At 39.9% G+C, this 288,358-nt stretch overlaps 3 protein-coding genes and 1 long non-coding RNA gene across 9 annotated transcripts; 3 read left to right on the forward strand and 1 right to left on the reverse strand.

Annotated features, from left to right (window-relative positions):
* Positions 1 to 8,319: 8,319 nt before the first annotated feature.
* On the forward strand, positions 8,320 to 83,738 carry CLMN (calmin). 2 transcript variants are annotated; one of them, XM_021549674.3, is made up of 13 exons: positions 8,320 to 8,499; positions 58,230 to 58,291; positions 60,766 to 60,861; positions 62,333 to 62,416; positions 64,917 to 65,009; positions 66,259 to 66,446; positions 68,200 to 68,393; positions 69,360 to 69,442; positions 70,581 to 71,894; positions 73,013 to 73,194; positions 74,383 to 74,446; positions 75,502 to 75,563; positions 77,049 to 83,738. In XM_021549674.3, exons 1-13 carry the CDS (start codon positions 8,418 to 8,420, stop codon positions 77,200 to 77,202), a joined length of 2,658 nt encoding a protein of 885 aa, XP_021405349.2. In that variant the 5' UTR covers positions 8,320 to 8,417; the 3' UTR covers positions 77,203 to 83,738. The 2 variants fall into 2 exon arrangements, with proteins under 2 accessions (XP_021405349.2, XP_077640101.1); XM_077783975.1 differs by lacking the exons at positions 8,320 to 8,499; positions 58,230 to 58,291; positions 60,766 to 60,861; positions 62,333 to 62,416 and adding an exon at positions 64,463 to 64,547.
* Positions 83,739 to 88,525: 4,787 nt separating this feature from the next.
* On the reverse strand, positions 88,526 to 89,629 carry LOC116183707 (uncharacterized). The gene is made up of 2 exons (XR_004148380.2): positions 89,566 to 89,629; positions 88,526 to 88,858 (listed from the first exon to the last, which is right to left on the reverse strand). It is a non-coding gene; the product is annotated as an uncharacterized LOC116183707 (long non-coding RNA).
* On the forward strand, positions 88,597 to 155,473 carry DICER1 (dicer 1, ribonuclease III). Of its 5 annotated transcripts, none has more exons than XM_021549685.3 (29): positions 88,597 to 88,822; positions 107,379 to 107,444; positions 108,344 to 108,444; positions 115,817 to 116,009; positions 116,913 to 117,075; positions 117,473 to 117,603; positions 118,488 to 118,622; positions 119,355 to 119,515; positions 120,710 to 120,878; positions 122,975 to 123,447; positions 127,038 to 127,170; positions 128,085 to 128,327; positions 128,427 to 128,581; positions 129,846 to 129,978; positions 130,404 to 130,479; positions 131,607 to 131,746; positions 135,273 to 135,452; positions 136,281 to 136,494; positions 136,576 to 136,729; positions 138,249 to 138,431; positions 138,733 to 138,838; positions 138,933 to 139,108; positions 139,395 to 140,178; positions 141,587 to 141,742; positions 144,872 to 145,754; positions 147,778 to 148,046; positions 150,064 to 150,226; positions 150,323 to 150,398; positions 150,700 to 155,473. In XM_021549685.3, exons 4-29 carry the CDS (start codon positions 115,866 to 115,868, stop codon positions 150,863 to 150,865), a joined length of 5,766 nt encoding a protein of 1,921 aa, XP_021405360.2. In that variant the 5' UTR covers positions 88,597 to 88,822; positions 107,379 to 107,444; positions 108,344 to 108,444; positions 115,817 to 115,865; the 3' UTR covers positions 150,866 to 155,473. The 5 variants fall into 5 exon arrangements, with proteins under 5 accessions (XP_021405360.2, XP_021405358.2, XP_021405357.2 ...); XM_021549683.3 differs by lacking the exon at positions 88,597 to 88,822 and adding an exon at positions 89,620 to 89,694; XM_021549682.2 differs by lacking the exon at positions 88,597 to 88,822 and adding an exon at positions 89,742 to 89,918.
* A 112,418-nt stretch (positions 155,474 to 267,891) lies between these two features.
* Positions 267,892 to 269,637, forward strand: GSC (goosecoid homeobox). Its single transcript, XM_021549655.2, has 3 exons — positions 267,892 to 268,591; positions 268,800 to 269,059; positions 269,485 to 269,637. Exons 1-3 carry the CDS (start codon positions 267,892 to 267,894, stop codon positions 269,635 to 269,637), a joined length of 1,113 nt encoding a protein of 370 aa, XP_021405330.2.
* The last annotated feature ends 18,721 nt before the right edge of the window (positions 269,638 to 288,358 follow it).

The raw sequence follows: 288,358 nt of genomic DNA on the forward strand, positions 1-288,358 counted from the left end.
ATGTGGGAAAGTTTTCGAACAGAATGTAAACTCAGAAGGCTTTAGAAAATCTTAAGAATCAGGGCGACAATTAGTCTTCAAGGGCATATTGGTTAGAATATGACAAACCCTGAGAGATGCTTGCAGTTAGCTGTGCTCAGGTGAAATACCACCAACCACGACTTCTAAACTGCCTCTACAGGCACCACAAGGACATTCCAAGCACTCCTCAAGGTCACACTTGGAAACATGATAAAGAGAAACTTTCTAAATCATCAGCTTCCTTCTGCTAAGGAATGACTGATGGGTTTTAATTCTCCTTATTTTTGGAGGCTTCTGGCAGAACTGTGACATTAAATATTCAGTGAAATATAAGTAAGGTTTGAAAATGCCTGCTCTGAAAGAGCTTGGAATCATTAGTGAGTGCATCTCATACTGTAAAAGTCTCTGTCTGGAAGGTTATGCATCAGAATCATCCATTTCTTACCTCAAAAAACTATCAGTTTATTTATCAGCTACAGGGTACAGTCCCTCCATTCGAAGCATTTATATATTTCTGTTACTTTCCAAGCTAATATTGTTTGGGAAGGTCAGGGAAGGAAGCTCTTGTCACATCTCTTTCACAATCAAACTGAGCTTACATTGGATGTAAAATTGAAGCCCCTTCTTCAAACAGAAACAAACAAATAGGAAAAGGTTGAATTGCTTCAGAAGGGTGCTTCACTGACAGGCAGTTTATCTGAAAGTTGCATTTGAAGAATATTTGACATCTCCAGTGCTGTGAAAGAGGTCAGGTGGTTCAAAAGAAGCTTTCTTGCTTGCTGGCTTCTAAGAAACCAATTCATTTTGTTACTATGGTGAAGTACGCAGAATAGATCACACATAATTCATTCCTCCAGAAACATTTTATTGCAAAAATATACTGGTTGTTTTCTGTAATATCAAATATTATTTCAGGGCTTGTAGATTTTGTTTCAGACAGGTTATGCTAAGAAATTACAGAAAATTGTAATATACAAGAGATTTGAAATCTGCAGATGGAAAGCTGTGTATAAAAGTCAGAATTGTTAGCATTGTTTATACAGCAACTGCAGTGCTTGAGCACTAATATAATTACCTGCTGCCCTGCTTCCAATCCTAATATTGATGGGGTAAAAAGCAGACCAGGCAATCTCCATTTTCATTTGAAGCATTCACTTTTAGTTGGTGTTGGAGAAGGCTGATTTATATTTTATCCCATATTAAATATTTGTAGTTATGTGCAGAAATAGCATTTGCCAGAAAGTACTATGGCAGAGGCCTTGCCTTGTATCTCTGGGGTCTACAATGAATGTACCACACGTTTCTCTAACCAAGACAATTCAGGCAGAAGAAGGTAACCAGGCTAGGCAGGGTGACCCGAAGCTGAACACTGAGCAGGGATGGCCACCCCTGAGCAGCATCCAGCTGGATTGCTTCTCCCTGCACTTCCTGCACGCTGCAGGACCCTTCTGCCACCACCACCATCTGCAGAGACATCCACACACCAAGCCACTGCTTGTTGTCCCTCTCTCCTTCCATGCAGTAAACCCTGACACAGAATTGGCCCCTGAGTTTCCTGGGTTATTCTTTAAGGATGTCATTTCTACCTTTGGATGGAGACCAGCCAGAATTAAACCATGACACTCATGTTAAGGGAGTGGACTCTAAAGAGATGGAAACTCATAGCAGATGCTCAGATGCTCTCAAGGTGAAAACTTTGCTACTTAGGTCTTTTTCCTGGCCTTTAGGGTGCTATGCAACCTCTAGAGCTGGAAAAATGATCCCTTTGTTGGTGAACATTGCAACCTTTGTTCAGTATCTGCTGGGGAAACAAACCTTCATGGCATGCTGGAGCACACAGAAGGGAATCTGAAGGTCCTGAATTCAGCTGGTCACAGATGAGTAAGAGCAAGTCAGGCTCAAAGGGACAGAATTACACAATACTGTCACATGGATGAGACAAGTGCATCCCACATCCATCAGAAACAGAAGGAAAATAGAAAAAAGAGAAAAAATAACAAACAATTTTCCAAAAACTAGATAGAACCTTTTTTGTGTCGAGTCCTCTCTGAATCAAGGAAGGGTTTTGCCCTAGTAAGGGGAGTTTGAAATGAAAGGCTCATGGCAACAGAACGAAATCAGCTCCACAAGTACGTAATATTCAAATGAGTTTTACATAACTACTCTCCTTTTCTTCCAACTTTCATCTGCATGAAAGAACGGCAGAAAACCAAACTGAATGTAAGAAAACCAGCCTGAAGGCCATAGAACAGCCTTTCCCACTGCCTAAGTCAAATAAAGCACATATGTTTTCAATAAATTTTACCTTAAAATAAACTACTCTTACTAAAGCAAATGAAAAACCAAAAGAAGGAGGACTGAAAGTGACCCACACAACCCTGCTCCCACCACACCAGCTGTCCTGATGAAGAATCAGGAGGAACTCCCCTCTACAGCTCTAGCACATGAAAGCTGTCCCTGTGATCCCACCCCATCACCCCATAAGACCCAGACTTGAAAATACCCAAATGATTTTGTTACTAAGTTGGTCCAAACAAGCTTTACACCTTAGTAGCAAATAAGTAAAACAAATTCACCTTCCAAGTTAGAAGCCAGTGTAACTCCTGGCATTATTCATGGACTGTGTGATGAAACTTGTACAGAGCACATAAAGACCTTCCAGCAATTTCCATAGTCTATTTATTGCCAGTATGTGGCACCAGTTGTTGTGAATCACTGTGGTTCATCAGTGTGGCCCACGTGGTGGACTCCTGGGAGTCAAGGGAGGAGAAGACACAGCAGAGGGAGGCTGCTCAACATCCAGAATGTGTAAATATGCTCAGTGGTACACTGAGGCAGGGCCAAGTGCCATCACCCCTCTTCTCTTACTTTCTGAAAGGGACTAAGAGGAAGATGGGTCTAGTGGGGCACAACACTCCTATTTCTAAGCTGGAATTCATTTTATTTATTTTTATTATTTCAGTGTCTCCTCTTGACTTGGTTGAATTAGACTGTCTTTTCCTCTCCTGACTTTTTTTTCATGTTTTGCTTTGAAAGTCTGTTTTACATGGTACCCCTCCCATTGTTTACATGTGTGTGGGCAGAGGAGCCAGACTATGGGGTGGCTGCTGTCAGACAGGGTAATAGAAAAGAAATCTTTGCCTGCCTATTCCTCTGAGAGATTTAATGAGTCTTTTCTCTGGGCTGGCCCTCCTTGCTATTTCAGATATGGGCTAAGCAAGGAAAATAACATCTTGATGAGACCTACAGTGGCATGATTATTGCCTTAAAATGGAGTGACCACTCAAGTCAGGTTGTAATGTATCTGTAAAGTATAAGAGTTAAATAAGTATGTGGATTACTTTTCAGCATTACAGACTTTAATTTCCTCCTTTTTTCTCATTCAGCAATAGGGCAAGACAGCATCCATTTTTAGTCTTCTTCCTGTAAGACTTCAGGAAAAGGGTCAAAAATTGACTGAGATCCTCACATACTCTGCAGCCCCTTTAACAAGGCAGAAGCACATGCAAAGACTCGAGGACAATGCCATTAGTGCAGGGCAGGACCTAAATGCCCATCACCTTTCCCAAAACACTGCTTTGTCATGGGCAGAGAAACACCTCACAGACCATGGCACTCAACAAGGATGTTTTTGGAATGTAGGCAGAGGGAGGTCTAGAAAGGACCAGTGGAAAGTTGGTTTTGTAGGTCTTTGGTCAGAGCAACCATGGATGGCTGAGCCATGGTTGGATAGGAAGTTACACTTCTCTGAGGTTTGGGTTGTTCTTCTAGTCACCATTGGTCTGGAACTACTTTAAACTAAAGCAGGAAAAAATCCATTCCTAGAATGACTGTTCATATAGAGAACTCTGTTTATAAAGGCAAAACAAATTAGCTACAATGGCATAAATATCTTCCTTAATTTCAGAAATAGTTTCCTTTGTGTCAGATACCTCCCCTTGCCATTTTAGCAGGAATCACAAGGATTTTCCATCTGGACAGGCACAAAGCTGAGCTGTAGAATTTGATGGCTCTGTCCCTACTATTACACAACCTTCAAGTGTAAATTTTCTTCTCAAAATGAAAATTCAACTCATTAAATCACTCACTAGTAAGATAGGCAAAGGATGGGAAACAAAAAACTTTTAAACATCCTTATTCTGCATAGACACTGAAAAAAAGATAAAGGCAATACAGAAGAGTGGTAGGTTCCCCATGAACTTCATATCTCTGTCTTCTCATATGTGACAAAACTCTGTTTTTAATAAACCACCTATTATAGTTCAGAGTCTCTGCCAAGTGTTTACAGCATTGCCCTAAGTAACAAGTCTGAGCCAAGGGACTTAATTAAATCTAACCTGCTTTTTCAGTTATAGGATAGTCCTTTAACATCAAAAGGCAAGTGGACTTTGTTAATTAAATCTGAAATCACTTTTTGTTTAAGAGAAGTTCTTTACTCCTCACTGCATACAATCAGTTACTTCTTAGAAGGCATATAGTATTTTCACAGATAACTTCCACAAGCCTTTACAGAGTTTACAACAACTAACATAAGATTTGGTGTTCTAGCTTTATATGAGAATTTCAGACTTCATACTTTCTTGCTGTGCTGATTCACAGACCCTAGATTGCAGGGAAGAACTTAAAACTTAAAGAAAAATGTTGATACAGGATGTCCTGTTGGTCATACAATTTTTAAATGTCCTTACAACTTTAGAGGCTTACCTTTCTATTTTGGAGCACTTAGTTCTGCATATACTGCAATGTTTTTTACAATTATCTCAAAGGAGGTTCTACATATGAGGGCTTCTGCTAACCACAAGCTGATTTGGGAAAGGTGCTGGAGAGCCATCTAAAAGTCCTGTATGGACAAATACAGGTGACATGGCTGCTGGTCCCTGCACACAGCTGCACACCTGCTAAGTGAAACTGGATCAGGGTTTTCATTCATAGCACCTCATGGCCCACGCTGTTAATGTAAGATGAGGTTGATGCAGCTTCTATTGATGTGCTGGGCTAGAAACTGGAGTGATCAGACCTGGCAGATGGGCTCAATCCCAGGCTGAGGTCCTGCCTGACTCGCTGGCAAGAGAAGGGCAGGCTGCTGTGCTGATGGTTTTGCCTCCATTGGCACAGGAGGAACTGGCAGCCCCAGCCTGTGCTGCTGCTTGAGCACACAGCCTCTGCTATTGTGCCTTTAGAGTATACGGCAACACAGAGCAGGTGTTTTCCCAGGTAAGAATGGTTTAATGCCTTTCTCCTCTCTCTAAGCGGAAGTTTTAACTTCCCTGTGTTCACAATGTTAATCATTTACATCTTAAACCCAGCCTGACTCTGAGACCCAGACTGAACAGGTCAAGTGCAGCTACCTGGCAGGCCTGGAGATGTCAGTGACGTGGGCTGCACCCTCCACCACCCTGAGAGTGGAGCTGGGCCGTTCTTGCAAGAGGATAAGGAGGAGGATGAAGGCAGTAATTAGCTCTAGGGACATCTGCAAGAACAATGAATCACAGCTGCAACATCAGGTTAGGTGGGGCTGGCAGCGAGGAGTTACAGCAGTGACTGTCCTCCCATACTTGGCACTGCTGCAGCTGCACCTTTAATCCTTTTCAGTTTGGGGGCCTTCATTGCAAGGAAGACTTTGAGGTGATTGTAGAGCTGGAGCACTTCTGGACACAGGCAAAGAAGATCTGGAGCACAAGTCTTGTGTTAAGAGCTGCTGAGAGAGCTGGGAGGGTCAGCCTGGAGAAAAGGAGGCTCAGGAAGGATCTTAGTGCTCTCTACAGCCACCTGAAAGCCAGGTGAGGGTTAGTTATTCTCTTCTCACAGGTAATAGGTGGCAGGACAAGAGGAAATAGTGCCAGGTTGTGCCAGGAGAGGTTTAGATTGGATAGTAGGAAAAATTTTTTCACTGCAAGAGCTGTCAAGCATTGGAAAAGGCTGCCCAGGGAAATGGTGGAATTTCCATCCTTGGAGGTATTTAACAGACATAGATGTGCCATTTAGGGATGTGTCTTAGTGGTGGTAGTGACAGTATTAGTTTCACGGCTGAACTTGGTAATGTTAAAGGTATTTTCCCACCCAAACAATTCCAAATCTGTGAGTTTATGATTCTGCAGCTGAAGGTTGCAGGTTGGTTTGCTTCTCCTCATGCATTTGCCTGCATCTCATACAGCCTTCCCTGGTCCAGCTGGTGTGCTGACCATAGCAAATGGCCACTTTTTGGTCTCACAAGCAGGCCAGTGTAGAATGGAAAAGGCTATTTAGAGAGCTCATGACACCCCAGCTCCAGAAGGATGCTCACACACAATGGGACAAAGCCTCAGCTGTCCCTATCCAGTACTGGGAGTAGTCCTGCTTTGAGCTGCAGCATGGATTAAGGATCTCCAGCCACCTCTGGCAGACAGCATTTCAGCTGATGCTGTGAAGTAATTCACCTGTTTTTCCCACAGCCACACTTGCTGAGTTTCCAGCTCCACCTCTAAACGTGGTACTGATGTATTCAGTCCACTTGGATAATGCCAGGGAAAAAAAACAGGTCCTCCCAGTGTAAAATGAAGGCAAAGCCTGGTATTGTGATTTTTACAAATATATTTGAGGTCAGATGCTTTCTCTTTTCCACAAGCTGTTTTTTCTTCTCCATACATTGGGGTTTATAAACTCCTTGTCATGGCATTCATGTGTCCTTACACTTGTGCAAAACTTTCCAGTCTTGATATGTAAACAGCTGAAAACTGCCTCAGACTACTGAACGCTGCATTTGGGATAGCATGTTATAGTGGTGATGAATCCTTATTAGATGCTTAAGGGATGACTTTGCTTTCCTACCATCTCCATCTGATTTTAAGTCGTAATGGCAAAATCACCAGAGCAGGCTGTGGGAAGAGCAGGCTGTGGGAAGAGCAATGCATTCCTGAGCTGGGTGAAACAACTGGTTGTGTGGAGTGTTTGCTTGCAATCACATAAACACTTCAGACTTGAAAGGACCACAATTTCTAGATCCCGGTTTGTTTATATTCAACTTTGTAGATTTTGCTTACATCTTTTGCTAGTCTAACTCTTGATGCTATACTGGTCTGACTGGATCATGTTAAAATTTGCTGTTTACGTGCACGAAGGTACAAATAGTGGTATATTGCAATGAAATGCTTTGTATGCAAATGAAGTGCTCAAGCTGTTCATTAGGTTTGTAGAGAACAAATCTCAGTGACACCGAAGGGCCTTGGTAACAATTACTGTCCAAGCTGGATGAAAAATGGTGCACATGAAGACAGTCAATGTGAGAATTCACCTCAAAGGAAACCTGCGAGCCTGAACAGACTACCAAGAACAAGCTAAATCGTAATGCAACTGTTAATGTTTTTAATGTATAGTGGCACTGATTTCATTCCCTCGAGGAAAACCCTTCTGCTGCTCATACTTTGGTTCTTCCATTGCTGCCGTGGGTGCATGACACTTGTTCTAGGGGCGACCCTCCTCCGCTCCCCAGGTAGGGCAGGAGGATGCGGGCACACGCTCGGCGTTGCCTCGGCAATAAACGCGTTTTTACGGGGAGCGCCGGAGCGGGACGGGCGCGGGGTCCCCGCCTGCGCCCGAGGGGGCGGCCGGAGCGAGGAGGAAGAGGCGGCGGGCGCGGCGCTGCCCGCGGCGGGGCCGCTCGGACCCCGGCCGCTCGGACCCGGGCCGCTCGGACCCCGCCCGTTCGGACCCCGCCCGCTCGGACCCGGGCCGCTCGGACCCCGCCCGCTCGGACCCGGGCCGCTCGGACCCCGGCCGCTCGGACCCCTCCCGCTCGGACCCCGCCCGCTCGGACCCGGGCCGCTCGGACCCGGGCCGCTCGGACCCCGCCCGCTCGGACCCGGCCCGCTCGGACCCCTCCCGCTCGGACCCCGGCCGCTCGGACCCGGGCCGCTCGGACCCCTCCCGCTCGGACCCCGCCCGCTCGGACCCGGGCCGCTCGGACCCCTCCCGCTCGGACCCCTCCCGCTCGGACCCGGGCCGCTCGGACCCCGCCCGCTCGGACCCCGCCCGCTCGGACCCGGGCCGCTCGGATCCCGGCCGCTCGGATCCCGGCCGCTCGGACCCGGGCCGCTCGGACCCCGCCCGCTCGGACCCGGGCCGCTCGGATCCCGGCCGCTCGGATCCCGGCCGCTCGGACCCGGGCCGCTCGGACCCCGCCCGCTCGGACCCGGGCCGCTCCGCTCCGCCCCGCGCCAGCGCCCCGCCGCCCCCGGCCGGGCGGGCTGCGGGAGGGAGGCGGCGAGCGGCGGCGGAGGGAGGGACGCGGGGCGGGGCGCAGCCGGCGCGGAGAGGGGCCGCTCTCCCGCCCGCTCCGCGCCCGCCGTCGGTGCCGGTGAAGGCGGCGGTGGCGGTGCCGCCGGCTCCCGCCGCCCCCCCGGCCCCGGCCCCGCGTCCCTATGGCCGGGCAGGAGTGGGACTGGTTCCAGCGCGAGGAGCTCATCGGGCACATCAGCGACATCCGAGTGCAGAACCTCCAAGGTAAACCAACACCCCCGCAGAAACCCCTCCCTCCGCCCCCGCGCCGCCCCGCTCCCCGGCCCCCGCTCTGCCCGCGCCGGTCCTTCCTCCCCGCCCGCCCCCCGCGCCGCCGTGCGCGGCTCCGCAGCTCCGCGGGGCGGGGGCGGCTGCGGGGCCGGCGGAGGAGGTCGGCGGGGCCAAAGTTTCCCCCGAACGCGGCGCCTGCCGTCCGGCCGCGGAGATCCCCGGCGCTGGGGAGAGCGGCGCCGGGCCCCGGGGCAGGGACGGGGCGCGGGAGCTCCGCCGCGCTGGGGATGCTGTCCTGTCCCCCGGGCTGCTGCCACCCACCGCCTCCCCCGGGGGCCGTCGGGGCGAGGGTTGCGGGCTCCGGCTGGGCTCGGGGCGATGTGGGAGCCGGGGGCGCCGGGCTCGCCCTGCCGTGGGGTACCGGGAGCCGCGCCGCGGGGCTCCCGGGGGGCCGGGCCGGGCGCCCCAGCCGCGGGCAGAGCCCGCCCGCCGCTCCCAGCGGACATCTGGGGTCACTCGGCCGCGGTCAGGGCACGGCTCCGGGGCCGGAGCACCGCGATTTGAAGCGAAGCCGCTAACTAACCATCAGAAGACTCAATCTGATTTATCTTCTAATAAGCTACTGTTGAATAAACATGGACAGAGCTTTTGGATAAATCATCTGCGAGATGCTCTCCTGTTCTGCCACAGGCGGAAGGGATGCAAATACCTGTCTCTGAATGCAGATCGGTATCAATGTAGCCGCAGTAGTAGTTCCTCCAAAGTTATGTTTGCCCCTCACCAGGTAACTCCTCGTGACTGGAAAGGACAGCAAGATTCGATGGAAGAGGAAAAAACAGCAATGGTTTATGGGAGAACAACTTGTTCAATGTAACAAACTGATCTTAATCAATAGCTCAAATAATACTGTGATATATCTTCATGTTCCATAAAAATAATAGACTTGGATCAGAGGTCATTATCTCTTCCTGGCTGTGCATAATTATATTAAGGCACTGTCTACTGGCAGAGCAGCACAATTGCTGTAAATTAGTTTCGGTTTGGATTGATTATAGAAGATATGTAATTTATCAGAAAAGAGAGTCAAATTAGCCATTCTTTCAGCTCTGTTGTATTAATGCAGTTAGGTACTGATGGGGTCACTCCACATCATTTTGACCTGCATCTTCCTAACCTCTGAAATTCAGCTTGTGAGAACAGTCGGGGCCGTTGATTGCAGGTTGCATTCCCCCCGGGTTTTGACAGTCTCTCGTTACACTGTAGCTCTGTTTCTGGCTTCTGTCTCAGACCCTTTCGATTCTCCGTGTTAACATCACTGGCCTGCCTCTGATCTCTTGCTGCTCAAAACGGGAGTCATTAAGCCAAGTTTAATCCTTAATTCATGGGCATCTTTGAGAAGGAATACAAAAGTAATCTGTTCCTAGAAAGAGCAGTATGTTTTTGGCTTTGCCTTTCAGTAATTTGTGAGAGAATGGTTAATTTCTCTTTCTGGAACTTAAAATGCATGTGTACAGATGCACACAGACTTATCTAAAATTCCTGTAGTTGTGTAGGAGAATGTCATCCTACAGAGCAAATTCCTTTGAATGACATTATGTTCATGAAAAAATCTCCTGTTCTCTTCTTATCATCCAAGAAAAATTTTGAAACATGTATGGATTATCACCTTGCTTGCACTACTAAAAAGGTTTTTAAGAAGTTTCATGCTTCACGTGAGCTCTTATAGGGCAGAAAAAGCATTTGTTCTAAGGTGCTGCTCCAAAGCAAGTGATAATAGCTGTCACAAAAGATATGATTTGTAACACATAGTTCTCACATTATCTTCTAGAGATGAAAAACATTTTACAGATGGCGAGTCTGATACTCGTGAGAGTGTGATTTTTGTCGCTTGGGAGCTTGGTGGCAGAGCATGGTGCTTCTCTTCAGAACAGTTTCTTGTAAAATAGCAGCATATGTTCTATGCTCATATGTAGTAATTAAACTTTCTTCTGCTTTATAATTCAAAATTCATTCTCTCCTCTCAAAACAATGCCATCTGAATAACTGCTAGTATCATTGTCTATCAGTTGCAGAATCAATAACAGCTTTGATGTGCTAGAAAGTCAAGTTTAGGATGAAAATCTAGGTGAGGGCAACACAGTGTTTCCATCAGCACCACCAGACCCCGCCAGGGCCCTGTTGCCCAGAGCCACATGAAAGACCTTGTACAGTGAAGGTCCCGTCTGCTGCTGCATCTCCAGCTCCTGCAGCGCTCTCGTGTAACACCAGCTGTGTTCAGAGCATCAAGTGGATGGTTTGTCTCATTCCAGAATGCTCCCATTCAGAGGGACATTTTTCATATGTGGAGATCCCTCCTGGTCTCTGGGGAACCCCTCATGTTAATACAGACCCAAGGAGGAGTGAGGAGAGGATGGGAGGCAGCAGCTAAATATTTGCAGATAGGAACAACACATGCAAACACTGGCATGTCTGCATGCAGGGGTGGAGACTTCTGGGCTGATGCACAGAGCCAGAGAAATGTGAGGTGTGCAAGGCAGACAGAGGCAGTGCAGCCATGCTGTGTCTGAGCCATCCTGCCCAGCTTGGAAGAGCTGGAAGAGCCCAAGTGCTGATGACTCAAGGAGAAAGGGTCCCAAACAGTCTAGCTGATATTAAGGTTTCTGCAGGAATCATACAGACATCTGCTGTAGTAGTTTTCCATACCCTTTCTGCCTCTGTTTTAAAAAGTGAAAATTGTTAATTTCTTTTGCAAATTTCTTCATTATGTCTTAGCTAAGTTACAGAGCATCACTGACATGAATTCTATTTGAAGATAGCATATGTTGTTTCAGTCTGTTGCATCTTCCCTCTCTAGCTTGGTTGTTCCACATCCAGGAAGAATCAAAGATGCCAATTACTGGGAAATGTCTGCTCTTATGAAGATGCTTTTGCATCTTGCATCTCAATTTGGTGGTATGATCCCACCAAACTGAGATGTTGGTGCATGTGCTGGCTGCAGAAGTAGCTTCAGGAACTGTATGTTCTGTCATGGGTGAAATTATGGCTGCTGTGGGTTTTTCAGCTCTTTCATAGGGAGACTAAAACTGACAGCAAGGGGTGACATTTACTAAATTGGCTGGACCTTGGGGGTGGGAAAAAATAATGAGTTTAAAAATGGAATTACATCTTGATCTTTAGGCATGCAGCGATGGGCTTCTATTTTCCCTTTCCATCAAGAGATTTTCTATTTTATTTTTTAAAAGTAGGAAGTGACATTTCAAAACTGTGTCAGCAAAGTGATGCTAAAAGCCAGGCGCAATTCTTCCATTCTCAATAGAGGTGATTTCAGAGAGCAGAAGTGACAATCTAATGGAGGAAAGAGGAATATAAAGAAGGTAGGTGTGGTGATACACAAACCAAGTTCCTCCCACCCAGTGTGTTCAGTTTCTAAATGCATTTAATAAACTGATACCCTCGTGCTCTTTGTTCTGTTTGTATATTCTCCATAGTGGATTTCTCCACATACTGAGAGAGAAAAATGGAAAGCCTACACAGACTGTGGGAGCACATTGTCAAGCAGAGGAATGTTCAATAATTAATTTCCTGCCAGGAGATTTTTTTTTCCTCTTTCTTTCTTCCAATACGACACAATTGGGAACATTTTGTTAAAATACAGGAATATTTTAAAATCTTCCCTACTGGCAGCTTGATTTAGGATCATTAAAAATATACTTCCTTGTGTGGTGAATTGCACTTGCTAGAAAGAAGCAACATCCTCATCCTCTTTTAGATGGTATGTTGGTTGTGTGCTTTGCAATAGTCTAAATGTGTACTGAGTAGTACATATCTTTCCTTACATTCCTTGGAATGAAATATGTAGAGATGTATAATTGTGCAGTCAGATGTATAATCTCTGGCAAACAAATGCTGGTACCACAACTTTAAAATAATTATGATTTGACTATTCATTTTGTATATTTCTAATAGAGTAGATGGGCTGGGATGGTAGAACTCTACCATTCTCTACCATTCTGATATCAGAGGACAAGCCAAGGTCTTGCTGCTCCTTATTTCACTACTAACTCAGGATTTGATCCAGAACTCACAGAAACCTGTACATGTTTATTCCTTGGTTTGTGTAGATTTCAATATTTTCTTGAGTTTAATTATTGCTCTGCCAAGGGGTACATGGCCTTCAAAAGTATTTGGAGGGCTACACAGGAGTATACTGTAACATTGACAGAAATAATGGAGAAAAAGAAGGGTGACAGACTGGAAGAAATAACGTGAACAATATCAGCCCCATTGGTTCTCCTTCCTTGCTGTAGTTTATATCTCTGGGTGGATCACTCAGTCATAACGTTCCAGCACTCTCTGATTTTGCTTGACTTCCTGTTTGGATCCTTGAGATCTAGACTTGATAAGCTTTGGACATTAGTTGTAACTATAATTGTCACTAACATGAATCTCAGCATCTTATGAGGTGACAGATTCTGAAGTCTCTGTCTCAAGAAGTAATACAAATGCCTAACTCACACAAGTTAACTCCGGCAGTGGGAATATCTTCACTTTGCAGGGGCTTAAGTATCACTGATGGATTACCAAAGGAAGGTGCTATAGTCAGTCTTGAAAATGTTTCTCTATGTACTTTTCTTTTTATTTATGTATGAGGCTTATTTTTAATGACTTTTGCACTTAACTACAGAGAGTAATAATTTTCCTTTAATTACAAGATACAGCAGCATTCAACTTGTTTGCTGTAGTTTTACATGCTTTTCAAATACATGGAAATTTCATAAGCAGAAGGAAAGCTTTTTAATGTATCCATTCATTCTGACAAAAGTAAGGTGCTATAAATTCATTACTTTAACTCTTCTATAACTTGTCACTATACTCAGCAGGACTTCATTCTGCCTGTAGGCATGTTCGTTTAGTGGAGTTCTCTGTAGATTCAGGTGACATTTGGAAAGATTAAATTGTCTGGAGAGCCTTAGGCAAAGCACTGTACAACCACAAAGTGATCCTATTCTATATAAAAGTTAAGTAAATAGGCCTGAGAATTATAAATGGGAACCCTTAAAATAAAGATGCAGATCCAGGTGTAAGAAGCCAAAGTTAATGCTGGAAACCCAAGTGTCCTAGTGGGCATGGTCTGTGTAAGGGCAGTCTCTTACCTGACAGTGTCAGCCATGGAAGGAAGACTCACCTGCCCCAGATGTAGGAAACCCTGGCACTGAAATAAAGGAGCAGTAAGAGGTGAGGCAAAGTGCAGATTGCATGTTCCAGCATGCAATTTTAACAAGGTTAATGCCTAATTTCTCTAACAAATTAGAAGTCTGGACTCTCTGTTGAATGGAAATGGATGAAATCACACTAAATTCAAATCATGCCTAGTAGCTCCACAGTCACAAGAACTCACTTGTGTACTGACACCTTGTCTTAAGAGAGAATCTGTTTGGCAGCTGCACGGACCTGACTTGAGGCGTGGGCTTGCTGTGCTGTCACTTACCAGCATCACCTTCTCTGTGTTTCCTGGGTGAGCTGTTGTTCAAGTGCTGACCAGTGTCAGCATTAGCAAAGCTGGTGAGACCTCAGATCATATCCCTTGCCTGAAGTAATAGTTTAATAATTACCGTCTTCAAAACACTATGTTAAAACTAGTGATGATTTTAAAATATAATTGATTTTCATAGTTCTCCTGCTTGTTTTTTGTTTTGCCCACTTGATTTGGACAGAAATTCAAACAATTTTCTTTCTCCTAAGGACAATTTCAAGGTTATGTCACTTGCCTTCTGAAGTATGTGTAGCATTTATTTCAAAAATATCACAAAGAGATGACTTGATTTCCTTTTTTACTTCTAAAGACAGACTTCTCTTGGACTAGAAGAAGCAACCTTGGGCATTTTGGCTCGTCAGTGTCCATTTAGATATTATTTGTTTATGTCCGAAGTTGTTGAACCTTACTGTTGTTTCACAATAATTCTTAAGGGCATATGTCTAAAGGAAAAGAGCCAAATATCTCTCTTGTCATTTAGAAGTCAAAATGATCTCAAAAATGTATTTAGGAGTAGAAATTATCTGGTGGGCAGTGAGATGTATGTCAGTGCTGGGGTGGTGAAGGGCATCACAGCACCTTATAAGAAATAAGTGTCTTTTTCTACATGTCTCTGTACCTGTTATTCTATTTTTATATCTCCCCAGCCAGTTAAATGCAGGGACTGTAGGAGGAGGATTGCAGGATGAATTTTACTTCATTATAATTGCTGCATATTTCTGTGCAAAGAGCTGAGCTGTATTTTAGCTGTAGTTTGAGGCTGTATAGCCATGAATAAAAGTTTAAATTGGCATCTTCTAGGGATCGTTGTAATAGCAACAGCCTGGATAGCTGCAGAGTGAATGCCTGTGGACCTGTAAGCTTTAAGCAGAGGATTTCTTTATAACACCAGAAATCCCACTGAATCTGAATAGATGTTATCAAAAACACTTAAAAGATAACTCTAATCCTGTGCCCATTACTTAATTTGATAGTGTGTTTCAAGACATATTTGTTATAATAATGTAGCACTTTGAGGGATTCTATTCATTTTCCAATAATTAATTTCAGATAGAAATTAAAATGTATTTTATGCCAGAGTATCTTGAAAATTACTCCTGATGTTGGTCAATGTAATTCAGAATTTCTGAAGAATAAGTTACCTTGTTATTTGTACTTTTAATATTAGCATTTCTTACTGTTAGCAGTCAGAAATGAGACCTTTCTAGACTTTCTAACAAATCTAGTGTTGATTTACTTAATTATGTTTTTCCTCTTTTTGTAGTATAATTGGTAATATAACTCCAGTTGTTTACAAAATAAATGTTCATTAAATATGTTGTCACAGAATTAATTTTAAAAACAAAGATTTATATACCAGTCCCTTTTATATTTAATGCATTCATCCTTTTGGATCTTCATTTTATCATAATTAAGACTGTGGAGATGAGTGCATTTTGTAGTTTCCAAAGCTGCTCTTATGTAGTGTCCATTTCCAGGAAACACGTCTCTTTAGATGCTCCATATGCCTGAGTTCCTCTTGAGCCCTGCTAAGGTCAGAGATGCTTTACCCATACCCAAGGAATGGCCCACATCCATTTTTACTCTTCCAGCCTGATTTTCCTAAGTTTTCTTCAAGAGCTGCACATAACAGTGCACTAACCCCCCAGACGACTGGGAGGCCATGTGTTATTCATATGTTGTGAGAGCCATATCACAGCCTGAAGTGTCCATCTCACAGGACTCCAGCTGAAGCTCTGAACTGCAGCCAAGGCAGAGGGAGCAGCACAGGCTGGCTTTCTGCTGTGCACTAATGGCCAGATAGAAGTCCTTTGCCATTTTGCTTCTGTCCTTTTGAAGAACCCCCTGATGTATGTCAATAGGTGTTTGGTGTATGCAGTCAGGGTAGTTCACAACTGAGGGCTGATTATGCTTCTCTTGGCTCAGTGAAGAATAGGAAGGGCAAGAGAGAACCTGGCTCTGTGACAAATGAAAGCAGTGCCAAGGAAGATAACTTAAAATCTGATCCTTCATATGACTGCATCTGGACACATGATTAAAGTTTTCTGGCTCTTACTGATGTTCATGATAAACATGAACTGCAGTTGTAACTTCATAAAGATATAGCATTTATAAATAACATTTTATGAAATGTCCACTTCAGACTTATTTTCTTAAATACAAGGAATGAAACATAAATCTGTCTGGGCTGTTTGCCCAGGGAGAGTAACAAGGCAAACAGGAGCAGGCCCATGGGGAAGAGTTGGTCCTCAGAAACCTACACAGTGCAGGAGGGACTGTGGCCAGTATTTGCATGTCTTACTTGAACCTGGTGAAACATAAAAATTCTGCCCAAATGAGAAGATAATCTTTCAGAGACAAACAAAATTCCCATTGACTCTCGCTTTTTGATAAGGCCTATTTCTGGTACAAAACCTGAGAGATTCCAAGAGTAACTGGTAAGAGTAGGTAGGAAACATTTGGTCCCTCTCCTTGTTCTCAGGTTTCAGGCTCTGTAGGGGAATTCCTGGTGTGATAATTAGTACCACTGAACAACATTTAGTTCCTGTTGCTCTCTTTTTTTTTTTTTTTTTTTTTTTTTTTTTTTTTTTTTTGGTTTGCTCTTGGGGTTTTTGGTTGTTTGTTTGGGGTTTTTTTAAGATCTCTCTGGATACAGGACGAAGGATGATTTGAAGTTTTAGACTCTTGCCTGAACTTTTCTGTTTCTTCCCATAATAGAGAAAAAAAGTTGTTAAGGGAGTCAATGCTGTTTAGAAGAACTTGTGCTCAGTCTTCTTGCAGAAGTTTGGTTATTGACATTGGAAAGAAGACAGAGTATGAATTTTTACTGGCTAAACTGCATTTCTTCTTGTGAAGGTAGACAGTCTTTTTGACATACTAAGTGTTGACCTTTCAAAACTTCAAAACATTATGTGTTTCCTTATCAGAAGGATTCAAGAAGATAGGAGATCTTCATTCAACAACTGTGTATATGAAGAGAACACCATGTTCTGGTTGCATACACAGCTCAGAGATGCTGTAAATCCTTTGTTCAAGCTGCAGCTGACAGTATCAGTCATCATGAGTTTATTTTAATTTGTGAATTTGAAGGTTGCACCAGTGTGACTCCTGTGAAGTCAGGAAGCAGGGGATGGGTTGACCCTGGTGATGGGAGCCCATTTCTGCAGGAGAAGGACAGTGCATGCTTCCTGTCCACACCCAGCCAAAAGGACTGTTCTCAGGTGCTGAGAGATCCCTGTGTCGCTGGGGAGGTCTGGCAAGCTGATATCCATCTGCCTCAAAACTGGAAACTAATTAACACAGCAAGTTATATTCAGATTTTAACTGGTCAGGTCTTTGTACTTTTCAAGTCCTTGACACCCTTTAATTTTGGGAAAGGTCGAAGCATTATTTCATTGCCCATCCCACAGATGGCTCTAGAGCAATTTTTTTCCATGGAGGATCTCAGCTTTTTTCATGCACAGTGGGTGCCTTGCTTTATGTTGAGGGTGATTACCAAAGGCAGTTATGATTATGAAAGCAGGTTGCAGGAGCGATCTCGATGCCACAGCAAGTGCTGATGAGACCCCCTTGCTGCGTCACTCAAGACAGTAAACAGCTTTGTCATTTAGGCACTTCATTATGAACTGGATGTTCACTTGACCTCTTATATTCTCATTTCACTAATGAACCAAAGCTTAGGAAGAGTGACTGACTTCAGAGCTGCAGCAGTTTGGGCTCTTCGAGCCAAAGTTTCCACTAATTTAATTTATCATACTAATGATCAGTTTTGGAGCCTAAACACAGGAGCTGCATGGAAAATACAGCGTAATGTGCTAATGTGATGGCCACATGACAGAAAGATTGGTGGGGGCTGTGCACTTCTTGGCTTTCTGGTCCTGCTACCCATGTGTATTCTTGCATGCAGCATCCTTAAAGAATGAAGGGCTGTTATGGATGTGGAAGTAGGATTTAGAAATTCTGGTTTTACAGAGAGGGTCCAAACTTGAGTTCTGGTACTCAGATAGTCATCAGTATTGATGCCCATAGGCTTCCTTTCTTACTGCTTTGTGTCTGTCTTGACTGAAACTGAAATGTGTTCCTACTGCATTCTAGCAGGGATTTATTTCTATTTTTTTAGTGTTTGAGTCTCTCGTGTTTTCAATGTTTTTCTCTAGATGACACCCTTAAGTTAGGCTTGAGGATAAGACACATGAAAGCCAGAGGATTGATTTAAATTATCCAGAGAACCTAATTACATGCTTTTCTATGTATGAACATGGAAAATTTTGGTGGAGCAGGCCTTGAATCTTGATATTCTCTTTTCAAGATGACCATTGGAACTACCTGACCAAATTCCTTTCTTCACATCTTCTTCTCTCCTTCACTATGTTACAGCAAAAGTTAACAATGTCCCCTAACAATTCATGTGAACTCTAGCACATATATGCTGCCTTCTCTGTAGTAAGGCTGATAACTACATGAAGCTACAGACCCATCTTTCACCCCAGTATGTGGTGCTCTCATGTTTGGTGGCAGGTGGTTCCCCTCTGGGTTTGCATGTGCTTGTTGGTGTTCTGTGCAGTGCATGCCAGTTGGTGTGAAGGTTAACTGCAATCAGATTTCAGTTTTTCTTGACTTGGAAATCATTTCTTTAAATTAAAGGAGAACAAAATATTTGTAGAATGGAATAAACCTGCTTTGTTCTACTTTTTCCCCATTTGTGAAGATGTATTTTTGATGTCTCATTTTGGTCACCTCTATGAGTTACTAGTTATCATCTTCAGGTAGAAACTATTTTTTTCTTCAAGGGCTTTGGAGTTACTTCAGTTAAGATCCAAATTAGCTGTGCTCCCTCTGGCCCTTTGTACTACGCTTTCAGTTCAGTGAGTTTGTTACAGAAGTTTTGTTTATTTTGTTTTGAGTATGTGTTTCTAGAAAGAAGATAAAGTAAAGCTGGGGAAGGAAGAAAACTTCCTGCTAGATGGAAGAGGGTAATTAATGATGAGCACCTCCAGGAACTATAATTTGTTTTCTTTGAGAAATGTATGCTAATAAAAGCTTTCTGCTTGCATGCATAAATGAATCAGATTAAATTTTATCCCAGCATGAACTTGCTGTCAACTGATGTTCTTCAGTTCTCAGAATCATCCAAATGTTATTTTAACAGAGCAGTGCTATATCCATTGCCCTGAAACCCTGTCTGCCTTGTGCACAGATCTGCAAGAGCTATCTGGGGTAGAGAGGAAGACTAAGAAAAAGCTTTCTGAGGGTGTGGAAGAGGCATTTTTATCCTGTGTGAAGGTAGGGAAATATCTATTGAAGGATGTGTGTCTGCTCTGGATAATCATAGAAAGATGATCATATGTTCTGCAAGAGAAAGAAATCAGAGTTAATAAAAGCAAAATTAGAAATAGGACAGCAATCAGATTCTGTGTTTTCTTACTGCAAAGGTCATAGAGGAATGAGGCAATTAATTGCCTAACCTTTAGAAGTGGTTTATAATGGAAGCTCTGCAGTATCTGAGAGCATAAGCTGCCTTGATTTGAAGCAAGGTGCAGCTGCTGTATTGTGGAGTTACAGCTTGATAAATAAGCCATTCTGACCTGCTCCTGGAATATTCCTTTCCTTCTTTGTTCTCTATTCCCAGTTTCTCAAGCTCTTTGGTGTGTGTTTGGACATCTCCATCTAGGCTTGGTTTCGTTGCCTGAGCAGAGGAAAGCATTGCTGTTTAGTCTCATTCTTAGAGATGAATTATTAATACTAAGAGGAATGAATAAATGAGAGTTTATTTAAATGCTGAGCACCTTCCCCCACCTTCTCAATCTTTTTTCCAGCAGAGCATGGGAAGTGCTGATGCCTGGTAAGTCCTGAAATAGCCCTGAGTCTTCCCTGGGCAGGTTCTTCCCACTGCACACGGGCACCACTGGCTTGGAATCAGCATGTGCGTAGGAGCTGATCCATCACTTAAGGCTTCTTTGGGAACCCCAAAGAACAATAATATCCTGTTGACTAGGATTTTACTATTTATATCCATCAGCTGAGCAGCCACCTCCTCTGTCTGCTCCTTAGTTACCAGTCTGTAAATCTGTCTTTGGACCACATTGTCTACTGCATGGCTGACAACATGATTTTTAATTGCAAGATGAATTTGCTTGAGGCGCTTAGAAGAGCAAATGTATCGATGACGAAAGGCATCAGCTTTTTTTGTTTTGTTAATCTGCTCAATTTTTGGACATTAAACAAAGTGACTGGCAGGAAACTAACCTAAAAAACAAAGGCTTTCATTAGAAAACCGTACAATAACAAGAGGAAAACAATCAGATCCCTTATAGGTGTGAAGAAGTGCTGACATACACCTGTCAGATTAAAGACTGAATCCTGCCACCCACATACTGTCCTGGCAGTTTATTTATTTCTTTTTTTTTTTCACACCCATTTTTTTTTTTCTGCAGCAGATTTTCAGTCTTCTTGAGTAGAAAAAGTATCAGTTTCTTCCAGAAAAAACTGGCTTTGAAATATAAGGAAATACTGTCAAATTTAGCCTGGTATTTTCTAGGCTGTTTTTTCAAAGGTGAGCTTTTTAAGAGGAGCTGTACAATTTACTTTGAAGAGAAAAAATACAGTCTAACCTGTGGGAGTCGGCTAGAGTGAAGTGAAAATAAAACAATTATTTTGCTGCAAGCTTTTATGAAGATTTTTGAGGTTGCTATCAGAAAATAAAGTGTGCTAATAGTGGAACTTAGTTACAAAATCCAGATTCTTTTGTTCCAGTATGGATAAACCTATGGACAGAAGGGGTTAAACCTGATCTGAATCAGAAGCGGCCATTGCTTCTCCTTGGAGCTAATTTTAAAGGTTTGAATGTAGAACACTTAGTTCTCTAATTTTGCTTTTGTGCCATCCTGCATGACCAGGGACTGGTTCTTTTCTGAAGACCTTGCTAGTATATCCACCAAGGAAGCATCATATAGCTCTTGGCTCCTTGGTTCCTTCTTTTCTGCACTTTGGAATGTGATGGTTCTGCCCACCTCCCTTCTCCTGTGCTATCACTCCCCAGCTCTGCCTTTTGAGGTTTTCCAATGCATATATGTCCTTCTTGTTAAAGCACTGCAAGTACTGCAAAATGCATGGCATGTTCAGCACTTAAAAGTGAATTAGAAGCACTCAGAGAAACCAGTATATTTTCTGAAACCATTTTTTAATTATAGTGAAAGCTTTGTGCTTATAGAAAGTTTGGAGTATTTTTGGTACCATCTGGACACCTTAGCTTGGACAACAAATCACTTTTGACATAATGACGACAGTGTATAATACTGTGTTCTTCTAAACCATGTCTCATTAATGTGGAAGCACATGGATTTTCCTGCAAAATGTGGATTCACCATCTGTGCTAGTATTCTTTGCATGAAGTGAAAGCCTGTTCTTTGTGTTGTGATTGCAATGGACCCATTCTGCTTTTCCTGCCTTCTCTCTTGGACCAAATGGATAGGTCAGAGAACAAAATACATCTCACCAAACACTACTTACTGCTAATGCTTATTTACCTTACATTCAGCATGGGAGCTACCAACATTTATTAAAAGTAGAACTCTCAGATTGAATGACATTTTTCTGTTGTTCCCACTTTCACTTCTTTATGCTTTGACATTCATTGGCTTATTTGGGCTGGAACCTCTGGACTTGGGGAAACTGTAAATTCCTTGTATGCCCCTTGGAGATGTCAAAACCTAAGGGAGAGTAGCATTAAGAGATAAAATGTTACAGCCAGGTTTATAAAAGGTGTTAGGAGATAGTTGCCCATTGAGTGTTCTGCAGCTTGATTTGAATCATATTGCACATCAGTTATAAAGTAGCTTAGAGGTTATTTGCCTAGACAGCTGGGAATGGTGTTTTAGCCTGATCCAAGGCTGGGGATCCTCAGCTTCACTGTACTTCACCATTGATGTCTGAACTGCTATTTAAATTCTCCTGCCTTCATTGTGACTTCTTTGATATTTATGGAATAATAGTTAACGTTCTTAAATTGAAGGTATTGTAAAACAATCTGTCTATTTACCATTATGTAATTTGAAGTATTAAAAAAAAAAAAAAAAGTGTTTATATGCTCTGAAACTTTATACCACTATCATATTAACGGATAGCTTCTTCATATTCACAAGCTGGCACTGATGGTTTCCCCATGAAACCTGTCAAGCCTAGAGATCTTTCATCATCTTATTCTTTCTTCATCTCTGTCAAGTTCTTATTTTTCCTACTCTTGGCACTGAGAAATAGATGGGACATCTTTAAGTAATAAAATAAGTATATTAGCAGTAAAAATTTAATCTGCTTCAGTAAATTAATTGATGTAGTATGACTGAGCAAAGTATAATTAAGGGACAGATTCTCTTTTGTCGTGCTTTCAGTAGTTTTAGTTTAGCAATCTCATGGAGATAAGTTGCTTTATAGAAGATACAGATCTGTATTTTATTAGTTAGTTTTTATGGTAATTTTGATACATCAGTAAATAATAGCAAAGGAGCAGGAAAGGGCAAATTTTTTTTTTTTTTTGTAAATTGATTCAGAGTATCAGTTGAGGGGTTAGACTTCTCTAAGGACACTGTAAGGGAAGACAGTTAAAACAAGACAGCAAGAAGATTCTGGGGCTGGAAGCTGGACAAGCTGGTGTAGAAGGAAGGTGCTTGATCCTTATGCTTTGGGGGCAGTCCATCTTTCTTCAGACACAGCAAATGACTTACTGGATTTGGTAACAAATTTGAAACAGCAATAGCAAAGCCTTTCTTAGGTCTTTAAGGCAAAATTCTGGTGAGGTTTAACAAAGAAGAGCAGTGGCTGGTGGTGGTCAGAAGGATATTAACACAGAATTGGCTGAAGTAGCATTTTCTGAAATAAGAGAATATCAGTAGGAGAGACTTGAACATGTAGGTAGAAAAAAATCCTATGATTTTGCCTGCTGGCATGAAAAAATCCAAAGCTGCTCAGTGGGGACGTGGAGGAGGAGGTAGTTATAATATAGGATGCTAAAAGATTTTGATGCTTTTTTCAGGACTTAAATCCACCTAACCATGTAATTTGGCAAACCTCAGTAACTATAAGCTGTTAAGCTTGCCCTCATCCTTCCTACTTGTCATATGAATTTCATTGCCTGCAACTGGGATCTGATCTTGCACCCACTGAATTTTTTGCCATTGAGCTCAGCGAGGCTAAATCTGGCTACTGCAGTGGGGAGCTGCTCATCTCTGCCTGTCTCACGTGCAGAGTTGCATGCTAAGGCTCTGAGCACACAGTGAGGGTCCTCCAAGGGCTGTAATGTGGCTGGAGCCAGTTTATATAAGTCTATCTGCCTGCAATTCAAAAACCTGAATGTACAGAACTATGTACCAGAATTAAATCTAGATCCTCGGATCAGCCTGATATCCCGTATATCCTGGGTTGGCTTGTTGCCAGGTGAGCCAGCAGCACACCTCTGCAAGAGGGGTGATGTGGAAGCCCCTGGGTAGATGTTGCAATGCTTTATGCAGTCATTTGCTTGGCTGTAGGAGTCGTTCTTATGGCTTCTGGCCTATTTCTCAACAAAGCAATTAGCAAGTCCTAAAAGGTCTTGCCTCAAGGCTTTCACAAGCCATTAATTATGCATTTTATTCTGTATCCTGCTTTTCCTTTCTCTAACATGCTCTTTCTCATAATGTAATGTCTTATTTTCCACTTCCATAAAATTTGACAGTCTGGTGTCCAGAGTAGGGGCACAGAAAAGCATTTTTGTCATCTATTTCCAGCATACAATTTCTTTAGTTGGTTGGCTGGTTGATTTTTTTCAGGTGGTGTTTATGAAAGAAAGTGCTTGTTGCAGACAATTGATATCTTTAGGCTATTCAGTGCCTTCCCTTCTGAGAGCAATACCAATCTGCAGGGCATTCAGCAGCAACAGCTGCTGCTCACCTGCCACCATTAAAACACAGGTTTAGAGTTAATTTACAGCACCATTGAGCCATAAACGTGGTCACTGCTACTCTGGTCTGGGCAGCTAAGGAATAACATAGGCTGCATCAACATGTGTACCTTCAAAAGTTAACTTTCCTGAAAGTCAGCCTGGATGCTGGTTCCCCTGAAGAAAGGAAGGGGCTCTGCCTCACCTGTTCGTATGCAAACTGAATTAAGGATACTTTTTTCCTCTGCTGGTGTTCTACATGAGACAAGCTGTTAACAGTGTGCATCTTCCACTGCACCTTGAAGTCCACCCAAGTCCTGACAACAGAAGCGGGTGCAGAGGAGCAGCGAGGGCGGCAGGGGAGGGGAGCCTGGCCCGAGATGTGCTTTGTGCCGGGGTCAGTACCTGGGCTCGCTGGCTGGCGCTGGGGGCTGAGCTGGGAGGGGCAGGCACTGGAGGCTTTAGCTGGAAAGGCTGAGCACAGAGCCCTGTCCTGCTGGAGCACTGGGGCTGAGGCTCATTTGTCTGTAATTCTGGTTTTCGCTTTTGACATAGCCTTGAGGCAGGGAGGATGGGTTGTGTGGCTACTCTAAACAAAAATAGGCTAGGATTTAATTTCAAGAGTATTTTCCTGCTTTTCTGTCTCAACAAGAAGCTCACCGGGGATGCCTGAGCTGCTGTTAATAACAAGGATGCTGGAAAGTGACCACATGCGTGTGGGTGTGTCTGCAGCTGACAAAGCAGGGTTATATACTTAATAGCTGTACACCTATAGTGGTTTCTGTAAGCAGTTTATTAGGCCTCTCCAGACTTCGAGGATGCTCCAGGCAAAATGCCTACACGGCCCCATAGCTATACATTACCTGTTCATCTGCTGATCCATGGGATGCAATTTTTCCTCCAGGCTCACAGAAAATGCTCTCCTAATTCAGTGCTGTGGCAGTGAGTGTGGAATGAAAGATGACTTTCAGCCACTTCAGGAGCTTGCTGCTGCCTCCCCTCAAGAGTCCCCAAGGAATCCTGCATGCCTGCAAGGGAGCCAGCTCTTTTCTCAAATCAGTTATTTGGGATACAGACCCACCCCCTCTAAATGGTAATTCTGGACAGTGTCAGCTGGGAGGTGATTTGGTCCCAAGGCCCATCGTTTTGCTGCTGGGGATTCTCCATGGATGCTGGGATTGCAGCATGTGGGGGTGGGGAACTCACAGATTCAAAGCCTGTGCTCGTCAAATTACACAAGCTGGGTTTTCCAGTACCAGTGTTCTATTGCTTTCTTTGCCCTCCTGCACTGAAAATCTTGTTTAGCTAACAAAATAAATTCTAAGCTGAGGCTGCTCTTGGATTTCTAGAAAATGTAAAATTTAATTGCTAGGATGAGAAATATTTGAGTAGTGAATTTAGTGCCATGGTATAAGCAAGGCAAAGTTTGTAGGGAGAGGTAATGCCTCTTTTTAGGCTGGCTGATAAGTTACTTCATTGTTTTTCATCATCCTGTTTGTTGGCCTAATAAAAGCTCCCACCTCACCTCAGACTTTATTTCGTGGCATGCTTATCTCAGCAACAGAAATCAATGACATTAGCCTAGTGCAAGTGGTCATGTTTCCAGACTGGACTATGAACCAAGCAAATAAATTCAATGTTAATTTGTATAAACCCAGTTTATTTATTGTCTTGCTTTTATTGCTTTTTTAATATCGAATTTGTGACAATTAAGAAAAAAAATTAAGTTCTTTCATTTTTACAGGGTAATCTCTTGAATCAATACAATGAATACATCATTGTATTGTCAACATCCTGGCTACAAATAAGTGTGGTTACAGCAATGACTGACTGAGAATGACAAGTAGCAACATAGCCAAGGCCCAGCCTGACTGCAGATGCAAAATGTGAAATTTGGCCTTGAGAGGTAGTAAGTGGACAAATTAAACTACACATGTAAGCAGGAGAGCACTGTTTTGCTGTACTGCCATAACCTGAGTTTTCCCAGTGATGCCCAGTCACTTTGGTTGACCAAAGTCAACCATCTGTGCTTCATGGTAAAAAGGAACACATAAAATATCTATTCAGTCTGCAGCTTGCTAGTGATCCCAGCATGTATAATTATCAAAACAAGAAGTTTCACTACTTGAAATGCAAATATTACAAATCATATATACATTTTCCCTAGTTTATTTGACTGTGTAGGGTGAGGCCTATTTAAAGTTCGTCCTACCTTAGCTTATTTATGCATAGAAATTCCTTGAGGAGTACTTCAGGGAGGAGGCACAAGCCAAGGCTGGGAGATGCCTGAGTGTTTCTTCAGCCCTTGCCAGGCTGTTGACATGCCAGGATCATTCATTCCCAAAAACAGGGTTAGGATTTAATTCATCTTTTCTGTTCTTGCAATGGCTAGCAGAGCAAAGTGGAAATATATTTTAATTTACTAAAGCAATATTCGAGGTACAAAAGGCCCATGTCTGAGAAGACACTGGTGTAAGCAGTAGGGGGATTGTTTGAACTGCTCACTCCAAACTACTTCAGCAAATGTTTCCTTGATCAGTACAGTCCACTCCTATCTGCAGCCACCGTAGCTGCTGGTATTACACGCCTGGAAGGTCCCTCCTGTTGACTTAGCCCTCATTAAAGCTGTGCCTTTCTCACAGCTCTGACTCTTAAGGACAAACACTGAGTTGTGGCACTTTGCAGGGACTGGATGTGATCCCTGAACCTAGCTGCCCTGTCTAATAAGAGTCCCGGGACTCTCTTTACAGTTTTGGCTCAGTGGGTGGCATTTCCCTGAAGCCCTAACTGGAAGTTGGACCTTCTCAGCTGGCCATGTAGGTTTCCCCTGCAGCGTGACTCTTCCCTGGGTTTGATGGTTGTTTGCAGTAGATGAGAATGTGAAACGCCAAATCCGGGCTGGGAAAGCACTCTCCTTTGCTATGAGAGAATTAGGCTCAGTTTCAGCCTCTGCTGTAACTCTGCAGACACAGAAAAAGGCTTGGGGCCAGGGATGTAAACACTGCAGGCTACAGTGGAAGCCCTGCAGCTACCGAGGTGGCAGGACCAGCAGAGGGGAGGCAGAGGTCACCCTGATTTCCTTGTGACAGGGTCAGCAAGCACTGATCCTTCTCTGCCAGGGGAAGGTTGCTCCGTTCGCTCGCGGGGAGCCCTTGGTCACATCAGCCCATGTTTGTGCACCAAACACACTATGAGAGCACATAAAAGAGCAGTGTTGTCAGCTGAGCCCCCCCGCCCTACACAAACACTGCCTTGTTTAGCCAGCTTGGCTCGTCATTTTTATTTCATTTTGGCAGGGTAAACTCCTTTTCATTTTCTTCTGTGATGTTGGTAGAAGACTGTGTTCCATCTCTTAGTTGCATATAGTACCTGCTCGTTGTGTCTGCCTTAGAAACCTCCAGGTTTATAGATCTGCACCATGCCAGGTGAAGACTGTGAGAGGCAATTCTCCCCCAGCCCCATCACTGCGAATTCTGAACTCAACCTGATCTGCTTACCCACTTAACTGGTTTTCTTACTGAATGCAGATTGAATTGCTTGTGCACAGGTAAAGCTATTTGTTATAACTGAGTCCATGAGGTTAATGCTGAATTAACAGGACAATTAAGTGAAAATAACTCTTGGGTAAGATTGCTCATGTAGGCCCAAAGAGCATTTTGCTGTAGAAAAAGAACAACTCTTTGAAATCTTAGTTTATGTTACTCTACAAAAGAAACTTGTTAGATGATTGCAGTTTTTGATTATTGCTTCATTCCATTAGCCTTCCACATCCCACCAGCTTGAATTGACTATTAAGTATCACTAAATAATCTCTAAAAATCAGAGTGTTGATATTTGCAAACCTGTCCTTGCAGAGAGGTCATTGCTTTTCATTGTAAAGGATGCAAATGTGGAGGCAGAAGGTAACTTTAGTCTTTTCTCCCTGAAAGAAAAATATTTCCAAGGTCAAGGAGAGAATTTTTGTAGGTGCTGAGTCTTCAAGAGGTGCCTGGCTGCAATTTCCCTGTCACTGCTACCTTGGCATGGTTTGCCACCTTGGACGTGTCTAAACTATGCTGAGCTTGTCTGTGAAGAGATGGGAAATGCTTTAGGGTAGAAGCTTTGTGTGTGTGTGTGTGTGTGTGTGTGTGTGTGTGTGTATTTAGCTATGCAGTCTGGATCAAACTCTCTTTAAGTTGTGCTAATAATTAACCCTCAGCTTGTGGTAACTATCCAGCATAATGATAACCACACTGCTGGCTCCTGTCCACAGGGTTGTTGGGTATTACTGCACAGCATATCCCTTCCACTCGGTCTGGGAGCTGATGTCTGTGAATGTGAATGAATGTGAAAGATTCTAAATTAGGCACACTTGCCAGTATCTTTTTCCAGATTCTAATATTTTATAGACAGATACCAGTCCATCTGTCCTTTGACCTGTTATGTCAGACTTGAAGAATATGCTTCTTGCAGAGACTTCATTAAAGCTCTTGAGCACACACTGTGGGCTATACTCTCATGTTTGTGTTAGCAGTGGTGCTTTCATGTTAAACTGGTTTGACCATAAACTGTATGAGATTAAGTCCATGTCTCTTTTATCTAGATTGTTTTTTCCTTCTTCTGTGTTATGTGATGATGGGTAAGCAAAGCAGCAGTTGAGTCTCTGTGTTGCTAATCACCCTTTCTGTCCAATTCCTTAAGGTAGGAAGGATGCAAACAGGCAGAGAGTGTGTTTATGGCTGCCAATCAGTGATGCTTTGGCAGCTCATATAGAAAACATTACTAAGAGGTGCAGGAATTAACGTAACTTTTGTTTATGCTTAAAATATCATTTGCTTTAAATACCATCTGCTTCTTCTTATCAGATGCTTTGCCCTAACTGTGTTCCCTCACCTGGTTGTCATCAAAGCTGAAATCCTGGCACAGGCAAGGTAGCTGCAGAGCTCCATGAAAGAACCTCATCCTGAGGGCTGAAACTCAGCAATGAGAAACTTTTCACTGCAAACCAAAGGGAGCTCGGGCAGCCTGGGAAGGGCAGAAAATGTGTCCTCACCCCTGTGTGACCCTGCACGGTGACCCTGCATCTCACCCCGCAGACCAGCCATCCTGAGTCTCCCACCAAGCTGATTTACAGCCTCTCCTTAAGTGCATGTGTGAAGGAAACTGAGCTGTAGTTAATCTCATGTTTCTAAGCAACCAGGTAATTCTCTGCAGCCGATCCCTAAAGGGAAATTCCTGTTTTCCTGCACCCCTGCTCAGAGGACACCTTCCTCTTTGCCTTCTCCAGCTCCAGGACAACAGGCAGTGGAGTCTGAGGAGGGTCACAGCTTTGCAGCATTTCTCCAAATGCTGTGGGGGAGGGCGAGGAAGCACAAAAAGGGCACTTTGTTAATGGTCTGTAACAGGTAAGGAGGTGTTCCTTGCAAATCAGTAGAATAGAGAGTGTGGAAAGTTTAAATGTTTTTCCCAGAGCTACGCTGAAAATCACAATGAAAAGGGAGGTGGGGGGGGGAGAGGGGTAGAGAAGGAGTTGTGTGCTCCAAGAAGCTTAAAAATGTCTGAATAGTGTATTGCCAGTCCTGTTTACAGTGAAACCTGTTTACTGTTAAGTTTTGATGATAGAAGTGACTGAATTCTATTCTGTCTGTTTGAGCCCCTCAGAGTGAATACAAGGAACTAGCCTTTTATTGATAAAAGGTTCCTGAGCCTCAGACCTCAGACTATAGAAATAGGAGTTACAGGAAATTGAGATGAAATGAGATCTCTGAGCTTCTCCACTTTTGGAAGAATGGAAGCTGGGCTGAGGGTTCATAATAATAATTGTTTTTAGGGCTCTCTTTTTTTTTTTTTTTTAAAGTCACACAACCCTTACACAAGCAGTTATACTGTAGGGGCCTCAATCTGCTCAGCTCCACCACTGAAGGTGATGTGTGCTGAACCCAGAGATGTTTTGGAATGGTGACAGGAATTGGGCAATGAACTCTAGTCACAGCTCCAGCCCCAGTGGGGAAGGTCAGTACCTGACCCTGGAATTAGCTCATTTGGTTTGAGCATGGTGCTAATAATGCCAAGGTCACAAATTTGATCCCTGAACAGGCAATTCAGAGAAGAGCTGGACTCGGTGATCCTCATCAGTCCCTTCCAATGCAGAATATTTTGTGATTCTGCTCAGGGAAGCAGTGGTGAGTAACTTGAGAAATGCTTCTGTTGGTTGAAGCCTGCTCATTTGACCAAACAGAAATTCTGATTGGGGGGGGAGCTAGAAATTCAACAGTAGGCAACAGGAGGAAATATAGTTAATAGAAATGGACATGCTACGTAGGACAGGTGCATCACTGTCTTGAGGTTTGGGGTTTTTTGCCTTGCTGGAGCTCAGCTGAGAAACTTTCCCTGTTGGCCTTTGTCCTGTTTATTGACAAATATGTGCTATTGGCTACTGTTGAGGACACCAAGGCCACTTCCATTTAATCCAGTTAAGATTCTGTGTCAAATGGACATTTAGGTGTGACCCAGCATTCTGTTCAGAAAAATGTGTGCTAAACCACTCTGCACAAAGGTTTTATAGCTTGGGTAACCAGATGCTGGGAGCACAATTCTTTGGAACAAGTCTACAAGCCTGATGCATTTAAACCTGTAACAGACATGTACTTTTACAGAGTGAAGTATGGAAACAACTTTTGAAAGTACAACTTCAAGGTACATTCTTGAGTTATAACTTATGGGAGGGGCACTCATGAGAGGGACTTGGCTGAGGTGCTGACCAGGCAGGGTGCCTTGTGCCACGTACCTCCTCGCTGACCTCGGGGGAGCCACAGAGCCACACCTCTGCAATGGCCACATAACTTCTTCTCCAGCACCACCCTGGCCCTTCGCTGCTTTGCCCTGGAAGCACAAGGACAGGTTCACCTGGGCATTGCCAGCCAAGGGCTCTCCTGCCCATCCTGTGGCCCGTGCATGGGCTTGCCTCTGTGCTGCTGCGCAGAGGAGCGCAACCAGGGCTGCCTGGGGCTGGGCAGATTTTATTTCCAGGCAGGAAACGCTGTCGGGGCAAACTATGAGGAAATCTTCCAGCAGACTCATTTTAGTCTTCAGTGTTGGCTGCGTGTATGTGTTCACATGGCAGCAGAGGAGCTGGCAGGGCAGCGTGGCTGCAGCCTGCCCTCGGAGCTCGCTGCTCGCACGGCACGCCCGGAGCCGCGGCGCGAGGAGCAGCGTCTGGCGGGTACCCGGCAGCCTGTGCACAGCGAGTTTCTTCCTCTGGGTACTTCTCTTGAAGACCTGACCATGGTTGAGGGGAGGGATTAGTGGGCAGGAATTGCCTGAGAAGACAGAGAGATTAAAGGTGCTGTTGTAATTTTGGTTTGGGAACACACAAGACAAATTCTAGTTGACAACCACCAGCATTGCATATGAGGTAGCTGTTTTCTGTCAGGTGTGTCTGCTCTCAGCACCAACATGGGCTTTCATCTGTTTTTAAATTAATGTTAATTACAAGTTATTAATACTTTTTTAAACAGCAAAATGCAGCTGAAAGCAATTACCCCTAATTGCTAATTTGTGTATGTACACCCAAAATGGTAATCTCTTCATCTGAACACCCAGTTCTCACTGGAGTCAATCAGTGTGTTTTTGCTTCCATTTTTTACTTCAGTTTTGGATTGTCTGATAGCCTTTCTTTTTAATGGCTCCACTGAAAGCTACAAGACTTCTTTCACAAGTTCTGTGATCTTCTGGGAAGCATGATCTTCTTAACTCTTAAGGAGGCCTAACTAAAGAGATGTTTTGGAGGAGAGCTTAAGACACAGTCATGACATTGGGAATTAATAAGTTCTTGCAAGTTGTGCATTACATGCACTTGAATTTGTGCTGGATCTCAATTTCATCTGTGAACATCATCATTTTTTTTCAGAAGCTAACAGCCACAAAGGCAGCTTGTGCTGATAAATTTTTGGTACAGTTCAATGCTGACCTTTGCAACCCCAAGTCTCAGATGGTTTTGAACTTGAAAATTTAATTCAGAAATACCATGGCTTCTTTTTTCATCTGCATATTTTCATCCCTGCTAATGCAGGAAAGATTCAAAGCTGCCAAATTCTGCCAGTGGGAAATGGCCTTTCTGGTACTGCAGCCACAATCTGGTAGAACAGATTGTTAGATGGGTTGAAATCTGCTGGGACCACCTTCAGCTGGACTCCAGGAGATCAAAGGGCTGACATCCAGCTGGCACCAAGTAGTGAGCAGCATACTCTGCTGGAGTCCACATTGCTCGACATTTTGATCAGCACAGAGTGTGCCGTCCTCAAATGTGTGAACGACACTAAATTAGGGGTGGCAACAGCAAATGAGAGAGCCTAAATCCACAGGAATAAACTTGGTGACTAGGCCAACCTGAAGCTCGTGGAATTCAGAAAACAAAACACACTGCACCTTGGTGAGACCAACTCCTTGCAGTGGTAGAGGCTGGGCAGCAGCTGTGTGACTTGTGGTGCAGCTGATAAGGACGTGGATATTACTGTGAATGCCAGAAGATTCTAGGAGATCTGAAAGTTGAAAATAACCCAACAATGCACCTTGACTGTGAATAAGTGAAGCCATCTTCTGGGTTACATTGGGAAGGTCATTACCTTCTGTGTTTCAGTGTTAGTCATGGCCAATCTTGTCCGAGGCTATCATAGTGCAGTTGACATTTACAGGGTGTGGAAGGGGACTTACCTGAGAGATAGCGCATTCCTAACACTGGCATTTGTCTGAGCACTTGCATTTTGTGCAATGTGTTTTTGTCCTAAAATTTTACTTGAAATGTGCCTATTTTCACTTCCATAGGAGACCTGAAGATAGATAAATATGCTAAGGCAGGAAAAATATTATTGGGTATTGACCAATTGTTAAAACAATTGCTTTTCTTTGTCTAAAATAGCCCAGCTTTTAAAAAGAACTGAATGAGGAAATTAAAGTGATTTTTATGCCACCTATTTCTTAGTGTTACAGAACTGCCTGCCTTTTTTGGAAGATATGCAGTACTGCAAGTGCTCAGGAATTTCTTTCCAGTAGCCAAGATCTGCAGCTGAGCCCTGTGCCCACTGCCCTTTGTGCTGCCCTTCTGCAGCCAGCAAATTCCAACTGCAATGTGGTTGCTCCTTGGAGAATATGGGTGACTGATGCTGAAACACTTCATCCTACAGTAGTGAGTACTCCCAGGTGGAGGCAGACATGCTCAGCCATCATCAGCCTTCAGGTGTTTTAGTTCTGTTTAGCAAGCTGAGTATTCAAAGAGACTTTGTTATCAAAAGTTGCTCTCTTATTTTTCTTTTTTTTAAATCCTTACTTCAAATTATAGATTCACCTCTTAGCCTGATGTATATCCATAGTAATTTTCCTGCACTAATAAGGATAAGAGGACTTCTGACTGTGCCACTGGCACTTCAGAGCTGTCAGGCTGTTAAGGAGGAAAGTGCAGCTGCCAGCTCTACTATAGAGCTCACACGTGTCTGTGGGCAGCAGAGCCAGCCTCCATCGTGGAGCTGTGACACAGAGATTTCTGGACTGGAGAAGCATTTGTTGCAGCTCCCATCCTACCTGGGTAGGTGTGGATCATGCCATGTGTGCCCAGTCCATTCCACTGTGCCCCAGTACAGCTGGCAGCACCAAGCCCCCTTGGAGAAGCTGCCAGGGATGTCAGCTAGCAGCAGGCTTTGCAGCTTTGCTGAGAGCAGGGATTTTGGTAGGCTTCACCTATGGAAAATGATTCTTCGGCCATGGTCTATATTTAACTAGCTTCTGTTTGTGCAGCATTAAGTCACTGGAACAAGATGAGTTTGTTTTATTTCTACTGATATGGCATCTTGCAGCTGATGCCAGTCAAATCCCACACCCTGAGCCCTTGTTTAACCAGGTGGCACATTTCATCCTGGAGCAGCTTGTAAAATTAAACTGAAAAGAAGGGAATCTTCATCTGCCTGTAAGGTGCCACCAGCACGGTGAAAACAGAACAGTTGTGTGAGTCTTGCAGAAGGTAGGGATGCCTGTGTGATGAACACATTCCCCAGCTGAGAGCCAGAGTATCTCAGGATCAGTGGGTGTGTGCCCTCCATGTCAGACCTCTGCTGCCAGCCTGCTCTGCATATGTCCAAGGGACCTTTGACTCATCTAAGCTCTTTCTTATATATGAAAGTCTGGATCTGCTGGATGTTGTTCTCCTAACTGAAGATTTAGTTCTGGTGGAAAATACCTGCTGCCTTTTAATTATTTATTCCTTCAGCTATGAAATAACCAACAGACAGGATCCTTTTATGGTAAGCTGGATTTAAAAGGTAGCAGCCCCTTGTGATTCTGATATTTAATGCATGAACAAGGACTGAATGCTGCTATGAGGCCTCCTGAGATGGTGCATCAGCTGCTGCCTTTGGGCAGCATAATGCAGAGATGCCTGAGGGGTGTTGTGTTCATCTTGTGCTGGCCTGAGATGTTATAGCTGAGTGACTAGGTATGTGTAATGCTCCCCTAACCACAGCTATCACAGAGCAGCATCACAAGTGAGTTATGATTGCTCTGGTTTTCCAAATTGTTGTCTGGTAAAAAAGGAACTACCTCTATAGAGCTGCACCAGTTTATCAGCTGTGAGATGGAAAGAATGAACAGGGCTGGGAAGAGGAAGAGATAACCACGTGCCAAGATTACAGCCAAGATCAAAGACTGAATGGGGAAATCAGCACCAGCAAAACAGAGAGGTAGGAACGATAAATGCAAAGCAGGCAAGAAGGAAGATAGTTATTGATCCTTATGTGTCCAACCACTTGTGCAAAACAAAGTCATCCATTCACATCACTGGGAGTAGGATTGGGATGAGCAGCTAACAAAATGTGTAATTTAAATGTTGTAAATCAACAGTATGTGTACTTTTTTCTGTGGCTTATGACTGAATAGCTAAAGGTATATATTAGGGAGAGAGAAAATGAAGAAACTGCTAAGATAAGGACTTTTCTTGTAGTGCAGACCCTGGAAATACACAGGAGAGAATGGACAATCAGCCTGTTGACAGACGTTACACATACCTGGTTTTTATCACAGCTCTATGTTACATTTTTGAATGCTTTTAAGAATCTTGAGAATCTAAGGTTTTGTTAGCTGTTTTATTCATAGACACACAATCAAAATGTTAGTTCTCATTCTGAGACCTTACAAAGTGCTTATGGAAGGTAGGGATACTAAGGAATGAAAACAAATTCGTTTGCTTCTCTCATGTTGGTGGTGTACCTCAGCAATCCTTTGCTTTAACTACCAAACTGCAACTATTTCTGAAAATACAACCATTGTATGCAGCCATTGGATCACTGAGTACTTTGTTAGACATGCCATAATTTTCCCTCCTATATGAGGACTCATGCTTTGTTTATGAAGTGTCTCCAGTCTGGACAGCAGCAAAAATCTCTGTGATGTATGTGTGACTCAAGAGACTAAATAAAATGGCTCAAGGGCTGTTAAGACATACTTTAACATACAGTTTAAATAGAAATAAACCAGTGCTGCTGCCAAGACAGGCAGAGGTATAACACACCCTTTTCCCCCTTGGCTCATACAGGCACAAGTGTTTGTGTGACTGTGCAGTGAATTGGATCGAGTGACCAAGTTAAAATAAACCCTTTTGTCCATCCGGTTAACTTTAACTGGCATCAAATCCTGCATCTGTTTTCCCATGGAATTACAGAAGAATTTAGACAGCTCTTCCCTATCCCCCATTCCCAGCCATTTGAGCTGATGGAGAACATTAGGCAAATCTTTGCACAGAGCTATCTGCATGCCCTCGTTGGGTATGTAAACCAGGAATCTGTGATAAAGGTAGGGAAAAACAGGCACAGCACTACACGTCACGTTTAGTCATGTACCACTAAGGCACGAGGAAGAAAGCAAATTGTCATTCTGGGTGTTTTCTACCTGATGTGGTATTGCAGATTTGCAGTTCTGTCATGAGATAAATGTTATGTGGCTGATGAAGCTTCCTGTAGGCAAGCATTTCTCCATTCCTGCATTTCTACTTTTGATTGCTTCCTAGGATAGAAACTTGAATCCAGCTACATGAACACTTCTAAGTTAAAGAAGTAGTAGTATTTTAGTTACAACCTCTGTTTTCAAGAATAGGCTATAACTAATTACATGACTGAGTTATAAAAATATTCAAATATGAGTCATATTAAAAGTAGCAAACAAAACTTTTTTTGCTTTTGAAGACTGTGAGAATATCCCTTCCCTTGCAATTAAGCTCTGATCCAGGCATTCCACAGCCATCCTATTTATAGGCATAAGGGCTTTAGTTTGGTTCCAGACCCACATGGGGAAGGAATTGAGAGCAAAATGGGAAAGGTAGAATCTGCTCTTCTCGCTGGGCATTCAGGTCCCCTCAGTGGGAGTAAAAGGAAGTCTGAGGCTCTCCTGGGCTGGATGCAACTGGCTGTGCTAAAATACAAGATGAGCCAAGAACAGACTTGGCATTAAGTGTTTCCCTCTGATGCTTTAAGTTTTAGCTCTCATGTTTTCCAGATTCTGTACTGCATTAGTGTATAACTCTGAACTTCATATAAAGTGTTAGCAAATTCTCTTCACTGTTTATTTAGACAAAACAATCCTTTTCCAGCCTGAGAACCAAGGACATTGTTGCAGCCTCAGGCCCAAAAAGTAAAAACAACAGTGAATTGAGGAGAGCAATCTGGAGGATGGGACTTCATAACCTGAAGCTCTAATTGGACAATTAACCCCAACAATTAACCCAATGGACCAAAACTTATAAAAGTGTGCAAACTTGTGATCCACCATCCATCTTGGGTGGAGCCATGGCTGGGCTCTTGTACTGCCAAGCTGTATCCTTTGAAGACCTTTTAAGAAATCCCTACTTTATTCCTTTAACACTGTCTAGCCTCTGTTCCAGGTAGGCTCTCAAGGTGTCACCTCCTTTCGGTGAGTGCCAGGATGCACTCCTGGGTAGGATGCACAGGCTGATGGGTGACAACCTAACTCATGAGGGAAATGTATCCTACTGCCCCAGCCCATTAAAACCAGGAGTTATTTTAACACCACATAGCCCATTGCTGTTAATATTGATTATATGTTGTTACTGTACAAGAAAACGATGTGAAGATAATTGAGAGCACACATGGAATCATGATTACATCTCCTGCATTTGCCAGAACGTGCAATGAAGAGTTTGACAGCTCTGCACTGACCTGCTGGCTGCAGAACACCAGACAGCAACTGATGTGATCCAAAACTTGGAGATACGAAGTTAACTTCCAACTTTTTTACATAATAAAACTGCTAGCTTAAGTGGCTTATTAGTTCAGCATTTTCTATTATGTGGGTTTAAAAAAAAATTGGTTCCAACAATTTAGGATGGATTTACTGTACTGTTGAATTACAATGTAGTTCTTTGCTGCTTATGTTATTATGTTTATCTCTAAAGATAATGAACAAAAATTTACTTTGCTTTGCAAAAGTTTTAAACTCTTGGCTAGGGAAAACAGCCTCAACCCAGCATTACAAGTATCTTTTTGAATAATTTTCTGGGGAAATGACATAACTCACAATTGGGATACAAGCTACCATAGGGAATAGAGAAATTGAATACATATGGGGAAAATCACAGTGTCTCTAATTGTGTTTCTTGTCCTGAGTCTTTGAACATCAATAAATGTTGAAAAAGACATTTTTGAAAGGGTAGCAGCATATTTTTCTGAAAGCTTTAAGCAAGTACTTCAGCTTTTTCAGAATGCAGCATAAAAGCTACACTGACAAAGGAATAGAAGATGATGAAAGTAATTATATTTTAAAAAATTAAATAAACACACTAGCAGCTTACTAAAGAAATACGATTTTGCTAGGCAACAGGTATGTTGCTTGGGCTCCTAAGGTGGAGGTGACCTAAAATCTTCAAATAATGCTTTCAGCTTCAGAGGTGCAGCAGGATATCTGTACTTTCCTGGTAGCACCACCAGTCTCCCTGTGGCACTCCTTATCCTTTTCCTGCTTCTGTGCTAGGAGAGGAGTCTCAAGTGTCTCTCTGCAAATGTGGCTGCAAGTCTTATATCCTAGTCACAGCTTAAAGATATTTTGCATGTAACATATTTAGATTTAGGGGTTTGTAATAAAAAAGTTCATTCTGATATGTAGAGAGAATTAGTTTTAAAAATCAACAGATCTATATGGATTATGATTCAGTAAAACTCAGTACACTTTTCATTTTCAAAAAACAATTGACAGCTCAGTGTAACTTTAACCAAAACTTACAGAAGCTCAATGCTTCAGTGAATTGAATTGGATAGTCATCTTAGGAGCTACAGAAATATCTGAGGTGCTGACATTACTCCAATGATAAAATCTATAGACTGATCTTTACCTAATAATGTGCAGAAATCCTTCCTTTTCTTTCTTCCTTCCTTTCACCCAGCATCCTTTTGGCATGGAAAGTGTTATTTTCCATCACACTGCAGTTGCATGGTTCTTTTTGATGTATCACACTTGCACACTTCCCACAAGCTCTGAGCTGCTTAATCTTATTAAGGAGTCATACCCAAATTATACAACAGGAGTTGGTGGTCCTTTTGGAAATCCTAACAAGTAGCATTTACTCAGCAGTGGAACACTGTGCTTATTGATGAGAGTGATGCTTTTTAAAGGAAGTAGCCTGCACAGCTGTTTCTTAATTGCTGAAACATTTAAACTGAAAGCAGTTTAAAATATAATGATGCTTCTGTAGAGGAACCTTTCATGTCCCTGAATTATTTACAATATTGGTCTGCTGTGCTTGCTTTTCCATCTGCCTTTAATATGCATGAAGAAAAAATGAAAGTGCCTGTGATTTGCACCTACATTTTTTCCATGCTCCTTGAAATGTTCCTCCTGAAGGTCAAATTATCAAGCCTAGAGAAGAGACAGAGATGTAGCGTGTTTATGAGGAAACACAAGAACTGCTCAAAAGCAACATGGAGCAATTTGCATTCAAATTTGAGGAAGAAACTCAAGTTACAGAGGGCAGGAATTTGGAGAGCCCCACAAGGGTCTGTGTGCAGCTAGTAAGACACAAGACAGGCTGGTCTTGGAATTAGCTGAGGTGTTTCTGAAACCAGCCTTTTCTGATCTTTTCTGAAACATTTTATTTTCTGGTACTTGGTATGTGTAATAGAATAAAATAATCAATTTAACAAGTAAAGAATAGAATATGAAGGCAAAGTAACAATAACTAGAAGGGCTGTGCATCCAGCAGAAACTACCTGGAAAAAGGGACTCCTTGGCAAATAATGCTTGCTTGCATGTGGAAAAAATACAGAACCTAAGTACAGAGAGGACCATAGGAAAGAAAAAAATAAAAAACCTCACTTAAAATTATTGTCTAGTGATAGTATGGGGGAGCAAATGACAAGCTGGTGAATCTGCAGGATTTATTTCTGCTGTTCAAAGTACATGGTGCATCAATTTTTAATGAGATAGAATGTACTTTTTGGGGAGAGAGAAGTATGCATATTGGTTTTTTTCTCTGACTTGACTCAAGAAGCAGAAGGAGGATGGATGGTGGGATAATCTGTGGAACATCTGACTTCATACCCCAGGAAAAATTGAAATTCACCCCTAGAGAAATGCCTGTAAATTGCAAAGGCTGATGAACTGTTCAGGGAAATAATAAAATAATGCCAGCCACTAGTCTGGAAAAAGCTTCCAGGCTGCAATTAAAGAAGCTCTAAGAGATTAATGAAGACATAAAAAGTAGCATCTTATCCAGTGTGCATATGTTAGACAGTGGCATGCGAAGTATGGAGTGAAACTCCTCCTCGCAGGCTGGGGCAGAGGAGGAGGAAGGGAGGGCAGCTCCCCGTGGGCCAGGCTGGCACAGGTGCCCCGGGGCAGCCCTGCAGGCTCAGGGCTGCTGGGCTGGGGCAGGCTGGTGCTGCAGCCGTGCTGCACCGGCAGCTGCACTGCTGCTGCACCCCGGCACCTCCTGCCCTGGCTCGGCCGCTGGGGCTGCCCAGGGGATTCTGCAGTGGGGATCTCTGACAGAACTGGGTTGGCTCTGAGCACCTCTGCAGCTTTGGGAAGAATTGGCAGGAGCGTGCAAATCTGGGACGGTGATGTGGGACACTGACAGGGGCCGTGTGGAGCACGAGGACGTGCATCTGCAAACGGGCACCCAGAGGACCTGTGGCTTGAATTAGGGCTCACTGGGCCTATAACTTCCTAACGAGGAAGGAGCTCCCTTTTTTCCTAAAGCAGCAGAGTAGAGGACAAAAATGATCTATTTCTAAGGACTGATGTATCTGATATTGCTCATACTACCAACTCTGTTCAGGGCAGAGGATTTCACTGGAATAAGCATTCACCCAGAATGAGCATACTGGTGTGCAGAGCTAGCTAGAGCACCTGTGAACCTCTTCAGTACAGACAACTGCAGACAGTGTAGCTTGGTTTCAGGGACATTTCTGAACAATTTCAAGCAAGAACCAGAAGAGCATTTAAAGGTAAGCATGAGCTGATGCTAACAAACTGAAGGCAAAAATTCAGGTGTGCCTAATTGGCCATCAACTTCTCATTGATCCATGTTGCAACTTGGGAAATTATAAACTTTTTAAATCAAGGTCTTCTCCAAACTGGATTGCTGACAGCATTCCTTAATGCAAAACAATTCTACCTTCTCATCTCTATGTCGGAAGTGAATACAAAACCTCCAAGCCATAAGAAACTGCTGATGAGTATGTCAAGAGTAGTGCAGGTGATTTCAGGTTTAAGGACTGCAGTGTGCGAAGTTCCTGCCCAGGAACTGCAAGGGGTGGCAGATAGACTGAAGGGAATGTGTCCTTGAGAGTGCAGCACAGGTGGCTTTGTGGGAAAAGTGCTTGGATATGCACCTTGTGTGTAGGTCAGCACTTGGGGACTGAGCTGCTTCCTCAGTAAGAACACAGAGTCCTTTTTGATAACTGTGGTATTCTCTTTAGCTCCAGGCACAATTCCTGAAAGAAATACCAGTTAAGAAACACCATTTTTTTCCCTCTCAGAAAAGAACAGAGGCAGCAGTGAGATGTTTTGAATTGAAAGAACATTCTCATATGTCACCACACCCACAGAATTTATCAAATTCTGTGCTTTAAATTCTTTCTTCTTGTCTTTGACTGATAACTTCTCTGCTCAGAGTTTATTCCAAAAGTGCCAGGATGCTCTTACAGGCCCAAGGCAAGAACATTGGACAGTAGGTGCTGACCTACCTGGAAGCAGCAGGTTTCCTTACAAACACAGTTGATATTGTGATGTTTTCTTTTTAAAGCAAGCAAATATAATGGTGATCTTGTCTTTCAAGCAGTTGCATTGTTAGGAAAACCTTTAATAGTACCATTAGCTGCTCAGCAAACCTGCTTCACTACAAAATGCTCTCCTGATGAAGAGAGGGAAAGAAGAGGGGTGTTCATACAATGGAAAAGCAGGGACAGCCCTAGGCAAAGAGGCAGAAGTGTAATTTTCTGATCTCCAGGAAGGAACTAGGGGTCAAGCTAAGATAAACAGGTCTGCAAGGAGATGGAGAAATAAATCTCCAGAAGATGTTGACATCAGTGAAATAGTGCTCACTATGGGGGTAAGAGAAAGTGACTGCTCTTTACTTCCAGTCCACATTGAGCAGACTGTGGTGACCTGCCTGAGAATAATTTTGTGTTACTTTCCTGACTTTATTTCTGGCTTTTGATTTCCCACAGAGATCTGGAGCCTGATGGATTAGACCTGTTTCTGGGAGTAATTGTGGCAGTCAGGAAGGGCCCTGTATCTGGAATGTGCTTTTCTTGGCAAGCACTGGGTGGTGGCAACCTTCAGGGTGTGACAGGAGACCTATTTACTTACTTTGGTTCTTATACTTACTGTAGGGGTTTTTCTGTGTGTCCAGCTTGGGATGATAATACTTGTTTCCCACCCATGGACTTTGTGATAGCTACACTGTCTAAGACACTGCAGATTTTTTTCACAACTGTTTTATTAACAGACACCTGGTTTAACAAGGCCAGCTGTTTTATAAATAGGTTAGTACATTTTAAATTAATAAAGTAATTTGTTAAAGCAGTTGACTTTAATGAGGTGTGTTAGTTTTTACCAGTAGAAGTGAGTGAAAGGCTCTTGGAGCAGGAAGCCAAAAGGGTTGTTTTATCCTTCCTTCTTCCTGATTTGTTTTTTAATATTGCAGTCCATCTAAAGGTGGGATAATACAAGGTTCTGCAAAGAAAACTTTAAATTGATATTAGGTATGGTAATGATCATCTATTTATCTGCAGTGGTGAAAGTCCTACTGTAGACTGGACAGAGCAGGCAATAGTGAAAAGGAAAACCAAACCCAAAGCTCTTGCCTTGCCACTACTATACAAGCATGAAAAAGCAAAGATTTCTCACTCTTTCTCTACCTCCCAGGGCCTTTTATCCAAAGTGGTCTTTTTCTTCAGCCTGGAACATGTCAGCATGCCTTCAGCCCAGGTTCTGTCTGACCTGTCCCACAGCTGAGACTCATCCACTGCAGTACCCGACAGGAGAATGTGCTGGAGGCACAAACTCACACAGAGGTCTGACAATGCCAAAGGGGGTGCCTAGTTAGTATAAGAAAAGGGCAAGAGTTTTCACAATTTCCTCATCTAGTCTGCAACCATTTGCAAAACAGGGACTTCCAGAGCCAGGAAGGAATTTGCTGGTGAACAATATGGGTGAATTTTCCTTCTGTGACTGTGCCTCCCCTTAAGCTCTCACTAAAGGTGTTGAATCCTCAGTGTCTGGTTGTGAGGACTTCAACAGTGGAACTCTCTGAACAGGCAATCCTCTTAGTTTGTTTTTAAACCTGTGCCCTGGTGTTTTCATTTGATGTTCCTTAGTTCTTTTGCTGGGAAAGAAGAAAATTAGTCTCTCAGTGCCACTCATGAGACACCTCACACAAAGAGAAAAAATTATTCTGTCAGATTCTTTGTTTCTTCAGATGAAATAATCTTACGCTTGGCACCATTCTTGTATCAAAAGATAAGAGAATTGTTTGTCACCAGCAATATCCATCTGCCATATAAGTAGCCACTAGATATTAACATGACATGTTCCAGCACCTCTATTCTGGTAAAGCATAAAGATGACAGGGCAAAAGCTGGTATCATCCATCAACTTTTTTTCAGAGCCAGCTCTTCCTAGCCAGAGACACAAGACAGCAATTACACTCTGCCAAACCAACTGCAACCTGGAGATCTTGTTAGGAAACATGCCAGGACCAGCACTGGCTCATAGTTGTAGGTGGATATTGGCAAGAAGTTCAATGCAGAGTAACCAGGAGTGTTGGAAATAGCCAGCTCCTTCTTCTTGCACTCTAGAAATGGAATATTCACCAGCATTTATGCTTTATGCATGGGGAAACTGGGACTAATGCTTATATTAGTGCCTGGGTAAGGAGGGAAGTCCATGGTGACTTCACAGATTTCCTCCTCCTGAAACAACACACCACGGTGACTTCAGAGATTTTCCTCCTGGTTCCCAGGAGCTCCTCAGAAATGTGTAATTCATCATAGCTTAACTGGATCTTGCTTCTAGAAGTGATTGGTGCTCCAATGTGCCAGGCATGATATGAAGTCAGGATACATCCCTTCCCTGGAATGCCTCTGGTACCTGGCTGAGCACCAGCTCTCTCAGACTTGAAGAGTAATTAGTAGTGCATCTCTGTTTTTGTGCCAGAGGTAAAAAAGGTTTTATGAGGACTTGCATGCATTGACTCTTGAAAGTAACTTGAACCACAGGTTAGGGCTGTTACATAATATTGTTACGTTGCATTATTAAAAATAGGTGGATCCTGAGAATTTGTGGGACTTAACTCGAGTGGGCAAGTTTCAGGGATACTAACTCAGCATTGATTAGCCCATCTCTGTACTTGAAGAACAAACTGTTAGTACAAGATGTGAGTGGAGCAACTGTATTTAGAAACATGTTTCCAGGGAAACATTAGTTTCAACCTTGAGACATGAAATTTTATGTGACTCTTGGGACAAATGTTAAGTTTGAAGACTTTTTCTTCCCCTTACTTTTTATAGCAAGTACATTCTGCTCCAAATTCATTCGCTTCAAACCTGTATGGAAAAACCTATTTTAGCTGTGGAGTTCAGGATCTCAGTGGATTTCATTAAGAAAAGGGCCCACTCAAGCTGCATTTCAAAGATCCATCTCTTGCATAACAACTCAAATCAAAACAGTGCTTTCTAAGCACATCCTGACATACCATGCAAAGTGTGATTTAAAAGAGCAAGGCTTGAGATGTAACTTGGCTTCTTGTATGACATCAGACAAATCAATCAAATGTAACTTGTTTGTAAAATCAGTGTAGTGATAATTTCTTATGTTTGACCCCGAAATTGCATGGACCAATTTCATAAGTGTCTAAAAATCCAAGGAAAAGGGTCAGTTTATACCAGTAGAGTTTTTCCTTTGACTGGGAATTCCTTCTGAATCCAGGTGTTTTAATCTCTTAACCCCTTGGCAGCTTCCTTACCAGTGAAGTTCCCTAGAAGACTGATGTATCTCACTTAGTGGGCAAAGTTTATGTTCTTTATGCAAGGAGATCTCTGTTGAAATTGTAAATACTATGAACTTGTCTAAGTACTTTTTGTCATTATTTTGAAAATTTTAATTTGTTCATAAACTCAAAGCTTTTATTTCTCTTCATGTTGTCTGTGACAAAAATATGTCCTTTGGTATATAGTTGTATTTCTATACCTGATTGTATCTTTTTAGATTTTTTTTTTTTTTTAATGGAGAGAGTTGGCTGAAAGTGTCTAAGTGAAAGGATTTATAAAATTAAGCTTTAAAATCCTATGCTTAATAGTCATAGAAGTAAATAAATTGATTATTGTTTTTCCAGCAGAGAAATATGAGCCAATACTGACATTTGTAAAAGCCACCAGTTATCTTAATTTTTTTTATTTTTCTGGCCAAGATAGGAGAGGAAAAGATTTGTCTTGGGAATTTGAATGACCCATGGTCCTTTCTTCTCATCTGCTAATGTCAGAGTGTCTTTGTTTGCTTACATATGTGAGATTTAATGTGACCATCCTACAAAAACAGCTATAAAATTAAACCTTCCCAATGTTGAAAGAACAGAGTAACTATTATTTATTATTTTATTTATAATGAAATGATATGCAGATTAAATCTGTTTGTTTTAGAAAACAAATAAAAGCTAAATCCTGATGCTTTTCTTGAGCTGTGGGTGCTGTTGAGGAAGAGCTTCTATGAGACACAGCTGTGCCCAGAACGCTGCAGGATGTGACCTGAGTGAGGAATGAAGGCTCTGCAGACCTTAAAGAGGTGTGCTGCGTGTTGTGGTGTCATAGCATCAAATCCTGATTAAATTATGTGCTTAGGGATTTCTGACGAGCTTTTTGTACTTAATTGCCACCCACGTGTTTCATCTGGCATGGAATTGTAAGTAATTATATTGCTTTCTTTGGTCCATACATGCTTTCTTTGCATTTATCAACTGCTGATCTCCAGCAGAGCAGCAAAGCTCTCTTCTGACAATGTGTCTCCACTTAGAGGATTCCCATCTACTCTGCACACACCACAGAAAATGAAGAGTGTTCATGTTATTGGTGTGGCTGTTGCTGACCATTTGAAAACAAACAAAAAGTGAAATTACTGGTCTGGCAGCCAGACACAGCTGTAGGCAATAGTGTGAGCTGACTGGCAGTAAAGCAACATGGAGTGAAGTTATTTTTCAATCAAGTTAGGCTTTACCCTACTAATCCACTGAAACTGCAAAGGCTGTTTTCTGTAAACTCGTCACTTTATTAAATGGGAGCCAAAGCCAAAGGAAATCCACTTAAGAAAAAAAGTTAAACAATGTAATTCTGCAGCTGTAGAAATAAATTGAACTAGAGAAGTTATATTTTCAAAGCCATTCTTAAAGCTAAATTGCAATCATAATTATTAATGGAAAAAAATAAACTAAAGGGTAACCATGAAAAGTGTCTGTGAAGTTACACTAAAACAAAATTCCCATCCTGACTTTTCTGGTGACTTTCTTATGAATGTCATCTTGGTGAACAAGGGGAATGGCCTGGTGATGAAGTTCAGTTGTAACATTTTCTCCTCTGTGACATTCAGTATCAGTAACTTCCAGGGTTAGTAGGTAAAATAGGTTTTTGTCTTTACAACTTTACTGCACTGGGGTCAATATACAGGTGTAAACAAAGCCAGCACAAGAGAGGCACACTGTTGTATCCTCTTGGCATTCCTCTCTTGGCTGTGCAAATGATGTTATTGATTAGCAGTTTTGGTATTGGTAGATAGATGAATCATGAAAGTAATCTTATGAATTCTTTATTTGCTAAACATTGGGGCCTGACTTTGCAGCCAGTGTTTGTGGGTTCAATTTCAAGTTAGCTTCAAAGTGTGAATGATTGCACTGTTACAGATTCAGAAGCACAGAGTATGAAAATTTACCCAAGGCCTGAAAGGAATTCCCAGAGGCATTTAAGACTTTGAGCCTTCTCCTTGACATACCTTACATAGGATTTTTTTGATAGAGGTCATACTCTGGTATCCATGACCTTCCTAGCAATATTTTGCAGCAGAATCTAAATGCTGTTTTGCATTGAGATTAATTTTATTTTTTTTAATGATACCTCAGTTTCAAAGTAGCATCTTTTGCTTAAAGAGTTGGTGTTTCCCTGTTGCCATGCAACAGGCTGTAATTGGTTTGTTGCATTCCTGATTTTTTTTCTCTATGAAGATTTCATTGTGTTTCTAATTCTGAGGGGAGCTGACTGTATGATCATGTTTTAGTCATGATTACTTAATTCTCTGATCTGACTTTGCTTGTACTATGGGTGCTGCAAGTGCTTTGATGGTGCTCATTGCCATGCACTCTTCAAGCCTGTCAGAGTCCTTGGAATACTTAATAATGTCTTTCCATGATCTCAAAATGACACACAATGGAGTTATGTAAACCTGGCTCTCAAAATCCATGAGTCATATCTCATATTTCTGAAATGTTTTGTTTAAGTCCTTTCATACAGCTGTAAAGAGTAGAAACTCCTCACAAGAGTTAAACTTCTCGACTTCAAAGCAGGCTCTCACAACGAAGCCGCTGCAGGGTGGATGAGCCAGGCAAGGCCCTGGTTGCTGCACAGGACCATGACCATCTGCAAAAGCTTCTCAGCTGAAAGCACATGCAAAGGCAGAATGGCTCTGTGCTGGCTCTAGCACAGCTCTGTGAGATACCTGGGCTTTTTATAAAAGAATCTTGTACAAGTCACATACAAACAGTCTTAAAACAGCTTTGAAATCTCTGTCTGAGCACAGACAGGGCCTGAGGGAGGAGATTTCGTCATCCCATTCACCCGCAGTGCCAATGCCCGTGCTTGTACTAGCTCACCTGATCTCAGTGGTGGTGACAAGGTGTTCAGACATCAGGGCCTGTGTGCAGTGCAGTCTTCCTTATGCTTTTGGTGTCTTTTCCTATTTCACTGGATTGTTCAGCTCCTTAATGATTGCCATAAGGAACTGGAGTGTGTGGTCCTGACAGCATTGGTATCCTCTTCTGCCATCCATCCATCCATCCATCCATCCATCCATCCATCCATCCATCCATCCATCCATCCATCTCATTTCCTATGGTTGAAGAACAATGGAGGCTAAGGTACTGATGTTTTCCTGTTAGGGAGCATGCACGTTCCAGCTCTAAAGGTAACTGGAGGCCTAAAGAAGGTGGAGGTATCACCTATTAACCATATTCAGCACATACCAACATTCCTCTGGGCTGAAATTGCCAGGTGTGCCTGTCAGAGGAAAAAGAGGCAGAACATAAGCTGACTGATTAAAGCTCTTCTGACTCCTACAGCAGCAGGAATGCTGTCAGCCCTCATGCTCTGTGTTATTCCCATTGCACAGCATTCCTGATTTGATATGGCAAATGGATGAAAAGCCAGGAGGAACATGCACTGACCATAATCTTGTTGTTAGGGCTCAGGGTGAGATGCAAGGCAGTGCAACAAGGGGAGCAGGAGTGAGCTCATGTGATAGTGTTTGTATATTTAAGTGCTCTTGGCCCAAGGGCTGCTGTACACAGTAGGCCAGCTCTGCTGCCAAAATGTGGCTTGACCCTGCCCTTGTGCTGGCCCTCCCTCTCATGCCAAGATTCCTTTATTCCTCTGCTAGGAACTATAGGTCTGCCTTTCTGTGGAATATCAGATTAACTTCATCTGAGTACAAGCTAATATAACAAATAAATGGCTCACGTCCCCTTTTGAAGTGTATCTCTTGAACACATCTCAGGAGGGATCGTTACGCACGCTGGACACAGTTCAAAGCAATGAAATACGTGTTCTTTCCATTAGCTTTTTTTTTTTATAATTTTAAACTTGGCTTTTGGAAAGATGTAATGATGCCATATGAACACTGCAGATTCTATTAAAGGAAGGGCTTGTTGCTTGCATGATAATTGGTCCCTGAAGTTCTTGCTACTCCCATTTGCTTCTTTGTACCAGAAGACACTGCCTTGTCTTGTCCGCAGGGATGAAAAAGTCTGATAAGGATAATGACAGAGCTGATGGGGTTGAAGGTACAGTGCAAACACACAGTATAGTTATGTAGTAATGGGCATTTTTGCTTTAAAGAAGATTTTTCTTGCTGTGGGTAATACATGAGGAATGTCTCTCTGGTAAATTTTGTCTTTGTAAATGTCCTTAAACAACACAGATATTTGCTTGGCACTTAAATCCAAATTATTTTACATTTGCCTTTCCTTCTGAGTGGATGTTCCATGTTTTGGCTATGAAGGACAGCATGTGAATTGTCATGGTTTCTGCCATGTTCTCATTTTGTATTTGGAAAATAGTTGCAAAAATTAGTAAGGTAGAGAGGTGGTGGCTGTCCTGGAAGCTACAGGTGAGCAATTTAATAGCAAAGTGAGGAGGCATGTCAATGTCAGTGTTGAAAATTCATGAAGTGTCTACAGCTCACTGTGCTGTGTTATGGATGGCATTGGTTAATGCCATAAAATGGTACTATTTTACTGTTGGATCCTCAGAACAAGAGAGCTCAAACACACATTGCTCTTCCTTGGGTTTTCATCCTTGCAGATTTGTTCAAACCTGCCTTCAGGCATATGGCTAAAAATGTGGAGCTCCATTAACAGCATCAGTCAGTCACTTGAGGGCTGCATTTCCACATTCTGGGAGACTCAGGAAAAACTGTGATTCTGAGTGTTACTACAGGCCTTAATCCAAACCCAGTCCAAGATTTTTGCCTGATACCTTCTAGCTTTGATTAATTGGTAAGCTGTGGCAATACTATTTCTGAAATATGTTGATACATTATAACCTGGTCTTAGAGCCTGCTAGAACAAAGGAAAGACTGCTGCTGATTTCAGAAAAATAATTTCCCTGCTCACTTTTGGTAGCTGGATAGCATCACCCAGAAGAATACCCAGGAGCTGCAGTTCATGTTCCCCATGCTGCCTAAAGCAGTGCTCACCAGGGCGCAGAGGGGACCAGGCTTTCTGCTGTGCTGCCCACAAAGCCTGTGTTAGTGCCAGAGGGGCCAGGCTTGGGATCTTGTGGGGGAGACTGACTTCACTGAACACAGAATTCTGCCATCCTTAGTCTGCCTGCAACTTCTGTGGCAGCCACCCTTTCTGGAAAAGCAGGAGTAACTCTCTTGAAGCCTCCTGGAATACCTCCCAACAGGTCATTTCTGTCAAATGGCAACTCCTCAGGAGTATGTACCGGACAGTGCTAGGCTCTTGCATTTTATAAAATGCATCTTAAAAAGGATTTCTACTGTAGTTCAGCTTTTTATCCATTTTAATCTAATTCTGGCAGCCTATGTTCTGCTTTCATCCATTTTGGAATGGTGGTTGTCTTGCCCTGCAGTACAGCACCTTATATAGTGTAGCTCCCACCTCTTACACTGTTTTAGGTTTTGTGTTCCTCTCTGTCCCTCCAAAAGAGGTTTGTACCCTCTACTTCAGATCATGTGTCTGGCCCACAATGAACAAAGCATCTGCTTGTTCCTCCAAAGCCAGTGGGTTTTTCTCTCATAAATATTAATCTCCGTAAATCTCTTCAATCTTTTGCTCTTAGAGTTGCATGTGTTTCTGCTTGTCTCTAATATTCACCTGATTACCATGCTCCTCACTCTATTCCTTCTGTGCTGCTTATTGGCTTTGATAAGAGACATTAAAAGGAAGAATAAGTGGGATAGGGGCAGTAGGCAGCGTGGCTCTGGATTCTGCACATCCACACAGGGCTGCTCCATTTCTTGAGCGCACCCATAGGTTTTGGCGGCCCTGCACTGAGTTACTCTTTCTGGCTCTTACTACTGCTCTTTCAGTCCTGCAAACACATAACTAAGTTTTACATCTGAACTTCTAGTGCTGTGGTGTCCAGAAGGCTTTGTAAGCATTCCTTGGTTTGGATAATGATTACTTGGCCAGGTAATCTCAAGTTGTTTGGGGACAGTGGGGGAAGCAGAAGAGAGAAATCCAGAATCCACAGGCACTCCAACAAGCAATTCTTTGTGATTTCAGGACTTTTGCAAGGTAGTTCTGTGACATATTCATGGTTGCCTTTCCTTACCTGATTTTAGAAAATGAAACTACTGTCCTTTAAGTTTCCCACAGGTAAAGAAAATTATACACCTCTGGCAGTTGTCTTCTCAGCCTTTCTGTACTATCCTGTAGTGCTTTAAAGATCCTGGTTAATAACAGGGAGAGTTCAAATTTTGTGTTAAAGACTGATTTGTCTAAAGAAGCTCAGGAAACTGCCTGGGACTCCTCTGTGGAAAGTGGATGTGTTGCCAGTCCCCTGCTCCTGTGTTTTCTTCATTCTACTTGTAGATTTAATTACAGTGGTTTCAAATGCATAAAAATACAGTTAACCATCAACCTGTTAACATTAACTGACAAATATAGGAAACAGTGGGACTCTGGGCACGTGCTAGTTCTCATCTGATTCTGAGTGTCAAGAATAACCCTGACACATAATAGGGGTTTTGTTTGGCTTCTTTGCTCATCTCAAATTATTCAGGCTTTAGCACTGTTGTCAGATCTGATGTATTGCAGAATATCTTACTGCATTTCAGAGTTTGATGTCTCAACAAACTTAGCCAGACAAAAGGAATTTTTTTCCTCTCTAGAAATGAAAAAAAAAAAAAAAAAAAGAAGAATAAGGAATGTTTCACAGTTTAAGCTTTCTAGATTTACCATAACAAGTAAAGGTGAATGCAGAGCAGAGATAGAATGGACTGGACTCTGTGACTAGTCTTTACTTGCTGGATGTAGGATGGTTTCTGGAGGATAATATATTTTTCATTTTAGATGCCAAAGGATGAGAATGGGGATCTTGCCAGGGATCACTTAGAGGTGATACAGAGATACTGGTGCAGATACTGATATGGCTGTGGGACCTCCTTCTCCATGTGAGAGGGAAAGGTCTGTGCTGGTAAAACCATGCCAACGTGAAGTTTATTCAAGAGCCATTTCTCTAACTGATAAGAAGACAGGGCTAACTGGTGCCTGGCTGAATGTGATAATTATGATTTTCTTTGTTTCAGAAGAGTACTCCTGATTTTATTTTTGAGCAAGTACAGAGAAGCTGACCGAATATACTCAAGTGGGTAGAAAAAGTGCAAGAGGTTGAAATTGAAGTTAACCTTTGTGTTTAAAGCAGAATTCAATATGCCAGCAATGACAGGGGTGGGATATTTTGCCCACTGCAGAGCTGGGGACCTCAGTCCCTTCAAGAAGCATCAGCAGTGCCAGGAGGTGAACCATTTGGAGAAGCCAGTACTGCAGCAAACAGCACTGGAACATCATGAACTGGGCAAGGAACTACTCTTGAACCACAACGTTATTCATTGTTGTTGCATTTCTCCTAATGGCAATTGCTGGTAACAGCAAATCCAGTTTCACTTCATACACAGAAGGGGGTATTATGGTCCTTGAACAGTGTGTAATAAACCACAAGAGTTGTTCTGCACAGCCTGAAAGCCCCTTGCTGGATGAACACTTAAGTCACTTTTTAGATCAATTTCAAACCTGTTGAATTTAACCTAGTTAAGACTTTATTTGGGCCCAGCTATCTTCATGGTAAACATTAACGTCTGTTTCATTCAGTGTTCAGAACAGAATTGCATTTCTCTTTTTTAACCTTGTCAGATTTTGTTTCATAACATTCCTGGTATGTAAATGAGAAATTTTGTTATTCTGTTCAATAACATTTCACATGTATATAAAGAGTAATGTGAACAATGATGTTTGCTTTGTGGTTGAAGGGTATGTGGAGGGGAATCTTTACCATCTGCCACTACTAAATTAGTTTTCAAGGGAAAATATAAATCCCTCTTATTGGAAGCTATTTTGATAAACTCTAATAGTAATATATTATGTAGGATTTACAAGTAAATTCATCTAATTCTTTGGTAAGAGAAACATCTGTCTCAGACATTATGAGGATTGAAGCAGTAAGAGTTTTTTAGAAATCTCATATTCATCTTGTAATATTTGCCTGGTGCATGTAATCTTAATATACCAATTGCAGCAGTAATTATTTTGCCATAACCAGACACTGAAGTCCAAAAGAAACCTGTTTAGCTGCAGCTAATGAAAATGTAATGCTTGGGATCTTACAATGTTTGTGTTCTGCAGCACCAACCTGAGTTTTAAAGAATTTTGAACCAATAAGACTTGGACTCTGCAACTTTGATGGAATGAAAAAGCCTCAAGCTTTCAACACCTGCCATAGAAATTTAATAAGGACCCTAATAAATGGGCCAGTTTCAACAAACAATTAACTTAACAACTTCATCTGGAGGGCTTAGAGGCCCTGTTCATAAGAAGTAACTTGAGAGCAGACTCATGTTATATAGTGTAGTTAATGTTTGCTTTAGAAAACCAGAGTTTTTAAGATTTAATATTTCATGTGCTCCAGATTACATCAAATTGGCATATGGTACGCAACAAAGCCTTCAATCCCTGTATAGATCAAACAGAAATTTTATATTAATCTTCTAAGCTGTTTGGGGGTTTCTTAAGCACAAGGAAAATAAGAATTCACAGGAATTCATAAGCTTATAAAATTAATTTTGTGGGCAATTTGGCTAAAATTTTCCTTATATTTTGATTGTGCCTTTAAAATTCACACTCCTACAAATATGGAGATTTTTATGTGCAAGTACTGAGTGTTCACAGAGCCCTGTTGCTGGACTGCACCATATACATGAGAGGAATGTTTTGAGCTATTTTTTTAATCCTCTAGCGAAAACATTTAATAGAAATTATGTCTCTGAGCATCCATAGTTCAATGTGTTTAATGTAACTCTGTGTTGACATGAAACAAAAGTACAAAATTTAATTGCACTTTTCCCTGTCCTAGCTTACACATTTAATCTTAAGCTCTGCAGTTTTTTTTACTGTCAGTTGCTACCCCCGCACCCAGTCTCTTTTGCTTACCCCCCTTTTACTTCTGTTACAGTACACCTTTAATCATCCTCCCCATGCCAGATGTGTTGCTTACATGTGCTCTGTCCTTGGGCTGTGCACCTGACCTTTGTCCCATGCATTGTATTTGAACAGCAGAAGGTCTCCTGGACAAGGATCCGTACTTCCTTAGGGGTGTCCGTATCTGGCATCTATCATCAGCATCCTGCATCTAGTGCCTGACCACGTACTCTAACTAATGGCATGATCTTTACTTGCCCATAGGCAATTACTTGCATCTATCAGCATCTCAAATGAGCATTTTTAGGTAAAATCCATTTTCTAAGATGTCAGTCTGGCTTCCTTTGTGAACATGGTTTGCAGAGAAATAAGCATTCAGATTTGTGAGTATGATGCCTGGTAATCAGAAATATCTAGGCTGTGTCACAGTGAAGGAACACCATGGAGCCCAGTTTAAAATCCAGTTCTCATTTTATTTATAGGCCTGGCATTCAAAAGTGGATTGCTCAGTGTGTGTTCATTAGAGACTGATTGACTGCTTAACTCTGTGAACATGAGTTTGGGGGTGAGGAGGGCAGAAGGAGAGGAATTTGCACTTCCCAGGACTTAGGGTGTCTGAACCACGTTCCACTTTGGAGTTAGGCTGTAGTATTTAATTATCATACATTTCCCCATCTATTTCTGTTGTGTAACAAGAAGTGTCATTTTCTCCTGATCAAAGGCATTGGCAAATGCTGGGATACATCCAGAGCCATGCACATTATGAACAGGTTCTGTGGGGGCCACTGGGTACTTACGAAGTGACTATGGGGCAATTATCCTGGCAAGTTTTTGCCTCTGAAGCCAAGGGTGGTGGAAGCATCCTCTGTCACAGTTAGATGGCCAACACCAGCATTTCCATCTTGAAGACTTGCTTCTTGCTATTAGTGAGTGTATCCATAGAGGCTGAACTTGTGGTAGAAAGAAGGAAGGTGAATTTTGTGTTCATAACAAAACTGGAATTTGGCAAGATGTCCATAAGGTAAGTTGTAAGTGGACCTACAAGCCAGCTTGGCCTGTTGTGAAGGTTTTAATGTCATTTGATGATGATATCCTAGATGAAATGCTAATAGGTTTGGAAACAAATTTAAGTGACCTTCTACTTTGCTTTGGGAGTAATATCCGTGCATGCAAATCAAGCAGTTTCCTGAAACTATGTAATTATACACTGACAAGTGTTCTACTCAAATCAGCTTCCATGTTTCATAGTTCCTTGAAGTGCCCAGCCCCATGGTGGTGTGCCTCAGAGGATTATTCATAACTGGTTCTACAACAACAGAATAAATAGTATTTAGAAGCAAATCAATATTTGCTATCTCCAATTCGCTGTTGAACATAGAGGCTCTGAGGGATTGGCTTCCTGCAGGTGATGCAAACAGTAGTGACCTTTGAGGAGATTTGGGAGGGGGAGAAATGGCATTAGCAAATGCCTGAGGAATTTCTAGACTGATGGGGAAGGAAATAGTGCCACACAGGAAAGCAGCCAAACTCCCTTGTGCATTAGCAGCTTAACCTTGAATTTTGCCCAAGTGGTTTTTGAACTAGCTTAGTTTCATTCTTAGAGGAATTAGTTGCCTTTGCCATAAGATTTTATGAAGCAGTATATCTTTGTGAATATTGAATACTGACTAGGGTGCAGTTATTGGGGCTGAGCCAAATTCTGCCAAATGCTGCCATCCTCTAGGACACAGTTGTGGGGCAGAGAACTGTGTGGGTTATACAATAGGGTACACCCAATCCTAACAGTACACCTTTTTCTTCTCCAGTGGCTTCTTTCCCTCTAAATTACTGCAGTCAATGCCTGTCAGTGCCCTACCCATGCCTTTGATACAAACACTGTGCCTCTTGCACCCTTCTGTGAAAGCATGCTGTAGCTGGGCTTACTGGAAGAGTGTGGAAGACCCAGCTTCTGTGAGCAGTCAGAATTTGCCTCTGTAATTTTTCTCTTATATCAAGGTCTGAGGTGAGCTAAATCAAAAAGGCCATTCCTGACTTTTTACCTTTCAGCATTACATCTTTCAATTCAACCCTCACAGCAGGCATCCTTCTTTTCCAGTATAGGATTCGTTTACAGGCTAGCCATATGGTGGGTGTGATTATTATTTTATAATAGTGTTATTGCTCTCGAGCTGCCCAGTAACCACAGTGCAGTTTTAGTAAACTATATACATATGTATAGGAACTTTGGGCTTGAATTATTTTCTTCACTTTCATATAATATGGGGTGTGAAGGAGAAAAAATATTTTATTTAATTTATAGAAACTGCATAAAGTTTATAGAGTTTCTACAATCATGTTAAATGAAAAGATTGTGGAGAGGAGGGGCTGTACTGAAACTGGGAGGTCCACAACAGAATAGCACTTAAAGGTACACACCAGTAAATACCTGTGCTGAATTTTTCCCATTAAATCTGCCATTGAGCATATGGACTGTATTAGGGGTTTGTGTGCCTTAGGGATTTTATAAACACATTTCCTCTGCTTTCCTCTTCCCCTTCCAGTTACTGTTGCTTTAGAATTTTACAGAATCAAATAGTGCCCATTCTGGGGTCATCACTCTTCCTGGAAAGAAGATGTTTGCCATAGAGACAAATTCATCTCAGAAGCCTGTCTGTGTATGCAAGTGCTTTCCTGAATGTGCCTTTTTTAATGTTTGGTATGTGAGCTTCCCAAAGCAGTAATACCAGCTTGGCTCACCCACCCTTTGAGGCATATGTGCAACTCCTGATTTGCATCATGGCAGAATTTCTGCAGCAAAATTAGGAGCCAGTGTGTGCTCAGTTTTATGGATGATCTGTAAATAAACACAGCTCTCTTTTTCATCCTTATTTACACTGAAAGTGAAGATTGCCAAAGTTACTGGTGAAAAATACAAGAAACCAAGCCTCTGATGAGACCAGAAAACACTGTATTTGCTCCTGTGAACCTTTCTGTGTTTCCTTTTTGATTTTGGTTGACACTGGAAATCTGTATATCCAGCCCATTTTGATAAGTCTCCATTTTCTTCTCTGAAGCCTGGCACTAAAGCCATCCAAGCATTCCTCAACATTTCAGAAAGTTTAATAGGTGGCCCTGTTGTCTGCTGCTAGCTTCTCTGTCTGTTCTGTATACACCTGTTTGAACAGAAAGAACTATGTCTGGGAACAATTCTGGCTTAACCTCCACCCACTGTCAAAGGTTAATTTTAACAGCTCAATCACCAAAGTTACACCCTGGGTGACACACAGCACTTCAGCTGTGGGAGTGAGTGCATGGAAACCCAGCGCTGAAGCTGAGGTGCTGAAGAAAGCAAAGCCCAAGAAATATGTGACACATCTCTCAGTTTATTGTACTTTGAGATTTGTAGGTGGTAAATGCTGTGGGTGTTTTACAGACACTCTGGAGTCCTAATATAATTTACAGTTTCATTTGTAGATAGCTGTTTCAAATCTTTGCACATTCTTCTACGACATTTTAAAAGAAAAGCCAACAGCAATAATTAGTTTGGCATTTTCTATGTTTTCTAAAGCACTTAAAGGGTAATGTCTTTTTTTAACCAATCTTGGAGAAAATCAGGTTTTATGGAATAAGACGACTTAAAAGGCCTGAATGGACATCAGTGTCAGATGTACTTTATGCTGAAAAGCTCTTTTCCACTGCATCAAAATACGGAAAACAGTTATACATATGATTAGAGGCTGCTGACCCTTTGGTTAAAATGATCAAAAAGAACAATATTAAAATTTGATTTACAGAAGCTACTGCTTGGTCTGTAATCAGTTCGACCAGTAAAAGCAACCCAGACTTTTTCAGAATGTGATTTCCCAGTAGATAGGTTTTTGTAGGGCTGAAGAAACACAAAATGGTTTTAAAATATATTTGATATGCTCTATGAGTAAATTGAAATACTAGCATGTAACTAGTTTTAATGGGTTTTGTTCATAAATTGCCAGATTTCCTTAATTCAAGTGAAACTTGGTAACCTCTTGAGAATAATTGTCTTTAAAGTGAAATATTGCTTTGACAGTCTACTTCATTTATATTAAATATATGGTTTACTTTTTTATATTAGAAGGTAAATGAAAGCTGGTCAGTAATATGATTCCCCTTACACTCTTGCCATAGTTCACTATGGAAATGGATTCAGGAAATGGCAGATGTGATTAAAAACTCTTCAGCTGGCCCAAGAGCTGTTTGCACAGCACCCTGTGCACAGCACTTCTGGCGAGGAACAAGCACTCCTAGTCTTATTGCAATATAAATAAAATGATTCTTCAGTCTGGGGACTTGGAATTTTGATTATAAATGCACTAGTTAGGAGACTGGGAAGATGGGATTTCATGGGGCTTTTCCATTGATAAGAATGAAGACAAAATGGTTGTGTTGGTCCCGTTTCCCTGTGCATGCAAATACATTGGAATCCACGGCAGCCCACTTTGCATGAGGCTGTCAGAGCAATAATCCTGTAAATTGACATCGAAAGGTCAAGCTGCCTGCTCAGAGGGTGACAACACTGGAGAGCTGTGCACAGCACATAAATGTTCACCTCTCAGAAGCTGAACACTCAAGATTGCAAAACGAAGAAAGTCCTTCCTCCTGCCTTTTAAATGCATCTACAAATGTATAGCTCATGTCTGGTCAAAGAAATTGAATAGAACACTGAAACTGGACCTTATATCTCCTGATTTAGAATATATTTGTTTTATTCACCTAGTTCTCATGAATTATAACTCTTTTGTGCATCAGTTTCTAAAATTTACTGCGAGTTTTCCCTCTTCTGGAAAGTTAAGTGCTGTTTTTGTTTCTGATATTTCTAGTCGAACGCGAAAATGTACAGAAGAGGACCTTTACCAGATGGATAAACCTGCATTTGGGAAAGGTAAGACTGACAAACAATCTTGATATCGGGATGCAAGAATATAGCCATAGACAGAGTGCAGTTAACTCCTCTAAAGTAGTTAAAATTTAGAAACAAAGTTTACATATGTACACATTTAAAGGAGAATGAGTGGAAGTTCAAAGCCTGTTTTTGGATTAATTAAACTCATTTCCAGGCACAATGAATACTGGTCTGACATTTATCATCTCAGGTTCATTTAAATCTTTAATGCCATTGCCTGTTACCATGAGGGTAGAATTTTTCCATAGAATGCACCCACATAAAATCAAATATGGTTCAAGCTCTGAGGTGATGATGTCTGTGTTCTTCCCTGAACTGGAAGTTTGAACATCTGAGGAATCATGGCTAAAGAAAGCTCTTCTTCAGAACCTGTGTTCAGTGCAGATCTGAAGATAGAAAACAGTAATTCTTTGTCACTCATGTTATTGTGGGCAATATGATGGGATCTTCACATATCCACTAACATCAGAGGGCTCATGTTTGGACATCATATCTTTTAAGTTGTAATTGTTTCTTAATGACACTATAATATGGCTCTTAAACCTAAGATACTGTTCTTATTGGTAGTAGCTAAGTACTACCTCTGGAGTAGTCTGTCATACAGAGACTTTTTTTATGGTGTTGCGGTTGAAAAGAGAAAAAAACCATCCTGATATTACTGAGACAGCAGCAGTGCTTAGTGCAGGATCAAGGAATGAGATCAGCTTCCTGATCTACTCAGACTGGTGACTGAGCTTCACAATGCTTTAGTATGCATAGCAAAATTTCAAAAAGTACAGAGAGGGACTAGGTTTGGGCTGGCTCTCAGTTTAGTAGCTCTTGAGAGGTGATTGCATTCCAGACACAGTCAAGGGGATTTAGAAGAAAGGCATCACATATATCGTTGCTTAAGTCCACTACACTGCAGTGAGTGTTTTTGAAGGCATAAAGGGATCCTCTTAAATCTCACTGGAAGATCAGAATAAGGCTACTTGGAAGTGTTTTGACTAGCAATTGCTCCCAAAGGCCTCTCAGAATGAAGACAGTGTTACATGATGCCTTAGTGAATCAGGCTCTAGGGCTTTAAATGAACTGCAGTTTTGGAACTCGTCAGAAAGTGTTGTCAAATGTGACTGCAAAGAAGGTCTTTGATTTACAGAAGGAAAAAGGCTGAAAGGGTGCTGTTAATTCTGGTGTGCCTGGCATATGAAGTCTTAGAAGCTTTGTGGGCAGGTCAGCTTTCTCTGGAGTGCATACAATTTTTTTTTTCCTCTCTGATTCAACAAATAGAAATCTTTTCTGGACAAAGGGTGAAAGCCTTTTGCTTTAATATTGTATTTCCTGGAAGTGGTGTAATAAACAATGAAAACATGTAAACAATGACAGCTTCACTGAAAGCTGTCCCTAATTACAGGTGATTCCCTGAGGAGACTCACTGAGAAAGGTGTCTTCTGCCTTTATTCTCAAAGATGCACTTCTTGCAGAGTGGCTTCTGTTTTTCAGAGGCAGCAGTGAAGTCTTCTTGTATTTCTTCAGGAGACTTCTAGTGTGATCCTACTTGGGTCATCTCTTGAGATGATCTGGCTCTGCTGATCATGGGATAATTTGGAGTAGTGTGAATTTTCAAGTTCTGTTTGTTCTTGCTTTAAGTACTGAAATAATAGAAAGTGTTTGGATTTTAGTCTTTCAGACAAATTATTTAATTTTGAAAGGAAAGATACTTTGCTTTCTTTCATGGAGCATTGTTTAGTCTCTTGGCTAGACTAAAGACTGGTAATGAAAATGTGTGGTCCCAGTTGCCAGGAGCAGTGCTGAATCAAACACAAGTGCGTTGCCAAACCAAAGATGAAAAGATTGGGCTCTTTAGGGACACGTGAGTGAGTGGCACCTGAGCAGACTGTAATTGCTGCAGCTGGGACTACCCCTAAGGGCTGAGCTGATTTGGCTGTGTGCCTTGAACTGCACACACCTACCAACACTGTAGTGAAGTGAGGAGATGGTTCCCTTTGGAGGAGTTTGGTGAGAAAAGAGACACAAGTTGCTTTTTAAAGTACTTAGAAAATGCTGGGATAGAGAATGGCATCGCCAGAAGCTTTTCACATGAGAAGGGACATTGTGGCTGGCTGGATCATGGGCTTATTTCTGCACAAAGTGGTATTTGCATGTGCTGGACATGACTTAGTCTGAGGGATCAACACCCAACCCCTGCCTGGTTATTTCTTAGGCAGAGTATTTAGGGTTAGATTCTGTTATGAGAAATCTGGGAAAAGTCTTTGTCTACTTTCAGTTTTAGCTCCAGCATTCATAGGACAGAATTGCCACTGATGTGAGGAACAATCAACTCTTTCTTACAGCAGGCTGTGATTTACTTCTTGTATATCTGTCTTGTAAAATTCTCCTTCCATCTCTCTGAAATCATGATGATTTATCAAAAAGCAGTGTTTTAAAAACTACCTGGTTTCTTTTCTTCACAGTGCAAGCCTCCTTTGAAAGTGAAAGACTTGTTTATTGATATACAAGATGGAAAAATCTTGATGGCACTCCTGGAAGTCCTGTCAGGACAAAAGCTGGTAGGTACAGAGAGGGAGAAGCCTCCATACCTAGGAGCTCAATATGTTATAAGCAACAGTGCCTGGATATCCAAGGAATAAGGGTGAATTTGGGCCCATGTCTTGCATAATGTAGTAAAAATTTCAGCAACTTTGTTGAAATTTCCTTATGTTACAGGTGGGTGTCCTGAGCTATAATGTATATTTCAAGGAAATATGACAATGAGGTGTAAATGGTGTGAGATCAGTGTTAATGTTCCTACTCCTGAGGCTTTTTAAGGCTTTAATACTTTAATGCTCACACATTCCATTTGGAGATTACCCAAGTTACATTACCAAGAAAACACATATTTGCTGTATCATTTTTTTAATCCCCAAGTTCTGTTTCTGTTTTGTCTAAGATCATTATTACACTCGGTAGCTCTTCTGATGCCTGCTGTAGGTCTTGAGTTTCATTCTGGTATCCTGACTCAGGTCAGGATAATACGGTCTAAATCAGCAGGACAAAGCTTTACTAACCAGAAAATTCTTCTCTCTTCCTTTCTTTGTAAGAGCTGTGTAAAGTTCCACATATCAGAAATGGAACACCCAATGCAAATATAAATGCCCAGTTGACTTTAATATTTTCTTTCTCCATCACTCCTGTCATCAGAACTCTTCCTGTGTGTGGCTACCACACCTGGGTAAGAGGAGCAGCTGTCTCACTGCTGCAGATGCATCTGGTGATGCTCTGTAGTGACTGACCACCTGCATTTCCTGCAGCAGGAATGCCCCTGAATGTGTGCTCACACATTCAGAGTCAAGAATACGTTCTAATATTCATCAAGGTTGGCAGAGCTGCAGCAGAAGTTGTAGTGTCCCTATGTGCATTCACACATATTGAGGGCCATTGAAATGAATTGAAGAGGGAGATACGCTATGGTAAACCCTAGGCTGTGCTTTGGGAGGTCAGGGAATAGGTGATAGAAGGGGGTAAAATCATCTGGCTGCATTTCTTGTTAGCTGTTTCTGCACATGTAGGATAACAACAGTATGCCAAAATGGAATTGCAGGGAGACAGGCGTGCAAAATCTTTCATTTCTGCCAAAGTGAAGGTTTTTGCCTCCCACCTGCCTATGCCTGCTATTAAAATTGATCATGTAATTAGGATAATTTCATTTAATTCAAGACAAAAGAAAATATTTTATTATGAATTTTCAGGGAAATCTGATCCTGTGACTGAACATGGCTGGGGAGTGATTACATAAATAATCAGTGTGGCAGGTCCAAGAGCATGGTAACATCTGGAGAGCAGGAAAACTGGTTGCTAACCCTGTTTTGCTACAATCGTGTAGCTGAAGCATTTTACTGCTCACAAAAGATGGCAATAATTTTTCATATATAGATTTCCTTAGGTTTATTTTGCCTCGGTGCTTGTAGTGTTTTAAGCTTTGTATGATGTGGTGAATGATTCCACCAGTTTTAAAAACAGTGTGGCACTTCTTTTTTCCAGATGCATGAATACAAATCTTCAACCCATCGCATTTTTCGTTTGAACAACATAGCCAAAGCACTTAAGTTCTTGGAGGACAGTAATGTGAGTATTTTCAAAGACTGATCTTAATATTTTCTCTTGATGTATGTGGCAAGTTGTAATTGTTGCTAATCTGATGTGCTGCGTGTATGCAAGAGGAGTGTACTGCTCAAGAGGCTGTGATTTACCTTAGCATCAAGGCTGAAAAGACACATAAAAATGCACAACAAGAACACCTACAGAGTCTAAAGCAAGGATTATTTGCTCATTTTATATGTTAAAGTTCAATGGGATTAAAGGATCAGAAACTCAAGATTAAATGAAAATAAAAAGAAATGCAAATAATTTTTATGATCTGGGTCTTAGTGGCATTACTTCAGTTACACTGATGGTAGATGACTCTTTTCTCACAAATACTTTCACTTATAGAAATAATGTATTTATCTGGTAAACTGATTTCTGCAGCAGCTGATCATGAGTCAAAAGCAAGAGAAAGTGAAATTTGGGAACATGATATAAAATCATGATTCCAGGAATCAAAGCCTTACGGGGATATAACTTCCCTCATAGTCAGTGTTGTACTACCATCACTTCCTACAGTAATAAGTGACCAAGTGTGATCAGGCCTTGTAGCTGGAAATGATTAATTCCTTTTTTTATTTCTCCTGTGATGGATTTATTCCAAAACCCTGTGGAAGTGGCCTGTGTGTTGTTGAGAGTAACGGGGTCAAGAGAAGCCCCAGCCCTGTAACAATTCATATACATGGCATACTTAGATCCTTCAGAAAGAGTAAACTGACATTGGGCTATTTCCTATAAGCGATTCCAGTAAGGTTAAACTTTATGGCTGAGGAGGGATCAGTGTGTGAAAACCCTGTCTTGTATGGGATGTTCCAACAGCAACTGGTGTTACTTTGCTGCTTCTCTGCACTGAGCTTAGCTCCTGCTCCAGCAGCAGTGCTTGTCATGAAGAAGAGTTGCTGCAAACCCCAGTGCAGGAATTAAAATGATATCAGGTCTCAGCATATCTCTTGTGACTTTGTAGGTGTGGGATGTTTAACATCCTTTGCCTTTTTCCCTAGGAGAGGATGTGAAAGATCAAGAAGTTGTTCAGTAACTTCCAGGCATTCCAGCCTCCCTATGGAAACTCCATCAGTAGGGCTGATCTGGCCCTAAATGTGTATGTCTACATGTCCTGCTGTAGAACTGCTAAGAAATATATTTTATATATTCCCATATTTCTTAACAGTTTCCCAGTTGATGCTTTTTACCAAAATCCAGCTAAGGCCCACTGGCAGATGAGATTATTTCCCTCTGTTGGTACCAGCACTTGGCAGAGCTGAAGCTGAAGCATATCTGGTTGCCAGGACCTCACTAGGTCCTCAATCAGCAAGGCCAGGGAGAAGGAACAGGTAGAAGGAACCTTGAATTTTTAATTAGTAGGGCTAAAAACTACTTTCCTCTGGATTTCCTGTTCCCTTAAAAATAAGCAGTCAGTATCTTCTAGCTGAATATCCCTTCTGGGTTTGGTGACAAACATAAGCAGCAGTAAGAGGACAGAGCTTACACTATGCAGTGAAATGCTAAATGAGACTTGCTCCCCATTTTAGTGATATGCCAAATACCTTGAAGCTAGCAAGAAATCTAATCCTTGAAATATAACAACTAGAGGTGTCTTCTTGCTAAGACTGAAAATGTTGTGCAAACTACTAAAGTTATTTTGCTTTCCTTTTTTCAGTTTAACCAAACCGGTTAGTGAAGGGTGGTGATGCAAGTGTTGGCAAAATGCCTTGGCTGCCAAGAGCTTCAGGGTTAGATATTAAACCCCAGTGGGTGGAACCTGGCAGTGTCTGTGGACCTGGGGCAGCAGGGTAGAGCCCTGCTGAGTGATTCACTGTGTCCAGGATTTCTCAGTGATAAATGGGCTGCTGGGCTTTAACTCGCTCTGGGTGCCATGTGCAGCACTGACAGCTTCCCTGTTTCCTCCCTCTGTGACCTTTGCCAAAACCAAATCTGTGTTGTCTAAGAGAATAACATCCTGGTGTTATCAGCTGGAAAAAACCTCAGTGTGGGAAAGTCTAGAGTTTGCTTGGATTAGGCAACCCTATCCGTTGCTAACTGATTTAATCAGAACTCTGACAAGCTGGGTAAGGTGGGATAAGGAAGGAGAAAGGAGATGCATAGAAAAGAAGAAGTAAGTAGATCTTACTAGGATTTAGATTTTTGTATGAGAAATGGCTCTCTACTTTTTAGGAGTGGGGTCCACTGGAGGGGGCCCCATCCTCTTCCATTTTTGTATGGAGGAAACACATTTGTAGTCCCAGAAATGCAGAACTGAATTCACTTGTGTTCTGCAGACTATGCTGGGGGTCTCAGGTAGGAGTTAAAGGAGAAGGGTGATTGTGATCAGGGCAAATTTTCATTAATACAATATTGCAGTATTGCTTTTTTGCTGGCCTGTCAGTGGCAGCAGTGGTATGGACATATCCAGTAGTCTCAGTGCATTTTTTGCATATACCTTGCTGCTTTGAATTTTGCTCTGAATTTATGATCTCTTCTACAGGTAAAGCTTGTTAGCATCGATGCAGCAGAAATAGCAGATGGCAATTCCTCTCTGGTACTTGGACTAATATGGAACATAATCTTGTTTTTCCAGGTAATAAAATTTGAATACTTTAACCATAAGTAATCAGTCTTCATGGTATCCAACTATTCCAGCTGAATTCTGATTTTTAAATTGGTTTTTAATCCTAAAGAACATAATTAATCATGCTAAATCTGAGCTTTTCCCCTCCTAATATACACTAATTTTAAACTTGCAGCTGCTTTCATTTTACTTCATTGGACCTATTTTGATGTAAATTGGAGACAATTTAAGCCCTCATTTAACTTGGAACTGAATTAGAGCTTCAGATTACTACTTTCCCTTCTTTCCTGTGCCTTCTCAAGGTTCTGTTCCAAATTCCCTGGATCTGAACCAATGTCTTGGGTATGGTTCCAGGTCACAGTTTATTTTCAATAACCATTACTGGATTTGGTCCAGTGTGGTGGGAAGTTCTATTTAGAATCACTGTTCTCTGGAGACTCAACACAGCAAAAATTCACAACTGATATGCATGGTCATATGAAAGATCTCAAAGGACCTGGAACTGATAACACGTATTTGAGCCTGAAAATTGATTTATCCCCAGGCTTAGATTTAAGTTGCTCCCTAACCTATGCATAGTTTGAAAACTGCCTTCTAGAAAATCCCAAATTTTAATGGACAGAGAGAGATGGAGGGAGGGTTCTGCAGTGCTCATAAGACTGAGAGGCCCTTTCATTCTCTTGGTCTGAATTTAAAAGATAGCTATAAGGTAAAAAAAAGATCTCAAAGTTGCACTGGGGCTTCTGTCCCTGGCTGAGCTCCTCAGGCTGAACAGTGCTGCTCAGAACCAGTTTGGCCAGGCAGACTCACAGGCAAAGGTGGTGTGACCAAAACCTGGCAGCAGAGGGCAGGGAGTGGGGGGGGGCGACCCAAAAGCAGCAATCTCAAATATCAGTGCTGATCAAGGACAGGAGTGCTGCTGCAGGTCACCATTTCTTGATGAAAAATATTTCACTCAAGCAATTTCTATGAAGAGAACAATTTCAGCTAAACTAACTTTTCTTTCAAGGACATGTTTCTTTGCTTTTTGTTTAATTTGCACAGTTTGGCCTGAACTGGGAGCTTGCCCTTTCTTTTGCCTGGGCTGCTGCTGGCTGTCATGCTTGTAAAATACAAGTTGAGAATTAAAATAAACAGGTTTATAATTATCATTTAAAATTCAGTTATGGCACTGATATCTTTAAAGTTTGCATGAAAACAAGGGCATGATGCAGCCAGTGATAAAGCAGAATACTGTGTATTTCACCTTTTATTACAGATTAAGGAGCTTACAGGCAACCTCAACAGGAACTCCTCCTCCTCCAGCCTGTCCTCTGGGCCCAGTGGTCCAGAATCAGACACATCCCCCAGCACTCCCAGCGTGGAGAGAAACATGTCCATTACAGTGAAGGATCAGCGGAAAGCCATCAGGGCCCTTCTAATCTGGGTTCAGAGGAAAACCAGAAAGTAAGCTAACAAACCTTGGACAAAAACAGTGTCTTGCCACCTGCCCCTTTGAAGCTGAGTCTTTTCTCTGTCCTGCCCCGTGGGTGTGTTACCATGTGCTGTGGCTTCTGCTTTTGAAGCTGGGGAGCACAGGGTGTCTGCAGGGGGGTGTTTCAGTATGACCATGTGTTTACAGCAGCCATCTGACCTTGAAGGCCACTGCTGGCTCCACACTTTGAGTGTTAAATGTTAACTTGCACTAACCTGCTGAGGCTGTTTAAAACAGGATCATTTTCTACTCCCCAAACCCCAGCTTTCATGCAGTCTATTTGACATCTTTTGCCGATTAAAGGTTAGGTATAACCAGGAGGTGAACTGAAAAAATAAATGTACTGAAAGACTTTATCAACAGCCTTTTAAATTAAGCAGTAGCCCAAAGGGAGCTTCTCTTTGCACTTCAGAATGCCTTGAAGGACAGAGCCCCTACCAGATTCCCTCCTTCCTCAGTATTAAAGAGGGGGTGAAACTTAAGTCACTTCTCTTGAACTTGTAATATTTGAGTGGATTTCCACTACAAAAGGCATCTTTATCTTCTTTAATAAAAAGTGGTTCTTTCACCAAAGCATTTTGTGTAGTAATGCTTTATCCTGGCAGAGTTACTGTCAGGTTAAAAAACTGTAGTGTAAGATGTCTCATGCACATTCAAATGCTTGGAGTGTATTTTACATATATTGTTATTTGAAGTAGTGACTGGCAGAAAGTTTTAAAGAGGGCATGTATCAAAGTTACTTATACAGGTTGGTTAGCTGAATATCTGGCATTTTTGTCTCTAGATTTATATCTTACCTTTGAACACAAATTTTCTGTGTTTAGTGTTGAAGACAAAAATTTACATCTAAAATACTTGTTTCTGTGGACCACATCATCCCTTGGCTGTCTCCAGTGAAGCTAAGGGTGCTTACTGAGCAGATAAACTTGTCCCATTGAGATCTGTAGTTCACTGCTGCCAGTGCAGACCATAGAGGAACTACAGTTTTAGTCCAAAATAATGTTGATGTCATTATTAATAGGTGATACAAAGAAAGTGGGGACCTGAGAAATAAATGCCAGACTTTTCAGCCCAGTCAAAGAGTGCAAATTGAAAAGATCTAATAAGAGAAAATTGTTCTTGCAACTGCAGTATTTAAAACATAATAGCATCATTGTAATCCTGTTATCCCATGATCTGTGCAGAATTTTCTATTCTGGGGCTGTATTCCATTGCAAGTTTGATGGTTGTTTTTCCTCCAAAACTTTGGGCATCTAACACTCTTGTGGTTTATGCATATGCTGACACCATTTGCATTTGGCAGATTTTCTGCTATAGAAGGCCAAGTACACAGGAATGTGAATAATTTATGCTTATGTGTTTAAATATTTAAATCTTGGAAGATTTCCCAAGCTATGGCATTAAAATTCTGGAGAGCAACAGAACCAGGAATCACAGAGACATTTGGTTTTGTGAATGTTAAATGTGGTTGCTGAATTCTTAAGGGCTTTGTTTTTACTAACTACTTCCTACAAGCAGGTTGGTGTCAGCTGTTAGCCACACCAATTCAGTTTGTGAACCCATGTGTTTTCTGAATGTATTTCTAGATGCTGAAATCCAAAAATATCTCAAATATGACAAGTGCTACTCAGCAACCTTACGTTTTAAGGAGTCTGAAAATGATGATGCCTTTACTTTGGATTTTGTAAGAAACCACCCATGTAAAATGTATGTAATTCTGTTTAGGTATGGCGTTGCAGTCCAGGACTTCACAAGTAGTTGGAGGAGTGGCCTTGCTTTCTTAGCTGTCATAAAAGCCATAGATTGTACATTGGTAGACATGAAGCATGCACTGGAGAAATCAGCACGAGAAAACCTGGAGGATGCTTTCAGCATAGCACAGAATAAACTGGGTGTCCCTCGGCTCCTCGAACCAGAAGGTAAACACATCAACTTTGTTGGGTAACACTCAGACTACACTGAATTCATGAATGTTGCATTGTGATACATACCAAAAACCTCACAGTGATTAGGCTGATGATGGGATCAGTGTGCTGAGCTTTTTGATAAGAAAAATAAAAACGGTCAGTGACTTGTAATTGTATGCTTCCAGTCATATTACTAAGCTCCTTGAGGTCAGAGATCCTACAGTGGTTCTAGCTATGTACATGGGTCCTAGTTCATGCTTAGATGCTTTGTGACATCTGCATTCTTAGAGGGCACTAATTGTTGTGCTGAGGGGAGTATCAGTGTATTAGTACTGCTCTGTAATACCTAGGCTGCAGAGACTAAATGTCACTCCAGGACGAGCTGTACAAGGCTGCCATACCAGCCAAATTGAGATATACCCATTAAAATGCATCTACATCTCCCAGTTTTGCCTTTACAGTGCATATATACACACAAGTATTTATACATGTAAACCTAAGTGTGTATGCGTATATAAAATATGTAAAAATTGATTTCTTGTTGTTCTTTTTACTGAACTCTACTAGACCGGTGCTAGGCCCTGGTGTCATGATTGAAAGAACAATTGCACTTTCATTACCTGTTAGAAGTCTGGGCTATCCTGCTAAAAATAAACCTCTGGATTGTCACTCATCTACAGCCAACTGTCTAGTGATAACAGCATAAATGGCAGAATAAAAGTGAATTAAAAGGGAACCCCGATCGGGGTTCAGTATGTGTTTGGAAATAGGAAAAAATGAATGTGAATAGGATGTTGAGAACTCTGTCAAGTGCCATCAGCAGTGAAGTGCATCTCTCTTATCTGTCAGAAAAAAAAGAAGTGTTTGTAGCTGTTATTTCTGTGCCCATAACGTCAGGATAAATGTCTGACAATCTGTTCCTCTGCAAGAGCATTTCAAAGCTGTGTGTGCTCAAGCCCCTCACGTCTGTCTCCACAGATATCATGGTGGAGTCCCCTGATGAACAGTCAATTGTGACATATGTGGCACAATTTCTGGAGCACTTCCCAGAGCTGGAAGGGGTATGTGTTTACTGCTATGTAATGTAATTTCTTTAGTTTGTGTTGGTGTACATAATAAAATCAGTTTTGTTTTCTAGGTTTCTTTCTTAGCTATTTAAAATAAACAACAAGCCTGGATTTGATTTTCCATATTTTTGTTAAATCCAGAGAAATGGGCTTTCGTTGGTGATTACTAAAGTGTTTTAGGTAGAATTGTGCTTTTATACATTTACAGCCAATTGTAACTCTCAGAGGTTAGAATTGGTTTCATAGGGATCTACTACTTTGCTATATTGGTTTTAAATAAGGCTGAAATTTATTTCTTTATCTATAATGATTCATTGGACTTCAAATTTAATTTTTACTTCTACCTTCTCAAGCTTGAGGGCCATGATCAGTATGAATTTAGCAGGTATGAGACACAAGAAACCACAAGCTGAATCCTATCAATACTTCAGTTTAAATGACCAGGACTTTGATGCAAAAATAAAGAATTGAGGATTATGCAAGGGTTGACAGTGTCAAGAATTGGCAAAGGCCTTTTGGAGAAACAAGCATTTTCTCTCATTTCTTGACTGAAGGTTACAGCTGGAATATATTTTGTTGTTGATAAAATTGGTGGGCATTACTAAAATAATTGGAATTAAAATCATTATGGTAATCTAATAATAATTATTAGATTAGATGAGCAATAATATTGGTTGACATTAAGACTTGTTGCCATTTTTATGAACAAAGTTAAAACCTACCTTTCTTTTAATAGAGTCTGTTGGAAGGAAATAATCTAGTATATTAATATATTTCACAGTGGATTTATTGGAGTTGTTAGATTTATGTTATTCCCAGGGTTTGGGATTGTGTCAAAAAGCCAAGTCAGCTGTCTCCACAGGTGCAGCAGGGAGAGATAAATAGATTAACAATTGAGGAGTAGGCTTTTCTGCATTCTGATCTTCTTGTACAACTGCCTTCCTGACACTGATCTTTGTTCAAGGCACTTGACTTGCCAAATTAGTTTTCCTACTTTCAAAATATGTAAGTCCTTAATTGGACATTCATAAGTTAATGGACTGAAATATTGGTATTTATTCTTTGTGTTTGGGAAATGTGAAATGGTATCTGGGCTAGGATTTGTCTTCTGATGGTGTATGATCACTTACAGGAAGACTTTACAGATCCTGACAAGGAGCTTCCAATTGAGTCCACATATGTCCACATCAAAGATACACCGTCAGAAAAGGAAGGCAAAATCCTGATTTTAAGTGAAAATGAAGAAAACATGTATACTGTTAATCATGAGAGGAGTCATCCGGCTCCTCCAAAGGTCCATATTCATGATATCCCTGAGAGAATCCCATCAGAAACCACTTCTGAAAATTGTAATGGGAAACTGAGTCAAGTGTTAGGCGATTTACAGGAAACATCTCAAGAGGAGCCTCAAAGGCCTACCTCACTGAAAATTACAGGACCTGTCAGTTTTGAATCTAATTCCTCTTGGGAGGTTCTAAATGATAAATTCATGTCAGGTGAAGACAGCATCTCTGATGATCCACTGAAACAAAATGATGACCTTTCTCCAGCTGTTTTGACAAATCAGAAAAATTCTGTTGACTCTTTTGAAGAATACTCTGAAGAATTAACTAAGGAGACCCCTACTGAATATGACAATGAAACCAAGAGCCTTTCAGCCAATACTTCTTCTTTGAGTCCATTATCCTGGACTTCAGGTATACTTACAGATGATTCTATTAATAAAGTTGAAGAGAGTAAACCTCAGTCTTCAATTCTTTTACCAGAAGATACATCAAAACAAGAAGATACACAGAAATACGTTCTCCACCTTCTAAATGAGGAAATACAGACACTTCCACAAGATGAACATACAAAGGAATCACCTGTCCTTGAGACAATAGAAACAAACCCTTGTTCACTGAATGGTTCTAATCTCAAAAGCGAAGAACTGTCTACACAGCACGAAATATCTGATGACTCTCTCTCAGATGTACCTAAAACTCCAGAGGACCTGGACAGCTGTGATGAAGTTGAATCTGCAGCTGAAGTGCTACCCAGTTCTTCAAAAGTATCCGTGATACCCCATGATCTCTTTTATTATCCACATTATAATGTTCCCATATCAGCAGTGTTGAATGCTTACCTCGAGCCTTGTATTGAAGGTTATGATACAGGAAATGAAAAAGCTTCTTCTGAAACAGTAACAGATGTTTTACATGACAAGAACTTACCAGAACAGAATCACAAGGAAGATGCTCCAGAGTCAGAACTGGAGAATAAGCTCGGTACCCCTCCATCAGAAACAGATACTGAGAACAGTGAGGAGGAAACTACAAAAACAAGCAGTCACGTGAATTCTTCTGATGAAAAAGAAGTGCCATTACTAGTAGAAGAGTTAGAAATAGAAGAAGATGGCAATAAGGCCACCAACCATGAAGATTCCACTATTCCACAACATCCTGAGGTATTTTATTTTATTATCAGCATTTCTTTTATATATATATGTGGACTTAGCATCAGATCCCAGTAGTTTTCATTTGCTTTCATTTTCCATTGTTTGGGTGAGATACTTAAAATGTACTTGGTTTCCTGTTCCATTACACTGTTTGCCACAGCCCCCTACTGGAATGAATGGAATTGCAGATCCCTGAGAAGATCTGACAGTAAAAGAGAAAATAAGTCCTAAATGACACTGCAAAAATGTGAATTTATATTATGTTTTAAAGTAATTTGAGGCTTCTGTAATCCCTAAGCATAAAAGATTACCTAAAAGTACAGCAAAAATGTGACTTTTTATTATGTTTTAAAATAGTTAGAGGTTTCTATAAAATCCTTAGACATAATAGATTACCAGAGAGGGTATTTCCAATAATCTCTAATGAGGTTAACAGAAATTAGTATTGCTTCTAAAGAAAGGATACAGGCAATGATAACTTTGTCTCAATCCAAGTATATCTGTCTACAAAAGCTTAAAAAACAATTTGAGTACGATACATTACATAAGTGAAATGAAGGCTTCTCTGCACTGGAGAAGGAGAAAGAAGTGGGTACTTTGTGGGTATTTGGTTTAGGCAGTTTGCTCCTGCATCTCTTCTTGCAGACGCCGGTTTTGAAGTACCTTTCATGTTTTCCAGTATAGTAATTTTTGACAGCATTTTTCAGGAATAAGTGTCCTTTTAATGCTGCTCTACATGTTGCTTAGGCACATTGTTTGAACAGGTTTTGGTCCTGACTTTACGGTAATGAAGTCAGTTTTCTGTTAACTTGAAGGACTAATTAGGGGTAGATTTACAAAAGTCTAGTGGATTGCTTCAAAGAGCCATGTCATGTCATGACTTCTTAATAGAAAGATCTGACTTTCCAACTGTATTTATTTATGTATGTATGTATGTGTGTTGAACTGATGATTCTGTGTATCACTAAAGATTTTCAAGAAATTTATTGCTTTTTTATTCTCTTCAGTGAGACTTTCAGTCTCATACTATCTGCAATTGAGTGTCTGAGTAGGCTGCATCACTAAGATAATTTGGAAGGGTTGGGAATCAGCCATGTTGTCTAAAGCAAAACATTTCCTAATTTCAGCAGGCCATAGTAGAACATCTAGAGGATTTACCAATAGCCATAAAGACACCAGAAGAAAATAGTAATACAGAGGAGGAAGAGAAAAATATGATTGAAGAAGATTTGCAGATTTCAGAATTTGCCATTACTGCTCTATCACAAGATGACCTGGAAGAAAATGCTGAATTCCAGGAATTTACCAGGTATTTCACATTAACTTTGTCTTAAATATACTTAAGTGGTCTTTTGAAATTGCCCTATCCATTGCATGTGTATTGTAGTCTTGTTTTGGGAAGAAGTATTGGGATTGATTGGCTTTTTCCTGTGTTTCTCTTAAATATGTTCAGTGATTCAGTGGGACTTGATTTGACTGTGCTACAAACTTTGCCACACAAAACCCAAGTGGAAGCCCAATGTATTTTGAACATGGAAGTGTTATTATTGCTTTTCTAACAGAGAGAGTATTTTGTAATGTAGATTAAATAGTTGATGTGCATTGTGATACTGTGTGGAAGCATGACATGGATTGATTTCAGTAGATACTTTTTGGATTTTTTTTCTGGTCATGAACAAGTAAATGAGATGTTGCAGATAAAATAAGATAAAGAACTCATGGGTCAAGGTAAAGGCATTTTAATGAAAAGACAAAGGCCATGTGTGGAAGCAAATTAGAAGAAGACCAAAAATAAATTAATTTGTTCTCTACTTCCCATCAGCACAACAGTGTCCAGCCACTTCCTGGGAAGTAGGGTGTAGTGGTTGCTTCAGAAGACAGATATAAGAACAAGTGTGTGTGGGGGTGTCACTGCCCACAGTCAGCTCTCCCAGCTGTTTCCCCTCCAAGCCGCTTGCCCAGCCCCAGCCCACTGCTCTCGGGAAATTTAACTGCAGCCCAGCCAGGCCCAGTACAGAGACACTCAGCTAATTTTGCTTTATTTACTTCTGGTTTTTCTTATGTTCTAATTTATTCTTAGGTAATCTGAGTGGGGTATAAATTGTAATTTGTTGATGCTTATCACTGGAGCACTCTAATGAATTTGAGAGTTTGCTCAGGAAAAACCTGTTGTCCCCTTCAAGCTTACTGTTCCCTGTCAGTCCAATTTTTTTATATCAATGGCCATAAAACTTGGGTATACTCTCAGTTAAATGTCAGTGATGTCTCAGATACAATTTTTCAGAAAATGTTCATTTTTGAGAATATGATATTTTTATTCTGGGTCAGATTTTCCCAAAGCCATTTTTATCATGTTACTGATAAATTCCAGTCCATATTCTAATACATGCAGCAATGCATATTTGTGGTTTTGTGTAGCTTAAACCTGTCACATCCATTTGCAGTGTCTCTTTTAAACTAAACTTTATGAATTTAAAAACTTTGCTTTGACATACAGAAGCAGTGACAGTGATGCCAACATTCATCTCCGAAAAAGGTTTTCTCGAAATGCTTCTGAGGAGGTAAGTGTGGACATTTATTTATTACTTTTTCTCTGGTTCTCTCAAACTCCAGAAGTTCACACACTGTAAAAAGACCTCTAACAGTATGAAAGTCTTGTGACTTATAATAATTTTTGTGCTAAAACCAGGCATAGTTGCAAAGTTTTACTGAACTCTCCTAAAAACATACTAAACTTTACTGAACGTTAAGCAGATTCACAAAGGAGTACCTAATACTACAGTTAAATCTGTTGTAACTTTAAATCTTACTTCATCATACCTGTATAGCGGCAACATTTTGCTTGTTTGAAGCTGCTTTTGTTTGCTGCTCCGGTTTCTCTTAGTTTTTGCATTCTCTGTATAATGTTGATGCCCTGGTCTCAACCCTGCAAAAGTGCTGGGTGTCTCCTGAAGAGCACTGTTTCTGAAAAACTGGGCTCCATCCCTTTTCCTCACAGTAGCAGTGTATTGTATTATACTATCAGTAGCAGCAGCTAACCCTAAAAGAATTTTAGTCGTAATGTGAAACTGCGTCCCCAATGACAGATGTGATTCACACTGGCTTCTTGAGAGAACACGATACAGCCGAGGTCTGGATTTTTATTTTTAAAGTCAGAAGGAATAGACAGCATCAGCAATCTGGGCATGCTGAGCAAGGACAGGAATATGGCCATTTTTCAACACAAAACCAGAATTCTAACCATCTTGGAGGATGGTCAGAATTTTTGAGTTTAAAAAAAAATGCTGCCACCAGTGTTCAGTGAAAGGGAGGTTTAACACAGATGCTTTAGTTTTGCAATACTGTCAGAGCTTCCACAAATACATGTGAACAAGGGGAATTTTATTCAAGTGATGAAAGCAGTTGAAAGCAAAAAAATCTTATTTCACAACTTTTTTCCTTTTCTGTGTGTGCACCAGACTGCAGTACTGGATGTGGTGACAGAAAATATGTTTATAAGCACACTTCATTTTAATTGAGCAAACATTGGATACATTTGCATAAAATACACAATTACCACCTTTGTGAGATGCTGCATTTTATTTTTGTTATCTAATCTATTCCTGGTTTGTTTAAGGAAACCTATGGTGTAAACGAGCCGAAGATTACAGATATGGGTGAAAATCCATTAATCATCGGGTGAGTGTTTCTTATTCAGACTGACTTTTGCAAGGAAGCCATAACTCCTAGGCACTACTAGCAGTGATTCAAAGGGAGCTGGAAATTAATTATAATGGTAGCAACTATCTTCTGTAATGGCTCGGAGTCCACGTTTCCCATAGGTGTAAGATACAAAATTTCCTAATTGCTCAGTCTGTCCCTTGACTAAAATGCTTTTTCTTGACCTGAAAGATTCAGCTGTCTAAGCAAGATTTTGAGCATTTTCCCCATGTGGTGGATATCTCTGGCTGAGAGAGGAGTAAGCCCTCTGGCAGCAATGACTCTTTCCATGTTTGGAAGACTGTCAAAACGATATTTAGTGAGATCAGTGCCAGGGAGTTAATTACTTCAGTGGAGCACTGGCCTCTGTTGGAGTATCTATGAGTTTTGCATGTGTGTTTAGTTTAGACTTAGGGTGACTGGTCATGAACACAGAGTGTTCATCCCTTTGGTATTAGAGTCTAAATATCTGTAAGAAACAAGTATCGCTTTAGGTTTTGCCTCTTAGCTGATACTGAATAGTACCTCTTTGAACTTCTAGGTAAAATGATTGTTATATTTAGATGCAGAAAACACACAAAATATTATCAGGATCCACTGGCCTCTCCCTCTGTAAAAAAAACCACAAAATTACACAAATAGCTGTTACAGCTGTATCAGTTGTACAATTTGCTGATATTAAGCGAATTTCATGTAATACTCAGGTATATATCCAGTAGGAGGCCCCAAGTAGAAAAACACCATTTTTCTCCAAAAGTAGATTAAAAACAGTTTGCCAGAGTGATTTTCTTACAGTACTAGAAAATTATAAAATGATTGCACCATCTTGTGCCTTTTTAAATAAGACCTTTCCTTGTCTTTGTAAGAGCTCAGCAGTGGTGGCAGAATCCATCAGGCTTTGCCCTTATGAACCATAGCTGGAAATTTGTGACGTTGAAATTTTGGAGCTGTCCTGCAAACCCCCAGCTGCTAGTTGGTTTCTTGGTTGGAAGTTGTGGGCTTTTTCTGTTTAATATTCTAGTGCCTAGCATGAGGGGCTCTGAAAGTAGATGATCTGGCCAAAGTATATCAAGTCAGATCCAGTGTATAAGCAAAACTGTGGAAGTGTGACATGTGTTGCCCAGTGCTATGTTTACTGTTCTGAAAATAAAAAAGGCATCTTCTTGACAGGTGGAAGTCTCCTTATATCAGAGGGCTGTGCTGTAATGGCACTTACTAAACTACCTGAGAATTTGTCTGAGTTTTCAGAAGATTGATTCTTACATATGTTGACTCCGGAAGGAACACACTGCTAAAGCCCAGTATGTCCCTCCTAGTCTAGCTGAGGCCCTCCAACTGACTAGAGTGAAAAGGTTCAATAAACTGCTGTCTTTTAGACCACCCTCTGACCTTCACAGTAATTATTAACACTGAAGTTTTCTTCTTCTTTTCCTTGCCTCTTACTGAATTCTCTCCTGTTTTCAGGAAGAAAAAGGACTTGGAAGCAAGCGAGACTCCGGCACCAACTCATGAGATAACAATTTTTGAGCAACCAGAGCTATTCTACTTTGTCATTTTCTTTTGGGTGCTGGTCTACTGCCTTTTACTCCTTCCACAGCTTCTTAGCAACAAAGTTTGATCTGTGTGAGGTGTGGAAAATAAAGGGATGGTGGCTGGATTGCTTTGTGTATCTGCATATGAATATGTTCCTTCAGGTGAAGCACAAACAGAAATCCAGGACCTGGTATTTGTGTTTATTATCAGGTTGTCTTCAATTCCGCTACTGTTGTGCTATGACAGTGTCAAAGCACGTTTTATATTATGGTAATTGTGTAAATATATATAAAAATTATCTGATTTAGTAGATGCGATTTTGTACATTTGTGCCTTGCTTTATAAGATGCTCAATAAAACCAGATAATTATCAGTAGAAGTATGAACAATTCAGAGCTCTAGTCTTCAAAAATTATTCTTCTGGCTTCACTTTCTTATGTAGGGCTGATAGGTATGGAAAAGGGATGGTGTTGACTTACCTCTGGATCTGACCACTTGCAAGGGCAAGGCTAGAAATGCTTCTTCACATTTTCCATTTGAAAGAGTTGGAGGCAGAGCAGAGCTACAGGTAGTGAAAACACATCAGGAACTGATTACAGTTCCAGCAGCAAATCCAGTGGTGCAACAAAATCAGGTTGAGGGTTTATTGGGGTAGAGAAGTTTGATTTTTTTTATGATTTAGAGTAATTTTTATCCTGCACCTTTTGGTGTGTTTGATTTTCAGGAATAAATTTGGTATGAAGAAGTGTGAAGAACATACATGCTAGCTGCTTCTTAGGAGACTTTATATGAGAAATCTCAGCCCAGAAACTAAAGTTTTAAGAAAGTACCTCAGTGCTTCCGAGTCTGCTTTTGCTTAAATTTCTTTGCTGCTTTAATTAACAAATTGCATAAAGATTTCTCTCTTTTGCAGATACAAAAAATAATAGGTAACAGTAGCTGAGGTTACTGTTAAGGCACTAGGGTGTGGTAAAATAATTTGAAATATCTTTTAAGTGTCCAATTCAATTGAGAAAGAAATGACAGATGTAAAACTAAATACAAAAAAATGCTGACAATGAGTACTGACTTCCTAGTGTGACTGAAGTGATTCCTGTGGCTTATCCATGGGCACAGTTGAGCTACTTCTGCCACTTGTAATTTTTGTCCACATCAATGATCACTTTAGGATATTTGATATAGGATTTTTGCCAGAGAAGGTGTAATCCATGCTTTGTAGAACAAAAAAAGAAGTCTTCATTTTCAAAGCAGTAACTTCTCTCCACGTGACTATTTCTAATTGAAACATTTTTAGTTTCATGGTATGCTTTATGAGGCTACATCACATTGCTTCTTCCATCTGAAAATTCAGAAGGTTGACTGTAATATACTTCCTAAAATGAAGGATTTTATAATTTTACATTGAGTGAAAATTAAATGACATGACTATAAGTTTTACATATTTTGTTGTAGCATAAGGTGTATCCCTGCCCTGGCTAAGTTTTCAGATGAACTAATAACACCTGGGATCAAGATACATCAAAATATGCAGTAAATTATTTACAGGTATTTAAAACCTGTCTGTAGTCATGTTACCTGCTGGAGCAATCCTAACCATCCATCACACTTCATTCTTCTTCATAAGCTTTTTGTTCCCCTAGGATTTTTCTCCTGAGCTGCAGTTAGAATTCAATAGAAGTAAGGAATGACAGGAGATCTTAAACATTGAAGATAAAATTCTGAGCCCCTTTCCACAAAGCTGAACTCTTTCCTATTTTGTCCTGCCACTGTTGACTAGAACTGGATTCACCCCATGAACCTAGAAATAAGATCCATTGTTCTTGATGAGGAAGAGATCAAAATGTCCCAGCTTAATTTGGCTTAAATCAGCTTAAGTAAAAAAAAAAAAAAACATTTCTTTCATCCTGTTCACAAAAGCAGTCAAGATTCTGAGTCAGCAGATTTTGTGATCCATGAACTTGTTTGTGCTTGTTGTGGAAGGCAGTGATACTTTCTTCCAAAAGAAAACCTATATGGCAATTTTTGAAAGTGCTTTCTCGAAGTAGACTAAATTAGAAAGATGAAAGGTTAGCGCTTTCTCTTCTGAAAGAATAAAATTTAGTACAAGAAACATTTTATGCTTATCCTGAAAACCAGGGAATACCAGGGTGGGATAGGGCATCTATTTAATAGCTGCAAGCAGCAGTGTACTGCACTAGTTTGGAGCAAAATGTTGACAGCTTTTCGTTATGTTTCACTCTTCATAGGTCTCTTTGGTTTATGACGACTTTTTCTGACCCTTTGTGTCTTTACTCTGGTTCTTCCATGTCATTAATCTTCAGCAGAGACTATTTGGAGTTGGATTACAGTCTCTTTATAGGGCTTTACAGCTATCAAAGTTCAATCAATTATGCTGCCTTCTTGTTTCCTTCCTCCTAAGAAAATTAATCAGGATGAGGAGCTCTTTGGATGTCTTAGCTAAATTACTTACATCCATGAAGAATGGAAAGGTGAATGGGAATGCACTGATGCCAGAAATATCATTACACAGTATTTTTCTCCAAGGAGGAGAAAACCCAAGGTTTTCTTTGTTACCTGCCACTGATGAACTGTGATTGATACATTGAAATGAGCAGTTAAAATGTCAAACAGCATCCCACAACCCCATTGTATTGGTCATCTCCACAGTGTTTAAACTGAGGTACACTTTCCAGCCTGTCCCACTGAGAGACAGAGATTGCTTCTTCCATCCAAAATAGATGGAACAAAAATACTAAGCCATTCCATGATATTTGGTATTACATTGCTTTCAGTTTTTAGGTTTGTTTTGTTGTGGGTGTGCTATAACAGAAGCAGTGTACCTTACCCACCCATTCCATGGGTAAGAAGATCCAGGGTGAAGCACTAAGAGTGATTATACTGATGTTGTCAATTGTGTTTAAAACAACTAAACTCTTCAAGACTTTTGCCTTTACCTCGAACTGTAAGGACTGACATCTGCATAAGCAGCAGCTTCCCCTACTTAAACTGACTTGTGAGCCTGCATCTCTTCTTCCACAGTGCAAGATCCAATTCCTTAATGCAAGTGCCCTGTTCTGAAAACACTGCTTGGTTTTAGGATTTGTAGACTATTCTGAACTACTTCCTAAAAACTTGGTTATGAAACATTTATTATGGCAAAGTCTATTTTAAGCTGCTGCCCAGAGGACTGACTGGCTATAGTGGAGGGTTTAAACTCTGGGCAACCCATTGTCTACCCATTTTCCAATAGGTATGTGCACTGTCTGAATACAGAGGTTTTGCTGAACTTTTGCCTGGATTGAAAAATGCTAAGCTTGAACTGCCCACGTATGGTATTTTGATTTGGAAGCTGAATTCAGGTACACAGGGGTACTGATCTGTTAAGACTCTTTCTAAAACCTGCTGGTTTTGAGCAAATGTGGGTAGCAGAGCATTGTGAAGTGTGAGCGTCAGGAAGTGCCTTGAGGATCACTGGATAAAGGATGTTCGGTGTTCACAGAAGCAGCATTAAAGACTGAGTGGCAACTATAATAGGATGGTTCAATGTTGTTGTAGTCATGTAACTTAACCACAAAGTATTTCATCATGACTTTATAGAAAGTGCAAGGAAAGATAAACCATTAAAAAGATAGAACCCCACTAAACATTTACAGGGCAGATGATTTAGAGTTGAAGGAGTGAGTAAAACATTCACATAATCTACAAACTGACCAGATTATAGCTTTTGCCAAATTGTAGGAAATTATTAGTGCTAAGGCAGAGCAAACACAAACTACAGTACAAAATGACAATCAATTTTCAATGCCATGAATATTTTTTCGAGATTGAGCTCTAAAATGTATTTTTATTGAGTTTCTAGATTGTAATGAATGTGTCTACAGAATTTTATGCAAAGCTTGAGAATTCAGCTGTTTTAAAATGATTTTTTATATAGCAGTGATTAATTTATCTATATATTTAATAGAATTGTAAAACCATTTTAAGAGTACCTGTAAAATTCTATGTATGTGATACAATTATTTATTAATTATGACTCATGAGAATGAACATTAAGCTATGCATTGGTTGTGTCATCCATTTGAAAACCAGAAACTGCAAACAGGAGAAGAGCTTTTAATGAACAGCAGATCTGAAAAGCAGGGGAAATGATTGAATACATTTGTGTGATTCTTAAAGCTGCATAGCAATATGTAATTTTGTGATGTTAAACTTTCAGCTAAAGTTGCAAAATATACTGAGTGATTGAGCTACTTTCCTCCATTAAAACTTCCTGAGGCTGAAATCTCTACATGTTGATATTTGGCGTCTAAACACACTTAAATCCTGTAAACTTTCTGGACACTCTTAGTTTACTCCTGTTCAGTATGACTGTAACTTTATTCAAATGGTGTTCCACTGAGTTTACAAGGGTACCATGCCATACCCAGTGGAGGTTTTTAGGGTTCTCTGCACTAATCCTCAAAGAATCCGACCTGTAGGAAATTCATTTGGCCAGTGTATGTGGTATCACATACAGCCATCTAACATAATAATAATTATAACTGTGCATTATCACTTATGCTAGCTTTAAATACTTGGGAGTCCCTTCTTGCCAAGCACAAACATGAATGCATCCAGTGATGTGTTCAGTTTCTCTACTTCTGTGGAAGTCAGTGCAACACATCTGTGTGCTAAGCACACACTACAAGATCTGGCCCTGAGGGCACATAAATCAACATCAACCACATAGGCCAGGAAGTCGCTGGAGCCTATGCAATGCCCATGTAAATTCAATGTACACCAAGAAAACACCACTCACTTCAGTTACCTCCATTTTACACAGAGCATTTGTTTTCCTAAATTCTGCAGAATCAACCCTCCAAAGAGAGGAAGTTAACATCTATTTCCATCTTCAACTAAGAGAACAGCAGCAGGGAACAAATAACTGGAAAACAAGTGTGAGATTTCAGGCTGACGTATGGCCATGGAAGTTCCCAAACTGCTACAGCTGAAAGCTCATACCATGACAATAGGTTGCCTGCTGTTTCCATTGAGCTTATAGGTAGCAGATTTGAATGGAAGTAAAAAACACTAAATCCTTTGTATTTCTGCATTGTGCAGGTTTTTGTCAGGTAAATAACTTCCCCTGACACACCAATGACAACACTAATTTACAGCTGCCCAACTACCATGTTCATGTTCCAGGTTTGCATCTAAACAGGACACACAATGTGGCTTGTCCTTGCCCATGCCAGCCCAAGATCATGAAGCTGTTCATGCAGGAGAATGGGATACATGCACATTAAATGAGATGGAAAAGTTATGTTCTCTGTGGAGAAACTCGCTTTTTCTGTCCATAGCTTCACACAACTCCAGAGCTCACAAAGGGTGAAAAATTAATCCTTATTTGTTCAAGTGCCATAGTCATTTCAGGGTTATCTTAACTGAAATTGTGGAACATCAAAGTGTTTCTTTCCTCCACTAAATGTAAGACATGGAAAACTTCCTTCCACCTCAGTGGCACTTTTGACAATTCCTTTCCAAGCACATGCTACTGCTGATATTGGAAAATGAGCCCCATGTTATTTCTCCCCATAGTGGGGGGAAATATCTTAAGTTTATGTCTCTGGAACATAAAATTGGCCCCTCAGTGATTAATATATTTTTTTTCTTCTTCATTAAAAGGTTAGAAGGACCAACAAAAATTATTTTACCCTAGTAAGAAATACTATAACCTACCATTCCAAGAAAGACTAGTTCCTGGTTGTCACTGCTGTGTTGAAGCCAGGTAATATATTTTTCCCCGAATAGTTTCATTACTTTCACTGGGCCTTCCTGGAATCTCTTTGATTAGCAGAATAGATTTGCTGTGTCCAGGGACTAGTTTGTACAGGGGGGTCCTTGGTCTATGGCCATTATTAAGACTGTAAGAGAAAATCACTCTTGTTTATTTCAAAATGACTGGTCTGATGTGAATCAAGTAACTTTCAACATATATGCTGCTGAGTCCTTGAGAGAAACAATGCAGTCACATTTTAATGCCAAATAAGTTACACAAGTTAAATACGTATTTTTACTGTAATGAAAAATTCAACTTGTACTTTTGTCTTGAACAAAACATTTTAGTAGGTATACCACCTTGTGCTATTGTATACCACTGTGTAAAAAGCTGAATAAACTGTTTTACCTTTCTTGTTAAAGTTCTCTAGTTTAAACTGTAAAGTGCTAGATGGCTAAAGAGTTAATGAGGGACTTCATCCTAAATAGATAATTTGTACGTAAGGAATGTAATATTTAAAATACATGTTTCTCTTTGGCAAGTGTTGAGGAATGATGATTTTTTTAAAATGAGAACAAATGCTGGGAGAATTTGAGTGGTGTCCAGATATAAGGAAGGAAATGCATTTTCATGTACTTTCAAATACATTTCTTTTGAATACTTCAGTCAGAGGCTTGTATTGGATGTTTGCACTTGTTGATCAAAGCTAATTTTTGTGAGAAAGAACTAAATTCTTCTGTATAGCCGTTAAACAAAATGTTTTAAGAAACTGTTATGCTTATTAAGAATAGTATTTACTAGTGAATAGCTGCAATTTATTTTACAGAATCTCCAGTTTTGAAATAAATGGACAGGCTTCCTAATCTGTTACCTGTGGGTTTGTCCTTGTGGATTCTAATTGTTGAATTTATTAATTGTTATTATTATATATTGTATCTATTATATATATTATTTTTTATCTATCTACACATTTTCATGCCTAGAAACTAAATGCATGTTCCAGGAGGAAAGACCTCAGTAAAGACTGCAAATTCATAAAGTGCATTGTTTCCCACTTACCCAAAAAGTGACTTTTCATTTTGGAGGAAGCATCCAAACTTTTTTTCTGGTCAACAAACAAATGGATTCAAAAATTCTATAAAGGGGAAGAATTACTAACTTATTAATGCATAGAAACTGGCATTATAAAGGGAATCATGGAAAAGCTTACAAAAACAGTTGTGCTTAATTATTTACTGTTCTTACAATTTGTTTATCTGGGTTGTGTCTATATATATGTTTAGACTTGGGCATTAGTAAATTACTAGCTGCAGTACCATTTCATATTTACTATGTAGTTTCCCCCTACATCTTAATTCCCTGTGCAGTATATGAGAAAAAGAAAATATAATACAATAGAGTTGCAATACAGTTCAGAATTTGCCCCATGATGTGTGTCCTGAAAAATATATCTAAATTGGATAAATACACTGAAAGGAAATGGCATATGGGAAAGGTATAGGAATGCTTCCTCTCTAAAAGTTTCATGGGTATCACACTTTAGGACTTGTAAATATTCCTCTAATCCTTCTACAAAATCAAATCACCTCACATGTTTTCAAAGTGCTTCTAACCACTCCTGCAGTGGTTGTACTTGCCTATTGGACCAGCCTTCCCCACACCCAAGTGTACATAGCAGGAGAATATTCATGGTTCTGTTGAGATTTTGGGATATTTGGGCCCAGTCCTGATAGCAATGTAGATTTCCAGAATCATAGAACAGTTTGGACTGGAAGAGACCTTAAAATGTTATCTAGTCTACCTGCTCTGCCATGGGCACCTTCATCAAATCAGGTTGCTTGAAGACCTGTCCAGTCTGGCCAAGTGTTTCCAGGGATAGGGCATCTACCACTTTCCATAACCAAAACTTTAAAATCTCTAAATACACTTTGGTTTTTGGTTTTGTTTTGGTTTGATTTTTAAATATTTTTTTTTTTTTTTTGCTACTGACATTGTGGTTAGGAATTTGCAAGTGCACTGGGGAGGGAGGGTGCAAAATTCAAATAGGTAAGATTGGTCATCTCAGTGTGTGGAAGCAGAGTATACTTTTACAGTGGTATGAGATCCAAACTTTAGTTCAAATTCAAACATAGCAAGACAGGAACCATTGGACTGGTTTTCTTTTAACTACTCTGGGATAAAAGTTATTCTGACAGAAACTCAAAAATAATCTCCCTTATCCTTGTTGTGTAATTACAGTTATTGTAGCTTGAAGATTATGTATATGCAGTGTTGGAAACACTGGATTCATCTGGACCTTAGCAGCAACAAAGACAAGCACAGGGTTCATTTCAGATAAGGAGCCCTACACGTGTACACACTGAGTATGCACTTGGGTTGTGCAGGAGCGCAGACCTCCTAAGGATAACCTGTGGCCATCACACATATTCTTGGTGGTGGTGTAAACTGAAACCTTCATCCTCTCTTCAGGGCTCATTTTACCTGGTCAGTAAACAAAAGCCAGCAGGAGCACGGATATAGCAAAGCCTTTGACTTGAGCTGTGCTCTCTCTTATGACACCAATATATGGTGGTAATCTTTTCTTGAGTTGATATTTCTACTGATGTTACAAGGATTATTTCCAGGAGAGCTAATTGCAGCAATATATGAGATGCCTTTTGTGACTAACTCCATTCCTTGGTGAGACAGTACCACTGGATTATCACAGTCCTTGGCAAACTACTCTTTGTCTTGGAATGTCATATAACATATGATCAAAGCAAAATGTATAGCTCCATCTGCTGTAAATACTTTGAATTTATTATTTTTCATTTCTTTTTTATGTTTGCTCTGTACCCTGGGGAACAGATTTATCACTCTGCTGATAAGTATTTTCTGTATGTTATCAAGAATTGACATGCATATAGATTTATATGTTGTAAAGTGATATTTCTTGGTTCTCAGGCATAAATGAGCATTAACAAGGGTATATCTCAAGGACATCAGGAACTTCTATTAACTGTTGTATGACAAATCTTTCGTATTGTGCCATTGCAGCTACTTGTAAATTGCTCCCCTTTTTCAGTAAAAAAACCCCATCAGGTGAAGTCCCGGGTGACTGGAAAAAGGAAACCCTGCACCCATTTTTAGAAAAGGCAGAAAGGGAGAGCCTTTCCCCCTTGCTCCTCTGGTTCCCTACTGGCACAAACTTGAGAGGAAACAGTGCAGTACTCAGTTCTTCAAGGGTTAACATCATCAGTAAAGCTGAGCAAAACTTTTCCTTCTTGCTGCCCATGTTCAGGAGATGTTTGTAGTCACACCAGAGTCTTTTGTGACTCCCTCCTTTTTCTACTTTTGATGTATTTATAAATTTATAGGAAAATTAATCACAGTATCCAAACCCATTGTAGCTTTGATGGCATAAAAAAAAAGCCAAAAATTATTTCTAAAGGAGTTGGAAGCCAATTTTGGTTTAAAAATATTCTCTCTCTGTGAGGCATTCCAGAAAAGCCAACCGAATTACAAGCTCAGAGTTGAATACAAATCTTGTGGTTGACATAAATTTTGTTCCCAATTTTTTTTCAGCCACTGGTAGCTATATGGGGTCAAAAACGGATTTTTTTCCTAACAGAACATTTATTTTTCTCCATCCCTCTTCCTTACCAGTGATTTAAATTTGTTTAGTTTCTTCAGTGATGTGTCACTGTGATAGAGACACTCTAGAGACTGTAAGTAGAAGATGATGGAGGAGATCATCAGTCTGGAGAAATCCAAGGAAAAAGCAGGGAACTTTGCCTGGGAAATGCTGCCAGGAGACAGAGGGGTCAGTTTCCAAACTACATCAGCTCATATCCTCATGTCAGTAATTTAAAGAGGTAAAAAAAAAAATAATAATTTAAGTTTTTCTTGCACTAAGGAAAATATCCTTGGAATTACGAAGTCTGGGTCACTGAAGTGGGAAAACATGCCAATATTTTTCTTTTTTAATGCATGTTAGGGTGAGACAAAGATTCATGCAACCTAACACCTTGTTAAAATCTAAGCCTCAGTTTTAGAAATGGAATCTTCTTTCTTCCAACTTCCTTCTCTATAATCATACCTGCAGCTTTTTCTCATAATACCCTGCAGGCGTTATTATTAGCAACGTGTTTTAAAATGTTTGCAGCTGCTCTTTCCAGCAGTGATTCACAGCTATGAGCTGGAAAACCTGGTAGCCAGACTGGGGGCTTCTTGAGAGGAAAGCCTCAAGGAAAAATTTCCCAAGTGGAGGGCAGAATAGACACATCCTTTCCTGGCCAGAAACTAGAATGCAACACTTGGGCAGCTATTTCCTTGGTAACTGCCAGCTTGTTTCAAAGTGCGTTTCTGAACCAGGGTGTGACACGGGGTCAGAAGACATCGCGGCTGGTACCGACAGCAGGGAACAACAGAGGTCACCATTGTCGCACAGGATGGAACCTCTTCAGAGCCCATTTTAGACCCTGGAGCTGAAATGCCTGGTTTCCACCAGTGTGATTGGACAGTTCTGTAGCAGGAACAAAGACAATTCTTTGTGACAAAGTGATCTTTAATGACAGTTTTCCTCTTTTCTAACCCAAACAGAATCTTTCTTTAATCTTAGTCAATGTAAAAAACCAGAAAAGCCTCCACTCATCCCTAATTTTTTTAAAAAGGGAGATCGATGTCTCTATTTTCTTGTTGTCTAACAACAGTTACCCCATAAAGTAAATATCAGTATTTATAGTACTAAAGATATGGGGAATGCTGTTACTTGGTACATTGTTACTTATTCTTTTCCAGATTTTAATAGTTGGGTAGTGTGTCCTTTTCATCCCACAGCCTGTTTGCTTTGTTTTTATGGTTGGTTGTGTGGTTTTTGTACCAAACTCTGAATGCCAACCAGTTTGAAGTATGTGGAGATTTCAGTTGCATCTCACACTGATGAGATCATCTCACTTTAAAAATGTTTGTAAGGAATTTGTGAAATCAACATAAAAGTACATTTTTAATTTGGGGTTAAACTCTGAAGGTTAGGTCTAATTACACAAATATATGACATCAAATATCTTTTTCTTATAATAGAGAGAGGGTAGTGGGGACAAGATTGTAAGGAACAGCACAGATTGTATCCTGTGCTTTTAAATCAAAAACTCCTGTCAGCAGGCAGGCTCAAAGAGGAATGAGCTGTGGAGAAAGACACCCAATTTTATAAGAAAATAACTTCCAGAATTCTCCTGGCATTTGTCTATTTTGTTTTCTAAGTATTCTGCTTGCTTTCTCTTTGAACCTACTTGAAATGGATAAATTTCATTCTTTAACCATGGTCTGCACTAAGGAGGGTTTCTTTCTGCTCTATTTTATGTTAGAAGGAATCAAGAATGCCAATTTCCTTCATTACTTCAGCTAAAATTGGAAAAATAGACCCATATGCTCTGACAGTTCCCACTGGATAAGACTGAACAGCTGCTCTTCTTCCTCAGCTTTTGTCATGGGATATAATTATTCTTCCATCCATAAAAAAACAGAAGGATGCCCTTTCAATCCTATAAAAATACCCAGTACTGTAACACTTAACAACATAATGGCAGGCATTACAGAAGTTCTGTTCTAAACAGCAGCAGAGGTTTGTGCCAAGAAAATACTTAATTTGATAATATCCCAGGCCTCTAGATCACTTTGAATCTGAAGTAATTTTATTCAGGTTGTTTTAAATGGATCTTAGGAGTGCTCCAGTCAGCTTTATCTTTTTCATACTGATTTTGCAGGCACACTGTGTTACCATGGCAAGTCCCCGGTAGAGAGCAGACAGAAGGAGGAAGCAGGATGTCCAGCAAACAGATCTTCCATTGAAAACAGACTGCCTTCCACTCAGCTTACAAGGGCAGTGGCTGGCCAGAAGTGGCATGGCATTTATGGTCATCTTTATCAGGCACCAAGGCCGATCACCATCCAGTCCTTGTGCAAGCAGGTGAGATCGCAGGAGACTCTCACTCCGTCCTCTGGCCTAAAACAAATGTAACTCATTCACCTCTGGCTGAAGGGTTTTGGTGGTGACAAAACCTTACCCTACACCAACTGTTTAATTCCAGACATTTCAGGGCACTTCTATAAACATTTAGCAGTTAACATCTACCAGATCAATGGAGTGTTGCCAAAGTACTGGAGTGAGACCAGTGCTCCAGCCAGGCAACAATCTGCCTCATGCAGTGACAGAAGGAGATGCTGCCTTGGGAGTCCACAAAACCCATCTACCTTCAGCTGTCCCTTCTTCTTCCACCTTCTGGGCCCTGCACCAGAAAAGACTAAAGGCTCCCCAGTGGAAAAGTAGAGCCTTGCCTTTGGCAGGAAAGTGACTTCTTACAGAAATGGCCAGCTGTGCGTGGAAAGGTGGGACATTTGGCATTGTCAAAAGGGATCACCTTTTTCCCCTGCGATAGAACAAGCCCATCCCCTCAGCTCCGTGCCTCCATCACCAGTCACTGCACAACGCGCAGCGGCACAAGGAGCGAGGCCGGGCGCTCGCCCCTTCCCAAGATGGCGGGCGCCGCCCCCGCCTCAGCGCCTCGGCGCGCCCCCGCCCCAGCGCGCGAGACCCGCCCGCCGCGCGGCGGGGGAGGGGAGCGAGGGAGCGCGCGCGCACGTGAGCGCCCCGAGGCTCTCCGGCAGGCGCTGTGTCCCGCCGTGCCATTGGCCGCCTCGCGAACCTTTCACCTTTTACCCGGCTGCGGCCGCCAATCGCCGGCCTCCTCTCATAGCGTGGGGGGATGCAGAGCGTGCGGACTGCGCAGGGCGGAATTCTCGGAGCGGGGTTGCGCCGCGGGCGCTGGGCAGCCCCCGTTGGTACGGGCGGGAGGGGCGGGGGCGGCGCTCCGTTTGCGTAGCGCCGACCGTAGCTCAGGGGCAAGGGAGGGAGGGGGAGGCCGTCCCGGGCCCAGGTGAATGGAGGGACCTGACAGCTGCGGGGACTGAGGCGGCGGCGGCGGCGGGGAAATGGCGGCGGCGGGAGCACAATGAGACGCGGCCTGTAGTAGGGGGAAGCGCCGGGCTGGGTCCGGTCCGAGCAGGTAGGAGATGGCGCGCCGGGAGCTGCATGGCGGCCGAGCGCGGGTGTGTCGCGCCCGCTGGCCGCAGCTCCCGTGGTCCCGGCGCCTCGGCCAGAGGGGAGGGATGGCGGCAGCCTTCCCTCCCTCCGTCCCTCCCGGGGCCCGGGCGGTGCTGCCCCGCCTCCGCCCCAGCGGCCTCCTGGGCCCCGCGGTCGGCCTGGGCCGCTGCCCCGGCGGGGCCCGCACGGCCGGGCCGCGGCCCCGCTCGGCTTTGTCTGCGAGCGGCGCCTCCCGGGGGCTCCGGGCCCCCGGCCCTGTCAGGGAAGGCAGTAAAGGAGTTGAAACTCAGCACTGCTGATGGTAAAGGCGATATAAGAATGTCTTGGTTCTTCTTTGCTTCCTTTCCATCCTTTTCCAGGGCAAATTAAGGCAGCGTGATTAAAGGCAGACCTTTTACTGTGTGAACGTGTGTTGAAAAGTGAAAGGTTGAAAGACATACATTTTTGCACAGGGCTTTTTTGTTGTATTAGGTAATATAGATGTAGCTCGCATGAGTAGAAAATGGGGGACGATACTGATATCTGACCAAAAAAATAAAAAGGTATTTTTTGTGTGCATTATGCTTAACCAGAAATTAGTGTTCAGTAAAAGTGAGTCTCAAAGTGAATAGTGAATCTCAGTTAACTGCTAACAGTCTGAAGGATGTTTGGCACTTCAGACCCTTCAGACCAGCTTTGAGTATTTTTGATGTTGAGATTTTGGTCTTCAAGTTAGGTGGTTGGCTCAAGTGGTGAAAGTGTGTATGTTGGAAGTATGTCTTCAGTTTTCTTTCCCTTAACGTGGTAATGAAAACAGTTAACTTTGCAGACACTCAGTTTGCCCTGTGTTTTATGTGTTTTCTTTAAGCCACTCTGGATGTTCTGTTGAAATGCTGACTGCATGTGCATGTTCTGTAGGTGGGGGTGGTGCTTGTTTTAGCAAGTTCATACAGACACTAACTGCAAGTAATTTCATAACTATTTTCCCGAGTTCCTTTCTTAAGAGAGTCTTTCTTATTGTCTATTTCCACACTGTGTGCTTGAGCTTTGAAGATGTTACTAGCAAATTTCAGCTGGAAGGTGCTTTTTTTACATCTTTAATAATTGGATTGTTACTTTATTAATTGGTAGAGTTAAAAATATGTATATATTTATTCAGAAGTGTTTACCCTGAATTAGTTACTGCTGTTCTTCAAAGCATCCTGATTACAGTTCTGTGAAAGTGGTAGGTCAGTACTTGGCAGCCACAAAGGGTTTAATATGAGAATTAACAATTGAGAAGACAATGACATCAATATGTCATTGTATAAACCCATTCTCAGTCCATATGTTTAACATTAAGTGCAGTTTGGGTATTTTCTCTCTCTCTCTTCTCCTTTAGAAAGGTTGTATTAGGCTAAGAGAAGTGTAGATGGAAAATTGACTGGGGCTTTTCACGTGAGGAAGGATATACCAGTGAAGGATAACAAACATCAGAAAGAGAGTCATGAAGAAAGTAGAAGGAAGTGTTGACTTTTTGTTTGTTTCTCCTGTTTTTTGAAGGATTTCTGTATCCTACAGACTGAACACAAATGTGGTACTCCTTGACACTGTAACTGAACTACATGGTGCATCAGTCTGTTGGGAATGCCAGGAGTTTACCAGACAGTTGAAACAATTAATTTGTAGTGAGGTTTATCCAAGGGTCTAAGACCAAAAGTACCTTTTCAATCTTGGCAAACACCAAGGTGCAGCTCCATACATGTCCTCCACTGGTTACTGGTAGGGGGAAGCCAAACAAGCTGTTTTGTCTGTTATATTACAATAATGTTTTTCTAGAAGTTAAACTTTTTTTTTCCTTTCTTTTTAAAAATACCTTGTTCATCTGTAGCATACAAATGGAAAAAACCTAAAACCTGCAGTTTAAAAACAGATGCATTTTCATGGATTTTTTAAATGTAGTCCATAGATGTTTCTCCTTTCCCACCTCAAAAATGTGCAAAGTACATTGCCACCTTTTCAGCAAAGTATGGATTTGCTTCAGCACAGGTGCTGAGAGTCTGAGTATCCCTGCCTAACCCATGCTGGCTTTCAGTATGAGCTGTCTAAATGTACATTGATCTGTATTCAATGCAAATTATTGGCAAAACCAAATGAAAACATATGCATTATTTAAAAAGAGAGGAGTTATTTAGAAAAATGGATAAAAGAGCTGAAATAATTTGGTTTCTTTTTAGATAAGCTCTAGAATATAAGTGAGAGCAAAAATTCAGGAAGATTTTGAAAAGGATTCTAGGGCTTTAGGGACAATGAGGGTTACAGTAAGTGCTAAGATTACAGACAGGTTTTTTATTTTGAGGCATAGGTCACTTGATTGCTACCAAATTGTTTTTTGCCTTTTTTGCTTTTTTATATTCTCTATAGTCTTTACATTTATATATTTGTAGCTCCATAGCCTATTACTGTATTTGTAGCGAGCATTTTACCTACTCATTGGACAGAAAGACAAAAGAAATTCCCCAGCTCCTCTAAGCCCTGGGGGTCCGAGGTTAGGTCCTCTGGGAGCTGTGGTCAAAATGACTTCTCAAGACACATTTTCATGAACAAAGATTAGTTATTATCCTAGGGGGACTTTCAGAAAAGGGTAGAACCAGGGGAGGAATTGCCTTATCACCTGTGTCTCTAATTGGGGATTCTTGTAAGTTATGCTAATTTCCAAAAATAAAAAAATTCTATCTGCTTTATGTTATGTGTGTATCTCCGGTGCTTTTCATCCAGCATGTTGTGCCCCATAAGGATCCTTGTAAAGGTAACCCCTTTTTATCACCTAACTGTGTCTGGCTCATGATTGTAGGGCCAGTGAAAAGGCATCACTATTAGGCAGCAGGAAGAACTTCAGAACATTCTGAGATGGGTTGTTCTGTTCCATAATTCTCTCTGACCTTTTTCCCTCTCATGTAGGTAATACAAACTAGGGAGTACGCTGAATGTGATGTGTTGTTGGCAGAACAGCAAGGTGGCTCCTGTGTCCTGGTGCCTGACTGTAACCATCCACTGGCCATCTGTATCCCATCACCTTCATGTGTTCAAGTAATTTCTTCAGACTGATAGCAGAAGTTTGGTTTTATTTATATAGATATTTTTAGGAAGTGCTACTTTTAAAGAAAGTAAAAGTATCATAGCGTTGTGTAGAACAGGAGCTTCTATAAAATGTTTGGAATGTGTTTTCAGAATGCTATATCCTGAAGGCTAAGAATAGTTGGAGTAGATCAGAAAGCATGATTTTGCTTGGCACCTTCCTGACATCTGTTTTTTCATCCTTTTGTGAGTGCCATATGTATTGTGATAAGCCAGAAGAGAAGAAACTTGATATATAATAAAAATTAAAAGTTAATTTTTTGTCTGAAGTAGCAATCTTAGTTGACATTTCAAGTTTTGGTGTCTAAACTGTATTGACTGGGGGTATAGTAGCTTTAGGACTGTTACTAAAACATTCTAGAAGGCTTAATCTAGAGAGCAAAGTACTGCCTACTTTAATGTATGCCATGTTATTATATTAGGTAAACTCTTGGTTTTGATAGTTCTTGCATGCTTATCTAGTAACATAATGTTTCAGGTTTGCGTGCTGAGCAGTGTATTTGGAATTCCCTGTTATTTCTGCTCTGTATTGCAGACTGCATTAGTTAAATCAGTTTTCCATTATATTTATTACCTTCAAAATCATGCAGTCAAGAAACGGAGGACTGAAACTCATGTCAAGGAATTTACTTGCATTGTTGCACAGCTGGAGGTGTTGAAAGGCTGTTCTCTGATGGGAAAGAGAAGAAAGAGCAATATTTTCCACTTTCCCCTGGATCCAAGAGACTTCAGTACTGCTTGTTGTGGCCCTTCCTAGAAGTACAGTCCACTTGTCAGTCTGTGATCTGTGTTTTGGTTGGCATGAGTGTTACTAGTGAGTTCCTTCTCACCAAGGCAAAAAATAGAGTTCTCTCTTGATCTTTGCTAATGGTAGTAGAAAATCTTGGTTTGCTATGCTTTCTTTTCTTTATGACAGTGACTCAGTACATCTGTGATGTAAGCTGGCAGGATCAGTTTCTGCCCATGATTTAAATGTTCTGTTATTCTTCATAAAGGATTAATTTCTTTGGGCTCATTGAATGAGAGTGAGAGATCTGAGAAGCAGCAGGGTAGCTCCTGACTTGAAGGATTCGTTGCTGGAAACAGAGGTGGTCAGTTTGGGGCTGTTTTAGCTGGCCTTGGGATTTTTTTGTTTGTTTTAAATATCAGTATCCTTGTATTTTTTCCATTTGTGCAAATGCACACACAAACATAAAAAAAACCCTTAACCCCAAATGTATGTTTGAACCAACCCCTTATTGTTAGTTATTAAAACCTGATTTCTGGTGCCTGTCTCCTCTTTTGGATTCTGATTCTTAATAATTTGTCAAACCATGTAGCAGCCTTTCCTCAGCTGAAATGCTGGTAAGCTGGGTAGCAATAAAAAAATTTAAGTATAAGAATTTAGGAATTTTATTTTTGAAAACTGAGTTTGAACTTTAGACCTGTCCACTTACTGATTGCATAAGTCTTAAATCTCCTTTCCTTAGGAAGTGAGGTAAATACGTTTTGCTTTTTCAGGTTAATTTGTTTGATACCATTGAGATGATTTGGCTATGCAAGCATGTCTGGGCTGGCTACCTTTGCAATTCATGTTTCTCTTTTGTTTGCAAAGTCTGCTTTGTTTCTGATCTAGACCAAGTTTCTTACAACTTTCTTTGAACTGTTACTGGCCTTTTATGATATTTCTGCTCTATATTTTTTTGTTCAAGCAGAAATGAATAAAAAAGGTTTAGCTTTATAAAGGTGAAGTTGCCTTGTAGTTTGTAGTAAAAACTTTTAGAAGTGATCTGAATTCTAGACAGCACTCAAACCATAGAATACCTAACTTCTCTCACTGAATTTTGGCAAGTTAATTCAGGTATTTTTGTTTTCACCTCTTCTTTTGAGTTTAACTTTCAAGTGCATAAATAAAAGACATTTTTCAGATGTTTATATTCTACATACTTTAAAACATTTAAATGTATTTACTCTGACTTATTAACTACAGTTTTATGAATTAATAATATTAATTGATAGTATATCTTCTTTGTTCAGGATATTAGTGTCTGGGATCAATCTTAAGATATTTAATTCCTCACTGAAGCTGTGTATTTCTGAGTAGACAAACTTGTGCTTTTCTATATCTTCATGGTCAATGGCTACTAGGCTTTTGTTTTTGGTAAAAGACGTAAAATGAAAGTGCTTACAATACAAGCAAAAGTCTGGTGAATTTTTTTTAGTGACCCACAACCTTTGCCATCTTTCAATTAAAGTTAAATGCCTATATTGACAACTTGCTACATAAAGTTGTTAAGAAAGGATATGACTGCTGTTGAAATTTGTTTTGTGGAAAAAAATCTATGCTTCTCCATTCACCCCAGCTACTGAAGATAATTTTTCATGGTTCTAACTGTCCAACATAGTGCTATCTCAATCACCTCCAAGACTGTAGAAATGAAATTATTCTTGGAGATGGATAATGAGCATTAAAAAGTATACTGCTTCTTAAAGCAAAAATATCCCAAACAAGCACACATTTAAACCTCTGTTTATAACTGTGTTATTCGAATCCCCAAGATGATGTGTGTGTTTTCGTCATTTGTTCTTGCTGCATATGCTTTCCTGTTTGTGTGAAACAAAGTAAGAGGAAAATTGGAATATGAATGTTTTCTACCAGTTTAATGAACAGTCAGCATGAATGGCAGAGACTAAGGGGGAAGTGACAGAAGCTTGTTACTGAGAGCCATGGGATTATCTTTGTATCTTTTTCATTATTTCTGCAGTTACTGCCAGCAAGGTCTCATGGATTGCCTCAGAAATTTTTTGCAACTTGTAAAAAAAGCTTGTGAAGAAGCATGTTTCTAAAGAATATTAAGCTCTATCAGCATTAGCCTCAGGATTTTACTGGCACTAAAGAAAGATAGCAAACTGTAAGTGATAGGGCAACAAGAAACTCTGTATACTTTCAAAGATTATAAATCAAAAAATAAAAATATATCCAGGTATTTCCAGAAATGTATACCTAGTATATCCATAGGTTTATATAGTGAATAGATAAGTTGTTTGTTTTCTGTGCAATCGGTCACAAAGGCTCTCAGTTAATTAAATCTTCCACTACAGAAGTGTGGCTGTACCACCTACTGAGCAATTTGAAAGCAATGGGTTTGAGGCATGATGGGTGATGAAGCTCTGGAGGAGAAGGTGAGTAGGTTTTAGGAAAGTAATGCATTTTTGTCTTCAAGTATTTAATTGAAAAAATAATTGAAAGAATGCCAAAGACATTTATGAGCTCCCTGGGTCTTTGAAAGACGTATGATCAACTTCCAGGAGATGAGCAATTTTCCCTGTTGTAATCCTTGCATACTTAATGTTTTGTTATGTTGAAGTTAAGAAGTTAAACCTGCCTTGATTGATAGTAAGTTGTCTGGAAAATGGTAATCTAATGACTGTGTGTTGCCTAAACTGAATACAGGATAAGTTTCTAGTGACAAAATTCATGATTCGTTGAAACTGTCTGCTGACCAGTTGTTACCTCGGGCGATGAGGGTCTGCACAGAGTTACTGGATGATTTTAGGGCATGTAGTGACTGGCATAATGATGAAGCAGGTGCTGATTTCTGGCAGGCATTTGGAGTAGTGTGCCACTAATGCTACTGACGTATACATTGCCAGCTATTAGGAGTTGTTAAAACCTTTTATTGGTTAACCTTACTGCAGTCTGCTGCCTGCAGGTGTTTCCTCTGGCACCATTTACATAATTTTGGACTACACAGGAAGAAGTTTTGGGTTTGAAATTTTTATTGATCTTAATGTAACACAGTTCAGCAGGAGTTGGCAAGAGACAAGAGAAGCTGGTGTCTGATTTTAAATTGCACACTCAAAAAACTGTTGAATCCAATTTCCTTGTTTTCTGTAATGAAGGCGTTGAAGTGGCTGTCAAAGTGGATGACAACCTCCTCCTCATGGCAGCTCTAATACTCCTCTGATCCATATCAACTACTTAATTCAGCTTGCTGAGCAAGTAGAAAACTTGACTAGGTCAAGGCAAGTTATATTGTTATGTACTTGGTTATATTGTCCTGAGCTATTTTTCTCCCAGAGAGTCAGACAAGTGTCAAAGCTGTTAGAGAAGGGAAGGAGCAGTTGCCATGGGGTTCCTTCACTGAGCATTAGGTTGTCATCAGATTGGACCTACAGTCTCATGAAAACCAATCTGAAACTACTACTTCCCACTAATTAATTGAAATAATTGTACCAGGTTTTTATTGGCTTTGTACTTTCTCATTTACTGTTAATAGCTGCTGTTATAAACAAGTGTGTTATGACAGTAGTTTTGTGGGTTTGTGTATAAAAAACAGCTGTGGTAAATCAAGGATAAGAACCAAAGTGAGGGGAAAATTATGCTATGAAAATTAAATTAAAAACCAATTGGATTTAACGAAACTTCTTTTGCAAGTACTATTCTGAGATATGAACAACTTTTTAATAAAAGTAACTACAATCAGTTCAGTAATCCAGATGGAACACTTAGTCTAGCTGTTGACTTGGAAAATTCACATCTGAAGTTATGCCTAGATTAAAACCTCTCATTTTTACCTAGTGGTGATTTGTAGTTATGACTCCATAGTTAGGAATCCGTATAAGAAACTACTTAAAATTCTAGGACTTATTTTCTTTTTTGCCTCAAATGTAGTGAGGATATGTTCCAAGACATTAATACAATTAGATCAAATCAATGACTTGATAACTTCAAGTTATTACATTTTATTAGAAATTAATATTTTCCTCTATCCAGTTTTCCATTCTTATAAAAGTGGTGGGGTGAGATTTTTTTTAAATGATACGTTCAAGATCTTGGGTATAATTAATAGCTTCAAGCGCTCTTCAAAATTCAGTGTTTCCATTTTAGTGCGGGAAGGGGAAATCATTGTCCTAATTTAAAAGAAACAGAGCCTCTGAAGCCAACCATCATTGTCTGCAAACAAAACCAAAAAACTCTCTAAGTTGTTTACCATGAACCTTGTAGAGATTTGTAATTGCTCACTTGAAATCAGGAGCTTTAGGACTCCACACTATCCAGAGCAAAATTTGCTTTGTAATTATGTGGGAAGTTCAAAAGTAACAACAGTAGTTGAGAGAGGTGGGTTACCTTTGTAAGTCAGGAAAACTTTGTGGTTTCTTTTCTCCCCAACTTGAATAAGATGTTTCTCCCCACCCCATAAATTTGCCTTCAGAATAGAACTGGGGGTGGGCTTAGGCTGTAGGGATTTTCCAAACTATGGTTTTGGTAGTTTTTGTTTTTCTCCATGGGCTAAATTCAATTTTATGTTAAAAATTGACTGCAGTTTTTGTTAAAACATGTAACTAAATGGTGATACCTTGCACCTGTGGTAGTTGGATATCATAGGGATATATTAGATCTTTAAGCAAGAATGTCCAAACTGTAAACCATGTGCTTTTCAGTGTTATGAGTTGAACAGTTAAGTGTGGGCTAAACGCTTGTATCCTGTTGGATTTAAAAGGTAAACAATGTTTACAAATTTTAGTTTAGTTACATACTTCAGGAATATTGTTTGTGAGTGTATGTGTAATTTTCATATGAAGTAGTAGCCAATGCCAGGAGTATTTTCAATTAATATTTCAATACTGTCAAGAGAGTTAATTAAAAAGAGAAAATTGTAAAACTTCAGATTATTAAAAAAAAAAATTGCATTCCAATTAGGGGGTACATGATCACAGCGGTGCTACTCAGAGCAGCAAAATTTTTTTCCTGTTAGGCATCTGAGGGGCATAGGCTGTATCTTAGGCTGTAGTTTGACATGCATTTTAGATGCCATTTTTGCCCAGAAAAAAACCCCCCACTTTTTCCCTCCAGGTCCTGGTATTTGTTGTTAAGCTTCATTGGGGGAAGTGTTTCTGAAGTTTTATGGTAAAGTGAATTAACAAGACTAATACATCTAAGAAACTATTTATTCTGTGTGATTTCTTTCATTCGGGTCTGACTCAGCTGTGGTCACAGATGACTTGGAAACAGCTGTGGAGGCAGCAGGTAGATGGGAGCGAGGGTAAGAGTGTGTAAGGGTGTGTAACTGTGCTGTTCTAAATGCATGGTAAGGTGTGACCAGGAAGCCTTTATTATACAGTGTTTTGTCTTGCTGCTGAGTGAAAATGAAAAAAAAAAAAGTGATAAAATGAATTTCCTGTTCTTTGTTTACATCAGAAATGTATTTCTTCTTTGATTGTTTTAGAAAAATTTGACTGTGCAACCAGTTACAGATTTTTATAAGCATATTGGAGAAAGCTGAATTGAAATACTGATCTGATGAAATGATGGGATGTAAAACCTCTGCACATGCCACATGCTTAATCCTACTAAAAGAGGAGTAATAAGGTCACTCTTCTCAGTGACAGCTTGTTCACAAGGATTTAAGGTGCTTTTCCTTTTCGTTGATGAGTCTCCGTTTCTCTAACGTCTGTCTGTGCCACAAAGTCAAACTTAAAAATTTTTAACTTAAAAATCACATACCTTTAAAATTTTATTTCAAAACTACTTTGCCATTACAACATCTTAGAGGCCTAGATGTTGTTTTTTTGGGGTCATTTGGTTTTGGTTTTTTTTTTTTTTTTTTTTTCCCCACCAGTATTTGTATTTGAAGTAGCTTGAACTGCAAATTAGGAAATTATGAAAAACGTAATTTCTTAAAATCATTGCTTAAAGAGAAGTGAGATACTTCCTGTTCAGGGTTGAGAAAGTAGTGCTGAGGAAAAAGAGGGAAATCTCCATTGAAAGTTAGACATGTAATCTGCTTAAGTCATTCTGGAAATCATCAATTATCTGCTTCTTTAGGCAGATATATATGCCTACTCAAAGAAGCTGCTCATTAACTGATAAAAGCAAATGATTAGTCAATGAAATTGAAAGTCACTTGTATTTAAATATTTATTCTGAATAATTTCAACTTTTATTATAAAAGTTTGTTTGCATTCATTGAGTTACAAATTCTTTCCAAATACATGATAGTATGCAGGGGGAAAGTTGTTCTACATAATTCAGTAAAACAATAAGGATAATGGTGTGATTACTGCAATGATGGCTGTAATGCTATTCTTCTAATTAGTCAGATGCCTGTGTTGTGAATCAGCCTAAATGATATCTATATGGATGCAGTTATTTCTAAGGAAAGCTAGAAAAACAATGTAGGTTCTGAAGTAATTGGGTAATTTTATGATAACCCTAGATGTAAGCTTTCCTAGTATAAATCTGGGTTGTTTACCAATATACATCAAAATTGAGGATATTAATGCCTCTGATTTAATGGGACTTGCTGTATTGGCGTATTAATGGTAGAGTAATTAACTTTAAAATGCTTGATTATTCCTTGTTAAAGAAATTATTTGGTATATAAAGACTTCTAGTAAGGTTTGGGGGTTTTTGGTTGTTTTTTTTTCTTAAATCTGAAATATCTCTGGTTTTCCAAATGGTTCATTGCATTCATGTCTCTTTTGGTTTGCTTCTAGAAACTTGCACCTTTCCTTTAATTACCTCATAACTTGGTCGAGTTCTTTGTCACTTGCATGCTCCCAGTGCTTCTTTTGATCCAGCCAGCCTGTGTGTTTATTACAGCTGCCCTTCACTTCTGTGTTGCTTCATGGATGTCTTCAGAGAGTCTGGGTTTGATTGACCTCTGGAGAAACATAGTCTGACCTGCTGGAATTGGTCATCTGCAGGGTACTGTGAGAATAAATGAGGGTAAGAAAGTACTGTTAATGCAGTACTCATCATTAAGTGAAAGAATTGAGGTGTGGCAGAGCTGCCCAGACTGGAGGAGTGATACACTGGTAACTGTCTGAGATTGTATGTGAATTTGAGTTTTGTCTCCCCCATTCAGAATGGTGGAGATGTGTTCTACTGCTCATCTCATTCTTTTGTCCTTTCCAGGTCGTTCCTTGTTAGTCACCAGGAATGTACCTGCCAGGCTGTTACTGTTTTCTTCTAGTAGGTCTTTAAATATATCCAGAGTAGAAGCTGAGCGCAGCAACAGCAGAAAGGGGGGGTAGTCCAGGCTCTGCCAATGTAGCTGCCAGTCAGCTTCACAGAACTTGGCTGCATTTTCTTCTGAAAATTGAGAACTACTGAATAAAGAAATCATCTCAGTTTTTGCTCATAGTTGCTTGATGTTGGCTACTTAATGTTGCTGCAATCAAACTACTGTACTTCTGGTAATTAGATGATACCAGGCATAATAATTGATGGTTTGGCAACATGGATGCAAACTACAACTAATGTGATAAGAACAGGAAGGAATCTTTCTTTTGCTTTGTATTTTCTATTTTTTGATAACCAAGATTTGTGGAGCTGGTAATACTGAATAAATCTGCTGTGTTGGTTTTAGGCAAGAGTCTCTATTCAAACTTGTATGTATGTGTTTGCTCTGAAAATGCAGTTCACAACTGACTGAATTAAAGGACTGTCTATTTCAGTATTACAGAAGATAGGAACTATCTTCACCTGATGGCTGTGGACTTGGACTAGTGTCGTGTACATATGTGTGCTTTTTTAATGTAACATTGTGTCAACAATACAAACGGGGACCAGAATAGAAACAAATATAGGAATATATTAATTCTGAGTTGTGCTTAGCAGAGAGTTAATTGACAGATTTAATATTATAATAACTTAGTTATGTTGCTTCCAGAACCAAACATAGTGTCAGAAGCCCTCAACTGCACCATTTACGGGGACTTAATGCCTTTAAAACATTCTCAGGCATGAGTAATTTTAGATATTAATATAGAAAATGGAATTAACAATAATTTCATTTCTCTTATCTTCTAAATTACCTCTATAATCATTAAATGAGTATTCGGTAAATACTGTATCCAGTAAACCACGACTTCTTTAATGTCTGGAGCAGTCCTGTCTTTTGCATATCTGGGGATGCTTTTGTATATATGCAGGAATAGCTCTCTCTCCATTCTGGAAAATGAAAGGTTAAAAATTACCTCCACCTTCATGCCTCCTTACCTCTTTTTTTTTTTTTTTTTTTTTAAATGATCGTTGTAGCAAAACAGCTTATTTCAGGTTTTGAATCTTTTGTTACCATTCAGTGAGGAGGAACAACTTAGATTTTTTTTTTTTTTTAACCCACATAGTTAAGAATACCCACCACTATGTTATGAGCAGACCTAATGTTGAAAATAGGACTAAAGCTGCAGTGAACTTGAATCTACATTTGGCATTAGGGAAAGATAACTATCAATATACATTCATAAAATTCTCTCAAGAATACATATATTATCTCAATTTATTCTTTTTTGTCTTGAATTTGTTCTGCTACTGTGGAAGATTGATGGATGAATCAGGAATGGGTCTGATTTGGATCTCTGCACTGCTTTAGTGGTGCTTCCTTGCAACAGGATTGGAGCTAAGGGACCTTCATGAAGTGGTTAAACCACCTTCTCTGCTAGCAGTGAAATATGTTTGACCTTGTTCCAGCTTTCATGGTTGATCACAATATGAAAAACTTTCAGAGAAGGAAAGGAAATACAAAGCTTCTCAGTAAATATGTAGATACCTATGACCCCACATATTGGGGAACAGAAACTGTGCACCTTGCATTTTGTGGATCTTAAATATTTTTATTTTTCAAATTCAGTTGGGATTCCATATTTGCTCCTAAACCTAAGAATTTGATTGAAGACATCTGTTAAAAAAGAAGCTTTAATTGACAATAAAAAGCTTTTAGAGTTACTTAGCACAAGAGAAAGTCCTCAAGTCTGTGCAAATCATTCCGGATTTTCCTTCCGATAGCTCAGGACTGACAGTACACAGAGCAAACATGTCTCATCTCGTAGGTATTTTTTACCACTTTACCTTAAATAAGGACTTCAGCTCTTCTGTCACTACCTTTTTACCAAGTAAATTGTTGAATATTTTTGATTCAGTTTCGCTATTGTCATTTGTTCTGGAAGGTCAACAGTGCTACAGATAACCTGTGATACAAAATTGCTGCATGAGGCTTGAAGCATGATACTGGTGAAATGTAATATTTATGGCTTCTCACCATTTTTCAACCCCAAACAGTATGCCAATATTTGACAATATTGAAGAATAAAGGTTGCATTAAAAGATAAAGTTGTTAATTAATAAGAGCTGCTGAAGTCTTATATTTAACTGTAAAGAATGAGAAGGAATGCTCATGTTCTAGTCTAAGCACATGTATTTACATAGGGGGAAATAACTATATCTTCTCCACTTTGGAATTAAGTCAGATCATTTTATGTGATGCACATTTTTTCTGCTCATATCTTGTGTGAGAGCCCTTGCAACACTTTTGGTTTGCCACAGAGCATTTTCATTGGATTGTAGAATTCAATATGATTTAGGGAAAAGACCCCTAAAATCCAGCTATCAATGTAAGACTGCTCAGTTCACACAAAATCATGTCCATAAGTGCCACATCTACACATTTTGTTGAACACCTCCAGGGGTGTTGACTCTACCTGGGTAGCATCTTCACTTTTACATATTACATTTTCCAAAAGAATAACAAAGACAAAACAACAAAAAACAAGACAAAAAAGAGCAACCTAGTGCGCCTATGGAAATGTCTTGGAAGTTAATCACGTATTTTCCTTCAAAAAAATAATCAGGTATGTTTTTTGGTTGTTGCAGGTTTTTTTTTCCTCTCCTCTGGTGAATTCTGTGACAGCTGAGGAGCTTTGAATGTCTTCTAAATTTGTGAGGAAAAAAGTTTCTTTGTACTACATATTTTTATTAATTTAATACTGACTTCATCCCAGCTTCACATTAAAGAAAATTTCAGTAGTGTGCCTACAAGTTTGCTTCAGGGAAAGGCCATGTGAAGCCAGGTAGTGTAACTGGTGAGAAGTTGTTCTTTTTTAGGATGAAATTAAAAACAACAAATCATAAAATATGGTGTAAATAATGTGCTATCTGACGTAAAGTACACATTTTAAGGTTGCACTAGGAAGAGCTAGTTTGATTTACCATTGATGATAAATACTTTCTTTGTTTGTTGGTGTTTTTTTTTTTTTGAAACTAGGGCTAAAATTTGAACGCTGATTCTTGGGTGGTACATAAATTGATATGGCTGAGTGCAGTGGATGTGGACTCTCATTTTAGAATTGGTAGAAGTTTTAGAGCTTGATTTACAATCCAAATGTCTGCTGGCCTTGCATCATACAATTACTGACTTCAGAGAAAGCCTTTTGTGAAGTAGGGAACTTAGTAATTTTGGGTGTTGTGGCACAGTAGTAACAGTGAAGTGTTGAATACCCGTGTTTTGAGGAGCTTGACTTTCAGCCCCATGCAGAGAAAGGGTTTATGTTTATGCAAATAATGGGATTGAAGTCTCCACATGGGGTTATATTCAGGGGACAGCTGCGGCTTTTACTTACCCAAAGCAAGAATAATTAATGCTTTGGAAGTGTACTTGCCTCACAGCTTGCCCCCAAATTGGGGAAGAGAGAAATCCCTGCTCTAATGTCTGCTTAATTGCCTTCCTGTAGAAAGCCATAAGTGCCTGAAAAGCTTGAACATAACCTTTAAATTAACTAAATCATCACAAGGAAATAATTTGGTACCCAAGTAAATGACCAAATGATAAATAAATTCACAGTTATCCCTACTTGTGATACTGATATTATAGTTACCCATAAATTACACATCGAGCTGCAATTTTCCTATGCGGTAAAAACCCCTCAAATATGTGGCATAATTTAATTCTAACTGCTGTTAAACCTAATAAATGTGTTTCAGACTTTTTGTATAGTTCAGATTTTTTTATATTTAGAGAGGTGTCTGAGTGTAATTTTTTTCCCTGACTTCCATGCAGGTTTAGGTCCTTAGATGTGAAAGAGTATTTTGCTTTCACATTTATCTGAGGCAGTAAGGAGTTTGTACTATTGCTTCTGATGTAACTTTATTGTTTGTACGATAATAAACCAAAGAAAAATAGTTGAAATACTAAGTTGCTGGAATAACAAAAAGAAGGAACAGATACGTCCTGTTCTGTAGTCACCCCTTCCCCCTGTCCTCAGCATCTGTGACCAGCTGTGATTATTGAGGTGGGATGCTAGCCCAGATGTACTTTTTCTTCCCAGTCATAAACGCAGGTTTTACCTTAGCCCCTAAAGATCATGCAGGACTTGGTTCATGCTGGAATTCAGTTGTATTTGCCTAAATATTCATTATTTAGGCAAATATTCATTAATTTAATTTAGGCAAATATTCATTAAATAATGTGATTTAAGAGGCCAGTTGCATAGAACTTACTACAAAATAACTTCATTTTCAAGTTGTTAATGGTTTCAATAATAATTTAATTGTTCTAGGGACTAGTTGTTTAATTTCAAATTGTCAAAGATGTTGAAGAGCAAGAGCCTTGGTAGTCTTTCAGATTCACCTGTCGCTTATAGTGTGACAGCAAATGTTCTATTGTAAATTTCAGTTCTCCTTTTTCTGACCATCCTTTTTTAATAATAAGTTAGGTGTCATATGAATTTAATTATTTTCAAGGACTGAATTACAAACCCACAAAATAAAAATAAAACCTGTTGATATGTTCTTTATTCTCTGATATATTTGGATACTTGATTTTTGCATTAGTAGTGTTTCAGTAGCAAATAGCCAAGCTACTTGAAGATTTTGGCTGGGATTTGCAGAAGTAGCTTGTGGTTGCTTGCAGATTTCTAGAGCACTGGAGATTTGCAGAAGTGCCTGCTGTGTCACTTCTTGGATGCTTCTCTTGATGTCTTTGTAGGAACTGATTTCTATTGTTAGTGCTTTGAGTATTCATTTTGTTTGTGGTCTGCTTATCTTAGAACGGTTTCTTTCTACCTGTTGATAAAATACATGAATATTGAACTCTTAAAAGAAAAAGTGACATTTAAAAAAAGGAGGAGCCTTGCTATTTCATAAAGGCATTGATATTGCTAAAAATCAGGTTTCTAAAATGCCGCTGATTTTTCCTTTTTGTGTTTTTCGCTTGTTTTTGACAAGATCCACGGAAACTATACAGCAAAATAAAACTCTTTTAATGTGGTATAAGGTGTCTTGCCGGCTGCGGCTGCCGCACGGGCGATGCTCAGCCCCGGCGGTGCCGTGGCCGGGGCCGTGGCCGGGGCAGGTGCCCGCGGCCCGCCGGGGCAGGATCGCGCCCGGCTTTGTCTGGGGCGGTGCAGCAGCGCCGTTTAGATGCTAATGGCATAGACGCTGCTGCTCTGTGCTAGACCTTGACTGCATCTCAGGAATGTGGCCTGTCTGGTTTTGGGTTGGCATGCATTCGGCCTACTGTAAATCCTGCCCGCCGATCCATTGATTCGAGCAGAGGTCTTCTGGCTTCCCCGTGCCGAGGGAAGCGGTTGTGCTGGTGGAGAATTAGATTTATATGCTTTTTTTGGTTCTCAGATCTTACCTACTGGTCTCTGTGCTTTGTGTTTGCCATCTGCGATTTGGCAGTAAAGTAAATTTGCTCTGTTAAGCCACACATGTGGCAGTAGCTTTACTGAGGAAGGTTGAACCTTTCTTTCTGTTCGTGTTTGCTTTTTGCTGGGGTATCCAAAGGCTGCATTGTTCCCTTCAGCTTTTCTTGCAATTATATAGAGAGTGGAGTGTATTTCTATATTTTTACCGTGAATGTGGCAGTTTTCTGTTGTTAGATTATTTTCTGGTTCAATGGAATATATATCTTGGTTCATATTTAGAGGTAGTGAATAAAGGAATAATGTAGACATAACAGGAACATGCTATAATAAATCTTAAGTTCTACTTACTATCTTAGAAGCAATTTGCTGTATTTTGTGCTGAAAATAAAGAATATATTTATGTATGCTGCAAACACAAATTTTGAATGTAGCCCAGGGAATTCATTTTTTGTCAGTTTATTTTGTGCATGAATGCAGTATCCATCAGATTTTCTGTGCTGCATTCCTTTTGTATTCTTGTAAAATAAAATAATAACGGTTTACTTTGTTTTCTGGAAAAACATTCTTTTGGATCTCTCTCTTAAATGTGTTGAATAATAATTTTCTTCTGGATTTCCCTACTGTGTTAGGTGAAACATGCATGGAGTGCAGGGGAGAAAAGCTGTCAATCTCGTTGGCCTTAGCTAGCAATTACTTTAGCAGAGAAAACAAAACATGCAAATATCTCCTGAGCACTTAAGGCTGATCTTTCAGATACTGACTGTATCCCTAGCTAAAAAGGGGCATATGATAGTTAGATTTTGGAGGACCATGTGCTCTTGCTAAATATTAAAATGCAAGAAAGCAGACTACCACATGGCACACTTGATTTTAATGGCAGTTCATGGTAAAATGCTCTCTTTATGTTGCCTTTTAGGTTACCTAGGGTGAAACAAAATTACAGGATTGGAGACTCTGGGAAAGCTCAGCATCAGCGTTTGAGGTAAAAATGAACATACTGAACTAATCTTGGGAGTGTCCTTTTTGTTAACTTTATGGAATTGATTGGAGGAGAAATTTTCATCAAGAGCCATTTTGTGTTTAAGTTTTCAGTATTGATTTAAAAAAATTGGACTTCACAATCTCTTTTTAGGTCTGGCAAAACTCACACTTTTAGATATGTGTGTTGTGCAAATTTTTTATTTTATAGCTTTTAGATCACTCTAGATCTGCTGAAATACAGTATTTTTGCTTTAAGTTGTAGTTTTATGTATGTGTATATTTAATATGTTCAGTATAAATATATAATATCTGTATTTTGCTAATATATCTAGAAATTCACTAACATGAATTTGTATACTTCTGGATTTTACTTTTATTTTACTATTTATTTTAAATCATCATCTTAAGCGCACAGTACTTTTACTTAAAAGACTAGTGTGCAATGAGAGAAATAGGTGTTGCTTTTTCATGAGTTGACTGTATTTCTTGCAGTTTTTAATTGAAATAGTTTAAAGAAGCTTGAACTCTGATTTTTTCAATGTCTTAACTCAAAGTGAAAATACATGTGAATGGAAAAAGCAGTACAATTACACAAACCATAGCAATTTATATCAAGCACTCTAGTTATGTATTTCCCACATGAGCTAGTAATTAATGAAAATAACCTGGAAATAGAACTGGGGAAGTATGTGCACATTTAACTAAGTTCTGATAGTAAACTAAAATTATTCATGTTCAGAGTGAACCTAAATAGTTTGTTTCTGTCAGCAAGTTGTGTTGTAAGCTCAACACATATAAATGTTTTTAAGCAGATGAATTATCACAATTAATCTTGCTATTGTAGTTCCCTTTTAAAATAATTTTTATAGTTCATAAGTTTTTGTTCTTGTTCTTTTTAAGAGTCAAGGATTACAAATTATGTGATTAATCTGCAAGCTGATACCATGATGTCAAAATGCAGTTCAGGAAGCATAAACACAGAGACTGTGGAAATTAAAACGGTAAGACTGCTTTGTAGCATGAGAGTAGCGGGTTTTGATGTATCACTGCACTGTGTTCTTCTCTTTTATATTTAAAGATGCCTCAGAGCCATAGAGTAAAGTAAATTCCATATGTGAGTTTATAGAAATTGACTGAATTTCTTTGGAAAGAAAAATGAAAGTAGCTACTGCATTTTATTCATAGAAGTTTGGATGTTTATCATGAAACTCTTGCCCTGATACTTCTTATGAAGCTTACTATGAATAGAAATCGGTTCAGTTTTTTATAAGGATGTGTGTGCTTTTCCTGTGGATCTTATATTCAAATGAGGTTGTGTTGGTGAAATATGATCAGCTTTAAAAAAAAAAAGGGGGTTGGCACAAGGGGTTAGAATTAGAATTGAATTCATATGTTGTTCCAGATAGGAGATACAAAGTAAATGGTTAGGAAAAGAAATTACAGGTAAATTAAGGTCTTAGTTTCAATAGTATGCTTCAGTTTGAAATAAGAGTTCAGCAAAAATAGGGAAAGAGGCTATCTGATTAAAACTACATAGCAGAAAATTGTGCTTTGATAACAGGGAAGACAGAAATGTATTTAGTTCCGCTGTGCTCACCTTGCCTTGCATCTTAGATCCATATACTTCATGCTTTATCTTTTGTCATCTGCGTTAGGGAGGTGAAAGGAGTTTGCATAGCACCAGTTCTACAGTGCTGATTAAGCAACTGCATAGTTAGGATTGTTGCACTGGCCTTGTACACATCATTTTAAAAAATGAAAGTTTGTTCCAGACTCTGGCTGCATGTCTGTATTCTGAAGGAGAAATAACCCCTTACTGAATGTTTAATCTGAATGCCTCATGCACTGGTGTCACTAGAAATGTGCTGTAAAACCGATTTTGTTTTTGCATTGTATTGCTTTACTTGTAAATGCCCTGCAGCCTGTGTGTGTTATTCTGATAAATATTGGCCTAGTCCTTTTGCATTTATCTGTATGCTCAGCTGCTATATGAATGATGACTTGCTGGCTCTGTTGGTTGAGGTGGACTGATTGCAACACAGAGTGTAGACTTTTGCCCTAAGTCCAGGTTTGGTCATAATGAACACTTCATGAAGGACTTCAGTGGTTTTCTGAGTCTGTTAAGTGTCATCTTGTACTCCATTTCTCTCCTACAAGCAGACATTTAGGAGGTGTCTGCCAGGAATTTCACCTGTTAACTGTTCTACTGCTTGAAGAAGTGCTTCAGAATCAGCTCATCCAGATGTAGAGCCTGAATTTAACTTTTGTTTTAATAAGCTCTGTAACAAAACTTTTCCTAATCAACAGAAAGCAGCTATCATTGTGCTGGTATGCCTTGGTAGGCTACTAAAGACTAGTGTTTGACTGGTTATGTATCAGAAGACTAGAAAAAATAGGATTTTTGTAGTCAAAATGAATATTCACAGGGTATATTTCTGATTGTGTTAGGGAAACTGGGGAAGATGGTGTTTAAAGGAGTATTTACATTAGAGCTTTGTAAGCGTCTACTCATTCCATTCTTGGAAAGGAGCACATCTGAAATACATACTTTTTTTTTTTTTAAATTTAAGAATATTGTAAAACCAAATGTAAAAATTGCTGTTAGGCAATGTATGGGATAAAAATCTTTGAAGGATGAGAAAGAAAGAATGTCTCATAAGATATGTTCTGTGTTAAAGAGAGCACAATATAAAAGAGATTTCCGATTCCTCTTGCTGAGTAATATTGACAGTTTGATGTTTGACTTTTGGACTTCTGTTTTTGGCATATAAAACTGAGGGTATTTGATTTGGGATTTTAAATTCTCTTAAGAGAACTAAAGTTGCAAGAGTAATATTAAAAAAATAGTCTTCTTTTTCTGGAAGATATAGTGTGCTCTTCTGGGCCGTCACTGAAAAAGTCAAATCCTTTTAAAATATATACTTCTTTTAAAAGAAAGCTTAGAAACCAATATTGCAAATTCACCTGAATTGATGCAAAACCATTTCTTGCCTCTGAATGCTTACAGTGCGAGTTGGTGTGGAACATTCTCAGTGACATTTTACATTTTGTGTATTAACATTTACATTCATTTTCTACTCTGTATTTCATACTTATAATATTTTACATTTTTCTTTTTATTTGGTCCTCCTTTACCCAAGTAAGAATTCTCTGTGTTAGATCATTCAGCAAGTTAATATTTCATGTCGCACTTGAACATAGAAAGTGCTATAAAGAAACTGCATTCCAACTCAAGTGTTCATGTAAGAGAATTATGTAAGCAGCAAGGTTCTATTCATAGTTTTTTATAAATTGTTGTTTATTTCCTTTAGAGTAAATGGATTGTTTTTACCTCTTGAGGCTAACTTGTTTTGGCTGATGCCGAGAGTGTTTTTAGATGATAAATTAGACATTCCAGAACAAAGATGAAATTCTAAAGCATCAGAAATAATATTTGTATGACAAGGATTACATTAGGTACGTATTTACAAATCAGTAGAGAAAGCAAATTAATAGACTGCAAATGGCAGTAAGAAAATTCTGTTGCTAATTGGAGGTGATTATAGTTTTGCATTAACTTATGAATACAGCACAAACTATGCTCACAAATGGTGGTAAAAACTTGAAAGTTGCATCCCCAGGACACTACTGTCTTTGTGTACCTCAGTGTCATTCCATAAATGTTTTAAACTGTAATCCAAGCAGGAGTGGATCCAGGATGTCTCATTCCAGGTGAAGCCTCTGGTTGGTTTGGCTTGTATTCCTTAGTGCGGTAAGCCTTGAGTCTTTTGCGTGCCAGGGGATGGCTTCAAATTGGATATAGTCATGTGACTGAAAAACCTACACCATAGTTCCAGATTTATTGAAGACTGGAAAAAATTGCTATTGCATATTGTTGGCTTCATTTCCAACATTGTATATTTTTCTGAAAAGCAGTTCTTTAAATAATGGAGTAAGGGGTTAATTTTAGCCCTACAGTTCAGTATCTGTTCACATAAATGTGCATTAAAATAAGAACTCTAGGTTGTGAATTCTGCTCTTAAAACTCTCAAGATTGGTGGCCATGAAACTGGAACTTTCACTATTATTCAAGTAGAACAAATAAGCTTGAGCCTTATCCAGCTTCCATAACTAGACTAGAGTCACAGGAAGTATGATTTGCTTCAGGTGTTTCTCACTCCAAATTCAGCTTCAGCAATTTCTTAGTTTCCTGTTCTATCAGATTTCAAAATAATGCAGTGGACAAAGATGGAACATCTTAAGCAAGTATCTTTATTACCCAACACTGGCTGAGCAGGATAGTTTGGCTTTTTGTTATGCTTCACTGTTAGCTAGTTTCAGTTAGCTCATATTCAGTTTTCTGTCCACAGATTCTGAACATATGTGCTTACATCTCAGATGTTTTCAATTTAAAATCTGTTCTTCAAGTAGATGTGTTCTTTCTCTTTTTATTTCTAGATGATCCTGTTCTGCTTTTCTTTTATTAAAGAACTTAATATTTTTCCTTGCTATTGAAATAGAGACTCTAGAATGATACAATTACTGCATTATTCTGGCCTACTCCCATAATAATGTTGACATTGATCTTGTCAGATGTTATATACTTCCAGTACAAATTATAGAAATGAGGGCCAGGACTAGGAAACTTTAGTATAGCAGAAAGAAACATGGATTTGAGAAGATAACTTTTTTCTTTTTGCTGATGTAGCTTAAATTCCCTTGCTCTATATGTTCTTTCAAATATGTTGTGTCTCATGCAAGCTCAACCCAGGTGTGATTGCAGTGGCACACAATGGTGTTTTGGTATACAGAAACCAAAGCTGTAGTTCAGAATATATGTTGTTTCACAGCCTTTCCAGATAAAGCTGGAGCAATATGTAAGCATAAATGCTCTTGCTTCTTACAGCAGGATAGCTAAACTGGTATCATTGTTATTAGGTACACAGCAAAAGAAGTGAATTATTTGTAATACTAGATCATGTAATAGTTTTTTTATTAGCTGCCTTTTAAAATAAGATTTGTTTTCTCTCCATAATTCCCTTTTGGTGATGTTATATAGCTGTTTTACATGTTCCAAAGTTGTATTTATCATTTGAAAAAGAAACACAGGACAGAAGAAACAGTAAACAAAGAGGAGGAGCTGCTCTCCTAAAGTGATTTATTAATAACTGAAGTGTCTGAACTTATGTACAAGAGTGATTGAGGAATCATCTTCAGCTTTTACTATAGAAAATGTTTGGATTTTTTTCCTCTGGTGTATTCTAGCAATTATCACCACAGTGAGCTCTCATTTTAAACAAAAAGAACATGGTTGTTTTTCACTAGTTGCTCTGTGTAAGTAGAGACTGTTTCAATAAAATACTACAGTCATGCAAAAGACCTTTGTGTTCTTCAAACACTACAGGGGGTTTGAACTGTACAAACTTTAAGATTTCTTTCAACCCAAACCATTCTATGATTCTAAGGATTTTTTTTGTTTGTGTTACTAATTTGTGCTTCCAGACACTGGAATACAAAAAGAGAACCTGGATATATTAAAGGAGAGCTTCATCTATAAGCTTGGAGAAGGAGGTGTTGGGGGTGACACCTTTCCCTGCTTTTTTTTTTCTCCCTTCTTCCCTGTTCCTCCTGCACCTAAGCTGTCAGTTCATACAAAAGTTTCACTGAAGTTAGTAGTGCCCAGAGTTTTCTGATGTTTTCTGCTGGTGTCTGTTGGAGATTGTGTGCCATGCTACTGTCCTTGCTGTGTGTCTGATTTAATCTATCAGTCGCATACTGATAAACATCAAGTACATTTGATGTGTGAACACTCAGTAGATCAGAATATCAAGGATGATCAGGTTGCTACATGCAGGTGTACAACACCTAAACTGTTCTGTGATGACTATATCTTTCCTGCCAGCTGTATCCTATGACCCAAAGCTTTTGAGTCCCAGTGGAGGAACAGCTGCTAGTTCCAAGGAGGGAATGAACCAAAACATCTTTAATTTTGCCAGATTAGAACACGCTATAAAACTATTGCTATAGTTGCATTGTTAGAATCTGCATGTGCTTGTATGCATTCTTTGAAATGCGTAGAAGCAATTTAAGAATCTACAGGAGTCTTTTTTTTTGTATTACAACTGAAATGAATAATGACATAATACTTACTTTGTGATTTGTGTAGACTGTTGTTCTTTATTTGCAGCTAAATAAAGCAATATTGATCCATTTTATCTGTCTAGGTAATCTGAAATACTTGGGCTCAAATGGTAACTTACAGGAGTGAAAAGTAAATGGGAAGGTGGCTGTGAGTTTGGAGATCATCCTAAAGCAACTGTAAAAACATAAAATGTCAGGCATGTTCTTTACTACATCCTGTGGAAATGCACATTCATTCATTTTGAGTTTTTTTTTAGAATTTTAAGACATCTTTTCTTTCTAGAATCTTCTCACTATCACCCAAATTTGGTAACACCCAAATAAAAATATCAGACAATATTCCAGTGGTATCAACACACTTTGTGTATTAAAGAGGGACATTTTTGTTGGGGGAAGTAGGTTTATTGCTGACCTTAAATTCAAGAAGTTACATTTATCCTTGTTCACTAAGTAGCATTTACTACTGAATGTTTGTCTACAAAAGATAAATACGTTTTTACAATGGAGCTGTGTGTATAATGTTATTTCATCTTAGCCACACTGTCCTTCAGGGCTTCCCCTGCCACTTAAAGGTATTGAGACAAAGCTTTATCTGACCACTTACTGTAAAGTGAAATTACTTCTGACTCTGCAGGAGGAGCGATCATGTAGTTCTATGTATTGCCTTGTCTTTATTTTACAGTATATACCTGAGATGGAAAGTGAGATAATTGGTTTAATCTCTTTTTTTTCAGAGCTTCCTATAATTATTTAATACTAGTTCAATATCAGTGTGTAGACGTGGTCCAGATTATAATATTTAATTTTAAAATAATAACATATAACAGAACAAAAATGTTGGAACAAATCTAAATGAACACTTCTCTTAATTACAGAATTACATAATTACTAGGTTGGAAGAGACCTCTGGAAAACTAGTCAGTACCCTGTTTTTGATTTAAATGTACTGCTTCCTTCTTTTACTCTCTTCAGTTATTTGTGATAACCATTACTGGTTCTCTCTTAGATAGCATATTATTTATTTTTATTCTTTACTGTACATCTGCAAAACTTTAACAACTTTCCTATTGTTTCAATTGTTAACATTGTTAACATTTCAATGCAATAAAATGATAATTACCTGTTCCTCATGCCTTTTAAATGAATTATTAAATATGAATGCATCATCAGTTTTATGCATTTCTCAACCCATATTGATACTAAAATTAATATAGAGCTTGTAGGAATTTTGAGGAAAACTAATTTTTGAAGATAGTGTTTTTTAATAGGGTATGTATCCAATTTAATTAGGGAGTATTCAGAATTTCTTAAATTTCACATCATATGTTTCTGTATATTTCAGCAATATTTTTCTATATCATCAGGCCATAATCACTTTCCCAGACTAAAGGTTTTTATGTTGTGGGGTTTGTTTGTTTGTTTTAGTTGGTGATTTTTTGTTTGGTTTCATTTGTTGTAACCTTGATCATTCCTGACAAATAGCAAATGTTTTAACACACACACACACGCTGGATGAGGGCTTCATAGCCTCAGTAAGAAAGTGTTCTGCAGTGTTCAGTTGCCATGAAGTTCTGAATGCTTTGTTTGTTTATGAATGCAAGTGTCTTTATGGAAGTTGGTGATTAACCTGGTAAAGATTCCATTCTCTATTAGTTCTTGCCCGAGTCATCAGCAATTATCTATAATGCTTCTGCCAGTTCTTAAAAAGATAATCATATCAGAATCTGATAATTTGAAAATACTGACACTCTTGTGTAGTTTCTGTTCTTTTCCTAGCAATTAGAATAAAATTCCTGTTTGCATATATTTAAAGCTTTAATTTGTTAGACTTTTTTGGTTGGAAAGAAAAATGGAAAAACTGATCCTTGTGCCTGTGCTGTAAAATTCAGTGTTTTTCTTTCCTGAAATAAAGCTAAGACAGCTTTACTTTTTAAAGCTTAAATTTAAAATGAGATTCTATCAGACCATAAATGGAACTTCATATTAAAATGTATGTGTGTAAATCCAAATGCTTGGAATGAGCATTGTCCTGTAGAGTAGAGCTCCTTTGGAATTTCTGGGGTACTTTAAAAAGCACACATCTTCAGGTGGAGAAGTGCCTGTAAATTCAAAATTAACATTTTCTGCTGAAAATAGTATGAGAAGAAACACTTCTGTAAGTAAAATCAAGTAATGTCCTTTTCTTGATGAAAATTTTTTCTTACTGCTTGAGATTGTAAGTATATCTAATACAGTTTCATTTTCTTCTCATAGTAGGCTGTGCTGGAACAAAAATGCAATGAAAGAAACACTGGATGAATGAATGAAAAGCCCTGCTTTGCAATCCCTCAGCATGGCGGGACTGCAGCTCATGACCCCTGCTTCCTCCCCAATGGGTCCATTTTTTGGACTACCATGGCAACAAGAAGCAATTCATGATAACATTTACACGCCAAGAAAATATCAGGTACTAGTGATAGTACTAATGCAGTAACATCAAAAAAAGTACAATTAAATCCATTAATTAATGGAAAAAGAACAAGAGCAGATGAAGAATGTGAGTGATTCACACTGGCAGGACATGTCTCTCTCAGCTCCACCTGTTGGGAGCTAATTCTTTAGTTTGGCTTTGTTTGATGTTTGTTACATCCCCCCTTCCCTCTTCTGTTTGCTCTAATGAGCAGAGCAGCCTTTAAGCCGAGTGTTCTCCTGCCACACTCTGCAGAATGCTGCTAAAGACAAATAAACTGTGCCTCTCAATTGTATGCATACATCATGTCGTCTTCACCCTCTCACTTTGTCTTCCACATGGTATGCTAATTTTGATTTTTGGTTCACGTCCTGGTCAAAGCAGCCCTCTAAAGTCAGAAACCCCATCAGGGTAGTCTGATTTTTCACTTTAAGGAAAACTGAGTTTTAGGATACCAGTACTTTTTGCACTGCAGAGGTGCCCAGAAGTGTTTTGTTAGCATTACTGAGAAACTTCGATCATCATCAGCTAGTCTACTTGCTTATTGGGCTGAATTGATGCGTGCAATTGGATTTAAAAGCTGTAGTTTTTCTTCATACCATCTATATAGCAACAGAATAATCTATTAAAAAGATCAATTCAGAAAGCTACCTGAGAGTAAATTGTGGTACTGAAGGATTTTCCACTTAAAAGCTGGCTATATATAGTGTATTAATATTTTTGAATTATTGTATTGTGAGAATACATTGTTATGAAATATGTGTTAATTATATGGCATTTAAAAGATTTCAAGTGATACTATTGACTTGTAGTTGTCTGTAGTTATCTTTTTTTTTTTTTTTGTGTCAGCTTTTTCACTGCATTGCTGCAAGTAAGGACATTCTTATTTTTTAAACCTAGGTTGAACTGCTTGAAGCAGCTTTGGATCATAATACAATAGTCTGCTTAAACACTGGCTCAGGGAAGACTTTTATTGCAGTACTACTCACTAAAGAGCTGTCCTATCAGATCAGGGGAGATTTCAACAAAAATGGAAAGAGAACTGTGTTCTTGGTCAACTCTGGTAAGAGGAAATGTTGCTAAACACACTGCTAATACTTCCATGGAATATTCTGTAACAGAAGTTCTGTGAAAGCAAAGTTGGGAAAGACTTTTGTATAAAGCCTGCCACAGCAATGATGTGATGCCTTTCATCTTTTGTATTATGTAATCTGTTTATATATATAACATGTTCTGTTTTCTAGTTTAAAGTTAAGACATTGAATCTGAATTATAATTTAGTTAGCAATCTATTTCCTTGATGTGTTTCTGCATAGAAGCAGTTGTCATGTACACATGGTTTAACAGTCTAAGCTAAAGAGCACATTATGAAATGTGGTGCTAGGTTATATGACACACAACTTACAAATTAAAGTATGAGAAGATCTTTATGCAATAGAGATTTTTTTTTTTTCCTTAAGCAAATCAAGTTGCTCAACAAGTGTCAGCTGTCAGGACACATTCAGACCTTAAAGTGGGAGAGTATTCAAGTTTGGAGATAACTGAATCATGGACAAAAGAGAAATGGAATCAGGAGTTCTCTAAGCATCAGGTAATGTATTATGTAAAAACTATAAGCAAAGCATACAGAGAGGTTGGATCAAAAGTGATTCCTTACAATTATACATTTGTCTTTTATAAAAAGAAATCAAGCATATTGGTAATATTTGTATGTTAATTTTGAGGCAAATATATGTAAATGTTTTCAGGTTGTTTTTAAAAAGCCATCCTACAAGTCCTTTGTTTTCAATCTCCCTGAGATCTCCTTGTTCATTATGTTGATTGGAAAAGAAACTTTGAGTGTGCACACTGTATTTTAAATGATATTAAAATTTTATTAAATGTTAGGGTTTTGGGGTTTACTTTCTGGTGATTAGTAATGCTTTATGGAATATGTCTGAGGAACTCTGACAGAAGTGTTACTATATTTAGTGAAGTTCGAAGTGAGTGTAATAATTTTATCAACAAACTCAATTTTTATATGTTGTTGTACAAGAAATAAGTTCTTCTCTAACAAAAATTCTGAGAATGTCCTGCTTATGTTACAGCTGCAAATAGTTAAGATCTTATGAAGAACTAGCTTTCTTGCCAGGGACATGATGATATAAGGACATTAGCTTAATTTATTTGGATTATTAATGATACTTTTTCTGCGTGGTCTGGTTGCTGTTGAGATTATCTTTTGTATTCATTTTTTAACTAGGCATGTGCGTGGAGAGATACATACTTATAAGTACACCCCCATTCTGAGAGATGGCTTTCTCCAGTAGAGAATGTTTTGGTCTCTTTTGTCCTTACCTGGGTGTAGGTAGATGAATAGGAATTGATATGTGCCAAGGCTGTCCCACAAGATTAGCAGAAAACTTTTCCTCCTTCACCTTGATTTCTGATAGCTTGTACTTGTTTTATACTGACATTTTTTTCCTTTCAATCTAGGTTCTGGTTATGACATGTCATGTTGCTTTGACTGTTTTGAGAAATGAGTATTTATCCCTGTCAAATATTAATCTTCTGGTGTTTGATGAGTGCCATCTTGCAATCCAGGATCATCCATACCGTGAAATTATGAAGGTACATTGATTACATGAATGTTTAATATACTTGATTGAGGAAGAAAAGTCAGAGGGAGAGCTGGAGAAATGGAAACCATTTAAGGCAACTTTTGCTACAAAAAAAAATATTAGTGGAACAAATATTAGCATGTTTCTGGGACTGGAATTACTGTTTAAGACTTCAGTGATGCAATGTGGTAGAAGAATAATGTATTTTACAGTGGGTATTAAAGACAAATCTGTCTTTAACAGAGAAGCTAAATTAGGGGAATTTTTAAAATCATCAATAAAATATTTGAGTTAGGGAATGGGACATACTGATCAGTTTTTATTATTTTTAAAAATGCTGATCTCTAAAGGTGTTTTTGGGCTCTTCCCAGAATATTATTGGCTCCATGTAATTTTTGGCTTATAAGTGAGAGGATACCTGCATAATAAATATCTTTCCAAATCTCTCTTCAAGTGCATGTGCCTTTTTATATGATGTGGTACGTAATTGGTACAAAAATATTCTGTTTAATGCTAACTGTTTCCACTTTTCATGTTGTACATATTTACCTTTAAATGTGATAGCTGTTTAACTTCCAGTCAGTAGGATAGAAAATAGCAATTCAGTGTTTGGTTCCTTTTGCAACACCTGCTATTGAAATAAAAGTTTCCAGCCTAAGCATCATAAGTTTGCAGGTAGATAAACGTAAATAATTTGTTTTGTTTCACAGATCTTTCATAAATGATTTGTTTTGTTTCACAGATCTGTGAGGATTATCCATCATGTCCTCGAATTTTGGGATTAACGGCTTCCATTTTAAATGGGAAATGTGATCCTGCTGAGTTAGAGGAGAAGATCCAGAAACTGGAGAAAATTCTGAAGAGCAATGCTGAAACTGCAACTGATTTGGTGGTCTTGGACAGGTGTGTATTAGAATGATTGTTAGTAAACTAATGCCTGCATTTTCTGTTTTGGATAGAGGAATAAACCAGTAGCAATATTTAGTCTTCTAAGTTTTAGAAAAGGTTGTGTGTCTATGATGCTGATATTCCATTTAGGATGGAGATGGAATGTTAAAAGGCTTTTGAGTATAAAGGTTGATTGGCCTTGGTAGGGAGGGATTTTCTGTAGTTAAAAAACAAAACAAAAGATACAACAAAACAGATCCTCTTACAAAAAAACCCCAAAACAACCAAAAACACCTGTCAACATACCACCAAGCTAAAAACCCGACATTTCATTAAGTACTTCTGAACTTTTAAAATGCACTCTTTTGTGTGGAGTGTAACTGTTTCATGTCCAGTGTATGCCATAATGTCACTATATAGGAAAATGTGGCAACATCCACAGTACAATGTGCTCTTAATGCAAGAGCAGTGCCTTTTTTTTCTCCCTCAAATGTATAGCCTGGGTTTTAAAGACTAATGAAAGAGGGAGATGAGAGGAGGTAGTAAATACTTAAATAACAGAGCAAGTGAGTTACAGAACCTAGATTCCTGGGAATGTTTAAACTAAAGGTGGAGATAATGCAATGACTTGGTGTAGGGAAAATTAGGGTGACGTGATTGCTAATGTAGTATGTTTTCTTCTACCGCCTATGCGGTATTGTTGAATTTCAGAAAAAGTTAAAGGTGGTTCTTTATGTTATAGAACAGGTGTTTTGTCCGTGTGTAAGTGTTTTAAATGCATTTTTTTTAACTTCTCTGAACCATTTCCTTTTAAGAATTTCTTGCCATTCAAGAATAATAATTGCATAAATGCATATAGAGACATAAATTTACATTATGTAGATTGGTTTTCTTTTGTATAGCAAGTGAGTGCGCTTTCAAAAACAAGTGAAGATGTTGGTGAAGTAATTAGAATTTGCTTAAATTTTCCAGTATTTGAAATGAGGATTACAATATTAGCCTTCTTTTTAGGAGTGCATTAGAACAGTATCTAGCATTAAGTATTTCAGGTGGTGGAGGTTTTTGCTGAAGTGTTTAACTGTATAACTTTTAATAATTGTGTTTCTGAGTACACATCATGTTGCTGTTGTGTTTGCTGTATAAACTTAAGAGCTGAAATAGCTCTGTCTTTCAGAAACTGTGTTTAATTTGATCTTTGCCTTCATTAAGATATACTTCTCAGCCATGTGAGATTGTTGTAGACTGTGGACCATATACTGACAAAAGTGGGTTGTATGGAAGATTATTAAAGGAATTGGATGAAGCACTTGCTTTCCTAAATGACTGCAACATATCTGTACATTCAAAAGAAAGAGATTTTACCTTAATTTCTAAGCAGGTAAGGATATCAAGAAATGTGAGATCTGGGGAGTAGAAATCTTACTACTGTTTTTCTTTGCCATGTATGTTACATAACTGAAACCTCCTTAGCTAGCCATCCTTCATTATCTGAAGCAAAAAGACTTCTGATTTTTATGTTCATTGACATGCAGTTGTTTTCATAAATAAGTGGGGCTTCAATGTCAGGCATTGATTAGAATTCCATTTAGTTTGAGATTCAGATTTGCTTAAAGCACTAAAACAATTCTGTACCCTAATGTTGTAGGTCCTTATTTCTGAAGTTAAGAATTTGCATTTCCCAATCTTCTATGACCTTTGAATAATTCAGTACAGAAGAGGAAATAATGCTTCAGGAAGAATTTGGACTGTTGCCTGTTGTATTAAAAGCTGGTAAAGAAAGGATTTAGGCAAAAATTCCAGCCAGAGATATGCAGTGTCTCTAATTTATCTTAGAATAATATTGGACTAGGGCCACACCTTGCTGGAACAGAACTTGAATCTCAGGCTTGCCCCTGACTTCCTGTGTTTGCCCCTGTGGTTGTCCTGACCTTTGGCAAAAGATGGTCCAGAAGGTGTGGAGTGTTTAGCAGGGACCTTTCACACAGTGGGTCCAGGTACCTTTTTTGACCCTGCTTGGCCTTCCTGGTTTGGAATTGCCTGCTAAGCTGCAGCTGTGTAGAGATGCAAGTTTTTGAACAAGAAGTCAGTAGTGAGTCGCTTCTGTGACTATTCCTGTAATAGTCCATGATAAATTTGGGGAGCGTATTTCTTTCTTCAGCCCATAATAATCCAGTTTCCTTTATTCTTAGAAACTGAGGACTCTGACACTGTCTGTAAAATATTATCTGTGCCAGAGGGAAAGATGGCACATAAGGTGCCTTAGGGTACATAAGGCAGCCTATCATAGTACATGGGAATTGGACATCCTGGTTACTTTTGTGCTAAACTTCAACTGTAATAGGCTAAAATACATAAGGAATGCTGTCTGGAGGCAATCTTCATGACTTGCAGAGTCTAGAAGAATGGATTAACTGTTCTACATCTAATGCTTGTAACCCTCTATGCTTGTTCTAAACCAGTAGCTCTCTGTGAAGATGGAGACGCCCATATTAAGAAAAGAGTTTCAGACTGAGGTGCTTTATGTCTTGGCAGTGTAGAGTATCAAGTCTCTAACTGCAGTTACAATTAGTCTAGATAGTTTTGCCCTTAAGTCTTAGAACTACTAAACTTCACAAAGGATAGGACAGCATCAAGATGATGAGAGCCTGTTCTTTATTTCCTCACAGAAGGGAAGAAGGAAGAGAAATTAAAGCAGCAGCTCAAAACCAGTGTCCTTTTATGGTACCATTGTAGTTCTTCTGGTACAATACAGGGCATCCAAATAATAAGTCCTTTTAATAGTGTTATCAGTGTACCCCATTTCCAAATTTCTAGTTTATCTGACAGCTTTGCTCTTCCAGAGGAAACAGCTTCTCATAAGATAAGATTATGCTGGTACTCTAATGCCTATTCTGTTTTCTCTGAATAGGATATAGTTTTCTCTTTTTATTATTCCACCCACATGTACTGTGTTGTTTTTCCTAGGATAGACTTCCTAAGGCTGCCTTAAGGCCACCATGCAACTTTCTGGTTATATACTTCTGAAACCCTGCCAGCTGTCAGTAGTAAATAAAGTAAAAACGCCCAGTGAAATGCTTATTCTATTAGTTCTGTGTATATAGTAAAGAGAAGAATTTTTGCTGTGTTTATCTAGCTGATTCAAAAAGTATTATTCTTTTTAGTATAAATTTCAAATTGCAATTTTACAAAATGGCAAAATTTTGATTAAGTTTGGGGTTTTTTGGAGATTCCAAATGTACAGTTTGATGTTGATTGGTAGTAATTTAAGGGGGAGGGGGGAACTTGCTCCATTAAAAGCACCAAATTTCCCAAGGTCATCTAAATAAGAAAAGCAGACTTCTGCTTTTTTTTTTTTTAAGTAGAAAAATTGCCATAATCCTTAGACTATGCTGTAAGAGGAAAAAAGTCCCTAGTCTTAAATGAATAGTTCATGAATGTACTCTTTGAACTGATACTTGAATTCATTTGTTGTAGATATTGTCAGACTGTCGAGCTGTGTTGGTTGTTCTGGGACCGTGGTGTGCAGATAAGGTAGCTGGGATGATGGTGAGAGAGCTGCAGAAGTATATCAAACATGAACAAGAGGAGCTGCACAGGAAATTTTTATTGTTTACAGACACTTTCCTAAGGAAAATACATGCACTCTGTGAAGAGCACTTCTCGCCTGCCTCACTTGACCTGAAATTTGTGACCCCAAAAGTAATAAAGCTGCTTGAAATCTTGCGCAAATACAAACCATATGAACGGCAGCAGTTTGAAAGTGTTGAATGGTATAACAATAGGAATCAGGATAATTACGTGTCTTGGAGTGATTCTGAAGATGATGATGAGGATGAAGAAATTGAGGAGAAAGAGAAGCCAGAGACTAATTTCCCATCTCCCTTTACTAATATTTTATGTGGAATTATTTTTGTGGAAAGAAGATACACAGCAGTTGTTCTAAATAGGTAAAGCTTTTTATTATTCTGAAGGAAAAAGGCAGACTTAGCTGCCAGGATGCTAATATAATGATTTTGTAGGGGATTGTCTTGTATTTTCAGAACTCTATTCATAAAGCTGGTTTAGGAGATCATACGGGAATATTTCTAAAGCATATGAGAAGGGCGTATGTCTTTGAAAGTTGTACTCAAGGACTTGTTTCAGACCTGAGTTTTTAATTTGATTCCTTTAGAAGGCAAAATGTGAAATACTGTACTGAACCTGTAAAATAAGCACATACTGATTTGTTGTAATTGGTCTTTAGATCTATATTTTCAATGGATGTTGGAAACTTCTCTAGCCTACTGAGTTCAATACTTCTGGAAATCTCACCATTACCCTAGTAAATCACAATATTATATGATCCAAGTCTAGAGAAAATTAAACTTACCTTTGCACAAATACCTCTTAAGATTTACCAGTACTGCTTTCACAGTTGATGTTTATAAAGCACCTATTTAGTCAAACACTAAGTGCTTTCTTAAAGTCTCCACCAAGAAAAATGAATGTGGGAGTATTTGCCAACTGGCAGTATGGTATTTCCTTATCAGTTCCAATTCTTGAATGTGATGCATGTTAGTTATGTATAACACTTAATTGTTAAAACCTGTTTGCCACAAACTGTGAATGCCATGATTGATTCACCTATGCTGGATTTGGTTTTTGATAGGTTTCTCTGATAGTGTAGTGTTGTCCTGTGGCAGATGTTCATTGCATTCTGGATACCTCTAAATCTGACCCTCTGTTGGTACACTTTTGCTAGAGTTAATAAATGTATAACATATCCTTTGATCTGCAGATTTGTCTATGTCAACTTTTCTCAACTTTTATCTTTTTTCCTTTTTTGCGTTTTAAATATGTTCACATAAATCTGCAGTATGAGGCAAACCAAGCTGTTCAGCAAAATGAACATATTCTGTTAATAAGTCTTGAAGAAACGACATTAGTAGTCTTTTGCTGAACTGAAATGAGTATTTCATTACCCTACAGGGAATGAACAGAATTCTGAAAACTTTTTTCTTCTCTGTTCAGTCATGAATGTGATTTAAATCATATTGGTTTTCCACTGTGCATTCATTCTTGTATTTTGTGATTTATACACTATACAATATCCAAACTGCTCTTGAACCTGACAGAATATGGACTCTAGATTAAATAGATGATCAAATTCTGCCATCTTTGAGCTTTAGGCACCTTGAGTAGAGGTTATTGGTGGCAAAATATAAAACTATATGTAACTTTTTATCCCCTTCTGAAAGCTATCTGCCAGACTCTCAAAATGCTCCTTTACCTCATGTAGCACCTGATTTCAGAACACCTGATTGTATTGACCATCTGACTGGAGCTGTTGGAATTAAGACTGGAAGCCTTTGGTGGAGAAGCTCACTGTAGGCCCTCTTCAGCAGAGCGTGTTTAATTTAAGGGCCTCTGCTGTACTTAGGCTTATATAGGGGAAAGACTCTACTGAATGGGCAAGTCCTGAATGTTTGAATTAGTGTATCACGGCTGCTTCCAGTAATGGAACTGAGTTAAAACAGAAGTATAATTTTTCTTAAAACACAGTTATTATGGTAGTATTTAGATTACCATTTTTTGAAATCTAGGATGACTAAAGAAGGGCAAAATTCATGGCATGAGTTGTACTTTCTGTATTATTATACTTGGTGGAGTGGCTTGCTTACTGTTTAAGTTGGTGTATACAGATCAGTTATGGTGCCTATAAGTGCTTTTTCAGAATACAAGACATTTTCTAAAGGCCAGTTCCCTTCCATTTGCATTTCAGTGCCTCTTAGCTCCCTTAAGAGAAGGGTTTGAAAGCAGAAGTTTGAAAAGCAGAAGTTATCTGTTTGAAAAACACCACCTGTTACCTACCACAAATAGTTTTTTTTAGTCACAGGTTTGAAGTCCTATATGTTTCTTAGGAACTTGGTGAAGATTTGCAATGAAATGTTTATTCAGATGCTTTGAATTGTCCATTTCTATGCAAATAAACTAAAGTAAGAATGTTTGAGATGTTTAATATGTACTCAATTTGTGTGACCTCACAGATATGCCATGTTGAAAAAGAAATAAAAAAAATATTTCTGTCCAGTTATTAACCCATACGTTCTTAGACTGTCTCAAGAACCTAGACTGCATACAGAAATACAACTCCATTTGTCCTTGAACTAACTAACCACATTTGTACTTCAGCACAAGTGGATCCCTCTAGTCTTGTTTCCCTGAGGACAGCAAGCTGTATGCCTGTCTTCTGTCCTCTTGCCTATCTCCCTGTTCATTCCAGTTTTAAGAGATTGCAGAGAAAGAAAGCCTTCAAGGTGTTTTATGTTCCCATAAACGTTGTTTAAAATGCGGACTAAGAAAGGGGGCCAGACTTCAGTAGTTTCCCCAGGGTAGAAAGAGTAGGGAGAACTTTGCTGTTTTCCCTCTGGTTTGACAGCAGCTTGCTGGGCACATGGTAGGCGTGTAGCTGGGGACTGGCACTGCATCTCTCTACTTCTGTGAGGCAGAAGTGCTAGAGATTTTTTGGGGAAAGGTTTGAGTTATGCTGGAGGTGCAAAGAGACATGCTGTTCTTTGCCTGTGGGGAGCACCTAGTAATGGACATGATGGATATCTTTGAGCAGAGTAGTAGTAGTGGGATGGCTATAGTGACACATGCAAGGGATTTTTTTTGTATATGATCCCTTGGTTTTTATTGGCTCTCCTTTTCAAAAGCCTATTGCAGTTGAGTAATTCCAAATTCTGTTCATCCTGGAAACTGATCAACTAATGATGCTTCAGCATACTTACTTTGATTGCATGCTGTAATTGTGGTTTTAAATCCATAAATGCCTCATTTTTAGATTTCATGCATTATTTAGGTGAGCGATCTTCTGCCTTATCTGTGAAATCAGAGCACTGCAGAAGCCAGTCTTTTCTACTTCTGTAACCTAAAGAATAAACTGAGTGTAAATAAAGTGAGGGCATGAAAGTCCCTCACATCCCTGTTGATTATTCCTTTTAAAGAATTGTATTTGAGGTAGATGTTCACAAGTAGTGAACAGCTCACCGTGTAGGCTGAGGATCACTCTTGAGAAAAACAGGTCAACATTTTGTCACCAGTAGACTTGAACAGAATATATATTCTAATATTTAGTAGAATTACAATCTTACGTTTTAACCTAGAAGTTAACATTTTATACTAAAGAATCGTAATTTTGTTGAGGAAGCAGATACCGTTTTCTTCTAAAATCAGCTAGAGCCTACAGAAAAAGATTAACAAAGTAATTTTGAGTAGAGTGGTTTAACAACAGAGAGCCTTAGAGTAATTGATTTAAAAATACCTAGTTTTGCTGTGGCAGGTATGTGTGTGATGCATGAGCACTCCTTATGTTTCTGTATGCAGTCTGTCTTGTGGTAACCTTACAGAGGTTTTTGAGAAGGCTGCAGTCAGTTTGCGTTAACATTACTTAATTGTCATGCTTCCACTTTTCCTTTTATTATAGATCTTACAAATAATAGATTTTCCTCCATTTTGTAGGTTGTGTAACTTCTAAAAACACGTGTAATATTTTTAGGTTGATAAAAGAAGCTGGCAAGCAAGATCCAGAACTGGCTTACATCAGTAGCAATTTTATAACTGGACATGGCATTGGCAAGAACCAGCCTCGTAACAAGCAGATGGAAGTAGAATTTAGAAAACAGGAAGAGGTAACTTTGAGAAAAAAAAATTCCACTGGCAGTACTATTTTTTTGTGTGCATGCCTTTGAAAACAAAACAAATCAACAGGCAGAATCTGGGGCACAGTCACTGGAAGTTTATAGCTTTGTTTTAACAAATATACTTACTTATTGGAGATACAGATGTTGTTTGTAAAACAATAAAATTATGGAGACATTGCTATGCCACATTATACAAACAGAAATTAAAACTTCATGTAAAATCATGTTTATATCTAGTCAGACCATTATCTATTTTTTCTGCGTTGTTTTAGTGGTAGTATTATATGTTAAGAATGTAAAGAATGTGAGGCTTACTGACATTTTCAGTAGTTAAGCTGATTTTAATATTTCTAAATGTGAATTTGCTTAATTATTGTATATTAAAATGTTAAAAAAAATCCCTGATTTTATGTAATTTAAAGCTCATCCTGGCTTGGTTGTGGTCCAGACAGCACGCTTTTTCCTTAGTATTGTTTCATATATAGTATGAATATCAGAAGTGCCAGCTCTAGAATGTGCTCTACCCCCTGAGGATGCTTCAGCCTCAGGAATGTTTGGAAAAAGATGGTGTCCTGAAAGCATAATTTGTTTTTTCTTTAATACCACAACTGAAAACTTGTAAGTAAATGGGGGGGATCCTCTCCATTGCTACAGGTTATAGTAGCTTCTTAGACACGTGATTCCACATACCTGATTTTATTCTTAGAAATCTTCTGGTTCTGATAAATACTCTTGTTATGTTTCTGAAAAGATTCTTTGTAATAGTTTTGTATTTCCATGTCTGGACATGTTTTGGGGGTGTTTGAGCCGCTCGTCTTGGTTTTATTGCCCTTTGTTGAATTTCATGATGGAAACAGATCTTGTAAAATTAATCTCTAAAATTTGTCCTCATACTTTTGCAGGTTCTTAGAAAATTTCGAGCACATGAGACCAACCTACTTATTGCTACTAGTATTGTGGAAGAAGGTGTTGACATACCAAAATGCAATTTGGTGGTGCGTTTTGATTTGCCCACAGAGTACCGTTCCTATGTGCAGTCAAAAGGAAGAGCTAGAGCACCAATTTCCAATTACATTATGTTAGCAGATACAGACAAAATCAAAAGTTTTGAAGAAGATCTTAAGACATACAAAGCAATTGAGAAGGTATGAGGTCAAAGGAATGGGCCTGGGTTTTTTTAAGTGTATCTTAGTACTTTTTCAGGGAAAAAATCTCTCATCATGTTCTGTTCTTGAAATGTTAAGATCCTCCGAAACAAATGCTCAAAATCTGTTGATGCCAGTGAAACGGAAACTGAACCTGTTGTTGATGATGATGATGTCTTTCCACCCTATGTATTGAGGCCAGATGAGAACAGTCCGAGGGTTACTATTAACACTGCTATTGGACACATAAATAGGTAAGAGGTTATTCACTCCTTACTTCATATCATTGAATGAAAGATTTCTTAGTGTGTCTCGCAGCATGGATGCATGGGGCATTATACATGTTTCTTCTTGGGTATCTTGACAGAATCTTCTTTCTTAAAGAAAGTGGTCACAGAGGTTTGAAGAAGGTTTGCTTTCTTTATCCTACCAGAGGTTCTAGCTCTGATAATAAATGTAGTAATGTTGATTCCTGTTTAATTAAAAGCTTCTCTGAAAATATTCAGCTTCAAAATGTGTAGTAGAGTTGCATTTTTGCTCTTGTCAAGCTAGTTTAAAAAATAAATAAATGAACCATTAAAACAGTAGTTAAATCTTCCAGTTCCAGTATTCATATTTGTAGTAGCATTCTTTTGTCATCTTTACAAACAAAACCACAGTAACTAAAGTCCACCAGACAGGATGGGAAATACTCAAATATCAGCTCTGTGAGGAGGTTCTCAGTGACAGGAAGACAAAAAAGACAAGGAAGAACCAGGAAGTTGTGAACCAGTCAGTTTAGCTATAGTCATATGGAATGCTATGGACCAAGTCCTCATGGCAACAGCTTTTAGGCCCATAAAGAAAAGCGGGTTGGTAGAAACCAACCAAGTTTTACTGAGGGCTTTTTATCTCTGGTGTCATGAAGTGGTTGAGTCTGTGAAAAGCAGTGAATGTCATTTAAAGCTTGTGGTGCAATTGCCAAAGTACTACATTAGTAACTAAATTCTTGAGATGCAGACTGTTTTGATGGATTGCCTGGTAAATAAAGCTTCTCAAAGCAGTCAGATTTGAAGCATGAATGGTTCAAAGGCTGTCTGGCAGGTGGGTATATGTGGTATTACATCTGGACTGTTAAGAGGTCCAGCACAATTAAACATCAAGATGTTGACATTTAATACCAAGTTGGGAGAGAGGGAAGTCAGTACAAGGGAGGAAAGGTGGGAGGGGGAAACCATGATAAACAGGAGGAATAAGACAAAAATAAACTCAGGAGACATAATGGGAACTTTGGGACCTAGTAGGAAACAGCCTTGTGCATCATTACAAGCTGGAGTAACCTTTCTGGAGACCAAGTTTATAATAAAGGATTTGGAAGTCTTCTGCTCTGAAGTTGGTTGAATATGAGTCAGTATTGTACCTTTACAGTGCTCAGTGTGCCTGAAATCATCTTCTGTTGCATTCATATCAGTAAGGTAAGGTTCTACTGCAATGTGTTTTTGTAGGTTTTGATGATTTGTAAAATGTTTGTCTACTCAGGTACTGCGCTAGATTACCAAGTGATCCATTTACACACCTGGCTCCCAAGTGTAAGACCTGGGAACTACCTGACCATACCTTTTACTCTACTCTCTACCTGCCAATCAACTCACCTCTTCGAGCTTCAATTGTTGTAGGTATTTGGGCAAGGAAATACATAAATATGTAGGGCTAAGGATGGTCTGTGCCATTTCTAGATTTAAATGAAAACTAGTTTTTTCTGTATTGTAGTCTCTATCTGGTTTTAGATCACTGTCTGTTTTTGTTATAATTCATATTCCATCAGTTGTTGCCTATGCCAAAGGCAAAAGTATTTAGATATTCTCTCCTGTACATTCTTACTGCATGCACTTGTCCTTCATTGGTTTTGATCAATAGTATAGTTGAGTTATTGTAGTTTTGGTTTCCATGGAAAAACAAGCCTGAATATCTTCACAAAACTGTTGTCAATGTTTTTTATGAAAATTTTGCTTGCCTCAAGTGTTTGTGTTAAACTAAGCATATATAAGTAACTTGCTAGTAAACCTAAGTTTTTACAAAGTATTTAAATGTTTATAGGGCCCTCCAATGAGTTGTGCAAGATTGGCTGAGAGAGTTGTCGCTCTTATTTGCTGTGAAAAACTGCACAAAATTGGTAAGGACTGGAAAAACAACCTTTTTGTTAAAGTATATTTTCTAGTTGAGAAATTGCCTATGGTATAGATGTATATGTACATGCCTTTCTCCTGGAGCTTTCTTTCTCCTGCAGCTTTCTTTCACTTGCCTTGTTTTGTGATGTGGTCATGTACTTACTAATTTAGCTTACACCATGTAAGCTGAAGTTAAATTTCCCAGGGAAATGTGGTGATTTAACAAATTTCTTATTAAACAGCAAAAGCAACTTTAGTACAAGAGACAAAGATTTTGGCATTGAATATACTTAATTGGGGAAAGAGTCTTGTTCTCTAGGAGGTACTGATTATAGGTCAGAAACTACATCCTACAGCCAAAAGAACATGTTTTTTAAAGTGAATTTTGACAAAATATAAAGTATACAACCCTAAATTTATTGCCTTCTCCACTGTATTCTAAGTCATGATCTGAAAATAGGACATTGCAGGACTACTTCAGCTCTTTTTTCTACTAAGGATCATGGAGCATGTTCTTCATTGTGGAACATTTTAAAGATAATTGTGCTACTGTTTTGGTTTTATTTTTTTAGTAAAGTATAGAAGTATTTATGTGTTTTTTAAGCAAAAAAAGAATTTTAGGTCTAGGGTTTATATTTTTTTTCTGAGTTTAACCTTTTGAGCACTGAATTCATACCAACAAATATACCCAAGAATGGCACCCTGATGGTGGCTCAGTCCAGTGTTGGAAGTGCACATTCAAAAGCAGCAATTTACTTTTTAGAATGATACAGAAATATAATTTTTCCCTCTTCCTTTGTATAACTCCATGGGAGCAATTTTAAAGTAAGTGTTTCAGTTGAAGAACACTTTTGGGCAAAAAGAATTCTTGGATATTTTAGTTAAAGAATTCAATTTTTAATTAAATATAAGAGGTTTTTTTTTTAACTACAAATAAGCACTTTTTCTCATAATTCAGTCTTTATCACTCTTTCCCCAAAGCTGTACTTTTGAAGCCTTGCAGTAGTCCATGTATATTAAAACCTTACATATGAGTGTTTTCACAAGCAATCTCACTGCTATGTAATATCTGAAGGAACCAAGATCTGATTGTTCATAATGCTATTTCTTTGTACTTTTCCGTAATATCCAGGTGAACTGGATGATCATTTGATGCCAGTTGGTAAAGAAACGGTTAAATATGAGGAGGAACTTGATTTACACGATGAAGAAGAAACCAGTGTTCCAGGAAGGCCAGGCTCTACGAAACGAAGACAGTGCTATCCTAAAGCTGTGAGTATCACTGACTGCTGTCCAGATCTCTGATCTAATGCTTTATGTACTCATAAGACAGAATTGCCAACTTTTAATCTTAGCTGATTAGAAATTTTTAGAAGTCTTGTATTTACTTTGATGTTCTGATTCTGTGGAAGCTTGCAGTGCTACCTGAGTTTATGGTACCACATGCTTTGGAAGCCTGTCTGTAAGCTCAGAGAACATTCTCTTTCTGTAGGGCTTGTTGACAAATAGTTATTTGCCTAGTATGAAAACAACTGTGATGAAAACAGTTCTGCATTAATAATCTGTAAAGTCTTTACCTTATTACTGGCTTTCAGGACAAATAATTGAACACTAAAGATGTGTCCCTAGCTAAATACAGAAATATGTTTGGGTTTTTTTTCTGGATGCCTGGTTTAGTTTGGCAAGTTTAGTGGTTGAACACAGAATTTCGTAATTCCTAGTTTAAATCTTAGAATATCAAATAAGGGTACCTGTAATTTTATTTTTTACTTTTAAAGTAGTTCTAAATATTATACTTTAATATTATACTTGATCTGTTGAAACGGTCACACAAGAAAATACAGCTCTGTGTTAAGTAAGGTATTCGCAGTCTGTTACAACAGGTTTCAACCATACCAACTTGTAAAATTGGACTTCTTAAATGGCATTTGTGGGAGGAATTAGAAATACTTTAAGAGAAAATGGAGAAAAGAAGCTTTGTAAGAGTATTTTGCAGCTACTCTGGAAACCTTCCTTTTTCCCCTGCAGTTGTTACAGGTTCTGTCTAAGGTCCTTTGAATAGGACAGGTAACTCATATAGAATCTGATAATCTTTACATATTACAAAGATGCATAGTTTGCATTTTTGCACAGTATGCCTTGTTACAAGTGCTTTTCTCTGTCCTTTTCCCTCTCTAGTGATTGTTGGAATAGGGGTGATTCATAAAATGCAAAATGGTATCTCATTCAGAGGAGTTGATTTGTTAAGTGATGCATCATTCTTTCTCAGTTATTTTTTAATAGGGAGTCTAAGAATACTTTCCCTTGCCTTTGTCCCAACTTCTCACATCTGGAAAAGAAGCTTTGGCAAATATTTAAGGTCTGCAAGATCCTCTTGGGTTTAATGTAGTTATTAAATTTATGAGTAATTTTCCATTAAGCCAAAGCCATAGTTTTATTGCAGTGTAACTTTAAAATCCAGGACTACATGTGTTGCAATTTAGTTTTAGATAAACAGGAGGATCATTTTGAGACCTGCAAAGTAATGAACTTCTACCAAACATAAAATATGGTTTCTTAACATCTATGACAAATCTGAGCAGCAGAATTAAAATTGCTTGTGGCTGTTGAGAGTATTCACATCTGCCAGCTAGAATTGTAATGAGAAAACTCATACAGTGTAGTGCCTGGGTGAAGGGGCAGTGTATTGAAGTTTATTTATGTGTTTGTCCCAAGTGTATCAAAACATTTTTGATACTTTTAAATAATTCTACTGGAAAAAATCTGTATTAATGAAGCTGTAGGTTCAGTCAAGTTAGTTTTTTATTTTCCTGAGTATGCACACTTTCCCTTTTTTTTTTTCTGTTCTCCTGTTAAGTTCCAAAGGTCTTGCACATAAAATATACTCTAGTGTATTGGTTAAATGCAGACATTTGCATTTAAAAAAAAAGTTTATTTTAATCTGCCTAAAGTGAGGAGAGGCATGTTTTGCCTCCATCCACTACAGCAGAAAGGAAGCTTCTAAGCATACCCAAAAGCAAGATTAAAATACAAACAAAGTTAAGTGGTGTGATCCAAAGCAAAAATACAACTTCGTATTTTATAAGAGAGAAAGGAAAGAGAGAAGAGAGAAAATAGAAAAGTAGGAAAATGCCGAGAATAATTATGAGAAGCACATGAAAGGGCTGTTACTTCCTTGGGTCCAACGCTGGCTTGCGGAGTGTGATGTGTCTCTCTCCAGTCAAGGCTTGCCAGTGAGGGAGCAGAGCCATGGCAGCGGGACCAGCACAGGGGATAGGGGCACAAACAGCCTCACAGGGCAGTGTAGGACAGCACAGACAGCAAACATTCCAGCACTATGTAGATTTGGCAGCACCTTTGGCAAGGTTGGGCACTTGCTTGTAGAGGATTTTGATAGTTGGCAACATGTCCACTTCATTGGCTAGCTCTCATGATGTATCAAAAATCAGCTACTTGTTTGCTCAATGTATCGTCATCAATTTTTTGAATTATTTTCAAAAAGCGCACTTAATTTTCTAAAACAAAACAGTTCATCAGGCTTTTGTTAGAGGCAATTTGAAACTTGATTTTTCAAACCTTAATCTTCAAAGAGGCAGTGGAGACACATTCCTTACTTTTTACTCGTTCACGACATTCCGCCCTGTGGTTCTCCATTGCCTTGAGGAACATGGATGTAGTCTTCTCCCACAGTGGTGATCCAAGTATAGCAAGCAGAGGGGGAAAGCGAGATGAGTAAGTGTGTTATCATGCACATAACCAGGCTAGTGCCCACAATTAAAAATACAAATCCAGTGGTAGCTACAACTCCTAGTTTGTGATAACCACTTTCCCCATCCTGTAAGCTCTAAAGTCTTTAGGAGGGTAGTGACCCATGATCTAGGGTTCTGATCCATCAAATCAGTCTTGTGTCTGCATAGATGGAAACAGTTCTTCAGCTTGATCACTTCTTTCTTTCATCTTGGCTCATGCCTCCTCAAGTGGAGATTGAGGCATTATGGATGGTAATGCAAGAGCACTCAGTTACAGGGAGAATATTTTGGAATCAATATCCCTTTGTTTTTCAAGTAGTCAGTAACGGGTGATCTGTACTTGCTCCCGGGGTAAGGCTTGACATTGGTTACAAGGGAGGGAGGAAGAGTACGGGTGGCACATAATAGGCATAGATGGTGAGTTTCTTTCCCAAACACCCATATTCCACCTTCTTTGTCAGTCCACACCTTTCTCTTCAGGTGGTCCAGTCCTAATAAATTTGTAGGGCAGTGTCCCAAAAGTATTAGAGTTTCAATCTCTTTCTGCTTCCCCAGCAACCAGCACCTTACCTTAGCAATCTTTTGAGGCTGGGCATGTCCAATGGCACCCACCACCAATATACCTTTATTTGAGGGAATGATTCCATGTGAAGAGGGATCTTCAACTTTGAGGGCAGACATTTGAGCTCCAGTATCTACTAGGAAAGTTACAGGGACTTTATGGGGACCAATAGGATAGGTTGTTACTAAGTCTCCTTTAGAATTTTTGGTAAGTCTTCTTATGAAAAGCCACCCTCTATCTCCCAGCTCACCTACTGAGGACAAAGGAAAATTCATGGCTGCCATGCCAGGCTGCTGGCCAAACATTTTTGCTTAAGAAAGAAAACACTGCTTGAGCTCAGAATAATTTTTTTTTGTTCCTTATTTTTAGCAATGTGTTTCCAAATAAACATTAGAGGACTGATTCAGAGAATAATAACATGGTACACTTTGCTGATTTTTATCATGATAATGTTTTTTCTTATTTTGATTTTTTTTTTTTTTTTCAGATTCCAGAGTGTTTGAGGGATAGTTATCCCAAGCCCGATCAGCCCTGTTACTTGTATGTAATAGGAATGGTGTTAACGACTCCTCTACCTGATGAGCTCAACTTCAGGAGACGAAAGCTATATCCTCCTGAGGATACAACAAGATGTTTTGGCATATTGACAGCCAAACCTATACCTCAAGTAAGGAATCTATTTCCCTTCCTTATTCTGCATGCCTTGCAACCTGTTATTTTCCACTTACTCCCCACCCAACAGAGTGAAGAGTTGGAAATGACCACAAATTATACTTGTATCAAGTAGCCTCCAGGAAATAAGCAACACTATCCATCCAGTCAAGTCCCCACTTCTTTTTCTGTCTTTAGGGATGGAACCATCTATTTTTGTAAAACTTTTGGTTTAGAAGTTTAGTATTTTGCATTGGCAAATTCAAGATTTCCCTCCTTATTTGTTCAAGGTATGATAGGAGTATGATACCAGCTATGGAGGTGGCCTGCACTGCAGTACCTTATCTATACAAAAGCTAAGGTAACAAATTCTCTCAGCGTTTCCTGAAGCAGCAGCAAAAAAAGTGGGCTGTGTTAATTGAAATTGGCACCTTTTGCTTCAGAAAATTTTTAATATCACCAATTTTCTGTTGGCGAGACTCAGCTGAGAGATTTTTTCAAAATTGTATTTTCTGGTGTTCATGTAAGATGTTGCAGGAATATTGCTGGTTTTCACATTTCTTACTTCATAATATAAAATACTTTATTTTCTACTTAGCTTTTATAAAGAGAAGAGCTGTAAAAAGAAAAAGAACTATGAAAAAAAACAAATCAGTCATTCCTTAACATTCAGAGCCTCACCTGTAATTGAAGGATCATCACAGTTCAGAATTCTGATCCTATTTGTTACAATTTGGATCAGTCAAGCATTACCTCAGAATCTGCACTAAACAGACATTACTCTGTAGAGGAATCCCACTTGGGATTTTCTTATGTGATGTCTTTCGACTTTGTTCTTGTTTAGATTCCTCACTTTCCTGTGTATACTCGCTCTGGAGAGGTTACAATATCCATTGAGCTTAAGAAATCTGGTTTTACTCTGTCTCTGCAAATGCTTGAGCTGATCACACGACTCCACCAGTACATTTTTTCACATATTCTTCGTCTTGAGAAACCTGCACTAGAGTTCAAACCTACAGAAGCTGATTCAGCCTATTGTGTTCTACCTCTAAATGTTGGTAAGAACAAAAATTTTGTAATTTACAACTTGTCAGAAAAGTTCAGCCTAGAAAACTGAGTTATGCATTTTCCTTTTTAAGTTGATGACTCCAGCACTTTGGACATTGACTTTAAGTTTATGGAAGACATTGAGAAATCTGAGGCACGTACAGGCATTCCCAGTACACAATATACAAAAGAAATGCCTTTTATTTTCAAGTTAGAAGATTATCAAGATGCAGTTATCATTCCACGGTGAGTACTTTACATAGTGTAGGTGTGTACCTGTTGTATTTATACAAACACTTGTAAATATGGGCATGTTAAATCTGCAGCAGAATTGCTTTTTAAGAACTGTGTGCTGTTAGTCTGAAGGTATGTGGTAGTGTTTCAAAAAAGGTAAAGATTTTTAAATTGGCAGTTAATCTTATATTAGTAGGATTTAAGTGTTTAGACATCCCAAGATTCATTACATTTTTATGAGGAATGGTAGAACTCACTACAAAACTTAGAAGGTATCTTGATAAAACACCACAACTTCGTGAAGAAGTGGCTTACTGAAACCATTCTTAGTTTGGAAGATTGCATGAGAATCCTTTTTTCTGGTTACTGCTTATGAACACCAAAGGCCTGCTAAAGGAAGGTATCATGTTGGTAGATGGGGAAAATTACAAGTGATGAAGACCATTGAATAGAATCTTTATATTGAGTGATACTCATTTTATGGACTGGATATGCAAAGGTTCTCCAGAATTAGTAGGCTTTGTGGAGGCTTAATTATTCCCTATGAACCAAATGGCTTGTGCTATACCTAGTGTACTGCAAATAGTGGTACTTGCTGAATATATAGAGAGGATAAATTTAAGTTTAAACTTTGTTTTTTGGTCTCATCTATCTCAGACTTTTTTTTTTTTTTTGAAAAAATGTAGTGTGTAAATTTAAAAAATAATTTAGTGTGTAAATTTTTTAGAGACACTATTTGTTTAGAGTTTCCATTTAGATATTTCAGTAGAAACTTAAAGTGATAGATGCAGCAGGCCAAAATGTGAAATAACTTAATATGCAAATCTAATTGTTGTATATTGTTTTCATTATTTTTTTAAATATTATTACAGTCATTTTCTGGGCATGTTTATCACCGTAGTTTCCAATGAGCTTTGATAGCCATAAGAAAGATGTCGCCACAGTCTGGCTTTAATTTTAATATTCTGCCTGTAATGCAAGAACTTCACTGTCCTTGAAAGGCTTGTGAATTTACCTTGCTATGTTTTTGAGGTTTTGTATTTTAACTTTATTTAGAGGATGACTTGGTTAAAATGCCAGTTTAGACATGAGGTAGTATAGTCTTTATATACAGAGGAACTCAGTTTCCACTGATGTAGAATACCACATTAGAGACCAGATGCTAAAAAGCCAAGTTATCAGACTTAATTGTTAGGTGTTTTGAATGAAAAAATTATCATTTTTAGCATTACTGTTGTCCTGAGCTTGATTTTGTATTATATATTGAAGACCTAAATTGTCCATTTAATTTAAATGTTTATCTTGTAGAGGGAATTTCACAGATTACTGGTTGACTTTATTCATCTTTGTCTTAAAGCACATTTCTCATTTAGCATTTGATGTAGCTAGATAAATTATTTCTGCAACCCAAAAAATCCCTCATTAACCAAAAATCTCAAGTTCACTGTTTAAATGTTAATCTCCTGACCATGTTAGAACATGAAGAACTTAACAAAAGCTTTACTGTAATGCCAAAATATTATTTTTTTAGATACCGAAATTTTGATCAGCCTCATCGATTCTACGTAGCTGATGTATACACTGATCTTACTCCACTCAGTAAATTCCCTTCCCCTGAATATGAAACTTTTGCTGAATATTATAAAACGAAGTATAATCTTGACCTTACCAATCTTAACCAGCCACTGCTGGATGTGGACCACACATCTTCAAGGTAACAACCATCTTATTTTGTGTCTGATGTTTGTAGTTTGACAGTAAAGTCTTTTTATTTTCCTTTAAATTATGGGATAAAGCTGAGGGTTTGTGTCTTCCAAAATTACTGATTTTTTTTACCTTGAGAGATACTTGTGTAACAAGAACCATGAATTGAATCTATTTTTTCCCAGAGGTAATGATGCTGTCACTTCACAGTGCTTTCAAGTTGAGTGTTAAGATACATAAGGAAGTTTAGGCTAGTGTGTTCTAGTCATTAATTATGTACTTACACCACAGTATTTTCTCACGGTTTTCAGACTTAATCTTTTGACTCCTCGCCATTTGAATCAGAAGGGAAAAGCACTTCCACTAAGCAGTGCTGAGAAGAGGAAAGCAAAGTGGGAAAGTTTGCAGAATAAACAGGTAAAATAGAAGCATCTAATTCAAGTGGACTCTTAGTAGTGATCTGATGGCTACCTTTACAAGGAATATTCTTTTCTTCCCCCTCCTCTCCCAGATACTGGTTCCTGAGCTCTGTGCTATACATCCTATTCCAGCATCATTGTGGAGAAAAGCAGTTTGCCTCCCCAGCATCCTTTACCGCCTGCACTGCCTTTTGACAGCAGAGGAACTAAGAGCTCAAACAGCCACTGATGCTGGTGTAGGAGTTAAATCACTTCCTGCAGATTTCAGGCATGTATTTTTTCAGTAGATATTTTTCAATATGATGTGTAATTTACAAGCTGGAAACAACTATTACTGCATGAATTATGAAAGTGGTAACTCTTGTTTAACTCGCAGCACTTCTCAGTGAAACACGGTTTAAAAATATTTAACTATGAGAAGTGAAGTTGCATGTTGCAGTCACTATTCTTTTCAAAAGGCTGTGTCTCTTTTTAAACATGTTATGTGGATGTAGAGTCTTCTTGTGTTCTGCTAATATTTTTTTTGCTAACAAAGCTCCTGTTTATCTTTACAGATATCCTAACTTGGACTTTGGATGGAAAAAGTCTATTGACAGCAAGTCCTTCATCTCTCTTCCTAATTCCTCTGTAGTAGAGAATGAAAATTACTGTAAGCACAGCACAATTGTAGTCCCTGAAAATGCTGCACATCAAGGTGCTAATAGAACCTCTTCTGCAGAAAACCATGACCAAATGTCTGTGAGTTACAGAACATTGCTCAATGAGTCACCCAGTAAACTCCAAATTGACGTCTCGGTAGAACTTACAGCAATTAATGGTGTTTCTTATAATAAAAATCTTGCCAATGGCAATTGTGATTTAGTTAACAGAGACTTTTGCCAAGGAAATCAGCTGAATTACTGCAGGCAGGACATACCTGTACAACCAACTACCTCATATCCCATTCAGAATTTATACAACAGTGAGAACCAGCCCAAGCCCAGCAATGAATGTACTCTACCGAGTAATAAATACCTTGATGGAAATGCTAACAGATCTACCTCAGATGGATGCCCCATAATGGCAGTGACCACCAGTACTTCAAAAGCTATTAATCTTTCAAAAGACAGAGCAGATTATGAAAAGAGCCCTTGCGGTGGGTACTCCTCAAAAACTCTTGGTCCTAATCCTGGTCTCATTCTTCAAGCTTTGACTCTTTCAAATGCTAGTGATGGATTTAACCTGGAGCGGCTAGAGATGCTTGGTGATTCATTTTTAAAGCATGCCATCACTACATACTTGTTTTGCACTTACCCTGATGCTCATGAGGGACGGCTGTCATACATGAGAAGCAAAAAAGTGAGTAGAAACAATACAGTCATGCTATGTGAAAGGCATGCTGTAACAAGCCACATAAATGAATTTTTTTTTGCCAGAAGGTTGAATGGGAACATACTGATTAAATTCCACAGCTTTGTTCATTATACATTGAGTATCATGCATATTGGGAATAAAACTACAGGTCTGTGGGCTTAATGTTGTCATAACTGTGATTTATTGAAACTATTTTCTGCAGTTCAGTTTGAAATCTAAACCAGCTGATTACAGATTGAATGAAACTAAAAGTTCTGCTTTGTGAGAACATTTGGTGCACTGAACTTCTAGAGCTGTATTGAGTAGCAGCTCTTTAACAGCAGTGCTTGAATGAAGGATTGAATTAGCAGCATTGAGCCTTAGTTTGCATCTTTACGTCACCATTCCTTTGTTTCCTTAAGAAGAGATTCCCTTTGAAATTTTTAGCGTCTTACTTAAAAATGAAACAAGAAATCTTACAGAATGTTGTTGCAACAAAACTTGTAAAACTATTTTAGAGTAAATGTAAACAATAAGAAGCAGAGTCTTTAGTTCTGCTGCTGCTAGAAAAATCAACTGTGAAAACTTTGTTTTATTTTTTTCTTCCAAATGAATGTGATAATTTCAATTAAATGCCAAGGCATTGACTGTTGACTTCTAATAAAATGAATCAGTCTGAAAATGAAATGATTGTTTAGTTTAATCTTGGAAAATAAGAATGGAATAATTGTGTAGTTTAACTTTGGCAAATAAGTTGCACTGTTCAAATTAAAGAAGTGATTAAATATTCAAGTTCAAATTTCAAGACTTTAAAACATGCAAAGTGCATTTAAAAAATGAAAAAAAGATCAGTGGTTGATAGTTAAAAAGGAAAAGGAAATATATTTGTATCTGAAAATGCTTTTTTCCCCTTCCCTTTAAAATACTTATAATCATTTTAGAGGCTATCAAAATAGCATCTGGATTATGACTTATTAAGTGTTATATGGAACTGTTTTAGCACTTTCTACTGCCAAGGTTTAGGTCAATCTACTTATTTATAAGAATTTTTCATTCCAAGTGTGGTCTGAATGATGATTATTTATACTGGTAATAAATGACACTTGTACAGGTTCTATTTACTATTATTTTAAAAGTAGCAATTAGTTTGTTTTATGTGGAGAATGTAATATATTACATTTCTTTAACTGAAATAGTCGCACCTAGTATGCTTGGCCTAAAAAAAAAAAGGAAGACTTGTATCTTGCTTTCAGTTGGTTCTACTGTATTATGAAAGCTGAACCTTTTGGGAGTTGGAGAAAATGCATAATACTATAAGACCCAGCTTGACATGTAACATTTTTTGCTCCTTTTGCCTTTTAGCCTATTTATGTAAATATATGTCCAAAAGTTTATAAGAATGTTCTTTTCAAAGGTCAGCAACTGTAACTTGTATCGTCTTGGAAAAAAGAAGGGACTGCCAAGTCGCATGGTGGTGTCGATTTTTGATCCCCCGGTCAATTGGCTTCCTCCTGGTTACATAGTAAATCAGGACAAGAGCAACACTGACAAGTGGGAGAAAGATGAAATGGTATGAATTTATTTAACTGTTGATGAGTAATTACTTGAGTGTGTGTGTTCTTTCACCCCTACCTCATCCCACCACCCCCAGTTATGTTGCTGTTTTCAGCAAAGAAATGATAAATTTGTATATTTCTTTTCTTTCTAAAACTTCTCTAAAAATAAAACTGATTCTAACCAGAATCCAAAGTAAGGAAATTTATTGCACATCGTCCAATATTGAGTGTAGATATTAATGGAGAAACAGAGAAGAAAAGCTTTTCTGCTGATATTTAGCCTCCTCCCAGGAGTTCCTCAGAAGTTTCTGTTGAAAATTTTAAATGGTATTATCATCACTGCTTTAGCTGTAATATGTTCAGGCAGACCACTGTCTGCTTTTGAATAATGAGTTCACCTTTACAGAATACATGAAAAAGAGTTGCTGTTTTTCATAGTGCTTAGGCAGATTGAAGAGTTGAACTGTCTTGAGATAATGTTCAATATTGATGGCTGGTGGCTACACCATGGATGTGACTGAGAGCTGCTTCTCATGTCAAATACAGTGCTGGTTTAGGCTCTCTCACTGTCTGACATCCTCACTGTCTTTCCAAACACTTCACAATGATAAATCTTAATGAGGAAAGGTTCACACTATTTTCTGACATTCTAGGCGTAGAAGGGTATATTCAGAAAGTTCAGCAATCATAGCAATCAGTAACATGACCTTGAAAGTGTTTCAGACTGGTTTGGAGTTCAGGGGAAGGAGGTGGAAGGACATTTTTTTTTTTTTTCCCCATTCTGAAGATCACACTCAGATTGCAGAACCACCAGAGGGCACATGAGAGTACTGTTAGGTGGATGTACTGTGCAAATAAATGTTTATTGCAGAATAAAACAACCTGATTATTGTGGTTCTCTACTGTGCCAAGATTTCATTTTAAAGAGACTTCCTGCTGTACCTTTCTGGCAGTTTAGGACTGGAGCTAATTGTTGGTTTTTAAAAGATTTCAGTTTTCCACAACATTTTAGTGGCTGCTTTCTCTGTAATAGTCACTGTTTATTTGTAAATAAAACAGAGGGTTTCAGACAAAATGCATAGAGTGGTACAACTAAATAGTAGGAGTGGTGAGGGTTGTGCCAAGTAGATATTTTGCTTTCCTGGATGTAAATTTAATTTGCCTTCCATGGGCTGATAGTCTATAACTGAAAATAGAGATCTCATTATGACAAATTATTACTGAAACATAGTAGCCAAATGTTAGTATTTATCGAGTTTTATTAAGAGGAAAAATCTTTCTTCATTCATTTTATCAAATGGCTGATTTCCAAAAGAGCATTAATAAAGAACTAAAGGTGCATTTTGAGTCACCTTTTAATTGGCAATAACTTCCTGAAAATTAGTCAGGTATTTTGGAAGAAAAAAAATTATTCTTTTGGGGTTCATTGTTGATTTTTTTTTAAATGTTAATGACTAAAGAATTAATGATAAGAATTGCTTTCTGTTTCCTTTAGCCACTGCTCATCCTTATCCCTTAGAATTTTTTTCTGATGTACAAGAAGTAATGTACAGACAATGTTAGGGTAGTTCATGTCCTGCTACTTACAAGTTCATTTTAAGAAACTTGTGAATCAAACCACAGTAAAAATGTATAGTTTGTTCCATCTTTGTAAAAACAGATGGCAGAATCTGTTTTGGAGCATCCATGTAGACATGTCTCATTCAGAGACTTTTTATTTCAATAGTAAATGTGACGGGTAGTGTGTACCAAGAAAAAAGCAGCACTTGTCCTTGTTGGGACTGGTTCAATTAATCTTATTTTAAGTTTTATATTACTACAAGTATCTAAAATAACTATCTCAAATCCAGTTTTGGTATCTCTTTCTGATCAATTTAAGTTACAGAAGTCCCTGCTGTGTGTGTAAGATAGGGAATTACAGCAGCAGGAATTATTTTGGCAGAATATCTAAACTAAGACCTTCTGTAGCTACTTTTTTTCCGTCTCCTATGATTACTGAACTTGACTAAGCCTGGTCCGTCCCAGTGAGGAACGCTGAGATCTTGTTTGATCCTTAGGCAGCTTTAAGCACTGCCAGGTGCCCCTTACAGCTGCCACCCATCCGCACCTCTGGATGGGTGTGCATTTTGCCCAAAGGGAAGCATCACCCCCATGGTAGCATCTGGCTCACAGATTTGGGAGACTAGTGACTGAGCCCTACAATACAATATCCATAGGTTCAGGGCAGATAAATTCACTTGATTCAAAATGTTGTTTCACTTGATTCAGAATGTTGGTGGCTTTCAGGATGCAGTCCAGGAAGGTGCTTTGAATCTCATCTTGCTCCTGTCAAATTCAGTGGCAGAATTCCTGCTGACATCAGTGTTGAGACTGTTAATAGTACTTTGATGTTAAGAAGACTACTAGTGCATTTAACTAATATGTTTAGGTACTTTTCCTGGATAGGGGCCATGGAAAATTGCAAAGAATTAGATAGTTTTGGAATATTTGTGTTCAATTTTTAATTTTTGTCAGTCCATACCAATTTGTTGATTATGAGGAGAGAAAAGACATAAGATGTCATTAATTTTGCTGTTGTGGGTATATATGTAAGTATTAGAAAATTGGTGAGAATTTTGCCTTCTCTTTTATTAGCTAGGGCTAGAAGTGTAGCCTGTAAAAAAACAAACAAAAAACCCCCACTAAGTACATTTTCCACATAGAAAGATGTAGAAAAAAAAGTTCAAAATTGTGTTCATTCGACATTTGTAATAGCCTTACTTAGTAGTTTGTGAGAAGCATGCACCTGGAACTTTCTTACGCTTCCTAAAATTTGTTAACTTAGAATTTTGTTGTTTACTTTGGTGTGCAAGTGTATAATGTTTAGTGGATATAATGTTCATTGTGTGTGCCTCACATTCAAGTACAAGCACAGGTTCCTACAAAATTATTAATAAGGAGTTTGTATTCCAGGACAATTATTCCAGTCCTTGTGGAACTTGAGGTTGTATTGTGCATCTGATCAGACAATGTACTTGGGAATGTGATAAAGAAAATCAGTATTATTATTAGGAGATACTTCTCAAATCCTGTTTTTCTGATCTTTCTGCAGTAAAAGTGTCTTGTTTCCCTCTTCAGCACCATTTTTTTGTGTTTTTTCATAGACAAAGGAAAACATGTTGGCTAATGGTAAACTTGATGATTATAATGATGATGGAGAGAATGAAAACCTAATGTGGAGGTTGCCCAAGGAAGAAACAGACTTTGAAGATGATTTTCTGGAGTATGATCAGGAGCATATCAAATTCATTGATAATATGTTAATGGGATCAGGGGCTTTTGTGAAGAAAATTTCACTCTCACACTTTGCAACCACTGATTCAAACTATGAATGGAAAGCACCCAAAAAGTCATCCATGGGTAACGTTCAGTGTTCATCAGATTTTGATGATTTTGACTATAGCTCTTGGGATGCTATGTGCTATCTGGATCCTAGCAAGGCTGTTGAAGAGGATGATTTTGTAGTGGGCTTCTGGAATCCATCAGAAGAAAACTGTGGTGTTGATGCAGGAAAACAGTCGATCTCCTATGACTTGCATACAGAGCAGTGTATTGCTGACAAGAGCATTGCAGACTGTGTGGAAGCCCTGTTGGGCTGCTATCTGACCAGCTGTGGTGAAAGAGCTGCTCAGCTTTTCCTGTGTTCATTGGGGCTCAAGGTGCTCCCTGTAATTAAAAAGACTGATTGGGAAGGCACTCTGTGTGCCACCAGAGAGAACTGTAACAGTGAGCAGAAAAACCTTTCACCAAATTCTGTTGCTGCTTCTGTAGTTAATTCAGAACCTTCTCTGTGTAAAGACCTGGAGTATGGCTGTTTGAAGATTCCACCAAGGTGTATGTTTGATCACCCAGATGCTGAAAAAACCTTAAATCACCTTATTTCTGGTTTTGAAAACTTTGAGAAGAAAATAAATTACAGTTTTAAGAACAAGGCTTATCTTCTTCAGGCATTTACTCATGCCTCTTACCATTATAATACCATTACTGGTAAGTTGTTTTCAAAAAGCTCTATTTTTTTTCCCTCCATATTGCAAAAGCAAGAGAAGTAGTATCTTGTGTATGTCCATGTATAGACTTTTTTAAACATCGCATGTTACAATAGTCTTGGAATAGAGTTTCTTAAAAATAGTGTTTTGCTTACTGTTTAGAGGGGGATACTTGTTCTATTTCTATCTCAGTGATTATTCCTATTTTGACTTGATGCAGATAAAGTATATTTGCTGAGGCCTTAACCAAGTTTTGAGGAACAGCATCAGTGATAAATGCTCTATCACTAGCTGTGTATGACTGACATTAGAGACTAATTTAATGGAAATAAGTTCTTGTAGAACTCTGGAAAATTGCCATGTACTTCAGGAAATAGCAGTCATATTTTCCAAATATATTTAGCAAATTTGTTCTGTAATTGAATCCCAAGAATGTTATACTTTGTACTTCTGAAGATGAACTGTAGACTACAGCTTTTATTAGCTGAATAATCTATAGGAGTGCAGAATGTGGAGACTTCCCTTTGAAGCTGTGAATTCAAAGTCTTAATATTAAGTCTGGGCATTTTATTAAGTATAAATATTTAAAGTCAAAGTTTGAAGTAATTGACTAAAACAGACTAAATATTAGTTTCAGATTAACATTTAATGTTTCTGTACATGATCTCATAAAAGATTTTACAGCAGTAGAATTTTGTATTTCTGTGATCTTTAATTGCTCTTGCTTATACTAATTGATGTAATATTTGTTCATTCTAAAGCCTGCATGCATTTTCCTACAATAACATGCTATCAAAAACAAACCATGGTAAAATTCCAACCCTATTTGTAGTGATTGGCAAATTTCTTTGCAGTCAGCAGTCTGAATTTTTCCCCATAGTGAATTGGACCCTTATTCCAAGGAATGAGAAAGCTCTGCTTTCATTAAATAAACAAGTAATTTTTAAATGCTACTACACTGAGAAACAGTTCTGACAAAACACAGAAGCATTCCTTTGGTTTTTTGTTGTAAGGGATATTACCCACATACATATTTACTTTTTACAAATATTTCATAAAACATATTGAAAGTAAATTATTTCTTTATTTTTAGCCATACATAAATATATACACACTACCAGAAACCTTTAGTAATTAAAAAAAGTTAAAATTACATTGTTGAAACTGTAAGAGAACTTGTGATTTCATGTCTCTTTTCCAGGTGAGACAACTGTAAATAGCAGTTACCTGTAACTTTTTCTGTTTAAGATATAGCTAGTAATTGAGATCTGCAGTGTCATAATTCAGCTTAGTGCTAGTCAGTTTACTCTCATAGTAACTTATTTAGTAGTTTGCCGTCTTCCTTCTCAACCTACCTACCTGTATTTGCATTCAAGATGGTTTTTGCTTTTATGTTCTAAAAATGGATGTTCTTAGCTCTCTGTTCCCATGGCCCCTGTCAACTGTCAAAAAAGCAAAGGTTTGACAATTTTGATTTCCAGTTTAAAGGACATGTTCTAAATAGGGATCTATGTTGAAGGTGGCCTAATGTGTGGCAAATCAGACCAAAAAAATCAGATTTTATGTTCCCCTGCTCTTAATACATGGATTTTTATATTAATTGGTTTTACTTTTTAATTTTTTTTTAACTGTTAACAGTGTTCAGATCAGCCTGCTGGCAGAATTTCTTAAATTTACTTTTTTATGTTTCTCAGCATGTGAAGATCTTGAGTAAAAACATTAATTTATTATAAACACAGCTGTTTTCCTAGCCTACCAAATTAATGTTTTGTTAAAAAAATTGCTTTATTATTAGATGTAGCTCCTGCTTTTACCGATTCCTTTTTTTTCAGTATTTCATTAGAAATCTCTTTAAACACAAGGATACTTCTTTTAAAAAGCAGATTTTTTTCTCTGGCCATTGGTTAGTTTGTGGAATTTACATGGCACTGTACCAAACTTCTTATCCAGAAACCCTGGAAAAAAAATGTGTGTGTGAAACTTAATTGTGGTGTTGTACATTCTTTTATTTCCACTGCTTTAAGATTGTTACCAGCGCTTAGAATTCCTGGGAGATGCAATTTTGGACTACCTCATAACCAAGCACCTTTATGAAGACCCACGGCAACACTCTCCAGGAGTTCTTACTGACCTACGATCTGCTCTAGTCAATAATACCATTTTTGCATCATTAGCTGTAAAGTATGACTACCACAAGTACTTCAAAGCTGTCTCTCCTGAACTGTTTCATGTTATTGATGACTTTGTGCAGTTTCAAATGGAAAAGAATGAAATGCAAGGAATGGATTCTGAGGTTAGTGGAAGTAGAATAAATCTATTCAGTATCTGATTTGAAGCATGTCACTGGATTTCTTAGCGTTTTTGTAATGCTTTGTGCACACAGCAGCCAAACAAGCAGGGTGAAATATGCAAAGTAAAATAGAGTCTTCAAAAAATATAAAATCAATTAGAATTTACAGAAATTAGTTAATTGGAAAGCTTTTTGCCTCTAGGTTTTTCTGGCACTTGATTTTAGTTGTTTTGCTATTGTGTTGTTAGAACAATGTGGGGCACACGCTTAGCTTGCTGCTTTCACCAACTGATAGGAAGCATTACTACAACATGAAATGGTAGTGAAGAGTTGCTAAATTACGTAATGCTGACTCAGGGTAGGGTATCTGTACAACACCATGAACAAAGCTACCTTGGCACAATGCTGGGATTATTAAATGTAGTACAGTGACAAGACATTTCTGCTTTTTTTCTTATGATTTCTACTGGAGATGGTGTTACTGCACCAAACATTGAATAATAAATATGTCACTGAAATTTAGATAACATAAATTACTTTACATTAGAAGATTAAACTCTTATCTCTCTTGTCTTCTCCACAATATGAATGAAAAGGCTAGGAACTTATTTTCAGAGCTTACTGTGTTGTTTTTTGCTTTGTTCAGTTTTTGCAAGTATGCCAAAAGAAACTTTCACCAAAGTTGCAACCAAATTGTGTGATAGCTGTTTCAAATAAAATCCTTGTTTCACTCATGCCTGCTCCCTATCTTGGTCTGGCACTGAATTACTGAAACTCTTATTTCATCGTTTAATGTAAGAGTCTTTGTTTCTGCAGTTCTTGCCAGCTAGACTGGTTTCCATGTGTATCTCCACGTCATCTGCTTTTCTGTTTTTTCAAATCTCACTCATGAAACATCTGTCCCTTGCCTTACAGCTCTTAGTTTCTCTCTTCTTCTATTATTTCAGTATAATGCAAAAGTGCTTCAGTTTACACTTGGTATGAAGTGCCCTATTCAAAACAGTTGGACTTGGTTTTTAATGTCAAAATTCCCGTTTGTATTGCTGTATGCGTTAGGTCTGACTACTTGTTTGATTTATTTCAAGTAGAAATATTGGGTGGGACACGTTTATGAAGTAGTATGGTCACTCTTAAGAGAACTGAATTGGATTTTAAGCTCCAAACAGAGTGAGAGTGTAGCTGCTGGGGGAGAATACTGACAGAAACTTATTTCTCTTCAGACAGAGTAGTAGTACAATGGTCCAAACCTTTGTTTCAAGTTACTTTTTTTGGAGTTAGGCAAATGTATATTAAATGTGTTTCAAGTATTTTAGTAAAGGATTAGATTAGCTCAAGACCTTTAAGATATACACTGAAAGTTTATATTTAATAGTGACGATAGTTTATTGTCTTAAATTGGTTGCATAGAAGAAAACACTGCCTGCTGCATTAAACACCTAAATGTGTCTTTTAGCTCAGTCTGGTGGTGGTGGTTTCCAGTTATTAATGTCTTATTTTACTAGTGCTTGTTTCATGCTTGCCTTCAGGGGTAAATAAGGTAAGGAGAGGTACATGCAACTTTCATCCAGAGGTTGGACTTAGAGATTTTTTTTTTAAGTCTCTTTTTGGGAGATACATGATGTGTGAGCTCTTCCTTTGTTATGGGTAGTTTTCTAGTATTAATTAGATGAAAGTCTGGTTCTAATTGGGAAGAACAGACCCATGGCGAAATCCTACAGAATTATCACAGAAGGAATTGACAAAGTATAAAAGTATCCTGTACACAATGGTGTTTTGGATTTTTTTTTCCATATTTGAAAAATGATGTAACCAGCAGCTTGGTTTCACTGAGGACTAAAATAACAGTTTTGCTGTGGAAGGTTGTCAGTTACAAACTTAAAAGTATCACAGGATATAGGATGTAGGAGAGCTTTCATTTGTGAAGATCTTTGTTTTACCATAAGTAAAGCAGTTGCTTCTCTCTTTTCCCCTCCCCTTTTCTCTCCCTCCCACCCTTGTCTCTTTTTTTAATTGCCAACAGCTCAGAAGATCTGAAGAAGATGAAGAAAAAGAGGAAGACATTGAAGTACCAAAGGCCATGGGGGATATATTTGAGTCCCTTGCTGGTGCCATTTATATGGATAGTGGAATGTCTTTGGAAATGGTTTGGCAAGTGTACTATCCAATGATGAGGCCACTAATAGGTACTGCCAGCTTTCAGAAAATTACTAATATTAAAGTGCCATCCGCTATGAAAAGAACAAAGCTAATTTTTGGTTTTCACTTTTTCTATCAAATAGAAAAATTTTCTGCTAATGTGCCCCGTTCCCCAGTGCGAGAGCTGCTGGAAATGGAGCCAGAGACAGCCAAATTTAGGTAAGAATATGCTTTCTTCTATACACACTGACAGAAAGTGTTTCTAAACTGTGCTTCATGAACTAGAGAATTTTTAAGTGACACAAAGTACTCGTAATTTCTTTTGTGCTAAGCAGCTAACCCAATCATCATTGTGTGCCCTGTTCTTTTTTTTTTTTTTTTTCCTTGCATAGCTTTCTGAGAAATGTAATGATTTCTGTTTAATTTTACTGCTTTAACTTCTGTAGAAAAAATAATGTAGGTCTCTTATTTCACATTACCTTGCCTTGGCAGTAAGTAATTCTTGTGTATATTTTTGCAGTCCTGCGGAAAGAACTTACGATGGAAAGGTCAGAGTTACAGTGGAAGTTGTAGGAAAGGGAAAGTTTAAAGGTGTTGGCAGAAGCTACAGGATTGCCAAATCTGCAGCTGCAAGAAGAGCACTACGAAGCCTCAAAGCAAATCAACCTCAGGTCCCAAACAGCTGAGACTCCTCTTAAAAATAAATGAAATGGGGAAAAAATAACATACAAATAAAGCAAATTTTTAAAAGTTGATGTTGAGAGGAACAAATTGGAAGACAGAATTTAAAGTTTGATAACAGAATAGATAACAAAACATTTAACATGTATAAAATTTTGGAACTAATTGTAGTTATAGTTTTTTGCGCAAACACAATCTTGTCTTCTTTCCTCACTTCTGCTTTGTTTAATCACGAGAGTGCTTTAATGATGACATTTAGCAAGTGTTCAGAATAATTGTTGTCAGGTCTTTTTGGTTTACTTTTCTTGTCAGTACAGCTTTGCTTAGTATTAGAAGGCCAGGGAGCTTATGCCTAATGCAGTTGCTAGATTTATATATATAGTAATCTTGGAATTCTTCAATCTGTGCACTAGTGCCAGTCATAAAGCAGTTGATAAACTGTACTGGATGATTGGGTATAAGAAAGATTAAGTGTGCCAGTATTCTCCTTTTTATTTTCCTTTTTTTTTTTCTCTCCATGTCATCTTTTTACATTAAGATGGCATTCCCAATCATTATTGCACTTATTTGTTAGGGACAGATTTTAATTCAAATGGCTGGCATACTGGTAGAGTGAAACTTCGGTTTCCTTATGCCACACAGTCTTGCATAAAAAAAGGTTCTTGCCTTAAAAATAAATAAACCCTCATTAATAATCTTTAATTTCTGATCTTTTTTGGAACAAACTGTTTTACATTCCCTTCATTTTCTTATGCATTTTACAATGATACAGCTCTATATTTACAGTACAACTCATTACTATAGCTGTGACTTATTACAGGATTATAATAGAAATTATATTCATATATATGTAATTAGGTTATTTTTAACAATTCTGAGGAGGTGGTTAGTCTACAGTTTTTTTTATACCATAAACAAAATATGGTCTTTGGCTAAAATTCCAATTTTACACAAACCTGCAAGCTAGATAGTTCCAATACTGGAAACAGCAACAAATACTTGCACAGTGCAAACTGTCACTAACAAAACAACCTTAGACATATCACACCTAAGATATGCTGCAGATTTTATAGTCAATTGGTTACGTATTTAACAAACAGAGCACCTTTACACTTAGAGATATTTCCACGTAAATTTCTTACTGTACTTTTCAGAATTGCATGCATATTTCATCTACCAAAGCTGTGCTGTTAAATAACATGAAAGTTGATGTTTGAGATACAACTGCCGTACTTTTGATACATCTGTGATTTAGGTCCTTAATTTAGAGAAACTAGCTCATTGATGTTTTGGTCTACTGGGAGCGTGGGGGGAAATCATACTTGTATTTTTTAGGCTTTGCCTATATTTCTTTAATTAGATTTTTGTAGGCACTCTTCACTTAAATACCTCAGTTCTTTTTTCCTCTTCTTTTCATTTTTATTTTTGCATGCATTGGGTTTTTTCTGTTTTGGTGCTATGTTTATATATTATGCTTGAAATTTTAATTTTTTGCACTGTAACTATAATACCTCTTAATTTACCTTTTAAAAAAAGCTGTGGGTCTTGTATCCCCACCAGTATCAGTAGAGGTTTGCTGCAATTTTGCCCTGTTAATTATGCTTGAAGTTTGAGAAAGCAGAGCAAGGTGTTTTAATGTTTTCCAGCACAATAGTTTGAACTTGATGCTGTGTCTTATGAACTAAATTACAAATACTGTATTTCCTGCTTTTAAATCCTATTCCTTTCCTCACAAATGCACACTAAAACAAAACAAAAACTGTCAGCTCTTGCTTTCTTAACAAAAAAAAAATAAAATAAATGCCTTAGTGACAAGGGGCAGACATTAAGCTTTTCTGAAATACAGTTTTCAAAAGTTCGTATATTTGCTATCTCAGTCACTTTTCAGTCTGTGGAAAGGACTGTTCCTGTATTTGAAAGCTGCTTGTTATAGGAGTCAAACCAAGAATTAAAATACTAGCTTATAAAGAAGTCTAGTATTTGTTTGGTACTTCAGTCATGAAAGGAGGTATAAGAACAGCAAGTAAATTATATAGTGATATAGAACAATAAAAACATGCAGTACAAATTGTCAAATGTAAATTGCTTTGCATTAGCTGTTTAAAAAAGGTCACTGATTTAAGCTATAGCTTGCTCTTTATAGTAGAACTGAATTTTCTTAGTGAAAGTACATGATTACTCATGTCAACAATTCTGTGTTTCTGGCCAGACATCAATCAGCAGATTAAATCAGACCATCTAGAAAGTCTTAAATAGTTTTAGTTGCATTATGAAAAGCTAAAATTTCGGTTATTATTTGAAATAAAATTCTTACTGATTGTTACAAGGTTATAGATTCTCAGGGGTTTCACATAATTGTTAGCAGTGATGTGGTTATGGAGTGTTTGGGTGCAGACAAAATCAGCTGAACCTACTCTGTGTTTCAGAACAGTTTAATGATCACTTTGTTGCTAGATAAAGCGTATGAATTGGACATCCAAAATGTGTAGTGGCTGACTATAAAGTAGTTTCTGCTGCTGATGCATTTTTAAATGCCGCAATTTTTTCCAGTGTGACCTCATTGAAATACTTTTTATCCTTTGAGGCAGAAAATCCATAGTAGTTTCCATGTTACACATCTGTGTGTTTTACCCTACAGCTGATATGATTTTGATACTGGACAGTGTACGCTATTAAAGACCTAAATCTGATCATTTGAAGGTTGGGATAGAAATCACTTGACATGCTATAAGCACAAGTGTAAGCGGACTGTTGCAGCCCATCTTCAAAAGCAACCACACAGGCTCATCATAAATGGTGTGGGGGTTAATTGGCATGAACCTTGGGGTTTTTTATCTAAGTCCTGTTATACTGTACTTTGAACAGTCCTCCTAACTATGCTGCGTTTTTATTTTTATGGCTTTTTTTTTTGCGCTGTTCTGTTCATGTAGCACAAATAAGCATTGCACTTGGTACCATGCTTTACCTCATTTCAAGGAAAAAATGCTTAACAGAGAGGAAAAATGTGGTTTGGCCTTGCTGCTGTTCTGATTTAATGACTTTGAAAAAGATAGTTTTTAATGCCTGCAATGTGTCATTTACTTGCACAACTTAAATAGGTCATTTGTAACGTCTGTGGCATTTTTACTGTACGTGGAAAAAATACAACAGAGATGTGCAACAACTCTTGATTGTATTTTAAAGCTATTATTTTTCTGCTACATCATTTTACTGTTATGTGAAGTAATTAAAATTAGAATGACCTCTGACTGACACTCCAGTAATTATCTCTGAACAAACCAACATTTTACACAGAAAATGTAATTTCTGGGAGAAGACAACCCCTAGTAATTTGGTCAACCTCAACTAAATCTGTCCAGTCTGAATATTGAGTGCTCAGTAGTGACTTCTGAAGTGTTTGTTCAGCTTGATGCTGCTAAAGTCCATACAGAAAAACAGTCTACTATTTTTAAATCTCGTTACACAGTAGTATGTTGGCAACTGACGAGTAGAGGACTTGAACAAGAACCAGTTTCAGTGGTGGGTAAGAATATAGTGATGGCCCAGGGATGAGGTGCTGGATCCTCAGCTGGTGCAAATTGATGTTGTATCATTTTAGTCAATGGAACTGCATTCATTTACATATCTGAAGATCTAGTGCTTGTATGTATGTTTCAGAGTTTCATTTTTCCTCCCTGTGAGGAGATACAGAACCATCAACTGGAAAATGTGGAGGGTTTATGTTACTGCATATGACATAACATATGCTACGTATTCTATGCATTTATCTGTACAGAAAATTAACTCTTTTTATCCCAGCAGCACATGCAGTCCAAAAATGACAAATAGCATTGTGGTCTGCTGTGATACTGCACTTGACTCTGACAGTATTCTGGGTTTGTTTTGGATGGGGTTCCCCATTAACACATTCTCATGGAAATCTCTGTATTTTTTATATGAATGAAGCAAGAAGCTTTTTGAGTTTTGGTACTTAATTACTGACATTGATCCTTTTTCAATTGCTCTAATATTCAAGAAGTTAATCACTTTCATATTAGATTTTAAACTTTAAACACTACAGTTCATGACCATCAAATGTAATCTAAATATCAGCTGTAACTCAATATGAATTATGTTAGCAAATATCTAGAGGTCATTGTAGTATACTCCACTAGCAGTTAAAAATAACTTCTATCAAAGCTAACTACAATTCTTAAAAATAAATTGCATCCAATAAAATCCTTGGGGTTTTCCCTCTTTATTTGAATGGCAACCACAGACTACTTTAATTGCTTTGTAGATGCACTCAGAATTTACTGCAGCAGCAAGTTCAGGAGAAAAATGTTTGTGAACAATAATTGGAAATTGCAGGCATTTTTATTGTAAATAGTGTGACTGAAAAGATGGTTAAAATCAAGTAGAAAGAATAACAAATATAATTTGATGGACAATAAAATATTTACCATCACATGCTGCAGCTGTCTTTAAGGGACATAAAATGTAATTCATTCATACTGTAATCATGCTGCAGAAGTTTGCAATCTGCACCTTATGGATCACAATTACCTTTAATAGTTTTTTGTAATAATTGTAGCTGAGTATATCTCCAATAAAGTTATGGTCTGTTCACCTTGTATTGTTGTTTTACTTTTTTAAAATTTCTGTTAATATCTCCATAATCTAGAGTTTACCAAAAAATTGCTGTTCAGTCTAAATCTAAAAAAAAATGTGAAAACATTTGTGAAAACAATATTTCTTCACCTTGTTTAAAGACAAGTCTGCTTGTCTCCTTCCTCTGATGAATGAACTGTCTTCAGAGCTATGTGAAGACTCTTAAGGGACGCTCAGGTTAAAAATGATGGTGTATGTGGTACGATTTGATCTCTGTTGACCATTATACCTGCAAAATGTCTGTTGGAGCTGAGAGGCCCCAGAGCACAGGGGTTCTGGAACACAGGTTTGCATGACTGGCTCATGTTTTAAGAATTATATGTTAATATGAGCTAATAACGTCAGCATTAATAATGTCAATTTCATTATTTTTCTGTTGGCTTTCTGTTAGTATTTTGCTTATCCTGAATATTGGCAGTGTGTTTGTAGAATGTTCTGACTGACACAGTAGTGTCATGTATCTTTTATGGAGACAAGTCAGAACTCCTAGACAAAGATCAGGAGTCTTCCTTTCTGAAAACTTCACAATGTAGCAGTCACATGTTTGGCATCGACAGTGAGCATCTTTTGTCTTTGAGTTACAACGTTTTGTCTTAAGTTATAGAGAAAAACCTGCAGGGCTGCTGGTAGGCATGATGGTAGCTTTTTTCTGGGATTTGGAGGAGATGCCTTTAAAGGTAAAGCCCTTCAGGCTCCAGTGTGTAGGCTAGTAAGGATGACAACACAGCCACCACCTCCCCAGTTCTAGCAAGTGAGTCAAATCAGAAAACTTCCCCCAGATTTTCTGCGGGAAAATTGGTCTGAAAATAATAATATTAAAAATTGTTTGGGGATGCCATTATATCTCATTAATTGTGGCAAAATGATGTGAGGGATGGCCTTCTCAACTGGAGTCTGCAAGAAAGTGCTCCATCCCTTGCTGAGTAGCACTGTGAAGCAGTGGAGTTCTCCAGAAATTCAAGGTGTAAGATCAGTAGAGGTTCTGCTTCAAAGGCATCTTTTGTCTGCAAACTTGTAGTTTGCAGACAAACTTTAGTATCTTTTCCAGTCCTGCATCCAAGACATTTATGAAGTTGAAGAGCACAGGGCCAAGGATGAGCCTTGTGGAACCCGACTAGTGACAGGTTCCCCAGTCTGATGTCCACCCTTTGTACCTGACATGGGCCAGTTGCTCACCCATCCCACAATGTGTTTATCCAGCTGTGTGCTGGACGTTTTGTCCAGAAGAACTCTTTTGAGAGAGTGTCAAAAGCTTTACTGAAATTCAAAAAGGTTACATCTACTGGCTTTCTTCTGTCAACTATGTGGCTTACATTGTCATAAAAGGAAATCAGGCTTGATAAGCAAGACTTTCCCTTCGTGGAGCTGTGCTGGCTGTGAACAGTGAGTGACTGTTGCCTTTCAAGAGTTTTTCAATACCTCCCTGAATAATCTCTGTAACTTTACCAGGCACTGGAGTGAGACTGACAGGCCTGTAGTTTCCAGGGTCCATCTTGCCCTTCTTGAAAACAAAGACAATGTGCACCAGCTTCCATTCAGCTGGGACCCCTCTGGATTCCCAAGACTGCTCAAAAATTATCAAAGAGAAGCTTTGTGATGACATCAGCCAGCTCTTTGAGGACTCTTAGATGAATCCCTTCAGGCCCCATAGATTTATAGCGATCCAGCTGGAGCAGCAGTTCCCACACAAATTCAGGGTTGGCTGGGGTTTGATCATACTTGCAATCATTGTCCTCCAGCTCAGGGCACCTGAGACCCCCTTAGTCCATCACTAATGCTGAAGACAGAGGTAAAGCATTGGAACACCTCTGCCTCATTTCTGTCCCTGTTTGTGAGTGACCATCCTCATTCTGGAGTGGGCTCATGTTTCTACACTGCCTATTGCCATTAATATATTTGAAAAAACGTTGTTGTCCCCCATATTTCTGGCAGCTTCAACTCCAGCTGAACTTTGGCCACATGGATTCTCTCCCTTCAGTGGCGAGCAGCATCTCTGTGTTCCTCTATGTCACCTGACCTTGCTTCCACTGGGTATGCACCTTCCTTTTTTTGGCCTTATTTCCAAAAGATTACTGTTCAGGCAAGCTGGCCTGCCTCCCCTGCTTGACTTCTAACATTTGGGAATTGCGTGTTCTTGTGCCATTAGAAGGTGATGTTTAAAAAATGACCAGCACTGATGGACCCCAGCACCTGCAAAGACATTGTCCCAGGAGATTTTACTCACTAGGAACGTGTGCATCCTGAAGTGTAGAGTTGAGTTTTGCTGGCACTTTTCCTCATGTCACCAGAGATTTCAAACTTGATCACTTTGTGGTCACCAACCTCCACTTGGCTTACAAGATCCTCTCTGCTGACAAGCAGCAAATCAAGGAGGGCATCTTTCTGAGTTGGCTCACTTAGGGCCTGCTTCACAAAGTCATCCAGGTTTTTTAGGAATCTTCTGGCCTGGGTTGTACCAGCTGTATGGTGCTCCCGATTGATTCCTGGCAAGTCAAAGTTGCCATGAGGACAAGGGAAGTTGGCTTGAAAATAACACTTTGTTCCTCAGAGAATAATTTGTCATTGCCGTCATCCTGGCTGGGAGGTCCATTAGAGAATCCCACAATGACATTCACATTATTTATTTGCTTCCTGATTCTTACCCAGAGGCTCTCAACTGTGCCATTGCCAGCTGTGATCTCCATATATTCCACTATCCCTTCTATTACCTACAGTACCACTGCCTGCCTCTTCTGCCCTGCCTGTCCCTCCTGAAGAGCCTGGAACCCTCCAGCAGGCCATTCCACTCACAGGACTCATCCCACCAGTTTCCACTTATGCCAATGATGTCAAATCTCTGGGACTAGGCCAAAGCCTTCAGCTCCTCGTTTGCTCCTCATGGTGTGTGCATTAGTGTAGAAACATTTCAGTTGTGGTGCAGTTTAGCCAACACCTGGTGAAACACATTGAGAGATCCCATTAGTGCTCCTTTCCTCAAGTTCTGGCACGTCATCCCATCACTCATCACTGGTTTTGCCCCTTTCCTGCTTCAATGTTTAAAGCTCTGCTCTTTGTCCTTCTGACAATTCTCAGTGCTCACCTCACAGGAATTGAAGAGAGAACACACCTGTCTATCTGTGGAAGAGTCTACAGGTACTGGTTTCTCATCTCCTTATTACAAGAAAAAATGTTTCATAATTGCATCAGTTGAAATAAGATGTATTTGGTTAGCTCTTTACTCTCAAGTAAAACCATACCAAAAAAGGAGTTTGAAAACTGAGGGGCATAAGTTTTAGACAATGCTTGTCTGACAAGAGGCAGTAACAAAGCTAATCATAACTTCAAATCCAGAAACACAGAGGAGTGGGTTTGGTGTGTGTATGGACTTCCCTTAACACTGCTGCCAGAGTCCAGGTGCAGGATCTGTTCCTTAGAGGAAATCTTCATGTCAGTGGACACAGGCAGTAGTGACATGCAAGTACGTTTTATTTTCCTCATAGCAGTGATTAGGTCTTTCCTTATTGAGAATGTGAACAATAATTTCATTTTGATGAGTAAAATAACCAAGAACCTTCCCAATTTTATGAAAACAGTATCATTTACTTTGCTGCTTAACCATCTCCACTTACCTGGCTTATACTGTATTTTAACATTACTTTTTATGTGTATTTTATTGGAAGTCTCATGCTAGCTCTTAAATTGAAGTAATTTTCTTCTGTTAGCTTGAAAATTTCCTGTAGTTCTGAGTTCCTGTCTGGCTCTCATAAAGTCACTGGGAAGACATCCACTTGGGGTCTGTAACTTGTGTGCATTTGAATTTAACACAAAAATTCTTCAGACATGATAAGCGTAAATTCCAGATGTCTAGCAAAAGGTGAGAAACAGAGATGTTCAAAGGCAGCCTCTGCTGTTCTGCTTCTATTTTTTTAAATAAAAAGTGGCACATTCACTAGCTGCCTGCTTCTGAGATACCCAGTGTCTTCTCCCAAGTAACAAGTGACAGAACTAGAGGATATGGCCTTGAGTTGTGCAGGTTGTTGGATATTAGGAAAAATTACTGAAAGAGTGGTCAGGCACTGGAACAGGCTGCTCAGGGAACTGGTAGAATCACCATCCCTAAAGTGTTCAAAAGGCATGTGGATGTGGCACTTGGGGACATGGTTTTGTGGTGAGCACGCTGGTGCTGGGTTAATGGTTGGACTTGATCTTAGAGATCTTTTTTAGCCTAAACAACTCAATGATTCTATGACGATTCAGGTGTGCCTTCTGCAGACAGCACTGGAGTTAACTCCCACCCATTTCTCTGCTGTCAGTGGAGCTGCAGGGCACCATTTGGTTTTCCTGCCCTCAGATCACCCTTTCAAAATAATGTGAGGTGAAAGAGGCCCCTTCCTCCCTAACCTGGGGATGGCACTCAGCTGATGACATGGATCTCACACAGTAGCCTGAAGCTGGAAATGTTCTTCCAAGGAAAGTGATGGAACAAAGAGAAAAGGTTTCATCAGAGTGCAGCATGGCCAGGGAATCACCTGTTATTCCAGGACCTCTCTCATCTCTTGCCATGGTGAGGGTGATCCTCACTTCTTTAAAGTCACTTGGCCTGAAGCAGGGAAGATGAATTGCTGCAGCTGTGCCAGCATTTGTAATAAACTGGTGCTAAGTTGCAGACTTACCTGTGGCACTGAGTTCCATGAGGAGACTGCAGAATCACCAGTCCAGTCCTTAACTGTATATTCCTTTAAAAAAGTAGTTTATCATTATGAAGTTTATCACTTCAATGGAGCTTTCACATCACTTTTAGGGTAAGGCTTTTAACTTTACTTAGCTTCTCATCTATACAGCAACATCAAGAGAAGAGCAGAGTTATGTGTGTGTTCCCTGTCTCGCTACCATCATGGGACAAAGAGCAGCAAATACATCTTGTTAAGCACAGACATCTGCTTTTATGTTCTTATACTACAGCCACTTAGATCAGTTGTTTTTACTTTTGTGTATCCATTCTCCAGTCACCCCCTGACTTTAAACAAGACCTGTCTAAAGTGTCTGAATGGAACCCTCCCTGAATTCAGCAGAGCCTCAGGAGCTTGATGGTTAAGATTAGAGAGTCATAGTTTGGAATGAAAGGGATCTAAAAGTGTAGTTCCACCCTGTCCTATGACGGTCAGGGACATCTTCCACTAGCCCAGTTTACTCAAAGCCCCATCCAGACTGGCCTTCAACACTTCCAGGAACTAGATATCCACAACTTCTCTGCCTATTCCAAGATCTGCCCTATTCTTCCACAACTATACCAATTTATGCTGTTTTGCAGCACCAATTTCAAGTTAAGAAATTATTGCTTTCAGGGTGATTCTAGCTGGAATAGCAGGGCATTATGTTCCTGCCAGCAACACTCACCACCTTTTTCCCAGCCTTACATAGTCCATGTGCTCTAGGCAAAAGAGAGCTCATTATACAAACAAGCATGGCATAGGCAGCTGTACTCCCTGTCTGGCCAAGTGGATGCTCTGCAGGGCTGTGCCAGCAAAAACCTTACGTAGAACAAGGGCAAAAGGACTCTGCCTCAACAATGGTGTTGAAATTGCTTGTGGTGGAGATGGGAAGGGATCTGTAGAAGATTTAGTAACCATTTTTTGCTGGACCAAATACCTTTGTTGGGCTCTAAAAAGTTGCTTTTTCTGTGGAATCTGTCAGCTAGGAGGGTTCCTGCACGGAGCACTGAATATACTGCCTGCCATGGAGGGCTGAATTCCAAAAGAATGCCCCTCTTCTCAACAGGTACAGCAAGGCAGAGAAAGGCAAGTGAGACCTTCCCCACCCACTTTGCAGGGCTGAATCAAACACACATCCTTGTGCATGCACATTGAGAGGGAAATCCTTATTTTACTCAACATTTAATTGCAAGCTGTTGAATTAGTGTTAAATAACCATACAGCAACCTCTGTGGAAGGTTTCTTGTAAAGTGATGTTGGTTTATTGGCAGGTTAGCTAAGGTGAAGGGTTACTTAATGCAGCAGCTGAATAAATCACAGTATATAAATGGCACATAGGCTGTAGGAGCTAAACTAGATGAGAATACATAGTCTATGCTAGATATACAGCAGCACTTTTTTCTATAGGATACACTGTGTTGATGTGTGTTAGGAAATCCCAGAAAGTGCAATGACTGAGGCAAGGAGTTATGGGGGACCTGCACAAACACCTGAAATGTACCAACAAGTAAAGAAAGGTGCAGACTGAAAATATGCTGGAAGAAATGCCAAAATTCAGAGACACTTCAAATATACAGAGGAAAGAAAACAGACCTGGGCAACCCAGCAGATACATAATACCCCCAGAAAGGGGTGAGCATTGTGGGGAAGAGCTGGGCAGCGGTGAAAACAGGCAGAACCAGAGTAGTCTAGTAGGCAGGAGTAAATTCATTGGTAGTGGTTTTCAGTTTTAAGCCACTTTTAAGCTTCTCACTTGATTTCCTTGTAAAGCTAAATCTAATGATTCAGAAGCTGGTTTCTTGCCTTGATCAAAGAGGGTTAGAGAAGGTCCTGAATGAGGGTGAGCTAGAGAGATTTGGGACTAACATGAAGGCAGAAGAGACTACTTTGGCAATTTTTGTAGGTAAGAAAGAGATGAAGCTGCAGTTGAAGCCAGTTGAGGAGCACAAACATTTTTCAGTGGTGTAGGTAGCAGCAGCCTTTGATAGGCAACTTCTAACTGGGTAAACAGCCTAGCAAACCTCCATGTGTTTCCTGATCTGTTCTAATGCATTATTTTTGTGCAGTTTCATCCAGTTGCCCACCACAGAGATATCTATCAGTATGCTCCCATTTTCTTGTGGTTTCCTAGAGACACAGTTGGGGTTATCTCTGGGGGATCTGTGTGCTGCATGTGGTGATACTGGAGACAGAGCCTTCAAACTTTCAGCTCAACCCCCTCGCCAGCCAGAGCTGCACCATGGGGAGCTCATCCCTGTCCATGACCCACTGCCTGAGGGTTGGAGCTGAAGGCTGGCCCTGCAGTGATGGTAGGATTGCTTACCAGTGATGGCTAGGGCAAGAATGCCCCAAATTGTGCTAAGTTCTGCCACAGCTGCCAGTGCACCTCCCTCACCTGCAACTGTGATCATGCCTTTTGTATGATGCTCCTGAGATTTGGGTATCATTTTCTCTGCTCCCCGTCCCCAGCCATCATCTCTCTCTGTCAGTGTTGGCAATGACTGCTCACGACGTGCACAGTTCCTCTGCTCCCCTAACCCCTGCTCCACCCCAGAGGCAGCTGTATTTCCACAGTGAATGAAGCAATTCCTGTATGTATGATTTTAAAGTGCTTTGGGACCCTTTGGGAGAGAAGGTGCAATTGTACAAGAACAAGATATTATTAAAACAGGAATCTGTGTAATAGGTGATAAATTTTGATACTGTATGTTTAATATAATATGATGGTTGTAAATCCAGTGAATTACCATAGGTATTTGCTGTGCTGTGTGTTTATGAATTGTTTGGGCAGGTGTTTTTCAAGTCCCAGTTTTTCACACAGATCGTGAGTTATAGGACAGTTTAATAATATTCCTTACTAGACTCCAATATGCTACAATTAGCTGCAGAAATGTTATCACTTGATGGTTGAGCTTGGTTGCTGATTAAGTTCATGTATAAGAAGGTAAATGAAAAAAGCAGCAGAGAGAAAAAGAGACTTGCACACGTAAACTTTTAGATCTGCCTTTGATCTCTTACAAGCAAATATCTTTTAAAGCTGCAGAAATCAATATTTTCAGTGTTGTTCAACCTGTATTTTACATGTACTTTTACATAAGTTAGAAGCAGACTATTTTGATTGCAATAATGAAATAGTTCTCTAAAAGTTTATATTCAATAGTTAAACTATTTATATTTATTGATGTGAAGGGATATCTGTACTGCACATGTTACTTGAATAAAACTTCATAGTATAGCTTTTAAATCAGATCCGAAATAATGTAATTCGGGTTTACATACAGCCAGAATTTCTTATTTTTATTTTTACTGACTTCCACATAAAAAGACTTATAAGAACTTGAAAAATTTTTCCAATCTCTGAAGAAGAGAGAAGTGCTGTATTTCAGTCTTCCATCTGCTTTTTGTACCATGAGCTAAATCTCAGCCTGAGCTGATGTAATGCCAAGCAGCACAGTATTAAACTATTGAGAGGTAGGGTTGAGGAGAGCTTTAGAGACTGAAGAGCATTATCTCCATCACTGTAGGATTTTGTGAGTGTAAACCAGGCTGTCATTAGTTTTATGAAAGCCTTTTGCTGGCATTCTTTGGAGTATGGAGTCCTTTGCTTGCTAAGTAGGTGTTTTCAGCTCCAGAGGGGTTGATGTGACTTACACACCTCCATAGCCATTGCTGGCACGTTCCAGATGAGCAAAGCTCATGGCTGGGTTTTGGAGGTTCTGCGGTTGTGCTGCTCCAGCTGATGTCCAGGGTGGCTGAAAGCCCTGGTGATCACTGCCCACCTCTCCAAGTCCTGTCCCACCATGGCTCATGCCCTCCTGAGCGCTCAGGAGCTGAGCATCGCTGCAGTCAGGCCCATGGCTGAGCATCCCTGGACCGCACTAATGTGGTGCTACAAGTATGGAGTGGGATGGAGTCTTACTCAAACATTTTCTTTCCCCTTGACTGGTGTAAGGAAGGCGCCTGCAGCCCGCCCCCTCCCCACACCGTGCCTTGTGTATGTGTAAAAGCTGCCCTTGGCCCCAGATGATATGTTTGCATTTCATAATTGATGCTGAACTCAACTTGAGGCAGATACGAAAGGACGATTTTTTAAACAGATGTTGCAGGTCACTTGTAAGTTATTTGTCAAATAAGTTTCAGAGCACAAGCCGCTGCTTTTGCCATTGTAACCAAAGGCGTCTGCTGTTCAGCAGCAGTAATTACAAAGCCAGGGCAACGCAGGGAAAATTCATCTTATTTAAAAGTGTTTTAGTGTCACCAAACAGCTTGCTATGCCATTAGGTGAGTTTTGCTAGACACATTCAAGTTGAGGATTTTAATTTGTTTGAAGTATTCTCTAAAACAGAATTATGTTGGAGTTTACATAAAATGAGAGAATGACATGAAAAGTTTTAACTTAAGCAGCAAAATATAAAGGCTAATCTTATTTAAAAGTAATATGTGTGTCTTGATTGAGTGCCCAGATACACTCAACTGGGACATTTTAGTGGAATCGGTTCTAAGCTGTTACACTGAGTTATACAGAGTAGGTTTTCCTGAGCTCACATTGCCAGACCTGAAATACTCTTGTGGCTGCATTTAATAAAGAAACGAAAGTCTTGGGTAAGGGGATATGATTTTTTATGACAGAAGGAATGCAAATAACTTTTAGTCTCATTGCCTAGACCGGGTTTGGTCTGATTTGATGGAGTTTAATAATGACTTATAACCTGTGCTGACAATGTGCAGACCCGCACAACGTCATTTAACTCATTTATTCTGCTTGCTGTAAAAACAAAGAGATGGCAAATAAATATATGGAAAGTTCATTGTTTGTCAGAGGGCCCAAGCCAAAAGTTTTCAGTGACCTTTTAAAATATGGTCCCAGGCTAGTACTAAAATGTCTGTCACTCAGCGCACACACTTGCACAATTTGGCCTTTTAACCCGTGCATCTTGTTTTTCTCTCTTTCAACTGGTTGTATGAATTTCAAATCAGCTGCAGCTATTTAAGTTTTTGCATTGGAGGATTACTGTAAATTGCAGTCTGACAATTACAATGTACAGCGCACAGGAGAGTTATTAATGGATAGGCCTACTGATGGCCTTTCAGCGCTGACGAGGGCCTGGTGTTCCTCACCCATAATTAGATCCAGTGGTCGGGGTCTGCGCGGATGAGGCAGGGAAGGGGGTCGGCCGGGGAGCGCCGCTTTATCAGAGGAAGATATCAATTGATCAGAGATAGTTACTATCGGCAACGTCTAAATCTCTAATTCACCTTCTTCTTAATGACTTGTATTGGCTTAAGAAGCTAAGTCATTTGACAGCACGGAGCTCAGCTGACAAAGCTGTGCAGGTGGTTTTAATAGAGGATTTCTGTTGCTTGAGATTTCACTAAAGACGGAGCAACAGTTCAACAGACACAACAGAGGCCAGTAAAAACCCTGGTCTGCTGCTCTGCTCTCTGAGGGTACCAGTGGGGCTCAGGCTGCGCTGAACCACCACTCCCATTTACACGGCACTTTTTCCCTTTGCAGACCTGAACAAGGGCTTTCTCTGAGGTTTCAGTATTTATTTTAAGGAATGAATCTTATGTGGGCATAAATTATATATGACAAATGAAAACCCTTAGGAGGGGGATTTATTTATTTATTTATTATTGCCCTATGAAAAATGTTTTCCAGGACATAATGTTCCTGGAAAATTAAATATACTTTTAGGACAAAGAGAGAATCCAATGTTCAGGATAAAACAGTAAGCTTTGTAAAAGCTGAAGGCAAGAGTTGTTTACCATTGATAAACTGAGTGCAAGCCAGGTGCTTAGATTAGACATGGCTTCATGAACCAAAATGCCAGCTTTTTAATGAAGTAATCCAAAAAGCAATTGTTTTGTGTTTAGATTATCACAGTGTAAATCCAATAAGAGACGGGCACCTAACACCCCAAGGCGCTGCCGATCCAGCCCCGTTTCTCTCTAGAAAGAGTACAATCACCTGCTGGGAAGTTTTCCATGCAGTAAAGCTGGTAGCCAAACTGTTATTCACAGTATGTCCCAGAGACTTTTTATTATTATTATTATTTGGATGATGTATACACATGGGAAATACAGATTTGAGTCCGTTAAGGCTCTTTTTGGGGGCAAACATTTGTTTAAAATCTTGTTCCAATCTCTTAACACATATTGAAGTAAAATCTAATTGAGTAGATCACTGGCATTGGCAGAACTTTCTGTTGTTCTTGAGGGAGAGCTCAACAGAAAAGCACGTCTGTGGGACTTTGCATTGTAGCCTTGAGTAGGAACATACTTATCAGCACAAAGCCTGCTATTTTAAGCTCTTCTAGAACTAGCAAAACTGATGGACATTTCTTCTGATTTCACCACCAGGTTCGTGACCTCACTCCCAATACCACTTCTAGGTTCATGTCACGGTTTCTACTTGTGAGCCATTGTACTTCCAATGAATTTGCAACCCAACTCTGTAAGCTATGGCTTTGCAGCCATAGGTTGAGGACTGCTGGCCTGAAGAGTTAAGAATAAATACACCATGCACCTGTAGGGTGCTGTTATCTCAAGATTTCTAAGTTCTTTCAAAATTTGCCAGTTATGGTTTATAAAGCTCTAAGTGTTCTATCAGAGGAGAAAACAAAGTCGGGAAAATAAGTAAGTCTCCCAAAAGCAATGAATTGTTAAACAGTTTGTTAAGTAATTTGTCCAGCTAAGTTTACAGATTGAGATAGAGTATGAATTGAAATTCTGATCCTTCTATACTGGTGGTGAAAGCCACAGAATCACAAAATTATTTAGGTTGTAAAAGACCTCCAAGATCATCAAGTTGAATCTTGGACTGATCACCTCCTTGTCAACTAAACCACAGTATTAAGTGCTATGTCCAGTAATTTCTTAAGTACCTCCAGGGATGGTGATTCCACCACTTCCTGGGCAGCCTAATACACAACTCCTTCAGAGAATAAATTCTTCCTGATATCTAAACCTCCTATGGCTTGAGACTGTGTCCTCTTGTCCTATCCCTTGTTGTCTGGGAAAAGACACCAATCCCCACCTAGCAAGAAACTCTTTTCATGTAGCTGTAGAAAGTACCAGGGTCCTTTCTGAGCCTCCTTTCCTCTAAGCTAAACACCCCCATCTCCCTCAGCTGCTCCTCACAAGTCTTTTGTTCTGGACCCTTCCCCAGCTCTGTTGCCCTCAGTGCTCCAGCCCCTCAATCTCTTTCTTGTCATGAAGAGCCCAGAACTGAACACAGCATTTGAGGTGTAACCTCAGCAGTGCTGAGTACAGGGGGACAATCCTGCCCTGGTCCTGTGGCCACACTATTGCTGACACAGGCCAGGATGCCACTGGCCTTCTTGGCAACCTGGGCACACACTGCTTCATGTTCAGCTGCTGCCAACCAGCACCCCCAGGTCCTTTTTTGCTGGGCAGCTTTCCAGCCTGTTGTACTGCCTGGGGTTGTTGTGGCTAAATTCAGCAATTGGCCTGAACCTCCTACTGTTGGCCTCAGTCCATCGATCCATCAGGCCCATTGGCTTCAGTGTGCTCAGGAGCTCACCAGCATTTTCTTTTGCTTTACATAAGGATAGTACCCAGAAGCTCAAGTCACAGATAATTATCACATAATTATAAACTTATGTCATTAAAATGAGAGCTGTCACTTTGGAGTTGACTGACCATGATAGCTGGGGTGTTAGTGTCACCCTGAATTTACCATGGGCATACCAGAAGAAACATAACTGGAGATCGGTGCTGAGGAGGAGGGCTGCTTTTCTGTACAGTGAAGCAAAACAAAAGAATGGTGACAGCACTTGTCTTCAACCCAAAATCTTACTATTCTGCCACGAACAATGAGGGGTGCCCAACAAGTATTTTTTGGGACAGGTGTGTAGGGGAGCTGTTTATTATAATAAATGGTTTCATTTTAGAATTGTCTATGCTTATGCTCTTAGACTTCTGCTTTTTGTGTTTGAAGTTACGTGGTGAAGAGAAGGTTTCTTCACTAATTTTTAGAGTAATACCTACAGTGAAAAGCTATAACTGACATCTCTGGATGCTATTATTTAGTCTCAAACTACTGGCAATGGTGAGGGCAATAAGCAGTGTGGTTCTTCAAGATCCCAGCACATCACAGAAAGGTGTTTTCCTCCTCTCATGTGCCTTGTGACATCTGCCAGGTACTGGTGCTGGGACAGGCCTGTGTCTCCACCATGTTGTCTACAACTACCTGTGAAACAGACAAAAATCAAACTTCTCACTGAGGAAGAATTTGGTACCAAGAATCAGGCACAACCTGTTCTCTTGCTGTAAGTCTGTCTTCTTTATTATTTAATTTTTGTTCAAGTATGGGTTGGAATACTTCAACTTATTTTGCTATCCTGTGTTGAGAGACTTGGTGAAAGAATTGTTAGGGAGGTAAAGAGCAAATCTTGATCACTTAGACCTCAAAAGTGACATTTTTGGCATGTTTTGAGGGCTTGAAGCAGGGGTTCCACATTCTTTGTTCACGTTAAAAGGGGAACCTCTGCTGACTCAGTCAAGTTCTGTTCATTTATGCAGACAAGATAGGGCCCAGTGCTTTGCTCTGTAATGGTTTCCATAAGAGACATCTCACTCACTCCCAGTATTCTGTGTGGTGTGAATAATTGCAATCTGTTAGCAATTTTGAGCAAGGCTGTTAGCACCATGAGATGATCAGCCGAGTTTTGCAGAGACGTTGCTGAGCTGTTCTGTCTCTCACAGTCACTTTGCTCTGGCAGTTCATCTCTTCCTACAGGGCAGTGAAATGTGGGAGCTGCTGGTATTAGGTAGTTCTTCCCCCTTTTACTTGCCAGTCATGATTGTGCCCACCACGTAATACTTCAATTCCAGCATGCTTGGCTTGCTCTGCTCAATGGCTTTGAAGGTAGTTGCTCTCCTCCTTCGTGCCCATGAGCTATTGACATTGTGATAAGCTGGTCACAAGAGGGTACATGATTGGTGACCTAATTCTATCACAGTGCCCATGAACCATACACATTTAGGTCAAAATAAGATTTTCTCTGTGCACTGGGACTTGTGTCTATACCTCATGCCTCTTCCCCAAGTAAAAAATTTCCTAATTCAATCTTTAGTTCATATATTTCAGTATATATACACATATATATATGAGTATATATACAGATGTGTATATATATAATATATACACACTCTAAGTGGGTGTGTACATGACTTGTTCCTCTATGGCTTGTGTGTCAAACATCTGATGACAAAGCAAAGAAAACCACCAGCTCTCCAGCTTCTGAAGTGAAGCACTGCTGCAAAAAGTATTATAATGAATAACTGACTTCTGTCTTAGTGGTGCCTTCATCTTTTTATTCCTTTTTAAAATAAAGTCTGTTTTGACTGTTCTGCTATACTGTTAACAGACGGATACACTCAAAATGTTGGCAGTTAGGTTCAAGACTGGATTAATATACGTTTGTTATTTTAATAGCATATCCAAAGGCAAATATTCCTACTGGACTCCACCCTTCAGCTGTGAAGCAGATTGTAAATCAATTCCTTTTTTGTTGTTTTTAAAGTAGTTTAGGGGCTTTAAAATGGTATTTAACATTATTACAGTCTGCTTGAATATTGTACAATTTCTAACTATTTCTTCTTTTTTTATATCCACTTTCCTGCCACTCGGAAGCTTCTAAAGAAAACAGTGCAGTCACTGCTAATGCCAAGGTGTAGCAAAAGTGCTTATTCTGTTCTTGATGACTGTTCTCTCCCAAGTATTTAGGTGCTATGATTTTTGGCTTGCTAGGAAAACCCAACATTTACAGAGCGAAGGAATGAAAGCCGGGTTTTCAGATTTTGTCTATAAGGCTGGAAAGGGTAAATTTGTCATTGTGCCATTTCCTAGGAAAGCTCCAATAGGTCCTTGTCCCTTTGCTTCCATCCTTAATGTATCACTAAGACTATGGAAAATAATATTCTGCATCTGGAAATATGGAAGGAAATGGCTACTGGATCAGGAGCCAGCAGTTCTGACACACATCAGACACATTCATCAAGCACTCCATGACCTGTGAAAATTATATCCTAAAATATCCCTGTTCATGTGTTTCTATTTTGAAATTTCGGACTCTGGGTTTATTCTCTTTCTTCAAAGCAATGTAACCTGGGTGCTGAAGGAAACTGGGTTTTGAGCTGATCTTAGATTCTTGACTGATTCTAAAAATAGGGCCAGCCTATCCATTAAGATAAGACTGAAACTCTGGTGACATTAAGCACAGTTATAATAGCTTTGGTGTTCTGGTCTGCAAAAAAATGCCCATCCTGTCTAGCAGGGCCATTGTGTTGGTCTAGTCTCTCAGACCTGGGTGAGCGGTTCCAGGCTATCAGATGTCACCTCCCACCATGTCTAAGCAGCTATTGTCCCCAGAGGGAGAGAACATATGATGTTTCAGAGCTCTTGTGATAAACTTGAGTACCCTGGAAAGCAAAATCTGCTTCTTGCTCTCCTCGTTCTCTTCTGATTTCATGTCCCTAAACTCTCTTGTGCTGCTTGTTTTCCTTTTCTTTGCAAGTCTCCCCTTATCTGGACTCTGCTGGATCTCATGTTCCCGTTCACATCCTGCCCCTGGCTGTGGAGGGCACATGGGATCAGTGCAGCCTGTGCCGGGAGCACTCAGCCTCGCTGACGGGCGGCATCTGTGCACAACATGCTGTGCAAACCCGAGGCTGCTGGCTGGGTCGGTAGCATGTTTAGAGTTTCCCAAATGAAAGGACTAAAAGGTGAAAAAGATTATCATTTTTCAAGCCCTGTAATCTAATCACTGTGTAGCTTGACATCCAACCTCGCCTTCCTGCCCTCCCAGCACTGTGTTCCTGCCCTTGCCACCCCAGAAGCAGTGTTTGCAGCCTGCACACTGGGCTGGGCAAGGGAACTGTTCTCATCACAGCCTGTCTTTAGGTATTTTGCTGTTTTAAGGTCATGTTAGCTTTAAGCTGGATCAGGTTCCTCATCTGACCTACTGCACAAAAATTTCAGGAGCTGACACCAGTCTCCCGTGCCCCTGGCTGTGAGGTTCTGTGAGACTCCCAACCTGTGTCACCCATCACACCAGCCATGGCAGCATCACCAGGACCAGCTGCTGCCCTGGTGCTCAGGTTACTCTGTGAGCTGATGTGTCAGTATAGAGAGTGGCCCTGTGGTCCCAGCGCAAGGAAATGGTTGACAGTGGACAGGTGAGGGAGAGCTGGGCCATTTCTTTCAGGTGGACAGTGGGTCAGAACAGGTGTGATGGGAAACTGGACCTGCACTGGGAGGCATGGATCAAAGCACCAGCTCAGCATCCTCACGTCAGACACAGCGAACATGTAGCAATTTACCTTCAGGTTGGGACAGAAGCAATTTACTTAGTACTTCTGCAGGTAGCAGTCTGTGTGCTGTGGCTTGCTCCCTGCTCTCGTGCACACGCACAAACACACACACAATGACTTCTTTGTTGGAGTGGAAAAATGCTCCGTGGGGAGCTGCACATCCCAGAATGCAGCTCTGTTTGCATCTAGAGCCGTGATGGATCACTGTGGGGAACCTTAAATCTCTGCAGCACTCAGATCTCTATCAAAAATGAGGGCAGCTGGAGTACGCTCCATTTAATGTAAACTGCACGTATAGCTGGATTCCTTACCACCTTGTCAGTGCCACCCCCAGCTGCCAAGGCCGAGAGCCCCTGAGTCTACTGAAACCAAAGGGAGGTGAGCATTTTCTTTGACTTGGATGCAGGTATTTTAAAGGGAACATGGGAAATAATTAGCACATAATTAACCTGTGGAACTTTCTGCCAGGAAGTATTACTGAGGCCAACCGCTCTGCAGGGTTAGGAATTTATATGTATAATAAGAGGTTCAAAGTGGAAAAGGTATCAGCCTTCAAAGTAGGGAGGACATCATTAAATAAAGTGATTTAAGGAGATGGTTTTCTTATTAATAGATTATTTTCTAGTGGTCTGTTGTCAGATGTCTCTCACGTTCCTGTGAACTCTCAGGGAATAACTATTGATGAAGACTGTCGACCACTGGTCTGATCCACTCTGTCAAGCACATTTCCTATTTATTAAATATACAGTACTGCAGATGTACTTTAGAGCTATTACAGCAGCACTCACCCTGGTTCTTTCTGTGCTCTGGAAAATAACTGCTTGTTCAAACAATGTAAAAACAATATCTTATTGTATCCCAGATCTGTCACTCTTGTAGATTGTCATTATATGAATGGTTCATTGTCACTTTGTCTCACTGGCAAGTTGTTCACTAGAAATGAAAACATATATATGGAGGAAGCCAGTCTGTTCAGGGGGTGAACTACATACAACTGTCAGAACAGATCAGACTGGAAGGCTGCCCTGCCAGGAGGGACCTTTGCAGCTGTCTATAGGTGTCTGAGGAAAGAACATAAGCAATGGAGTTAGTGAAGAGTTATCCTTCCTGGTGAACCATCTAATCATGGGGCTTCATATCTTGTGGATTCCTAGTGGAGCTTCAGGTTATGTCCCCCCCACAGGGATTAATACACGCTTCAAAATTTTTATTCCTTCTTGAATCCTTTTTATCTTTTGGCCATCACGACATGCTGTAGCAGTGTCATCCCATGTTGTCTCACCTTCTGGGTAAGAAGGTGCCTCCTCTTGGTTGTTCTGAGCTTGCTTGGCCCAGTCCCATAGGATGGGGCAGAGTGAACAGTCTACACACAAGATATTATGGCCCCAGGGGCATTTCTTGTACCTTCTTCTTCCTGCCTCCTCACAGCTTTACACCCAGCAGGTCCTGAGACATCTCAGAGCCTCTGCTGCTCCCTTACTCTCCTCTTCCAAAATAGAGCTGAAGCACCTCTAATCAGATGGGCTCAGCAAGAGATGCAGAATCACAGAATGTGTCCAGACAGTTCTTGAATACCTCCAGTGAGGGAGACTCCACAGCCTCTCTGGATATTCTATTCCAGTGTGTGGCCACTGCACAGTAAGGAAGTTCAAAGTACTAATATAGTATATTAGAAGTTCTAATATAGTCTTCTTTTGCTTTTGTCTGTCCACGTGTAGAAGCCCAAAGAGGATTGCAGCTCATGAAAACTCTCCAGCCCAGCTCGAAGCTAGCAGCCTCAGAGTGCTTGGAAATGATGGGAAGGTGCACAACAGATCTCCATGGGCTACTCAGCCTTCTGCTGCCATCACTGCACTGTAATCAGTGTTCTCAGTACCCAGCAAACCAGATGAAAGCTACTTCTGCTGTCTGCTGAAGTCACAGTCACACCTCCAGGCTGCAGTGTAGACAACAGCTCTGTCTGAGAGTCTTACTCTACATGAGTTCTCCCAGTTTTAATAAATTTGCAGTGAAATATTAAACACTGGCATATACATTTTTTTTGGCAAAAAGAAGCAAAAGTTGGAATCTGAATTTAAAACTGTAATGCAACAAGTGGACATGAAGATTTATGGACTTAACAAACACATACAACTTTTGAGACGTGCCTAGCAGACATCATGCTTTTAAAATGTCACAGTTCATGTAGTTGTCACTTCAAACACTAAGGAAGCTGGCACACCCCAAGTGCCAGCAAGCTCTGACTGGACAGTAATAAGAGTCAGACATCTAAAATTAAAAACTGTCCAAGAAAATGTATAACTTAAAGACTTCATTCTGCATGTTTTATAGCACACTCCACTTTGCAAAGAAATGGTTGTTTGATCAGCTAAATAAAAATGAGATGTTTCCACTATATCTTCAGCAGAGGAAACAGAGCTGTTTGTAATGGAACAGCTTCCATGGGCAGTGTTATGAGCACTACTGATTGAAAAATATCTTCTCCTATGAAGTTTGCTTGCCTTTCTCTGGCACATGTCTAATCAATGATTCTGAAATGTGTTTCACACTGTGACCCATCTGAACATCACTGATGTATAGGATGTATTATTTTACTTCTGAAGTTATCAAAACTCTCATTTCAGTTCACAGGTCAGATAGTTTTTCTTTCTGTTACAGCATTTTAGTAGTGTCAGCTTCGAAATCTCATTGCAGCCTGTTTCAGCAAGCAAGGTACCCTGAACTGAGACCTCTGGTATAAATAGGCAAAGTTTTGGAAACCTGCTGCCTTTCTCCTCCTAAGAGCAGCTGACACACACTCCTGCAGAAGCAAATTTCTCCTACTGAAATGCACCATTGATAAATGAGCCTTTCCTTCTGGTTCTTCAGAAAGTTAAAATAAATATTAAAACCCATAATACAAAACCACTTTTTATGAATTCCAAGCAGACTTCACTCTTCAAAGAAACATGTTTGTGTTTGAGTTTGAGAACTTAAACATACAAATTTTCTGGTGAGCTGAGGCAGGAGAATTCTGCAGTGGATTTATTCTATGCTAACAGGATATTCTGCTGATGCACAGCATTAAATAATTACAGATCAGATGTTTTAAATGTTATTTCCCATATACCTGGGTGTAATTTTACAGCAAGTTGTTGCCTCCTTGTCATCCTAGAGACATACTGGTTGTACTGGATTTTCCTGTCCTTTTGCTTCAAGTTTCCTTAGGTCAGTCAGATCAGTTCCCTCATCCAATGGCCTCACCTCGAGTCCTGCTGTGAGCACAGTGAGGGACAGGTACATGTGGCTGAGCACAAAGGAAAGAACAGTTCATGCCCTTTCAGACACAGGCTCAAAATTAGATTTTATAGACTTCTGATGCAGATGTTGGACACTAATTAGTGCACCTTGTTCCACTGAATTCTTTGTTTCCCTTGATGCCTCCAGTGACACTTCCAAGCCAAAGGTTTCTATTGGATATGGTGGGATTTTACACTTTGACTTAATTAAAGCACATTAGAGAGGCACAGCTAAGTCTCATCTATAAACTTGGAACCATGCTAGAAACACATTAGGATGAACAGTTCTGTTGTAGTTTCCTCTTTTTTTTTCTATGAAGAGTTCCTTTGGTGAGGCAAATGGAAATAAAATGAAAAGGAAAAGAAATATTCTTCCCCATGGAGATGAAGAAGAAAAATAAGAAAGCCCATTAAAATCCTTGTACTAAATAAAAAAGACAAAAAACAATTCCTACACTGCCACCACAGGACACAGCAAAAATGAGTGTTGTCTGTCAATATTGGTCAAGATCCTTTTCTTGTCTCCCTTTCAAGAACTGAAGACACAGCAAGAACAGTGATGCCAATGCACCTATCAAGTTTACTCATCTCATTCTTTCCTCTGCCAAAGTGCCTGGTTCTTTGAAAAAGACTTTTAGTTCATGAAAAGTTCATGGATTACTAACTTGTACATAGAAGGACTGAAATAAGATATTTTAATTAAATTCCAGACTTGTTACTGAATTACTGTTATTGTCACAACAGACAATTGCTGTTTTGGAGAATTTGGGGTTTTTTGACATGCAGCACAAATTTAAGTAGGACAAAAAGAAACTTCAGGAAAATGAGGAAAGAAGGAAAGTCCAGTCTTTGGGTTATCAGATCCTTTTGGCTCAGGGTTTGTAGCAGCATGTGGTGGCATACAATGATGTACAGTGCCTGTTGAACTGTACTGTACATATACTGGCCCAAAAGAAGTTTAGTGGATAACTTTCTTCTTGTTTGGGTGGGCAAGACTCCTTGCTTGTGACTGCAGCTGGAGTGTTGCTGCTCAAAATACAATCGCAATTTTATCAACCAGGGACAAAATGTCCACAACCACAGCTGAGCTCACAGGTTTGCCTTCCCTGGAGGAGTTACCAGGAGAGTCCATCACAACTCCCCAGTATTCAGAGCCACTTTTCTCAGACTGAGTCCCACTGTAGGATCTTTGAGAGCGCAGGTGCCAAAACCATGAATTCTCCATGTATGACTACATGTGCTGCATGGCCTTCTCCCTCAGTCCATGTGCATCACAAGTTTCCTGCTTCCAGCCTGGCTGATTAGGTGTGTGGCTAGAACTGACCAGCTAGGTGGGATGATTTCTCTAATTACTCCACTGGGAAGACTAAACTATTTCCCTAGTTGTGTCCAATGAGGTGGCTGTGTATTTGACACCCTCTCTTTACAAGGAGATGACAGGATAAAATATTTGGTACAGGGTGTATTGGATGGATGGATTATGCAGAAATTTGGAGATGGAATACGCAAGATATTTAGTAGAGGTACAAATGTGTAAGTTGAAACTCTTAGATTAAAGGCCTATAAAAGATTTGAGTTATTTTATTTTACTACACTAGATACCAACACAAGAGTGAAATGAAAGAGTGTTTCATTGAGAATGTGTTGGGTTCCCACAGACCAAAGGGATTCTGAAGCTGACCTGAGGTGAGAAGAAAGACTTTGGAGGGGCAGGATGTCTCTTGCCTCCCAATGGGCCATGTGGTGTCATGAGAAGTTTTCTGGAGGATCTGAAGTCCCTTCTGACAGCCCATGGGAATCTGTGTTGGCTGGGATGCTGGATAGGTCATGGAGAATGTTTGCACTGGCATGTCCCAGCACTGAGCTCCATGCTCACATCAACCCCCACAAAGAGATGACAAAACAAGCTGCCCCCAAAACATGGCCCCTGTTACCCTCTGTTCAGCAGTGTACTTTTGTCACCACAAGACATTGCATATTTAATATCTCACAAGACTTGTCTGACTTCCAAGGCCCATATGTCATGAGTGAGATGAAATGCTTTGCAAAGTATAGAAAGATCTTTTTAATCCCAGGGACAGCAGTCCTAGATTTTCACATTGCTGTTATCACATGTTTCTCTTGAGCCCAGAAAAAGTCTGTGATTTCTCTGATTTGTCCATTGAGCTGTTCCATGACCCCTTTAGTGGTCCACAGGATGTCTGGCAGTTCTTTTTCCTGCTTCACCAGGTGGAGAGGCTGTAGTTCTTGCTATACATGCCTACTGAAATAAATGCAGAAAGTCACCCACACTGTTTTGAGTTGTGAAGCTGTACCATAATAAAAAAAGTAGATTTATGGACAGGACATGTGGTGAATTGGTAATAGCTTTCTCCTTGCAGAAATATGTATTCCAAAAATATAAAAATGTTGAGCTGTCAAAAAAAAAATGATTGAAGAGCAGCTAACTATTATTCTTCAGGGTAAAAAAGTGCTCATTTGCCACTGACCATGTTCTCTTGATGTAGTTATCCCCAATTAGGCTAAAAGTGCCAGAATTACAATATAATGTCTGTCAATTCAGCTTTACAATGGCTAGATAATTATAGAGCAAGAAAATAGTATGTCTGGGAGGGTGTTAACTGAAGAGCAAGGGGCCATGTAAATAAACTTGACAATGATATTGAAAGGCAAGAAAAAGACACTACTGGATAATAGCATTATTGTGTGCAGGAGTTATTTACATGCAAGCAGAGCTTGTCACAAGTAATGAGAATTAGAGGAAAGCCCCTGCCCTTGGATACCAGACATACCATGGAACCTCTTTGCATCAAGAATGTCAACATAGCAGCTTAATTTTCTTTCTGTGTTGCACAATGCAGAAAATTGAAGACTGCATCTTCTGACTGGGCCTAAAATATGGTCACAGTGTCAGCTTCCAAATATCAGCTCTTCAGTTCCTCTTCACAGGTCAGTCAGCTCCAGAATAAAATGGGAAGGGGAACATGGGGCATAAGGAAGTGTTGGGGTTTTTGTAGAAATCATGTGGTTTTGGTGGTGATGGAATTCCAGAGAGCTAACCACAAAAATTATCTACACCAGGTACTGCTCTATCCTTGCCTTCATCATCAAACTGTGCTTACAGGAAGGTTAGACAAAACTTCCATCAATTTCCATAGTTTTCAGCAGACACATCTATGGCTTCAGAAGGTCCTCAACCTCTTTTATGTGTAAAAAATATTAAATTGCAGCAGAAAATCCTGCATCTTTCACCAACTTAAACAGCTTCTGCAAGCCGCTTGTAGAGCTTGACTATATCTGAGCCTGCTCTGCTTGTTTTCTGAAGTGGCTTAACCTCTCACTGTAGAAACACAAACTTTCTCTGCTATGGCCTGTCCTGACCAGAATTTATGGTTGCTTCAGCCCTGTTAATTATCTGAAATGTAGATTAGCACAGATACCACACTGTGCTAATACAACCCCTTTGCTTTCAGTCTGCTCTGAGCATGGGGAGAGCAAGGCAGTGTTTGCCTGGAAAACACTGTGTAAATGTTCTTGTCCCTAAACTAAAAGGAAGGCTTGTACAGCATCCAGCAGAAGGTCCTCCTCTGAGACAAGGTCTTTTATCTGCACTGAAAAATAAACAAGAATCTTATCCATAGCTAATAAATATCTTCAGAATTTGGCCCATAGAAATGATAAATGGGATAGGTCTGTCAGATTATGAAGTGTACATAAGGTTTCTCAATTTTTTTTCTAACTGTGGCTGTACATCAATGGAGAGACGATGTCAGAAGCTACCCAACATCATGATATCCAGTATATTGCATAATGCCCCACTGTGTTGTTAGGGGAAAAAAGAAAAGAAAGCCTGAACAATCAATATTTCTTAACTTCTGAATGAAGAAATGTAAATTTCTAGATGTCATGGTGACACAGAAAACTTTGGAACTGGAAGCAAGCTCATTATTCAGGGTTGAAAAGCAGGAGAGCAAGCAGCACTTGCACATTTTTAAGAAAATGAAACACGTGGATTATTTTAAAGTCACCATCCCAATTTTGTGAGTATTCATTGCTGTTCCTGCGCAGGAAGGATGCATCCCAGTGGCTATTCCCCCCTCTCTGAAATTGTCTCCCTGTAATTTTCCAGCAAGCACTTTGACTTGAGAAAAGTAATTTTACTCCCAGGTTTTCTTCTTAATATTTTTTTAAATGCAGGGTGGTATTTGAGAATAAGAGGGAAGAAGAGGTTGTGTCAGGAACCAGCAGATGCCCCTTGGTTTGCCAGTGGCCAGCGCAATGTGTGCTGGTTGGACTCTCACCTACAGATGTTTGAGTAGCATCCCATGTAGCATCTTGCTGTGTTTAACATCCTGTGTGAGAAGAACCCTGCCACTCTCCCCAGGAGCCATTTCCCTGCTGAATAAGTTTCATACTGACAGTTTGGAGGAAAATTGCAGTTACCAAATTCATCCCATTAAGAGCTGTTTTCCATCATTGCTCAGCTGTAACCAAGGCTGCTGCTTGCCCTGCTGGTGGATCACTGCCTGTGTGTGCAGTGGTGTGGTGCTGAAACGACTGCCTGGGTCACCTAGCTCAGCCTAGGGAGTACTTTCAGCACCCTTCCCACTGTCCTAGACATCTCCCCACTTCTCCCCACAGTTCTTCACAACCTCCTCTCAGTTCCTGCCCTCAACTGTGGTGCCAAGGCTGCCATATGGCCTCCTTGAGCTTGAAAAGAGTTAATTGTTGCAGAAAACTGAAAGAGAATAGATTTAAATCCATTATTAGGAAGCAGTTCTTTACTATGAGGGTGATCAGACATTGGAACAGGTTGTCTCAAAGAAGCTGTGGATGTCCCATCCCTGGAAGTGTCCAAGGCCAGACCGGACAGGGCTTGGAGCAACTTAGTCTAGTGGAAACTGTCCCTGCCCATGGCAGGGAGGTTGGAATTAGATTATCTCAAAAGTGTCTTCCAACCCAAACTAATAAATGATTCCATGATAAGAGCAAAGTTTGAACATGAGCTTGCACCTGGGGAATGTGCAAATACAGCCTGCCACAGCTGTGCTGCACTGAATACCTCCAGCCTTTCCCTCTAGGTTTCAGATCTCTACCTAGGGATATGTAAATACTTCTGAATCTGGCTTTAAGTGATGAAAGCACCTCAAACCCATCTATCTTCTCTGAAACAGGCCATATTCTTCCCAGCTCCCTCATGTTGAGGTAAAACAGCTGAGTGTCCTGGTCCCATGCTGGCTCTCCCAGAATTTCATGGACCCTTCCCAGCTGCTTTCTCCCCCTCTGCCCCCATGTTGCTCTGTGCATCAACCCAGCAGTGAGGACAAGCAGCAAAGCAGGGGACTGTACCCTCCAACCCCACACACAGCATTTCTCCAGGTGGCCTCCTAAATCTCAAGCAAAGCAGGCCTGTTCTGCTGTGAGGTCACCCAACTTTGCTGTTGTCTCTTTGTCCTTGCCTGCCTGTGGCTGGGGCTGGAGTCTCCTCCCAGCCTCCCTAGCAGCCTTGTATTGGTGAGGCACCCCTCTCAGTGTCCTTTCTGGTAGGAGACCTTGAACACTGTAGAGCAGTGCAGGTTGCTCCTGATGGTTTTATGCAGCTGTGTAAGATTAGAGGGGTGCCCAGAGCTGGAATGAGCCAAGGTCTCAGAGATTTCAAGGTTTCACATTGATATCTCCTGGTGATGCACCCAGCAACTAAGTCCTTTTCAGGTCCTGTTCTTTAAGAGAATTGTATTGCTTTATACCCTTCAAAAGATGACTATATTATGCATTAAAATGGCAAAAACACCTGGATCTCAGTTGCTAAATTGTCTTGGCCTGGCATCTTACTCAGATGTCTGAGCTCTTCTGTCCCATCTTACCACCCTTGCATGATCTGGGGGAGTCAGGCATATAGGCACTGTAAAACAATCCCCTTGGGAGTCTGTCTTCTTTTCCAGTCACTTAAATACTTACCAGGCTCTGGCCTTGTTGCACCTTGCTGCTCTGGTGCTTATTGGTACCTTAACAAGTCTATATTTCTTCATATTTCATCTTTTTCTGGGGGTATCCAGAATTTGGGAGTACTGACGTTGGCGTCTCTGCAAATTCTCTAACCAAACAAGCTGGTTACCAAACACACTGAGAAAATTAGCAACCTAAGAGTACAGCTCCTTTATGGCATTTTAATGTGTCCTTTCATTTCCATTCATTTGGAAAGAACGTGACTAAATGGCAAAAATAAGCACCGGGCTAAACACATTCCTGGTGTAAGGCCAGTGAAGTCACACCTGGGACAAGTTTAGCTCAGTGGATTTAGGTTTGCCTCTGTTTTCCATCTCAAAGAACTCTCAGCTGATCGGAAACACATCTCAGGACATTCATGCTGTCCATGAAATGAACCCATGCTTCATGTTCTCTAAACCTGAAGGCATACTATATGTTTTGTATTTCTTGTCAAATAGCCCCCAGAATGCTGTATCAACCCTCATGGTTAACTCACCCATGAAAGTTGAGGTAGCTGGCCTTTTGGGATTTCTGCCTCTTCAGGCATGCCCCAGTAAATGGAACAGAGCCAGGGCAGGGGGATAAATGCATCTCCCTTCCCAGAGGGATGTAGCACAGAGAGTTGTGGAAAAGGATTCAAGACCTTCAAAGCATCTTAGCCTCCCTGTGGAAGGGAGCACAGGGGCCACAGAGAATGGGGAATGCACTTGAGCAGGACTGATGTTGTTTGCTGTTGGGCCAAGCACAAGATACAAAAGCAGATTGCAGTTACCTTTCCATCCCCTCCTTATCATACTGCCCCTCTATCGTGAGCCTGGTGTGTTTAATCCCAAGGATCTATCCCAAAATATTTAGCTCATTTTGTACATATTACCTTTAAGCAATCATACACCACTGAGTCATACATCATGGGATTAACAATCCTACACATGGTATAAACAGAACCTAAATAAAATTCAAGAAAAAGGATATTGCCTTTTAAATAAGTCCTGACAGCTGTGGAAAATATTATGCCCCCATACAACCCTCCCATACGACATGCATTAATATGAAGAGAACCCCAAACTGTTCCTCTGGATATTTTGTAAGGTTTTATTTTATTGTGGATTGGACATATTGAAGTAAGACTATAATCTTATTGTGCTCTGACCTGTGCTTTTACTGCACTGTATAAACAGCAGTTACTATGTTAGATGGAGAAATGTTTACAGAAAGAAGAAATAAAAACAAACGGATTTATTGTGTTGCAGAAATTTGAAACAGGGCTGAAAGGCTGACCATGTGTTTTGTGCTTGTAAGACCTTTCCCTGATGGAAGCAGACAGCTTAAAGATGACAGAAGCCCAGCGAGGTCCTGTGCTATCAAGAATAAAATGCAATATCCGCACAGCACCGGCTCTTTCCATCAGCCTTGCCTGCAATCAAAGCCCTTGATATGGCTCTTGCTGTTGTCTGTTTGCATACAGCAGGTTTGGGATCTCATTTTTTTAATAGATTCTGAAATTGTTTTTAAGTGCTAGTGAAAAGTGCCAGATTGACAGCTCTGGAGTCTGGAGCCTCTTTTTAACCACAGAAAGAGCACAGCATGGGAAATGGCAAAACAAACTTCTTTTCCCAGCCCGAGCCACAGCCCCAGCACTGCCAGAGAGGAGGGAAGCACAGTGAGGCACCCTTCTCCACAGGCTTCTACAACATCTTAAAGCACTCAGGGCAAGCAGCCACCAGCCTTCATGGGCTGCAGGTTGAGAAATCACCTGAGGCACCCATAAAACCAGTCCACATACACAAACCACTGGGGAATGCGAGTCCGTGTTTTGGGAAAGCTATTCTCTCCTCCTCTCTTTCAAAAGCTCAATTTTTCTCAAGACAAAGATCATTAGAAAAAGTGGACTTTTTCACATCGTGATTTGGCTTCTTTTTTTTTTATTTTGGTTGACATTTCTACTGACAAGCCTATCAAGATCAATGCCAGCATGATCATTTAGATTTTTCATTTTTCCAAATTCTGTGTTTCTGGCAGAAAAAAACGCCAGTAAACATGTCAGTGATATCCTTGATAAGAAGATTGAAAAAAACCACCAAATACAAAATCTTTAGCTATGAAACACAGAAATGAAACACTGGCCTTTTTTCATCCCTACAAAATGGAAACAATTTTAAAATTTTTTAGGATTTTTCTGTTTCACGTTTCAACCAGTCTTGTGATCTTCCAAGCCAAGTCTCCACAGACTGCTCAAAAAGGGAAAAAAAGGTTTCCTAGGATGAAATCCTGGCCCCATTGAAGTAATCTGCAAAGCTCTAGTTGAATTCAACCCAGCTAGAATTTCACCCCTTATTTGTACACTGAGCAAATCTGATCTGGACTTGGTAACACATAATAAACATGGGACCCTAGGATGCCATTTTCAGTCACTCTTCAGGGGAAGGTTGTGCTTTAATTTATTTTGTCAAGTGTTTCCACTTAGGTTTTCTCTATTAATGCTTCTGTTACCCGCTGCACAGTAAGATTATACCTCATATAAGTTCTTCTCCCATAATAGTTGTGGTACTTTTGCAAATGTTACTCTCTTTAATATGTGATTTCAGAATAATGAAAGCTTGTTAAACTGATTTCTTGCTGTCTTCAAAGAGTTGGATGTGTTAAGCAATTTGCACTAACAAACAGGCATGATATGACTTGAAATGGCAGTCACCCCAGAGAACAGGCTGAATTATCCAGGGCTCCCTCCCAATAGTCAGAGGTCAGCTATTTGGCCATTAAAAGGATGCTACAGAATTTGTGTGAGACCAGTTGAATTCGGTCTCTTTCAGACCACCATTGAAAAATGTCTCTGTATACAGGGAAAAATGAATTTCTGAAAATAACTACATCAGATAAAACCCTGAAAAATTCCATGAGCCACCAAGTATGACAAGAAAGGTGACACACATAATCTTCAGGAGAGGAAATCATAGTCCAGGTGCTGCTCTTGAACTTCAAGAATAGTTCATAAGATAAAATAAACCAGGAATGTAAAGGGATTATCAAGAAAAATAAATGATAAAGTTTCCTGATTATTTTTTTTCTTTCCTCAGTGAACAGCACAAATCTTCCCCTTACAAGGACCTTCTTGAGAATCTAAAACCTAGATGATCTGAAAAAAGCTCACTGACAAATGCCACTTTTTGGGTGGAAAATTTTACCAAGTAATAGATAAATAGTTGTATCAAAAATAGTTTTCCTAAAGCTAAAACCATTCAGGTTTTTATATCTAATCTCTTGTTTAGTTCAGGGCTGGGGCAAGTACTGGCTGACCCTGCCATGCTCTAGCTGCAGTCACCCTCCCAGCACTGCCAGGCTCCAATCTCTCATTTTTCAGGCTGTGAGTTGTCAGCCCCTCAGCTTATGGTAGTTTTACTTATGGAAATGGTGTCACTATATAATATGAAATTTTGAAAGAAGAAGATATCAAGAAATTATCATATTGACATAGAATCCCAGGTTTTGGAGGAAAGAAAAGATTTTTCTAGTTTATCTAAGTAAGTATTTAATATGCCTGCTTGAAATTGCCTGGGGAAGCCTTAGGGAGATGTTTAACTCACTGAATGCTGGTGATGGTAGGAAAATAAACATTAATTACACAACCTTGTGAATTAAGTGTATTTTACACACATGGAAAACAGGGCTGGGAAGAAATTCAAGAAGTTAGTTATTCCAACTTTCTCTGCTAAGGTGGGATCAACTTCATGTGTCATGTGGAGTCTCATCTGCATTTTCCTTTGCAGGTGAAGTGATCAGAAATGTGTGACCTATGCACATGGTCATCTGTCCTTCTTTCAGCCAGCAGAGCTCACACCCCGCTGTGATACAGACAGGAAGCAGGTGATTCACCTTGATGCTAGAAAAGCTTCCTCAGCCCAGAACTGAGAGTATTTTGCAACACCATTTCTTGCAGGTCTGTTGCAGGATTATGACTGAGAAATATTCAGAAACGTATGAGCTGATAAGGTCTTCAAAACCTCCTTTGTAGCAAAAATTGAAAGCAATGCAACCTATTATTTTGTCAGACAGAAACTGGGCATGGTTGCAGATGAGAGAGGAACAATTCCAAGAGCTCATTGCTGCTCAGAGGGATAGCCTGGGTGCCTGCTCTCTCCTCTGGGGGCCACCAGCACACCCAGAATCCATTATGAGGAGAAAATTTTGGGTATCAGATAGGTCTTGATTTTATCAGTACAGAGGGAATACAAATCAGTGTCTGCAAGGGGAAACTTTAGAAGGCAGTGAGGTTTTCTTCACAAAAAGAGGCCAGCTACCTCTGACTGCTGGAACAACTTCTCCAAAGCTGTAGTGGATTACCCAAACTGGAGATCTCTGTTAACATTTTCCAGCTTAGCCAAAGGGTTTTTGTTTGGCTCAGGAATTGCTTCTTGGTCTTTGTTGTTTTATGGCCTTTGTTATATCAAAAGTCAGACTAGATAATCATAACAGCCCCTTTCAGCCACCAGGACTTTGGATCTATTATACAATTTTAGGAAATCCCAGCCCTGGCTCCCATGAGTTCCATGTGGTCCTGGTGAAAGTCGGTGGAGAATATTGCCTGTTGAAGTATATTCACTCTCTGTACAAATAGGTACTGTGCACAAACAGGAAGATAAGTGAGCAATTGTGTGAGTATGTGAATGAAACAAGATGATGCACTACAGAGAGAACGATAAAATGAATCTCTGTGTAAAACCAGCCATCTAATGGAAAAAGCAAGAACAGATGGTGAAATAACTCCTAAACAAGCTGTTGCTTTAGACTCTGGCCATCCACAAACAAGTTGTGAGAATTTCTGATCCATGGTCCAGTGATTAAAGAGATGAAATTCAAAGGAAAAAGTGGGGGAACAAAAGAGGGGGGAAAAGAATGCATAAAACCCCAGCCCAGTTTAAGTTTCATAGTGAAATATCAAAGCAGTATTGAAACATAGGAATACCGAATGCCAATACTTTATTTTTATGTTTTGCATTTACTGAATCAGTTTCAATTGTATGAAGCTCTCTGCCCTTAAGCCCTATGATATAAATTTTATTGGATTTAAAGGAAACAGATTGGAAATCTGGGACAGAAATATATATATATTTTACCAGTGCAGATTTTATGGTTTTGCCAGAGGAAGCTTCAAAACCATTTGATGTGCTGCTTATTTAGTACTACTAACATATTCAGGAATTGAGGATGGGAAGAAAGGGAGAGGTAGGGGAAGGCAGAGAGATCTATGCAAAGAACAAGTTCTTCCCCTGGAACCAATAAAGTGATCAGAGGCTGCAAGTGTGCCTGGGGACATGCGAGTGAGAGGCTGAGGGAGGTGGAGGTGGTGGAGAGAGGGAGTTCAAGCTGCCTTGTGAGGCCAAATAATGTTTCCATCTAATTTTTTTCTATGCCAGTCTGAGTGATAATACTCTAACCTCATCATTGGACAGGCAGCTGAGGTGAAGATGGCCATTAACACCCAGTTGCCAAAGCCTGCTGGTAGAAGGGCAGCCAGATGGCCCTTTGTGGGTGCTGCCCCGGGGGTTTTATCCTTCATGCTCAGGAGTTACCCTCTAGAACCTTCCCTGCAACCAGCACCTTCCAAACCCCTGGGGACACAGTGGCAATTAAGGACATGCTTCCAAGGCTTGAGTTGTTTATTCCTGCCTCACAGCTGGTTATCAAGGGGGAGGAGAGGTAGTACAACACTGCATCTCTGGCTCAAGCTTTGCTCTCCACTGAATGTTGCAGGAGACCCTTGCTCTGTGCTCAGGCAGTGGTCTTGTATGGAAATTGGCCTTCAAGCCAGTCTGAAGCAAGTCCAGGAGAAGTCCTGGGCACTGAAAGGGGGCTGGTCCCTCTCTTTGCCTCCTAAATACTTCCTGTGTCTCTGAAGCAGAGGAGCCTGAGGCACCTCCCCAGTTTTTGGGAAAAATGTGACCAACAAATTGAAGTCTGCTACCATTTGCAGCACTGACAGTGACCTGCTTCTCAGTTAACAGTGGGGAGTGTGTGTGTGTGTGATACATTCACATTTTCCAAAGATTGTCTGTCACCTCCACTTCTGGCTCCCACCAAGGCCTTCCAGCTGGGATGATGGCTGTACCACTGAAGGACTTAGGCTGCAGCTTCCTCAACTTTAAAAAAGAGTAAAATCCTAATCCCTACAGAAATCTGCTTTACTGAGAGGATGAGCATGTCATTGGTCATAATTCCTCATTCTGCCTACTTAAGCTGTGTGTTCCTTGAACTGGCTGCCAGCAGAGCCAGCTGATGGTGCTGGCCCAGGTGCCTGAGCCACCCCATAGCAGCAGTCATCATTTGGGGTGTTATAAGGACAGGGATCTAGTCCCTACTTTACTCTTTCATCTCTTGCATGTGAGAAGATAGAGGAGAGCAAACTTCTTCCTGGACAATGTAAGAAAATGTGGAAGGATGTGTAGGAGGTAGGGGAAGAGCTAATATTTCACAATGGTTTGGACTATATTGGTGTTTCCTGGCTATGGGAAAGCTGAGGAAGTCACAAGCTCCTGGATTTCAAGAGGTGGGGTAGGTATGGGCAAGAAGATGAAGTCTGTAATTGTGGTTGTGTCAGCTGTTGATCTTGGACACAGAGGAAGTCAGATGTCTCCATCATCACTTTTAAAGTAAGGGGCCACAAATGGACCACCCTACCATAGGGTAGGAGAAATGGAGTTGTTCCTGAGGGATGGGAAGCTACAAGAGGTAGATGAAACTGAATGCAAAATGGGTGTCAAACTGCCTTTCTTGAAAGACACAGGGCTGGATATTTAGTTCTCATGGTCAGTGACAGGTCTTCAGACAGAAGTGGCTCTGTGTTTCCTGAGTATCCCTAGAGCTGCTCCAGTCATAGGGGGAAAATGGGAAGATAGAATATCCTTTGGAAAATTAAGATTATGGAGTTGTGTTTATGGAGTTACACAAACATATTCCAAAAGCTGTGCCCAAAGATGTAGGACCAGGCAATTTAATTCTGTGACATCAGTGGGCAGTCACACAGCTCTGAAATGTAAGGCTAATATCTTAAGTGCCTTAAAGTCATCAAAATGACTATTTCTGTAAACATATATACTGCAGAGTAATCTGATTTATTTGGGCATTGGTCATGGCAAATGTTTACTAATGTCTGTTTATGCTGCCATCACTAGGTACTGTTTTAAGTCACTCTGCCCTCAGAGTTTACACTCACCTTTACACCAATGTGTCATCATTTAGTTCTCACTAAATTTTATGTATGTAATGTCTTTAATAAGAGATAGTCCCAGCAAAGAATTTCTAGAAAAATATTTTTCTTAAAACAAGTCCTGAGCTCACTTCAGCTGTTTGTCTTCTGTGACTGTTGCAGAGAGGAACTTTGCTAACAGTGATATTTTTAAGAAAAATAGTGGTGAGCAGACACTAGAAAATATCAACAGAAAGCAAATTATAACTATGTAGAAGGGTTCATTAACACCTATCCTGTGGTAATCCAAACAGAGCCAATAAAAGTAATGTGTTTGAGAAATTTAATGTTGGGTATTTTTAATAACTTACTAGAAATATTTTTTGACCCATTTTTCTTTTTTCTAGAAAAAAAAAAGTATTTTTAAAAATTCTTTGTCCTTCTCCTGAAGAAGCCTGTATTAGCTAAGAAATGTTTATCTGGGCTTCTTTCTGGGCTTTCTTTCCTCGTTCAACAATGAAACTGCATGAAGTGTTTAAAAATCTGAAGGAATCATCATAAGATTCTGTTTAGAACCTCAAAATGCAGTGACCAAGAGTTCCCATAATTCATCTGAATAAACATATTAAGTAAAAAAATTAAATTTGTTAGTTATCTAATTTGTGAACTAAGTGTATTTTGTGGAATGATCTGGGAAAAAATAAAAGAATAACGTGTGCTGTTATTAGTGGGATTCCTCAAAATCACACTGAACGTACCTCACAAGTATCATGATAATGTGAAGACAGAATGATATATTAATGTTTTCCAGCGGTAAAATGTTTTAATTTCTTTAATTTAATTCACTGGGTTGTAATCTCTAGGGTCTGAAAATAAGATTATTCCTATCTAGCTTGGAAAATATCATCCTGTGGTAGAGGAGGGCTAACTCTAATGCTAGTAATACTGGACAGAAAAAGCAATCATCCATGAGGCAGCTGAAAGAAAAAACAACTGCAGCATTAAAAACAAAACTTTACTATTAAATTACAATATGTACTAAAACTTACACTCTGAAACAGACTTTCTTGTGCATAATCCTGATTAATAAAATGGTTGAGGGGCTTGAATATTTTCTAGCGGTTGGGTCTGACAAGTTAAGGCTAAATATACATTGCAGCAACCACTGTTGCATATACGTTTCATGCATAAATGGAGAAAATAACATGTTGACTGTAATTTCGTAAGACCAGAGGGATCAGTCTCAGATTCATATCTTAAGATAAAATGGTGCAATTACCATTGCAGTCCATCTTTCTGGAATATCTTCAATCAAAGAAAAGTCAACCATAATTATGGATTTCAGTGGAATATGGATGTAGCAAAAATGTCTCAGACCGCTGTGATTACATCATCTGCATCCTGAAGATCCCGTGCCTTCACTCCCAAGCCCAGCACAGCCACAGTCACTGTGAAGACCAGTGACACTGTACAGATGAAGAGAAAACAAACAAAACCCAGTCGGGGCTTATAGGGATTAGTGTGCCAACATATGCAGATTTTCCAGCATTCTCAGGGAATGCCCGTGAGGCTCAGGGGTCTTGGCCGTGGTCCCACCCAGGAAGCTTTGCCCATGGTGGGTGGTGGGGGAACCTGGACTGATGCAATTGCCCATCAGTGGGTCCCTCTAAGGAGGCCATCAGGCCAGAGCAGAGTGTCTCTTCCCATAGTCAGTGACCTCTCTTTTTGACTTATCCTTGGGGGGCAAAGCAAATGAAAACAGACCTAGCCAATGAATGCCCTTGTTAGTAGGGCAGGCTAAGGCACTCTTTCCCTCGTTCCCACTCCTGCAATGTGGATGAACCTCACTGGGATGCTCCTGTCCTGGCACCTCCTGCCAGAAACTTCTGCCTGCTTCGAGGCACAGACCTGTGCTGGACCTGCTGTCTTCAGGACTATCAGGTTCATGATGGATGGGAGGAAAATGAAAGGTAAGGAGATGGTGTGAAGCAAAGGAGAGGACAAGAAGGATCCCCTAACACATTACCATCCCACATTTTGGTTTCTTTTCCATTCCTCAAGGTGCTGTGTATACATTATGTATCCTGCTTCTCAGCCATAATAGACCAATGTGACATGCCACATATGGTGCCATGGACGCCTTTTATTTAATCCACCTTGGAAAAAAATGCAGTGCCACAGGCATCTCACAGACTTATGCAAGTTGTAATAATCACAATTTTAATTTTTCCCACAACTTTGAGGCTTAATAGCTTTAAAATCTTACAAGTTGTAAAAACAATTAAAGCAATAATTTTAAAAATAAGCAGAATGGGACCTTCAAAAGAATGTGAACCTTTAACACTTCACGGTTAAATAAGGGCCTTGTAACACAGTCACTTGAAGGCCAGTCCTGAGAAAACGCAGAAGCATCCTGTGAATTTGTTGATGCTAGTTCAGACAGACTGTTTATTTTCATGATTTCATGGAGGAATTTTAATTTAATGAGTGTTTTATACACTAATGTAAAGCATAGTTTCAACCCTATAATTATAGTGTCAAAATATTTCTGCTTAAACAGCAGCAGCTGACTACAGAAATGTGATTTACATCTGAATTGTATCAGGGGGACACTGCTAAAAATAATCAGCATGTGCCTTTTAATTGAATAAAAAAATTAACAAAGAATATCAATGTATTTCTCAGCCTAAGTCTTTCTGCCTTTAATATAAATGCTTTTCTTATTTGCTTATTGCCTTTTCAGGGCTAGGATTTCCAGAAAAAGTGTAGGCACAGAATGGCTGTGTGTCATTTTGCCCACCCGTTCCTCCCTACTGCACACACAGCGATGGGAAATTGCATGAGCAAATTGTCAGTTCCTGTCATTGAGAGCCTACATTTTTTGAAAATCTCACCATTAATCTTTCAGCTCAGTTTTAAAATAACCAACTGCCATCATGAAACAGGTTTCTCATGCTGCTTAAGGCTGTCAGCAGGTTTTGGCCAGTTCAAGCCACATTTTGCTCTTGGAGTGGGGTTAGAAACCTTTTTGTATTTGCTGCTCCTGAAGAATTCGTCGTCTGAGGTAATGCTTAGGGCGGCTTCAGATGGGAGAAATCTTGGTTGTGTGTTCCCAATCTGTTTGCACCACAGCTCCACCAGAGATAGGAACTCAGCCCTGAGCAGTGTCCTGGTCTTTGTCTAGCCCTTATCCATGGTAAAGCAGGATTATTCTCTGTTTGTCTTACAGTACCTTCTAGAGGCCCTGGGTGAAATGGCACGCTGCTGTGCTGGGTGTTCCTTCACTCCCCAGGGGTGGAGAGTCTCTTCACCAGAGGAGCTACAACCTGTGTGCCAAGGCACACACAGGAAAGACCTTTATCCTTACTGGGGGAAAACGGGACTGATGTTGAGTCTGCATCTACATCTACTGTGGGTGGAAGGGCATGGGATCCTTCAGAACACATGCCTTTGCCATGTGCTGGCTCCCTGCTGGGGAATGCCAACAAAGCCCTTCCAAAATGCTGTGTGCTCACAGAGCCCCTTGTGAGAAAGGGAGGAGCAGCAAGCAAGGGCACCATGGGCTGTGTCTGCAGTGGGGTCAGCAAATGCAAACGTGGGAGCACATCATAGTAGACCTCCCCTCCAGCCTAGAAAACTTCCAGAAGTATGTGACTTTCAAATTCAACCAGGAAATCTATGATGAAGCAACAGATATTTTCCCAAGGTGTTTTGTTTCATTCATGCAGGAGAATTTGGAAGAGAAGCTGATGATGCTAACTCACATACACGTGTGGGCCTGTGGTCGATTTGTCTTCAACAGTTGCAATAACCTGCTCCTCCTCTTCTGTGCTGCCTGAGCTTGTGTGGGTTTAGGTAAAGCAAATCTGTCCTACTTCTTGTTCTCAGAAAGGGTTTAAGGCAGTCATCTAGGCTGCAGGAAGCCCTCACTCTTTTCTCTCAGCCTTCAGCTTTAGGCAGCTCCCTTGCCCATTGCAGGGCTCACAACCAGCACTCTCCTTTGCAGCCAGGTGAGCCCCAGCAGGGCACTCAGCAATCCCAGAGCCAGTGCCAGCAGCCCATGCTTTAACAACCAGCAGCACACTGCAGGCCCTGGGAGCTACTGACATCTCCATGGCACCAACTGGGTTTCAAACACTGTCAAAATCAGCTTTGTGCTCTTTGGTTGCTATTTTCCAGCCTAAGAAGGTATGATTATGGCCTTGTACAACCAGTATGTGATCACAAATGCATCTGCAAGTCAGAAGGAAGTTTTTATTATGTTTCTATTAAATTGTATAAACATTGCATACGTGCATTACATACTTCATATGGGCATTGAGGTATATGCTTCCATACACATGTCTAGATGTATAAATATTGTGCTTCCCTTATTTGATGAAGCATGAATTTGGAGTCTGGAATTCAAGGCTTGATCCTGATTCTCATCAATGTGCTAGTTTTAGTTCATTTTCTTCCTGAAGCACCAGATACTCTCCGATGCCAGCAACGTGATGTGAAGTGTTTTTCACAGGGTAAGATCCTAAAGTTCTGCTATGGCCTCTCCTGACACTAGAATCAATGTATGGATGAATCTGCTGTTTGTATAAATTTCAATGTCTCTGCGGGAACTGCAAATACTCTTTTTTTTTTTTTCTATACTAAGATTCCACTAAATTGTCCTTTGGATTTATTTCAAAGAAGGAAAGGAGGGGAAAAGGCAGTAAAGATTGCTCTTCTTATGCTTTAGTTGTTTTTTTAACTCAATTATATTTTGACAATTCTGTATGAAACTTTGGAGTATGTCTTTGTTTAAGCAGTATATCTTCCATAGGAATAGTCAGTTAAATGTATATGGCTAGTTTCAGGCATAACAAGCTCTGACAAGGGCATTTAGCGGTTGTAATTCAAATCTAATTCAGAACATCTTAGCGCTGGACCTGTCAAGCACTTGAAATGCACTGTAGCTGCAAAACCAAAGGATATGGTCCCAGTCGTGCTCTGTGTGGCATCAAGCTGATGTGTCAACAAGAGCAGTTACAATTACAGGTTCTTTCAAGCATACTAAACTAATTTACAGTACTCTGAAAATGTGGGAAAAGGCCTTGGTAGCATAAAGGTGCATGGGACTTTTCGTCTGCAAAGGCAAGGCAAGAGGCATGGCCATTTCATTCAGGAGTTTAAATTTTATGTAATTTCAGTACCACCTTTGGGGGGTTACATTTGTAACTAGATATTCTGTAGATAATAATAGATTTGCCTTGCAGCCATTAAATACCCTTGTCAAATCCCATTAGAATCACATTGTGCATTTATTTGAAACTTCAGCCTAAAATTCATGCATCTGCTAAGTGAGGATGGGGCCCTATTTGCACTGGCACTGACTGGTCCTTTCTGTTTGTCTTCCTTGTTTACCTGATAAACACCATTTCCTCTGGCTGCAAAATGCTTAGGCTTCTGCTTACAGGGATTAGAAAACTTAGTGCAAAGGGAGAGGTTTTCCCAGAAGCAGATCTGATCCAAGGATGTCCCACAAAAAACAAGACAGAATTACAGTAACCAACATGTAATTTTAACATCACGATATAAAAAGACTTGATTTTAAAGTGCACCAGTGATTTAAAGCAGCTGCACACATTTAGAGGGCATCGCTTTAATGTGCACACAAAGGCTAATGGAAGCTTTTACAAATGAAAAAAAAATCAGGTTTTATGATTTATCTACTTTTTATGCACAACATTATAGGCCTTCCCCCCAGGGACTCATAAATGTGATTTTTACTTCCCAAATTACAAAGCTAGTCAATTATTTGGGAATGAGTCATTCATTCAAAAGTGTCTGTAACGGGATGTGTTAACCATCAGGAAATTTTACACCAATTGGAATTATAAACACCAGGGTAAAAAAATCTCTTGGCCAACCAGCTATGTCTATTTGTGAAACCGTGAGCAAGGAGAGCAGTGGAACGTATGTTGGAGAAATTCTGAGAAGCTGACTTGGAGGGGAGCAAGGGGTGGTGAATTTTTTTTCCCCTTTTCCTTTTGATTGTATAAAATGTGTTTATTTTATTTTGAAATAATGTAGTTAGCAAGTCTGCAGCAACTTGCAGTCAAGGCTCCTAAAGCACCTTATAAACCTCAGTCGATTAAGCTGCAGCCATGTACAGGGAAAGGAACTATTAGCTGCTTTTTATGGAATGAGAAGCTGAGGGAAAGAGGTGCTGCTGGTGGGAGACACGCAGGCATTTCCTTTGGTGACCAAAACTGCTCCTTCCCTACCACAACTCCATCAAGGCCAACAGGAACCAAAGGAGCTGGTTTTAATTTGCATCTGCTTCCCTCTGTATCTGGCTGTTTGCCCCCAAAGACTTTCACTGACCCATCCAGAAGTCATCCCTGGGGTTAACAGCAAGCCCCAAGCATGGATGTGACTGATGACTCCTGCCTAAAGTGATTATCACAGAATCACAGAATATGACAAGTTGGAAGGGATCTGTCAGGATCATCAAGTCCAGCTCCTGGCCCTGCACAGGGTACCCCAGGAAACCCCATGTGCCTGAGAACATTGCCCAAATTCTTCTTTAACTCAATGTTGCCAAAGGCTGTATTGTTGAAACATCAAATTCCTCTTTTGGCTACTGTAAACTCCTGTTGCATCCTGGGCCAAAATTAGGAAACCACAGGGGATCTCCATTAGTCACTAGTTCTCTAAAGAGAGCAGCAGTTGGAGGAAAGAGGAGAAGCACCTATGAATAGATAGGGATGTTTCTGCTGATATTTCCTCTGCTCCTACTGGATGCAGAGGAAATCTATTAATTCCACCATCATCAGTGATGCATCTCTTTCCTGGGGAAGATATTCAACCTTTGTTCTTGAAAAAAATTAATACATGCACTTGCAAGTAGGTGAATTAAAAGTAAAGGGTGGAAAATTAAGGATAGTGTATTTATAGTGCTACTATTTTTAAAGAATTATTAGTACCTAAATAATTATTTCTCTTTTTTTTTCTAAAGGAATTTGAAAGTTGTAAATAACTTCAGTGATGGAAATATCTGCCCTGGTTCAGCACAGTTGCCCCGCTTTTGTGGCATCCTGGATTTTTCAAAACAATTGCCAAAGATGTATTTTAGTACAAAGCAGATTAATAGTTCTTACATGTAGTCAGATGATAGAACATCTGAAATTCAAATTTCAGCTCCTCATACACACTTGAACCCAGTGAGGCCACTGTTAACACATGCAGAATACCCAAATGTAAGGACAGAAGTAGGATCATGGAAATCTTGGTAAGGAGTCATCCTGTAGCAACATCCTGATGAAGTCATACTACTTTGGGCATAAACCATAAAAAAGCTAATTCAGAGTTGAAGAAGTGCCCCCAGGGCCTTGGCTAAATAGTGTCAAGGATGGGGAGAGCTTCAGGTACAGGAGCCACTGCCACAGATCTCATGTGCTGGCAGATGCGGAGCAGCAAGAGTTGTCCTAGGACCTGGTGCAGGCAGGTGTGCAGCAAGGGTAGCTGCCTGCCACCTTATGAGCTAGGGAGAAGATAGAGCTCAGCTCTTACTCCCATTCCCACCATCTTCATTAGGTTCATTTTCTGAGGCTTTGCATGATGCTTTATTTCCTTTCTTTGTACTTAAGTCTAGGCCATCAGAGTGCAGAAGCAGTTTGCATCAGGAATTTCCTCACCATGTCATTTCTGAATCCTCAAAAAACTGGGTGTTAAGAATCTGTGCCCAGATTGGAATTATGTTATCTAAGTCCACCAAAATGACATAAATACCATACCAAAATGAATGCTATTCTAAGATAGCAATAAAGACAAAGTGTGCTTTTAAATAATCAAGTTTCTTCCCTATCCCGTTTACAAGTAATTCCATCATTCAAGCAAAGCCTGGATCCTGCAAAGACTTAAGAATGGTGTTGCCATTAAGTGAATGAGCAGATACGTTGCATTCAGAAAAGCTATACACAATAAAAAATTAAATATAAATTTAGGTGTTCATAGCACTAATCTATAATCAAGACAGTTATGGGTTGCTGAATCAGGCCCTGAATAGTTTGGCACTGCATGATGAAAGCTCCCCATCTGTAAATTACTTTCTGTGAAACACTTCAACCAAATTCCAGACAAGTCAGAAGATTGAAAAAGAAGGTGGAAAATTTCCGAGAAAAATAGATTTTCCTAGTCTTAGCTAATACTTCAAGACCTTATCTGATAAATAAAGGTAAAATTCAGTTGCTGATTTTTAAAGTATTTTTCTGACATGTATTTTTCCAAAGAAATCTAAAAAACGTTAAGTAACTTGGGTTCAGGTATTATTTACAGTGCAAATCAAGAATTCTTTTTTTTTTTTTTCATCAAACTGACATGCCAGGAATCTGACACAGGATCTGAACCACAACGATTGAAAATTAAGGAAAGTAAAGGCTATTCTCTTTGTCATCACACTTCCACTTATAGTGATATGCTCTTTTGTTATTAAGCAGGCCCAATCAAAACAAAAGGGATACTGTTTCTTTTATGAGTAATGCACTAACCCACCAGCAGAAAAAAATTCACATAAAATGTATGGGTTCAGACAGCATAAGATTTATTACGATGGCTACAAAAATTATTCCTTCTTAACAGCACTTAAATTGTCTAATTATTCACAGCTGTTTCCAATTTGTTTCAGGTTCTTAATTAGGGGGTAGGGTCCTCTGCCCAACGCCTGAACCAGCACTGTCAAAAAAGGCTCAAAATGGTTTCACACTAAAGCAGTCCAGCCCTGAGGCTGATTATTGGAACCCACTGAAAAGCAATTTGTTATTCATACTTTTCTATCTGCCTCCTGCTGGGCTGAGATAAAGAGATACACGATTTCCTTCTTGTTTGTGTCTTATTTTAGGCCACCATGGCAATCAAGGCAAGTCTGGATGAACAGAAAAAAAATAAAAATAATGATTGCACTTCTTTTAGAGAAGCATTCCCGGACAAGCAGGTATGTTTGGGAACCAGCACCTGATGATCTTAATTGACCCCTGGATTTGAGGTTGGGAGATCTTTGTTTAAATTTAGCATAACAGCAGGAGGCTGTGTGCCTGAGGGGTGCACACAGATGTGCAGATGTAGGAGTCCCTCCTGTGGGTTTGGACTTCCATCCAAGAGAACTTTCCTGAAGGATGTTACAGCAGGGTACAGCTGGTCCCTCCCGATTTAGGGAGCTACAGTTTAGTGCTGAGAATAACACGCCAGTTCTATTTTTATGTGTTGGACACTAAAAGTAGACGATTATGTCATGCTTAGGAAGATCAGAAAAAAATGTTCTTGTCAGGTTGCCTCAGATTTGTCCTAGATATTTTCTTTCTTTTGAATGCTTCAACCATTACAGTTTTGAGAAGTCAAAAGCCTGTGAGACTCCACGTTCTCCCTGTGCCTGTGGGGCTGAGTGTTTTGCATCAGCAGCAAGTCTGTAGGTGCAAGTTCCTGCCTTTGCATGCAGGAGTCTGTGCTTGGTTGGATGGATGGCTGGGCACATACAGTAAAGGGATCTCGAGCCTGTTCCAAAGGAAGTCTTACTGGTTTAAATGGGAGTAATAAATCTTTCAGGTCACCAGCTGCACTTAGCTGGCCTCATTAAAATTCAGATCCTTAGTATCTGTGGGCAAGTGTATGTAAAGGGGTTATGGGGTGAATTGGTCAACAGATTTTAGGTTTGTTTGTGCTCCCTGTGGACTCCCCTACTGAAAAAGTCCTGAAGAGTTTAATAGGAAAAAAAGAACCTATGTTATTTTTTTAAAGTATCCTATAGGATTTAATAAGGAATTATATCCTGGCTGTGGACATTTTTTTATGGTTCAGATAACTGTAGGAAAGACTGATTTGTGCATTAATGCATTTTTCTAGTGTGTCTCAATTATAGAAACATCTGCACTAAGTGAACTTGAAACCTCTTTGATTCCCTGTGCAAATTCTCACTATTCAAAAGTCCTCATGTTTTCCTATTTCTTGCCTTTAGCTTAATAGTTTCAGAGTGGGTTGCAATAGTATGTAACTGTGTAGCTTACAAAGGAAAGTTGGATTTTTAAGATGTATTTGCTTAAAACCTTCAAATCCTCTGTTCAAAAAACATAGCTAGCTGAGCACTGACTGATCTTCGGGATGTTATCAGCAGCATCTGCTGTCTCTAGTAGAGAAAAAGACTTTCAGCCTGAACAGCAGTACTTGCTCCATGCAGCCCTTTACTGGGCTGGGGATGTGATTTGAATGCATTCATGGCTGTTTAATGGAAGGATGGAGTTTTGTCTGTTTTCAGCCTGGTACAGAGTGATTTTTTTTTTTTTTTTTTTTTTTAATTACTGTCTGCTGTTATTTACACCAGTGCAAAATTAGTGTGAGCTTTTAAGGTAGGCTGTTTCACAAGGTGTGGGACAGCAGAGAATTTTTTTCAGCTAATTGGAAAATGAAATACCATTATCTTAAAACACATTGTTAAGTTTGTTAAGTCCTTTTCCAGGTTCATATAACAAGTTTATAGCAAGCTGGTTTTATTCTGGGTGTGTTGGGCAGCACAGGAAAACTTCTGCAGGTCTGTACTGTGGTGAATGGTTTTGATTCACTGTTCACTGCCTGGTACCCCCAAAGCACAGCTGACACCAGCTCCAGGCTAGCAGCAGTGTGCTCACTTGGTCTGAGGACATGAGGCCTGTCTGGCTGTCTGTGAATGGAGCTCAGGGGCAGTGTCTGCTTTCCAGGCACCTTTCCATGCTCAAAATGCTTTCACTGGTGTTTCCTTTGTGGAGTTGTGGATCCTCTATCTTCCAGCTGGAAGTGAGCTACAAGTGAGGGGTCTTTGCTGTTGTCTCATTTGGTAAAAGAGCTGTCCACTTCCTGGAAAGTTTATGTCCAAACAAGAAAGAAAAATGCTGACAAATTATCACAGAAAAAAAGACACTGAATTCAATTACTGTTGTTACAACAATCAAGAAGTTCATGGTAGATGACCAGTCACTGGTGGGTTCTATGGCTCTCCTCTTAGAAAAGGTGAGGAAGATTTCCATTTTGACAGAGAATACAGGGACAGACTAAGCAGGTTGTCCAGAATCATCAAGGAGTCTGTGGTATTCAGAACTGAAGTTCATCTCTCATGTAAAACTTTTCTGCATTTCTTCAGCTCTCTGAAATAGCTCTGCTAAATCCTTCCCACCACCTGCACTACACATGTTGGCACAGCTTTCTTACAGAGGTACTCGCATCTGCTGAGTCAATGCGTGTTAGCCATTGCAGTTTAGAGGATATCTGCTGATGTAAACACTTCTTGTCTGTGAATATAAGGGCTAATTCCCACTGAAATCAGTTGAGGGTCCATCATTAATACCACTGACCTGGAATAAAGACTTGCACAGATTTGCAAACTGAGGTTGTACTGTGACCATTGCTGTTGTTTATCCTCTGTACAAGCTTGGCATTTCTCTTGATTGGAGAAATGGCACTGGCAGCTTTGATATCTGAGAATGTTCAGTCTGGTTTTGCACTTTTGTGATGGCAACCTGAAATCTGTCCAGTAAACTCAAAGCATTCTGGAGAGAGTTCAGAAAAATTTGGACCAATATAATTTTATGCTTGTATGAATCATCCTGGTGTTTTGTTAAGTCTTAGTTTACATTTTAGTCACTCACTGGGACACCAATAAAAAAGAAATAACCCTAAAGAAAAAACAGCTGGTGACTCAAAATCAAATCCTGCTAATATTTCTCTTCCAATAAAATTGGTATCACTCATATGAAGGCAAATTCTTCACATTATATATTATATTATATACTATAATATATAATACAATATATACACACACATATAAACCCCTAATGCTTTAAGAGTTAGGATTTGGAAAATATATAGGGAAGCAAAATTACATTCGTTGCTGGGCATCCTACTACCAAAAATATCTAGAAAAACTGGAACTACTTCAAAGAAGACATGTTAAAGTGCCTGAGAATCTGGGGGTATTGGATTTTGAAGAAAGTTTTAAAGCACCTAAAACCAGTATCTAGAAATTAATGAGACAGTGACTCAGAACTCTGACTTGCATCAGAACTGGCACCATTTTTGGCTGGCATATGAAGGTAAATTGAAGACAGAGCTGGTATACATTGGGCTGTAAAATGACATGGTTTTCATACAGCTGCACAGGCAGCTGAGTCATCTCTTCAGCAGGACTGGAAACCTCAAAATGCGGGGCTGGAAGTGGCACTGGGGAGCCAAAATGCCAGGGTACTGCCCGAGAAGCTTCTGCACCTTGAGAAGGCCCCCAGCACCTCCCAGGCAAAGCTCCGGCATCGGCGTTAGGATGCTGCACCCACCTCCTCATCAGCACGAGCTTTGCTTTCTGAGGGTACCAGTGCCTGCCAGGCTGAAGATGAAGGGCTAATGTGCCTTGAACTGCTGACAAGGTCCAAGCCCCACTTTATAGACACTTCTTCCTCAGATGTGGCAGTGGTGTTATGCCAGGGGCTGTAGCAGGAAAATCCATGTATCCTGCAAACGACTGACGAAGACATGGGAGGAGTGGATTCACCTGCTCAGGGACACAGAGAGGATTTCCAACAGAGGTGGGCATCCAGCCCAGATCCTGAAGTCCAGGTATGTAACCAATGCACAAAAGCTCCCTTTATTTGTAGCACAGACAGCTTAGAGGAAATACTAGAGACATATATACACATAAAATCAGAAAAATAGGAATTTCATAAAGAAAACTTATTAATGGTAAGATATTACATTTTGTGGGGACTGTTTGTTCTTTTCCCCATTACTGAATTTTAATTTTTAAATAGACATTTTTTGCAAGAGCACATTTATAAACTTTTTTCTCTGGGCCCTTGTGGGACGCAAAAGATATGATACCTGTTACGTGAGATTTTTTTATATTTAGATGTAGCAAAACCATGTTACAGGAAATCACACTGCTAACTATGTTTATCTTTGTCCTCTCAGCCAGGTTGGATGACTTAACACACCTTTTTCACTCCAGATTTACTTCCTTTCAGGTGTTATCTAAAATTTTAGGGTATAGTCTCATAATGAAAAATTACACTTTATTTTAATCAGTCACAAAATGAAGTCTGCTCTTGCAAGAACATTAGAAAGTACCTAGAAGTCAAGGTATTGCCATTGCCATTTTAGGTGTGAGAAGATCCATTTCTTGACTGGAACTTTATTAAAAAGGAACTCTGACTTGCATATTCAGGCACATGAGACACAGCACATCAGATGCTGACACCACTTCAGTGTGGAGGACTGTGTGATAAACTTTTCTAAAACTAACTTTTCAAAACTGTGTATAAATTCTTACTGAATCAGATAATTTGTTTCCTCCATATTTGGAACTTCCTTTTTTATTTTGTTTAGAAAAAAACATACTTATCCCACTTAAACCCATTTCCTTTTTCCTCTTTGCAAAGTGAAAAAGCAGAGATGTGAATTAATGAACACAAAAGAGCTACACTGCTGCTGCAACAGCTTATTGTTGAAAATCTTGAATCCTAATTAAGAGAAATGAGAGAATTTGACCTTTGGAAGGTGATGGTCTTGTAATATTTTATGTATATGATTATTTGGAGAATGGCAGCCACTTTTGTGAATTTATAAATGAAAGGTAAAATATTATTAATGTAAATTAAACATGCTTCAAGCAAAGAATAAGGCAATGAATCATGTTAAGTGAATTTTTGAAGCATGTGGGAAGGATGTGCTCCTGCTCCTGGATGGTTAGTTTCTTGCAAAAGGCTGTTAGGCTGAAACCATATCTGTGGTTTGTTGTTTCATGGAAGAGCAAGATAAACTGGGGAGACTACAACAATAATGAAAAACCAGCAATCCACGAGACAGGTTCTGTGAGCACTTCCTCAGGGAGAGGAAAGGCAGGAGGGATGGATTGCTAATGACTGGAAGAAGAATGTTTGATGGCATTACCAGGCAATGTAAATACAGGCTAGTGGCCTCATCCTGAAGCACCTCTTTGAGGGGCTGGGTGAGAGGCCTCAGAACTGACCACAGCATTAGCAGCCTAGACAGAATGAGACCTGAAGTTACAGAGAATATGGAGCAGGATTTCAGTCCCTGGCAGTACTTGTGGTGGGAAAGCGAGATCTGGTCTCCAGAACACACAATACAGGAAATCATCGTCCCGTTAATGTTTCTGTCTAAGTTGCCTGACTGTCATAGGCTCTGTACTAATTTCTGCTTTAAAAATTCTCATTCTTATTTAGGGAGACATTCAGGTCCCCAGATACACGCGGCTTCCAGACACCACTCCATAAGGACACAAGTCTCTTGCAGGAGCCCTCTGTCATTGCTGCTGGTCTTGTGCTAGTGGCCCAGGCACCCTCAGGGGTCCAGGATGTCACTCAGTACCTATAGCTAGGCTCCAGGATGGCTCCCATAGTTCCAACAAGAATTTCTGGCTCTAAGAAGTTGGTTTCAACTTATTTCAGTATTTTCTCTCCGATGTCCCCACTGCATTTGTACAGGTGAAATATTCCTGGCGTAGTCTTCTAGAGACTGGAATTCTCCCTGGGTAAGAGTTGATTTGGATGTAGCAATGTTTCACACAAGTATAGTGATGTTAGACATTGCAAGTCTGTGAAGAGTACCTATGGTTCCTGTTGTCAAAAAAAGCAAAAGTGCCAATGTGTATTGGAACAGAAAAGCAGTAGTTCTGGCAGCAGAACAATTTTATATAGAAGTCTTCTTTATGGGTCTTGAGACCAATTCAGCTGTTGTTTGTATGCACGTGCCTCTTTTGAGTGCCTGGTGCTCTTCCCGTGGACATTAGAGCACATTCCGTCTTGCCATTTTCCCTTCAGCTGCACAGCTTCTTCTTCATGTATGGCAGCTTTAAAACAACACAAAAAGTACTCTTTAACCCTGCTGACCTTTAAGCACATGACCTGTGAAAACATCGTCTTCTTTCTCTCTACCATACTCTGTATATTCAAGCACACATTTGACATTTATGTTTTCCTGAGGCAGTAAATTTTCCTTCTGCTGACATAGAAGTAAATGCTTTAATCAGAATAAATCTGACTCTTTAAATCAGCTAGCTACATCTATAGCAAATTAATTACTCAAAATGGCTGTGCTTAAGGAGTCTGAATGTTTCTAGTATTTATTAAGAGCATGACTTTATTTTTTCTACAGCTTCTCAAGAGATTTGATCTCTGCACAAGTGAATAATTTCAAGTCACTTCAATGGAACTAGTATGTGAGTTAAATACTACTAGTCCGAGTCCCAAAATTAATGTGAAAGATACTGCTTTCCTTCCCAAGGGAAAACCAGGACTGGACAAGGATGAAGAGAGCCATCTTTAACTCACGTTGTCTACAGAGGGGTATTTCTGGGAGCAGGTGCTCTTTGAGCTCTTGCAGAAGGTGCCCTGGGCTTTGTGGTCAGCCTGGGGCTGGAGGTGGGATATCTTTAATATCCCTGGAGGTGGGATATCATCAAGCATAGAGTTTGAGGCATGGGTTGTGCCAGAACATCTCTCTGCTACCAGCCCCACATCAGCCTTGGCTCCAGGCAGTCACTGGGCTTAGCAGGTCTGTCCTACTCCTGAAATACTCTGCACATACATCCCATGAGTCCAAACTGAAAACTATAAAATACTTTCCTGCCATTTTTAACAGGAAACACATCCAGCCTCCATAACAATAATAACTGTCGTAATTAAAGACACTCTTTAAAACTTCATTTGGTTGCGAAAGGAAGCTATTTGAAGGAAATGACAATCCAAACCCTTTTTGTGAAAGGAGCCTTTCATGACTTTCAAAATCTGCTGTAACTGTCTAGGATAACTTAGAAATACAAATGTCAGAAGATTTATTGATCAAAGCAAAGTCTCTTCTTACTGTTTTCATGTCTTTTACAGATTTATGTCAATTTTATTGAAACCCAAACAAGCCATTAGTTCAGACTTTTCAATGAAAAAAATATATTTTTCAATTTTTACAGTTTTAATAATATCTTTTCCTTAATTATGACTGGTGCTGTTCAGAAAGTAATGAGTTTGGCCAAACCTCTTTCACAGATGAAAGCTGTAATGGGAAATAAAAAGAAGAGCTTTCTCTGCCCTGACAGACTCCCATTTAGCCCTTTGTTTCTGTCCTCAAACACTTTAAGAGGAAAACAGGTTCCATTCAACCCCCACCTTGCCCTGGCCCTGCCTGTAACTTGATGTCGGGCACTGCTGATGTCCCAAGACACTCTTGAACATCCAATTTACAGGGGAAATATTTTCCCCTCAAATCTCCTGCTCCCTTGGTTAAAATGATGACCCTTAGAGGCTGGGGGTGTGAGGATCTTTATCTATGGCCAGCAGCCCTGGAATGTGTGAGTGGCCAATGCAGTGTAGCAGAGCTGGCTCTGGGGCGTACAGGAGGGTCAGCTGTGTCCCATTGCCACAACATCACACAAAAGCTACAAGAGGCTTTTCTTATTTTCCCAAGTGGCACACCTGTGAGAGGAAATAGCAACCAAAATTTTAGGGAATTCACTGGAAAACTGCCATTTGTCATATGGAAAAATACCAGTTTTCCTAGGCTGCTGCTTATATGGTGCAAAGGTGGAAAGATAACACCATCAGGCTTTTCTCTTTGCCAGATTTCATATGGGAAAAGTGTGGTGTGTCTGAACCCATGGCCGTGTATCCTAAACTTGCTTTTCATTCAATCTAAAAGCTTTGGAACAGCAGAAAAGGCCAGCACTGCTGGGGGAGCAATGTGTGCAGTAGCTGTGCAGGCCCATTTTCCTGCTGTAACTTGTGCAAATCTGTCACTGCTAAAGCCAGATACTTCAAATGGACATCAGTCAACTAAAAATGTTGACCCTGGGACTTCAGCTGTAGTGAAATCTGGCCAAGATGGTGTCTCTAGGATCAAAGTGCTATTCTCTTTGAATTCATGGGGACCCTAAAAAATTCCTCACTCAACTCACAGAAAAAAGACAAAAAAAGAACAAAAAACGAAGCAAACAAACCAAACAAAAACAAACTTGCCCCCACAAAACTGAAACAAAACTGATCAAAAAAACAAAGAGAAAAAGAATCAGAAACAAAATAGGTAAAGAATAGACAATAACTGGATAAAAATCCCAGCAGTTTTAAGCTCTTTATAAGTCTAATGAATGAGTGATTAGAAAGTTTCTTGCAAAATCCTGTGAATTTATTGAGGGCTCCTCCTCACTCTTACAAAGAAAAGAAAGTCAAAGATTAGGCCACTGATCCACCAAAGAGTTCAAAGTCTGCTGAAGGGTGGGAGCTGCCAAATTCATGAGGTCATGTTCACAGCAAGATAACTGTCCAGATCTCATTCTGAAAATGAGTTTCCTTTCTGGTATGCATGTGAAACCTTTCAGTTTCTCAATTGACTTTAATTTTCAGCTATTCTAAGCTTGCTAGACTGCTCCCTCAGACAAAGACAATAAGTAAAAGAAATTTGCTGAATAGATAATTCTCTGACTTTCTCTAATCAGAAAAAATATCCTTAAAATTAGCAATAATGAGACAGCCAGTGCTGCAACATGATTAACAAAAATGTAATCAAATAATGTTCTGGATTCAACATCCATAGGTGAAGAAGGGTCCATGATCTGCCATGAATAGCATCACTAGCTTGTTTCCTTTTTTAAAAAGTTTCATCCACACTCTCAAATAAAAGCAAATTTTTTGTCTTTTTGATCCTAGCTCTTCAAAATGGCATCTAGCCTATAGATTAATACACAAGAAAGTGGTAGAATAAATGAATTAATGAATGCTGAGAATTCTCGAGGATGTCAGAAATTGAGCGAATATTAATCATAGCTACTGATGGATTGATTCTGTGACTGGTCTGTGACACAGCTCCTGGATGGGCCATTGCCCCAGCACTGTCCTTGGGGCTGGCATTGCAAGTTCCCTGAGCAAAGGGGAAGAGAAAAGGCTGAAATGTGGTAACAGTCACAGGACTCAGTGAAGGGCATCTGAGGAGAACTGAGACAATATTTGATTTTAACTTGTAATTAGCTGTCTGTTAGGTTAATTGAACTTCTGAGACCAGAGACAGGCTGCTCTTAGTAAATGTTTGAAGGAATTTGCATTTTTCAACAGCCTTCAATATGACAGATTTGGCAGCTGACTGCAAGTGACTTCTGCTAAAACAGGGTATGCTGCAAGTCACTTCTGCTAGTTTAAAGAGGGGTGAAAGTTATAGTTAGGCTGTGCTGGTCTGAAGCATTTCCACCTTCAAGACTCACTGAATAACTCTGAGGACATCTCCTGGCATATTTAATCCCAAAAGATATTGAGATACTGTAACACACTAATGTAGTTTTTATCTACCAGTAAGATCCAGACCTGGGTATTCAAGTACCAAATATCAACTGAAAACATGTAAATCTGTCATTTACGTATCTCAGAAGACCTTAACCTGAAACTAGAAGACTTAACTGAATGAAAGACCTTCACTGACAGCAGCAGGAGTTTTGTCAGTGTAAGGACCAAAGGATTTAGTCTTAACTTTGAAGGCAAGTAGTTTTCAAACAATCACTAACTGGATGGAACTGCTTGTTAGAAAAACTCAGAGTCACTTTTATATAGCAGTGACAGAAATGTTAGTGCTATTTTTCTTTGCAGATCAGTGGCAGAACCACAAGTATTAAGAAAACAGTTTTTGAATGTTATCTACAACTTTAATACCTCTTTTTTAGATTTGTGAGCCTGCTGAATTTGCCTGTCTGTAATCATTATTAGATAAAAAATAAAAGACTTAAAGGTAACTATTTAGGTTAAAATTTATAACATTCAAATGGTCATCTGTACCCTGTCATTTTGACTTCTTAAGCCTGAAGTTTGCAGTGCCTCAGGCAAAAACTTTCTTTTACTGTACGTCAGATAAGATGCAGCCTGGCTTTTTTTATATATCATATTTATTGGATATTGGGCATTGCTAAAGGGGATCTTATTTTAACTGAAGCCAGATTTTCTGTAGTTAATAGAGTTAGGAATGGTGTATTATTTTCCAACTTGGACGGGTTATTAATACTTATAAGTTGCGAACATGGAAAGAATTCCCATAAATCTGCGTAGTGCACTGAATCTTGCAGCAGAAGAGATAAAGATGTATGAAAAGCTGCTGAATGCCTGCACATCCCATTCAGCCCCCGTTCAAGGACCTGGCTCTGCTCTGGGGAGCCCTGGAGGAGAGGGTGCCTGAGTGGGGCTGTCAGCGGCTCCAAGGACTGCTGGTCCCAGGGTCAGCTCTCCTCATCTCCAAATGTTGCCCTCCAGCTCTGTGTGTTTTCCACACGTGTCATGATAGTTCCCTACTCCCCAGAAGGGTGTGGTTTAGCCAAAAGTGGGAGGATTTAGGAGGACGACAAAGAAAAAATAAAGAATTGACAACTGATTATTTTCCTCCCTCTGTTTTAACAGATAGAGTGGGCAATCTATTCCTTCTGTGTCGCTGAAAGGGACAAGGATCACTCTCAAGTTGAAAGGGCTCACTCTAGTCGACCAGAGAGACCATATTCAGAGCTCTGTCCTATTCAGATTTTGAATCTAAAGAAAGCCATATACACCTGTCTGTGTAGAGCTGCTCCTTTCCCCTTGCTGAGCCATATGAAATTAAGGATCATTTTTATTCTGGCTTCTCTTTTCAGTTGTGCACACACCTCCCTTGCATACACAAGCCTGGTATTCATGCAAACCAGGTGCATGCAGAAAAGAATTTTGCTCTGAATATGTATTTAGCCAGCAGTAACTAAGCTCTCAAAATTCTTCTCTGGAGTGCACAGAGCTTTGTGTAAAACCTGGGACAGACTCTCATTCTTAGCTTTAATTTCTAGTTGTCCTGTTCAGGAAGCCAGAGAAGATATTCCCACAATATGACCACTTTGCTGCTGCTTCACTGCATGACTTCAGGCAACACAGGGAGTGTGGAGCCCTGCTAGGTGCTGAGGGTGCTTGGCCCCCTTCTGACAAAACACTTAAGCATGTTATTGAAATCAAAGGAAGGACTCACTGGCTTCAGTGTGACCAATGCTTCTGCTTTCCTTCAACATTGTTGGAGCATTCAGCTCCTTATTGCATCCAGTCCTTTGTGATTTTGTTCCAGCTCTCTTTCCTTCATTGTCTGTAAATATGCATGTAATGGTGCTCAGCCTGCAAAGATTTTATAATGCCACACATTATGCAAGAGAAAAACTCAGGAAAGTGATTTATAAATGTTAATGTATTATTTTGGGAATTGTTAGTAGAAAAAAATAAATGTGATATATCAATTCTACTTGCACAATAGCTGCTACCATCATTCATTTACATTTCTGGGCAATTATTGTCACTGTGCTGTGCAAGGTCACACTAGTAACCCCAGCTTTATGGATGTATGGCTAAAGAAAGCTAAGTGACTTCCACAGGTCACAAAAAAATCAATGGCCATGCAAAGACCCAGGTGTCCTACTCAGGCTGTAACTTCTGAATTGCCTTAACTCGGCAATAAATAAATAAATAGGCTGAGTGCCAATTCTGCTTCCACCTACATTCCTGTATCTCTGCCCCCTCCATCTACATGTCTCTGGTCCATTCTCTTGTAGGAACACTTACAGTTCAAGTTCAGGCTCTCTGCTGACATGTCTCATGTTTGGTGAGGAGATGATAGATTGGTTCCCCTAAGCTGAGCTTGGATAACTAAAGCAAGGCTTACAGCATCCCTAAGTACACAAACAAACAGCCTTCTCTCAGAGAGTTATGGTTTTGTTCTACACAAATCTGGAAGCTGTGTCATATGTGTCTGCACATGCACTAAACACTGATCATGGCTGACAAAATAGCAAAAATAGAAACCTCCCCGAAGGCAAGGTCTCTTAATGTATGATTAAGACAGAATGTGTGGATGGTCACATGGCTTACACTGGGCACACTGGGACACATAGCATCAGCTTTCTGTGGTGTGGAGGGCAGGTTGTACCTTGTGCTTTCTTAGTGTATTACACAAAGAATGCAAAAATCCAATTTCAATTAAAAAGTGTCATTGCAAACCCTTTAGTTATAAAAAATGTAACTTATTGGTGCTAAAAGTAGGACATGGGTCTGCCTGGACCTTTTGGAACTGCTACAGATACTGCTATGATCTGATGATTTTGTCATATCCAACATTCCATGGTGAGGAACTAGAAGACCCATCTGGCAATGGACTTTCTCTTCCTAAAATCTTTTTTAGCTTGATGCCATAGTAGTTGAAAATATTTTGTCTTCTGATGAGTTGAAAGTACAATAGCTGTCTGGGAGATGTTACTGAAATATTTGCTCTTAACCAAGATGGGGCATCCACACAGCTGTATAACTCAGATTGCCAGAGGTTCTTTACGTGACATCACCTATGCTTCCTTTCCAGGTAAGTCTCAAAAGACACAATGCCCTCTCAGTGCTCACAAACACTGTCAGGTTAGGCTGTGGTGACTGAGGAAGTCAGCTGAATTGTGCCTCTGTCAGCCAGAACAGCTACACCTGATGGGAGTTTAGAGACAGCTCCCAGACCAGCCCAGTAATATAAACTTAAATAGAAGTTGATATATTTTTTTGTATACTAGGCTGTGAACATTGAAGGCTTATGAACAGGAAAGCTGCTTGATATTCCCATCTTTTCATGAGTACTGTGATTTGGGTAGATAGCTTGTCCAGGTATGGAGCAGAAGCTTTTATTTGCCACCACTTGAATTGGCAGAATTTGTGAAGCACAGGCTGCTCTTATTCTTGCTGAACCACATCTCATCCACGCACTGGAGGGAGAAACAGCCTCTGCAACCACAAAAGAAAGGAGCACTGTGAGCTGAGTGTGTTTTGATTGAAGCAAATCCTTATGTGAGGTTTTCAAAGCACCTGTATGATGACTTCATTGCTTCAGTGACAAACTGGAATACTCCGAAGAACTGTCCATGCAGAGGGCTCTGGAAGCTTCCTTTCAACTGGCATTTTTGGCAGGGCAGATTGGCCTTCAATTCTGGATGTGTTCTCCTGGTGGATGCTCAGCTCTGTGCTCTGTGTTTGGGTCTACCAAGTTTGACTAGATTCATGTCCAAAGAGGGAGGGCAGCTGGGAGTACCTGTGTGTGCAGCAGGCTTGATAAACTGCAGAGGCACACCTTGAGCTCTGCTCAGTGAAAGGTGTAATCCCAGATTGCCAGGAAGGCTTTAATAACTCCCCAGCATTTACAAAAGGAAAATCTGAGAGTACCTTTACTGTGATGGGTCACTCATTGCAAGCATTGAGATGCCAGGTTAGCAGGACCCCTGCATAGCTACTGAGCTTACAGTGTGTCAGACTTCCGCAACTGCTAGTGTTAACAGTAATTAATTCTTCTGCAGCTGCACTTACTTTTTAAAGGTGCTGATCATCTAATTATATAAGAAAACCTTAGGACTCCAACTTACATGTGGGAGTAGCTTAAAATCAAACCTCTGCAAGGGGTTTGCTGCCACCAGTGTGTACTGCTCAGCACTAGAGGAAGTTGCTGTGTTTACATGAAGGGAAGAGAGAAAGCTTGTGAAGAGGCTTGTCAAAAGTCTCCTTTTTTTTTTTTCTGGCATACTATGACGTACCTTGGAAGAGGTTAGGTTTAGTTTAGATATTAGAAATAAATTCCTCACTATGTGGGTGGTGAGGCACTGGAAGAGGGTGGCCAGAGAAGCTGTGGATGCCCCATCCCTGGCAGTGTTCAAGGCCAGGCTGGATGGGGCTTTGATAAACTTGCTCTAGTAAAAGACCCTATAGCATAATCTTCGAGGTGCCTTCTAACAGAAGTTTAAGGTCTGATTTTATGTGCTACCACCCTTTCAAATTAAAAATGGAAGGACATCCATTCTGCCCCTGAAGCAGTATCATCTACCCAATGCCATGGATTATTGTGTATGAGGGAGGAAGGCAGAGAAGGGAAAGCCAGAAGGAAGCAAGGGAAGAGGTTGTTGTTGAGCCCCTGAGGGGAAAGTGACAGTGAACTGACTCCAAGGCAAGTTTGTAAATTATGAGCAAAGATAGCACATGCTGTTTGCCTCTCTGTTTGCATTGTTCAGAGAGATGGAAATTTATGTACAGTCACGTAAATGAACTAGAGTGCAGCAAGAAATATCCCTGAGTTTATCTTCCTTTTTTTTCCTCTAATAATTGCTTCAGGATCTCCAATCCCAGAGGATAAATATACAGTTACTATTCTGTTCCTAGTGGTTAGATAGTTTTTAAAGAAGGGTACTAAATATTAAAAGACAGTTGTATACATACATGCATGCTGTCTCAGAGATTGTGTATGCATATGTGTTTTCCAAGCCCATTCCCAGATAGAATGCCATTACTCCACAAGCTGTCCAATGATTTCGTTATTGAGAAAGGCAATCCCTTTGTGATTTGAATTGTGCCTGGAGTTATTAAAAAAAAATCAAACATGGTTTTAATTGCTGTGAAGGTTTTAGTTGCTTATAGCCAGGAATTTAGCTCAAAATGTCTGCACTCCTGAGTTTAATTTGTGCAAAGTTTAATATCTTCATGCAATAAACCACTGAGGTATTGCTGTTTTTAGAACAATATACTAAACCATTTTGACTTCTCCAGGCAGGATCAGTTTAAAGCTTTGATTACCTAAGCTTTAAATCCTTAATCTGTGCTTGGAAAAGGCAAGGGGGGAGGGAAGGGCAGTTAGTGGAGAAGGGCAGCATTTTCTGAATGTCCAGCCAAGTATCTACTAAAAAATGAAATAGATTTTTTATGGCACAGATACATATGAATTTACCCTAACAAAAGCACATCAGTGTGCTAATTTGAGGGGGGGGGACATGCACGTGTGGCCCACGCATGTGCTCTGAAGCTGGGGACAAGTGCCTGAGCCCTGCAGTCCTTGCCCCTTTTACCCCTCGCAGCCATGTGTGAGTAAATCACAGCTGTCAGTATGGTAGCAGCTTGATTAAAGTTCAGGGGTTTAATAGATCATTTTAAAAACCCCAAATTACTCCCACTCCCTAGTCGATCCACCTGGACCCTTGCCCTAGGTGCATGGCAGTTTTCAACCAGCACTGGAAAAGCCAAGTCTGGGCCTGAGGTTCCTGCTTATTCCCCGAGGATCCTTGCTGCAGACCTAGACCAACATTCTCAGCTGTATTTAATCTGCTCTGAGACAAGCTGGCTATGAGAAAATGCAAAGGAAAAGGCACATAAGCAAAGACATGGAAAAACTTGGACAGTTGGCCTGCTTTGTTCACTTGGTAAACTGGAGGCTGGCCAGTAACAGCGGAGCTCCCTTGGCAATACAAGTCTGTTCCAATTAATCGTGTTTAACCATTCTAATCACACTTTAGCACATTAATCCTATTTTCAATCCAAAACACATCTGAAAGAGCGGCATGTGGGCCTTTTTATAGCAACCGCAAATCAGATGTAACTGAGAGACATAGGGCCCTAGTTTACTCTGCACTTTCACTGAACTTAAACTTAATAAAATATGTGACTGAGTTGTGGTTGGATTTACTGCATGATGTTGATGCTTCCACATATAAATAGATCCCTTAAGTAACTTAAAAACCTGTCAGAAAGGGCAGTGAAAATTTGATTATAAGGTAACCAGTGCGTGTGTTTTCTAACAATGACATTGTTCCTCTGGTCAGTGGTATTGAGAGAGCTTTTAAAATTTAATCTGCTTATGGATATAAATGATGCTACACTTGGAATCATGGGGCTGCATTTTTTGCCTCAACAACACTCAGTTACAAAGAATTTTATGGTTTGCTTTAACTATGAAAACAAAATAAAGGTGTTGTCTTCTCCCAGACATAGTTCCGGCATTTAAAATAAATTTTGAAATAGCAAAATTTTAAACTTTACTGTATTCACCATGTTCCAAGTGAAATAATATTTTTGGTTTGTACTCCTGATAAAATGTGACTGCTTTGCATTGCTTCTGTGTTAAAATCCTTGCTTTCAATAAGAGGTGGTCTTGTTAAGGTATAAATCTGTGATATTGAATTTTATTTCCCACTCTGGATTTGCTTTAAACTGAACAACAGCAACAAGAAAAAAAAGTTGCATCCAAGTATGTCCATCCCCAAATCTCTTGATGTCTTTAATGCCCAAATCCATGTTTATAGGCAGACTCAATGGAGGTGCATTGGAATGTAAATTATGCAGAAGGATTTATGTTTGAGTGTTGAATTTAGCTGTGAAGTGGGAATGAAGTTATTAATTCATGCTAAATTAATTTAGCAGTTCAGAATATAGCAAGAAAAGGTGTGAAAGAAAAGTCCATCTTTAAAAGGAAAATATTGGACAATTATCAGGATTATACTTGATATTTGGCTTTCTAAATAAACACTTCTAGCTTTTTATGTTACAAATACTAATCTAGTAAGATGCATTAGGGGAACCTAAATGCAAACTAGAAATAAGTTTATCCAGGTAAGTAAGGCTTTATTAAACAATTTAATTCATTCCAGTTCTTTTGGAAGAAATTGCAGGTTATGGTTAATGTAGTGTATCAGACAGGAATAGCATTCACAGAGCCACCTGCATTTAATATAGAACTGTCAGAGATCTCTACTCACTACCACTTATCCAGAAAGAAATACTCAACAATTTGATCAACCCAGGACTTTTTAATATTGAGAAATATATTTCTTTTTCTGAATACAATGAAAATAAAGACTCAGTTTATGGAATTTTGTTCTTCAGTAGAATCTATACAGGGTTTTTTGAGCTTATTGAATTAAAAGACATTTTGGCCTCTTCTGAATGCTTTAGTAGGTACTGGAAAATTCTATCCATTGGGACTGTACCCAAATAGAGAATTAAGACAATACATTCAAGGCAAGTCTTATAAAAAGGCTTTTCCAAATATCATGAAAGAAAGTCTGAAAAAATAAGTTAGTGCTTGTGGTGCCAAAGTCTGAAGATCCTTGGGTTAAAGATACTAACTGATATATGGAATATTACAGAATTCCATGACCTGCTAACAAATCAGCTTATCCAGCAGGCATTTCTAATATTCTTCAAAAAGGAGTCTACTACTGGTGAAAAGAGCAATTGAGTGAGTTGGTATCTGTGGAGCACAAAATTGTGAGCAGACAGTGTTGGCTACTCCCCCATTGGTGATGAAAAGCATGACTGGAAAAAGCATGAACATCTTCTGCTTGCTGCTTGCCCTGTAAAGTGGGGACGATGCAAGGGAGGCTGCCAAGGTCAGTTTTACAAGGAAAGGAGCTTTGAGATGCCCACCATGCCAGGCTGCCTTCATGGGGATCCAGAGGAGGAAAACTGCCCTAATGGGAAGTTAGGACCAGTGAGAATTATTTTTACTTTCTGCACTAAGGCCTTCAAAACTTGGCAAGCAGAGTTCATGGTAGATTTTAAGGAGCTGGGAGGCACATGGCAGAGCAGCAAGTCCTTCTACCTACTCTAGAAAATGAACTGCAGTCAGCAAGAATTTGCTTGCCTGTGAGTCAGCAAGTACTGATATTTTGTCTTCTGCAAAGCAGAACTGCTAAGGGACAAGGGGTTTAATGTATTAATCTTTCCCCATCTCAAGTTTAGTGAGTTTTTTGTCATATACTTCAGCAGAGCCAAAATTAAATCAAAACCTACCTACAGTCCCATTTCAGCTACAAACTTTAACAAGTGCCACGAGACTCTTCTAAACCAGACAGAATAGAGGTTGATGGATTTATTTCCTTTCCTTTATTAGGAAACCTTTCCATGATTTGTAATTACTCATCTTCTGAAGGGAAGCTCTGCAGCAGATGAGTTGTCCAGAGAGTTCTGGCCAGGCAGCAGGAAGCTCTGTGGCTCTGCACCCCACAGCCCAGGTTTGGCACCTCCCTTCTCCACCCACCTGCCTACACACAACATCTATCCACAGCAGCCTTGAAAGCCCATATACAAACCCCATATGCATCAGCAGTGGGTTCCTGCAGATGTGCAGAAATGCCACCTTGCCATATTGGCTTTGTACCAGAGCCTTCTTTTCACTGCCTTCCAAATGTAAATCCTCAATGGACTGGCAGACCTTAAACAACACATTGAATTTCAGTCCAAAAATATTTCCTTCCTTTAGGCTAGATTACTGTACTATAGTCCCACAACTGCTCATGTGTTCCCCAAGACTTAATGTGTCCAACAGGAAAAACTGACAGTACAAGCAAAGTTATTTGGAACTGATGTGTTTAAGTATTTTGACATTGCAGCAAAAATGTTTCCTGGAGTTTAAGAAATTACAATTTTGCCAGCTTTTTAGATAGGATATTCCTGTTGCTTAAAAAAGTGTTAATATTTATCTATAATTTCAGAGACAGAAAGGGTCAGAACACAGACTGCAAGGATAGAAATGATAAATTAAGAAACAAAGGTGTAGATGTAGTTACTTGACCACTTCCTGGATTATTCAATACAGTGGATTTCTCAGGCCCAGCATTACACTCCCATCTCCCTGGGACATTGTGATAGAAAGGCCTAGATTATTTTCTTAGTTTCTCTGGTATGAAACTGGAGTAATTTCAGCAATTCAGATTTTAGAAACTCCTGTTTCAGGTGCACACATACATTCCACAGATGAATGGAGGGGTACCATGTCATGGTCCTGTTGACCACATGATAATTTCTAATGCATAGATGAAAAGTGCTGGATGCACTCACACAGCTCAGCTTCCCACTGCTCCTGATTATCTGAACTGCAGAAGCTGCCAGGACCCAGCTCTGTGGTGTGGAGCACAAGGTGGCTGCAGTCCCTGCAGAAGCTACAGCTCGAGCTTAAGGTATGGTTGTTCTTTACATGAGGTGGATTTAGCCCAGATTCTTTCCAAACTTCTGAATCACCATCATCAAAACTTCTGCACCACTATCAATTCTCAGCACTTCTCACACCCTGTTTTTAGAGTAAAACTCTTAACTGAGATATAGTTTAACCCACTCCTTTATGCAGCCAAGTCCTGGATCACTTCCCATGGCCTCATAATGTCCTCTAAACAAGGAAATGTGACATTTATGACTCATTCCTCAATAGGTGTGACAGAGATGCAGATCCCATTAAAGCTGCTCACTGTGTTCCTATTATTTTCCTATAAAACTCTAAATTATACCTTTTTTTTTTTTTACTAAGAATTGTAAGTTCTAGATGTCCTACAGGTTGGTATGACAGGTAATGCCTTTTGACTTAGGCTAAGATGAGTGTGTAGTATGTGTTACATACAAGCAGAGGTGCAGACCTCCTAGAAAAAATGCTGTAGCCTTTTTTGGCTACAGCATTTTTCCTGTATGTATGGAAATGCAGTCCATACATACAGAACACACAGTCTCTATGCATGGAAATACATACAGTTACCACCTGGTGTCAAGAAATCACATCTGAAGACACAAGACTGAATTTCCCAAGTGTGGAAGTGCTCAAGACCTCAGTCCAGGACATTTCACAGTTTGTTTAAAATATTATAAACTGGGAAAGAAAACTTGTTTCCTGACACAACACTTACTATCTGTGTGACAGCTGAAGCTCTAGGAACTAAAGAGGACAAAGCATGTTAAGTTTGAGGCCTGAGAACTTGAAGCCAGTGGTTGAAGGGAGAGGTCAGTGTTGTACTAAAGGAAATTGAAGCCAGTTTCAGAATTTTGCTTACATCAGTGCTTTTACATGTGAGCAAATTAATATATTTTAGTTGTAGTAGAGTCACAGTTTTTCGGGCCAGATGGTACTAATATATGTTTTTCAGACTAAGTATCTGTGTTTACATTACTCAATAACAATATTGTAGTTCAATATTATGCAATAGCAATACTGCAGTTCTTAGGAGTGAACAGAAACTGCAAGGGGCTGAAAAAAATTTGAGAGCAAAGAGGTGGCCCCTGCCCTAAAGACATGGTCTCAGAAGATAAGAGATGTGAGAAAAGTTAGGGGATCAGTCAGACCATATTGAGTGGTTATTGGACAGTGCATGGGTACATCCACTTTATATTTACTGAGCTGTATAATAATGGATCATATTTTTTATTCAGGACTGTGGTTTCTTTTTACAAATAGTTTAATTTGTTTTATAAATTGCTGAGAAGTATCCTAGCAAAGTCTCTATAACACTTCGCACAGGACAATATGAAGAATATGAAGTTCTCAGATTTCTAATTAGACTGAATAAGAGATGGGTTTTATTGTCAGACAATCATTATTGGTGCAGTCTTGCAGCCCTAGGGAATTTAGGTAGGGGGAACGATCATAATACCATCCCCAGAACGGATGTTCCCTTATGCTTGTTTGTTTAATGATGCTGCATGTTGGCCACTCGATTTCTGTGATTTCCTTAAGGAGCTGCTGCTGCCCTGGGTGCTCTTCTGTGATCAGATTTTGGCAGAACGACAGGCTAAGGAGAATTGCAACAGGCTGTTGGACTGCAGGTCCTGTGTTAAAGTCACTTGGTCACTGAAACATCACTCCTCTCACATCGGGTGAGAGTTTCAGAAGCTGCATTTGGCCTTTTCACCCTTGTCTGCAGAGACATAAATACCTTGGTGTGCTTTCACATTAACTCAGGCATGTCAAAGGCTGTCTGTGGAGCTGAGAGTCTCACTATTTTAAAAAAGGCAAAGCAAACCCTAAATGTTATAATGGATGTAGTTAAACTTAGAAATAGATTCAAGTGGAAATGCAGGGAATGAGTCCAAGTTGAAATAGAGGCTGAACCCATATTCTCACTCTTCTTGCATCTGCAGCTCTGGAAAGAGAGTCTGGGGTGTGTTTGAAATACACATAGCAGGTTTGGGGCAGGTCCATCCCTAACTGCTGTTAGTAATGGTCTCCACAGGGCAAAATGAAGACTTACAACTGAGATATATTTTCAGCCTTCTGGAGTGCAAGTACTTTGGTTTAAGAAAAAGAATGGTGCAGTGCATTCAATGTCAGGGCCATCCGTTTGAGATTAAAAAAAGAGGACTCCATGCTCTCCTGCATGCATATAAAGATGTTTTCCTCCAACTGTACCTCAGCCCTGGTTCTCACCTGGCTGTGACCCAGCAGGGTGTTTGCAGCAGATTTAGAGCTATGCAGACTTCATCCAACATCATTGCACTTCCCACAAGCACAGCGTCCCTAGGGGGCTGTAAGGGCAGCCACATGCCCTTTCCTAAACTGCTTCCAAAGTACATTTTTAACAAAGCTGCAGCAAGGGTTTTGGTTTTGGTTTTTGTTTGTTTGTTTGTTTGTTTGGGTTTTTTTTTGTTTTGTTTTGTTTTTGTTTTCCTTCTCCTCTGTCCAGCCATGCTTGATGAATAAGACTGAGAAATCCAGATCAAATTCACTGTTAATTTACAGAACTCAGGAGAGTGAGAATACTTCTTGTCTATGCTACAACCTGTGGGTTTCAGGTAGAAGTTCGGCAGCTGAGCTCCCCATGAAGTTCTCTGAGCAGAGGATGCTCACTGCCAGTGCCTGACCAAGTTGAGGGGCATCCCTGGTGCTCTGCAGGGCATCGTCCACCTGCCACTGCTGCCTGGGCAGTGCTGGTCTCTGGAAAGCAAAATTACTCCCACAATCAATTCTTTCCAACCTTCTCATCTCCATGCAAGCAAGCACTTGGATAACAGGGCTACTCTGTGTTTTCAGAGGGGCCTGAGGAATGCAGGACTCAAAAGGCAAAGGATGTGCTCAGAGCTCGCTGCTGAGGTGTGTTTGTTTGAGTTTGACAAATTAAGGTTTTCCTTTGCAAGCCCGAACCTTCCTTTTGAAAGTCTTTGAATTCCAGCTTTGAATTACAACTGCCTCAATTTCAGGCAGGCAGATTTTGAATCTGATCCCTGTGGTTTTTGGTTTAGGGTTATATCCACAACTGAAAGGGGCCTTAATTTAGCCAGTTCCTCTTGGGAAGACGGCCAAAAGAATGAGGTTTCTGCCATCTTGAGCACAACCTTCATAAGAAATGCTCCTAAAGTTTCTTTGCTGTCAAATTAAAGCCCTTCATGCTGCTTTAGCATGCCACCCCAGCTTAAAATCTCAGCAGAACAGGTCGCAGCTTGATTCCTTGAACTTTCATGGGTGTTGGGCAGGCACGGATCATAGAAAATGGCATTCACCCGAACTTTGCTTCCTCATCACTAGCTGAGATCTGAAACTGCCACAGCTCTCACTCGTTCTTGCTGTTCCAGCTTCAGAGATTTTGATTAGGAAAATAAATAGAAAAATTTGTGGAGAGAAGAGGAAACTGCCAAAACCAAGCTGCCTTGGGACATATTCTAACTGAAGTGGTACAAGAGAAGAAAAGCTGTGACCCTGTTGTGTTCATATTTCAGTTTCACACATGCCCAGTAGAAATGAGGATGTGCCATAGGCAGAGGAACACAGGATTTCATCTCACACATCTTTTGTCCTGATGAAGGAGCCAACTGCTCAATGCAAGATTGTAAAGTCCTGCTCTGTGTCCGTGTGATAGCACCTGCCCTAGTGACCACAGTGGGAACTGATTGAGGGACTCCAGAGCTAAAAGCTGTGTTCTTCCAGAGCTGCCATGTGGCTCTGGGGTGCTCAGTGGAAATAAAGGTCTTGCCAGAGTACCACAGAAAAGTGCTGAATGAAGGTTACAAACACCTTGGGACTGGCACAGGACCGGGCTGGGAAAGTGCCACTGGTGATGTATGACAGTATAATCTCTGTAGCTCTCTGTACCCAAAATGTAGGAGCTGTTTCTTCAAACTGTGCTGCTTAGAGAAGAAAAAATATTTTGACAAGATAAACCTGCTGGGATTCATTGCAGGATATATTATTGCATAGCAGCAGTTTAAAATGGATTCCCAAGGCCTCCTTCCCCTGATGAACAGCAACATCTCTAGTGCAGGAGCGCCTTAGTGAGGGGAATATTTTTCCAAAAGGCTGTTCTTGCCATTGGCTCTTTAAATATAGCAAAGAGTAGCTGCAGCAGCCCAGAAGCAACTGCAAACCATTTTAGGTCCTGTCATCACTCATTCTGTCTCCCCTTCCAGCTGGTAGCTCTTGTCACATCTTTCTTTCCTTGTTCCAGAGGAGTCTCCTGGTGTTGATAACTATTCCTTATTGCTTCTAATTATTCAATCAGTCCAAACATTCTCTACCATTTCTCCTGTGTGTGACAGGGATGGGTGGCTGCTTTTTTCTCTAGACTCAAGAAGGGTGCACCTCAGGAGGGCAAATGAAAGTAATACCTATCTTAGCAGTGTTGATGACAAAATCCCTGCTGGGCTTGTTCTGGGAAACCTGCATTGAGATGAATTTTGGTGTGAACCTGGGGTGGCTTCTCTCCCATGTTAACTTTACCTGCCTGCAGGGCACAGGCCTCTTTGTGTTCTTTGGATTGGCTGCAGACTGAGAGAGATGGAAGAGGGGAGGAAAGGGAATTGTCTAGCCTTTGGACTGCACATTTGTTATTGTTTCATTTTAATTGTTCCTAGTAATTCTAAACTGCAAGCTGTTCTGTGCATCTGGGGAAGTATGATTGTACAAAAGATTTTTTTTGTCTGTTTGAAGTATTTTTTCTTTCATTCATTCTTCAAATTCTTTTCTTTTTTCTGAATCTTCACTGGTTTTTAATCTTTGCAAAGAAATACTAACTTTCTTTTTCTTCTAAGTTACAATTTATTTGTTATTTCATTGGGGAGCACAGGAAAAGGTAATTATTACTGCATTTCACATCATATAGGGATCCTACTCTGTCACAGCTGCTGGCCACATGACTAGCCTTTCTCCAGGGAAACCCAAAGTACTTGGTTTCACTGTGCAATTCTGTACTTATCCAGAACCTGCTCCCGTGCACATTGAGCCTTGTGAAAAGGTCATTTAATTATGAATTAGGTGTAGATGTTTCTTAGAATTTTAAAAATAATGAAGGTCCTGTTTTTGGGGTATAGAAATAAACTGGGTTTTTTTTAAGAGATTATTTCAGAGGTAATGATTTTAATGAGTAGCATGTTTCAATGTTTTAAGAGTTTGAACAAAGCAGAAATATAGCATTAAATTTGGAACCCCTCTTTGAATAAAAATGTGATGGTTTTAGTTTAAGGAGGGATATAGCCTTTGTGTTATGATACTGCCTTTATGCTCACAAAGCTGTGAGCCTGTTTCTAAAACTCTGCTAAAGGACTGTTGTATAGAGAAAGTTACAAACATGAGAGCTATGGAGACATGGAGAATACAGACAGGTGTGGATTTTTACATCTTCACATACCCCTCTGACCTCTTCTGAAGCTCCTGGAGAGGAGAGTGGAGTTGCACATTCACATGATCATCAAGATGGGTTGCCAAACAGCACCAAAGGAAGGCAAGACTTCAGGGGTTCACTTCTCTGAGTTTCTCCTCCAGCCTTGCTCTTGGCCCTCTGTTCTGACACACTTGGAACCCCTGAGAGATTCCCCTCTGAGGCTGAGATGCCCAGCTCAGTTCTCCCAGGACATGATGGGCAGCATTCAGGCATTCAGATGTGGACTCACCAGCTGTGCAGGAGCAGGATCACTGCAAGGCTGTGGCAGGCAGGAACTCCCTCAACTGCCACAGACAAAATATTTGCCTGCTTTAGTCCTTGGATGAATCAGCCTTGATGTCTGTCATACTGCACGTTCTGTTTGCCAGTGGGCAATTGTTTCTCCTTGGCTGATGGACAGACAAAAATGCCTGTGGGTAGGCAGATATGTGACATCCTGGATACCAGAGAAATTTTTTTCCCTTTTCCAAGAAATGAGGGAATCAATTCTCTTTGACTGGGAGCAATAAACCACTTGTTGAATGCAGGTCTGAATGCAGGTCTCCAGTCCTGAATTACAAATGGCTCTTCATTCATTATCAAACTTACTTTGTTTTTTCTTTCTTCTTCAGGGCAAAACAATATTCTAGAAAATGTAAAATGAGAGTAAAATCTTAGAGTTATATTTTTTTTTCTCACTGGATGCACAGCTCTTGCTAACTTATATTATAGATCCAAGTAAGTTGTAGAATTAACCCTGGGGTGTTGAGGGGTGGCATAGAAGGTATACCAAGGTGGAGGAGGGGGAGAAATGCATGAGTTTACCTTAAACATAAAATTTGCTGTAAGAATAATAAAATAATATGATACATCTGGATTGATTTTCTCCTTGGTGATAGAGGGCTGCTCTAACAGTTAAGCCATGGTCATGGCTGACTTGGACATACTTTAAACTCTGTGATAGGGTTCTCATATCTCTTTCTATTTTTCTAAAGTAATAACAAGAGGAAGGCATTTATTACCAGGAAGGCTGCAGCCCTAGGCAAGAAGTCATCTTTGATTTAACTTTACAGCGAAGTTGCTGAATTAAGTGTAGTTTTGTTTTTATCTGTTTGCATGGAAGGCTTCCAGATAAAACAACTGTTTTAGTGACCTGTGCACTTGTATCATGTTAATTAGGTTTGAAAACTCATCTATTGTTTTCATAAGGCTATTACATTTTCTGTAATTAAATTAAGCAAAAAATAAGGATGCATGGAATAATATTTATTATTAATACCAGACTCGAAAGGCTTACAACATGCGAATTGAAGTTGCCTTGAAGACAGCTTGAACTTCAAAACAATGTCAAATAGTCTAGTTTTTCAGCAAGTCATTGATACATGTATTTAAAGAAATCATTGATAGAGTGAGAACTAGCCCACTGAACACCCAAGCTTCTGGTTCTTTTTGAAACTGTGTAGCTTCTGGGATCTTTATGGCCTAAATTACTGCTTAAATGGGAATGAAGCTTTAACCCCTTTAAACTACATGGATTGGAGTTTGATCTTGTCCTGTGCTGTTTGATCATGGGACAAGGTCTGGGAGGCTGCCTGCATGGTCACAGTTCCTGGGAGATGGAGAGAAAGTAGCTGGCATGGGAGGATGTGAAAGGGTTCCTCAGTGGCAGGGACAATTCAAGGTGTCCTGTCTGTGTGAATGCTGTCCAGGAGGGAGAACATGTACACAAACAAGGCAAAAATATTTTGCAGAACAAAATCTCATCTACCAATGAGATTTGGATGACGGATCTCATGAGACAGAAATTTTCTCATATGGTCTCTGTGGATTTTTCTCTTTTATCCACTTGCTGCCTGAACTTGGGTTAGCTTTTTGCACTTACTTACCTGCATGTTTACAAAGTACATTTTCCTTTGGTTTACTTTGAATCTGGAAACTGCTTCTTTCCTCTCTTGTCTTGAATCTCTGGGCATCTCTGAGCATGCTGCTCATGCTGAAAATCATCTTAGTGTGTGTCCTGCCCTGCAAATGCAGGCTGGCAAGAGATGAGCCTGTGTCAGTCCATTTCCTAGCCTCTGCCAAGCAGTGGAGGCAAAATTTTGCCTTTAAAATACATTTAAAGTAAGGAGACATTAAAATGGTGCCATGCTGTGGCTCTGACCACAGAGATGAGAGCCAGCCTCATTAACATTCTGTCTGGGAGCAGATGTCCTGTGTTGGTCTGGGTGTGCTGGGAAGCCACCAGGCTCCAGCTGCAGCATGGCACAGCTGGACTGTCCCACATGGCCGGGCTCTGCACCAGCAGCAGGGTGGCCAGTGGCTTGTGTTTCATAAGGCTCCTGGCGTTTCAGCCAAAGGCAAAGCCAAGGCACTGCCCTGGGAGGGCAGAGCCCTGGCAGAGATCCAGGCTGGCACTGCCTGGCAGAGCAGCTCTGTGGGAAAGGGCCTGTAGGGATGGTGGCCAGCGAGCTGGGCACAGACCCACTGAGGAGAGGCTGTGGAACCAGGGCTTGTTCAGCCAGAAGACACCTTCAGGGAACCACACAGCAACCCCTGGTACCTGCAGGGAGGTCACGGCGAAGATGAAGCCAGGCTGTGCTCAGTGCTGCAGGGTGGGAGGACAAGAGGCAGCAGTGTACTTTGAAACCAGAGGGGTCCAGACTGGGTGCAGGGAAGCATTTTTGGGTGGGACAGGTTGCTTGGAGGGTCTGTGCAGCCTTCATCCTCTGAGGTTCTCCAGACTTGTCTGGGCAAAGCCCTGAGCAATCTGTTCTGACTTCATGACTTTGCCTAGTGTATTGTAAAAGACCCCTTCTGGGGGCACTGCCCACCTGAAGTACCCTATATTCCTATGAAATATTTCTTGTGATTGAGGATGTTTACATTATCTTTCATATGTAGATTTTCTGGTCTCTAATAAGGCAAATTTTCTTGCACTGAGGAAAATACTAGAGTTTTGGTTCTCCAGATTGCCTGTTTGCATGAAACACAGATAGTGTTTTAGAGACCTCTAACCTCTGTCAAGTGCAAAGGGAATCAAAATGTGCAAGGCAGGGACATGAAAACAAACACAAATAAACACAGAAACAGTATGACTGCACAAGTCTCATTTTCTTAGGTTAATTTCAAAATTTGTTAAAATCTAAATATAGACAAAGGTTTGAGTGAAATGTAATAATTGCTAAATCGGTTGACCTGCCACTATAAAGTAAAGCTTTTTAAAGTAGGTATCCCTTCCATTAAAAGAAATTCATGACAGCTAATTTGGCTGAGGTATGCTCCAGTACAAGCAGATTTTGCATGCCTTGTGAGCAGCATATTTCTGAACTGGCTTGAGTGCACATCAATCAACCAGAATTAATCTCATGGTAAACATACACTGTTCAACAGCAAAACCTATCATTTGGATCCTCTGAAGTTTAATTAAAAACCTATGAGAGATCTTTAAACATGAAATGAGATCAACGATACTTGTAATCCTGGTCTGTGTCCTGTAATGCTGCGTCTTGTAACAGTGTAAGTTTGGAGGCTCCTGCATTTGTGATTTTATGGATATTTTTAACTGCTTTTTGCACCAGTGTCTTTACTGCTGGAGCCCAGGCTCTTTGTGGGGGAATATTGGCTGAAGTACACTACTTTGTATGCTTACAACAGAATTTGCTTAAATATGTTGAGCAGCTGCATTTTAAAGCCTCTTGAAACAATAGCTGTCTCACAATGCTACTGTTTAAGGCAGGTTTGTGTACCAGGGATAGAGGTTCCTATAAAGAGAGGAGTCTCAACTCCAAGACCCTTTGTTGTCTCCACCTAGTTCTTCTCTCCAGCTGTCCTGCAAAATTCCTTCCTTCTGCCCAAGGTGCCCTGGCCCCACAGGCTCCTCTAAATCCCACCGTATGCTGCCGTCTTTCTGTGCGCCGTGGCCCTGGTCCCATGCAGCAGGACCACCTGCACTGCCCCCAGAACCTCTCCCTGGCCATCATTCAGCTGTGACCAAAGCTCCTTCAGTGGTGACCCCCATGCCGTGCTCAGATTTGTGGTTTTTGGAAATTGTCATCCCCTCTCCTGTTGCCTTCCCTTAAGGTTGAGACACTGTCAGGAGAAGGAACCAGGATTCACACCCAGTTTGCTCCCACCTCACATAATGAAAAAGCTTTTGTTATGAGATGGGAGTAGAGACAAGATGGGTGTCAGTGGGCTTGTATCCATGTCCATAGAGAGAACAAGACTATTTAAAAAAAATTTCGTCACACTGTTGAAGTTGTGCTTTGAAAGGTTGCTGAATAAAACAATCGGTGGCCTGGCTTGGAACACATAATGGCTCTATGGGAATTGTTTTGGTGGCACATAAACAAAGCTTTCTTTTTTTTACTTCTGGGCATCAACTGCTGGCAGAAGTAGATGAAAACAGCTTCTCACACCACACCGCCCATTTACATTTTCCATATGCTGGATTTTAAGATTATAGGGTTTTAGATTCTGAGTTTGCATGTTGTATTTTACATAATAATGAGTTTCTGTCTGAGGCTGAGTTGATACATGAGAAAGCAGAACCGCCACCACCCAGAAAGCAAGGAAGAACAACACACATTTTGGAAAGAAGCTCTCACTGAGCTCTTCACATTTTTTCCAAGAAGAATATTCAATTTCTGTTTTGTGCCATGAAGATGTTATCTGCTTTTGAGCTCCTTGGAAAGAGTTTGTCTTCCTACTTGGTGGCTCTGTTTCCAGTAGCTTAGTACTAAAAATCTTCTGAAATTCAATCACTCAGATTTTTTTTTTCATTAATTGATTGCTCAGTTACAAACCATTCACCCAATAAATTTTTGTTTCAGTCCTTGGCTTTGACATTTTTGCACCTCTTTTTCATCACAGAATGGCCTTTTACTGCCTGTTTTAATTGTAGAAACATCACAGCAGGACAAGGTAATTCCTGGGTAACACTATTCTTTTAATTATTTGCTTCCCTATTACAAGGAGTTTCTCTCTTCAAAAGGGGATACATGTCTGTGCAGTAAGGATGTTACTAAGAGGCTGAGGTCTCTTCCAAAACAAATTATCTTGTGATCCTACATGCATTTTAAAAAATTGCCCTGATCTCCTTCTGAAAATGAACTCAAGTTTATAATTTGTTCTGGTTCTTCCTATTCTACATTTTTTTTGTCACCAGGCACTTGGAGATGAGATGTCTACCAAGGTTTCACACAGCAGAGGGTCCTGCTGGGCAGTGCAGCACCCAGGGAAGTGATCCTTCAGCTTCTGTGCAGCACAGCAACATTCTGCAACCTTTTGTTTCCTCCATCTCTCCCTACTTTCTCTTATAGTAAAATTGAAGTAAATGGTCTTTGCCACAATTGAGACTCCTTTGCAGGTGGATTGAGAAGCTGGAGTCCTATCCTCAAAAGTCATTTAATGACTTCAGAGACACTTCCAGGTCTCTGCAGACACTTCCATTTCTGCAGTCACAATGCAACCAGCACTAAACACTTCCTTGAACATAGTTTTGTTTAGGTCCATCACACCTTGCTTGGTTCTAACCTCCTCTCATCACAGCACTTGTCCTTTGCCTTGTGTAGTAGAGGTCTTCAAAGTTCACTGAGCAGAGAAGGTGAATCTCATAAGGAGGTAATTTTACCTATTTCACAGCTCAGACCCAGGATCAGTTGTGCTCAAGCAGCATTTTTGCTGCTCATATAGAGATTTTGTAAGTTAACCTACAAGTAATATTTATTTCAATGTATGTTCTCAAAGCAAAGAGAATTGCAAGCATTTGCCACACTTTTCATGCTAGAAATCACCCAAGATTTATATCTGTGGTGAATTAATGAAGACAGAACATCTCTAAATAGCAATCTCTGACCTGAACTTAGAATAGGTATTTGTAGATGGAGCTTGCACAGTTTCCTGATCACTTGGAGTGACTGGAAAAGTCCAAAGACCCTCAATAAAACTGATTTCACCAGTTTCTGTCATTAGTAAAATAGGATTGTAAGGGTACAGAATACCACAGAACATCTTGTTGCTATGCTGACTGAGAATGAACACTGATCTGCTGCTGCAAAGAACTACAGTAAAACTTTGGAGACATGAAATATGTCTGAATTCTTCAGCTTGAGGACAGCTGTAATTATAATGAGCTTGCAGAAATCAGGCTGCAAGGGTAGCCTGTTCTCTCCCCCTGCCTGGGATCAGCCATAAATGACTCATAGTGAGGCGTAACACTACCTTTTGATTGAGAGGAATGTCAGTTCTCCAGCTATATGATAAATCATTACATCTTTATTAGGGAATGGGGAATGAAAGAACCGGTCTCCCATTATATGTTTACTCAATTTGTGTCCAGCTGCTTTAGGAACACCCTACTCTTATTTAGTATCTTAGCAAGCTTTGCTAAATCCATCTGTTCTAAAGCAGTATTGTGTTAAGCACAAAATAAAGAACCCAAAGCAGCCACCAGCTGCAGCTACCAACAAGCAGGCTATTGAAATCCACTTATTCTAGCTTACTAGACACTTATGAGAAAGAAAGACCATTCTAATATATTTAAGGCTAGAACAAGCTTATGTCTCCTTGCCTAAGACAAGCAGTTCTGATGATCATAGCTGGTGGTCTGGACAGCAAGAAAAGGCAGGACAGGCTAGTAAAAGCTCCTTTGACTTCAATGGCAATATGGATTTGACCACATGCAAACAATGAGAGTATGTGAAACTAATTATCTACCCATTGAGATTTTCTCTCCACCTTCCCCCTTTCTAATTTCTAATGAATGTAGATAATTGCTGTGTTCCCACTAACACGCAGATTAGGCCTCAGGGATTAGGCTATGTGATTGAGCAGCTAATACTAAGGGTAAACGCCTCTGGTGTTCCTGTTAAATGCATTCTTGCTAGTAAGTTAAATAATCAATCTACTAAAGCATTACTAAAAGATTTAAATACTAGTTTTGCAGACTTCTAGTAGATTTCTATAGTTTCTGACATACTGTGACATGCTTCAGAATGTTCGTTTATATACATTTTGATTTCTTTTGATGATTGTCAACTTAAGTTACTAAAAAAGGAGAGCATTTTGTACACAGAAGGGAAAGGGGTGGAGGGAAAGCAGTATGTTAGAAACATGAGTAGGTGCCCTGGCTTGTCCATCCGTCTTGGCATCATTTTATTTATACATTTTCTAAAGGATTAGAAGTAATCAGTTCCAGAGGATGTGCTCTGGAGTATTGGCAGCGTCTGCTTTCTTGGCAATCATTGCAAATATTTTATACAGTTTCATATTGTCTTGTGCCGTACCCAGCGCTGGCGGTTTGACGTAAACGGCGCTAATGTTTTAACTGCTATGGCAGCGACACCTCTCCCCCTGCAGAGCCCTGTGCTCTCCAAAGCCTTGGAGCTGCCTGGGCTCATTTGGGACGGTGGAAACACTCACCTGGGGGTAGGACAGGACCCCATTTTCAGAGACAAGGTTCTGCATGGCTCTGCCCTTTGCAGCAGCACACCAGAGCCCTCAGAGCCTCTTGTCTGACCCCCTAGCAGGAAGAGGGTCTGGTGTGCAGGCAGCAGGACAGAGGCAGTCCCCATGCAGCATGTGCTCATTACACTCATTTTTTACAGCTCTGCCTTACTCACCAGTGAGAAACAGCAGAGCCCCACTCCCCAACTCATTTGTTTTAACATTTGCAGGTAAATATCTTCTAAAGTATAGACCTTGCCATACAGTTATGGATGCTCCAGACCAGTATCACTTCCTCTGGTCCTTCAAGGTTATGACCAGAAGCAATTTTAGAGACCACACTTTACTCATTCTCCAAAAAGAACACCTGAGTGCCTGTCCCCATCTGCTGAGGTGAAGGGTACTGGGTTTTCCTGTTGTCACTCTGTTAATTCAGTGAGATGTTTAGGAGGAGAGTGGTAAGGCAGGGTGTTAATGCAATTACTAGAGCTCAAAAGCAGTAAAGAAAGTGGGAGAGGAGAATGGCTCAGAGTCCTTCAGACAAAGAGTATAACATTAATAAAAGAAAGCACTTTATTCCTAAGGAGTTAACTCTGTCCTATTGGCTGAAAGAACAAGGACATGCTGGAATATCAGCAAGTGGTTTTCAGAAAGGACTAGCAAAGTTCTGGCATTTCATACTAGTAACATTGTGAAAAGAAACACAAGAAATAATTGTTTCTTAATATGGCATTTGCCTAAAGTAACATTGATGTTGATTGAAGTAATGTAATTTTCATATCTAAAATGTTGCAGGGGAGAGTATGTCTATTTCATTTATGTTTGCAGAAACTTAATCTACAGGAAAAGATTTTATAACAGAATTGGAGGTTAAATTTCATTTGCTGATTTAATAAAAGCTAACAGGATGGATTTGGGGATATTTCATTAATCTTTCTTTCCTTTCAGTGAAAAGGAAATTAAGTTCAATCTAGTTCAAACTTTGCTTCACTATTATACCATGGATTGCCAATGTCCATGTTCTCTCTGGCAAGTTAAAACCTAATTAGTCACAGAAAATTCTTCCCTGATCCTGTCACTGCGAGGCAGGAAAAGCCTGGGCTGCAGACAAGGAATGCAGATGCACTCGATGCTTGGCCGTGGCTCTGTTGCTGTCTGTGCTTTCCTACGCAGCATGCAGTGACATAACTGAAAGTGGCATATTTTGTCCTTCATGTGATGAGATCAGATATAAGCTGCCTTTTCAAAATGCAAAGAAAATCTTTTAATATGAAGTAGTGCAAAGAACATCCTGCCATTGGCTGCTTCCCCATCTCTGCCCATCCTTTACAGCAGCGGCTCTGGCTGCTTGGGTGCTGTGAGCTGATCAGCTGTGCCCAGCTGGGTGAGCAGGGCCAGAAGGCTGAGTCTGCCTGCAGCTGGTCCAGCACCCTGCCAGGGGCTGCCAGCATGCCTGGGCAGTGGGGCTGGGGTGCCATGGGGCAGCGAGCCGAGCCCCCACACCACCACTGCCGAGGAGGGTCCAGCTGCTCCCACTGCACCTCGTGCCCTCGGGCTGGATCCTTAAAATGCAGCTTTGTGTTTCAACCTTTTATAATTTTGAAGAGGGTCAACTGATACAATTAATTTAGAAGCAACATTTTATCTATCACATCCCTTTACACTTCTATAAAATAACACTTGTTCTTTCAACATTCTTGATTACGCTTAATCAACAGCAATAACTATTAAAAATACCTGCTGTTTCTAATTCTAGTTCTAACTACTATTGTAGAATTATTCTGAGACCGAATTTGACTCCTCTGACATATATGTTGTCTCATAGTATGTTGAATTTTGAAATTTTTATGGCATACATTGAGTATAATCTGGGAAAGGAAAGTTATTTTACCTCTGGAGGTGAGATTATAGAGTATAATTGGCACAAGCATATATGGTAAAGGACTTTTTTTTTTCACATCAAATTAGTTGATTGCCATTTATGATTAGACTGAGATTTTCCAAGGCATTTTGGGGCACTGTCTCATGCAACCCCTCTAAAAATCCCAGCTGTCACTGCAGCAGTTTCAGAGTAAGATTTGCAGGGACAAAAAGCTGTCTGTAGTGTAATCCATGTGCAAGAAGCAGGTAATTCTGCTTCTTTCTGAAATTCAATGACAAAGCATGAGCCTCGGGGAGAATTTTAGCTTCCACTTCTAACTAAGACAGGGTATCTGGAGGCAACCCTTTGTTTCTCCAGAATACGTGGGGGAAATAAGTAAGTCTGCCCTTCTGTTCTTCCAGCAGTTACGCCCCTCAAAACAGCAGGTGACTAAAGCAATGCAGGTACCTCACTCTGGGTAGAGGATTACTGTGAGGAAATCCTGAAGGATTTGTTTTATGAAGACTCTTTTTTTTTTTGTCTCCCCTGGTGCTTCAGTAGTGTGGCTTTGCAGAGCTGGGAAGTGACCCAACCCTGTGATTTCCTTTGCGGGGTGAGTGTGGCATGAACTCGAACACCCCCGGTGGCTGCTGCCCTCACTCAGCATGTCCTGGCCCTTGCTCTCTGCCTTCAGAGATCCTGGGGACGTGTCCCTGTGAGGAGGGGAGGGGGATGTCCTGGGGCTGGGGGAAGACTGTGCTGTGGTGTTCCAGGGAAGGAACAGCCCTTGGTATCCAGCTGTGTTTATGGTCTCAGCCCATGTTCTCTCGGTTTCTATGAAAGCCACAACTGGAACAAACCTCAGGCTTAGCCCGAGGTCTGTGTGCACTTTTTGCCTGATGCCTGACTACGTGGTGACTGAGCAGCCACCCCAGGGTCTGCTCACACACCAGTTCTTCCCTTCGAGCTCTGCAGCTCTGCTCTGCTCGGCACTGCTCTGCCTTTCATTGCTGGGGTGGCTCCTCATGAAAGAATGAACCGTCAGGCTGTGAGCAGAGGTTCACCCTGTCCTCCAGCAGGACTTGGATGGACCAGGCTGATCTGGGCGCTGGAGCACTGCCCTCTCTGTTCTGGCATGCATGTCCTGGCTAGAGCAGGGAGAGATTTCTCCAGAACTGCTGTGTTAGGCATCTGCACTCCACAGCCTTGTAAATAATTCAGTATATTGAGCCGTGGCTTACTTACAACATTAAACTGTTCAAAAAGACAGATAGAAATAAAATAATAACTTGAGCTTAAACACATAGGCTACAGCAACCTAAGAATTCATTATGCTATTTATCTGCTACTGTGGAGCATAATTTTAAATAGATATGTCATGTCAGAGCTTTCTTTTCTAATGACTGTTTCAGAACATACTACTGTGGAACATATCAGCATTCCAAGATTTTCCTATATTTGATTATAGCTGATAGCAATCAAAGTAATTTTGCTTCCAATAATAATGTTGGCAGCAGCTTAATTTAATAGCATGGAGGTTAGGTCTTATTTATATCATTCCTCAAATTTGATAACTTTGAATGTAACTACAAAATATTTTGCAATGAAAACTTAAAATATGGGATATTTAATTTAGTATTCTGGCTTCATTGCTTAAATTTTTTCATTCTACGCAAACACATTCTTACACCAGTTGTTTTGAATCTAACTTTTCCAGGGGCCATAGGCCTTTTTCCTAATATTCTGAGAAATGCTGATTATTTTATCACTGTGGGCCATGTCAATAGTTAAAAATCAGTCTTCTTTGAATAACTTTGCAGTTTTCCAAAAGTAAATAAATAATCTTCAGAAAAAGAAAACAGTTAACTAATTTTTTCACATCCTGTCTACTTTCCTTTACCTTGGTAGGCTTAGAGTTGTACTCTTGCCACATTGGTATACTGTCACCAGCTTTGATAGTTACGTCAGCATTGCATCCCGAGAAAGGAGCAGAATTTCACCTCTTTGTGATTATGTGATTTTTGCCACTGCCTCAAGTGGAGGAGGCTGACTTACAAAAAACAACAGGTTCTTTCCCATGGACTGTGCCATCCCTGAGATGAATTATGTAGCTCCTAGTGAGACACATGTGCTTCTGCCTTTTTTTGGCCCCCTTATTTAGGAATAATTATGTACAGAAAGTCTCACCACCCAGTATCCTTTGCCAAGGATCTCTCACTGGCATGCCTGTTGCTGTGTTCAGCACTTGCAGGATTGGGACAGATGAGGTGAGGTTTGGATGGGAGCTGGATAATTTGCTGCTCTCTCCCCTTGGTCTGCTGGACTCTCCTGAGGACTCATCAAAGTAGCACTGAAGGAGCCTCCTGTCTCTCAAAGTTTCTCAACCTCCAAAAGCTAATTTTCTGGATAGTTTGGTTCACAGAATGGCATCAGGTTTAAATGTTGGAGAGGAAAACGTGATGTTTTCATGCTTGCAGACACAGCTGGTTAATTCAGTGATAGAGAAGTAATATTATCCCCTGTAACAGAAGAAACAGCAAAGAGACATTGCAAGAAAAATGTTCAGGGAGAATCAGAGCCCTGGTTGATTCTGGGACTCCAGCCTGTCCTTGGGTTTGATGCTCTGTTCAGGCAGCCAAGCTAGGTTTCCAGTCCTGGGAGAGAAAATCCCAGGGAAAAGAGCAGCCATACTTCCCACAGTAGAGTCAGGGGGTTTCACAGGGTGAATAACACATTAAGATAGCTCCCATGCTTGCCAATATGAGGGTGCTGAAAGAAAAACAGGACAGAGAATCACCATCCCTCTGTCCTGTTTCTGACCACCTTGTTGAGTTATTGTAAAACAGATAAATAAAAAGGCTCTCTACCATCCTCTTCCCTCAATATATGTTTTGAGATGAAGTTTTTAAAGTCACCTGCCTAGTTTGTCAATTGAAAAATATGCAGATAGTGAATGGTAGAACTGGGGGAAGCAAGGCAGAGCAGCTGGTCTGGGACTGGGATGGGAGGAGTGGTCCCTTACCCTGTGCTGCCAAGAGCATGGGCAAATATTGCTTGAGAAGTGGTTTGGCAGCCTCTAGCCAGAATCTGAATGTTAGAAATTTGTGCTAAAAACACCTTAATAGAAACACTCAAAGGATTTCCAAAAATTGTCAGGGGTAAGTCAAGAAGAACAGAGAATTATGAGCTGGGGACAGAAAAGATGAAACTTCAGTGTACCCAAGGCATCTTTCCACGGGGAGTCTTCCACCTGCTTCAGTAGAAGAGAGAGACAACGCCAACCCAGATCTTCTTCCTGCCTAGGATAGAAGTTCCCACCCGTGCCCATCTTCCCACCAGGATGATACACCTGAGGTGAGATGGCCAGCGTGTCCCAGCTCTCTTGCTCTCAGGAAGCCCTGTTACACTCACCTACATAAATACCATATACAAAAACTTCCCCCAGATTAAGTAAAAAACAAATAATGAAAAAAATCGGTCTTCTCACTGTGAATTACCTCTCTACTTTAAATAGATCTTGTGCTAAAAGACAGGAAGACTTGTGTATTTATTTCCAAGATTATTAAATTACATATAGACTATGCTTCCTGAGTATTAGCAGAGTTTATAACTGAATTCATCCTATCCATGCTCTGGTTACGTTTAATGAGGATAATTATTACATGGCTTAACTATAATTCAGTATTGACTCTTTTGTACATGAAAAGCTTTTGTTGGCAAGCATCAGTGGAGAGCTTCAATAAAAGACATCTCTAGCTTGTGTAAACATTGTTATTTCAAGGTCTCACCCTAACGTGCTTTAGGCTAAGTACTTTCTCCTCAATTGAGTTAATATGGCCAAAATGATATAAGGATGGGATTAGATACTGGCTTACACCACAAGGAAAAAAATGAAAGTTGGACAGGGAAAAATGCAGTTAATTCCATCCTGTCAGCAGTGGATATTAAAGATTATTAGTTGGCACACTCAATTATGTGTGAATCACAATAGTGGTACTGTTACTTTTTCATTCAGTTTTACAGGGGCAGGTAAAAAGTGTAGGCTTAGTATCATCTTCAGGGATTATTTGTTCCTTGCAGTGATTTGAGGTTATATTAAAATGTTCAACAGGTTCAGAGGAAACATCTCTGTTTAATGAAATGTCCCACTTTTACATGATCTTAGTCACTGGATAGAAGTGAACAAATCTGCCTGATGGGACTTCAGCTGTAGCTACCTTTTATGAATATATTTCTTTAGGCAGTTACTAGTTATTCTATGATATGATTGTTAAAATTATAAACCAACCAATATAGCTCTCTTTTTGCTGCTTCCCTCTGCTGGATAGAGCCAGTAGTGCTTAGTTGCATGTCAGGCTCATTAACACCAATGACCTCGACAGACTTTTCTACCTCCTTAGGATACCAGCTTTTCACAGACAACAAATCTAAATCTTGCTCTGCCTCGCATGGTGAATTTCTCAGTCTGCAGGTTAAACAGCAGTCATAGAATTCAGAAAAATATAAAATTGTTGGCTCAAATAAATGGCCCCAGTCTGAGGCTTTGGTGCTGGAAGCTCTTTTATCAAGGTGGGGAGGTGTGCTGGACTGAATGGGATGCTGGGCATGCCAGTGTCTCTGCCCCTGGCCCTAGTATAGACTGACAGCAAGGCAAGGAGGTGTGCTATGCTATAAGTCGAATTAATTATGGGATATGTATATTGAAATTGTTGGGTTTTAAACAAAATAAGCCTCTGGCACGTTGTTTGTGTTTTGCTTGTCTTCAGAGATTTCCCTAGCCAAAGGAGACCGCTGTGATAATGCGCTGTGACTGCTTGACTGCCGTTCCAAGACCAGGAACAACGCTAGCTGAGCTACAGCATATATTTTAGGAAAAAAAATCCAAACCCAACCTTCTAATCTTGGTTTTCAGTTTCCAGTGTTAGAAGGCCTCCCACAGCATGGTGACATTCCCGTATCCATTTTCCCTTGCAGAGTTTGCATCCCTTCACAGGGTGAACGGGTGTCTCATTTTGAGATTTAAATGTCAGGATTCATCTTGTACAGTTTTCCTCTTCAGAACTGACTAAGCCTGTCATCATATGTGTGTGGCCTGCATGGGTACTTGACAGAAGTAGCTTGGATAACTTTGTGCTGTCTGGGTGCCCAGGCAAAAGATTTTACAACCTCTGATTCAGTTGCCCCACTACTATCCAGTCCAGAAGAGGACTAGCCCTGTAGAATCAGTGGTGGAGATTATGTTTTTCTGAATATCCACAAAGTTCCCCAAATCCCTCCAAAGTTACCATTTCCCAGGCTCACAAATGAGACTTGAGTTTGGACGTCTGACTTTTCAAGCTGACTGTATTGAAACGTGTCATTTAGCTAAATTTACCCAGAAAATTTAGACTATTGCTATAGGTTTTTTTTAGAAAGTGTTTCTGCTAGGGTTCACAGTCTGTGCAAAAAATTCCAAACCAATCTTATTGTACATTTCTGTCACGTGTTGTCTGTCCTCCAACCAATAGTTTATTATTGCTGGAGTCATCTTCAGCAGCTGCTTCTACTACTAGTACTCATGCCCAAGTGGGAGTCTGGATCCTCAAAAAAGAGAATTTTTCTCTAATGATGCATTTCTATTAAATACATTAAGTTCAATCAATTTCCTCTCAAGAACCCCTTAGTAACTGGACTTCCATAGAGTCCTCCTCTAAGTTTAATTCTCTGTTTTCAAGAATTGTCTGGCTCTGTCCCTTGGTGGGATTATCACACTTCTTAAAACTTTTACTGTAACATTTCCTCAGTGCCTTGTTTGGAAAACTTATATCAAGACTGAAGTCTGCGGATGATTAGGAAGCAAGGAACTTTTTCTTATTGGTTTAACACCCTCAAGATTTTTTTTTTTTTTTTTTTTTTGCCTTGCTATGCTCCTCAGACACTTGAAGGTCTCTGTCTCATAGCCAGCCATGTCCCGTTGTCAATCTTCTTCAGGGTCCCATTTTAAGGTGCAGGGACATCACCACTGACATCCTGCAGAGGGGACATAGACCTCAGCAGGGCAGCTTGGTCCCCAGGATGTGAATGGAGCAAGTGAAGGGTTTTGAGCAAATGGACCCCAAATGTTGTGTCATGTTCACACTGCGGTTCAGACTAAACAGGATCAGGTGCATGATGTTGCATAGGCTAGATGGATAAGAGCATACACTTGAAGTTTTAATTAAAAAATATAAAAATTGGCCAAAACCCCCCAAACCACCATCTCCTGGGTAGATCTAAACAAGAGTTTACCTGTCTGGTGCTGCTCTACCAGCACTGAGCAAAGTGCTTCAGTTTTCAGAAAGGCTGTGGTGCTGGCTTATCAGACAGGACAATCAAGGGCTTCCATGTCCCAACAAAGGCTTTTGCAAAAATAAGGCACTGAGAAGGGAGGGAGATTTTCTCAGCAGGTGTGGGGTATTGCTTTCTGTTGGCCCAGCAGTTTTGACTTGGCTACAATGTATATTTACTTTATGTAACTCTGAGTGTAGTAAGAATGCTAGCAAAAACCACTTGGAAAAGGAAAAAAGGAAACATTAAACCTTAACTCTGCATTCTCAATTAAATGATTACTCCTTCAGGATGAAATTGTTCTTGATTCTTACTGTAAACTTTTGAATTTCTTACATAAATAGCATGATTATATTTACATAAATAGTTGCACCCTGGAGTACAACAATCCTATTGTACACAAAAATCCCATTAAAATTTCCTGAGAGAAGAATACAGCTTGAGCAACAGTATGCTGTCCTCATTTTTTTCTTTATTCAGAACCAAGCCGTGTGTTTTAGATACATGCACCCAAGTGCAGAATTTGACCCCTCAGAATCCAATGCTCAGCTCAAATGTATGAAAGCACAATTATAATTGAACTGATATTTCAATATATGTACAATATCATGTATAGACAGGTTTCCTGCCAGCTGATTATAGGCATTTAGATGTGAAATAGCAAATACATCTAGAGGAGTCTGATTTATCCTTGAAAGAGACAGCTGAAACCTTGTCTTCTACCTAAAGCAACTGTAATCCCAATATCTAAGCACAGAGGAGCCTGTGCCTCAATTCACATCTCTTCAGCTTTTTGCCACTCAGAATTAGACAAACTCTTGATTATCCTTTCCCATTCCACAGGGTAATAACAGCATATAAATCCTAACTTTTCAAAATGAGATAACATGCAAAGTAAAATATGGCCCAGTATGCTCTCTCAGCCAATAGTAAGGAGGCAAGAATCCATATTTGGACCTAACTGCAAAATGAGACTTAAGTATTGAAAGGGTGCTTATAAAAAGGGGGAGAGAACTTTTTACATGGGTAGATAGTGATACAACAAGGGAGAATGGTTGTGAATTAAAAGATTGGAGTTTTAGATTAGATATTAGTAAGCAATTTTTTACTGTGAGAGTGGTAGGACACTGCAAGAAGTTCCCCAGAAAAAGCTGTGGGTGTCCCATCCCTGGAAGTGTTTAAGGCAAACCTGGATGTGGGCCAGAGCAACCTGATCTAGTCACAGGTATTCCTGCCAGTGGCAGAGGGGCTGGAAGATCTTTAGGGTCCCTGATCCTATGATTCTAAAATAAATAAGTTCAAATAAGTGAATGTCTTTGGATCAGAGTATCCACACTATAGAACAGCTTATGAACACTGACTGAAGCTATGACTGTGCTGAAGAGGTGGCCACTGATCCTCGTATTGCTGTAGCTTGTGAATTTCTGACAGGCACAGACAATCAAACAAGAATGGTTTTGGACAATCAAAGATTAGCTGAAGGACATAAATAAGTGCCATGAGTAGAATTTCAGAAGTAATTTATAACTAGCTTGATTGCTGAAGTAAAATAATGAAAACAAAACAAAACAAAAAAGGGAAACAATAGAATTATAGAATTTTCTGAGTTAGAAAAGACTCATCAGGATTATCGAGTCAAGAATCACACCATGTGTCTGAAAGCATTGTCCAAATGCTTCTTGAATTCATACAGGCTTGGGGCTGTAATGAGGGTTTGACTCAAAAAACTCAACCCTTTTTCATTCCCTTTGTATGAACATGTGCCTGCCTGCACACATCCCACCACTTTTGTTTCAAAGCAAGAGAAAAAAGAGTTTTAATAGGAAGCAAATGTATTCTTTGCTTTCAATTTTTTCTTTTAAAAACTTAACTTAGCCTAATATCCCTGAAAATATTGTTTTAGAAAAAGAAATCAAAATGTTTAGTAAGTACAAAAATGAGCTGTGTCTACTACATAATCCCTTTTCACATTAAAAAACCTCAAACCAAAAATCCCCCAAGCAAACAAAAAAAGGAAGACCACCCTGAAATCTGGTTCCAGTTTTACCTGAACCTCTGATAATTTTTGTTTTGCTAAAATTACAAATTTGGCAATCAGTATCCAACTGAGAAATGTAATCTACACCTCTAGGAAATGACCTTTCTGGTACTGTCAGGTAAGTACTCAGGAAAGATGCCTCTGGGTAGATTCAGTGGTGATGGAGAGTGCTCACAAGACGTCTGAAGAATTCTGCAATATTTTGAAACCAAGCACTTGTGTGCACAAGAAGAAAGTAAATTAAGCAAGGATGATAAGAAATATTTGTAATCTGAAATGCAGGGAACAAGATGTGCTGTATCAATAACAAAAGCAGGTGAGTGGAGCTAATATCCCATGCTACTGCAGGCTGGTCACACCATCCAAACCATTTTGTTGAGAGATGACAAATCTTTGATTTTGAGAGCAATGGCAAGTGACATTATATTTTGTATTTCCTGACACAGCATGAATCTAAGAATGTTTCTTACTTCATATGGGAATGATTTCAGGATGCTAGCGACATAACATGGAGGGAATGAACAGTCTAAAATTTCTATAAACACCAGAATCAAGGCATTTATGAGTTTTAGTAAAAATTTTATTGAAGTCTGGTCATGTTGGCATATTGTGCATTTTAAATGTAAATTAGATTACTGGCAGTAGATTCAATTTAGTGGTAAAATGTAAAGAAAACAGTTGGGCTACAGATGAAACAATAATGTAGCTGTTCTTTAGTTAAGAGAACAGTGAAATCCAGAAACAAATGGTGTTTGGGAATATTTATGGTAGGGGAAATATGCTGCATACAATTAACTTTGTCAATTATATGCAGCACGGTAGTTTTTGCTCAGCTTTGAAGGGCAGTTTCTGATAGTGAACATATGATAGGGTGAATGGATGGCAATGAGGGTTTCCAGTGGGAACAGAAAATTTTTTATCCTTGGCTCACTTGCTAAAATGCAGCCCAGGCTGTGAGTGAGAGACGCTGACATCTTTGTGTGCACAACCTGTCAGACGTGGCACCTGGTCTCCTCTCTTCCTCCTTCCCCTGTTACACCATTTCAGGTGCAAAGTCTGGCCAAAAAAGGGCCATAGGAATTGGCACTGTGATGGCAGCTCTAGGGGAAAACCCAGTGCTTGAATGTTGGCATTTGGCTTCTTCTTACCAAGGTTTTCCCTGATGGTGGAAGCACTTGACCTCTCTGCCTTGCTCTATAGACACAACATGCTGGCTCTTGTCAGGCTGATCACCAGGCATCTTTCAAAGGTTTTCAAACTTCCTGAAAAAACATGGCATTTAAATCAAAAATTCAGAAAAAAAATAGTTACTTGTATAAGTACATTAAAGAAAAAAAAGAAATTTAGGATCTAGAGACACAGCGAGGTGCTTTATTGAGCTACTAGAAAGCTACAGAATATATTAAAAAGAAAATTTCACTTCAGAGGAGCAATAGCACCGAGCAGTGATGGTTTTTCATGTACAGAAATCACTTCAGCTCACAACTGGCTAGGCTAGTGCAGAGCTGTGAAAGTTACAATACTGTTATTTAATTAAGCCAAATATGTTCTTGATATATAGCAACTCAAATAAATTAGTTCTTTACACACGCTTAGGACATGCCCCTTTGCCCCAGAATTACATCTATTATTAACTATGAAAAGGTAGGTTAACAAGGGAGTGAAATAGGTGAGAATTCACCCTCCCCTACCATCCAGTTTGCTCAGGTTAAAGGCAGCAGGGCATTGTCTTGCTGCTGACAGACACTGGGGCTAAAATCCTGCTCTGTGATGAGCTTTGCTTCGAGCACTACTGCCATGGTGGCATAAGTTAAGGGCTTCTGAGAAACAGATGTGGGCAAAGGTTGCTGAAACATCACTTGGGGCTGGCCAAGGATGCTGCTGATGGTGTCTGGGTAGGAGAAGCAGGGAAAACAACCCAGGAAAAGAGGTAGTCAGAGCTTTGTCAGCCAAAATGAGTGTCAGGGTCAGGTCTGTGAGAAGCAGAGAAAAAGGACAGGGTTTTCAGCAAAGTGCTAACTGGGAAACACTCTGAGAGCTCCCAAAGCTGGCCTCTCAAAACATGGTGCTTTATAGGTTCCTCAGGTCAGTCAAGGGAACACCTGATGAGCACCAACTCCTTCTTGTGGAAAAACCCACAAGACGATAACATTTGTTTAGCTATTTGGATCTGAAAGTGAAATACTATTTTGTCTACTTGACAGTTTTTTGTCTAATTTTTCATAAACCCTCTGGGGTACTGCCCATTTTTAAGTGTTGACAATAGCTAGCACAAACTCTGCTGAAGCTTTTGTGTAGTAAAGTGTCCTGCAGAAAGTTAAAAGATGAGTAAATTTTCCAGCTGTTTGCAAGGCTGGGCTGGAGACAGGGGTTTGCACCTTGAAGAGGCATTGATCAAGGACTGCTGTGACCAGCAGCATTCCAAATATCAAAGCTGTATAGGGGCACAAGGAAAACTGAAACACAACATTAAATTGCTGGTTGCTGGCTTTGTGATTGGAATAAAAGTACTTGAACATCACACTGAGCCTCTAAGAACCAGTGTTACCATAATAAACATTCAGAAGACCATAATAAATTTATTGGCAAAGTCATCTAGCTGCTGGTCAGACCCCAGTCTTGAAGGGCATATCTGCAGCCTGTGCCTGTGCTCTGACAAGCCATGGATGGAGTAAAGGCCTGGCCAGTCTGGCACCAGCTAGGACTTTGCCAGTGACTGTATCATTGAGGCAAAAGTAAGTTTGTGTCCGTTGTAGATGCTTAACTGCTTTTTATTCTCAAATGTCATTTAAAAGGCATGAGGGGGGAGGAACTTGGGAGGTGTAATGACAAGAGCTGCACAAGGAGAGCAAGAAACAGTGCATCATTTGGAGACTCTTTGAAAGGCTGCCCTTGCCTTTCATAGCCACTAGAAGTAGTTTACATCTTTCTAGTATGACTTTTGAAGCAATTACTTTTTGAATAATCTGGTTTTATAATGAGAAGTTGTGCTGCTGGTTATTTTTTGTTATTTGAAAACTGGAAGGCAATGTAAGAAATCTTTCAATAAAGAACATCTCCTCTTAAGTTTGTCTAAAACCCTTTTTGTCATAAGGTTCAGAGTTCATTAATGGGAGAGCAATATCCTAGTAAGAATGAGTAGCAAATTCTTGAAATGAAAAAAAAGATGAAATGAAACAGAAGATTTTAATACAAGTACTATTTTCCTGCACTGCTTTTTAAGATCTATTCCTTCATGTGCCTCACTGAGATTCAGCATTGTACTGTGTTGCAAAACTCAGCTTTCACTAGGATTTTGAAGTATTGCCAGTTATTCTTCCTTGTTATTAACAGTTACGTTTTTAAGAGAAAAATGTGTGCTTTTTGACCTTGATCAGGGTAGTGAGATAGATATGTCATGAGAAAACTAACACAGCTGGTTGGCTGAAACTAGTTTTGCTTTTGGGTTCCTGTTGTCAGGTCCCATGCCCAGGCAGCCCTGCTCCTCTGTCCTTCCCTGGGTGGCTGCAGCCTCTGCATATCTGTGGTGCCACTGCTCTTGTGAGCTGGTTAATTTGTGGGAAAAAGCCTTTAAGCTTGGGTATGGCCCCTTTGTTCCCTCCAGCTCCCAACTCTGTACTTACTGGTCAGCACAACTTTCATTGTTTTCTGTTGTGTACCAATTGGATTTGTTTTGGCAAGAGTTTCCAATATCTCCTCTCAAGAGGGAGGCTCAGTACAGTGATAAAACCCTGTCTAGAGGTTTGGGAGGCTGAATTCAGTGTTTTGCTCTCCCATTGTTTTCTATGTGCCTTTGGCTGAGTCGCTGGAGGAGGAGGAGGAATTCATCTCATCTGGCTTCAGCTGTTACGAATTAGAGGTCTAATCTGAGCTTGTGCTCCCTCTGTGGTCAAGGGAGAAAGACAGGAGCCTCCAGGGGAAGACTCATCCCTTTCCAATGTGTCTGCTCTCTCAGCAGGTAGATCAGCAACTAACTGAGACCTTTCACTTTCAGATGCCTAAAATAAATCAAACTGTGTCCCACACATCGTCTCTGTTTTCTGGCTGATACACAAAAGTTGAATCCAATAAGTCCATTTAAAACAATGCAATACTATGGCAATGGAAATTGCTTAAAAAAAAGGATGATTTGGAAAGCACTGGATGATTTTTAGACCAGACCCCTAATAAATACTTGAAAACTAAAGGTGTAGAGACACGCCTCTTGTTCTTTTAACATCTCCTAACTCCTATAAAAGGAATAGGAATTTTTGAAAGTCTCACAAAATGCCCATCTGTGCTTTTAGGTGTATAAACCCCTGTCCCACTCTTATTAGGAAGAGCATTATCCTAAAATCCAAGCCTCCAAGTAGCATTTTCCCTGGCTTCTGCCCCTCATCCTTCCAGGCACCCCTGCTTCTATGCTCTGTGGGTCTTGTCCCTGGCAGCAGAGGTAGTCTTGGATGAGGACTGTATGTGACACATAACACTCCAGTTCTTCCCTGCTGGTGGATAATTCATGGGGATGAGAGCTGTGGCTGAGCTGGGGAGAGAATCAGTGAATCATAACCGCCTTTCCACTTCAGCTGAACTCTGTGGAAACTTGGCATGGTGGGGAATCACAGACATAAACCATATTTTATTAGTTGGAGTTGACAATTCAACTGTGACCATGGAACTGGAGAGTTATAGACACAATGCACAAATTGTAAATTTAATTTGTCCTTTCTTTTGGGATGCCTAGCATCTCTCATTTCTCATTGAGCATTTCTATCAAGACCAGCATGATAAGAGTTAATGCATGGTCTGGAAATTAATGTATGTATGTGTGGTGGGACCCTTCCTCCTTCTTGGTTGTCCCTTTCCTTTCCTTTATGTGAACAGACTTGTTTGCCATCCCCAAGAGTGCAAGAGGCAAAGGTGAGTGGAGAGCTGACAAACAGGGAAAATAATCCTTTTGCCCACCCCTTGTGGAAATTCTGTTAGCTACAACATGGCAGCTGAGACCGGGCGACTTAACCCAACCAAATCTCTTTTATTATGTTCCTGTGTTTATTTTTCCTCTGCATTTATGACTTAGCATGTTGGTTTTGGTGTGGAAAGGACTCTAAAGCTGTAGATATGTGTTGTAATTATACAAATTCCTCTGCATGGAGTCTGTTAAAAAGGTTGATCTATTTTTATGAGGACACACACAAATACTCATTTTGATGGACCTCATTGGCATTTATTGCAGGCCTGCCACTACTAAAATTTAAAGCCAACCTCGTAAATTTTATGGAAACTACATACTGCAATTATTAGCCCGAAGACCTCCTGTCTCGCAGGAATGAGTCAGAATTTGCTTTCCACGTACACTGTGGTTTACACCTGAAAGAGATTAGTTGGGACCACCAGTAGCTTGAAAACCTAATCTCCAGTATTTTTTTTCCAGTTTAGCTCTGAAAGATACTCCAGGTGTTCTCATTAATTAGTCATTGTAAGTCACTGTGTCACTATTGTGCGTGGAACAGCTATTTTCCTTGGGCACTTTTTCTGCAGGACTGTTTTAAATTAAAAGTTAGTTTATATACTTTTTGATGGTTAGAAACAATTATTGTGACTGGTGAAAATGAACAAAATCAAACTCCAACAAATCAGCTTAGAAGGACAAACTCTTGAACTTGAATGTTTCCTGTAATGGTGCAACTTTACAGAGTTTAACTGAGCACATTGCTAGCAGAGTGGAGGATCCAGCTAAATATCATAAACAGATCCTGCAATTTTTTTCTGCAGAAACATTCCCACTTTCAGGAATTGTCCATAAGTCTTAAAGATGATGCAGTAGGTAATATTGTTGTCCTTGTGTCCTTGTCTTATTTTATAGTCACAGACACTGAGAGACAGAGATTAAGTGGATTAAACCTACTAATACAACAAATCAGTAGAGAAAAGTGAGAATAAATATAGATAGATGATAAGATTTGACATATACAAAGCATAAATATTAGTTTGTGTGTTTGGTGGCTGTATATGGACTTGCAGATAAACTTCACTAAAACTTTTTTCACTACTTGGGACTGATAAATGAGATGGTTTGTTGCAAAGGGCAACTCAGCTGAGAGCAGGCAAAACATTGTTAGAGAGAACTTGTGTGGCATCTAAAACCCATGAGTTATGTTAATTAGGTAGCCTATTATGATGAGGTTTTAGAAAGAAACCTACATTAATGCAAAGCGTTCTCATCCTTCATTTTCAAAAAAGTCTTTGTTCTTGGTCAGATTATTTGAATCCAAGCCAAAAGAAAGAACTCAAAAGAAAGGATATGAGTTGTCCAGAGAAGTGAAGGGGAAGTTACTCTGTTGGGAGTGCCTTGGGTGACAAGGAGAAACACTGAGTATTGGTTGAATTACTGCAGAAAAGGAAAATAACAATGTCTTACCGTTGTGAAGGAGAATAATAACTCAGCAAAGCACTAGCTCACATAGCATTCTAGAAAATAGATTTGCTAAAGAGCACACCTTTGGAGCACAGGAATGCCAGGATGACTGGCTGCAGCCATGATGTTGCAGTTTCACAGGAGGAGATGCAGTCATCCAGAGCTGGTCTTTAAACTAAAGGAGATAATAAAAAAACACCTTGAAAAGACATTTTCAGAGTCCCAGGCAAAGGGTAGGTCTATGAATCATAGTGAAAACACCTCAGATTAACTGAAATAATTGCTTAGGGAAAAGGGCTTAAAGTAAAAAGCTGAACTGAAGATGAGCCTTTGAGAAAACATTATTTACTGTGTCAAAAGATAGAGAATTATTAAGATAGAAAAAGACTTCTAAGTACAACTCTTAACCCAGCACTGCCAGGTCCACCACTAAAACATGCTCCTAAGCACCACATCCACACATTTTTCATCACTCTTATTGTAAAAAAACTTTTCCTTACATCTAATCTAAATCACTGTCCAAATCTAAAACATTACCCCTTGTTCAATCCCTACAGGCCATACTAAAGTGTTTGTCCTCATCTTTCTAGGATAGGTAGGGAGAGCTGTCCTCAGCACTGTGGGGAGCTCAGTGGTGGGTGCATTCTCTCTATCTGCAGGCATTCTCTCATGTTGCTGGGTGTGGATGCACACATTGTCATGTTCTTCACTTTTCTGACTTCCAACGCTGGACTTCAAGCAGAGCTATGTGCTGTTATGTCAATATAGAGAACTTCATTGTATAAAATTATATAATTGCTCTTTTCGTCTCCTACAGGAGTGACTTGCTTAGTTTTTTTCTGTAGTTTCTTGCAGATGGGGTGGAACTCAAGGAATCTAGTGTCCCCTGACCACAATGAATATTAACTCATCCATGCTGGCTGACCCTGTGGCCCAGCCCCTCACTTCATGATGTTAGTCTGTCCTGCTAGGTCAAGGGTGCAACAGCAACTCACTGACACAAGGAGGTTACCCCTCTTTAAGCTGTATATATTTATGTGTCACTACACCAAATGTCTGAGACATGCACATGAGATTTACCTCACTGCCACAAGAAGGATGAACATTTTGTTACATAATGCTGAGTTATTCAGTTAGCAAATGACAATTCAGATATGGCACCAGACTCATTAAACTTCCTGCACAGTGAAAGAGATAAGCAGAGATGTTGCCCTTTTCAATTGAAATGCAAGAAGACATTATGAGAAAAGCCTTTCTCATATTTAAATATGAAAGCAGATTTCTAATTCCATATGCTGTTGCTTGCAAGAGGGGGATGCTTTCTACTGATCTATGGAGAGATATTGCAATGATCTATAATGTCCAATAAGTGATATTTGCTTCTTTTCCTGCTGTTAGGTTGAATATTTAAAAGCCTCTTTGACACATTGGCTGGACTAGTCTTTGTATGACTTCTTCTAAGTGGTTTCAGAGTTTCTGTTTCACCTTGAAGAGTTTCAGTTTGAGACCTCACAAACCTTCCTTTAACAAAGAAAGGGACACAAAGTCTATAATCAGCTTTCTTCCAATAAAACAAATTTAACAGGTATCCTGGCTCTAGCTGAATATGCTACAGCTGCTTATGAGAAGAAGCAAGTGCATTGTGCTTTTTCTCAGATTTCAGAAGTAGCTGTACCTAAGTGGAATATTGCCTCTTTAGCTTGTAAATAGTCAAGGTATTAAAATGTGCAAAATGCAAATGGAATTTCCGCTATACTATACTTTAATTTGATTTGACATTAGATTTCATCTCCTCATCTTTTTATGATAGCTATTGAAAAGATGTAATTTTATTTTGAAGTCTTAAATTTTACCTTTTCTATGTTCCAATGCAGGGAAATTGTGGTGAAAAAAGTTATAGTGCAGAGTTGTGGACACATGCAAATTAAGTTTTGACTTTGATTATATTTTTTGCACTTGCTATTTGAGATGTGCACTCATTCTATTTTTCTTTTCAGTAATATTTATCCTGATGGCTATCACCAAATAATTGCTTGGTGTCTAAAGCGCTTTTCACATGACGGGCAATTCAGAACCTTGATCAAGGTCAATTGTTAAGGTGTCGAAATCTGAAAATTTAATCATCACCAAGAGTAAAATGATATTCAGAATTATGCCTCTAAGAAAAGCCACTATTTACCAAGAAAAGAGTTTTTTTATATCCAGTGATCATAGTAATTTCTAAAGTGGAGCATCTTAGAATCTGCATTGACTTATTCACTTGAGAAAATGGCTGGCTATTCATTCACTCAGAAAATTCTGGACAGCTAGTCAGAAAAAAAGAGAAAATCCAGTCTGATCAGCAGTAACTCAGGTTTTGTCTACAACTCTCAGAAACTTGATGCCTTGGCCAGAGTTCAGTGTGGCTCATACAATTGCAATGCACTGCAAGCCCTTGCCCTAAAATTGGCCCCAACTGAATCAAGAACTCACAGGCACTTTTGATAAGATTGGTGTGAAATGATGCTAGCCAATCTGTGAAAGACTGAGCCAGATTTTCCTCCTAGATCCAGCATGTGCTCACAAGAGGTTTTAACAGCTTCTCATGATACCAATAACTTCTGCTCACCAGATAATTTCAGTTGGGTCATGGGACAGTTTTTGAACCCATCTCTGTCATGACTTCAGATTTCTAATGGCTTCTTGCTCAGACTAAATCACTAGGGAGAATCCTGGGTACAGGTACACACAGCAATGAATTTGGGTCTGTGGGTGCCTGAGCCACCAGCAGGCTACAGGGACTTGCCAGCTGTTTGACAAGAGTCCTGGCTCAGATGGGGAGCTGCAGATTGTCTGATGTCACTGTGCTGGTATCCCTGGAGCAGTGCTGGCCTCTGGTTGGGTGTGGGCCCCCAACAGATCAGCCATGCAAAAGGCACAGGTCAATGGCCAACTACAAAAGTGATGCATTTGGTTGCTTACCAAGGAGCTCAAAAGCACCTCAGACCTCACCCACTGAAGTTGTAAAGATGTAAATCCAGTGCTCTATCCAGTGGAAACTAAAGGACAGCTATATCTAGAGGTTGTATATAACTTCAGCAATAAAAATACCAATGTGGTAGGCTGGGTAGTCCAGAGCAATCCCTACCATGTTCCTGAAATAATCTCTGCTTTTTAGTGAGTGCATCACCAGTTCTTCAGATGCTTTCATTTATTTTTCTTTGTTAATTTTTCTCAATTTTTTCAGGTCATAATTCCTGAAGGACATATCAAGAACTTACTTCAGAAATGTCAGATCCTTTGCTGCTCAGTGGATATTGAGCCTTCTCTCAGAGCTTTCCAAGTGTCCTGAGAAGGTACCTCTGATACCCCAGAGAAGGCAGAGCAGCAGTGTCATGATGGCAACTGGACTGCTGAGCAAGTACCCAGCATGTGTTGCCTCTGGAATTAGCAAGCAAAACTAAAGATGCACAAAAAACCACAAAGATGCAGCACTGCCTGTGCTTTATAACAAGACCAGGTATCTATTTGTTCCTGGTACCTAAGGGCCTTCTTCTGCACAAATAGACAGGAACCCATTTTCTAGGCACTTTTCATGGCAGACCTTTATTGAAGGTAGTGCCAGAACAATTTTGTTAACACCTGTCAGTGAAAGCTGTGATTACAAACCAGATATTTTAGATAATCTTGGTAATATGCAATACAAACCATTTGCCAAATGTAGCATCATTAATTACTCCAAATATTTGAAGAATAAGGTTAGTAGCTCTGTGTTTATGGAACTAATCAGCTAGTAGATCTTGAGCACAGTAGTTTAAAGCTTGCTCATGTGTATCTGTAAAAACCTTAATCACACCCTGGACTGCAGTGAAGGTTGCACAATAAATTCAGTAGTAACACTTAAAGAAAATACCATCATGATAATTCCAAAGGAGAAAAAGAATGTGGAAATTAATTAGTTCTAATGGTATAGAATTAAAAACAAAACCCTCAGCAAACAACACACATCTTGAAGATGAAAAGATTTTATCAGTCATAATCATATCTGATCTATATCCCTACTCAAAGTAGGGCTTATTTTATTGCTCAGATTTTTATAAAATTCTCCAGATATGCAGATGCCTCAATATCTCGGGGAAACAGTTCTGTGGAGAATTTTTTTTCTTTTATATAACTGAAATTTCTCTTGTTGCAACTTCTTTGCTACCTTTTGACATCTTCTGTGCACCTCTTTCTCCAATCTCCTTTATAACAATGAAGGTAAAGGAAGCATATTTCCTATAAACTTTATTTTCTCTGGTTAAATAAATCCATTTCTTTAACCTCTCTAAGTACATTATGTGCTTCATCTCCTTAATAATATTGTTGGCCCTCCATTGGACTAGTTCCAATTCTTTCTCATACTGATGGGTATCAAACTGGACACAGCATCCTCTGTTTGATCACACTTGTGCTTCAGGGAGGAGAATAATCACACCCAGAGCAGCACTCTGCACTCACTAACACAGCCCAGCATGTGGTCATCATTCCTTGCCCAAAGAGTGACCCTTATCCCAAATACACCACTTAGGATCTTTTCCTTCCTGCAAAATCCCATTAAATATGTATCAATAGGAGAGGGGAGAAAAAGGAAGGACGGGAAATAAAATTTTTCAAAGTACTGTTTCCTTTAAGGACACAAAGGCAATGCTGGTAAAGAAGGCTGGGTGCACTTCTGAAGTCATCAGATTTCTTCTCTGTGCAGAAGTATGTTATCTCTGTTTACCAATGTTGGCTTAAAAATAAATCTAAACTTGATCAAGTGATACTGAATCACTTGACTTGCCCAAAATCACAAAAGAACTTTATCAAACTGAGAGCCCAAATTACCTTTTTCAGTTTTCAGCTCAGACTTCAATGTCACTCTTAATCTAAAAGTAATTCAGATCAGACTATTCAGAATGTTTCTGTGACTGTTTTTTCTTATTGTCCCACTACTGAAAAGTTGATATGAATACTTTTAGCTTGGAACATAGAAATACACCGACAGCCATGAAATACTTCCTTCTAAAAAAAAGTGTTTCATTTTCTTTTAGGTTATTTGTTTTTTCCTTTGGTAGGCATTCAGCCATTTTTACTAGGTCTCTTCTTGTCACTTTAAATTAAATTCATAAAAATGTCAGAACATGACTGACCAAAATTATTTTCTCATCCACACTGTGGTTCTATTGGGAACTTTTCCCTGGATAATGCTATTTGAACCTGACTATTGACAATAAATTTATTGCCTGTAGAGCTCCAAACGTGTGATGTCTTTTCCTTCCTTCCTGGCTTGATGCTTGCAACTTTTGCCCTTTCTGGGAAAATATTGCCACCCTCAAAGTACTTTTCTCCTTTTAGAAGAAATGTTGTGCTTCTACCATAGAAGGGTCACGTAAGGTAAGAGCTCAGAATGAAAAGTCAGATCAAAGCCATAGCAAGATGGAACAAGAATCATATTTCAGAAAAATAATCCAATTCCCTTCCTGAAACTTTGATATAGAAGTAGTTTTTAGCAACTGAGGTTGGCTGTCATGCCATGTAAATTGCTCAGTTATGAAAAAAACAGCCAGATAACACTCAGCCTCCAGTGTAAGTACCAAATGTAGAGGTATTAATAAGAAAAAATTGGTGTAACATGAACTATTTTGTGTTTTTCAAGAATCATATTCTGAAAGCAAGACTACAACAGTGCTTCCAACATTCATCATTTTATTACAAGTCTCATGATGTTTGGTGTTTTTCCATAAAGAGCCAACTCCTGGAGACATTTCATTACCTGTGATTCTCAGCTCTCATTGAAAAGCAATGCCTGTAGATTTTTCAGTGGAAGAGAAAATTTTGCAAGCTGGAGCCCTAAAGACTTAAAGCAAAGGTAAAGGCCAAATACTTTTAAATTTAGTTTTTAAGTTAAACTTAACTATCTTAGGTTCTGACCAAGAACTTCTGAGTTTTGATGCTGACAGTAGATCTGCTATAAATTTTCTGAATTAAAAAATAATTAATATATTAAAATATATTAAATAGTTATGTGCATTTATATATCTGTGCACACTTACAACTATAACTACAACACATAATTTTTTAGATCTTTATGTTTGCTGCTTCAGATTTAAGTCATATACTACTGACTGCACAGGTAGAAGTGTCCACAAAACCAGAAGGGAACAGCCCAGGTATATTTCTCTATCTAACAATATAAAATATAGATGTACTAGCAGAATTTTTCATAAAATAATTTTGATAATTCATACTTAATCTGTGCTTCCAGGTTTGGTTTTTTTTTAATAGAAAAATTCAATAGTCATGCATCATGATAGGAAAATATTTTAATTTTGGCTGTGTGCACAGAGTGCATAGGAATAACTAAAGAATAGGTGGGAGGGGTGATGAATATATTCACTTGAAGGATGCTTTGAAATGTTTTAATTCCTGTTCAGCAAAATGTGATCACAATTACCTGTGTTAGTGAAAGGGTTTGCCCCCTTACCACCCAAAAAAACCCCAACCTTAAAACTCTTGTTATTGGCCCCTGCAGGACTTGTTTTCTGTTCCCCAGTAAGAGAATAAAAGCAATACCATGTACCCAATGTGGTTTGTCATCCAGGAGGAATAACAACCAGCAAGAAGCAGAAAAAAAGCACATGCTTGCAAATGATAAACATGCAGGAATGTGTTTGTCTTCAAATACTAAAACAGTTTGGAAATAACTTTTGATTGAAAAATCCATAAATTACTACAGTGTGTTATTTCCACATTTATTCAACTGTGTATGTTTATATTATACCAATCAATATTTAACTCAGCTCGTGATCCTGCCACATTCTATTTATACTCATGTATCTATATCAGATAAAGGTTTTACAGCTATGTGGTGGATTCCAGTCATGCAGTTCTGATTTTTTGTTAATTTGCTTGAGGAACTAAGCAAATGAAGGGGATGTACTGGAATAATAATAATAGTAATAACAATAATAAAAAGGCTTAAGACTAATTTCTTCCCAGAAATAGAGAAATTCAAATATCTGAGCAGAATTGGTTTCAAACAAATTTATCTCTTCTTTTCTACTGTTTTTTTTTTTTTTTATATACCAATATAATTATAGCTTGCTTTTAAAATTGGAATTGTAGTATAGGCAATGCCAAACCAAACAGAGCTGGCTACATGGTTTTGATAATTTTCTCTGGTACACACAAGGGTCTACCTACTGTATTTTTTACAATAGCTCCTCAGAGGAAGTCTGAAATGCCATGTTCTTTGTACTCATCAAGTTTCACAAACTTGCATCAAGGTGCAAACATTGACTCTCTAATTCTCTGCTCTTTTGATTTTGTCTCTATGTCTACTGCTTATCTATTTCTTTGTTTTTCATTTCCCTTTATTTTGTTTTGCACTCCTAATATATTAACACACTGGGTTTTGCTCCATTGAACTAAACTTTCCAACTCCATTTCCAAGAAGTTAATCCCATTAAGTTTTTTGTTGTATTTGAAATGGATTTGCCAAGGAAACAATATTGCTGTAATTTATCAATGCACTGCGGCACCTCTAGGAGACAACCGTCTCTGTGTTTGGACAGGATATGTTACATGGAAATTGAGAGAGAATTTGTAAGATTTATTTTCCACTATTGAAAGCTTTCAAGAAGTTAATCTGAAAAAGAGATTATTTCTTTTCTCCACTGTCCAGTAGACAGTGTTATAATTTTTAAATAAAGATCATATAGCCTTGGAAAAGCATTTAACAAGCTTCATTGGGATATTACATTGCAAGCAAAGGTCTTACATGAAAAATTCCTAAATGTGGAAAATAATTTGAGATTTTGGACAAGCCATGGCTCACTTATTTGATTTTTTTATGAAGTTACAAAATAGATGTTGTCCCCAAATACCCTGATCTGCAATGATTAAACTTAGTCTTGTGTGAAGGCCTGGCACAAATCCTCTGTATCATAGCTTAATGATTTATTTTGCTTCTCCCTGAATTTGTCCCTGTTGAAGTCCAAATGTCTTCCAGGGGAGTTGGTTTGGACCATGTAGTCTGTGTGTGATAAAAAAAATAAGTCTGCTTTGAATAAAAGGGGCTTGGATCCAAGGGCTTGGGTGATGTCAAATAGGTTTTATGGTCAGAGAGGGCAGCTAGAAGATACCCTGAGGCAGAGCTCAGCCCCATTGCCTGCTGCCAGAGGACTGGAAAACGAGCCAGAAAGCAGCCTGGCCACTCCTGGGCAAATGCCTCACATCTCCACCCATGTGGGTAAAACCCCTGTAGGAAAGCTGTATGGGGAGGGCAGGAGGGGGCAAAGAGGTGGGCAAATGAAACCCCAGAACTGCTGTGGCTGCAGGGCAGAGCAGATTCCATCTGGGTGCACACATGGGTCACTGGGAAGGACCTGTGTGGATCCTCCATGAGAGCCAGGTGCTATTTAAGGGACCTTCAGGGTGGATCCAAACTCTTAGGTTTCTGGATCCCCTCCATGTGCTCCAGCAGGGCTGTGTGCAATGCACTGATTTGCCATCAGGAATAAGTTTCTTCATTCCCCATCCCTTGAGCTGGATTATGTCATCATGCCAAGGCATTAACCTATGGCTTGTACATCTAAATATATTTGATTTTGGGTTTTCTTCTCTTCTAATATTACAGCTTTGCCTGGAGTTTATAAGTACTCCATTTAAGGAGCTATTTAGCAGTAACAACATTCCTGAGCTCAATCCAAGAATTGAGCTAATTATGGCTCTCCTTCAAAAATCTATTTCCACTCCCCCTCCCAAGGCCCTCTCTCCCTTGTGGCCAAACAGCCTGAAGATAATAAAGTGCAAAAAACTCCTACCTAAATAAACAGAGGAATTAATTGGATACACTGTCACTGACAGATTAGTAAATCCCAGTCTTGCATTACTTATTTATGTGAGTCATCCTGCTGTGTGGAAATATTTGTGTAATATCCCGATTTAGAAGAATTATAATCAAAACCCACAAAACAGGAGGCTTTTTTGGCATCTTCCCTAAATGGGATAAGGAAGAGTAACAAGTAATCTGTTTTAACTGCTCATTATCCGACTAATGCAACTGGTGATAAATACAAAAAAGAGTTTCTGCTCTTGCAACGTCATAAGCATTGCATTAATTTTTCTTTTCTCCATTCAAGAAAAATCATGTTTTACAGTATCCTTGGAAAAAAGCCTTCTCTGTTTATAGGCAGTGCAATTCCACATTCTTGGTATATGGAACACCAAATGTCCAGGGATAGCCAGCATCCTGGCAGAGTGCCATGCATTTTGTTATATAGTAGGAGAGCCAAATTTCCTCCTGCACAGTATGTCTATAAATAAATTGTTCTTCCCAAGCAATTAAATAGAAGCATTTTTCCAACCAGCATGCAAATACAGGAATTTTTCTTACTTCAAGTAATAGCTAATTTATATTAGTTTAAGATCAGAATTATTGTAAAAATTGTATTAAAAATGCCTTCTCCTGAGCTTACAAGGGGATGTAAAAAAAATGCAATGAAAAATTTTATTCAAATTATATTTCTTCTCTTGTAAGGATCTGGCATAAAGAAGCCATCCTGCAACTGTCTGCAATTGAAGTGTTATATATACATTTCAGCAGGGCTGTTAAAGGTTGACACTGCAGGCTTGAGACTGTATTTGCATTCAGCCTGTAGCGTCTTTGGGGTATTTGTGCAGTTTATTTACACAGTGCCTAGAAAAAAATAATCTCATAATATTTGTTGGTGGCTCTAAGAAGATACTAGAAAATAAATTGATATTTTGTGATTCTTGATCTAAAATGTGGATGTCAGCAAACTGTCGCTGAGCTCCTCATCTCTCACTCTTATTCAGAACATATGGTCGTATTTTTGTGGCTTGACTTATCAGGTTATTGAAACAATGCAGGGAGAAGTTTAGGAAATCTTTATCTGGATGCTTTGGTAACTTAAATTTATTGCAATAATCAGTCTTAGAAGGTGTCTGCTTTTCAATCAGATTGGCATTGAGACATCATCTCTTTCAGAAGTGAGAACCAAAAGGAAACTATAGTGGTACCACCCTCTTGAACTTCAAATATTGACAAATTTAAAACATTCCAGTATGCAAAGTGTATCTTATTGTGTGATATTGTGTGTTTGTCTTCATTTTGTTACACATGGAATGTCCTAGAAATCATGGGGAGACAAGGACTTTCTTTTGCTCCTTCCAAATCTCCAGTCATCATCTAGAGCAATTAGGTCATGTATTTACAACTTTTCAGCTTTTTAAAAGGCTTTTTGAGAATGAATGACTTCGAGCTAGCTTTTTCTGTTCCTCTTTTGTAACAAAATTTACATTATTTTTTCCTTTAACTTCCTTCTTCTTCTATTATTATGAAAACTCTTTATATACTAAAATTGTATCTCCCATTCAGAACTACTTCCAGAAGGAAAAGTTTGCTGCAGTGTCATTCCATATGGTAAAAGAAGGATGAAGAAGTTTTTTATCAGAACTAGAAAGCAGATTCCTCTAGATTCAGTATTAAAAACAAGAGCTTGGTAAAAATGCTGGCTATATTATAAGGCAGTGCAAGGAATTAATATATTTCTTGTGAGTACTTTCTCGTGAAAACCAGCACTCTTTCATTAATTTTGATCCAGTGTGTGCAGTATAGTTTCTCTGTGGCTTCATCTGTGCCTCCCACTTTGAATGGGAGCCAGAAAGGTGTCATAGATAGAATTAAGTGGGCCATCTTTTCTTAAGACAAAGTATGTTCTTAAATAATAAATGATCCTGGCAAGTTGTTTATTACCAGCAGTTAATGATCTGTTTATTAGTTAAAGTCTGTGGCTGTTAACACTCTAACAAATCAGTTCACTCTGTTAAACATCAATTTTGAGTACATTATTGGTATTAACCATACAACGAACTAAAACTGTTTCAGACAGTTGATTTTATTGCTGCGGCAGAATTGTATAGTAGGAGGCAAAGGTGTTCAGTAGGGTGCTGCTGTAGATAGATTAGGTTACATTTGTTTGTATTGGTTAGCAACTTGCTTTTATTCACAGTGACTGTGTATTCTTTTTTCCCACATGTCTCTCAAGCAGTTTTAAGTCCTACACACTCTAATTTTTGTAGTTTTTAAGAGTGTAGGAATTACTTTTATGTCTGTGCATATATTTTGGGTAAAAAAAAATTGGTGGCTTAAAAATTAACTTCTGGAAGGTGTGTGGGATGCATAGCTAGCTTAAAAAAAGTTAAAAAAAAACAAAGCTCAGAAATCAAATACTGCTAACACTGCTTGTTTGCCTAAGCAATTGGCACTAGATCAGATGGTTTTCCAGACTAGTTGCAGCTACTGGGAGGAACAGAGTTTGAAGATCCTGGTGTGGCTCTGCATTAAGCTGTGCTGCACTTACATCATGTTAAAATCCCATAAGCGTCTTCAAAAAAAATAAGAAGACCTGAGGTATTAGGTGATGGTGATGAGAATACTTGGTCTTGAGTGGAATGGTGCTCTACAAGGTTTTGGCTCTGCCTAGTCCCAAACCATAAAATACATGGATTGCAATTTTGCATCTGATCAGGAAACAAAGCTGTAAAAGTAGGTTCACTCCTAGGGCTCAAGTATTGGTAATAAGTCTGGCAAGGCTGGATAAATAGGTGTGAGAATTACATTCCAACCTGCAAATTCAAGAGTTCAGGTCTGTTCTTTCAATTTTGACCCACTTCTTATAAGAGGTAGCTCTAAATACTTTCAGCATTTAGAAGTAATCCACTGATACATTGGCAGAGAGTAACCCTCAAACACTTTTCTCTAAAATGTATAAAAAATACTTTTCCCCAATTTGCCTGACAACTAAATTATTTTAGGGTTGTTTCTAGTCTAGGTTAATCCAACTGATCCAAAACCTTGTATGGGCCCAGTATTATATCTCTCCTTTCTGGAAGGACTGGTTCAAATTTGATTTGAGTCTTTTGTAATTCAGTTGAATTCAGATAAAACCAACACAGTTAAACCAGCTATTGGTGGTTCATAGCACTTAGCTAGTGCAAAGGCTATCTCAAAACAGTATTTAAAATTAAATCTCACAAACATTATATTGATAATCTACAACTTGCTTGGGGCAGAAAACATTACTGGAGAACGTGTTGTACCACCACAACTGTAGCTGTGGTCTAAAAGGTCAGTACAGAACAAGAATTCAGTAACAAAAGTGACACTTTGGACCCTGAACAGGAGCTTTCTGTAAAGGTATTAAATTGTTCAGCTCTTTTCATGTTTGCCAACCAATTTTAATGCCCTGTTGAAGGAGGAATAGAAGGACCTGTGGTTTACACCCAGTGTCAACAGCAAGGTAATTTCCTTAAGAGTAAGTACTGCTTTCCTGAGAGTTTTAATTGCCCTCGAGGTCCTGTGGTTTTCATCCAGACTTGCAATTAGCCAGTTATCCCACAGGAAAGTATTTGCAATGTAATCTGAATTAAAACCTAATCCAACTCCTGTTAAAACCAAAGCTAATGTAGATTTGCTGAAATTCTCTCTGTGTCTGTTTGTTGCCAGTGTAGCTTGTTTAGGGCTTGAGCTGCTGCAGCTTCCCTGTCACTCAGGTGTCACCTGCCCTGCTTCAGAGCAGTCCTAGAAAACAAAGCTGCAAGAGAGGGGAAGAGGACAGCTCAGCTCTCACCTTGGCTAGGCAGTGGCACAAACTTTCCCACTTGCCTCTGGGAACATCAAATCACATTTTAGTCTTGCAAAAAATTCAAATTTTATAGACCAATGCTGTAGAAGTCATCGTGTCTGAAATCACATTGCTCGCTGTAGCCCTTGAGGATTACTGCCTGCATCTGCAAGTTTCTGCAGTTGGCATTCTGAGTTTGTGTGCATTATAAGCACAGCAGGATTACACGAAGTCAGATATATCCAAGGAAATCTGTGATGGTTGCTGTTGGAGTAGATTGTTAATGCTGTAAATCTGAATGCACTGACACTTGCTTCTTGCCTGAAATGTAGTGATTGCTATATATGTTTGTATGTGTTTATATATTAAAGTCCTGTGTAGGATGGCATGAATGTTAATTGTGTTTTCCTTTTCTGAATGCCTTTTACTGTCCCTTACTCTGCCCTGTTTATAGAGTGCCACAGAGCAATGAGTGGTTTTAACAGTAAAACCTCTGAGTTGTTTCTGGTAGCATGTATTTTTTCTTATCAATGCATCACTCTGCATCACTCTGCAAAATGAAGCCAAGTGCCAAAACAATTGACTCTTCCTGTACCTTTACTTTCCTTCAGTCTGTAAGAACAAGGCTCCATTTAAATCCTTCTAAATGAATATTGTGAATGACATATCAGAGAAAAGTGTGTGTTTTACCAGTCAGGCTTGAGGGTGTTTGAAATCAGCCCTCAGTTTCAAGTAACAGACAGCAGCAGGACTAACAGAGCCCAGGGAGGGTGAGAGGGAAGTTGTATAGGATGGACAGGTCAATGGGACTCAAGCAACCCACAGGACAGGGAATACAAGAATCATGCAACTTTATGTCCCATGGTTCTTTCTCTTTATGAGCAGTAATTATTGAGTCACTCTCAGCACAGAATTGCTCTACGTGCAGTAAACAGGCAGAAAATTCAAATGTATTTTCAGAATGAAAGATGTTACATTTGTAATGGCTAGATCTTCTCATCTGGATTTTAATGGAGAGACAGCGCCAGTTCAATGATTTCAGAATAAGTGTGCTGCTGGAATTGCTGTGCACTCCTGGATTGCTTAAGAGTGAATGTTTCAATTTTCCTCCTTGAGCCTTGTTTGAGACTGCACAACATGCAACACAACCAAGTGTGGAATATAGCCCAGAAAATTTAAGACACAGACTGAAGATTGTTTGTATATCACTCCCTCTTTGAGGACAGAGCAAGCAAATGGCATGTCAAGCTAATGCTTTTGTTAACCACAGGCAGTTCTGAAGTCAAGGCATTCTGTGCACCAGAAAGTCAGATTTCTTTCAACATAGCTCTTTGCAGAACTTGATGCTCATGTTTAAATCATTTTAGAATTAGGAATCCAGTTGTTGGGCCAGAGTATAGGCTAGGGAACATTTGTACAAAATATTTAAAGTTATTCTCTGGTTTCCCTGGATCCTGTTAATGTTTCAACATGGGCCAGTCTCCTTTTGCTGAAATAGGGCAGGCTGAGGTTAGGAAAACCTAAAATTAGTGGGATTTAAACTCTAATGGCTAGACTAAAGCATTAGTCATCTGGTGACTGATGCCTTAAGATGTCTTTGTAAAGAAAATATTTTTCAGCCAAAAGAAACCAAAACAGTACACTACCTGTTTTGGGAAGACTAAAAATATACGTGTCTATTGGAAAACTGGTTGAGTTACAAAGGTTCTGAAAGTTACCCCAAACTTTTAAAAGTTTGTCTTATGTATGTTCCAAAATGAATATGCACAGGTACTTCACATGACACTTGTTGTGGGTTTTGCAATATTTAAAGATACACAAGCAGATAACCTTTCTGATAGAGCACCAAAGTAGTGATGAAAATGGGTAGATGTTGCTGTCACTAACTGCTGTTTCAAATCCATCTCCCTGCCCTGTTCAAAATAGCTAATTTTGTAACCAACATGCAATTCAAAGGTTTGGAAAGGAAAAATTTTTACAGACAGTTATTGTGAGAGCTGTTATTGGGCTAAAATCTGGTATTCTGAAAATGTCTGCAGTTCACTAAGACTTTTACTCCTAAGTGTATGAGTAATTCTTAATTTTGGGTCACTTCTGAACATGATGTGGTAGAAGCCCACAGCTTACTTTAGAGGAAGCCTGCTCTGTGAACTGTGGTGTCTCTCTAGGAGCATGCAGAAAGGTAGGGAAAAGATCTGCAACTCACTGTCTCCTTCAAGCTGTGCAGATGTTTACAGTACACATGGTAAGACAGCTGAAAGGCTCAAGACACCCTCAGTAAAAAACCTTTTCCATGAGAAAATTCAGAGTAGATCAGAGTGCTCTATAAATTCACATTCTTTATGCACTGACTTTCTCAGTTAGGTCTTTCCTAAAATACTTTATGTCCACTGGATTTTCTCAACATGGCAGCAAATGCATTTTTACTACCCTGAGGTTAAGCCACAGTGAAGAATTGGCCCAAGAAATGTATATATCCATCCATCCATACATACATACATACATACATGCATGCATACATACATCCAAGTTTTGAGCACATTTCATCCTTAAATCAGTTGGTAATGTATGTTGATATACCCACTACAAGAGGCAGAATGGGGAAGAGCCATTTTTCCCTTTCCCTGAGAATCTTTACCCATGGCAAAAGTCACATAAGGATTCATCCTCACTCCCAAAAGCATATTGTGCCACATCAGCACAGAAATAAAGAGGATGCCATCAATAAAACTTCTGAAAAATGAAATATCCCTGACTTTTGGCTCCTGTATCACATTCTCTGCTCAATTCCTAGTCCAGAATTTCATCTAACTACACAGCATGCTGACCTCTTGAAACAGGCATCGGGCCCAGACTATGATCTTGCATATCTTACTAAAACTTAGGAAAAAATCCAACAAAAAAACTCTGAATTTACATTTTCATAAAAGAACAGAGTTCCCTTCAAAAACAAAAATTTGAAGACTAGGCTGTGAGAAAGCAGTGCATAGGAATTAGATAGAAAATACAAACCCAAAGGCAAAGTGTCTAGAGACAGCTGCAAGTGGATAAATACTGGCATAACACTTGTTACTACAAAATATTGTATAATCCCAAATTATAAAAAATTCCCTGTCTCAGTAGATGAGATTCAAAGCATAAAGGGTACATGTTGCAAATTTTCAACTAGAGGTGAACATGTATTACAGGACTTCAAAACTCTTGTCCTGGTTAGTTTGGAATTAGATGGTTAGTTAGGAAGAAAATAACCATAAATTAATTCAGACCTCAAATTAATAATATCTAAATGTAACATTTTCTGGTGGCTTTCAGAAAAGTATAAAAACACTTAAGTATATCAATATTGTAAATAAAATTGTCTTTAGAAATACTAAAAAGAAACAAATCCAAACACAACATAAACACAACTTTTTTAGTTCTGTCATCTAGTGGTTTGAGTCTTGTGCTGAATTCTCCAAATGATCTTTACAGGAAATAGGCTATTTTTGCCTAAATTAGAACACAAATGAGGATGTGGTTTACTGACAGCGTGATAGAGACATAGATTAAAGTTGAGAACATTAGTAGGTAAATGCAATAACTCTTCCACTTCACTTGCTTCACTAGATGATGGTTTTTTTTGCCTAATGTAAGCATTGGTCACTGAAACATTATAGTGATTATAGTGATATTTATTTCAATGACAATATCAAAACATTGTCTAACCAAGATAGTTTTTCTGTAGTTCCTTCTGGCATCTTTGCCTTGCCTACTTCAAATCCGTTACCCTTTGTTACTTTTGACCTTCATCACTAATATTATTTCCTTGATTTATAAAAAAATGCAAAATATATGTATTCATTATATGCATCTGACACACTTCACTAAAAGAAGTCCACTAGGTTTCAGTCATATAGTGTTTGGAAATGATAATGTGACTTTTAGCTGGAAGACTTCTCTATTTCACTTCTGATTCAAAATCACTGGCAAGTACCAAGCAGACTTCCATAGGTGTGAGATTGGGCTCCAGTTCTAGTTCCACCACAGTAAACACTGTTAGATTAGACTACAGTCATATTCATAAACTCTAAATCTCCGAAAACCATTGAAGTCTGAATATACATCGTGTGCATGGTACAGAAAACAATGTTATATCTGTCTTTTGTACAGCTGACTTATTTATTTTTGAAGCTGACTTTGTTGCTCTAACTCCCTTGCAAAGACTTTTGAGGTTCTTTGCATTACAAATGAAGAGTTAATTTGGGTGTAACCTCCAGAGCCTTTTCAGAGAGAGGAGAGGTTCTGGTGGCATTATGTATCTACAGTTTATACTACAGAGAAGACCTTTAGCCAATGTAATAATGCCTGGGTGGAATGATAAATGCTGACCACATACAATTCCTATTGATTTGGAGCTCTGTGTGCTCAGGAGCTGTTATGGTTTAAAATCCAATGTGGTACACGATGATCCGAAAATTTAGTTCAGTTATTAGAAAAAGGTAAATGAACAATAGAAGTCTTAGTTTGGTTTATGTTTATCAGTTGGGAAAACGGTCCTTTGGCTTATAATAGTACAAACTCTGACATAGAAAATTGTGTAATAGCATAATGAGCACAACTTATGCACAATCTTTGTAGGGAGCAGATACACATATCTCCCTCTCCTCCATTACATGTGACTGTATGTATAACATGGGGAATTACATTTAGCTCATCCTTACAGAGAAAAATTAAAGTACTAATAGGTTAGAGTGAAGTCATCCTGTCTTGAAACACACTTCTGGTAAGCACACTTCTACAGTATGTTCAGTTTCCAGAAGAAATTTTGGCTGCTGGCTGTACTGGGATTGAAAACCAGTTTGTAAACCTGGGTCAGTCATGTGTGTGCAACAGACCCACTATGTGTGCCCCTCCAGCACATCCCTTGGAAGGAAATTTTTCTTAATGTAGATGTCCTGATCATCCCACTTTTATGAGCCTAAATGGGTTTGATTGCAGTACCTTTGAGAGAAGTATCTCACTCAAACTGCTTTTGATGGAAAAAAAAAACTTCCAAGTAACAAGGCATCCTCCCGTTGACTCCTGCCATTGCAGCCAAGGACCCAAAGTGTATTCCCATTGTCCGCTTGCAAAGATGCACTATTTCAAAAGATTATCCTTTGCAACAATCTGCTCAGTTTAGATGTGTATTTCTCTGTTAAGATGAAAAGTCTTTTTCTTGCTGAGTCATTAATGTCGTATATCCTCATTTGCCAAGTCTGCTGTTAGTTGGGATACATATGAAACCTGCAAAAAAAATCTCACTGGCCTTTGTTCAAATTGAAATGGAAACTTATAAGAGATTTTACTTTCTTCACTAGCTTATATCAAATCAGACAGAATCTGTACCAGCTTTTAAATTGCTATAACATCTGATTTGTCTATAACAGAATTTGTCTATGTTGACTCATTACAATTCTGAAAAAAAAGTCACCTCTGACCACTAACAAAGGGGGTAGTGTATCTTGAGAACTCTGTGTATGACTAACTGACATATACAATAAATACAAATGTTACTACAGTAACAGATTGAAATTATATAGTTCATTTAAACCTTTTTCCAACTTCAGCTTAGTCCCCGCTAAAGCACACAGGAAATAAACATATTGAGCTGTCTGGCACCAGGCAACTATCCAGGTCCTGTTCTGTCTAGCACTGTGCTAGGCTTATCCATCTAATCAACATTAGGAGGTTTATTTATGTGAGACAGATATATTAGTAATAAATGAATTTATTCAGTAGCTTGGTGGATTTATATATGTACAAAATCATTTTAGTTTAAGCAGACTTAAAACTGAGTGACTCCACTACTTTTATGGGCTGTATCCTGAAGCCCTTAGCACATTCTAGTCTCCTCTTCACAGGAAAAAAAATACAACTCAAACCACACAAACCCCCCCCCACACACCAAAAACCCCCCAAAACAAAAAACCAAAACACATTACCAAAACAAAACACTAATTGAAGTGAATGGAATGTTTACTGGAGCAAAAACTGAAAAAGACGTAAGAACTGGTGAAATGCAAGTGAACATGAATCTAGCTGAGTGGCATTTCAAAGACTAGTGGTATATTTATATACATTGTATGCACTATTCCATGTATAAAAGTCTGTTTCAATTTTTACAGCCCAGGATAGTTTGTACAAGAGAAACAGCTGGCAGAATTCAGAAGGGATATCTGGGTTTTCTTCATCACACCTATTTGTACTTTAGACAGACTTTGTTTTAAGGCATTAATTTGACATGGGAGTCAGGTCTGTGCTACGTTGAAGACTGTTTTCACTGATTCCTCTGTTGTTTTTTAGAAAACAAGACTGAGAATTCTCTTAGTGCTAAGGTTTATCCATTTCAATCAGACAGTGAGTGGCACATTCCCACCTCATTCGCAGTTTTTAATTCCAATTGCTTTTGAAATGTCCCTTTTCCTTCCCCCCTTTATGCTGCCACTTGAAAGTTGAAATGCAGCAAGAATGTAACGTTAGGTGCCAGTTTTCTGAATTACAGGGTGAGTGCTTTAGCTGATCCCAAAAAGCAAGTGTCTTTTTATACCGCATAAAAGCCTGAAATGTTTACATATCAAAAGGCTGTAGGCCAATTTCTGTCAAAATTATACATGAAGTTAAGCAGTACAAGCAATTTATTTAAACACTAGTCATTGTAGAAAAATTCAAAACCATATGCTCTTTTAGCAGTTTTTCACAAATGCATTTGACCCATGACTTGGCAAGACATGCATGCTTCATAATTTACTCTAAATTTCAAATCCTCTTGACGTTTAAATAAAAGATCTTCATTAATAAAGTTTATATGAATGAAAACTTTAGAAGCTGATATTGTTAGAGGGAAGCTTTCAGAAAAATACCCAACCGCGTTTCTGCCTCGTTTTCAAATGACTGACTCTCCTAATCAGTTCAAGATAAGTTTATTCTGGGAACAAATTACGGTAATTCCGCATTGTATGACTTTTATACTTTTTTTCTTCCTGGTGAAGCAATGATGCAATCAATTTGAAACAAACGTGGGGAACGCTGCAGGGTGATGGCATTTATAAGTGAGGGATGTGCCGCGAAGCGCCGTTTCGCCGCCGGTCATCCCCCAAAGCCCCGGTTCACCCCCGCTACCCCCGGCGTGGGGCGGGAGCCGCAGCCGGGACCTGCTGGCCGAGACCAGCCCCGGCCGGGCTGGGGCTCGGCGCCCCGGGCCCCTCCCGGCCGGTCAAAGACTCCGCAGGGAAAGGGATGGGTGCGTTTTGCATCCCAGGAATTATTCTTTAATATATTAAAATTAAAAAAAAAAGTCAGATTTCTCCGCATTTTCACAGACTTGTGTATGGTGATTGCTTTGTATGAAATCGTGTTTGGGTAATAATATTGAAAATCAGCGCCGTGTTTACCGTATTTCATACCTAACAGCTTGCTCTGCCCAGTGCTATGCTCCTCTTTAGATCCCTCTTTCAACCCATGCTGTGACCACCCTCCCGTAACAAACAATTGCTTAGCAACACTATGCAGCACAATTTGCTTGTGTTTCATTTGTTATTACAATTTCACCCCGACATTGTGTGACAACTGATTGTTTGTTTAACACAATTTTCCGTTTGCCAGGTTAGCAAAGAGCGCATGGGAAATGAGAAACTCCGAGAGCAGGCTTTGCGAAGCGGGTATCGAAACCGGGGGTTTCACGGCAAAACGACTCAGACTAAAACAAAACAAAATAAAAGAAACCGTCCCCACTGGGCCAACAAAGTTATTTGGAAAATATAATTTCTAAATTAGGAATGAGGGTGAGAGTTGTAGCATGGTGGATCATCCGTCGGGAGAACAAAAAACTCTCTGGGAAGCCGAGCGCCCGGCGGGCCCGGGCGGTGTGTGCTCCGCCGGCGCCGCGGCTCCTCGGGTGCCCACTCGTGTCCCGCGGTGCTGCTGTCACCTGGGAGAAGCCGGACGGGCGCGGAGATGAAGCCCTGACGCAAGGGATGCTAAACACCCGAGAAGTCGGCCCCGGCGGCGGGTGTCCCCACCGAGGGCATTCCCATCTGCGAGCCCCCGCAGGAAGCGGGGCTCCGGGGGTCACCCGGTTTGTCCCCCGAGGGGCGGCAGTCCCGGCTGAGCGCTGTCCCCGCCGCCCGCCTCCGCGGCCGCGCAGCGCCCGTCCCGAGATGCTCCCGCGGGATGCGCCACTCCGGGCCGGAGCCGGAGCGGGCCGTGCCCCGCTGCCGGCCTCCCCTCGGGCCTGCCTCTCCCGGGGACCCCCGCCCGGCTCGCCCGGGCCACCGGAGGGATGCTGTCGCGCATTGCTGCAGAGCCGCTGAGGACGTGAAGGAGCATCCCGATGGCGGCATTAAGCAGGCGCTGCTCTGCATGCAGCGTGACCGGCTGCACTCAGGGAATTACTGACCAAAAAAACCCCAACAAACCGAAACTCCCACTCCAAGCCCACCCACAAACAAATAAAAAATAAAGAAAACTCTCAAAACATCAACAGGAAAAAAATTATCCCAAATCTAACCAAAAACCCGCCTAACCGTGTGTCAAATAGTTTCACTTTCTATCAAATTTGAAAAACTTGCACGAAGTTCAGGTCTAAATGCCGAAGGCATAAAGAAATGGTTAGGCAGATAAATTGAAGTAAAAAAAAATGCAGCTAATTAATCACATTGCGATGTATCAATAAAGCGATAATTTAGTTTTTGCAATTGTTTTTTAACGCTTATACAAATCTTTCGCTAGAAATACGTTTCAGATCATTCTCAGGTGCGGTTTCAAATCCTGGTATATCGAGGAAAGGAAGGCTAAAGATAAAGTGCGAGTAAGCGCTAACGAGGATATTCTTTGTTGAGGAAAAATAATGTGTTCCTCGTAAACGAACTCTAATGGCTTGTTTTCATTTCATGCGTACAATTTCCTACCTTCTTTGATGGAGAGTTGATGGGGTAAATAGTCTAATCTTATTCAGTTCACCTCCTGTGGATTCCCAGGGACAGTCGTGACAGACGAAGTATTCTGCAAATCACAAGAGCCAGCTACCAGGAGAGCCAAACCTCTTAATATGAAGAGTTTTAGGGATTTAAAATTTCTCCATTTAAAAATTCACGGAACATGCAAAATATAAAGTTTTCTGCATCATTGCAACTTTATGGGCTTTGTTTTCTAAGCTAGATAATTAAAGATTAAAAAGAAAAGAAATAGGCACCAAGATAGATCGGAAGCAAATCGGAATACCTACCACACGCGGGGATTTGAGATGGCATTGGTCTTTAACGTTTGCTTCTCTTGGCTTGTTTTAAAAACAAAAAGTGATACCTGTCTGAATCTGTTAAAAAAGGAAGAAAAAAAAAACTGAAAACGGGGAGAGAGACAAGTTTACAATATTCATGTGTCCTTGTTCTGCCAGGTGACCTAGGAAAATAATAAAAAATAATTCAGTTACTCAGTGGAGACGTTGTTGCTTCACTGCATAAACCTTAAATCAGAGAAACACATACTCTTCAATGCCCGTTCAGTCCTCCGAGCAAGATACAAACCCTGCTACAGAAACACTTGGAGTGGGGGGGGCGTTGCATGTTTATGTGGCAGTTTATTTCTTTTTTTTTTTAAGTGCTTCTTAAGCAGTTCGAAGCATAAATAATGAATCTCAGCCTTAGACAGAGGAAATCGCACCCACTAATGTGAACTAACACGACCAAAGTAGGTGCATAATAGACAAGACTAGGAGCTGCTAACCACTTCTACACAATGGCATTAATAAGATTAACCTGGGCAATTAGCCGGTGCAGCAGAGATCAAGCCTAAATCTGGGGCCTTTCTAAAAAGCCCACTAATGGAAAGGATTACGTTAATTTCATTAATTCTCAATACACAGACTCTGGCTGCTTTCACTCCTTTGTGTAACCCCCACCTCTTCCCCACCAAAAAAGGGGAGAAAAAAAAAATCAAATCTGGTTTTGTTTGTCATCTGCATATTACCAGGAACTAAATCCAGGATGACGTCGCCTGGGTATAAAAAAGGGAAGAGGTTCAGATGGATTATACTCCGAGCAGCCCTCTGGGTTGAGATCAGTAAACAGGCGAGAGTTGAGGGGGGAAAGTTCCAGGGGTGGATCCTGCGCACACGCACACACACCGCACACGCGCGCACAGACACACACGCACACTCTGCCCGCAAGCTGCCCTCGGAAAAGGCTCTTTTCTTTTCGCTCCGATCTCTTTCTAAAATTTATCCGAAAAGTTTCGATTTCGTGTCCTTCCAGCCTCTTCCCCCCCCCTCCCCAGCCACCACCTACCCTCCCTCCCGCCCTCCTCCCTCCCTCCCCCGGCCGGTCCCCGCCGCCCTGCCCCGCACGGTTTGGGGCATGCCTGTGAGCATGTTCAGCATCGACAATATCCTGGCGGCCAGACCTCGCTGCAAGGACTCGGTGCTGCTGCCCCCGAGCGCCGCGCCCGTCGTCTTCCCCAGCCTCCACGGGGACTCGCTCTACGGCAGCGCCTCCGACTACAGCGGATTTTACTCCCGGGCGGTGGCTCCCGCCTCCGCGCTGCCGCCGGCCGTCACTGGATCTCGGCTCGGCTACAACAACTACTACTACGGGCAGCTGCATGTGCCGGCGTCCCCCGTGGGCCCTTCGTGCTGCGGGGCCGTGCCGCCCCTGGGCGCCCAGCAGTGCTCCTGCGTCCCCCCCGCAGGTAAGGCGGCCCCGCGTGGGACGGGGCGGACGGGCCCCTTTGTTCCCGCAGCCGCGGGGCCGGAGCGGGTGGCGGGAGCTGGAGGCCCGCAGGAGAGCGGGTGGGCGGCGGGAGGGGACATTTTCGGGACGGGACGGGACGGGACAGGAGTGGGGGGAAGCAGCGATCTCATGCAAAGCCTATCGTCGACTCGTCTGTCTGTCCGTAGGTTACGAGGGCACTGGGTCAGTCCTGATGTCCCCTGTTCCCCATCAGATGTTGCCCTACATGAACGTGGGCACTTTGTCCCGGACGGAGCTGCAGTTACTGAATCAGCTGCACTGCAGGCGAAAAAGACGGCACCGGACTATCTTCACTGACGAGCAGCTGGAAGCGCTGGAAAACCTCTTCCAGGAAACGAAATACCCAGACGTGGGCACGAGGGAGCAGCTGGCCAGAAGGGTGCACTTAAGAGAGGAAAAAGTGGAGGTACTTTGCTTTCTTTTTCTTTCTTCAACCCTCTCCCCATTCGCACTCAAACGCGCCCGAACCGGATGTATCGCGGTGCGGCTCCAGCCCGGCTCTGCCAGCGGAGGGAGAGCGACCGCTTTGCGGGGGCAGAGGGAAAGTTTTTTATTATTTCCAAGTGCCCTTCCTTGGGACGGCCAGCCGAGCCTGTCACAGGGCTGCGAGGGATTGTCGGCAGGCGGCTGTGCCTCCTGAATGCGCCCGGCCGGTCCCACCCGAGCGGCTTCCCCGCCTCCCTCCCTCCGTCCGTCCGTCCGTCCGTCCGTCCGAGTTTGGCCGCCGCACACCGGCCCCAGCAGGGCTCCTGCGGGGCTGAGGTCAGCTGCGGGTTTGCATAGTTTTATTTTTGTTTTTCGCCCTAATAATTTAATTTCTTAACGTAACAGGTTTGGTTCAAAAACCGCCGGGCGAAGTGGAGGAGGCAAAAGAGATCGTCTTCGGAGGAATCAGAAAACGCACAAAAATGGAATAAAGCGTCTAAAACGTCACCGGAGAAGAGACCAGAGGACGGGAAAAGTGACTTGGACTCTGACAGCTGATACTTCTAAGTGGGGGGGACATTTCCCGTGGACTGTCGGATACACTCCAGAGGATGCTACTAATCTTGCACAAGATCTGCCTTGTTGGAGGGGGGAAATATCTGTATATAATGTACAATGCCCCGAGCTAATTCCGTGTAAATAAAATGTGTTGCGGAGGTGTTGCACAGGTAGACGGCGGCGCGTTTGTTCACTCTGCGCCGCGGGGAGAGGGAGCGGAGAGGGACAAGGGAGCAGGGAGCGATGGTGCCCAGCTCCCCGGGGTTCCTCGGTGTTCCGCGGTGCGGCATCACGGGGGGAACGCCGGCGGAGGGCAGCGCTGGCAGGCGGGTCCCGCTCGCCGCACGCCGGGCAGCGATGGTGGGACTCGCACCCGGAGGGAAGCGGCCGGGGCCCAGCCTGGCAGCCCGGTACGAGCCCGAGGGGCCGGGAGCGAACCCCGCCGCTCCTCCCGGGGCGGCCCTCGGCAGTCCGGCCCCGCTGGCCCGGCCGCGGCCCGAGCGCTTCTCCCGTCCGGGAGCGCCGCGGGTCCCGGCCGCCGCTCCTCCCGCCCACCGTGCCCTTGGGAGACACCGGCAGGGGAAGCAAACCCGGCCCCACACTTGTTAACTCCTGCTCTTTCCCCTGTCTCCCTGCGCTTGAGCTTGGTTGAGTTTCCAAAGCGTTTGTCTTTGACCCTCGTTTTGAAAAGCCAGCTCTCTTCAGCGGTGTTTAAAGCTGTTGTTAATAAATTGTAGACATTACCAGATTAATTACGCGTATAGGGGAGTACGAGCCCTTGTGTGCTGCTTTTTTCAGGTGTTTCAGAGGAAGTTGCTAATGGAAGTTTTCTCCCCTTTGAGGCAGCACCTTTGCAATTCCGAAAGCAGTGACAGCCTGGCCTCGTTTTACTCTTCCCTCTACGAGGGCCTCGTAGCAGAGACGTCTATTCCCCCTTTAAAATCCACGCTCGTTTTCCTTCCGCTTTTTTCCCCTGTGGCTCTCCAGCTCAGAGCTTATAATTTCAGAGAGGAGCCACAGTGGTTCCCCATGGTGTTGTGTTTAGGAAGACACTTCTCTGTCCTTGCCTAAAAGACTGTTCATAAAGTTAAAACAAATAACCTGAAAGTGTAAATCCAATTCAGACGATCTCTGGCCCGAAAACTTCATGCTGTGCCTTTCATTCAAAGTTAAGTCGTAGTAAGCTGATTTTTCTTAATTATGGCCAATGCCTAAACTCACCTATATCTATTAATCTCACCTACTTTAGACAAATTGTTTGTTCAAAAATGCTCACCATTACTTCCAGTGATGCAAGAAAGGGTCAACTGCTGTGTTGCTTGCCTTTTTCCTATTTTTCGTGATAGATCCAGGTTTTTATGGGTGTTGTAACATGGTGCATACTGCAGGTGTTAGTGTGAGAGAACCAGTCTTAGTACCTGTCTGCTCAGATAGCTCTTAGATGCCAATGTTTCCACAGAGATGTCGTATCTCTTTCTGAGTGACCTCTCACCACATCAAGATGTAGGAGCAGCTGCTGTGGAAGCAATTCAGTGTGGTTTTGTGTGAGCCAGCCTTTAGGAGGCTAAGAGTTTCACAGCTACTGCTGTCTTGAAGGGAAAAAAAAATTAGCCTCTTGTTCCTCAGTACAGCAGAAGAGGAAGGATAAAAACAAATGGATTCTTCTTGTACACATGTGATGGTTTGGTTTTATGGAGCTATTACATTTTGGAGATTCTACCCTATTGCTATGGATGCATATTTGACCTCTGTAAACTATACTGAATTACAACACAACAGCACTAAAAATTAGTTCTTAAATTGCTGAAAATTAGATTTGAAGTGTTTTGTTATGTTATATGCAGGAAGTCTCAGTGAGTGAAGTTTTAATGTCATCACCTCTGTATTTAGTCACTGTTAGGTTTTAAAATGCATACTTAATTTGCAAATAAAAGCCAGGTCTAAGGATAATATTGCCCAAGACTTTACAAATGCTTATATATTTGTGTTACTTCCATGTGTAAATATCCATATTGTCACAATAGGAGCTTGGTAAGGTTTTGTTTTGTTTTGCTTTTTTTATTTTTTGTGTGGTATGACAATTTTGGAAGTCTCTATTAAAGATTTTAGCTTGCATAGTTGAATGTAGGAGTTAAACTAGATCTGGATTTGTAAGAAATGGGATTTAAAAAGATTTTTGATTACTAATAGGAGTTACTTAAAGTTGCAGTACACATCTTTAAAGAAACGTAGATATTTCCAATGGGAGCAATGGCTCCATTTGTGACCCACAGAAGCTCCAGGTCCCCAAACATTAATGGATTTATTGAGAGTTGTTTGTTATGTGGAAACATAAGATGTGATGTAAGAATCAAAACTTTGTATTCCAAAACACAGTTCTAGTCATAGAATTGAATCACCTCTGATTTCTTTAAAATAACATTGTACTTTTGTCTGTATTAATTTTTGAGTTTTCTATAAATTCTTTATTACCATAAACTTGATCTTGCAGTCACAGGAATCTACTGTTATTACTACAAGTAGGTGTAGATCTACTGAAGCTAATAATATGACTTTAAAATACAGTTGAAAGGCAATTTTAATCTTGACCTAAAAGCTTAATCTTACTTACTAAAAATTGTGTTTGTGCCATTCATAGTAGCTGTCTTATTCTTTTTCTCAGTGGTGTTTGCTGAAAACCTAAAGGTTTTATTCTATCTTTTTTTTAGCCTACAAAATGAGATTCTGTGCAGTATGGAAGTATGATAGTGAAAAAGTAGTGAGAAGTTTGCATGAAAAGGATCAAGAAAGTTGAAAACTAAATTATTGAAAACATGAGAGGGATTGTAACAAGAAGATCTCTCATTCGTTTATGCTGTTTTGTTGGCATATTCCACTTCTAGATGTCTGTCTGGATTTTTAATTTAGGAGGATTCCTACATGCCAAAATGCAAATACCACGTAGCAGCTTTCATTATTTTCTCTTTCTGCTCATGAAGTAGGAACAAATCAAACCAAGAGACCTGAATAGGTGCTATGTTCCAGCAGGTTCAGTTCTAACAAAGGGGCTTTGAAAGAGCTGTTTGTGGTTCTGTTTGTTAACATTTGTCTAAAAGGAGACCAAAAAAGAATTTTAAAAATTATTTGGTCGGTTTTGTCTGTATCTCCCAGTGCAACTTACAACCTTGTATCTTGGGCAAACATTCTCAGAAGATTGGATGGGACTGAAATGTTCTGTATTGTTCATGGTACTGAGGCACTGAACTTGGGTTCAGCTTCTTGATGTCTTACTGATTCTCTATGAAATGCTGGACTTCTTTCTTCCTAAATTTCTGTCTGTAGAATGAATAATACTCTTCTCAGACCTCACAAGAGAATTAGGTTGAGTGAGGGATTATAAGAAGAAACATAAGCTACTTTGGAGGTTCACCACTGCAGTGCAGGCTTATTCCAGATAATGCTGTGCATTATAGGAGTAATAACTAAATAATTATACAAAAGGAGCATACACCAAATAAATCTCTCTGACACCAAGCTGGCTTAGGTTACAAAATTCTATTTCAAGGGAATTGTAGGGAGAGCAATGTATAGTAAGGATTCAATGCAGAAGTTTTCTTCTCTATAGAGGCAGATTTAGTAATCTGATGAGCTATCTTCATTGTGCCATCTGCCTTTAGATAGCAAAAATTTATATTTCTGTTAATACTCTATTTTCCACATTTATTTCCGTAGTTCTTGTTTTAATGAGTGGTGCTAGAAAGCAGAGGTCAGAATTTTTTTTGCTTGACATAAAGTGATTTATTATCAGCTGAGAATCTGGACTTTTTTTACCTTTCAGTTTTACTAATACTTGAGTGAACTGTTTTTGAGCTTTACTATAATGGGATCCTGGGAATATAAACCATGCAAACTCTTTCTTACACATGACTTGTGAAGCAAACATTTGGATTAGTGGAAGTTATAAAAAAAATGCAACATTAAGGTGAGTTCATATTTTTTGTGCTCCATCTGCATTTATTGGTTCTCTGGGATTAAACACCACAGAGCATAAAGGAACAAAAGTCTAAAGAGTTTTTGTTTTATATTTTGACCCCCTAGGGTTTTATTCCATTTATACTTTATACTTTCCTACTTCAGTGACCTGGTGAGCCTGGACTAAACCTAGACAGAAAAATTTTGTAAAATTACCCTGTTTTTCTGGAGTTGCCACTTACCCTGATTTGATTGGAGTCTATTACACAAAGATAATAATTATAGCTGAAAGGTGTTGGAATGTAAGAAATTAATGCAACTTTAAAGTGACATATCTCTGTAAAGGATCTGACAACTTTAAAGACAGAAACTTGTATCTGGAGAATTCAAATTTAAAATAAATAAATTAAAAAAGAATCTTACTTATACTTTTGTATTCAGGATAGAGTAGATGTCTAAAGGCAGATACATGTGTATGTGTATACAGGCACATATATATATCTTTTATATCCCTCAAGACATAAGGCAAAACTTAAGGCAAAACTTAAGGCACAACTGAATAGAACAATAATGGAGCAAGAGAAAGGCCAGGAAACTTGTTAAAGCATAGAATTACCTAGAGTTGAATGTTGAAAATTACTTCTCCTTTGTCTTCTAAATGATGTCTGAATGTGTTTTCATTTCTTTTCTAGTCCTTGCAGGCTTATCTTGGAGATGTGGAGTTTATACCTCCAAAGACATCAAAGCCATGTGCAAGCCTAGAATTTATAATCTTTCCTTTGCATTATATCCAGAAAGAGTCTTCCCTCAAAACTCTAAGCACTGAAATCCCCCCAGAGTTTAATTTACTTGTTTATATAAGCACATTATTATTATTATTATTATTATTATTATTATTATTATTATTATTGTTATTGTTATTATTATTATTATTATCATTGCCTTTCTGAGGTAATGTTCGTTATACAGGGACTGCAGATTGCTTTCTTAACGACATGTGTTGGGTTTTTCACCTTCACTATACCATGAATAAAGGGACAATTTTGGTGAACTGTACCCCCTTACTTAGGATTCAACCTTCTCCTTCAACAGGCTGCCTGCAGAGCTTCTTCTCCCCTTGCTGTCCAGGGTGGGTGCATCTGTAGACGTGGTAGACTTAGTATGCACTTTTATGCACTTTTCCTGGAAGAAAAAAGCCCAAGGAATGGAGATCCAGATTCTGATGGTGTCAGTTCAGTGATTTGGTTTGTAGGGAAGCATCACAGGCTGAGCTGCAAACCCCAGTGCTGGAACGAGCTGCTGATCACAAGGATGAGAACATCTGAGGCTGCATCCCTCTTGACTCAAAGGTGTTACAAGTGTAGAACCTGACCAAAACTGTATTTATTTCCTTATTTGGGGATTTTGGCAAACTGTCAAAGAGCTTAGCTGTGAATGTTCAGACTGATCCCGAGGTGGGAAACTACTGTTGCTCCATTTTGCTGTTGGAGGTGCTGAGGTACCTCTTTCTCCAGGGGACACACAAGAAGTCTTTGGCACAGTGTGGGGAAGCAGAAGTGATGACATTTTCTCACTGGTGGAGTTTAATGCCGTCACCATGTTTTCCTGTTATCCTGCTGGAAATTTGACTATTCTGGTGAAAATAAGGCCTTCGTGGTTGATGTAATTATATATATAGTTTCACTTGGTTCATAAACAAATTACATGTATTTTTGCTATGTCCATGAACCCAGATTGAAGGCTAAATTAATGGAAGATGAGTGAATAAAGGTACAATATGGTTTGGGTGTATGAAAGACATATTTTTAAAAGCCACAAAATCAGAGACCTAACCTATTTTGCTTGCACACCCAAAAACTCTTGCTGAGTGTTGCATGAGCAGGGAATGCCAGCAGAGAGCAAGTAACTTTCTTTGGAAATAGAAATGGAAAAGAGTTATTTTTATGCCAAATTTTACCCCATGGTGAATAATTACAGCCAAGTTGTAAACCCCTTAAAAGCAATAAGGCACCAGTATAATGAAACACATAACTGAAATTTACTGTACTTGTGTAAATTGCAAGCTTACTTTTGAATATTTAGTGTTCAATTTCTTAAATCTGTAGTGTTCACAGAGGTCTTGTAAGTGCTAGAATTTTGATTAACTGTCTCAAATAAACTACTGCTGTTGTTATCACTATAAATCTCCCTAACTTAAGAATCTCAAGGAGGTTGATATTTTCTGTGGAAACTGTAATGATTTAGAAGGGCATGAACCCAACACCCTTTATTTGGAGCTTCCTGGCATTATACAGAAAGTCTCAGGCCTTATTTGCATCAGTTACTAGGTCTTATTTATTTAATTTATTTATTACTTATTTATTTATTACTTTTTCATCAGTTTTATAAAGTGTTTATCATGCACAATTTTAGAACATACTGTTTTTTTCTTTTAGTTGACCCTAAAGGTAGAGAGACAGCTCTTCACAGTGAAACAAACTTACCTGAGACTCCTTTAGCCTGGTTGAAGGGATGATGTGGAAGCCTGACCCAAAACCTTTGTGAATGAATGCCAAACTTTTTTCTAAAGCTGATAATATTTCCCACTGACATCAGTGGATGTGGTTACTTTGCAAGGTGATCAGTGAAGAGAGGGCATTAATCCCTGGTCTAAAAGGGACAGAACCATGCAGGAAGGGATCATTAGAAATCCCAGGGGAGCTTTCTCTCCTTAAAATTCTCTGCCCTCTCAGATTTGTTCAGCTAAAGTGGCCCTTCCCACCTTTGTGCAGGTGCAGTTCTAAAGGTAGGAATGTGTTTCTGCCACTAAAGTCACTGCAGTCAGTACTGTTGCTGATGGAATAAGCCTACCCTTGTATCAGGATTCATGTTAAAAGTTTCAGTGAGATACATTTTAAGGTAAAAACCATCTCCACTGAAATAATTACACAAGCACAACAGTCTTTAAATGAGCAGTAATACTGTTGACAAGTTTCTTTGACATAGAAGTAGGTGTTTTCCATGAAATGAGGCTTGACTAGGGACATTAGGCTCTCAGAAACTGTGTTTAGATTCTCTCCACCAGCATAAGGGCAAGATAAAAGTTTGATACCTATCACTCTTGGCCTTAAAGGTACATCTGATTTACCAGATGTTTAAGAAAACCCAGAACAGTGTTCCTGAATTGCAAAGCAGCTGTGTTTTGCTCTGCTCACATACTCATTGGCACAGCTGCTTCAGATATCTGGGCATCTAAATTATTCTGACATCAGAAAAGACCACTGACACAGGGACTGATTATGGCCACATTGCTTATGACAATTTAATGCTTTGGCTGACTGATCACTGGGAAAACTGTTCAGTCACCAGACACATTGCAGTTAAGAGGTAAGTAGAATTCATGTTGAGCACTAAGAGCTAGGACATTAGGTGCTCTAGAGTCATTCTTTCTAATATCAGTCTCTTTGAAGTAGCTGTCTTAGGAACAGAAGCAGTTTCCATTTCAGCTTCACAGCCTTTTTGATTGCATGCTGAAAATTTTGGTATTGGCTATATGGATCTCAGATGGCTACGAAATTAAAACAAAAAATGAAAAAATAATAGATTTGATGTTAAAAATAGTCTAAAGAAGTCTATTAATTTGTGTCTTTTGAATTGATTTTGAACTTTGCATATTTTTTCTGTTCTTCTCTCAGTTTCCTGTTTAGGTTGTCTTAAAAACAACTGGATATTTTAATAATGTTTGGGTACTATTTTGGAGCCAGTCTATTGACATCAATAAATTTATTTGCTTTTTTAAAATAACTTTTGGATCAGCACAAAGTAGAAACACAGCTGTCATAGAAAAGTATCTGAGAACATTTTTGGAGAAAGCAAATCTAGGGAGTATAATCTAATCTTCACTTCTGAAAGTAGATCACATGAACTGGAAACAGCACTCCTCCAGTCTGCATTGCCAAATGACTCTTGGCCCTGTATGAAAAAGAGAGACAAGCAGGCAAGAGCCACACTTCCCTACTTTTCCAAGTCAACTGAGTACATCTATCAGGGGCCATGACTTGCTGAGAAGAATTGGCCTACAAATATAGCTAATAACAGCTTTTGAGTGTTCTAGTTGGGGATTAAAACCATTTAAGGTTTGATTGAAATTATGTTTGTACAACTGAAAGGTTAAGATTTAAAAAAAAAATAAGATGAGATACATTTGAGGTTATTTTTTGGAAAAAAAACAACAACTTGTAAATCACTGTTGTTTGTAGACCATCATATGTTTTTGTTTGGGTTCATTTATTTTTGCAGACTCTTACTGGTAGTCCTTCTGTTCTTGTTGCAGCATAAATTGTGGAGGCAGTTTAAACTTGTACATAATGAAAGCCTTCTGATCCATTTTAGAAACCCTACTTCTTTCTTATAGCTCATGGCTGTGGATGTGAGACAATCAAATGCTGGAGTTCCATTTAAGTGAATCATCTTTGGTATGGAAATGTCTTTTGTGCAGAAAAAAAATCTATGGAAAGTTATGCAATGGCTGATGATGCATGACTTGCAGATTGTACTTGCAAGGACTGAGGTTCTTCTTAACATATTTCAGCAGGTTTGAAACCATATCTGCAGATACAAAGTAGACTCTATTAACAACAAAGGAGAGTTTAAAATACTCATGAGGCCCAGAGGATAGGTTCCAGGCTGAAGCCTCACTGAGATAGGTCAGCTAGAGACTGAATGAAAAATATTGGTAGTATTTTCAGCAGAAATTGAGACTGAGTAGTACAGTTTAGTGGACAGGACACTAGTACGGGAGCAAGAGAAGAGAATTTATCTGTAGTAGTTCTGCTGTTAGAAACTTGAATGCCTACTGTCCCAGCTGGGCCAGATATGTTTCCATCCGTAAAATGGAAACCATTCAATATGATATCCATAGATACCAAGTGCTATGTACTGTTTCTCCATCACAGTTTCTTCTGAGCAAGCGTTTTCCTCTACTTACTCCAGACAGAGACATGTTTTAAGTTGGAAAATAAAAATACTTAGATAGATTTGTAATACCTGATCAAAGAGGTTCTTGAGAATGAAATGCTACACAACCTGATGTAACCTCTATTGCCTCACCAGCAGTAGACTGATAAGTTTGCAAATTAGAGGTCACTTTCCCCTCTGACATACTATTTAAAATCCATTCTGAAGAAAGGCTAAAACAATTTAGATCTTATCAAGAAGGCATCCGAGCAAGGGTGAGATGCCATGGAAAAAAGGGTTGGCCCTCTGTCATGTATTTTGCACTTCCAGGGGAGGGACAGTGTACAGGCTGTAGAAGAAGACATTGGAAAAGAAAGGGGGGAATAGAAGCATATAAATCCATGTTTTTTTCAAAGTGAGAGCTTGCAACTGTTTCTTTTCTGAACTGCTTCCAATAAGTATTTTAAGAGAGGGATGGATCTGAAAGGATTTATCACCTGCCCTAGCCTGGCAGTGCAGAAAATTATGAGTTTGACAACTTCATGATCTGTATCTGGGTGTGACATTTTTACTGGCTCTCTAGTGTGCATGCCTATATTTGCATTTACAAGGACAACAGTTTTTCTTTCAGTGTTGTCAACATCCCACTGAGAGGTCTTCTAGTACATAGTTACAAATGTGCTTATAATCACTAACAGCAAGATAAATGCTACTATTACACATTGTAATTTCATTAATTTGATAAAATCTGTTTTGGCTTGTCACTTGCTCCTTACCAAAATAAATTACAAAGCTGTAATGCTCCAGTGTGGTAAGTGTATAGCTACTTCATGGCAGGTGTTGAGCTGAGCTGAAAATGATGGCAACCTCAAAGCTACTCTTTGGAGTGATGGTGTTTAATCTATTAGGGCTTGTAATAGTGTGGAAGTTTTGCACCAGAACCAGCAGTGTGTTTTATGGAAGTAAGATGACCTTTACTGCAGGAGTGGTTGTCCAATGCTGATCAATATTGTTGACCAATGTTTTCCCCCATCCCCTCTCTCCTCCCAGAAAGGACAACAGCTAAGAGAAGCAGGGTTATAAAGAGAATAAACTCTTTGGACTGACTACAGGCAACTCTGTGAAATGGATGGCCAGCAAGGCTGGCTGTAAGTGACCTTCCAGTTACCCATGCCCTGGAACAGCTAGGTTCTTGATCCAGGGCAGGAGACACAGCAGCTGGGATTTGGCCAAACATTGCAGCTTGCTGACCCTGCTCATGCCATTCCTGTGTTCTTTGCAGTAATAGCAGGAGATCAGCTCCATTCCATTTGGGGACTTCCTCATGCTGGAGAAATCCCTAAGGAAGCAATTAAACTACAACAAGCTTCATAGTAATTTGCATTTTAACCTCTGATCTAACTTTGTAACTCATGATTAAAAACTAGGTGGAATACTGCTGATTTTTTCCTAACAGTAAGGAGATTTATGTGGTTAACATTTTATTCCTACATCTTGAGATGTTATAAACATTGTAAACATTATAGATGAGATTTGTGAACACAAGTTATTTATGCAGCAAAACATAAATACATACCTAGATTAGGTCAGCTGGTAAAAATAATCAGTACTCATTATTGCTATTTAACTTTATGGAGTGACCTAAATATCTTAGGCAGCAAACACAATAAAGAAATTAATTCTTGAAATGCTGCTTCTCGTTAGGGACTCAGTGTGTGAGAGAACTGCGTGTGTTCCCCTCACAGGGTATCTGAGGTGCCTCAGGTGTGGGCTTGCAGCATCTCTTTAGTACATCTCCTCTCATAATGTCTTGTACACATGATTAGTATCTGTGGAAATTTTAATCTATTCTTTGCATTTGTGTGTCTTCTGGTGGCCAGACGGACAGTTCTAATCTGACAAAGAATACTCTTGTACTCTACTATTTATAGAATACAGTTTTTAGGAGAATTTTACTTCAACACATCTGTGCATTGAATGTTTTACTTCTGCTATCAGCAGTTATTTACCTGAGATATGGAAAAGTGATGGGGAAGGAGACGCTCTTGAAAAAAAAGTGTTCATGTCTCCATGACCAGTATCTCCTGGTAGAAGGCAGACTGCCTGCATCAGCTTTCACCAAGAGAGAGGAAAAACAGGAATACCTGGAGTGCTTTGTCCTTTCATTACCAGCACCATACAAGTGCAGTTGGAAGTTAGCATTGTGTCATATTTCAGTTTGTTTCTGGTTTGTAGCCCTTTAGCCTGTGTACATTTCCAGCAATATAATGGATTTTCTGCATGTCTTTTTGCTGCTGTAGAACTTTACTGTCCTTTAATTTTTTTTATTATTATTTAATTTGTCCCTCTTTGTTTCACCAGCTATACCTGTTTGCTCTGAATCAGCTTATAAAGTTGTTTTGTGTATATCTGGCAAGAGAAGAGGGGAGCTTGACATTTAAAAGGTAATTTGTGATTTAGTATGCATACCTCTGGTCAGATTAGCTACTGTTTGAGCTTTTCTTACATCCAGACAGTTGAAAGTGAAAGGACAGAATTAATAATGGCAAATTTCACTTCCTCTGAAAATTGGTCTGTATATGAGCATGTTCAGAATGGTTTCTCTTACACTAATTGATAGGCATGACTTTTATAGCTGCATTGTAGTGTTGCATTTACATAAATGTTGCATGTTCTGGAAATCTCATGCTGATTTCAGACAAGAACAAATCTTCTCTAAGTGGGACATTTTGGTTACATCAACAGTAGTTGCTCCTAAAAACGAGCTTGAAGGATGTTGGTTGTGGTTACAGAGCTCAACTCATGTTCTGAGATATTCTTCCAAATTTTTCAGTGGTCCAAATCCACATCTCTCTCTCCTCAGATAGTGGAGCTCCAGAAATGGGCATGATCTGGCCTAAAAGACCATGTTTGGCACAGTGCTTACTCATTTAATTTCTTCTGTCCCAAACCACTTCAGTGAGGTTCAGTTTACTCATGAGAGAGATTCTATCCCTGTGGTGGAGAAATTCACCAACTTCTGATGTGGAACAGACAGAGAAAGCCAAATTCCAAAACGCCTTTGTATAAATACATACACTGGTGTGGTGATCCCTTTGTAACCACCTGTACTTGAGAATCTTGTTGGATTTTGAAAGCTCCTTGGAGAACATGGGGAAGGATCTTTAACAGAACTGTAACCTGCAAGACAAAAAAAAAAATCCAAGTAAAAATTTTTTTTGGTACTTTTCAGGAAATTGCACTATTTGCCTTAACATAAAATTGTAGGTGAGACAAGCAATTCAACAATATGAACAATCCTTCAGGACAGAAATAATATTTCAGTTGAGCTACCATAGGTTATTTTTAGAAGTTTTATCTATATTTTAAAGTTTAGTTACCTTGAGTTTATTATCTTAGTTGATAGTTAGGTCGCAGTGTCAGTGTGAAATGGTTTTTCTAAGTACTAAATATTTCTGTAGGTAAGTGGGATTCGACACTCCTTCCTTCCCCTATATTAAATTGGATCATGACAATACACTGTGCCAGTCCATGGGCTTTTCAGTCAGATTCTGCTCACATTTCAGCAAGGACAGTGGATGTCAGTGGTGTACCAAAACAACTTATTTCAAAACATTCCTTCAATGGCAAAGGTACTACTGTTGGAACAGGTGCATTCAGTTATGCTCAGTTTGCAAACTCAAAATTAGCAATAATGGTGTGTTTTGAGAGTTTACAAGGGCTAAGACGGAGTTAGGTTTGTTTGGCAAGACCGTTAAAACTCTGGCAGTGTCACAGCAGTTATGAACATGGGGGTCAGCTCAGAGCTGACCCAGCTCTGGCAATAGGTCTCCTCTGCTACATGGCTACTGTCACTTTCTGCAGGTCCTGGAGGTCTCTTGATTAAATCTTGGCATGCCAGGTTGAGTAGCTTTTGAGAGCTGATGCAATGACAGCAAAATGGAAGGGATATCTGGCATGCATTTTTTTTCCTGCATTCACTACATGATTTCAAACCTGGAGGAGCAAAGGGGAATATCACTGGAGTCAGAGGAGTTGAATGTGACAAAATCATCAGTTCTTTGCTCCTGTTCATGTCCTTGCTCTCCAGAGTGCTTTTGCCAGCTTTAAGAAACACAGAAGCTCATTATGGAAGCATACTGTGGGTGCATTATTTTTGTTTCACTTTTCACTTTTCTGTAAATGGGAAAAGGACCATGGCAATTTTTAGCTTAAGATGGGAAGACTCTAATCTAATGATTTTGAGAAACAAAGACCTGGTCTCTGAGGTAGTTTTGTGTTTGTGTCACAGCAGCATTCAGTAGCTGCAGATCACAGCAGACAATGTCAGGCTTCTACAACAGACTGAAAGGAGAAGATGAAATTTTGGCATGGAGTCTTCTGGTATGTTTTGTCATTTTTTTTTTTTTCTCCCTAAAAAACAAAAATAGCATCTTAAAACTGGACAGTGCAGTTTCAAATTGAGATGTTAGCCAAAAAAATCAGCCTTTTGGTGGAGAGGGTAATGCCCGTGTAGTCTAATGCTAAACTTTGTGCATGCTTTAGACAGGGTGAACTCCCTGAGAATGTTTTGCAATGAAGAAGGGTGCATGTTTTAAAGGGTGGTGATGGGATAAAGTGCAAGCAAGATCATTTCTGCCTACATAATACAGACACAGGGCATAAGTTACATACAATCTCTCATATGCACAATTTTGAGCCTATGTATTTGGAGATTTGTTAGAGACCCATGTTATTAGTTGCTCATTTGTAATGTACATTTCAATCTGTACATCTTCACCACTTCAGTTGGTCTGTGAGGGGAATCTGCAAAGAGAAATTAAACTTACAGAAAAAGTTCAACAAACTATTAGAGTTGGAAGGAAATTGAAATAATGACTTCTCATTTTAACCTACATATACTTGTAGAAGATATGCTAGAACATAAGTTTTCTATGCTCCACTAGAAATAGCAAAAATTTTCTTGTTAATTGGAAAACAACCACTGGGTTTGTGTTGTCTGGGATGCAGGTCTGTGTAAAAGTAAAGTGAGTGCTGTGCCTTGGAATGAATTACAGTTTTGAAGGATAGGTTCTGCATGCTCATTTTTGGTTTTGGCATTTAATGCCTTCCTCTTGTTCAAATATGTGGGAGGAATCAAATGTCAAAATTTTCACTGTCTATGATATATAATTTCTCTCTTGTATTTCAGTGGGAGGAACATCAGACCCCAAAATGATTATGTGTCTACTCATAAAGAAATACATCACTGCATATTTTAATGTCAGTTGCGGGAAATGCAGATGGGGTAAAATATTGTTGTCACCTTCCCCCTACTGAGTTTTTTGCTTGTCTTTTTCTACGTATCCTTGCAGGAAGCCAACAACCCAGAACTTCAGTTCTGTGTCTGGAGTTTTGGTCCTGGCCAAAGCAGACCTCTAGAGAAGAACATGTCTCAGGACTTCAGAATCCCAGTCCAGATCTAGCTGAGAAGAATGAAACCTAGGGTTTGTGAATAGAGCTTTTTATACTTGAAACAACATGCAAGACATCTTGAAAATTTCCCATTATGCTCAATAAGAACATGTCTATTTTACAGTTGGAAAAATAGAGCCATGGAGAGGGTAAAGGCCTAACCACAATTCACAACAAATCAGTGGCAAAATTTATGGAAGCCTAGGTCTCCACAGCTCTGTGATTCTTAAAAACAACTGTGTTCAGCAATTTGCATCCATTTTCTGTTACCTACGTTCTCAAATTTGGTGTCAGTTTAAATTTGGGTGCCATTTATAGAATGAATCCTGAAGTGACAAGAAAAAAAGTAGGGGAAGTGTGTGGGAGATAGTGTGTGGGCTATGAGATGAATATTCTGCCTGCCAGCAGCAGGGGCTGCGGTGAGCCAGCAGGTCCTTGCTGGGCTTTCTCTGGTTAGCTCTTGCACACACCTTGAGGATGTTGCCTCTTCCACCAAAGGATGCTAGAGATGTTAGGGATCACGATAGAGTTTGGACTGGCTCCTATGTCTGTTTGCATTGCTCTTGAGGCCAAAGCATGCCCAGAGCAGCAGAATGGAGAGGAAAAGAAGCTTCCCTGCCCTTGTAGGCTGTGGACTTTACTCTGTGCCTTGTCTGGGTCCAGCTCTTCCATAGTGCACTCACTGCCTTGTGGTCGCTGTCTGTGTTTGGTCTTAGACACAAATATCACTCATGGTTCCCCAAGACAGGACCAAAATCTGTCCTGTGCCTCCCTGCACCTTGTTTAAAACAACAGTTCTAAGCAAGTTTTGTGGGGGAGTCCAAGCCTACTAGAAATAAATGAAAGTCTTACATCAGCTTCAGGGGAGTTTGGATAAGGCCTTACATGTCTTTTCTTACTCCTAGAGCAGTCTCTGGGATTTTTGCCAGGGATTCATTGGGAATAGTTTGACTTCACTGTGACCAGGACTGGGTCCAAGATGAGCATACACAAGGGGAATGAACAGTCTTTTCAAAAATTTTTAATTCCCTCTCAAGGCTCCACAGCAATGCAAAATGGTGTAAAGCAACACAAACAACTACATATCCTAGGAAAAGACATGAGAATTCTAAGTACATGCAGTTTTATTGAATGTTATCAAGGCTCCCTAGTAGTTAATTTGATTAAATGGAGCTCCCTGAATGTTCTTTCTCTAAAAGTGATTTACAAAGTGTTTTAACATGAGGAGTTTCCAAAAGCACTTGGATGTCAAAGAAAAGCTATTAATCTTTATATTAGCATTCTGAAAAACAGCATGTGTTCCTTGATTAGTTGATATTTGTTTGCATTCTTCTTTTCTACAGAGGATTATCACTTTGACCTTTTTAAACATACTGTAGTCCTTTAACATTTAGGAATTAAATATTTTCATGTTTATAAACTGGCATTAATCTGGTTTTCACTGGTGTAAATAAGGACTGAACCCACAAAGAATACTGAAAAACCTCAGATGTGAGTTCTAATAATCTTTATCTTGTGAAACACATTAGTGAGCAAGCTAGCATGCCATATGTTTGACCATCTTGGACAAGTCACACTGGGGCCAACTCTGGCCAGGTCTTGCCCATGCTGATTGTGTAACTGATTTCAGCAGGACTGATCAAGCGAGATGAAGGATTTCTGCCTCCAGCCTTTGCTGAAAAGAGACTCAGACAGGATTGGCCCAGTGGGCAGATTATGGCTTTTCCTTTGCAATGCAGATATGTGTCTTTCATGATTTTACATAAATGTGAAGTATTCTCTCTAAACAGAAAAGTAATAGACACTAATTTATGTGTGGTTTGCTTCTGTTTCGTGGTGGGTTTTGAATGTACCTTGAGTGTGTATTCCTTCTTGATATTTCTGCTCTATGTGTGTGCATGCAATCAAAAAGTCCTGTAAGCTGACACAGCATTGCACTGGTGACACTTTCAGCCTCTTGGGACAGAGAGTGGAAGTTATAAACAGCAGAGGTCCTGTGCACTATCAAGTGGAAGCAAAAATAAATGTCATAAAGATTCATAAAAAAGGGCATATTTGATGAAATTCCAGAAGAAACTGCAAGACCACATGACAGAAACTAATAGCCAGGTTAGGGTCCAGAGCTTCAGTACACGCAGTTGTTCCAAAATAAATTTAAAAGTATCAGTCTTGGTTGTCATAGTTAGGGCTGTTGGTATGTTGCTTTGACATTTGCAATGTCAAATTTAGCTCTTTCAGTTGTCAAATTAATTTGGCTCTTTTGTCAGGTGAGAATACTTAAATTAAACATTGCTTTGGTTTGCTTCATAATATATCTGCTAGGACAAAAACAGAAGAAAAAAGAAACCACTCAATTATGAATCTGCTGCCTGTTACAATCTGACATCATGTGAAAGAATACATCGTGGACCCTGCCTATTTTACTAATCAATATTGTGGATCTTCCCATTATTCATTAACAATTTGGATTCTGGAGAGCCCAGTCATAATGGAAGCCTTAGAACAATCACAATATCTTCAGGTGCAGCTGAACGCTGGATCCTTGCAGCCCCTTGCAATATTCCTCAGGGCCATCAGAGCTGCAGCTGGAAACTGGCACAAGTAATATCTCTTTCTTTGAGTATGAAAAGGAACTCTGTCAGGTATTTTGCATTTTTAAGTGTGTTTCTTGGTAATGCTTCAGGCTTTTGCTATGTAAGTCATCAAAAGGGCTTTCTCTCCTTTTGTCTGCCCAGCTCTGCTTCTTAGTGTGTGATTTTCTTTGGTTAGTTTACCTTCTTGTTTAAATTCTGGTTGTCACTACTCTGCTGTATCCTAACTTCTGGCTTCTGGCCATTTCGGCTCCTGTATGCTCTTCTGACCTTGTCTTTCGTATCAAAGCCATAATGTATTTCTTTCTTAGCCTTCCTGCCTTCCAGTCTTCATCCTCAAATATTAGGTATGTTAAATCTGAATACAAATTTATACATGCACATAGATTGGGAAGATAGATGATTATTAGAGTGTGGAACTTTAAAATAAGTAACATATGTGCTTTTCCCACCCTCATAGGGAAATTTAGGTGGTTTGTGTTAGCACACTAGGTTATATTTGGTTAAAATAAGCACTTTACCTAACCCATCGACCCTAGTCCCAATCCCTATTCCCTGGAGGATTTGGTTTGGCTTGGCAAATACTGTATAAAGGGGTAATCTGCTCCCCTCTGCCAGCAGACTGCTGCCTGAGCCTGATAGTCATCTACTTAACTAGCTTTCATGAAGTGCAGAAATGCACGTTGGGTTGGGCCTGCTAATGGTGCATAGAGTTTTTCCTGTAGTAAGCCCTAACACATTTTTAACAAAGTTTGAAGATTGTTATTTTTTGCAGAGCATTTGTGCAGACAGCTAAGTAATGGTGGGTGAATTCCCACATCCCCAAATTTAGGCTGGAATTTTCTACACCCAAACCCCTTTGCTTTGGCTGCAAAGCAGTAATACAGCACATTACAACTGGTCCTGTAGAGTCTGGAAAACTTTTGGTATGCTGCCACAAATCCCACAGCCTTTTGGCTGACCCATCACTGCCTATGTACAGCAGGGATAGCCAGCTTTTGTATAGGAGCCACTGTATTCCCAAGGAGGTATTTTGGGCAGACCAGATACAGCCACGTTTATGCACTTGAGTTTTAGAAACTTTCCAGACTCCATCTGCACACTGTTTCCCTTTCTTACCCCTCTCCAAGCAGCACCAGGAAGCCATGTGGCTGGCTGGTTGAGGTTGGATACAGTGGTGTTGTAGGCCACCTTTTGCCACTGGGCTGCCACTTGACATTCTTGATCTGCATGAGCTGTTCTTGCAGGGTGCCCACGGCTGTGGTATGCAAAAGCTTTCTCTCACAGCTAGCTTTACTCGAGTGTGACAAAAAAAGCCTGATGCCATATGGGATATTCATTCACACTAGGAATTCAGTGCTATGTCTTACCTGTCACTTAATTAGCTGTTATTTATTTTAATAGAATGCATAATGCAAGGAATTATTTTTGTTTAAGGGACTTAAGTTGACTTAAAGCCATAGGGAGGAGGAAAAATCCCCACATCTACAAGAAGTAATAAAGTGCTTTTGTTTTCCTAAAATTATTACTATTTGAAGTCCAATGTGCCAGATCTGGAATATTGCAGTAAAGCTTGCACTGGGACTTCACAGTTATTTACTAGGTGATTATTTAGAGTCACTCTTTTTAGTCAGTAGTAACATTTTACATTTTTGGGACTTGACTGGGATATGGCATCACACTTGGTTCTAGCTGTGTTGCAGTAATCTCTGTGTGACGTGGAACCAGAAAGACCTATAAAAGCAGCTGTTGCTTTCATTAAAACCTTTACAAAGGTCTATTTGTGGTGT

This window comes from Lonchura striata, chromosome 6, assembly GCF_046129695.1.
Source record: "Lonchura striata isolate bLonStr1 chromosome 6, bLonStr1.mat, whole genome shotgun sequence".
In the NCBI taxonomy this organism is placed as follows: domain Eukaryota; kingdom Metazoa; phylum Chordata; class Aves; order Passeriformes; family Estrildidae; genus Lonchura; species Lonchura striata.

Excerpts from the sequence above, each read along its gene's own strand:
- CLMN (XM_021549674.3), top strand. The coding sequence starts at position 8,418 with ATGGCCGGGCAGGAGTGGGACTGGTTCCAGCGCGAGGAGCTCATCGGG. Across the intron at positions 8,500-58,229 it reads CCGAGTGCAGAACCTCCAAG|TCGAACGCGAAAATGTACAG; the intron begins GTAAACCAACAC and ends TGATATTTCTAG. Across the intron at positions 73,195-74,382 it reads GAATTCCAGGAATTTACCAG|AAGCAGTGACAGTGATGCCA; the intron begins GTATTTCACATT and ends TTTGACATACAG.
- GSC (XM_021549655.2), top strand. The coding sequence starts at position 267,892 with ATGACGTCGCCTGGGTATAAAAAAGGGAAGAGGTTCAGATGGATTATA. Across the intron at positions 268,592-268,799 it reads CTCCTGCGTCCCCCCCGCAG|GTTACGAGGGCACTGGGTCA; the intron begins GTAAGGCGGCCC and ends GTCTGTCCGTAG. Across the intron at positions 269,060-269,484 it reads TAAGAGAGGAAAAAGTGGAG|GTTTGGTTCAAAAACCGCCG; the intron begins GTACTTTGCTTT and ends TTAACGTAACAG.
- DICER1 (XM_021549685.3), top strand. The coding sequence starts at position 115,866 with ATGAAAAGCCCTGCTTTGCAATCCCTCAGCATGGCGGGACTGCAGCTC. Across the intron at positions 123,448-127,037 it reads ACAGCAGTTGTTCTAAATAG|GTTGATAAAAGAAGCTGGCA; the intron begins GTAAAGCTTTTT and ends TAATATTTTTAG. Across the intron at positions 129,979-130,403 it reads CTCTTCGAGCTTCAATTGTT|GGCCCTCCAATGAGTTGTGC; the intron begins GTAGGTATTTGG and ends AAATGTTTATAG.